At 39.7% G+C, this 288,358-nt stretch overlaps 1 protein-coding gene and 1 long non-coding RNA gene across 6 annotated transcripts; one reads left to right on the top strand and one right to left on the bottom strand.

Moving 5' to 3' along the window:
* The first annotated feature begins 47,272 nt into the window (after nt 1-47,272).
* On the top strand, nt 47,273-208,234 carry LRFN2 (leucine rich repeat and fibronectin type III domain containing 2). Of its 5 annotated transcripts, XM_074863498.1 has the most exons (5): nt 48,069-48,341; nt 48,990-49,069; nt 86,040-86,114; nt 167,036-168,428; nt 205,474-208,234. In XM_074863498.1, the coding sequence occupies exons 4-5, from the start codon at nt 167,056-167,058 to the stop codon at nt 206,390-206,392; spliced, it is 2,292 nt and encodes a 763-aa protein (XP_074719599.1). In that variant the 5' UTR covers nt 48,069-48,341; nt 48,990-49,069; nt 86,040-86,114; nt 167,036-167,055; the 3' UTR covers nt 206,393-208,234. The 5 variants fall into 5 exon arrangements, with proteins under 5 accessions (XP_074719601.1, XP_074719599.1, XP_074719598.1 ...); XM_074863500.1 differs by lacking the exons at nt 48,990-49,069; nt 86,040-86,114 and adding an exon at nt 47,273-47,297 and having other exon boundaries at nt 48,259-48,341; XM_074863497.1 differs by lacking the exon at nt 86,040-86,114.
* Nucleotides 208,235-271,724: 63,490 nt separating this feature from the next.
* On the bottom strand, nt 271,725-284,958 carry LOC141941853 (uncharacterized). Its single transcript, XR_012628445.1, has 2 exons — nt 284,830-284,958; nt 271,725-271,952 (listed from the first exon to the last, which is right to left on the bottom strand). It is a non-coding gene; the product is annotated as an uncharacterized LOC141941853 (long non-coding RNA).
* Between the last annotated feature and the right edge of the window lie 3,400 nt (nt 284,959-288,358).

Here is a 288,358-nt window from a genome sequence, read left to right as displayed (position 1 = left end):
AAGTATATGGGGATGAGGGCTGCATTGGCAGCTGGAGGGCAAAAGTAGTTGTGTGTACACAGTAGTATAGCAGGTACTAGTGCTTCCAGCAACTAATCTTTTGTGCATGTTTTGCATATTGAGAGAGTCCATTGTTATGCAAAATACAGCCCCCGATTATTCCCTTGCAAGGTAGCTCCTTTTCAAATGAACAAAGAGATTTGAAAGGATTCTGCTTATATTATCTTGGGGAGGAAGAAGGGGGAACGAACTTTAAACTTTGACTTCTGACAAACACTGTAGTGTGGTTTTGGTGGTAAGGGATGCTGGTGATGTGATAGGGTAAAAGTACTCCATCGTTTCTGTACAGAACTGGTAGGGTACAGGCAAAACCTGCTGATGCTTCTTTAGTGTGCCTGTGTAGAAGATGGTGTGCCAAATGAATGTGATATTTTCATGCAATATCCAACAGCGTATTTTTAACCTTTCTTCTGTAGACACTTACCAGTTAGTCACAGATGGACTACCTGATGCTTGACATTTGGTTCTGAGTAAACACCTCTGACTGTCTAAATATTTGTTCCTAGGACTTGAAAATTGCTCTGTGTACATGTTTAGTGCCTGTACTATGTGGTTTTGTAACTGAAATGGGACCAAAGATGACTGAAATGAACTCAGCTAAAAATATCTGTGGTTAGTTGCAATATCTCTTAAAGAAAACACAAAACCTATGAGCATCTACTTCTCTGTACTCTCTGTATCAAGTTTTCTTCCTCTGTCTAGTGTCAGTCTAAAAAACTTTTTTCTACTAAATATTATAAAATGGATCAGAAATATTATGCAAAGTGTTTGTTTTATTCTATAGGAGCTTTCCACAGGACTTGTTCAGAACTGATTCTCAGTAATTTGGAATAGCCTCCCTTAACTGGACTGCTGGGGATCTTGTATCTTCATTATCTATGCACCTTTGCCTTTCCAATATGATGATAAATGAGGGGTCAGGTAAAGATGCAGGTTGCTCTTCACTGTTACAGTTGACTTGTTTTATAATGTTATTTTCTTTAGATGTTAATTTTTTATTCTTCTAAGATAATGGTGTAATTTCACATTTCTGTATCGGCAGTTAGACCTTGATGACTTTAAATAGCTCTGATCAAAACCAGACCTTTTCACTCAGTGGGAAGCAGCTTTGTGACTAAGTGAAGAACTTGTGAAGAACTTTTGTAGAACTTCTTTAAAAGGGAAATTCAGACTTCTCCACTCTCCTGCTCTCACATACCTAAAATTTAGATAACTTTTAGTTTTGTGGTTGTTTTGGTTATTGAGTGAAAACTCAACATATTAAAAATACTCCTTAATGCATTTTGATGGGAGGAAAAAAAAATAGATGAGGTAGTTAGAAAATATCTTTTCCCTTAAATATGTGTTTAGCTGATTTCCTGAGGGATTGAAGCCTTATATCCTTCCAGAATTCATGTTAACACATACATATAAAAAATATTTATGGATGTTATGGATCTATATATCCTAATATCATAACTCTATATAGATATGTGGAACTTTATATCTGAATGGAACTCTGTGGGGAGTTGCTCGTACATGGAACTCTACTTTTTCCCAGAAACTTACCAAGTGCAAGGCCCTCATGATATCTTGAGGTAGCGAACTTCACCTTCTGAATACATAGTATGGCAAACACATTACTTTAGGTCAGAGTGTTTCACTTTTTGGTATGATTCAGTGCCCTTTTCCTCCTGTACTGTAGCTGGGTGTCATCCAGTTTTCCTGCTGTGGTGACTTGACACAAGTTATCCGATATCTTATGTTTCTCTTCAGATTAATATAGACTTTGTCAATATAATTCTGTTTTTGAACTTTAGATTCCCTGTCTATATACCCTCCTGTGGACAAAAAAAAGCTGTTCAGGTCTGGTTTGTTTCCCAATGATCTAGATAAAGCCTTACTGTAACCTTTCTTTTTTCACCTCTCCTGCAGCAGTTTATTCAAGTCCCTCATTTTCTCAGCCAGAACAAAATCATCCATCTCACTGGATTCTCTTCCACCTGCTCCTATGGCTCTTGAACTGATGTCCCATTGACTTTAATGCATGTTTTCTGGGTAAAGTGTAACAGTCTATTTGGTCCTGGGGCCCCATAACAACCCTGTCTCTAGACAGCAGAGTTATCTGCTAGGAGAAATCAAAGACCACATCACATGTTTTCATCCCATTCAGCCTGGCCTTTCAGTTTTATTCACTGCGCATCTTTATTCCACACATCAGATGTCCATCAGACCATTCACAAAGCAGTTCTCTTCAGTGGTGTGGTGCTTCACTAAAGAGTTACTTTGCCATGGGACAGACTTCAGAGCCACATCTACTGCGGGTAGGAAAAAAAAGCTGTTTAGGTTATGCTAGCCAGTACATGCCTTGACAAGAACATCTTTTCTGCAGGCTTAGGCACTGAATTAGACACCAATAAGAGAGGAAAGCACAGTTTACTGGCTGAAGGCATATATTCCTTTTCAGTAAGAATGATGATTTTGGTCTGTGGAGAGCTCCAAATCTCTCCTAGGGTGTTCACTTTAGGAAATGATGGCTTGTGTTAAGCTTAATAATATAGAGCATGGTGTGTGTTCACTAAAAAATAAGTGTGACTGTTACCTGCTAAGCAGAGTTTAAATAGCTTTCCTGCAGAGCAGTCAAGGAAGACAGCAAAACAGAGCTGAGCAACAGCACAGGGCTTATCCTTTGCAAACCAATAGCTTTTTATCTTGATGACCCTTTTAAAATTCTGCTACTCTCAAACAGCAACTCAGTTCCCAAAAGCACTTTGCAGACAATGTTTGGTAAGCAGATTAAGTGAAGCTACCGGAAGCCCTGTGAGGAGCAGGAAGGTTTGAGAGCCTTGCGGGGTTTCATACCACTAAAGATAGTGCCTGGCAGCTGAGTGCCCACCAGACAGTGCTAAACCCAGGTAGGGAGACAGTGAGACTGTCAGGTGGTCTGTGCCACTTGTCTGTCAGTGGATCAGGCAGTGTGTGAGAAGAGATGTGACAGCACACTGTCACAGGTAGGAGGGCAAGGAGAGATGTGTGCAGTTGGCTGCAATTAGCAAGCCTTCTCAGAATTGCCAGCACCCAGAGAGAGGTGGCACACCTCCATCCTTCTGTTAGTCCTCATGGGAATGTGGTTATGCTTAGGAAAGCTGGGTGATGGGGGAAACTAAAGGGTTTGATGTTACTGGCAAATGCACAGGATGAGTAACTCTTTAAGGAAGAGGGGCTGAGGAGTGCTGGAGGCAGACCAAGACCTGTGACCTCCTGTCAAAACAGCTAGAATTAGAAAACTCTAATTCTGCTGAGAAGGAATTAATAAAAAAATGGGGCTAAAGTCCTTGGGAAAGCAGATTTTACAGGAGAAGTAATGGGATTGTGTATGTGGGTGAATGGGCTTGGCGGCGGGGGGGGGGGGGGGGGGAGGAGAAGGCAAACTAAACCATGAAACTTCAAAAAAGTTTGGTTGGTTGGTTGGTTGGTTTTTTTAAATCAACAGGGTGGAAAGGGGGCACTGGCCAGGAAACAGCTCCGTGGAAAGGAGGGATCTGGGTTCTACTGTAGATTGAGCCAAACACAACTGGGCTTTGTCATGCTGTTGTGGTAAAGCAAGTGAAAGGAATAAACAGTATGTTGCCTAAAAGACATGAGGAATAAAGTGATCAGTGCTAGCAGTGTTACACCAGGAAGTACGGTATGTTTTAGAGATGCATAAGCAGGGAGTATACTGTGTGATAAATATCCATGACAAAAGTTAAAAGCACATATCTCCATCTTTGTTTCTTTATGCAGTTACTTTCAATTCAGCTGGAGGAAACTGCAGTTTCTATTTTCAGTATCATCTCAGAATGCATGGATATATATATTGACGTTCTGCATTTTTTTGTACTTGATGTATAGGGAGATCAAGATTAAAAAATAATGTGTATGTGCACAGGTAAGAAAAGGGAATGGGCTGAAAATAGTGAGAACAGTAGAATAAAATTGTGAGAATAGTAGAATAGGGTGGCCTTGTTATAGATTATAAAGTGATTTACTTGCCACTGGGAAAAACAAAAATGGAGAATAATTTAAAATGATATGAAAGTAATCCTTTTTCTCTTCATGGGTATTTGTGGCTTTCTGGTAGAAGTATTCAGAATATGGTAGGGAAACTGCACAGAAACATTTATTAAAAAGTTTTCAATAATAGTTCCTGTAAAAATCTTAACTATTCAATAATTTCATGCTAAATTGTTCTTTCCAAAAAAAGGTTTCCTAGAAAAAAGTTACTTCCTGCCAAAAGTAACAATTAAAAATATAAAGGATTTAAGATGAGGAATCATTTTATTAGAAATAAATCTAAGTCTTAAAGGGGTAGAAATACCAAGGGAATTTTGACTGTCTCCATTACCCAAATGGCTCTTGCTTCTGTGCTGGGCAGTGGAGCACAGTGGCCCTGTGCTGACAAGCTCTGGAGAGAAACATGGGCTGAATGAGCCATGCGTGAACCTGGTCTGGCTGGAGGCGAGTCCTGTCTGCCAGGAGGGACTTCAGCACTCTGCCACTGCCCCAGCTGCACAGCACTTGCCAGGCAGGTAACTAGATGGCTTTGGTCTTCAACAGTGTATATCACTTGCTGCTTGGCTGAATTCAGCTAAAATTAATGTTAAAAAAATTAAACTGGGAGGGTATGGAGAGGTTGGAGTGTCTGGAAAGACCAGGACAAGCAGGGATTGGTTAGGGCCGTCAGTCACACTCAAGGCAACAGAATAATTTTCCATAGAGTTTGTGTAGCAGTGAAAAAAGCAATGTGAAGTAGTTTGACAAGCAAGATCAGGATGTGCCTCAGGAGGAGAACAATAACAGTGAAGGTAAGAAACAGCACAGACCCAGGTGTAACAGCTGAAGTGTGATAGTGAATACCTGATCCATTCTTCCAAAAGACTCTGGGTGCAAATGGGCATAGGTAGATGGGCTGGTTAAAAGGTGTTCTACCTAAAGAATGGCTTTTGTCTCTGAAAGGCTATTTATTTTTATTAAACCAGAAGCTCTAGCTAGAAAAAAAAAATCAAAACCAAAGCCTCACTACAAACCTTCCTTTTATAGCATCAGAAATGCTACAGAAATGCTACTGTTAAGTGCCCATTTCTGTCTGTCAGCAGACAAACCCTGGAAAACACTGCTACATGAGCAGTGCGTTGACCGTCGGCGGATACATCTGTTGTATATTTACACTTCTTTCAGCAATAACTGCTTGAATGATCCTAGTTCATGCTGTCAGACAAAGGCCACAGTAGCTTCAGAGAACCGTCTCTTCAAGAGGAAATAAATGTACATTCCAGTAGCTTCAAAACCAGCTCTGTTCCCAGCTACATTGTCATTAATAACCTGAATTACTTCAGTCACCGAAATGCAAAAAATGTGAGCTCAAGATAATGCAAATGAACATGATCTGTTCCCCACCCATAGATGTACTATGTATCTAAAACAAGGTTCTGTTTCTGCTGTGATGGTGCAGTGGCTGCTTCAATATGCTTTTGGTCAGGAAGCAAGCTGCTAGGAACTGTAGTAAACAGGTATCCCAAGGAGCCATATAATACTCTCCTGGAATAAAATAAACCTATACTAGGTGTTCAAGACCACAGCAAACAAGTTCTCAGCTTCTAGAGGTAAGAAGTAGCCGTGATCTACAATGCAAGGTTTTGTTTGTTTACTTTAATGCCAGTTGAGGAAAGTACCTGTCATGGATACAATTTCAGACATGAGAAATTTAAAAGGATAAAAGCTACATTTTCAAGAGAATCTATCCAGAGAGGTTTTTCCTGTAAAAGAGGGAAGTTCCTACATAGAGTGTTCCAGGTAAGTTCTTACCCAGTACCCAACAAGGGCACTTGACTCTCATTGATTACTTATTAAAGGATTTGTTTGTCTGAATTGTTTTATTTCAAGCTATGCCATCAGACTGACCTGATTATCCAGCAATCTATCTCCTGCTCAAGCATGACTCAGAGTGTGCCAGTAGGTGCATTACCTGATTTTTGAGAGGATCAGACCAGGTTTTCAGGGGGTTTACATTAAAATTCTCCAATTGTTTTAGGTCCTAAAGCAGGAATTTGGCAGGTCCTTTTGAGATGCCATTATGGACATTTTTATTTTAAAAGTCCTAAGCATTGGATTGAATGAGCCCTTCTGGAAACTCTTGTGCCTAATCAAAGATACTAGGTATCTTGGTGATGAGTCCTGAGCCCACAGGGAAAATGGGACCTTCTTGCCAATGCTTTCTGAAAAGCTACTACAGTTTTAGTTCCTTGGGGACTGGATGCCTGGAGTGGCATATATGTGACTGAAAACTATGTATTAAGTAAACAGAAACATCTCACAGAACTGGGCTTTATTAAGTTACTGTTATTTCCCCTAGCTTCCAGGAACATTGCAGAAAGCCTTTATGTGCTGGGTTAGATGCTGCATAATGAGTCATGACAGCTGGCATTCTGAAATCCTTCATGTAGCACCATGGTAATAAATTGTACAGGGTGCCTGTGGATCAGCTTAAGAGTTGGCAGACTGTGGTCCTGCCAGGCTGGAAATAACAGTCAAACTGCCTTTTCTTCTAGTAACTTGATAATTCCCATTCTGGAGAGGACTAGAGCACGTGGAGGAACTAAGTGAAACAGAATAAAGAAAACTCTTCTTGAGTTTGGGTGCATGGCTACGTCTGCCTGGCAGTTCTGCGCCTGCTAATCCCCTCATGATTCTCACTGGGAGCCTGTATAGCAACTGGGGAAACGTGGACCTGGATGCTTACTCTTCCTTCCCCAGTGCTAATAACTTGCCTTCATAAGCATGTTTGAAATGAGTTTAGTAGCTACTCTCAACACAGGAAAAAACCCTAATGTTGAGACATTGGGGATTGTCTGTTTTGTCCACTCCCTACAAACTATCCCATTCCTTCCTCTCTCCAAGGCAACCTGGACCCAGAGACCACAGGATATCCTCAGCTGTTCTTGAAATCTAGAGGCTGTATTGTTTAGGAGTCTTGAATTTGGAGCTAGTCAAGAAATCCCATATTCTAGGCCTGGTTGTTGAAGCAAAATATTTTCCTCTTCTGACTTCAGTGCCTCCAAATCATTTTTTAAAAATAAGTAATGTCTATGTTGGAGATGATTCAAAGTATCATTATACTTCTTAAGCTTCATTTTGTTTACATATACCTCATCAACTGCTTATATTTGTCTTTTGCCTTAGTACATGTATCACCATTTGCAAGTTATGTGTGACGGCTGCAATAACAAGTGACAGGGATTGAGCTGATCAGTTGCAGTTATGACCTGCTCATTCCTAGTCTGATTCTTTTATCTTCTCTATCTGTACTACTTTAGTGGGATCCTATGGATGATATATAACTGGTCCCTCAATAGCCATCTATCATCCAGACCTTCTGCCACTCCAACTTCTGTATTGTAGCTTAAAAGTAATAGCTGTATCCTCTTTCAGATAAGTAAGTAAAAATAACTTCTCTAGATGAAATTACAGGGGGAACTTGAGATGGTGAGCATAAAACTAAAGTGACTCAGTATGACACGTAAGTACAAAGCATCATTGTGCTTACTGATAAACTTCAGTAGTGTAGTCATGAATAGTTTTTCTTCTAAGATGGCACAGGTACACATATGGATAATTTTGAATACTTCTCATTATCAATAAACTATTTTTTCTTGTTTCATCTTTTTCTTTTAGTATCTGCTTCACTACAAAAAATGACTTGCAATTTATGTTTGCTTGAGTGTCACAAAACTTTGGGATTGAATTGAGAGAGACTTGCATCAAGGACAGAGAAAGTTACTTCTACTACAGTGATGTTTCTCTTGAAATGGAAAGGATCCACTGTGCTAGGCTAGGCTAGGCTTTGCTTGAAAACAGTTGCAACCTCACAACAATTGCTAAAGGCAGAAGTCGGCATTTCATAATGGATTTCTGTCTCTTCTGTTCAGGAAATGTATTGCTTCTGCCTCTGAGTGGTTAATAGCAGCATTAGATCCAGATGTCATTAAGGTTTTGTTAATTAACCTTAGTCCTAAGTTGTAGCTAACAGTAACCCATCAGCATCTGCTGTTTTGCCACAGCTCTTCAGATCTGAGCAGCAGTCCCCTTTGAATCCGCTGTAAATTGTCAACACAGTGCTGTGACCCACAGCAACCTTTGCAATCTTGATCCTTGGTCTCCAACTGATCTGCTGATGCAACCTGCAAAATCCTCTCTATTCCTGCTGTCTGCCCCAGGTGTCACACCTGTGAGATGGGGCTGAGTATATGACAAAATTATCTTACTGCATGTCCACATGGTGGGCTGCTAAAGGCATATTGCACTAGACAGTTTCCATGCCTTTTGCATACTGCATACACGTGCCACAGTGGGCAAATGTCTTTGGAGGGGGACTGTAGAAGGGCATCAATATTGGGATGACAGCTATTGATTACTTTTACTAGTTCCTTATACTTTACTCTTGTCTACCCTTTACAGCACACCTGTCTCTACAGCCCTCTCTTACTTAGCTTGATTCGTAAGTTGCAGCTAAACACACAGATGCAGATCAGCGGTAATTATAACTGTTACCATCTCTCAAGGGTCAATAGCAGCTAAACAGCAATGCTTGATGCAGCAGGAGAAAGATTATTTTAAAAAGTAATTGACTGATGAAATCCAAGTCCCCTCTGCACTGAGTGAATTGATAATGTTACAATGCATGGGAATTTTTACCCATTTTGATGGGGTCAAATTTTGCTCCAATGAAGACTGAAGTGGTTTAGGAAACACCATTGAAGAGATTTTTGAATGCCCTTTAAAACTTCAGAAGAGTAAGCAAATGAGATGTTAACACAACTGGATGAACAGAATCATAATGGAGGAAAATACTTTGATAGGCTGCTTTGTTCCTTTCCTTATTTCCTGGGAATGGTTATTTCAAATCTTGGAACACAGGTTATTACACCAAGGAATCACTCAGTGATTTTTATCATATGGCCTATACTTGTATTGATAGTAGACTATTGACTGATACAGTCAATTGCACCTATAATATGCACTTAAAGTTAATTATTCACCTCATAAATCTTGGAAGGAAATGTCCTTGTCAAGCAGGTAATTAAAACCTCCTAATTGTAAATATTGTAAAGATACTGCAGTGCTCAGCATCTAGGCTGTATTATGTTAGTAGAAAATCCTGCTAGCTAAAATCACTTTGTGAGATAGTGAATGGTGAACTTTTTTGTTATTACTTCTGTGCAGTTTCTGGTATAAATAGCTTGATTGTGGAAAGGCAAGCATAGAGGGGGTGAGAAAAATGTAATGCAGTGGAAAAGGGGATGAACATACAATGGCAATGTAAAGGAGTTGTTGTTTAGCATGTAAAGATAATACTGATTATTAAGATGTGTTAGTGAAGTCATAAAAATAATTCTTGTCATACAAGACACCAGAAAATAGCACAGCTCTTCTTGTTGGTGTTAGGTTTCGGTGGGGTTTTTTTCCCACATGGCTCCATCATTACCGAGAGGCTTGTGAGAGAACAGTGTTTTGTTTTATTTTTTAAAGGACAAGCTAATGCTACAGTAAAGAACTAATCATCGTTTCAGGTTCTGTTACCTGCTTTACAAACTAGAGCTTAGAAATTGTGCCTGTGTTGTTCTGCAGGCTGTTTGTGTGCTTCAGTAGAAAATGGCAAATACTCCCTTGTGTTAAATGGGATTTTACAGCTCTGTCAAAGCAGTGCTTAGGAGTCTAGTGTTTGTAGTTTGAGAATGTGAGGATTAGATCACTAACACAACTAAAATGGTCAATGAATACAGAGGCATAGAGATGGGAAAGCTGGTCAGCACACAGGAAAAGTATTGAGGGACAAATCTTATGAGGGTTCTTAGACTGAATATAGAGACTTATTTCCTGACTCCAATGCAACAAAGCTACCTTGTCTCCTGAATTAATGACACAGACAATTCAAGGAAAGGTACTTCCTTATTGTTATTAAGAAAGTTGGAAAGAACTGTGGCTGAATCATATAATACAACCAAGTATACAATACAATAAATAGAATATATGTTGGAAAAGCATTGATGTTCATAAACCTGGTGAGATTTCTGAGTTTTGATGTTAGTCTTTTGCACAAAGACATTTTCTTTCGTTGAATTTCAGCCCTATGAAAAAGGTCTTAGCTGATTTATCTCTTTTCATGGGCTGAAATTCAATGTGATATTTTAAAAGTGCACAGGGAAATAGACTACCAAATCTCATTCACTTTCAATGGGAAACAGTTGCCTAATCATCATTTATAACTTTAAAGTATATCTTTGAGTGTGGAAAACATTTGGTGGTGCCTGTGCTGTGACTTCTCTGAAGCAAATCAAGTGCTGTGAGAATTTGTGAAGGCAAAAAGAGAACTTCATAAGTTCTTTTAATTGTTGGGTACTGGTGGTATTGCTCTCTACCCAGAAAGAGTTTCAGTGATCAACAGTACAATCAAATTGCTTTCTTTCCATATGTAAATGTACTGGAACCTGCATGAACTTCAGTTAAAGACAGTCTTCTTCAGCAGCTCTGGTTGCTGACAGGCACAGCCAATTCACATTACTGAATAAATTACAGTCTCCCACCTCATCAGGTAGTAATAGACATTAGTGTCCTCACACTGCTGGTCACCATCCTTCACAATTATTGACAGGAAAGAGGAATCAATGTGGCTATCTTGAGGTCTTCCTTTTGCTCATGTACCTCCGGGAGCTTCATGTAGTCATGCTTGCCCTTGCTGTAACAGCACCTAAACTCATGCTCATTGTTGTTCTCACTCTCCAGTTGCTGCAGTAAGTAGCTTTATTTTCTACAGAAAGAGATTTGCAAGGCACAAAAGGTTAACTAGGGAGATGCTAAGCCTGTCTCATGTGGCAAAAATGTAACTTACTACCCTAATCAATCTGCCATGGCTGATTGGACCTGCAGTAAGGTTGAGGTCTGATAAAAACAAGCTGATAACTCTAACCCCCTGTTAAATTTCCATTTTCATTTTGGGTCTTTTCAGATTTTTGAATGTCTCTTCCTGTCAGCATGAGCAAGCAAGTACTGTTGACTTTGAGCATCAGATAGAAACCTCTGGTTTGTTACATTTTTCTAAAAAGAAAGTCCAGGTAGGGTCAAAGACAGAGCTCGGAAAATCACAAGTGCTTGGAGTTCCTGCTATTAGGGAGTCAAGAGAAATATGTCTGCTGCTGGATAGACATGAACCCTGTCAAAGACAAGGTTGTGATTCTCTTATTCAGGATAAAGACTGCTTTATTCCATGAGTAATTTAACGAAAGTGAAGGTCAGATATGGTCAATGTGAGACTATCACAAAAATTAAGAAAGAAAAGAGGCATAGATATGTTTATTTAAGATTCTTTTCTGTTCTGGGCTTGCTTTTTAGTAATGGCATATTCAAGAATGTGAACTATTAGTGGCCGTATATAGTTTATCATTCAAATTTGTGCTATTATCTGAGGACTGGATATGTAACAAAATAATTTTTTAACAAGTGCTGTGGATCTGATTCTAAATTGATGGTTTTTGCCTTATGTGCAGGTCATAACTGCTCTTCTAGCAGCACATATATGAATGAACTTGACGTACTGGAAAATAATTGACATATATTTTGTATATGGAGGCCACATCTTAGTCGTATATTTGAGTTCTCAGAAGGAGTCAAAGATGTGGGTGATCTGGTCTGCCATGACTTATGTGGGATGAATAATGGTCAGGTTTTACAGGTGAGAGAAGTTTCCAACACCTTCCATGAGGAATCTGTCCTGGGACCAGCACTGTTCAACAAATTCATAAGCTGTGTTCACAAAGAAGTGAACAGTGATATGATAACATTTGCTGATGATACAGAGTTTTTCAGATTTTTTTAAAATAAAAAATTAAGGATGGATTAGAAGAGCTACAGAAGAACAGACTGATATTGAATAAGTGGGTGAGAAATCAGGCTAAGTTCAGTGCTGATATTTGCAAACAAAAGTGTGAGCAAGGAGTCAGGATGGAAGCAACTCTATACAGCTATACAAAATTAGGAAAGAAATGTAGGAGCTTTTGCAAAAAGTTTGATACAAAATATCTTAGTACTCAACATCAGTTGAAAAGGCACCTAGAAAGATGGGAATAATTGGGAAGGGAAGAAAGAACAAACCAGAATACATCATTATTCCATGATACATTCTATTATTCCATTATTCTATAGCTCTCTTCCCACTTTTTGAATACTGCATAGCATTATTCAGGTTGGAAAAGGATGCAAAAAAAAGGAATGGGATATAGGCCTACATAATCATAAATGACAGGGAAAATATGAGAAATAACAAGTAAAAGTTCCATACTCACAGCTGAAGTGGCAGGGGAAACTTGACAAAATGACCAGGTAGAAGATTTAAAACAAGAGTTTGCCATACTACTCTGTGAGGACTGACCTGGAAGGTCATAAAATTTTAAGAAATGGAAGCATGCATCTCTCGGCACAGCAGTTGTACTTAAGACTGTTCTGCATTTCTTTGCTACAAAATTTGGGTGCTAATTAGGGCTGACTCTTCCTTTGGACTAGACACTCTATAATAACAAGATTTTCATATGAGCTTTTAGGACGATAACACAGGACAAAGAAATAGTGGAAAATTGCTACAAGACTGATGGTGATATGCCCTGGGAATTGATATGCAGCCACTTGGCATGTCCCAGAACTAAATCTCATAAATCTCATGACACTTATTTCACTGTCCACCCTTTATTTTTTTTCTTTCTAGTTATAACATGCTTACAGAACAATACCTTGAGGAAGGTAACTCAGAGCAATCCCTCTGTGTGGTGTTCTTTGTCTCCAGTTATTTTTATTTCCAACATGGTAAGTACTTCTTTACTGTCAGGGAACTGACCTCATCTGGAGATTCTTCAGTTTTTAGACAAAGAGACCAGACTCTTTATCTGAGGTGCAATAGACTTTTATTCCCCATCAGGCCTGAATTGATCCAAATCTTATGCCTAATAGAGGCAGAGAAAAGCTGCAGCTCATTTCCTTATTTATGTAGTTTTCTGCTTCAACACCTCTTTAGGAGCTGTTAGATGGAAAGGCAGTCTGGTCTCTTTCTTCCTTGTCTCTGTGTCTGAGGCCAAAGGGAAAATCTACTCAGGCAGAACAGACATCAACAGAACAATGGCTGAGTTTTTAAGAGTACATTTCAACGTAATTTTGTTATTTCATTAGTACTTTTCATCAAAATGAGCTTAAAACTTTCTTTAGTTTGAAAGAAGTACAGATTTATACCTACTGAGATTCTGCTCCTGTGTGTCTTCTCTCTCCCCAAATATTCCCCCCTTTGTATGCTTAACTTGTCAGCAGGTAAGAATAGACAGCATGTAAGACATGCATGTTGCAGCTAAATGTATGGTAGCTCCTACAGATAATTAAAAGTCCCTACTACTATAATTTGGTACCTTTCAGCTACACTGGACTTACCTGAAGAAAGGTTTCAATCAGCAGGACAAAACAGATGAATGTGTGGTAGCTCACATAAAATCTTGTTTGGCACCTGTGTCATAAGTACATGTATATACCCCATAATAGTGAAGATCCGTGGTTTTGTTTTTCCTTTGTTCCCTCTACTATATCTTGCTTCTTTTCTGCAAGTGCACAGAAGGCCCAAAGCAAAAAAAACCCACCCTGAGCAGCCTGAGCACAAAATACACTATAAGATCACAGTATAAACAGAAAAATCTTTTAGATCATAAAGCATTAGTAGAATATCACATGTCAAAAGACGATTCAGCTCAACTCTTCTGCCATGTGGACCTCAATGCTAATAAACTCTTTCACCTTTTATGTGGCTACTATTGTTACCTCTGTAACATCTAGTCTGTGGCAATACTGGAGTGAATAGTGTCCACATTTTCCCAGGTGAGCATGAACAAGTTTTCTTTGAGAGTCCTTGTACCATGAAGGCAATTGAATTCTCCTTGTCAATGAGGTCCTGCAGCCTGTGAGCTGGGTTTTGCCAGGGAGCTGTGAGAAGTGGAACCAGTGACAGACTTCAGTGCCTAAAAGCTGAACTCTGCAATGAACTCTGAAAAAGCTGAACTCTACCATCACACAACACATGTGAGACAAACAGATGATCAGGTCCAGTCAGCATGGGTTTATGAAAGGCAGGTCCTGCTTGACAAACCTGATCTCCTTCTACAACAGGGCAACCTGCTTATTGGATGAGGGAAAGACTGTGGATGTTGTTTACCTTGTTGTTTACCTAGTGAAGCCTTTGACACCGTTTCCCACAGCATTCTCCTGGCAAAACTGGCTGTTCGTGGCTTGGATGGGCACACACTTCACTGGGTGAAAAACTGGCTGGATGGCCAGGCCCAAAGAGTTGTGGTGAATGGAGTTAAATCCGGTTGGCAGCCGGTCATGAGTGGTGTCCCCCAGGGCTCGGTTTTGGGGCCACTCCTGTTTAACATCTTTATTGATGACCTAGACAAGGGGATTGAGTGCACCCTCAGTAAGTTTGCAGTTGACACCAAGTTGGGTGGGAGTGTTGATCTGCTCGAGGGTAGGGAGGCTCTGCAGAGAGACCTGGACAGGCTGGAGCGATGGGCTAAGGCCAACTGTAGGAGTTTCAATAAGGCCAAATGCCGGGTGCTGCACTTCAGACACAACAACCCCCAGCAGCGCTACAGGCTTGGGGAGGAGTGGCTGGAGAGCTGCCAGTCAGAGAGGGACCTGGGGGTGTTGATTGACAGCCAGCTGAACATGAGCCAGCAGTGTGCCCAGGTGGCCAAGAAGGCCAATGGTATCCTGGCTTGCATCAGAAATAGCATGGCCAGCAGGGACAGGGAAGTGATCTTACCCCTGTACTTGGCACTGGTGAGGCCGCACCTCGATTACTGTGTTCAGTTTTGGGCCCCTCACTACAAAAAGGACATTGAATTACTCGAGCGTGTCCAAAGAAGGGCAGTGAAGCTGGTGAAGGGTCTGGAGGACAGGTCTTACAAGGAGCAGCTGAGGGAACTGGGGTTTTTTAGTCTGGAGAAGAGGAGGCTGAGGGGAGACCTCATCGCCCTCTACAACTACCTGAAAGGAGGTTGCAGAGAGCTGGGGATGAGCCTCTTTAACGAAGTAACAAGTGATAGGACAAGAAAGAATGGCCTCAAGTTGCACCAGGGAAGCTTTAGACTGGATATTAGGAAGTATTTCTTTACAGAACAGGTTGTTAGGTGTTGGAAAGTGCTGCCCAGGGCAGTGGTGGAGTCCCCATCCCTGGAGGTGTTTAAGAGTCGGGTTGACATAGCTCTTAGGGATATGGTGTAGGTTAATGGTTGGACTAGGTGATCTTCAAGGTCTTTTCCAACTTAGATGATTCTGTGATTCTGTGAGTAATAATATGTGTCCTGCAGGAGTCCCAGCTGCTGTGGAAGTCGAGGGGTTGAGTGAGATCTGGAAAGGCCATTGCATGGAAGAAGGTCCTGGGTGGGGGCTAGACACCTCTGCTGAGGAGAGAGGTCCTCCTGCTCTCCCCTGCTGCTCTGGAGGTAAGGCACTTCTGTCCATTTGAATATCCCTAGTGTGAAAAGCCTGGAAAAGTTATTTCAGAGCATTAAATTGTCCCTGTCCTCCTTAAGAACAGGAACACCAGATAAGGGACTGATGTCTACCTTTTTTTATGAATTATTGCTTACTGGTAAGGATTTTTGCCTAGGAAGCAGGAGAGTCTGGCTCAAGTTTTTGTTTGGTTTGAGATTGTTCTAACACACACTTCCTACCTCCCCTGTCTCTGCTAACTACTACCCTTATCTTTGAGACTTGCTCTACTTCTCCTTGTTCATTATGCTTCATTAACTATGACAGTGCATGAAGTCTAGTAACTGAGGACTAGTGAGCAGTAGGGGAAATTCAAATTCTAGTTGAGTGCCTACTCCCAGAACTGCTTAGCTATTTTATGCTGACTTTTTGTGAGATAAAAATCTAGAAACTGTTCTGCACACAGGGCTCAGAACAGAGAGTAATTGCAGCTGAATCATTTTCACATATACTACTTTAAGAAAAGGAAAACGATCATCTACCAAAGTTGCCATCATTAACCTTTTCTGCTTTTGGGGATCGAGAGGGGAAGAAAGAACAGTTGAATCACAGTGAAGAACAGTTTCTGAAGTGGTACTTCCACAGCCAAGTAAAATTACTTTTAGGTATTGTTACAGGTTGAATTAAACCCCTCTGAAACTTATTATATGTTCCAGTAAATCACTAAACCTCTTCATGAAACTGAAAATCAGAAGCAGTAGTGCTGTAAATAGCAAACAAAAGCAGATGTACCTTGTGGTATATAATCTTAAATAACCATATTCAAAATACTGCAGAATTACATTACTGAGTTTCACATTTGCACGTGGTGACAGGATGAAAAAACAATTGGTTACTCTGTATCATCTGTTCTGTGCTATTTGTCTGGAAACCGCAGGCTTCTGTCCCATGGTAGATGAAGTTCGATTTGGAGGTGTTCATTGTCCCCATGGACTTGTACTAGTGGTTACATCAAGGGATTTTTCAGTTACATTTGCAGCAAGAGTGCTAATCATTGATTGCTCAAAGGTTGCTAAATTATGTTAATCTTTTCAGAACCTGATTTTCTCTCCACAAACAAATTCCTTCAGAGGTCTTATCCAAAGCCTGAGCAGAAAGAGGGATTTTGTGTTACATACCTGCAATTTTAAGTATCCAAAGTAGATAGTAGACACATCAGTATGAAAATTGCTCACCCTTGGTGGAAAAAAATTAAAATCTTCAACCTGAATTTCTTGTGACCATTGATTAATATCTGTTAAACAACCATGGGCTTGCATGACTTCATGGCTATATTTCTATACAATGTTTTTCTGTTGTTCTATGTGGTACATAGACTACATTTTTTTTCTGTTCAACCTTTGCAGGTAGGAGTTCAAAAGCAACAGTTTTACTCCTGATTTGTATTGCAGGCCTTGGGTATTACTGAAATCTCCCTCTGCCTTCATTCTTAATCTTGTATTTGTATGTCCTTGTTTTTCGTCTTAGTGTAGCTATTTAGATTGCACCCTCTTGAAACAGCAATGCTGTCATATAATTTTCATTGCCTGGAATGTGGTCAGCATAACTAGATCATTTAATTATTCATGGAATTAAATATTGTTGTACTCAGTTTTATATAAAATATATTTTAAATATTGCTATATATTTTGTTACACAGAAATTAAAAGATACGTAGGATAGGAGCCATATTTTGCAAGTTCTGGTTCCAACCAAAATACAGCTAATGGCTTAGTGATTGGATTTCCCTTCTGAACACATGTATTTATCCTCAGAAATCAGGTATCATGAGTAAAGCTGCACATGCATTTAACCTTAATTGTAACAGGTAAGCTTTCTCCATGTTGACATGTGTAGGAACCTGAACCTGTCACTCCTTTGAAACAAAAATTTTCTATTCTTTAAACTGTTCTTTTAACAAAAGCTCCAGCCCATTGTTACTCATTAATATATATTGCACATGAAAAAATCAAGTCATATCCCTGGTGACAGTATTTGCTTTCTAAGTCATTTGGCATGCCTTGCCAAATGTTATTTTTGGTAGAATTTTTTAACTACTTTGTTGTCAATGGTCTGAATTAGAGATGTGCTCATCCAGAACCATATATTGCAGTGCTTTACATGTCGTTACATAGGAAGCAGTCAACAAATCACTTGGGTTTTACATTAAATAGAGAAATGTCTTATCTCTTTAGTTCTGTTTGGCTTGGTATTGACCTGTATAGTAATTTGCTACCTTAGGAAAGCATCTGTGGTGTTAAATGCAGTGCTGTCAGCTGGGGACTAAATGCAAGAAGAGCTCTTCTGTCATCACCTCTGCTGTATGCACCCTCCATCAGCCCTAAGGTCAGTACCTGGCAATTTAGGAGCTCAGTATGAGCATAGCAGCAGCGCTTAGATGGGAACCACTCTGGGTGAGTTCAGGTTTTACCCAAAGTGCAGCTCTGGGCTCCGTTCTTAAGCTCATCCTCTGGAGAGGAAACAAGTCCTGCTCTTCACATTTCTCTTAACACTGAACTTGAAGGAGCGTTCTAAAGCACGGAGGATCTCCTGTGGGAGCCTATATAAACAGACTCCTGTTTTCCACATCATATTACATTTTAATTCTGTGCCTGAAACTTTTTGTCCTCTTGTTATGACAGACTACAGTTTTTGTGGGTTACTGGTGTTACAGAGGAGATTTTCATACACATGATCATTACAAAAATGAGCTATATGTTCAGTACTCTAAATCTTGTGTTTATTTTCATACTGGATTGAAACCATGCCTACAGTTTTCATATTCAGTTCTCACTGTAAATAACAGTTATACCTTATACACTGTAGTTATGTGAAGAAAATGCAGATTCTTGATATCTAGGGTTAAACACAGAGGACAGGACACCAGGGTGGAGCTTGGCATTTTGAGATTATCGGGTAAAATTATCTTACTTGATTAAGTGTTTCTTCAGATCGGGAGCAGTGGGGACAGTTGTTTTGTATATTTTTTTTCTAATGTTTTCTATAGGTTTCACTGTTGGAAATCCATTGCAACAAATTGCTCCTAAGGGACTGAGCTATTCTGTTATTTTTAGTCATGTTTGGCCAGGTTGATGGTGTCAGGCTAACTACCGGCGCTGTTTAAGAACTTTGGTGGCAACATGGACAAGTTTGTCAAGTTTGCCGACAACACCAAGCTGTGTGATACGATCGACACACTGGAGGGAAGGGATGTGTCATTCAGAGGGACCTGGGCAGGCTTGAGAGGTGAGCCCATGCAAACCTCATGAAGTTCAACAAGGCCAAGTGCAAGGTCCTGCACATGGGTTGGGGCAATCCCAAGCACAAACACTGGCTGGGCGATGGATTGAGAGCAGCCCTGTGGAGAAGGACTTTGGAGTAGTAGTGGATGGAAAACTGACTATGAGCCAGCAGCGTGTGCTCACAGCCCAGAAAGCCTTGTCCTGGGCTGCATCAAGAGAAGTGCAGCCAGCAGGTCGAGGGAGGTGATTCTCCCTCTCCCCTCTTGTGAGACCCCACCTGGAGTACTGTGTCCAGTTCTGGGACCCCCAACATAAGAAGAACATGGACCTGCTGGAGCAGGTCCAGAGAAGGGCCACGAAGATGATCAGGGGGCTGGAGCACCTCCCTTATGAGGACAGGCTGAGAGAGTTGGGGTTGTTCAGCCTGGAGAAGAAAAGCCTCTGGAGAGACATTATAGTGGCCTTACAGTACTTAAAGGGGGCTACAGGAAAGATGGGGAGGGACTCTTTATCAGGGAGTGTAGTGATAGGACAAGGGGTAATGGTTTTAAACTGAATGAGGGTAGATTTTGATTAGATATAAGGAAGAAATTCTTCACTGTGAGGGTGGTGAGACACTGGAACAGGTTGCCCAGAGAAGCTGTGGCTGGAAGTGTTCAAGGCCAGGTTGGATGGGGCTTTGAGCAACCTGGTCTAGTAGAAGATGTCTCTGCCCATGGCAGGGGGGTTGGAACTAGATGATCTTTAAGGTCCCTTCCAATCCCAACCACTCTATGATTAATTACAGTTAGTTCATGGCTGTAGGCTTCTTGTCTTTAAACAAATAAACAAACAGAGACTAATTGAATAGTAAATGCTTTTTAATAAAATCTTAAATTATTAAATCATGATAAGCAGGGGAAGGATTTCTCAGTGAAAACAATGCTTCCAGGATGCATGCTCACACTTCCAAGTCTGTATTTTTTTTTCCACCTAAAGCCAGCATAGTCATTATTACGTAATCATTAGGTATAATTGTTTCCACTTACAGAAGAGATTTTAAATAATAGGTTTAATTATTTGAGAGAATTTGGTTTATCTTTTTAGAAAGTCCATAAACTGCAGGTATATTGGTATAACCTAAAGAGAGTTTTCAAAGAAAGAATTTACTGTATGAACGTAAGTATGCAATTCATAAAGAAAATTGTGCTTACCCTATGGCTAAACATTACAAATTATATCATCATAGTAATGTGAGTAGTTTGAGATCTATGGTTATAGGAAAAGTTGTTACTGGAGAGACAGAGAAAGTAATAAACATAATAACATAGCATCATTGCAGAGATGGTCTTCTTGGTTTCTTAAATTAAACATTTTGGAGCCCAAGGACTTAAATGTCTCTGGTTCCTTTGCTTTCTGTAATAATGTTGATGTTTTAATCTCTGGTTTTTAATTAATGAGTGCTCTGAACACCAGGGTGTTTCCATGTCTTTTGTATAGCCATAATGGGCACATGCAAAGATCTACTGCAGAGGAGACTTGTAGTGTCATGTTAGTGGTTATTTCAGTTTAATTAGCATTTGGCTGTGTCTTTGAAACTACTGGTTCCCCTGGACAAAGCCCTGTTAATAGTCCATAAGGTACTACATAAACTCATGATAAAATGTTACTTGAAGTCTGTATTTTTGAAGTAAGGACCTCAATCCAATGATTTCTGGATGTGCTGGAGTACCTTGATGAATGAGCCTGTGCCTCTGCTCCTGTCCATGGGGAAACAGAGCCACAACAAAACTCCCGTTGTGTCTCATTCTTAGTAAAAGCTGTTTCTGGGAAAATATTAAATTGACCTCTGCAACACTTATGATACTGACAATCAGTGAAGCATTTCTGTAAATAAATATTCAAATCTAAGTGTCTGCATAGGGAAGAAGCTTTTAAAGGTCTTGACTTGGGTACAGTTCCCCTCCCACTGAAATCAGTTATAAAATCTTACTTTCAGTGAAAGCAAACTCTTACCATTACTTAGTGGTTTTGAAAATTTCACCTCACATTCTCCCTGGAATTTCCATGTGTCTTGTTTTGTGTCTCAGAAGGTAAAATCATGCAACTGAGATCTCCTCCTAAGGAGCGAGCGAATTGACCCTTGTCTGTGCATACAAGACAAACCAGAGCTCCTTTCTCAGTCAAAGCTGTCATTGTGACTATAGTAAGAATTTTGGCCTGAGGACTATGGATTTGTCCCTTTGATGATATGGTTGTGAGCTTTATTTCCAGTTTTTTGCCCAGTTTGCAACATAAACTTTCTCAGTTTTAAAAACAAGATGAGGATATTAAAGTTGTCATTTGGGTTTTTAGGAAGAGGAACTGTAAGGTTGGCTAATGCAGGTTTTTCAAAAGACATGTCCTAAGGACAGGTTTTACTGTGAATTAAATCTGTTAACCAGGAAACAGTAAAGTAGATGGCAGCATTACAGGGTGATGGAAGTTTACTTCAGTTTCTAATCCCCTTCACCCTGCTGAGTGCCACTACTGTCATTTCACTGACTTCATCAAAATTTCCAGGCTCATATCAATGTCATGATACGAGGAAAGGTAGATTCCTATGATATTGGATACTACCCATGAAAAGTTTTGCTTGACTGGAGTTTGCCTGACTGTCATCTTTGAGGCTGGGGCTGTGGAGTCTGACAGATGGATCCAGGCCACAGATCTGCAGCAGATGTTCAAATATATGGACCACTGTGTAGATCAGATGTCCTGGCAAACACAGAAATGCTGGAAATGTAGAACTGATTTGAGAGACCTGAGTCATCTTGCTTTACATCTGGAGCAAAAATTAAAAGAATGAAATAATATAAGAGCTGTCATGATGGCAACAGGTTTTTTTCCTGACCCCAGGGTACCAAGTGGACTACTACTGCTGGATTTCTTTTTGAAGAAGCAGGTGGGTATTGAGGATTATAACCAACCTCCACTGGGATGTTGCGGTACATTATTATTCACCAGTAACCCATGCACGAGCAGGTTCTCGGAAAGTCTTGCTTAATCTCTTCTTTTTTTTTAAAGTGAACATTTCCATGGATCCCAACTTTGTTCTTACGGTCACTATGTGTTGCATTAATATTAGATTACTGTAGCATACTTGAAGAGATGTCCTTCAGGTGTGTTGCAAAGACTTTGTTTGCCTAGGTATTTGAAAGGCTGGGGGAATGGGAAGGAGAGTGAGAGGTCACAGTAACAGCTATACTTGTAGTACAATTTTCAAAATAATATTTATTTCAAAGCAATTTTCATGCTTTTAGAACAGCCATCCTAGTGTGCCCCACAACACAAGTGCCTAAATACCTCTGAAAACAACATTGACTCAGATTAAGAAAAAGACTTAGGCATCCAAAATCAGCAGTGTGACCCAGAAAGCTCCTGTGTAATGTCTAGTTGTCTGTAGGACTAAGGATTCTAAGATGCCAAGTGCTCTGTTCTTTCACATGCTCGGATCTGAATCCATTTTGACAGAGCTGAATCTCTCAACCATTTGAGATCTTGAAACAAGATGCTCCTCTGACCATGTCCATGAAGGGCCGGGTCTGTCATACCTAAAGCACCTTCACCACACTGAACATTGTACAAATCACAGTAGTCACAACTGCTTTCACCCACTGAGCAAGAATATGAAGGTCTGAGCTGATGAAGAATATAGTATTTAGGGCAAAACCAGGAATGTGGACAGAGACTATGGAGATAGAAAAGCTGAGGGAGAAGGGTCCTGAACTGTGGTCCACATCTCCATATTGTACTGAACAATGCCTAAAAATCCAAAAATAGTTCAGGGAACAAAGCTGTTACCCAGACAACTCTCTTCCAAATGAATACCATCCTCACTGAGCGCAACACTCATGCTCTCTGTTGCTTTCTTCTAATTGCATTCTTTGATAAGCAATAGCGCAGCTGCAACAGGAGGGATGGAGAAAATGTCATAGGGTTCATTAGCAAGCAAATGCATTTTGCAAGCAGATTCTGATTCAAGCTTCTTGATCAATACTGGGCTGTATATTTATGATTTTCTGGCTCTTTTAGCTCAGGAATATCTGTGCTGCTCACTGGTCTGTTGCCTCTGACTGGTGCCCCACCTCAAAGGTTAGTGAATGTTCTGACAGAGCAGAACCGTCTTTACCTCTGGCACCTTCAGAGTTTAGGTCTCTACCCAACAGGCACCTTCACAGAGTTATCACTGTGAATTTACTGCTGGGGGAACCATTTCCTGCGTGCTTGGTCTGCGTGAATGTGACATCTTAGAAAGACAGGTAGATGCCTACCCTGATCAGGTCCCAGTTTGCAGAATGAGGGGCTGCATATGCAAAATGTAAGAAATGGAAACACTGAAGGGACAGGAAAGGGGACATGTCAGGCAATGGAAATGAGAGACTGTGGTAGATAAATGTTTGTGTTAAACTGATCTGGATGCTTCATTGCTTATGGATGGCATTAGAGATTTTTTCGGGGAGAATGATGAGCTCACAGGAGCTTTGGTAGATAAATAATTAAAGAGAGTAAGTAAAAACAAAGACTGAGTGATGATTTGGCAGAGGTCAAGGAAATGGAATTTACTTCATTTTCAGTTTACCAGTTCAATCTCAGGCTGGATAGTGATGGCTCTGTAGTCACTTCTGTAAGTGAAATGGGCAGGTCTTTCACAGATGGTTCCTAACTCTTCCTCCTTCCCAAGCACATTGGTGTCTCTGCCCTCCCTCCCTGTGCAAGCTGCTGAAATCTAATTTCCTGGTTAAAGCAAGTGCTCAAGGAGTGCTGGGACCTTGCCTTTTCCCAAACAGTGCTGTCGTTCAGACACCTTTCACAATCAATTGAATTGGAAAACTTCAAGAAGTCAGCCATGAGCTGAAAGTTAAATGAATTTTTGCTTTAGGCCCGAAGGACCAAATCTGAAAGTCTTTTGGACATATCTCCTTGTTCTCTACACATGAGGTAAGGTTTAATCCCTGCAGATAAAGTCAAACCCTATGTATTCACTCTTCAGACAAAGACAGTAAAAAGTTCATTGTCACTTTAAAGGGGGTTGAATCTAGTTTGACAGCAGAAGTAATGTAGCAGACTCATTTTCATCTCATTCAGAAAGCAGATGAGATGTGAATCAACTTGTCTGACAGATGAACACCCTAGAGATAATTTCAGTTTGTCACGGTATGTGTGTCTTCTTTACAGTTACCTCTGAGCTAAAAGAGTGCAAAAGACTGGCCCATAAATGCCAGCCATTGTGCTTTCTCTAATTCCCTAAATATAAAACACTGTTTCCTAATTTTAAACATGAAAAACATAATTAGAAATTGAATTCTTCACTAGGAAATCCAACACTTTTTCTGATGTTGCTTTACAGTCAGACAGGAAAACCAGGAAAAAGAAATCACAAAATGGAAGGGAGATGGGGACTGTGGTTTTTTGTTTGGTTGTTTTTTTCTTCTTTCCTCAGACTCTGAATGAGATGAGCTTGAAGGAGAGATCCCATGTGCCTGCTCCCTCCATGTTTCAAAAGGGGATGGTTCAGTGCACTGAGCAACTCTGTACCAATGCTCTCCTTAAAAAACAGGCAGGGGGATGACTTAGGGTGCCAGAGGCACCAGATGTGTGAAATAGTGAAATGCAGGAGAGATGTGGCTCCTTATGTGGACATGTGCCCCTGTCTTCCTGCTGCAGCTCTTGAAGCACCTGACACCTCCCATAGTTTAAAACTGTATACAGGTTTAGCAGTAAAAATGTTAGAGGGGAACCACCTGATTTCCTGGGCAATCAAAACAATTTTGCTGCAGCAATCACAACATTTCAACTTTTTCAGAAACTTACTGGGCTCCATCTTAAAGTTCAATAGATTCTTACTCTTAAAGACTGTCCCAGATCACCACATCTCCACTGGTTACAAAACTTACAAATTTCTGTTGAAATAAACCTATGGCTTTCTTATATTCATTTGTTCTTGAACTAGCATTGTCTTTTAACTTTTTTAGTGTCCTTCTGCGTGTCTTCCATCAGCCCTTTTTTTCTTCTTGGAGCTCTAATAGGCTTACAAAACTAAACTGCTTGTTTTCTCCCATTTAGTCCTTACAACTGCTTGGTGTTTAACTCGATTATAAAGTACAGGAGGCAAAATAAATACTGGGCAGTTTTTATGTGGAAGTCAAGATAGGGAAAATGATGGGTCATGTCCTTACCCAACAACATCCTGAACATTTTATCATCCCATTTATTCTTTCCATACAACTTAAGATCCTCCCCACACATTCAGTAATTTTCATACCTGATATTACCCTCCAAACAAAGTAGAGCTGGACCAAATTTCTTTTGCCTTCAACAACTTCTTTTCCTCCTGTCACTGAGGAATCCTACACCTTTTGCCTAGAAACTGGCTTTATCCAACCCCTGTCTCTCCCAGTGTGGTTTTGGTTTTCTGCTGTCTGTCCACCACAGACCCAACATCAATCCCTTCACTGCTGCTCTGTTTGTTGAAACTACTGTGGTTGCTTTATAAAAGTAGTGCCCTTATTTTTGTCTTTTTGAGGATGCCCCCACAGACCACTTTTCAAATTTTAAATTTCTCATTCTGGAGAGGCATACACATGGGAGCTGTTGGTTGGTGCTGATGCCTGTATATAAACCTCTCCAATTTATTTTGTTCTACTCCTGTAGGAATTAGTACCAGTCTTTCCCTGGTGGCATAGTTCTAGTTGCTGCAAGTCTAGGGAGGGAGCAGGGTGCCAATGGGGAGCAAACCATGGCTTCAACTCTTGATGTGGTTTAGCCCTGATATACCTGAAGCAACTATTAGGTTACTCCAAACGGTGCCTTTGAGGCAAAGCCTTCAGTGAACTGCCCACCAGCGGAGAACTGGGATTTGCCCTGCCTCTTTCACCTTACAGATATCTGCCTGATCTGTTCACCTTGTTCTGGGAGATAAAGCAGTGGTGGTTCACACCACCATATTCACAGCTACAACAGTACAGTTCCTCCTTAAAGTATGGTATTCTTGAGAATTCAACCTTAAATGCCAATGATTTTAAATTGGATGTTTGTCTAAATATAATTTCATAGGTATCTACTATTTGTAAAAGGATGCATCTTTCCTATATTCCCCTGACGTTTTTGTGTCAGCTTAGGTCTCTTTATTCTTGCCTGCCCTGAATAACTTGATAGATGTCACACACAGCAAAGCCTACTGTGGCTTTTCTTCTCCAACTGATCCTGCATATGTTCAGTTTGCCAAGCTGGCCTGCATATCTGCAGGACCAGACCTTACACAAAGGAGAGTTACCCTTCTTTCCATACATAATGGTGAGCTAAGAAAGATGATTTCAACACTGTCTCCAACTCTGAGGTCTTCTTTTTTTTTTGTTTTTTTGTTTGTTTGTTTGTTTGTTTGTTTTGGGTTTTTGGTTTTTTGTTTTGTTTTGTTTTGTTGTTTTGTTTTTGTTTGTTTGTTTGTTTGTTTTTTCCCAAGACATTCATTAGATAACATATACACACAGACAGGATTCCAGGACTCCACTGGGAACTAGGTTAACTGGTAGTTCCATTCTTCCACTCTTTATTTCAGTGCACCCTATTTTCTAATGTGAAGTAGAATCATTTAATGGGAAGGGCTTAATGTCCCTACCAGATTAGCCCATAGCTGAGTTGTTAGGACATTGTATCTCCCTGTTGCTCTGGAGAAATTTCTAATACATGCAACATAGTCCAACAAAGGTATTCAATATAGAGAAGTACTGCTTCCTTCTCTTGAGAAGATTCTTTAAAATAATGTAGTGCTTTAAAAAAGTGTTGGGACCCATACCCTGCTTCTGAAAGAAATTACCTGAGAACCTAGCTTACTAAATAAGCTTCAAAGTTGCAGTTTCTCCTTGGATTAAAAACCTTCTCCTGCTTAGCAATTAGGCAACTAACTCCCATGTTTTGCCAGGGCCTCACTGTGGTGGGTGTACCTGCCCAATGAAAGCAGAGCTTCTTGGCTGCTGAAGTCTGGCAACTCCTGGCTGCCTTTGTTCTCAGGGCTTTGCAGTAATTGGGGCCTTTGGCCAATGGGAGCCGCTATTGACTACAGGTCAGATTCGGCCTGGATATAAATGGAGTCCCCTGGGGGAACCATTTTGAGCTTGTTCCCTGGAGCAGCACTCTGAGGACTCTACACTTGGGTGGGGATGCTACCCAAGGAAACTCCTGGAGGTACCTTGGCTCAGGACGCTGCCCTGAGCAGGTCCTCGAGGTTGAGAGCCCTCACTTGTTAGGTGATTGATAGAGCGTTTTGGGTTGTCGTTAAACCCTAGGGAGTGGGGCTTTGTTCTGTGTTTTGGGTTGTAGTTAAACCCTAGGAAGTTGTTCTGTTCTCCTCTCACAGATGTTCGAACCTGTAATTTATGGAGAGCTAGTTAATTGTGTTAATAATTTTTAATTTTTGGTGGTTGGTTGTTTATTTGAGAGCCTGTGTAACACTCACTCACAAAGTTTACATTGGTGTGTTGACTCTTGTAAATCCCTTTCTGTGAAGCCTAATTTAGGATTTCTGACTATAATTTGGCAGGTGAATGGAAAGAACAAAAGACATGTAGGAATTAGTCATTATAAGGACTCCTGATTGCTCCTGTGAATGTACCCTCTGCTGTATAGTTTAAAGAAGAGGTTTAGTAGGCATAGAGGAATAGACTTGTCTCATCATATGTATAATTTATTCCTGCTTTATCACTTCCTTTTGCAATATGTGCAGTGAATTTGGGCTCTTAGTCTGGATGTTGGGTGAAACCCAAAATGGTAGCAGGGCCAAGGTAACAGAGGGAGAAGAGAGAAAACAAGACTAAGAAATATTTATACTTCCTCCTGCTAATTATTTTGTGCATGAAGTCTCACCAGCTGACACTGTGACTCCTCTAAAATTGCACTGATTAATAATCTTCTCACCTTTCATCCTTTGTGAGTCTTCTATTGTCATTTACCAGCCTTCTGATCATCTGATCTGTGCTGCTCAATCCATCATGAAGGAGGTGAGTGCCTTACTGGAGAGAAGCAGCTCCTGCTCTTTCCCTGTGTGCTCTCTCTAGTGACTCTACCAACTGTCCTTCCCACTTTCCTGAATGTCACTTACAAGCAGTCCTGGCATAGTGCAGCTAGGGACCTGTTCTGTTGCAGAAGATATTACCATGGCCATATTTGATGGGAGCAAATAACACATAGAGAGGTCTGTGGAGCAGAACTGTTGGGAGGACTGCACTTCTCATCTCTGGAGAAATTCTAACATCAATATTTGTTTTTCCTTGACTGGGGCAAAAAGTCAAATTTTCAAGTAAATATTTTTTTTATTTCTGTGAAGAATGATATGGAAAGCCTTATTGAGTTAATCTATAAATGTAATTGAGACATTCAGTTTTCATCCTGTTCCTACATGACATAGATAATCCAGTGGCTAAGGGTATATCTTGTCTGTAAGCTGCCAGGTGATTTATGGTCTGAGGCAAAGCTATGCATACCTTTCTACATCCAGCCTGAAGGACCAGATCCTGTTTCTCTGTTGTGTCAGAGATCAGCACAAGTCTGGAGACTGTCTAGACCTACTGTAGCAATATCTGTAGCAATATAGTATAACCATTCTATCCCCCCAGTTCTCTGCAAATATTACTTATTCCTTAAATAGAATAGCTGGGGAAAAACCAGTTCAAAACTCCATCTCATTAGGAAAATATTTCAGTATTTTTCAGTACTTTAGTATGAAATGTTGTTTGGAAAACGCTGCAAGTTTGATGAAATGCCATTGAACAGCTGATGTCACACTGTCTAACCATCAGGTGTCTTCCCCGTGAGCAGACAGAAGCTTTTTTGTTCTCCTCCCACAGCATTTGAAATGTCCTACAGTATTTGAGCATCTTCTCCTCCCATCTGTTCCCTGTACTTCTCAGCACATCTATCTTCCCACTGGCTGGCTCTCCAGATCTCCATGACATCTCATGTCACTCTTTGGAGAAGTCTTTTTCTCCCTCCTGCCTTCCTCCCTGCAACCATCCCTCCCCTCCCATGGGTGATTTCCTAGATCCCTGGGCATATTCATTGTTCTTGGCTGTCAGCCTCCAGCAATATCCTGGATGGAATAGGAATGGATGGTAGACACTCTTGAAAGAAACCAGGAAAGGAACGAGTGAGTGAAGAATGGGAATTTCAGCAGAATATTAAACCTACTGGCATTCAAAGATATCCCCAGGCTCAGTCTCTCTTGCAGCTTGTCCATCCTTATTCAGCTATGATACAGTCACTTTCAAATAAAGTTAAACTATGAAGAAATAAATAAATTCCGAACAGTCTTAATGTCAAAGAAGTTTACATTAAAACCAGTACTGATATAAACATGTAATTTCTGTGGCTTTAATTATAATTTCTTGGTGTAGTCTCATATCTGACAGACCAGAAAAATACAAAATTTTTTGATGCTCCAGATACTATTTTTAGAAAGCTTCTTTATGAAGAAATACTGGTTAAGTGGAATAGATGCACGGATAGCAAAGAACCAGAACAAATAAACATTATTTTTTCTATTGCCTTAATTCTAGCTCAAGCTGATAGAGGATACCTAGTGCTTTCTCAACTAAATCCAAGTGTATCCTTGCTGTACATTTTGTTTATTGAAGCAAACCTGTGCAATGTTGAACACTTTTACTCAGTGCACAGGTGTCTCTGTTAGTAATGGTAAAATGTAAAAAGTATTCTAGTGAAAGAGAAACTTTATAGAGATCATTCTGGATGACAGTAACAGTTTTTATTATTTCATTTAGTCTTCCAAGTAGTTCTGTTGTGAATTATATTCTAGAAAGAACTTCCAGAGAACTGAACCTCTCCAATATCAAAGGAATTGAAAATAATTATTCATTTTACTTAGAAATGTTTTGCCTAGAAACATACAAAAAAGTTATTTAGCAAACTTTATAGCTATTCTCTGTTCAATTAATGTTTAAAAGCTGTTGTCAAATGTGATTGTTAGAAGTGAGAATGCAGACAAGGCAAGCCTATTACTTGTGACAATTCCATATTTATTTAATGGGTGCCTTAGCCAAGCAATGAGTTACGCCACAGAATGGAAGTCAAGGCTGTACAGCTTTGTAACGAAGATTAATATGTAAAAGTTACAGGCTGAAAGTGTTTGAGTTTTGAACAGTAGCTGCATATTTAATGGTATACCCTGAATGCAAAAACCTTCTTTTCCTTTATAAATCCCATCATAGTCAGTTCATTTTGAAATCCAAAATGTTCTGCCAGTGGATTGATTTTTCTTTCCAGTTTCATCACTTGACATATCGTTTTCCTTCTTAGTGAACTTTTATGTATTTTCCCATGCCAAGCTTCTTGAGTCCCTTTCATATACTTCTCGGGTGTTGAAGTTTTTGCCACCTCACAGCATTTTCAGCATTGTTTTCTCTGGGTTCACCTTACTTTCATCTGATCTTCCCCCAAAATAGCCCTGTAGTACATCTCACACACTCTGGTTAATTACACCAAACCTTTTCCTTACCCAGCACCATTTCCTTAGTGAGGAAGATTATTTCAAAACTTTTAAAAAGTTCACCTTTCTCACTACAGGTCACCTTAAAGGTTTTGACTATTCATTATGAGATTTTGTGTTTGGATAAGTTATTTAGAATGGCTGGAACTAAATGACAACAGATTTTTTTTTTTTAATCAAATTGCATATTAATTATCTTGACCATTCTCTGTAAAAGAATCCTTTCAAAGATTTCTTGTTATTTAGTGAACTTATTGGACTGGCCATTGATCTGAAGAGTGGAGAAACCTTTCTTCCAGTGCTTTGTGGTTTTTGCATCATCAGTGTAAGAAAAACACCTGCCCTCCCCCCAAACTAATGACTGAGAAAAACTGAAATATCTACACATCTCATTGAATGAATAATGCTCCCACATGAAGATCCACGTAGGAAAGGACTTGTAAAGATGGTAGAAATGCACTAAAATACAGTAGTTAATCAGATGTTAATGACCTAGATTTCCATTATCTTAAGACAATGAAACTCCAGTGAGTTCAGGGGAGGTGTATTTTTTCATGTCACCATCTCACCTACCACCTGCCAGCTGGGCAGCTGCAAGACCCGTGTAGAGACCTTCTTGTTTTCAGGCACCTGCTCATTTTTTCCTCCTCTTTGGAGTTTATGAAATAATTCTGTCTCACTTTTATTTTCATGTTTATGGTTTAAAGTCTTGTTATTTTATGTTTTAATATTTTGCTTGATTTAATGTTCCTCTAAATTGACTGCTGCACAGGCAGTATAAAAGCCAACTTTGTTATGAGTAGAAAAAGGGAAGGTCACACACTAACATAAAGGGGGCAGAATGACATCAGATATTGACTGTAACTGCAAGAAATTAATGGCTGTTTGTTGACAGACATAAATTGCAACTAAAGCCACTGCATAGAAAGCTAAAGAGAAAACAGCTTTTACACAGAAATCTTCTCAGTTGTAGGCTAAACAATCAAATTTGCCTAACAGTGCAGGTTACTTGCCAAAAATAAGAATGACATTTATGTATCAGGCTCTGCAGCACAAAATGAAGTGTACAATGTAAACTTCCTTTGCACATGGCAGCGAGAAGGGGCTGGAAATAAGGCCCTTACCAGCCTCAGTAAAGAGCTCCCCTACCCACAGATAGATCCTCTGACACATGTATGTGTGAAGACAAGTAATCAAAATAGGGTGTTGCTCTTTTCCTGTCTGCATCAATCATTTTGCTTAATTGTCTTGTTGTTCAAGCTTCATCACTTGGGTAATTTACTGCTTACTACAGTTTGTTGCTGAACTGAGTAATGTTGTGCTGCTGAAGTGCCCCGTGGATGTGGTAGCACCAGACCCTCCACAGTCTTGCTCTGTGTCTGTGGGACCCAATTCCCCCTTAGACTGTCATTCCATGAAACATCATCAGGTCTCCTTGTGGCTGAAGAGGTTTAGTAAATCCTGGACTTGTCGGGAAAAGAACATTGCCACAACCAAGAACAGCAAATAGCCTACAGTATTGTGCCAATTCACAAAGATTTATGTTGTCATATATCAATTGATGTCTTAAGCCATAACTATAATTTTATTTGATGAAGGAAATGGCTTCATCTATTTGTTTGTCCTTGACAGACTTTGAAGTGTAGGGTCCATTGCTGATGAGTTGGTTTCTTCTGTAATATGTACGTTGCAGACTGCTTTAAAGGGCAGTCGTTGATCTAAGTGCCCTGCGGAAAGGAGGGATGGGGGATGGCAGAGCTCAACTTCCATGATGACCTTCTGAATATTAAAGCCCATTAACACTGTGTTCAACTTCTAAGGTCATGATTCTTCTTAAAGACTTGCACATGAAGTCTGCTCTTGATGCTGAAATCTAAATAGGCCAACAGTTTTCATGTATGCTTCATAAATAACAAGAAAGCAAGAAGAGGGACACCCTGTGATTCAGTATCACACTGGTGTCTGCAGTGACTTCTGTGAAGTGGTACCAGTTCTGCTCCTCCAAAGACAATCCTACTCCCCCTGCAGATGGGACACGGGGACTTTGCTTCATCTGTCTCTCTCAATGCTTTTGAGGTGAGAGTGGCTGATCAGATGACAAAAGTGAAGGACAGTATTTGGGCAAACATTGTGACTTTTGAGGAGAAATACTTATTTTCAGAGTATCAGTCCTCATGGCATATACTTTTTCTCAGAACTTTCACCTAACACTTATTCTAGTTAAATGTTTAAAGAAAACATGGATCTGTTGGTTAAAAATGCATTACAAATTAATGATTGCTTAATTTCTGCAGCACTTCCTTGCTAGGGTTATCAAATCATATTTTATACACTATTCGCTTTAATCTCTCAGCAGTTCCATGGCTCATGTACAAGAAATTTGAGCACACCTGACTTGCCATCACACAAACTGAAGCAGAGTTTTGGTGATGCAGGTCAAATATCTCATTCTGGCTAGGGTCCTGCATCTTGAACAGATGGTTTTAATTTGCTTATCCATTCATCTTTGCAATACATAGATTTATTTTTCCTGCTGAGAAGCTTTCTGTAATACACTGCCATATTCTAGAAATCAGAAAAAAAAAGCTTGCTCCCTGAGTAGTATGCACACCAGATCCTTGTATATGGTGGTGCTATGCGTGGGGATTGCTTGACTTGTTTGCCTGGTGAGGAACAACTTCCAGTAACGTCTTTCCTGTTACGGGGCATTTATAAAGCTTGCACTTAGTGAGGTAGCGCTGCAGAACTTCCTCTCTTCAAGGACAAAAATAATGGCTCTTCCTCACAGCTATTGTTTTTTGTGGCATTTGTAGTTTCTTTGTACTTCTAAGGCCCCTGTCTGCCTGTTGAATTTAATTGACCAATTGGCTAAGTTATCTGGGGCAAAACAGGGAGATGGAAAAGGTAGGATGGAAAGATGAGAGTATTATCTGTAAAGCTCCCTTTCCCTAAGATATTTCTTTCCCTTTATCCTTAAGATATTTTTGCTTATCCTTAAGATTTTATTTTTCTTCTTGTAATTCAGATTGCATTTTTCTTTCCTCTTTTGATTTTCTGCTCTACCAATATAGGACTTTTATAATCTGCAGAAATATCAGCAGAGGCACGTGAGGTCACCGTGTTGTATTGCCAGTTTTCTCTGTAAGGGATTGGGTTATTGTTTTTTGTTTTCCCCTCCTTTTTGAAACATCAAACTCCATACTGCAAGGGATATAACGTAGGGCAGAGCACCTCTGGCACTGCTTGTCGCTTTGTAGTAGAAAGTCAGTTTCTGGAGGCAGGGGTTTGGCTGCTTTTAGAGGCAAGCTTGAACTTGATCTTAATTCTTCTCAGGAGTTTTTCAGTGGCAGTCACAGACCTAAACAGCTATTTAAAGCTACCCAGATGCCTTGAGCCAAATGCTCGCACCACCTAATTTTACAAAGCTTTTGATCTCTCATCCTGGGCAGCCTTGACACTGTTAAAATTAAATAAAACCGAAATGGTCAGGCAATTGGTCTGATACTTTAGGTGGGCTATCATGCACTACATTGCTTGCATGGTGGTACCAGTGCATTTTGGAGAAGGATGCAGTCTCCCCTCTTCCTCTCCAATGGAAAGCCGAGTCCTGAATCGTCTCTCTCACAAAGTGAAGTTTAATCCACCATGAATCATCCCAGCTCCAGGTTAAACAAGGCTAGGAGAAGGAACAGGAAGGTGTGGATGTCACGTTTATGCTCATCACTGATCTTTGCCCAGGTGCAGCTTGGGCCCACTCATGGAAGCATACTCTCAAGGGTGTGCTGGTGCCTTTAACCCCAGGCACAGACATCCTTTAGCAGAGGACTCACAGCTCTCTCCTGGCTGGTGCTACAAGGTCCTGACCTGCTAATGCCAGCACACATGGTGCGTCAAAGTTTACTGAGCCCCACTGGCACCTCTCCCTTTGGGAACTCTGAAGAGAGGTGTCCAATTAAATTTGCAGTGGTAGAAGAAGGGGTTATTATTATTTCCCATGTGGTGTGGGCAGTCTAGACCCATCTGTAGCACAGCCTGGGCTCTGTGCCCCACTGTTTTTTCTGGGCACTGCCCACTGGAGGGACCCCTCTTTTACATCCATGAAGGCAAAGCAAACAGAGTGAGAGAAGCCACAGCCAGCATCCTAGAACACACCCTGGCACAAGTTACAAAGTATGCCTGTGCCCTTTCTGTGGGATGCAGGCAACATTCAGCTAATTAAGGCTTAAGCTGTGGTTTGTTACAGCACATATGTTCTTCGAGGGAGGGAAAAAAGGTGGACTGAAGTCTTGCTGTGAATTTTTTTTCCTTTCTCTGACCTGAAGTTAGTTTGACTGCAACAGCAATTTTTTTAGCACTCAGTTACTTCTACATATAGAACAGGCGCTTCATCTACTGCACAACGTTTGGCAATAGAGAAAGAGAGGACATATTTTTCTATCAATGTAATAGAGGTATATTTGGAATGACAATAAAAATTGAATATAAGGTCTAACAAAATGTATTCCCTAGATCCTACTAAACTCTACAGACTCAGAAAATGTCATGAAAACAGGCTTTGAGTATGGCATTCTTTGCTTCTCAAACAATAAGAGGAGGAGTAACATGATTTGGTGTTTTTTTTTCCTGAGGGAAAATACTTTTCAAATAAATTCTAGATGCTCCACATATAGAACATGTAAAAATAATTGTAATTCACTTTATAAAATTGGACAGAGCTGTTTAAGAGACAATTGCATGTTGGTAAATTCCCTGAGATGTTCCTTTCAAGTGTGATGTACATCCCTTTGCAAAGAGCTAGTATAGGGTCACTGATTTGCTCAGCCATCAAGAATAGGAATAAGTAAGACAGAGTCAGTGTGCTGATTCTCTGCACAAAGGTGAATTGGATCTTCAGGGAATGGATGGCTATTGTTTTTATAACCCTGACCTGAGATACAGCTGCAGCTCTGTACAGATATAGGTGGGCAGACCTGTGAACAAAATCCAGATTTATTAACCTCCTTATAATCATCTCCACAGGCAGAGGATGTACATTTGACCTGGCCTTTCCTATCATTCCCCACCCAAGTATGTGTGCAGTTTATTTCACAAAATGAACAGGAGCAAGAAGTCATCACATGGTGAACACCTGCAAAGTTGTTTCATGGAACCTTCACTACTATGGTGGCTTTACTGTGGTCTGTAGCTCACTTCTTGATAAAGGCAAGAAACCATATGGTAGAAACCATGAAACCTTTGCTACCACTTTTTACATCTTTTTTTAGGGCTGTTTAGGACATTTATGTAGGTGCTCTCAGATTGGTTCTTGTTCCCTAGACTAGCCTCTGCATGGGGCTTGAATAGTTGTATTGTATCAGTTCTGCTGTGTCTGGTGCTTTACCACAGTTTAAGTGTTCAAACTTTAGCCATTTTGAACTTACTTTTTCTTATTTGACTGTACCTAGAAGCTGGAGGCGGAGAAAGCCTGCCCACTCATTGTATTCAATGTAGGGTTTTTCTATGGGGTATTTATCAGGGCATCATCAAGGGAAGGTCTAAATGATTGCAGTGATAGAGTTGAAATAGTTTTCCTTCAGGAGACTGCATAGAGGGCATGGCACATAGACTGCACACATATTTTGCGTGGATTTACCCTGTCTGGTTTTACACATCTACTGCATTGAGGTAGACATCTACTGCATCTGCACTAGACAACTGAAATGATAAGCAACAGCAGCTTTCAAAGGGGGAACGTGAGCTGAACAATGTCGCCTTTCCTGCCTTTGATAAAGACCTCATGTCATGTTCTCTAGGAAACTTTGACTTGCAGCAGCCTCCTGAAGCTGACGACTTAACTCTGCAATCTGGACATCCAACCTTCAGATGAATATATATCTTCCCTTTGGGACCGTCTTCTCTAATATAAACAGTAAATTCAGGCTCAATCTTATATGCCTCCAAATTGCCTGCTTTTATTTAAGATACCTTTGACAATGGTTTTATGAAATAGTGCCAATAATGCAGAAGTTGTGATGTGAATAAAGCTGGTCAAGAATAACACGGGGGAGGACTCGCTAAAGGTTTTTAAAGGTTGCATGTGTGTTATACCTTTTTTCTATACAAGTGAAGCCTTCTCAAATCTGCTGTCACAGATCTTCACTGAAACCTCAGCCAGACTCTAGAGAGCATAAAAAAGAGGCAAGATTTACATGCATTCATAGACTTGCACTGGTGATGCTACTCCTGATCAAGAACTGAGTCTGTAACTGGAGTTAATAGCAGAAGGGATGAGCTTGAATCTTAATCATTATGTGGTTATTGGTCTTTTTGAAGTTTTTCCACCCTATTTGCTTGACAATTCCTAATAAAATGCCATTTCTACAGGTTGTCTTTGACCTCAATTTCAGTTTAATTACTTCCCACCAAAAAACTTCCCTCGTACATGCTCTGAACCTGGTTAATAAACACATGCACTTCTGGTTTTCTTAAATAATTTGCCCAATTAGGTTTCTCTGCTACCATCAGGAATAGCAGTTTGTGTGTCTGCAAAGGGAAGTACTCAACAGGAAACATGGCATAGCTGACATGTATTTGAAATGAATTTCAGTACACTTGGGAACTTGACTTTGTTTTCAGTGCTACTTTGAGGTTTGATTTAGCCTTTTAGATGTAGCACTGAACTAGAATTGGCAATTGCACAGTTCAATGAAATTTAATTTCGTCAATTTAATTTTCACACTTTTGCTTTTATACACCTTGAGACTTAATCCATCTTGAGAAAACAGTAGTATGGTTGGAAACATATACCAAACTGATAACTTTTATATGAAAATCAGTAGAAGCAATATTTCTAAAGGAGGTCTATTTTTAATATGAAACTCTCTCTAGGAGAAAAATAAGGCTATTTTGAATTATCAGTGAAATTTCAAGTTCAGACAGCCTAAGTACACTGGAGAAGAGTCCAAGCTTCTGAAGCATTTTTACCCCAGATCGGTTTCTCCTCTCTGGGTGGATGTAAAGAAAACTACTCTCTGAGGGAGTCTGCATGTTAAGTTCATTCCTGCTTGCCTCAGAGCTTGGTCTTACTTGCATAGTTTGAAAAACCTAATCTGCCAAAACTACTGATTCACATCAGAGTTGAAAAGAGGTGAATGAGTTAAGGTTTAGGCTTGAATTTTACATTAGGACTATCTCTCTTTCAAGATGGAAACCAGAAGGAAAAAGATACCAACTCATGTTAAAGAAGTACACTGGGGATAGGTAGAGAGTGCAACTGTTTCTTTTTCTGGAAAGCTTCCTATGTCTCTAGCTGGGTTAGCTTTGTAGTTAACTGTCTCAGCCTTTGTACTGCACCTGTAGCGATACTCTGCATGAGGGTAGATAAATGAGATTCATAGCAAATGGGTTGGTTCCCTCAACTAGTTGGTTCCCAGCACTAGGAGTGCTGTCCTGCATAAAAAGAATGTACTTAGCAGTGCATGTGCCTATTTGGATAAATTATTAAAATACACACCTCAAAGAGAAGGAAATTTATCAAAGAACAAAGCATATGGCCAGCTTTGTGTGTTCAGTAAGGTCTGATCCAAAATCCTCTGAGGAAGCTACAGTACCTTTCTGTGTGATTTGAAGGGCTCTGGCCCATGAAATGTCAATGGCTTGACAACTCAGATCAAATTTCCATGGACTTTTGCATGCCTGATGATGCAGATGGGTGCTTAGTGGAATCTTTGGCCTGGCCTTAGAAGGTTTGGCATCTAGCTGTTACTGGCAGCAGTAGCAGTCAGATACCTAGTCCATCATCTTTGCATGGGTGTCCCCTTTATCCAGGAAGAAGGGTGTTCAGTTTTCTGTCAAACAATTTCACTCTTGGTCTGTCTCCAAATGCAATGTGGATACATAAGCATAAATGCCTGCACCAGCAACTGAATTTCCAATTATGAGTAACTGGAGAGTCCAAGAATTCAGTGGAAGTCTTAATCATGTAAAACTGAGAGTGAGTTTCATGTTCTGTGACCATATTTTGTGCCAAGTCATGCTGTAGCTCTGTTCTCTGGTTGATGCCTTTTTGGATGCTCTCTGTGGCTGAGCCATGGTCCTTGTGTAAATAAGTAGACCTTGTTCCCAGACAGAGAGGTTACTTGAGAGTGACACAGCTGCTTTTCGGTGTCTGCCTGTGTGTCATACTGTTGTGCAGCCAGGGATGGGAACTGGTCCTGGAGCCACCACTAAGCCCCCACACAAATGCCGGAGCAGGGATGTGAGGACTGCACCCTGGATCCCAGTACTGCACGCTGCCTCTCTGCTCTTTACCATCTGCCTCTATTTTCACTCTTCTGTCCTCGCTCTAAGCAACAGCGTGTTTGATCAAAAGGAATGTGCTGTCAAAATTGAAACATATATATATATGCTACTCTCTTCTGCTGCATGTATAAGAGAAAAGCACTTACACATATCACGTGAAAACAGAAATAATTTGGTATTTGATTGCACATCGGGCTTCTCAAAATGCATTCTCAGCAGACATTCAGGAAACATTATAGTTTTATTATCAAGGAAAGGCTTTCACTTTTATTATTTTTTTAGGGGAAATTGTTCTGGATTCTATAAAATACAATCTTCTAACTAAAGAGACTGTTTGTTTTGAAACCTTTGGCACGAAAGAAATTAACATTTCTGTTTCACAGCTTTTATATTGGCAGAGATTATCTCTAGTTAGCTGCTGTGAAGCAGGGAGTTCTTGTTATGTTTATTTGTTTAGAAGCACCCACCTCAGGTTCAAGACACTCATGCTAATGCACTAGTACAAGATGGTGGGAAAGCATTCAAAAATATTTGCACACTTCGCTGACACCCCACAAAATGGTTTGTCTTGCCTGGTCATGCTAAAGCCATCAGCCCATATTTAAGTTGCTGCCCAGAACAAAAAGGAAGAATATGACCATAAATGCTTTCTGTCCCTTTTGACTCCCTCACCAATTCCCTTTTTGAGTTCCCACATCTTCTTTTCTTATCTTTATTTTCTTCTCTGCTCTAGACTCTCCTTTCTTCATGCAAATTCACTGTTCTTATACACATATAAGTCTCAAAACCTTTTGTGATGTTCCTGTTCATGCTCCACTTTCCTCTTTCACCTGTATACCTTTGGTCCCTGTTTTCTTTCCACATTTGGTTAGTTTGGCTCTACTGCTCCCCCTTTTATTTTTATTTTTAATGTTCATTCTTTCATGAGAGAAGAATTCCCCCTCTTTTCCCAGGAACACTGGGAGACCCCACGGTACCTCTGTTTCCCCCTTTTCCTCTACTGCAAACCAGGAATTAAACCCATATGGTGGGTTGCAGAGCAGTTCTGCTGCATGAAAGCAGTAGGCACATCAGGGCATTTGTACCCTCACCTTCCTGCAGCACCATCTCCTCCTACACTGCTGTAGCACAGGAGCAGATGTGAGATCTAGAGACAGGGGTGCTTTGGGGTGCATTCAGCCCTTGTCTTCCTCACTTTGTAAAGCAAGATGGTGTCAGCTTGATGGCATCTGCTTGCAGCAGGTGTAAGTGCTTCTGTAGCCAGCTCTTAGGTAGGAAAAGCAACTTCCATTGAAGTTAAAACAGTACAAAGTGTAATAATAGAGATATAGTCTAAAGATATGCTCTGTGTGAAGTGCTTTTAAGTACAGGCCTGATCCAACATCTGTTAATTTAATGAGCAGTCCAGGGATGGGTGGAGTATGCCCCCCATGGGGTCTTGGGTCGTCAGCTAACCCACAGCTCTGCAGGCTCTCTGCTACCGGGGAGATCTCTCAGACTAAAACAATGATCATAGGGCCCAGTTCTCTTCATCAGCACACATTAATTCATTTGCCCGACATCCCAGTTTATAGTTTATAAACCCTGTAGACATGGAAGGCTCTGTTTTGGACATACTTGGTCACCTGTGGAGTATTGTGGACTCTGAAGGACCACCAAGTCTCTGAGGCAGCTCTCCGGCTATCACGGACTCTGTGTGCATCTCTGTATCTGTATGTGCACGTTGTATAATTTCACCTTTTCTTACACTTATCAAGGTTTTTTCACTTGATTAAATTTCATCCTATAATGCCCAGCTATACTTGTAATCCCAGTATCTTCTACCTTTTAATATTTTCAGCTGCCTAATTCTCATGAAAACACTTATTCTCTTCACAGTTTTTCATACAGCTGTATAGTAATTGTCACTATGTTCTAAATATCCCATTTTATGCCCAATTACAGAGACAATGATTTCCAGGTACAAGAGAAACATGGAAGTATTTCAGGCTTCTGCTCTGGTGGCCTCATGTTCAATCCTATGTACAGAAAAAGGGGCAGCTGTCAAAAACAAAACAAAAATTGCTCATTCTAGTTTGTACATTTATGTGCCTGGTTTCTTAGAGATTTCTGTAGCTCTTTCAGAATAATTTCCTTTTAACTTCTGGAGAGTGTTTATTTCTTCTGTAGTGCCTGTAACCACAAAGGCATTTTCCATCTCTCCTATAATACAACTGTGATAAAGACACAGCAGTTGATCAGTAATCAAGTCCTTCTGAAAACTGTATTTTTCCTTTATTCTCATCTGAAACTGAGCTTACATTGAACAATGTTAGATAAAGGTAAAGTCTGTGGAGGTAGATCACATAATAGCAGGACAGGTATCATCTGAGGAAGACCCAATGAGCTGAAAAGAGTAGCAGCACAAGAAACTGATTTAATTTGACATAGCTATGAATATTTAACATTTTATAAGAAAATACAGAAATACAATTAGCCTTACTCACTCTGATGATCTAAGGAGTATAGACTGACTTCCATGTGTTATCTCTGTGAACATGAGAGATTGAAGAGGCTGGGGAAGAGAAGCAGCATCTCACGCAAAGTTTGTCCAACCTCTATAGAGCAAACTTACTGTAAACACTGAATTCCCAAAGTATTTACATTGGGTGCTACAATATCAAGCTGGATCATATATGCTTTGCAATAGATGCTCAAGTTTTTAACACGTGAGAAAAGTTTTCCTCCATGTATGCTTATTGCTTACATGCTCTGTCTTCTCTAGTGTCTCTGACAGAATAGCAGCAGAGCTAAGACATGCTGAGATGTCGTGGAGACCCCAGGTCCCACTGAAGAACCATGAGTCTCAATTCCTTTTGGAAGCTGAGAGCAGAGGTGACAGTAAAAACCATCTCAAAATATTCTGTATTGGAGTTGTTCTTAAAACACTCTTACCTTCATACCATGCTTGAGATAAGCCAAAACTTCCAAAATTACTGTGTCCCCCATTGCTCCCCACAGCCAAGTAGTTCTTGATGTTCCCCTTTCTGATCACAGCTTATATTTAGGTACCTTAACTTTGGTCTTGCGTTCACTGATGTTTTTAAGACAGCTGACACTTTCTCTTTGATTTCTCTTAACATTAAGAAGTAAGTAAGAAGATATGGAGTAAGTAAATAAGTAAGACAATAAGAAGTAAGTAAGTGAGAAGATAGAGATTAATTTTCTCCTTCTTTCTTTTCCTGGGATGGAACCAAATAGGAACAGAGGCTGAGAGATGAATCCAAATCACTTGTTATCCTGCTACTCTGTGCTGCACCTCAAAATTTCCTCCTCCTTCTTTCTTTGGGCGTGCCCACTTGGGTTATGAGTGGGAGCCGGAACCTCACTCTTGCACACCCTGCAGAGGCTTCCAAGGTCTCAGATAAGAGCCAGAAAGGAACTGTTTATGTCTCCTTCCTGCATGCACCCACTTTAGTTGCATGAGGCTCAGGAAGAGGTAGCAGGAAGGAGCCATCTTCACCCGCAGTTAGAGCTCAGCATAGCAGGCAGAGGTCATACACTGACTTCTAGGGGGTGGCATTGTCTCTGAGGCTTTCACACCCCTTTCTGTTTCCTATTCCTTTCCACATCAAACTTTCCCGTATACCTCAGGTTCCAAGTCAGATCCCAAGTTCAGGAAGGTTACTTTGTGGGTTTTCTACATGGATTATTGCTGATTTTCTTCCTTTCCACCTAAAATAGTCTGTGGAAGTCATATAAAATTTGTTTTAGGAAGACAAAAACAATTTTTTTATATCATGCTTAAGCTTCACTAAGAAAAATATCACCTTGTATTATTTCTTTTGCTCTGTGCAAACCCTGTGATACAATCTTAACTCCTTTCAGAGGTCTGGAATTCTTTCTATTAGGTGCCTGCCCCCATCCTTGGCAAGCCTAATAGCTTGTGGATAATTGTGACCACAGAAGCTTTCTAAGTGCTTTATGACTGGGCAGAATAGTCCTTTTTTCCCACAATTTACAATGCAGATTGAGATTATTGATGGTTTCATTCATTTGCCACCTTCACACTATAATGTGGCAACTGTTAGAAAATTCTGACTTTCTTTATGATCATGGTGGTAGCTTTGATGCAAAACAAGGGTCTGGACAAAAGATTCTGGCCTCCTGTGTACTTTTTTCATTTAGATATAAAATTGTAACCATTCCTTTCCATGGCTGAGACATACAAATTTGAAATCATCAGGATGGTTCATAAACAGCTTAAGTAGCCAACCTTGTCCTAGATATGAGCTCTTGTCCATTGTATGCTACAGTACCTGTCTTCTCACCTGATTAGTGTAAGACTAATTTCACAATATTAACCTTACAGGTTAAAAACACTCAAACAATCTTCTCTCCCTCCAAACAGTTTTTTTTAAGTGACAATTAGAAAGCAAACCAAGATCTGTATCATGTAACAGTGCATCCAAACAAATGTTTCAGCTGGTGCAAATATGGTGTTTGTAGGCAAGTTGCTACAGCAAGCCCCAGCCAGGGCAGTGGAAAGCCTGACCTCCCTTACATTGCTCCTATTGCTTGTGGAATTGCAATAGACGATCACAGACTAAACAGCATCCTCTCCAAACAGGGACCCACTGTTGCATGATGTGTCCACATATCCTCTTTCAATAGTGAAAAATGTTAGTATCCCTTATTCTATGTGGCAAGGGTCAAAATATAAAATGAAGACTTTTACCCACACTCTTCTTGTGCTATGTCTTTATTGCACTGATGGCATGCAGAGCATCTGCTGCCCACCTGGATTTCGGTGGCTGGGAGTGTTCTGCGCACAGAAAGAACCAAAGCCAGAGGTTGCAAACCCACCAGGATGAGGTTCTGCTTTCTGATGGACAGGCGGCAGAGTACTGCTGCCTCCAGGTGTACTGTGAAAGCTAATGCTGTACTTTCCATCACATTACAGGAATTGGGAAAGCATTGCCAAGGCAGTCTCTTTATTCTGATGAACGCTGTGCTGAAACAGATGGCCATTAAACAAGAAGTTTGTTTGTTTGTTTATTGAGTAAATAGATTGCACCGGTCTCAGATAGCACTCTTTAGCCCCCAGTGGAACAAATCCACTTATCTGTGAGAAACTTCTGCTATTCCTCATTTTGAGTTTTCTGATCAGGAGATACCCAGTTATAATTAATAATTATCACTTTGGGCTCTTGAAAACATACCAGAATCTTCTGAGTAACAAAATGAGGTGCGGACTTTTCTTCACAATGACAGCAATTAAAGATTGAACAGACTTATAATGAGAGTGGGAAATGAATGCTCCAGCACTTGAAATCTTTAAATGAAGAGGCTGTCTTTATAAAAGATATTTTCTGTATCAGCCAATAGTATGAAGATAGATGAAGGAACCACAGAGAGCAATTCTCTTACTGAAGTTATGCAGAAGGTCAAATGAGAAGGCCATAATGATCCCTTCTGCTCTCAACCTATCAATCAAAGGGCATTAAATTTCACCCACTGAGCTGGACATGTGATTATGCAGCATAAAAGTATAAGGATTTCCCTACTTGTAAAGGGAGAACCTGGAAAGAATAATAACCGTGGGATAAAAATATTATGCTGACCTTCCTTCAGAGCATCTACAAAGTTACAGTGGATCCTCTTAAGGTTAGTATAAGTATCCTGGTTATTCCAGCTGAGATGAATGCTTAGAATTGAGTAGATTATGAATGCGTAATTGATTCTATGAGCTGAAGCAACTGTTTCCTGGTGTTTGGAGACCTTTCTGTGTTCAGCTGCAAGATAGACAATCAAAGATTGTTGTGGAGTTGTTGAAGTATTTTAAAGAAGTTAATCTTCATATTTCCTATGCAATATTGGTCTATGCTTTTTATAACAGTGCATTGTAAAAGGGAGCTTCTGTGCTGCCTTTGTCTCACCAATAGCCTCAAGAATACTTTTTCTTCCACTGTGCCATGAGACACCTGTTCTGTTGGATCTCTGAGTCTAGAAATTTGAGAGTAGGATTTCCCTATGATAAGGTGCAGGAAATGGAAAGAAAGCATATTCAGTTTGTCTGTTGACTGCTTTTAAAAGCAGAGGGATATGTGGGTGGAGGATCTGAGAAAGATATTTTGTACTGGCATATACATGTGTAAACAACCATTCAATGATTTGTAAAGAGCTGAGCTGAACAGCACCCAGGAAATTTTTCCCCAAATCGCCAATGTTTGAAAGCTGGTGGGTTCAGCTCCTGATAACTGTTTTCATCAGTAGGTCCACAGACCAAATGTTTTTTAAACTGTCCTTCAATCAGTGTAATTGATTGGCAGCCATTGATTAAACAGTCATGTGGACCTGTGCTGACTACTTCAGTTTGGAAGAGTGTGGGCAGGAAATGGGAGTTGCCAGTGTCTACATGTACATGTTAAATTGTATTGTCCATTGGACGGCAAAAGGCTTCATGTTGTCTGCTAGACTTGGAAAGGATAATATGTTTGTGGCAGGTAAAGTTGTCCTGGAGGCTGCAAAAGCATCTCAATTTCTTTTTGTCTTGCTCTGCTATCCTACTTCTGCCTTTTTTTGGGTTTGGGTATTGTCCTTGGCACTGTATGTCAAAAGAGAGCACCCCCATTACAAAATTTTGTGTCTTTTGAGTGGTTGCCACTGCATAAGGGAATGTGTATGAATGTGGTTGTAAGGCTTTATGAGATCTCTTCATATAGAAATTATACAGTCTGTTGGGGCATGGGAATTGCTGTATCACTGAAAGATTCAGCTGCTCAGCAATGCAGCAGTTTTAAAGGTTCAGTGAGCATGGAGTTAGTCATGTAGTCATGGTCTCTCATGTATTTTCTAGATCTAAATCAGGAACAGGACATTGAACCTTGACAGTTCTTTCCAGGGGAAAGTGTTGTGGACCTGTGAGATGTTCACTACTTAGGCAGAGCAAGATTTCTCCTGTGGCTCTTCATGTGGTGATGGGATTTCCCTGGAGCTGGAAATGAGAGCAGATGTAGCTAAAGCAACCATGTTGGTTGACTCTGTACTAAGGCAGAATTGGAGAGAGGGGAGGCTTGAGCACAAGACAAGAACAGAAGTGATAGCTCTCTTCTAGAATGACCAAGAAGGAAAGAGGTTGATTCATTGAGAAGCTCTTTATTTGGGAGACAAGCAATATACAGCAAGGCTGGTTACTAGAGAGAAGTTCTATGAGGCAAACACCAGAGAACTCTGATTTAAATTTAAAGGGCATCATGGAAAGCTAGAAAGCACACTAACCTAGCACAGCGGGAACCCACCACAACACAGCCTCATGAAAATCCTTTAAGGGTGACTTTTTGACAGGGTTGCATCATCTTTGATTTTAACTTGGGAATTGTCACTGTCACAACTGTAGCTGGTGAAGGATTTTTGAAAGGTTTTTGAAACACTAGTCCTAGAGTCTGTTATTAATTCCTGATGTCATTAAGAGATATCTTCTCTTTCTGCAATGCACTGACATCTATTTTACAAGGCACTGACATGATTAGAGCTTCAATTTGATTTTCTAGCCAACATGCTTGGTCCAGGATTCCCAGGAGCTATGTTCAAAGTTAGCTTCCTAAATTCATGTTTTAGTCATCTAGTAAATGAAGCAATTTTTAAAGATTCTCAATGCCTAGTTTGGCAGTTACCAGCTTCTCAACTCTTTCTTTGACCAGGCCGCTTACTTCAGTGGCCAGTAAAGTTAGCAACTGTTCTAACTCTTGGCCTTCTCCCAAGAAGAGCCCCTCAGCACTATTCCACATAAAGCTGAGGAAAGCTGGATACGCTGCAAAATAGGCAATTGCTCTGTCCACAGTCCTTCCTCCTATGCTTTACCACAGTGTAACTCCCTTATGCGCAACATTTGCAGTCTCCACCTTGGGGGTACAGAGTCACCTGGGAACACAGCAGGCATAGATCAAGGAGTGAGACCAGTAACAGTGACGGATATGAAGTCTGCAGCAGAAACTTTTTCATGAGCCCCTCCAAAAAAGTATATGTTGCACTATGCAGTCATTCTCAAAAATATCTTCAAAGTTTTCAATTCAGTCTAGTTTGACTTTCCAGAGGCCAAATTTGATACCTACATATTAGCTGAGTGACCTAATTCTTCTACCTGCACTGGATGGCTTCTTGAAATATAGTTGTTGTTTTCATCAGGAGTAAGGAGTAAATGAGGAGAGTAACTAGGCTAGATTAGGCTATATAAAAATTCTTACTCTCCAGACTGAAATACTACAGCTCTTTCTGAACTTATACCCTTTTTTCACACTGGTATGTTTACAAAGCATCAGACAATTTTACTCTTTAGATCTAGGGTGCCTAAAAAGAGGTGTACTTTGCACCAACTACAAAGGAGACCTCAGAATCAGACCTTACATGTTTAATCTGGATGTGCAGAAGAAGAGTGTTCCCCTGATCATGCTTCAGTGCATTAACTAATCTCTAAAGAAGAGGGATTAAGGAGAAGCTTTGCCCATGAACAGGTTAGCCCTAGCTGTCTAGCCCTAGCTGCACAAATTAATTCAGATTCCTCAGAGGTGTGTCATACTGATCACTGTCCAGAGGCAGGATACTGGACTAGATGGACCATAGGTGTGAGCCAGGGCCACAATTTCCAGGTAAATTCCCACTGCAAAATTATACTCCCTTCTTTGTTTTTGATTCCTTCCATGTGCATTATAAATTTTTCTGTCTGTTGTTGTATTGATACTGGTGTGTGGTAGTTTGAATGAGTTGGGGTTATGCCTACTCTCATTTAGTCAGTGCTCATCTTTCCCTGGGTCTGTCTAGGAGCCTCTTCAACCAAGAGAGGCAGAAGAAAATGTGAGTCTCTGTATCTGAAGGGCTGGAGAGAGGAACCCGCCAGTAAATAGGAAAGGCTGATTGATCCTCTTGAGTTCTTTTATCTTAATTCATTTTTTATTTAGACTTTCTAATACTGTTCAGTAGAAAGGGAGAACTACTTCTCACCATCAGCGTTAGAAATAATCATATTTAACACAGAAAGCCTTTGTACATGTTCTTCTCTTTGTCATTTAAGTTACTAAAATATAGCAAGGGAAAATTTTCTAGTATTAAATAACATGAATGGAACTGACAGTGCTATTGTATTTATCTACCTCTCCCTATATAGATACGGATATATATGACTTCCACTACAACATTTCAGACATCAGCACCACCTGAGAGCTCTTTGCAGCTGCAGCTTGTGCATTTTGCAGTAAAATTTCTCTCCCCTTTTCCCTCAGATTCCCCCGCCCCCAGAGAATGACACGCTTTCCACTGACAAATGTTGAGTGTAGCTCCTGAGGATTTAGCATGTCAGGCTGTGTCTACACAGCTTAGGTTTCTATTATTATGCAATGGCTTAGAAGGCAGTGCTTTGCCACATAATTACAGAGCCAATCTGTATTAGGACCAGGAGTTTGGATGCTTCTTTCTGTACCAACTATTTACCTCCCACCCACTCAAGCCTCCTCCTTGGCACTCTTACTTGTTTAATAGCTTCTTTTCGTACTCTTCTTTCATCTGGTTTCTGATTTTCTTCCCTTTCCTATGCTACATGTTTCTTTATTTCAGAAGTGAGGGGTCTGAATGAGTCGTGCCTGCACGGATTCCTATGCAGCACAAAGCACTTGCTGTATGTTGCATCGTCAGAAGAGGTAAGAAGAAATTCCTGAAGCTGCCTGCTAGTTCTCTCGGGTTTTTCTCTCTCTCTCTTTTTTTTTCTTCTTTTTTTTTTTTTTTTTTTTTTCTTTTTGGTGTCTGCACATCGCTTGTCTTACAAGCCGTGCAGGCTCTGCCATCTAGAGCACTTTGTGAGATCACTTCAGTTTGCTGTTTTTCCTTTTTCCATCTCTGCGTGAGTGTGTGTGTGTGTATATCTCCCTGTCTCTCTTCTCCCCCCACGATACAACTCGACCCCCCTCCCCAACACACACGCACATACACAGAATCTGGGCTTGCTAGTATGAACTTGAAGATTTGCAGTACCAAAATGCATGTGCTACCTTGGGATGCACTAGGATCTGAATGCTTGAAAAGCCTGCAGGCTGCTTAGTCCTTCAAGACTGGGTTTTTTAAACCAAACAAGAAAAGAACAAGTTATTCACTTTTTTCCTTTCTTTTTTTTTTTTTTTTTTTTTCCTTTCTCTTTTTTGTGCTTTGGATATTACTGAAAAAGGAATCTCAGGGATTCCCACACTTGGACTTTACTGAATCAGGCTGCATCTGACAAACAATCTAGTCTGCATTTTGGTTTGCTAGAGATCAACCAGGATTTTTCTGATTATATCTTCTTTTGAAAAAAGGATGCATGGCATAGAAGGAAGGTCTAAGTGGTTATCTGAGACTATTTTACCGAACTTGGGATAAATGTTACTTCTCAAAGGTAAGTGCAAGGGTTTTTTCATATGTATATATAAATTATATAGCTATGATATAAACTATATATGGATATGTACACAAAACATTTATACACAGTCACCTCTGATGGCAAAAAATGTGTTGTTGTGCATTTTAAAAGCATCAGAGAAATGTATAACTTTATCTTCCTTTTCTTGCTAACCTAGATAAGATTATTTGTGTAGAGAAATGAATCTCAGTTTGGTTTCTGCTTCTCTCATCACAAAAAGGCAGTTCAAAAAGAATATTTATATTTTTAAATGTCAATAGGATATTTTTTTTATGGCAGTTTTGAAACAGTGATGGAAAGAGGTTTGAAAGAAAGGATAATAGTTTGGTTTCTAATACAGGAAAAATTGAGAGATTGAGTAAAGCTGTGAAAGTGATTTCATCTTTCTGGAGGAATTAGTAAATCCTACAAAGCCAAGGAAGAACTTTGCTGAACAGATCAACTCTGCTGTATATAAAACCACACAATGAAAGAGTGGGGACCTTGGCAAATGACATGTGAAGAAACAGAAGGCGTAGGAACAGCTAGAGAAGGAAAGGGAGTGAGGGCTGTGGAGGGGCAGTGGCCATCCACTTCAGTGTCTCCTGTCACAGAGGTTGGTGTTCTTGGTAAGGTGATGGCATTAACGATGGACATCCAGAATTGGCAAGGTGGGCATGCGGGGGATGGGGTACACAAGCAGGTATATGCTATGTCACGTCTGTCTGACGTCATCAGACATATACGATCTCTGCAAGACTAAGTATACTGAGAATTTGGGTGGGGGGGAAGCATCTAAATGGTAGCACAGGACAAGATGTAGCAAAATGGATACTGAGTCTCTTCCTGACTTGCATGGACACGTGTACACTTTTGCATCACAAAACATGTGCATGACTGAATAAAACAAGAAAGCAACTAAAGGGGAGAGCAGAATTCAGTGATTAAGTCAATGGTCCCAGTAGGATGGATTAGTAAACTGGAAATGTAAAGTATTCAGTTGTGGTAATGTATGCAAGGAAAGGTTCTTAAACTGGGTAACTCCTTCCTACCTAAAGGAGACAAATAGCATTGATTTAAAGAATGAATAATTTTTTACCAGGGCTGATCTAGTCTTTTTGGGGCACTGCATGGAGATATTAAGAGTAGACTTTATTTTACCTACCCCATCTTTGGGATTAATAGGACAGAATAAGTCTCCTGATGAGAAGAGACAGGCTTTGAAAGGCAAACAGTAAACATCACTTAAGTTTATAAAGTCATAGTTAATTATATTGACACCTTTTAACTTTATTATACAATGCTCACCGGGGATAAGTCCAGCAGACACCACAGAATTGTCACTGGTATTTTCTATTCCGCAGGAAAGAGGAAATATTGCCATGCAGGGTATCAATTTTCTATTGGACCTTGCTGTGTACAGAGGATGTACTAAGGCAAATTTGAGCTTGTGGCAAGAAGGAAGAGAGAGAGATAATTACTTTTACTCTTGCCGTGTTTCAGGCTGGTTACAGTTTCAGTGTTTACAATTTGCCCTGGGTTGGTGGTTAGTTTGCATTGCCTACAGATCACCACTTGAGCACAACAGAGTCCTTTTTCTGTGCTCTCATAGCTAGCTTGTTGCAGCAGCAGGAAACAGAGCTTCAGACCTTCCCTGAAACTGCTCCTAATTCTCAGGGAGAGAGGGGATGCAATAAAAAATAAACAACAATGCAAAGAGACAGGAAGAAAAAGTTCATTATGCTCAACCAAGCCTTTTTAACCTATTAATCCCAGCAAAGATCTGTATCACCTCTAAGATCGGAGACAGTGTCTGTCCTGCTCTCCCCAGCACAGCTCTGTTTTCTTTAGGGTGACTCTGGGCCCTGTGTCACCTGGTATCTGGCTGTGTTAGGTGCTGGCATGCAGGTAAGCAGGCAGACCTGGATGCACCATGCAGGGTGAGAAATGTGATAATTTCTAAGAGCCACCATTTCTGCTGTCCTCTCTGCCCCATGTCGCTCTTCACAGCATTAGCATTTCTTGTTTAAATTTACATTTGGAACATAACTGATAATTTTTCCCAATGGGAAGTACAAATGGCACATGTAGCCTTGCTCCACAGCCCCTGCTCTACCTGCTCCTCAGGTGGACCTGAGCTGACAGCTCCCAGTCAATCCCCATCAAAGAGCTCCTGCTCCCTCTTTGCAAAGGACTCTGGCCACTGACTGAACCTTGCAATGTAATGTTGTTAGACCCAGCTAATACCCTTTTTTAATTATTTTTTTGTCCTTGTGAGAGAAAAAACAAGATAGGAAGCTGATTCAAAATTATCAAGGTTTAATGGGTAGTAGGCAGGAATATACTTCAGGTGACTTAGAGTGAATCTAACCCCCTGATGAGAGGTTGCAAACTGACAACCCTTGAGGATGCATTTGCTATCCACCCACACAGAGGGGAGGGAGAGGGTGGTGACAGTGCTTGTTCACCCCCAAACCCCTTTTTGCATTGTTAATGCATTTCAGCCTTGACCTACAAAGATCACCTGTAGGAGAAAAAGGTTAGTTTGTTCCAAGTGTGTAACTTAGTCTTCTTTCTGGCCTGAGTGCTCAGCCTTATTTTCTTTGGGTTTGTTGTAGTCTGTTGTCATGTGTTTGTTTTTGTGGAGAGAGTAACTGTTCTCTAGGTGCTGGACTGAAAAGCAGTAACACTACTTATGAAAGACAGAAGGAAGACATCTGTGGCTCCTTGAAGCCAGTCATGACGACTGTGGAGTCCATTGCCCAACACCAAATGGGCCATTGCTCTATCCCTTATGTCTCCTCTTTGCCTTAACTCTGTAGGCTGCGATTATTGTGACTAAGGATATCACCAAGGTGCTGGGATTTACTCTATCAGTGTCCAGAGGCTGCGTGTGCTTGCAGGGCACTGAACAGCTTCCAGTCATCAACTGAAACTTGTAACAAAAGACAAGGTTTCATCCAAGTATGCTGGAATAATAACAAAACGCACAAATCGCCCAAGTGTGATGCAGCACTTCAGTGAAAGGCCAGCTGTCACTCTCCTCCCAGCCCACCTCAACCCAGGATGCACAGGAGGGAGGGAAGCTCGTAAGCAGTAATTCTGGTTCTAGAAACTCAAATTACCTTCTGCGTGGGTGGGTGCCAAACCTTGGCATAAAATTAATGGATGTAAACATGTCATTAAAAGGCCCACAGTGATGCCACATGGAAAACTGGGAAAAGGACATGTCATTTAGAAGTATTTCTGCTTCCCTAGGACCAGCATTTGTCTCCATACTTCAGAATATTTGCATGACAGTGCTTTCAAATTTTCTTTCTTCCTGTCATTTGCTCTGTCCTGCCCATGATTGGGGTCTCTGATGACATCCTCACCTTCACGGGAAAACATTTGTGACAAAATCCAGATGCCAACTTTGGCATAAGAAATGAGCAGCAGCAGCAAAACTCAGAAAACATCTTTTCAGTAAAAAAATTGCTGATTTGAAAACATGGGAGAAAAGGAAGAGATGTACTGTCAGGGTATGGTCCTATGCAGAATCCCTACTGACCTACATAGAAGACAGAGCTGAGTGGAATTTTTTCAGTGATAAATGTTCTTGTTTTTCTCAGAAAAATATAGATTTATCAGAATGAAACATGATTGGGAATGGTCATTTTTATGAATTTCCTGACTGAAAAAAATGTAGAGAGAAAATTGACAGAACACCCCATCTTACCTTTTTCTGGAAGATAAATTTTATTTTTTCTTTCCAGTTCATGCATTTTGTATGAAAACTGAAAATAATTCATATGAAACTTGATCGTAAAAGGAGCCATGCTCAAATCCCATTTTGCTAAATGACAAGCAAATCTGTCAGTTGAACTGGAACTAAACACTTCTAGCTCATTAGAAGGCTTGCATACTTTCTGTCTCAGTTCGGGCCGAGGAAATTGTAACCACTTTCGTTTCAATTCATGGGACCAGAATACTTTTGTCTGCCAAGTCCTACCTGGAAGTCAGTTTACTTTGCCAAGTGGGATTATTCTAGGAGCATCTTGCCAACAAGTGTTGTGAGATATCAAGGCCTCTGAGTGTCTGCTCTTGAAATCATTCTTCCAGCTATGGAAAACTTATGTGCTGAGAGGATATGCCAGCTAAATAAGAATAGACATGAGAGGATGGCTGCAGCCATAGTATGAGCGGTACAATGGAGCATTTAGGAGGCTTCTGCTAATCACTCCTCAGGAAGGAACTGGTCTCTAATCCTCTGGCAGATCTGCTATCACTGTGGTGTTATGGAAAGAGGTGAGATAAGGAGAGGGCCCTGGAATAGCAGTAAATCCAGGGTCCTGGATCCTGGTTGGTCAGAAGGTGACAGGTAGGGCTGGTGCATCCCAGTTCATAACAACATAGGTTCTGAGCAGAAAATCCAGCAGAAAGCTGGATTAAGGATAAAATCAACAGAAAGTACATGATGGCTGAAAGCACCTTGTCTATTTTAATAGAGCTAATGTTACACTGAAAATCCTTGGAAAACATGTGTATGGCACTGGTGCAGAAAATTATCAGTGTGACTCTTTCCCTGAAGCCAGAGGAGGTAGGTCAGGGCTGAGCATAAATCTTGATGTGCAGGACTGAGATAAATTGCTTCATCTGTCCAGTTAAGACTATAGCGTTTGAGTTGACTTAGTTGGGTGAAGGACAGACTTTGGAAGACCTCAATATGATCAAGCCACATAGATTGTGGGGATCAGACAGGTGTGATATTGGTAGAAATATGCACACTGGTGAGGAAGTGAGGAATTTTTCCTCTCCTGCCTGTAGAGTTGCAATTTGTGTTGGCAGGCTGAAAAGCAAGGGAGCTCAAAATGGCACCAGGTGCAGAGAGTCCTTAACCATTCTCTCATCATGTCTAAGCTCCTCAGAAAAGCTTCAGTATACATGCCAGTCAGGATGAGTAATCTTTCTTTTGTTACAGCCTGAAGATAAAAATTAAGAACAGGAAAGGAACACATGCTGCATCCTCTGTTGCAGTGGCAGGATGGGTGGGTTGTGATATCAGTGAAAGGGCAGGACCTGTATGTGTACTAGAAAGGTAAAACTGACCGTACCAGAATTTATATCAGAACCCTCTGTTAACAGCCTTAAACTGATGTATCTGCCCTTTCAGTACAGAATGAAAACAATGAGCAGTCAAATGGCGAAAGGAAAAGTCAGGAGGAAAAAAAATGCCTGTCATGGCTCACTCAGCAGTTCCTGTCTGGTTTGAAAGCAGCCAACAACAAAGGTCTGTCTCCTCAGAGATGAAAATCAAAACCTTCCCAATCATTTCAGTAATCATTTGATCTCATTCCCTTTGTAAATATTCCCGTGACTAAATAAATACATATGATACTCAGAAAGCTCTGCGTAGGTTGTATGTGAAACAAGTCTACTAAACTAAAAAAGGCCAAACTGCATTGACAGAACATAACTTATCTGGACTAAGAGCATTTTCTTGGTTCCCTAAACTGATGGCTAGTTGGCATTTTGTATGAGTTCTCCCCTCTGTAGGTGAATATTATCACTGCTGCTGGCATATGTTTACTGTATACTGGTTTTTAAATAAGGGTACAACATTGATTACTTGCTCTCCAAGTTATTGACTGCACTTTCTCCCTGTAGTCAGGTCACATAACTTAGCTCCTCTGGAAATGTTCAGTAAAAAAAAGTATTAGGTCCCAGAAACTCTCATGGAGGAGAAGATCAAGGGGATTTTTTGTAGGCTGCCTATAATCAAAATATCTTGTAGTTATCCCTGAAAAATCTCAATTTGCTTGACAAATACCACTGTGACGTATGTATTTTCTGATCCATTTTCACATGACTAAGTAGCACACCAAGCCATGTGCTTCCGTTAGCACCCATTTTGCAAGGACAGTGTGACCTTTCCTTATCACCACAGCTACATCTTCTGTTCACAGCTCCCCAGATGAATTTTGACAGTGATATCATCTTGAGTTCAGGGGAAGGTTATTGAGAAGCTTCACAATTACATGTTGTGGACAGGAGTCCACAGAAGGTGAGCTTTCCCCTGTCCATGGTTTCCCGGCACCCTGCCCTGACTGGACCTGATGGTCCTCCAACAGGTGGAAGAGGAAGTTTCAGGTGCCTCAATAAAAGACATTTTCTTTCAGATCCAGGGGTGGGTGACAGCAGTTTCATCTGAACTGGAGAGAACTGACCTTACTGGCAGAGGGTCAGAGCAGAGGAGCTGAAGAGCAGCCTGATGGATATTTATGGGAGTGAATGCACTGAAGGCAAAGAGGGGCACGTTTGGAGAAAGATTGGAAAAATTTTGGTAGGACAAAGGAGAAAAGAGAAGAATCAGCAGTGGTACAGCTAAGATGTCTCTGTCTCTTTAGATATTTGTATGACCCTTCTTGCCTCTGAGCCAGAGTGCCAGGCTAAGCTAAAGAAAGGCTTATGATATGGGTCTTTAGTCACGCTGTATATAGCTGATCCTTCTTGAGCCACTGTGGGGTGCTTTATTTGTGACATCTAACCTGTTTTAGGCTTTTGATAAACATGGAAAAATTTATTCAAGTCCTCTATGCATTTTTTTTCTTCATCCTTCTTTCACCTCCCTGAATCAGTGAGTGAAATGAGGATGCTATTTATTTATTTTTCCTTAGCACTGAACACAAAGATTTTTTTATCATCAGTGAGTTGATGAGTCACTCGTTAATAATTATAACTCCTCCCCTCAATTCTTAGTCGAACCTAGCAACAAGCTTTCAAATTAATGTGAAACACACTCTAAAATGTGACAGGTCCATCTTCATAAGGTATCTTTTCCAGAGAGATGAGCTGAGATCTGTCTCTTCTGTGCTGGACAACAGATGACTGCATTTCATGCTCATCTTAATGTTTTGTCTGACAAATTTTTCACCTGCTTAGTTCTGTAAACAGCATAACAAACATCTGTAATGACCCTGTGGGTTTGTGGCTACTTCCCTATATTTGAGAATGTGTCAAGAAAAGGAAGATACCTATCCTCTTGCAAGAAGGTTGAGATAGGACATGGTGAACTTCTGTGCATTGGTGACTTCTACCTGATCAGTGTCCTACCGCAGAATGGAAAAATCGAAGTTAGGCCACATCCTATCTCAACTACAGGATTTACCTTTATAGGATTTACAGCCAAGGAACAGCTGCTTCAGTTCTTTCCAGCATGGCTCATTGAACTCATCCTCACATTTGACACATCCTGCTACTCCCATGTTGCTGTAGTTAGTGTTAAATCACAGATGTAGTGACCTAACTAAAACTGAGACCTAGTTGGGGTAGACTTCACACACACAGGCCATCAGATATACGGGCCCTTACACGACCACCTCACCAGAAACTGCAGAAAGATCTGAGAATGAGGTCTTCGTTAGGCTGTGTTATCTCTTTCGATTACAGAGGGTTTTTTTAGTTGTTTTATGTCAGTCTAATCACATTCATTTTAAGGAAAAGGACATATGAGCTTACCAGTAGGCATTTGGAAATTGATGATCAGGAGGAAGATGGTTCCTTGTAATTCTGTTAGATGCTAAGCTTAGGGTGACATTAAGAGATATTGGTCACTTAGATTCCCATTAATTTTTCTAAGATTTCTTTGACTAGTGTTATATTCAAATGTCCATGCTTTGAAGTGTCTTAGCCGTTCAGAGGAGCACAGCACCTGTGATTAGGATGACCAACACACATGATTAGGATGACCAATGATCTGAACACAAGATGAACAGTGATTAAGGAGATCATGAATATTAGTAGCTGGCAAATCACACATGGCTAGAATGAGACATTTGTTTGCCAAATATATATGAAACAATTGGGATGAAATAAAAAATAAAGTATTAAATCATAACAAATATTTTTTGAAATCAATACTTCTAACCACCATTAAAAATTAATAAAAATAAAATGTGGACTGTATAGCAATAAGTGCATTTTAATATTGATATCCAGTAAAACCTGGCATCTCACAAGGGAAAGGAATGGCAGTACCAGTCCCTGTGACATATATATGTATAAATATATGTTCATTTATTATAGGACAAAACCAGAAAAAAACTCAAGGAGGAAGCATAATCTTGTAATTAAGCCTTTGGTCTTAAAGTCAAAGTAGGTCTGCAAGAAACAGTCTATGCAGGAATTAGTAAAATTTGCCAAAACACACACTTGATTGCAAAGAAAAAGGGAGGACCACTTTCATGATTACAATTTGCTTAATTTTGGAAATGTTTCCCCCTTTTGTATATTATACGTTAGGTCACTTCTGAAATGGAAATGGAAAATGAAATGCTTTGATAATTCACAGTTTTGTTTCCACTTCAGAATCAATAAATATTTTTGGAAAGGTTAAATGAGTCCAACTTAAAGTATCTTCCTCTTGTTTGAATAAAACATAAGTCAGCTCAAAAACATTTTTAATTCCTTTCTATCCCTTTAATTAATTTTTTCAAATAATTAAACATATATGTTTGTAATACACATGCTGTGTGTGCATATGGTTAGATTCATTCTTGGCCATAGGCATAAACTTTGCTTTTTACTCCTGCTGTTGTAATAGGAGATAATGCTAACCTATGTCAGAGGCCTGTCTTGAGTCTAGGTGTACTGATGTTTATGAAGTGTTTACAGACTAGTGAAGATGAAGGATACACTCAGGGGAGTAACTTTCTGTTGGCAAAAGGAGAGACACAACTTAGTGAGAGTTGGTGAAGAACTTTCAATCAACTTTTCCATTAGAGAATATGTTTTGTCTAAAATAGTTTACTGGGTATGTCGGGGCAGGCAGAGAGATGTTGTTTGACAACATCTTCCTTTGGTGGGTGGTTTTCTTTTTTTAATATGTTCAGCTGGAATGTTTGTGGGGTTTGTTTTAAAACAAAATTGAACTTTTTATCATGTGAAAAGCTTTAATGTGGCATTTTGTCCTATTTTTACAGAAAATAAGATTTTGTATTTTCTAGAAAAGACACTCTCCAAATTATAATTAGTCTAATCTAAATAAATCAAGCTTGTTTCTCAATTTCTAATAAAATCCAGCTTTCTTAATGTTTTTCAGATTGCTCATAGCTATACAGATATGGTACCACTTCTTGTAGAGTTTTTCTTTCCTCCTTTCTCATTTTTTTTGTTTTCTTGCCCTAGTAGGTCTGTTCTTTGTAGATGGTTATGCATAAAGGGAACATATAGTTCAATGACTTCTCCAAATAAAATAGGCTGTAAAAATGCTGAATTTACTTTAAGGTTCACAGGAGGGGTAATATGAAGGTAAAATGACATAAAACATATAGTATTGGAGTGGGAGGCTTGGACCGTGGCAAAGCAGGCCATCACAGTTCCTAATCTCTGGAGAGAATTAACCTCCAAATTTTAGCTGTACAGAGGCAACGGGGGGTGGGGTGGGGGGGGTGGAGTGGTGGTGGTGGGGGGGGGGGGGGGCGGGGGGAGAGGATAGACACATGACTGTCATCAAGGAATTAAAAAGGACTTCACGGCCAGTCCTTCTTGGGAGACCTGAAAATGAAAAGAAGCAGCTGAAAAAAGTGAAAGAAAGTTTCCCATGGTAGAGTAGTTCCATGCAGCAGCTCAGTACTGTTCGTACTGGAAATGCTGTTGGCTGATACATGGTTTGTATTATCTTAAGCTTAAAAATGAAACTCCCAACTACTTCACTTGTAAATGTGTTAGAGATTATCCTTAACAGATGATTCATCTCTCCCAGTCATGGGAAAGGGGAATGAGGAGTTCCTGATAGTTTATGTCTTCCTAGAGTGCAGAGCTTTTGGGGACTGTGTATTAGCATGCTGACACTACAGTAACAACTGCATATATGTTTAGTATATCTTCCACTCAGGACTCTGAGCAAATATGAATAAATTGATCCTTGGAGCTTTCCATGTAAATTGGGTTACTGTTACTATTCTATAAGCAAGAAAAATGGGGCATGGATTTTGACTTAAACTAGTCTGTGATCACATACAGTGTCTACGGTAGAGCTGTTGATAAGGTCACCCATTAAACTGGGGGACATTGTAATGAGGCTTAGGCAATGGTGAGGTACTGCTAAACCAGTGGAATGGAAACCAGGTCAAACCCCAGAGTTGTGCAGCAGCAACAACAGTCAGCTATGCCTACACAAGTAAGCCCACTGGAGAGCTTCATTTAGGCTTTTCATTTCAGCAAGACTTTTATGAAAACAGTACTGAAATAGCAAGTGTTAGCTAAAGTAGAAGCCACTGAACCCTTTTGTACAATTGTTTACATGCTTTAACAGAGTTGAAGAAAATAGTCATCACATGCATTATCTTCCTGTTTATTTTTGCTGTGTTTATCTAATAGTCATTTGGGAGGGATATGGATATACTGGCATCTGGAATTATCAAAAAAATGCAGAAATAGCTATACTTAGCTTCCTATCTTGCTTGCGATGCTAGAAATCTTCCAAGTATATGTCCAGGCAAACCCAATCTTCTTCACATATTTCCTACTTGTCATACTGAATTACTGATGACATTCATACTAGGAAAAATTCCACTAATATCATTACTCCAGTGATGGACTAAAACCTTTTATTCATATAACACATACAACATTTATGCACTTATTATGCTACACCTAAGATTCATTTGGCCTCTTAATTTTTGGGGGTCCTTATTTCAACAGAAGTTCTAGAGTATGTAATTTATCTGAGCTCATGGCTAACCTACTCCCTTAGCTTTTAGATGAAGAGCCCAAAGACTTCTTATCTCTCCATCCTCATTGTTCAGGTAAACATAAGCTCAGTCTCTGGTAGCGAAAATGGTCAATGTAACAAAATCAGAAAGCTCAGCTGACCCAAAATCACTGGCTTAGTTATTCATTGAGAAAAATGCAAACTGCCTGTAAATTTTTCACATGGGAAAACCAAGCAGAATTCATTGTCTACAAGATTTGTAATTACTCTTGTAAACCCAGCAAAAACATTCTTAAGTCCCCTGATCACAGTTTTTCCTTATTGCTTTTACAGGACTGCCTTTAAGTCTGCACTGACAAACAAACAAACAATTTCATCAAACCCAAGCAGGTTCTGCAGCTGTCAACCAGCTGTTTCACATTTGGTGTCATTTGGCTGAACTGCAACTAATGCTTCATTCTGTAGACTACAACCCAGTCTCAGCTGTCCAAACCTCAGTGACCCAAAACAGGGTGATGGTCCTCCATGCCTGCTAGTTGCACTGATAATTCCCATAATTACTCAGAAACGCTTTATCTCCCATGACATTCAGTTAAATGAAGACTCAATGCTTGTGAAAAACTTACTTTTAACGGCCCACTCTAACTCCCCTCATCATGCAGTCAGCAGCAGCATGTTGTTTTTCTTGGTGTGAAAGCTTCTAATATGACTACAGAAGACATGAAAAGCGACAATAAATCTTCAAAGACAATCACTGTGATTAGCACACGTAATCCATAAGAGAAATAAGAACAATAGTAGTTATTAAATATAGATGTTTTACTCATTGTGTCATCAATAAACCTGTGATTTGTGAATTCCTGAGATTTTTCAGATGATTATTCATTCATGATTTTATTTACTTTTCTGTATTATTAAATAGAATGGCAGAAGAGAGTTTGGCTCATGCCATAAACATCTTATTTGCCAAGATGTCTGCCTGTATGTACTTCCTAGCTCAAGAAATAAAAGTGTAGGGGTCTAGTCCCTGTAAAGCTACTGGGCATCCCTGAAAAGTGCTGTGTGAACTTTTCTGGTTGGTACAAAGCCTTACTGCTTTGTAGGTACAGCAGGTGATTACCCAGTGAAAGTAAATTGGTCATTGCCTTTAATGGTAAGCATGGACTAGAGGGGTTCAACCAGTACAACTTCTTTGTCTGCAACAGCTCATTTAGGTCCAGTTTAAGCTGTTAAGTGACTTCAGTGCTCTTGTCAATGTTGTTACATAGTTCTGGTCCTGGAAGAGGAACTGGAAAAATGCAGAGAAGGGCAGCCTGGATGGATGTGTGGAGCAGTTTTTGCACAAAGAATAATTGAATAGCCTTTTTACTCCTCAGCTTGGAAGGGATTTACTCTGGCTTGATATGATAAAGATATCTAAGACTATGAAAGATACTTTTGTTCCTTGTCTCTTCTAATACAAATCTTGGAGGACAACAGATTAAACTGACAAGGGACAGGTCCAGAACAAACAAAATAAAGCATTTCTTCACTTAGGATTGTGAAAAGCTGTGAAACCCTTTGCTGAAGGATGCAAGGATTGCTAAAAGTTTGCATTGATTTATAGACCAGTTGGAGAACTAAACAAAAGAAAGACATAGAGTTTTTTATGTGCAGAGACAGTATATTTAGCTAACAATGTTAGCTAGACCATAAACAGCTAGGAGACCAAGAGAGAGAGAGTATTCTAGAAAATTATCACTTTAGGCTTGCATTGCTTTTAAGTTTTTTGATTGGTTTCTGTTATTGACTACTAGCAGAGACAAGATACTGGGCTGAATATACCATAGGCATGACACAATTCAGATTTGTTCAGACTGATTTGACCCGGGATACTCCGATTCCTATAGTCCTCCTGGCACAGCCTGGCTGAGCCCACAGCTGTATTTCAGCAGGGTGCAAAGAGGTGTTAATTACTCAGTGCTTACAAGTATGGGCAGATACAATGATCTTGTACCAGGATATTGAGACAGAGCTTCACTGCTGAATTTACTGTTATTAGCACCCCTGATTCAGAAAGGATGCTGATATAATCTTGGTCTCTGGTTTGAGTAATTCAGATAGCTTTTACAGTGTTTCACTCCTTGTTAGGTGAAAATTGTTTTATTTGCACCTTGGGCTTCTTGACAGTTGTAGTGGTTGGCTGTGTTGGTGGGAGTACCAGGAGGTTTGCTGCTGAACTCTGCAGCTGGAGCAGGCAGGCCTTCACTTCTTGGGAAGAAAAGGTCAAGTTGTATTGCTGGTCTCTTTAAGCTGAAAAGAGGAAAAAGGGGATTCTGCTTTCTCTCTTGAGGAACTGCTGATCTGATGATTGTGGTTCCTGATGGTGCAGGTCTGAGCTCCTGCATATAGGCTGTAATCCCTGTAACAATTTAGAAGGTATGGCAGATAGGGGACACTCTTTCAAGTAGATACCTGTTGATGAACAGATATGGTCTCTGTCACTTGTGCTGCTTTAATTTGGGATTTTTGGTGTGCATCCGGTTTCTGACTGACCTGAGTTTTTTATGGGCTGAATAATTCACTAGCACCTGCCTTGCATCTACAGAGAAATTTTTGCTGTTGCTGGTGAAGGATCCTTCTAGGGAGAGACTTTTCAGCAGAAAATAATAAAGAGAAGGCTCTAAACCAAGAGAAAAAATGATAGAGGAGACTAAAGGACTGGCAAAGAGACAACTGTTTTCAAGACCTGGAGCTCACTTCTTTCTTGAGGCTGACATGTCTTATTTTGTTAAATTTCTTTAGTTATGAACTATAAGCAGAATTCTCAAGACTCAGCACATAACAACATCAGAAGGCTGGCATATGTGTATAAAACAAACATACTAAATGTAGTGGAAGTAATATACTAAAATATGTCTTTATTTCTGGTAATCTCATGGAGCAATTGTCTTTAGGCTGAGTTTTTAGCACCTTTATTCAGGTATGGTTGACTTACTCTGAAAACCTAAGTAAATCCTGAGTTATCTGATGAAATAGCTGGGTCCCAGGAGGGGATTCTTTAGCTAAAGTTCTCCAGCCCTTTTCTGTGAGTTTTGAATACTGGTGAAATAAATGAATTTAAGTTGGGAGACTGTCTGCTTGCGTAGACATTGACCATTATGTTTTGACCTGGAATATAAGGCATAGCATTGCCTTTCTTCCTGGGATCACCTCATTCATTTCTACCCTATTGATCTTTAGATTTGTGTCATGTGTTAGGATAAAGCTAAACCTGCCCCCAAGAGAAAATTGCACTGATTCTTTTTCTCATACAACCACTTACAGAAGTGCTAATGTGTCCCAGGAAATATGAAGGCTCAGTTTTGGTTTTAGAACTTGGTCTACAAAGTTATCAGATATTATTTTTTTCCTCTTGTTTTTTGCCTGCTCAATTTTTCAAGACCTAGCTTTAGGCTGAATGTAAAGAAAAGATTTCCTGACAGCAAGATACATTAGGCTGTGGAATAGTCTGCTAAGGGACCTGATAGAAACTTTGTCACTTGGGATTTTAAAAGTAGCTTTGGGGGGGAAAAAAAAACCCACAAAAAACCCAACAACAAAAAAAACCCAAAACCAACCAAAAACCAAACGTTTAAAATCTAACACGTTTTTTCCTCATGTGGTACTAGAGAGAGGATGGACTAACTGGCTTGATAAGGCTATCTCTTTATGTCTAGTTTCTATAGATATTTGCAGGGAAACACGAGCACTGCTAATTAACTGCTCATCTGCTTCATGTGCTTATGGCTTACCAGCTATAGTCAAATCCCATCTGTCACTTGAGGACAATTAAGTGGGCTGAGAAGCATCATTTTATGACTGCACCTGGCCAAGAGGAGGTATTCCAGATGGACAGCATGGAAAGCAGGAGACACCTAGAAGAGGAAGGGGGGAGGCTCTCTCTTCAATAGGCAATTGCAAGTTGTTGTAAATGCATTCATAAAAAACAAAAAAAATATGCTGGGGTGGTACTGATAGAAGCATATGAAACTCATACATGTGCTTCCAGTGCCAATACAAGAGCTGTGAAATTTTATTCAGACTGATAAGGTTTTTGTCTCCAATTATATATGACTTTTGTCACTGTCACTGGAGACAGACAAAGAGACTTGGAAACTGCAAAAGCTGACCAACAGCAAATAAATGGCATGGAAGATGTTGGAGACAAGGAAGAGATAGTATAAATCCATATTACTGAGTGAGGTCCAAAACTAGGAATTAAGTAGTGGTGCTGCAGCATAGGTATATGAATACTGCGTCTTGGGTCTGATTGGGATGAAGTCCTGGGGGCTACCCAACTGCATAATAAAATAATCCAGCCCCCTTTTCTATGCACTGACATAGCTCTCACTTCGTGCATTCTCATTCAGGCTGCTCTTGCTGTCTGCTGCTTGTGGCTTACAATGCAAAGGCCCTTTCACTTAAATCAGAAAATATGTGATGAACAATTAAATTTGTCCCTAAATACAATGTTTTCTCAAAACTCTTCAAGCGGTGTCAGTGGCTCTTTAGAGGCCATTTTCAAAGCTTACAGCAGTATCCTCTGGTAATGAGGTAACGATATTGCCTCAATTATGTGCTGCAAGGGAAGATGAAGACTTAAACTGCCATTCAGCTTTAGAATTACTGCTGTAATTTTAAAAGTATCTGCCCTCCCTTTCTCTTTAAGCAAAATCATCCCACCCCATTTGTCAAGATAATGCCATCCCAGCCCAAGAAGAGCCTCTCCTTGCAATAATAGCTTCCTTCAGAGGGATGATATTAACAGCCTCGTTTTGTAACACCTGAATTCAAATAGTTTAATTCAACTCTGTTCTCCTTTTTTGGCTGTTACTTGCCATATCTGTCCATTATGCATTACCAGGAGACTGAAAAAAGAGCCATCAGCCTTTTTGTTTGTAAATTTTCTATGTATATATATATGTGTGTGTGTATATATATATGTTTTTTATCTACAAATAGGTGTATTTAGAAGAGAGACTTTCTTCTTAGTAGGCCAAAACACTTTTCTTGGATGCAGATATTACAAATCCCAGCATGGTGACAAATTGCTGTGGGCTCTAGGGTGCCTCCCTTCTGGGCTGCAGCCCCTGGCTGGTGCTCAGGAGGGAACATCAGTATGACTGTGGCGTATGTACCCTGCTTCTCCTTTATTTGTGGGAGGACAGACAAATCTCTAGTTTCTCAGCTCCTCCTGGCACAGTCTCACATGGGGAAAGGTTTCAAATAAATCCAGGTCTTTTATAGAGCAGGGGGACTGTGAGATTGTTGTGAAGAAATAGGAGGAAATAGCAAGTCTTGCTAACCATTAAGCATTCAAACATCACTCTGAACATCAAGTGAGATAAGCTTATGTGGCATAATCCACCTTTCGTAGAGCTGTTTATTTTTAGGCTCCCTTCTCCGGTTTCTGAACTATTGTAGATTACCTTTATAAAAAACAAAAAAAGTCTTCCCTAAAAACATGACTCCAGGAGCTGGGAAAATAAAACCAAAACTCCCTCTTGCAGCAAACCTGTGCCCTCTTGCAGCAAACACAGAAGTTATCAATCCTGAGTCCTTACTGTCTGTGTTCCCTGTGCAGCTGTATTAAGGGCCATTTGATATTATTTTCTCTTTGTGCATGTCAAACTAAAACAAGACAGTTTCTTAAAAGAATGCTATGCAGGATTTTGTGGTGTTTTGTTGTTGTTTTTTTGTGTTTTTTTTTTTTTTTACATTTTGTTAAAAACAGATTATGTAATATAATAGCAGCAGGGGTTTCTTTTGTTGTTTTGTTTTTTTTTTTTTTTCTCCATAATGTTTCAAATATATTTTTTTATTACTGCTTAAGTATTCTAAGAGCCAGAAACATGGACATCAGGGTACCTGTTGGTTCAGGAAAACCAGGAAATTAAACGGATTCTTGTAGAGAAACTGATTTGTCTAACCCTGCTGATCAAGACAAGAAAAATGAAATAAAATCCAGCAACATAACAAGTAGAAAAAGAATTTAAAATACATTCATTCTTGCCTATGCAAAAGGACTAGTGTAAGGAACATAGGAGAAAATTTTAGACAGAGGTTTGTTTAGTTTGGGCTCTTCTCAATTTAAAAGACCTACTTGAACAGATTTTCTTAACCACAAAAGTCAGATATAAAATAAATACATAGAAATTTAGGCATGCTTCTTCTAACCTGTACATCTCTTTTTAGAATTAATATTAATATCACCTCTTGGATTTGGTAGAAGTTCAAAACCCGTAAAAGATCCTGAAAGTTGTTATTAAAATACTAAGTTGTTTTAACTCTCACTACTTGCCTTATAAGTGGCTGATGCCTCATGAAGAATTTGGTTGCTGTAGAGAGGCCAGGTTTCTGAATTAAAACATTTATTTTTTTCTTCTTCTCTCCTTCCCCCCAAATTTAAATCAAGTTCTAAGGTTTTTCATAGCCCTGAATGAGGGATGATGAGTCATATATATTTTAACATTTTATTTTTTTTTTAATCCTGTTCTCCCTCTAATACAGAGATTCTATCAAGACAAAAATCTCGCTTTGATGCCTGTATCTGGCACAAGCATAGCCAACAGCCTGAAATAAAGCAGTGAATAACAGGGAAGAATATTCAGGCATATTTGGACAAACTAGATACCCAGTTTCAAATGACTGGATTACAATTTTCTTCCCCCTTCCTTTTCTTACTAACATGACAGCAAGCACATTTCCTTCATAAAACATATTTTGAACCTGTCCAAGATAATAATTTAAGGTCAGATTTTTCAAATGTGCTCAGCAAACTGAATGCAGGTGGGGTGCTAAGTGCCTCAGTTTTTTGTGTGTGTTGTTTTGGTTTTTTTTTTTTTTAATGATCCTACAATAGGACTTCTGGGTACAGAATAACTTTGAAAATTCAGCTTCAATGTAAATGCCTCAGGTCTGCAATAGCTAGTTCTTATTAACCTTTTCTTATTTTGGAAAAAGCACCTTGGTTGTGGGATTTTCAGGCATTCTCCCAATTGGCCAAATTCTGTTCTTATTGAAATCAATGAAAATAATTTTAACTTAAGTCGATACTATCTGATGTGGACGTTTAGTCTTGCTTGCCATCTTTACCATTTGTCCATAAGTATATGTTTAGGAATAAACTTAATCTCATATCACAGAGAAACAAAACTGTACCTCAGCACAGGTCCAAGTTCTTTGCTCCTGTATTGTAGGTGGACTAGGCACATGTGGTACCAAGTGACTTGCATCTTAGCCTGCCACCAGGTGTTGTGGCTTTTCCTTAACCCTTTAGCAGACATTTGGAGTTTAGATGTCTGTATAGAGGTGTTCTACATGTGATCTTTTAGGATTAGTGAGAAGAAATACACTTTAATGGTGCAGTTCTGTTCAACTATAGTAGATAAAGCAGTTACTAAGGTAGATATCTACAGTAAGCCTGATGAATCACATCCTAGAACTGCCTAGGTCTTTTGATACATCCACAAAGGTCTCCAGATGACTAGCTAATATGTGAATGTTTATATTACATGCCTCAAAGCTAAGATCAAATCCACTGACAGACATGGTTGTCACTGTGGATGGAAAACACAGTGGTCATTCAGTATGCAAAAGCTCTTTATCTCTATCTTACCTTTGCATCTTTACCTTACTTTTGATGCGCTGGTTTTGCTTGGGAAAAGCAATTCAATGTTAATTGCTTCTGAAATCTTTACCCACAGATCAGATGCTGTGTAGTTGTATGCTCCTCTATGGCCATTTCCCTTTAAAATTGCCTACTTTTTTCATTGTGAGAAAATTTGTCCTGAGACTGCTTTAGTACCAAAGACATAGAAATGGAGCAGTGACTAAGAATTGATTCACTCCCTAAGACATCATGTATTTCATATTGTATCCATCTGTGGTATGATGTTACCCTTCTTTATTTGATTATGTTCCTTGAACTCTCTAGATGCTAATTTAGAAAATCCTTTGCTTAGGTTTTTTGTAAGCTTTTGTGTTGTTGGTATCACTATGATTTGTAGAGACCATGAGCAGAAGGAGATATTTGGTCTGTTTGCTTGGGTTTTTTCTCTATTTATGAAAACATTTTTATTTGTAACAGATGAACCTAGGATAAAAGAGACCAGATCCTAGCACATCAGTGCTTTCCAGTTCTGTTACTGTAAGTGGAATGCATTTTTCCTTGACTTATCACAAGCCAATATAAATCTGTGGTTTTTTCCCCACCTCTTCTACCTATTTTCTCAGAGCATATGCTGAGGATGCCACCCATAGCAGAGGATCAGTGTAAAGCATCTGTTGAAAATTACCCAACTGAGATTGATTGATGGATTTTTTTCATTTTATGCATTAAACTCTCTTGGTTTGGATTTCAACTTAGACCTCAAAAGAATTTCAGTAATGATACATGCTAGGACTTACCTACTATAGAGCTCCTGAAATTCAACAAATCTAACCTTGGTATTTAATTGATATTTAGTCACTTGTTGACCTTACACCTTCCTAAGAAAACTCCAGGAAACTAATAGGTTAACACATAAAGAACCCTTCTGAAATGTCGTTTGTGGATTAGGCTTCCAGGGGTGGCTGGTGCTGAAGCTTTCAGCCTTCCAGTGCTCAAAGGTGGCTTGTTTTGGAACTCCTTGTGCTTCTGGGGTTTACAGCAATCCCAAGATTGTTTAAATACGATTTATAGCCAAGCAGTAAACCAAACTAGCAGTAAAAATTCTCAAATTATGGTACTAGGCAATCTTCTAAGCATAAGTAATCGCTTTCACTTATGACTCCTGATTTATTGTTTCTGAAAGAAGCCCTGTACTTTGGTGGTATTTTAGTCAACTTATTTGTTGGGGCAATAACTGTGATGTACCTAGTTTTCTTTCTCAGTATCTCTCAGTATTTACTGCTATTAGAAGAGAATCTCATTCAGTTCAACAAAGTTAGTAAGATAAGAGCAGGAAATCCACCTGCAACCATACCATTTGGAAGAAGAGATAAAGGTTCTTTGTAAGCCAAGTGAAACAGATGAAGTTTTCCTCACCCCAGTTGGAGCACCGAATACTTGACCAGCAACAGTTCAAAATATGTTTCTGTTTCTATTGGAAATATAAAAAAGTAATTTCTCACTGCTTCTGTGAAATACTTGTAGATGGACCAGAAAGGGAGATGCTGATGTGGGTAGCAAGAGGTTCTTCTCTAGCCATACAAGGCAATCTCAGAAAATAAAAGGTATCAGAAGTCTTGGTTTTTGTGGTTTTTTGGTTTTGTTTCTATGTGTAATGAAAAGTTAGGAATGTGAATCTTTTCTTTCTTAGCCTTTTGTCTCTGTGTCTGATTTCTGTTCCCAAAAGGGACAAGGTGACCAGAGTCTCATGTTTTCAATGCTGTGTTATGATACTGCAAAGCCTGATGAATAGGCAACTGCAGTTTGTTTTGAGAGTCTTGTCATAGAAAGGCACTAAGACTTTGAAACTCAGCTGACACCCATACATTGAATAGCAGATCTGTGTAAGCATCTGTAGTATTATTGCAAACTATAGTGTAAAGAACCGAGTCACTTCTTTCCCGAGATTATGGGTACTTTTTATATTTCTGGCTTTCTGTTAAACAAGAAACCTGCAGTTAGAAGTTAGTTCACAGTGAAAAGAAAACCTTGTTCCTTGTGGGACTGTTGAATCTGGGGAAAGTATGCAGATTCAGACAGTGTTGAAGGCAAATACACAATCTCAGTTACGTGCTGCAGAGCCAGGGAAGCAGAGGCTCTCCCAAAGCATGAGGTCAGCAAAATAAGAGCTCTCATACTGCAGGAAGTCTCTGTCTCCACCACCACAGGAGAGAAGTGAAGCAAAGTAGGCACACAGCCAGGCTTTCTTCCTTACTCTAATCCTCAACAAGAACATGAATACAGATGGCCATCACCACCACTGGCTCACAGGGAAGGAGAGGCCTGGGGAGATGTGTTCACTGATGTAATATGCTGCTGCTGTTTGCTTCCGGCCTGTCTTGCAATAGGTGCCTTGCTCTTTTTTGGTGTTCAGTTTGTTGGTAGCCAGACCTTTCTTGCTGCATTGCATTTCAGTGGGTGCTTTTGTTTTCTGTAACACATGTCCTCTTTTACATTGTCTTATGTTGTCCTGCCTATTCCAAGGTAAATGAACAGTAAATCCATTATAAGTGACTAGATAACAAATAGAAGGCAGTCAGAAGAGACATTGCCTGTTCTACTGTGACTGAGATGGGATTTGAATTCTGTATGATGTACCATGAAAGATTTCATACAGTGTTTGGAGTTTCATTGTTTGTAACCAAAAATGACTGTGACAAAGACAGTTAAATTCTGTATCTGGTTTTGTCAACTGGATTCATGTTCTGTGATGAGGACCAGGAAAATAAGTCAGTCTTATTACAATAATGCTGTATGTCATCCTTTTACAATACTTACCTATAGGTAAAGACCTTCATTTGAATTAGGGAATGGTGGCAAAATGACAAGGAAGAGATTTGCACTGAAGTGCACTTATGTTTGGGGGTGTAATTTTTTGAGAAATGGGGTGCAGTGGAAGTGGTTTAGGTTAGAATTATGTCTATATCAAAAATCTTTAATCAGTATTTTTTTTTCTAAAACTACTTAATGTGAAGAGAGACACATAATTCACAGCCATGACCATTTAAAATAATAAACCCTCTCTAGGTTAGAACAGTCCTTCTCAGTGCATTGCACTTTCCCATTAGCAGCAGTATTGAAAAGGTGTTACCATACATACAGAAACCCTTGCTTAACATGCACGTAGCACTGTTCCGGGAGGTTTAACACTGAAGACCTAGAATATAAATTGTTCCACCAGTTTCTGCTTTGAGGAAGGTAATTAATTCTCTCTTAATTTGCTAACGATACATTGGGTTTTTTAGCTTGGTAAATCATGCAACAGATTGGTTTTGTTTCACAAAGGAACAAGAAAAGGAGTACGGGCTCAGAGGACAGATAAAATGTCCTGACTCTCTTCTTAAACCTCATTTGAGTAAACTTAAACCTTCAATTATGGCTCAACAATGGTTGAATAGGTATTTCCTTTCCTGGAGTCCCAGCAGGTGTCCTACTTGCTGACAGCAATTCCTGAATCTCGGTAAAGCAGATAATTTGAGCTAAAACATACATTGTCCCCTCATCTCTCATTCACGGTGTGAGAATGTGATAAGTGTTTTCTGAGGTTTTTCTGATATATGGGTTTCCCTGAGGCTGTCAACATTGATTACAACAGCAGGTCCAGGGGAAAGGACATTTCTGCTAGATAAACCTCTACAGTGTGATTTCACTTCAGGTCAAAGATTGCCTTCTGTCAGAAAGAAGAAACCATATTAACTTTCAAGGAGGCCCTCAGAGTTAAGGGCCAGGGCAAATGGCAGCAGTCCTATTAGAGAGCTAGAAATTGTTTTATCCTGCAGAGCAAGTTTGCAGTTTCAGACCTCTTCCTGTTGCGTCCATGAGGAAAGGCAAGATAACCAGACTTGGGTGTTCAGCTGGGATGTGACAGCTCACATTCAAACCCCTGTTCCTCTCAGTGCAGCCCAGGAACATGGACTCCTGTTTCCCACCTTCTGGCTAGATGCTGTAATCTCCTGGCTGCTCTGAATTTTGTTCTCCATTGCTTCTGCTGTATGTGCACCATTTAAAATGGGCAGATGTCCAGGCACGTGAGAGCAAGTGAGGGAACACGACTAGCAGTGGGGGCATCTGAGATGCAAGAGGTGCTTTTCTAGTACCACATCTGAGTCTGGAAGAGCAGAGATCAGGTCTCCTGCCTTGGGTAAATGACAGTCTGAACTAGCAGGTTACCAAAGGGCTCCATTTTTCTTCCCTCTCTGTGGTTTTGAGGCAAATAAGTATAGAGATCTGCTGCTCTGTTTTACGACTAGCCTCTCCCAAAAGAAACAAACAGCCTTTCTAGCTAGTCCCTCATCAGGGCCAGCTATTGAGAGGAAATCTAGCTTATCTGGATAGCATAGGCAACTGAAAGCTGTCCCATGTGAGATGTTAGAGAAAGTTTCAGTACCTTCTGTTTGAAGTGGTACCTGCCAGTTTAAAATAATGACATGTTTGCCAAGAGATTTAAATGAACCCAGAAATTATGAAAAAAATTTTCATAACAGGTTTAATGAAACATTGAGGGCCACCTCCTCCACCTTCTCTTTCTTTTTTTTCTTTTTGTTGGAATCCTTCTACCCCAAAAACTCTTTCAGCTTGAAAAATCTCATTCCAGACCAGAAATACTTCGGGGAAAAAAATAACTTAACAGAAGGGAAATTAAAATATCAAACCCAGGAGCCTATTATCTACTCAGCTGTAGCTATGCAATCACACTGTAGATGTTTGATTGTCATTTCCATGTCCCTATAGCAAGAGACAATCTTTTCTTCTTTCCATAAATAAAAATGAAACTAATGCTATCAGAATTTTCAGATTTGACAAATCTGGAGCATAAAGTTCTCTTGCAGAATAGCTCTGTAGATAAGATCTGAAATGATATGTCCTTACATAAGAGAAATGCTTATCTGGGAGTCATAACCATATCAATGTGGCTTTCTGCTGCGGTGCAGTACTACTTGGAACAAGCAAGAATTTCTGTGGCAGAAACTTCTGTTCGCCATGAACAGTAAAGATTCATTTTGAAACCTTCTTCTTGGTACTGTTTCTTTCATATTGAAAACATTTTCCAGGCTTCTCTGGGTTTGTTTAGCAAACCAATAGACATTATGAAATCCTTGGCTCACCTCTCCTGCCAGATGAGCAGAGGGAAATGGATGGGGGAAATGGGTTGGAATATTTTTTTTTTTTTCTAAGTGCTACAAAGCACACAGCTTACCGTAATTAGCTGGAAGATGTATGTTTGTTTGTGGAAATGAAAGTGTCATATTGGGGGTAATTAATTTGGCTGCCTAGAGCCTGTCTAGGGGGAAGGGGGGAAAGAAGAAGCAGCAAAAAAGAAAAAAAAAACAAACCACCAAATAACACTTAAAAGAAAAATTATCTTGCTCTGCTCTTGTCTTGGAAAACCATTTTGCTATTAACTAAAGAAAATGCTGCACAAACTTACAGCTACTAGGGCTTTTATTGTTATTTGACAGATGTATGTACTTGTTTTTAATGGTCCTGTTTTGCCTTGATTATCTGCATCGTGTCATTTCTGGCTGAGCACAACGAAGCTAGCGAATATGTTGGTAGATTTCAATGTGGACTACCTGTTGGTAGGAATATTTTTACAAACAATAATGTTAGAGCTGGAGTTAGCATATTTTTTATGGCTTGACTGAAACATAGCATTGCTGTCTGGGCCCTGTGAACTTATTAGTTTCTACGGTCAGCATCCTAGCCAGACAGGAGCTCCTTCCTCCTAGTGTCCTCCTAGGGACAAGCAGTGTGGTTGAGTGCCAGCCTCCTGTCATTAATGGGTCCCTCCTGCTTGTCACTGCCACCTGCTTGACTAGAAGCTAGGGTTTTTTTCCAAAGAACTGAGAACATCCCCGGGTTTCTGGACACAGTTCCTTTGCTTAGAAATGTAGCACCTGTTTATGCCTGTGTTCTGTGCTGTGGGTTTTGCTGTTGTGTTAGCCAGCAAAATTCTCAGGGATGGTTTTAGGCACAGACAAAGAGGGTACTTGCCAGCAAAGCAGACAACTTGGGGGGCAACAAAGCAGCTTGTGATTCTCTGTGATGTTTTGGCTGTGTTTAGGAAAACTGAGCCTGAGAGAGGGCTTATGGAAAAGAGGCAGTAGTTGCTGCTGCAGAAACACAGCCACCATCCTTCTCCCTGGCAAACTGCAAATTTGACCGTCTAGATCTCTCCTCTATTTCTGTCCCTTATCTTTATCTTGTTTCTTTCCATAGTTGGAGTTATGTATCTCTGTTAGAGGCTTAACTTCTCATACTTGGGGAAGTGAAATTCTCCCTGCGTTCCTCAAAAGCCTTGAGGTGGCCTCATCTGTCACTGTACATCTGGATTCCTCTACCCTACTTACATAGCTATGCAGTTTCTGAGAGCTATGGGTGCACTGAAGCAAATAATTTGCTTTCCCACATTCACTCACAGAAGACTGAGTGCTTTTTCTTTTTTTCCCCCTCATGCAGTACCGAGCCCCTGTGAAAGCATCCATATTTCTGTGTTCCTGTAACACCCAGGAACTGATGATGCCTTTACCCTGCTGTACCTCACCTTTCTTCTCTCTGTGCCTTCTCTGAATGGCCAGCACAGAAAAAAGCTCTACAGCATATGGGGAAGACATGGGCTTTGCACATACTTCATGAATATTGCCAGCTGCATGCACAGTGGAGCTTTTCCATCTGAAGAGAATGAGGGACAACTTAACACTGTGTTAAATGTGAGTGCAGAAATACACACGGGTGACTCCGTAATAGAATTCCCTCTCTGCAGAAGCACAGCGTACCTGAGCAGTATGGAGGGAATGATGACAGCAGACAGGACCCAAAGCACTGCACAGATGGATTTTGTAGCAGTGCAGGAACCCCTCCAGACTGGAGCAGAGCAGCTGTTTCACAGTGTCCAAGCAGCACTGGACTGATCATAGAAAGGGCCAGTCTCACGGAAAACTGGGGAAAAGTTTGGCCACCTTTCAGTACTTAATGCTGTGGCGCTCAGCAGAGAGCTGTAATTGACACACGTGATCATGTTGTCTGCTGCCAAAGAAAGTGATGTGGATCCTCAGCAGCCCCTTTCATCACGTTGGTGTGCAGGCGATGCATGGTTGCAGCTGCTGAGCTAACCAGCTCTCCGGCCAGCCTGGTTACCTGCCACACATGTGCCAGCTGAGCCCTGGGTGCTGGGGATGGATTTCAGTGGTGGGGCTGGTTTTCTTTCTCCCTGTGCGGGGTATGTTAATATTTCATCCTGCCATACCTCTGACTGGTAGCTGTGTCATGGTGTTTTTGTGGGGAATCTCTTCAAAACCCCTCCATGTAGATGTCTCTGGGCAAACGTTTTTTCACGTTCAAATGCCATTAATGTATCTGAAATGAGCTGTACAGTGCATGATCGTTATTTGTTAAAGGAGTGGGCTGTGTTAAATCCCAAACAAGCAGGTGTCTACATTGTGCAGTCTTGCACCACACCTGGTAGTCTGGCATTTCTCCAGACAGCTCAGCATGAGGATCAGAGATCAAATGGCTCTCCTTAGGCAGTCTCTGAAGCTAACCCCGTGGCATCCAACATTAATTGTGTCTTTTTAGGATATTCTTCTGATAAGAATTCTAGTACCCAACCTTTATTTATTTGTTTTATCATCTTCTTTTGTAAAGCTCTTGTGATTGGTGTTGGTGGAATATTATTTCTTTTTCCATTGCTAGCAAGAAAAACTGAGTAAGTTACAGAGAATCAAGTCCCAAGAGCATGACAGCATGCGGCACTTCCGCAGTTACTGCTGTTGTGTGTGTACATACTTAAATGTACATGCAGCTACTTTATCCAATGTAGTGATGATCATGAATATTACTGGAGTTAGTTTTCCTATGGGGGTGTTAGTGGACTGGAGCAGTAAATTTGCTAGCTCAAATTTCATTCCTGAGTTCAAGTCAGTAGCCCACAAACAATACCACAGCTTTAGTTACAAGGGTCCTATTTAACACTGTACAGTTTTTCTTTGCATTAAACATGAAAACTCATGAATACTTCCATCCTGTTAAGTACTGTACCAGGCATCAGTAGGTAGAACCCTCCTGACTTTGAGAACACATGAAAATAAAAAGGGGCAGAGAGCAAGATCCCATACCTCTGTTTTGTATTATCTCAACACCAATCATGCTTCTAATTGTTTATCAATTAAACAGCAAGCTAATGATATCCATTTCTGGCTTCCACTACAGCAATGCCAGGCTCTTTTCAGTGGTGCCTAGGACAGGACAAGAGGTAACGGGTACAAACTGAAAGAGAAAAGGCTCCTTGTGGACATCTGGAAACACTTTTTCACTGTGAGGGTAACCAAGCACAGGAACAGGTTGTCCAGAGAGGCTGTGGAGTCTCCATCCTTGGAGATGTTCAAAAGCCACCAGGACATGGTCCTGGGCAACTGGGTCTAGGTGGCCCTGCTTGAGTAGAGGGGGCAGACAAGATGATCTCCAGAGGTCCCTTCCAACCTCAACTGTTCTGTGATTCTGTGATCTCAGCTCTTGTCTCTTCACCTTTACATGTCAAATGGTTTCTTCCAGGGCAGAGAAATGATGGGAGGGAAGGAAGGAATGACAAAGAATGGTAAGGGAAGCATTTAGGAATGTTGGCATGGGATAAGGAGGCATGATGGAGCCCCTGAAATGTTAGGGAACAAGAGGTTGTCACAAAAGAAAGCTGGAAATGCAGAGCAGCAGAATGCCAAGAACTGGCCACAGATGCAGGAAGTCCAGTCCAGAGAAGCCACTAAACATACAGTGATCTGTGCATGAACGTTATTTGCTTGCATAGGGAACTAGAACTGGAAGGAACTTATTGGATGTTGAGTTCTGTTTCTTTTTATGACACACAGCTGTTGTATGGAGCAGTGCTGTTAACACTTATCATCAAGTACCTAAGCTCCCTGGCAATTCTTGCCATTGGAGTGACTCTTTTTCTGGGTCCAGGAATGGGTCATTTGGCAGTGCGGTGCCTTGCTGCTCCTGGGAGCCTATACTTTCATGACCCTTTCAGAGTATCAGCCTCCTACAGTGTCAGTCCAGACATGCAATGAACGCAAACCGAAGAAAGGACATCTATTTCTTTATACCCTACAAATTATCAAAAGAAGTTGTAAGAGAACAGGAAGCATTATGTGTTCATTACCTTGACATAACCAGGAAAGCTGCCTTTTTTACTTTGTTTTTCATTTCCACACACCGCCCCCCTTGCTAATGTCATTAAGTCTTTGCTTTGTGGGACCTGGGGGGAATCACTGATGCCCTTGTTATGGGAGAGATCTCTCCATACCACAGAACAGATTGAGGCTGTGCCTTTTTCATATTTTTTTTTTAAATTAGGGAGTTCTGTTTGTCAGTCATCCTGCGCAGTGATAAGTGGCAGGTGCCATTCCTGTGAAGTCTGAGGACAAAAATTTTTTTAGCGGGCTTTGATATTAATGATAGCTAGCTGCATTAATACTCAATTCTCCATTTCTTTTTTTTTTAAATCTCGATTGAACAAAAATATTAAACAACAATTTTACTGTGGCCACTTGGAGTTTAATCAGAACACTTATTGTGTTATTGATCTGTCCTTGCTAGCAGTAACTTTTTAGTTTCCAGGCTATAGTTCCTGAGACTATGTTCTTTCAAAGGGGCGAGTGTGTCTGTTGTAGTGAACAGAATTAGTTTTCTCTTTAGTATAGGTCTTTTTTTTTTAATCTGTTTTTAATTAATAGATTTTTGGTGCAAATTAGCTCTTACCACTCAAGGTAAGAGAAGTTCCTTGAGAGTCTGCTGAGGTGTGCATGGGGCAACTGGTGTTAGGGGCTGGCATAATCCGACCACCGCTGTGGGAAGGGGCTGTTGGAGGGATGTTCTTGCATGTGTCTGTGGGCTCACCTTCATGACCAACATGTGGTTCTGAGGCACTGAAATTCTCCAAAGAGCGCACTGGAGTGGGATCTGCAGTGCTCCTGTGGGATGATGGTGGTGGTAGTCTAAGGTTCAGAAGCTGGGACAGCCTCAAGGGCTTATATATGGAGGCTTTTGGGGAAACTATCATCAAAAGATCTCTGTTGATTTGTCTTGTCATATGAAGGCAACACCTCTGACAGGCACAGCAGTTGACTTATGCCAATAGGAAGAGAGAAAAGCAGCTTTCACCAAGTTCCACTCAGCATTTCAGATCATCTTCAAAAAGTGCCTCCAGAGTTGCCTTCTGGGAGGGAATGTTTTAGAGCTTCCAACATCATAAACTATTGTTGCTATCAGTGGAGGAGGTTAGCAGGCTTAATGTATGGGTTAAAGAGGTTTTCTCTGATTTGGTTTCTCCTATCAAGGGGCTTTACAGAATATGAATGTCTGGTGGAAAAAGTGCTAAGATGAATTGGTGAGTGGATTGGGTGTGCAAAGAGGTGTGACAGTAATCTTTGTCCTCTTCCACTGTCATCTTTCTAGTGCCTCTTTTGGTCTGTTGATGATAGTCATGTCTAAATACGGGCCTAATGTATCCCAATCCTGAGTCGCAATCCCAACTGCTGTCTTCTGCCCATCCTCCTAGCATTTGTAATGCGCATCTCACCTACACTGCAGTAACTCTTTGAACTTCCCTGTTCTGGTAGCCACTTTTTGTGCTTTCCATCAGGTCACAAATTCTTGAAATTAAATCTTCTTCCGTAACTGATTCTCCATGTCTCCTTTTCACCATGTTTCTAATTTTAAACTTTGTCAGTACCCCTTAGTCTAAATCTGAAGTATTCCATGAGATCTGCCTTCTGTTTCCTGGCAAAGTGTCCTCTGAAGTAGCCTCAGAGCATCCACTGAAGTTTCTAAAGTAAAAGAAGCTTGTCAGGGTTGTGGAATATCCAGAGAAGCTTGATGTGTTTCCCAGAGATGCTCAAATGTTCTACACAGTACTTCCCAAACGTTGTATTGTGTTTTTCCTGTGACATTCACATAATCTTGTTTCCATAATTGAAAGTTACAGAAATTGGAGCTTTATCATTTAATAACTTCCTACTTGCTGTTTGCTCAGATGACTATGATTTGGTTAAAAAGGTTATGTAAATATCTTTATAAACAAAAAGTAATCAGCCTGTGGAAGGAGGAAGGTCAGAGCAAGAATACACTCAAAACAAGTGAGAAAAATAATATATCTGAGACTTGAATTTAGAAAATACTGATCATTCCTAATTTTATGTGAAAAAAAGTGTATGTGCTGACTTCTTCACAGCTATGAAATTCTTACTTTCTTGTAAAGTGTTAACCCAGGGTGTTTTGACTGACATCAAGTGAGAGATGCTTAATGTCTGACTAATCTCTTATTACGGTACTTTATTATCACTTGTTGGAAAGATGATCTCTTACGTCTTTTATGTCTGTGATCTAAGATCTAGTCCTCCACTACAGATTATGGTTTTGACTTTTTTGAAGTGGCAAAATGTCAGCAGCAGAAAGAGAATAAAAGCAAATCTCAGGCTACTTCGGGGAGGGGGAGGGCACCTGTTTGCATTTCAGTTTGAACATTCAGCTCTGAACCACTACATATTTCATGAGGATATGAAGTTGTACATTACTAGCAGAAGTCTCTTAGCGTGAATGTTAGAGTACTTGATAAAGATGTGGTGGTTTGATCAATCTCTAAAAGGGATCAACTTTTTTTTTCTTTTTTAACTTTCAGGAAGAGGAAACATAAGGCATAATTTCACCTGTTTGGGGGTAATTAGAGCTGCTATCAGTGGAAATAGGTGGTGTTGGTGGCTGGGAGATTTCGGTACCTGGAAAGAAAGTCTTGGAGGTTTCAGTCCTACATAACCTCCTGATTTTTTTTTTTTTTTTTAATAGAGGAATATTATAGTAGGTCAACTAAACCTGCATAAAGAAACATATACTCTCGGCCTCTGTTGACAGTAAAGGACTACAGTTGTTTAGGAGAGGAGCCAAACACACTTCTCCAAATTGCAATGCAACAGATGCATGAACATCCTAACAAAACAGTTAGGAATGATGGTATTTCTCTCCCCTCTTCAGGTGATTAATTGAATGCTGGTCAGTGAGCCACAAAGTCTGTATTTGCAGAGGGCTGTTCTCTTGTAGCTGTTCTTCAAAAGATCCATAAATCCACGCACTTTTCTTTCTGACATTCTGATCTAGCTACCTGCCTTTATATATCTGACTAGCTTTACCCAGCATCTGCTCAGAGAAGTCTCTAAATCAACATGTAAGGCAGACTTTAAAAAGGGAGAACATGATTTCTGTCCTCATCTCCTCCCTCCGAGGGCACTTGGTACAAATTTTATTGGAAATTGCTCCTGGCAGTATGTGCCACTTATTTTCTTTTAATTCTGTTTTCATCTCACCTCATAATAATTTCAGGAATGTTTTTAGTTTCCAAAGCCAAGAAAGCAGTTTCTTCTAGACGGCAATTGCATTTGCTGTTAAATAAAAAGAAATGCGTTATTCTGGCTAAGCTCTATAAAGATGGTTGTACAATCTGTACTGTACGGTTGGAAACTGCTGCAAGAAGACGTGTACCATATGGTGCATGTGGCGTCCCCTTACCTCGAGTGTTTCCTTAGTCAGTCTGACATGTTTGGTAATAAGCTCATTTTTGAATAAGGAAAAATATGGGTGATTTTTTTGGGGGGGGGAGGGGATGTGTATCTGTACATGCAAGAAGACTGGGCAAAGAAATGTTATTTTCCTTGCCTCAGCTTTAAGTAGGAACATCTTTAGGAGAAAAAGAGTGTGTGTTGAGCAGAGGGATAAGTTTAACATGGTGCCATGACAGGAAAATAGAATTTAAGTAGGAATGGGTTTAGCTCCTCCTTTCCTCTGACAAAAGCATAGCCCATAAATATGTTTGAAATAGGCACAATAGGGAGGTGAAATGCAGTGATCTACTGGCTTTTACCGGGTGAAAAGAGAATGGGAGATTTAGTATCTTTGGGAAACACTTCTGCATGTTGTATTCTTCTTCTTGGAAGCCACCTCAGAGTAAAACACTAGGAGTGTGATACAGAGAAGTAAAAATTAAAATTTTCCATACCTGTATGCTCCTGAAAACCAGGAGCAGAGAGGGAAATCCATTTACACCATCACTGCTCTTAGGCAAAGTGGTTTTAGCATGTCACCATACTTGCCTGATCTGTTCTAAATGCAAATAGCCAGTTCAGGGAAATTTCTGACCTGTATGGCCAAGCTGACACAACTGTTCTAGACTCCCTACTACCAGATGTACTGGTGATGGTGTGTATCCTGATAAAGGATTGCTCTCTGAAATAAGCAAGTAGTAGACCACTTGAGCCTACAAAAGCTTGCGATGGCTTTTTTCTCTATCTCTTACTGAAATGTTTTATTCTACATTTTTTAAAGACAAAGTCCATCACAAATTACATGCTGCTGACACTTAGGAGTGTGGAAAAAATCAGCATGAATCTCGTGCACTACATTCATAATAATGACGTCAGCCATCACTCTGAACTGAAAGGTAAACCGACATAATGCTTTGCAAACAGCTTGATATTGCTCTAGATTTTCTTCTCATAATGAAAATAACATTATATTCTGTACCTTCAACAATATAGTAGCTCCATAGGCAGCTGTGATCCCTCTGGGCTATACTATCTTTCCCCATTTTCCTATTGGGCAAGCATTTATTCCAGTCCTTCCTTTTGAAATTTGATTCCTGAAGGCAAGCAAAAAAAAAAACAAGGAACAGAGTCTTATGCACAAACCTTTGTCACCCTCTTCCCCCTATTTATCATTGTAGTTGTCAGGTATATAGACTGAGGCATATGACTGCCAAGAATACTGCTCTACTCTTTGTTCTTCGCAAAATGATACTTGTTTGCTATTGCCAAGTCCATTGTAAAAGTTAATCTAAGAAGTCTGAAGCTCTTAGTAATGTCTGTTTTGGCTTTGGTTCTGGAAACAGATATAGGATTTATGTGCTGGTATCTGGTTTACTAAAATGTGCTGTTGGTAGAGACTCAGTTTGGAGAATCTCCAAAAGTGTGCAGATTTAATTTGGAGAAGCATCTGTTGATTTGGGTTTTCAAGGCCTGTGGCTGACAGCAACCTCAATCAGAGCACAATCAGGTGTATTAAGAATGAGTACCCATGATATGTTGTCTCAAGCAGAAGTCTAGAACCTGGTTGGAAGGTTCCTGAGCTTACATTTTCATTGTAGTCTATTCTGATGTCCTAACATAGGATGAATCATAAGACCAAAAGGAATACGCCGATCCTACATAAAGGGAACAATCTTTGTCAAGAGCCAAAACATGATCTTCTCCTACAGGCTATAAGTGCTACAGATCCTGTGTAGAATTTTCCATCAATGACCATGACACTAACCTGGGAACATGGGTGTATTGTGGAATACAGGCATACTGGGGGATGAAACTGCAAATGCATATAGGGTGAGCTGCATGAAAAGCAAGAGGAAACAGCAGTACCCACTTGTTCATGTAGTGAACAAAACTAGCCTGGAGTCCCTTTGTAGTTACAATGAATATTGTCAGTGCTGCCCTCCCGAGAGCTGGCAACTGAAGGGACTCAGTAGAATGGCTTCTGCCGCAAGACTTGCGATGAGGTGCCTTGGAAAGTGAATAGAGCAAGGGACTTCCCTGCTGATGATTCTTGCTGCAAGGTAATTCAAAGCACCAGGCTCCTTCCTTGAATGAAGATGGTCCTATTACTCCCTGAAGTTTAGGGATACCCTTTATATCAAATCTTGGATTCTCACTTTCACTACTTAGGGACAAAGTGTGCACTGAAAATGGAAAAAAAGACTTCATCCTTCTTGTGGTCCACTCCTATTGTTTTAGCTAAGGACGTCTCCATGAGGATTCATGCCAAAATAAATATGTATTGTATTAAAGGGCAAAGAACATAATTGCTAATTTTACAAGTTTGAAGATAGGCATTGAGAACAGAGCATTTGATTATTAGACAAACAAAAGCTGAGTTTTCTAAGATTAAATGGACATTTAAAAATGAAAAATGGATTTATATTGCAATGGCTGTTAAGAAATAGACAATTATCTGTGAGGTATCACTAATCTTATTAAAATGCAGGCAAACATGAATTCTTTAAATTGTCATTATCTGAAGTGTCCAAAAGTTCATGGGGGTTTCTCACTGTGTGTGTTTTGTGGTGAGCTGGGGAAGGAAAACATGTCTGAGCCAATGAAATATCTTTGCATATAATAATCAGGAAAAATAGTAATTGCATATATCTATATCTATGCACACTCATGTTAGAAGTCAATAAACACTTGCCCATTTCTCTGCACAGAACCAGGCTTTAATTCTTTGCTATTCTCATTATTTATCAATCTGCAAAGCAGAATTTAAAATGCTGTCATGTTGATTTGGTTACACCCCTTTTGCATTAATTTGCACTGGTGGTGGAAAATCAGAACCTGAAACTTCTGAGTATGTCAGTTCAGAAAATTGTCAGACAGGAATGTGTCCTTCTGCTCCCATGTGGGTGTGGACTTGAATTACAAATCCCAAATTGGATTTACACGGTGGATCGCTATCTTACTTCCTGGGATGCACAAACCCAGTTCAAGGTCAAGGATCATTTCACTTTCTGAGGTGTGAATAAAAGTAATTTCACCAATAGTAAAACAGCTAGTCAGGGGCCTCCAGAGAGAGAGATGATTCAACCCATGTTTCCTCAAGAATACTCAATCATGCTTTGCAGGACAGCCAAAAGACAATAATAAACCTTTGGGGGTTGTGTCACGGCCTCCTTGTCCAAATATTTCAGAATGTATTATTTTCCTGGTATATAAAATATATTGCAACTCCTGGGGAAAGGCTTTTCAAACAGAATATTAAATATTGGAACTATGAGACCGATCCTAAAGATTTTTCACAATATGTGGCTTCCTATAAGAAGCTTCAATGTACATAAGACATATATCTCATCTGAAAGCCAAATACCCTATTGGTGCTTTTCCTTGTAAAATTCAAGATATGGACAATATTCAGTTTTCACAGGGATTTTACTTTTGGGTTTCAAACCATGGTAGCTTTGAAGGGTTTTTCTTATGAAAAGTACCCTGCTCTGAGGATGGATAAAGGTGCACAAGTTCTTTTTCTGCTTGGGGCAAAGAAAAGTGTCTGCTTTTGTACCTTTTTCCAAAATCAATTTGACCACAAGGTTTATCAAGGTATATGCTTACCCACATATAGAAGAAAGCCTTAAAGACACTTTACTACCTTGTAACTGGTCTTACACGTGTAAGCCTAAATCTTCCTTGGGGTTCTGAGCTGTGGTGAGTGGAAATCTTCCCTGTTATGTAGACATGGGTTTAGCTGAAAAATCATTGGACTTACTAAGAAATATATTTGAGATGCTGTGTTTCTCTGGGCAGCCACTTGACCTGAGCATACCCACTACTTCTCATATTGTGTTGTGTCAGAAAAGGATGAGCTTGAGAACAGTTATAGTTGCTGCTTCCAAAACTGTGATTATCAGCTTATTATTGTCACCTTGTTGCTGTTTCATCCTTTTAACACACACTGCTTTGTATGTACATATTGTATTTCTTATAAATGTTTAGTCCATCTGAAAGCCAGATCTAAAAGTAGATTATGGTGGGGTTCAGCCCACTTGCATCTTTTAATTTTTAGGGTTACCTGTTTGCTGACATTCTTCCATCCAAAGACTGAACTCTTTATGGACTGTATTACACTGTTACAAATATATGTTGAACTATTTACTCTTCTCTCAGCCCCAGAAGACAATAGACTATGCTAGAATCTCATTTGTCATTTTAAAAAAAAATTACTTTTAAGCTTTATAGTTGTGAGTGGAAGCTTAAGGATTTGATCCCTTTCCCCACAGCTCGAAAATCAGAAAGCAAATAATAAAGCATCTTGGCATGACATTAGTTTTGAATTTTCTGTCTGTTATCTCAATTTATAATTTCTTTTGTGGTTTTGAGTTGACTTTCAGACCCCTGAATTACAAAGGTCTTATTTTAGATTTCCTGAAATAACATTCCATAATAGCTTGCGGAGGTTTCTGATTGAGTAAAAATTCAGCGGTCCCTGCATTAAAACCGCAGCCCCAGCATAGTATCACCTGTTTGAGCAGAGATTAACTTAATTTCCCTAAAACTAAATGTGATGAGAGTTCTATGTCTGAGTGAGGTCATCAGGGTCTGAGTGGGGCAGGGAATATGGACTCACAGTATAATTCTCTTCTGGCCTCTAAGGATCAACGTTAATTTATCCTGCAAGCACTTAAGTCCTGTTAGAAGCCAGGAAACATTTATGTATCGGTGATGATCAGGAGCAGAACAAGCATAAGGATCCAAGCTGTGATAACCTAAAATCAGGTGAAACTGAACACTATTTTTGGCTTCTCCATCATTCCCAGGAACTCCTACTTTTTCTTGCTTAATCCATCTTCGACCAAAAACTTCCACCACGGGTGGCTCACTCAGTGACTGGAGGGGGGAATGGAGAAGCACATTCATTCCCACCATCACCATCCAGGGCCTTGCCCCATGTGCCAACTTCATACAAATAATAATAACAGCCACAAGACACGTTTTTTTGGCAGTGTAGAGTCATAACACCATATGGTTGTCAGTGTTTACAAATGAGGTGTTAATAAGTTGTCAGTTACTAACAGAAATGAAGGGGAATGGACTGGAGGAGGAGGGAGGAGTGACCTTGAGTTAATGGAAGCTATTGTGACACAGTATGCAATGAATAATATCATAGTTAATAACTAGCTTGTTCTCATCCATATCCTTTTTCATGTGCACCTTCTTTTATTACATCAGTGATCAAGTAGTCAGTGCATATGTCTGGAGGCAAGGAATTAAAAGGTATAAATAACATGCACTTTAATTGAAATCCAACCATGAATGCCTGGCCTTTGTGATTAAACCTTTTATCATATGGATTGTCCCACACAGGTACATTCATACTACTGAGAAATCTACCTAGCTTTAAAAAAAAAAAAAAAAAAAAAAAAAGGCACATCTTTCTTTCAAATGTCCAAATTGAATCATCTGAGAATTTGTTTGACAGTAACAGGGCAATTTAACAAACACTTTCTTGCATGTATGCAAAATCCTACTCTAGTTTCTTCTGCTCAGAAGCTGGTGGCAAGCACTTTGAATACACCAACACTGCAAAGAGAGAGTGAGCATGAGAGTTAGCATTAAGTATACTGAGGGTCAGCTGCCTTAGAGTTTTCCATCCCTATTACAGCTCATTAATATGGTTCCTAGGATTTCTAAAAAAGAAAGAAAAAAAAGTAGTTAAAAAAAAGTCTATTGGATTAGGCTAGACCAGATCAGTTTGTGTCCTGCCTGCCTAGGGTTGCCTATGTACACAGACTTGATGCTGGATTTCTCTAGGCTCTCAGCCTCCAGCAAACTTCAGTGTACAGGCCTGATGAACGGGCTGCTGAGCTAGCAGTGTGCCTCCTGGGGGATTTAGCTGTGAGAGTAGATCAACATTTGCCTGACAATAGGGGCACTGCTGGTGTCATCCTTTACACAATGTATAGCAGAGTGGGACCTTGATTACTGTGAGAGAAACAGGAATGATAGCGGTGATTTTATTTATTTTAGATCACTTGATGGGTAGACTGCCTGCAATGATGATGAATGAATGTTTTCTGGGGAGCAGGGGAAGACTGGCTGCTGGTAAGCCTCAAATTTAGGCGTCTGATTTGTTTATAACTCCATGTGGAAAGGGTTTCCCAAGCGTTGCCCAAGGTTTACATCTCTGTGATGTGATAACCAGACTGAAAAAACTGTTCTTGACAAAGTAGCCAAGTATTTTTCCAATTCAGGTGGCTCACATCTGCAATATGATGGACTTCTCTTCAAAAGTGAGTGGTGGTATGAACTAGATGTTTGGTATTCCCTAAAGAAAATTATATGGAGGAAAATATATGTCCAAGCTACACAAAAAGTTGATTGCTGCAGAGAATGCAGGAAAATAACCCTAAACCAAGCTCACAGTCCTGTGTTAGCAGTGAATAACCCTGATAATGTATTTTAAATTACTTGGTGAAAGATATTTGGCTTCTCTCAAGGAGATTTATCAGCTAAGACAAGCCTTTGTGGAATGTTTTTGAACCTAAACTACATAACGGAGGCCAGTAAATACAACCTACCAAAAGGAGAGAAGGGCTCTGGGAGCCATTAGAAATATAAATTATTTGGTTTTACTGCAGCATTCAGCTGGAAGGCTCTTCCTTGATTTAAACAGATGCTTTGTTTTCCCCCTTGCTGTCCACTGTGTTTGCACTTGTCCTGCCAAATGTCCAAAGGCAGTTAAGCCAGGTAAATCAACCAATTGGTTTTGCTGCTCTTAACCAACCTGATCGTATTTCTAGTGCTGCAGTAAATATGCCAAATGAATACGGCACTGTGTAGAATTCTGGATTGGAAATCTCGCTGAGAAATCTTACTTGAAGACAACAAATGTTGGTAAAAGGAGAAGCTTGAAATTGGTAACACTAGTTCTTCATCTCAGAAGTTAACAAACACCACAAAAGCTGTTTTCTCCTTCATGCAGTACCTGAGATTTTGAACCTAAACTGTGAGGGATTTCTTAAGTTTTACAATTTTTTTACCATATTTAAATTGCTATAAAGGAATATCTGTTCCGTGAAGAATGTCCTTGGCATTTGAAAGTAGATAATTCAATAGGCTAAATTATAGAAAGAAATAGATTAGGTTTTTACACTGTGTTCTTTTTGCAGAAAAGATTCCCCAAAGCCCTTTTTAAATCAGCAGGTTCCATCCCAGGGGAGTACAGGATGAGGGCTCACCTCATTGCAGCTTACACCAGAATTTTCTCTAATGTATCTCTAGCAGCTTCCCTGAGACTTCTTTTGCTTTGAAGCAAGGTAGGAGGAAGTAGAATCCTGCAGGGACTGCACAGGCAAAATCAACTGCTCTGATGTACTCTACAGTGGTTCATACAGAGCTGGGGATGTATAAAGCTGTTTTATTGGCAAGGGGGATGTTGGCCAAGACACCATGGTTATACAGGGACCATTAGGTTCCACAAGAGCAGGCACTGTGCATTTTGAATTACTGTTGCCTCTAAAGCATGATGCTGCCAACGATGCTGTACCTCCACACAGCGGTTGTCATTTAGCACTCAGAATTGCCAGCTATTCTGAAGTTCCACTGCAAATCGGTGTCTTCTCTGTATTTCATGACATCAGATCCTAACGGTTCAATGTTATCCTGATACAAATGAAAGGCTTTGTCTTAGAAAAAGCTTAGTAAACATGAGAACATATACATTGTGAGGAACGATCCTACATTGCTGGGCCCTGGACTGTTCAGGAGACTACATATATCTGTTCTGCTTCAGGCTCCTTTCAATAACTCATCTTGACCGGGACTTTATATCTTTGTGCCCATCAATACATTCAGGGTTAAAGGTAAAGCAAGGAAAAGCTATGGTAGATGTTATACCGAAAAAGAAATATTTCCATCTTGTTAGACATGTGGACAGCTTATCAGATTTATTGAAGAAGGTAAAAAAACCCAAAAAACAAACCAACCAAACCCTCAAAACCCAATCCTGGGTAGTTTTATCAAACAGACATCCTACAGGCCAGAGGCTGTAGAATGTCTTCAGTCTGAGTGAAGATTTACTAGAAGGTTTGTGATCTGTTTACATCAGGGTAAGACTAAATTGAGACAATGTACAAAGATGGGTTATGATCCAAAGCAGTCATTGTGTACTGCAGTCTTCTTGAGTCTCGGTAATCTACAGGATTTCAGTCTGTTCAGGCCCATCTTCTGTACAAGTCCAAGCTGTCTTGTGATATGTCCTTCTGCCCCGATGGAAGAATAGTATTCATGGGTCCTCAAAACATCCTGGAAACTCCTCATTCTCAAATGTAGTATCGAGCTGTGATGTATTAGATATCATAAAAAGATTCACATGAGTCCTCTGGCACATGGGGATTTGTATCTTGGTAAAGGAGTGTTGTTAACAGAAAACAACATCTCTGCTTTGAAGATGATCCAACTTGTTGTCTCGCCTTGTGTAGAGGCGACCAGCATCTTGTGGTTCTGTACAACTCCATTGTCATGATATCTGCAAAATTAATTTTATGTGTGTGTATAAATGAGTGCCAAACTATCTCAATTTTAGAGTGATAGTCATGTTAAGAAACAAAAGAACAAACAATGGAATTTTAAGCACATTTCAACAGCAGGCATTAATTATTATCATTCACTTCCTTTAAAACTGCATCCAAATTCTAGGTGAATTTTGTAATGTTAGATTTAGCTTCAGTATTGTCAGTAAACATCTGGTGAAATCTTACCTGAACTTATTGTCTAAGGGTGAGACCTATGGGGAAAATGGAGGAGAAAGAGTGAGTGGACTACCTGTATAAATTACTGGGGTTTTTTTCAGCAAAATAAATTACTCCCCCTTGTCCCCACCAGTTGCTGTTGAAAATATGGCTACCTTACATATGTGGATTAGGTCTTGTCAACACTAGGAAGTTTTGCTTTTCAACTGTGCTGATATCATTAAAATGGCAAACAAGTGTAGTGTGAATACAGTTATTACTGATGTAAAAGTACTTATGTCAGTAAATCTTATTCTAGTTCAGCAGGAAAAATAAGTTACACCCCCATAAATCACCTTATATTATTCAGACAATGTCTGCACTAGGGCTTTTATTGCAGCACGTCACTGGCAGTCAGGCTCACAAGCTCCCTTTCTACCCTGACAGTGAATCAGGATGAGCTGGTAGGAACAGTATTACACTTGCCTGTGTGTCAGTTTTCCCTGAGCAAGCAAAAGGTAATTATGAGATCTTATGAGGAAAAAAGTTGGAGTTTTCTCTTCTTGGGAAATATAAAATCCTTTTGACCTCAAAAAGTAAACATGCAAAATTTCAGCCAAAAAACTTCGTATGAAACCCAAACATTTAAATTCAGAATTCTTTCTCTGTGTATCTTGGGAGATGCTTACGTTGTTCATGTTGCCAACCTGTTCTGTGCTCCTAACACCCTCAGTGAGACTCACCTTCCAACTACCAGTCCTTCATCTTGCAGACATGTTATAGCTCATCATGGATGTCCTTGTCAAAGAGCAGAGGAGCCAGGTGGTGAATGAAGCTCATAAGGGAGGACTTTCACTGCCTAAAAAGCGATGGAGGTACTTACATGTGAAAAATGGGAGAGGAAAGATATTTGCCAGTCATAACTTTTACAAAGCCACTGGGTTCTTCTTCTCAATAAAAATTTTCACAAGAAAAGGACACTTTGGGGAAAGAAAAAAAAATCTTTCCTTGGTTGAAGACCCTATTTCCCTTTCTTCTTCAAAAGAACCAGATTATAGGAGAAAAGGCACTGATGAACTTAATTTCCTTCTTTTGTCAAGAAGGATGGAATTAAAAAATTAAAATAACTATTTAGGAGTTTAGTAGTGTGTCATGGACAGTGACTGAGACCATTCCCCTCTTACAGCTGAATATCCATGCAGTTTCTTTACAGTGCTTTTCACCACAATAGCTAAGACAAACACGTAGGGACCAAGCTTCAGGAAGTCATTACAAGAGGCTGCTGAAGTATTTATTTTAAAAGCAAAGCACGTTAAACATTACTTGAAATTAACATGCAGCTACAAAGTATATATCCAGATGACGTTTTGACCTATCAGACTTCTACTTCCCTTGATTCTGAGGTTTTATAATGGTTCAATGACAAAACCAGTTGTGCTGCAAGGTGCTGACAGAAGAGATAGCAGAGAGGCTGTATTTCTCTGGCCACAAGTAGAAGTTCAGATTTCATGCTGCACCTCATGCTGCACCGGAGTGTTTTTAGACTCTTTTACAATGTTATTGTTAGTGTTTGGGAATCAGTGTGCAGCGCCTCCACTCTTCTGCCTTGAAATATGTTTACAGTAGTATTATGAATGTTAAAAGGTAATGTTCAAAGCATCTAAAACATGTTGTGCACTAGATTCGTTGCTGTTAGAGTTCCCAAAGTCAGATTACTGCCTAGCAATTCCTCTGGAACATAGAGATGCATCTAAACTGGGGACTAGGACTGAAACACTGGCTGACTTGAAGAGTATTTAACTCCAGACTCAGGCAATTTATTGATGTGTTTATTTGATGTGATTTAAAAAAAAAAAAAAAAAAAAATCTCTTCTTCTAGTTGTGTGTGGATTCTGATGCAGTGTTCAGAGAAAACAAAGTACCTGCAACTTTCACAGCCTGGGTAGAACAAGAAAGATTTAAAAACATTAAGAAGTCTTTTCTGCTTTTGTAGGATCCTTTTTTGCATTTTGTATTCCCAAGATTTTGGGACAAAAATCTGAGGTTTTCATGCTTGCATGAACAGAGCACCCACGCCTTTTGAAGTGAAGACATTCCCAGTCACAATCTCATCAAATTACAGATGGGCTGAACGCTGATTATCCAAACCTTGTTTTTTTATTTACGTGATGGAGTGTCACCATGGTATTACCAGGCTCAATAGTTTGGAAAGCCAGGATCTGATTGCCTTCATTTTCATACAGCTCTGCCTTGGCAATCAAGCATTCATGAATGGTTTGACTGCAATCAGTCTTCTGGGAGGCTGTACCCCCGGTTACTCCAGGTAGCAGGGCTGGCCTCTGAGTCTGAGTGGTAGGGAGGGGAATCCTACACGATGTCGTTTGCTATGCAGCCTGTGACTCTGATCTCATTTGCTCCTTTCTAGCCCTGATTCCCTCTCCTGAGTGCTTTACCCTTGTCCGCTTTCCATAGCATAGTCATATGTATGCCTGTCCGGTGACAGTTCATGATGTTCCCCCTGTCCCACTCAACTTTACTTCTGGTCCTTAACTCCAAATCCCTGCACACTGTTGTGCTTCTGAGATCATACGCTGGCCTTGCTCCAATGCTGCAAATTTCTTTCCCTCACTTTTACAAGGGTTACTAAGTTTCTTGCTTTTTGATCCTGTTTCCATCTTAATCGTCAAACTGTAATTTCTTTGGTTTTTCCTGCTTCCTGACCCAGGCCAAACCCTGGCCACTAACCATGCTTTATGCCAAACATGGTGGTTTGCTATGGCTTTTGGCTTCTCTATGTTCCTGGTTTGTACTTGGCTCAACTTTAGTACATGGGTCGGCCTTGTTTTTACCCTAAGTGGTCCTGACTGAAGCTTATAATTTTCCACATCCTCTTGAAGACAAAGTCTACTGTACCAAAGTAAAAGTGTTCACCTCCATTACCTTTGACCAGAAAAGCCTTTAGGCCACAAGGAGCTAGCTTGCCATTTTCTCACCACTGACGCCTACAGTCAGACTAAAGAATTTGCTGTTCCCTCTTCATTTCAACTGCTGACCATTCTGTTGCCCATTCTTGTACTTCATTTTTATGTTCTTATATGACACAATGGATGATCCTGCAGGCAGGCAATTTATGATAAAGGATCTCACAGTGCATTTCAAATTGTTACTGTCCCCAAGATGCATTTTCCAGACAGCTGGTTCAGCATGCAGAGGCTCATAACTCAGCATCTTCCCTCAATGTCTTATGCACATTAGGATTGTCAAGGGGATTTCGTCAGGACCATTTGCAGAAGGAGTGGGCTAATAGAGAAATGTTTGACTCAGTTTGCAAAGAATTTCCCAGGCAATGCCAGTTAATAATAATGGTGATGATGATTGTTATTGTCTGTTTCACTGGGATGTATGTCATTCAGATGTAGATTTTGGTCTGTTGTGACAGTTTTGTTTGTGATCCTATTTTCCCAGGGGGGTGAATGGATTGCTGTTTATACAATGCAGCTGTGTTTTGGGTAGACTGGTACATAAGCTCTGGACATGATTCTGTTTTATTTCCCTGTGACAACACTAATATGTGGCTTTTACAATTGGTATGCATGGTGGATTTTTTGCAAATTCATCAGAAAATTAAGGAACACAGAAATTTTAAGCAATTACAACTAGTACTAATTATGAAGCTACTGTAATTATAAAATGACACAAAAAGGAAATAAAAACTCAGTAAAAAATCAGGCATAAATAAAGATATGTGTCCAGATTTATACTTCAGAATTGGGTCTTATCCTTCAAAACAGATCACCAAGTTAAATAATACAGAACAACTGACAGGGAATTCTTTGGAATACTACCATGAAGATAAAAACAAGAAAGAGAGATGAAGAAACTGAATAAGATGAATCAGGTATATTTTTAAAACCATGTAATATATTAGATCAGATCAAAAAGTACTCCCATCAAAGCTAGTATCATGCCTCTAGCAATCAGCTAAGACCTCCAGATGGAAATGAGAATGAAATCTACCCTGAATGTATTTAGGCAGTGGTAGCTCTCTGTTATCAGAGAACAGGGGCTGAAAGGTAGTGTTCTTCCCTGTGTTCATTGAGGTGGGTTGATGGGATTGGATGTAACAGTTGATACTATCCCTGGAAAAACTATGGCTCTAAATTTTCAAAACTCTCTGTAATGATAGAAGGATCTATGGAGGGGATGCTGGTACTTACATCAGCTCCTCGAAGGGAAAATAATTTAAAAGCATTATCTAATGCTAATATATGCCTTAAGGAAGGATGAGAGAGAAACCTATGGATATGCAGGAAGGCAAACCAGTTCGAGGGTGTTGTCAGAGATAACACCTTCTGAAAAGAAAAAGTAGACACCAGTACTTGCTGCTCTTTGATTTAGGAGGGTATGGGAATGAGAGATCACTGTATACAGAACCAGCCTCACGGTGCTTGCAGCGCGTCTATAGTTGGAGCTTTTTTGAAAAAAAAACGAAGAAAAACCCCAACCCATAACACAGCCCCCCCAACAAACCCTTTTACTCCCCCCCAAAAAACCCAAAACACCATACTATATGCCACTTCCTGGAGCATCCAAGTGTTGACCAAATTTAGATTGGCCTGTGGATCAACAATCTTGGACCTGATCAGGAGTCTGGATGCCTTTGTTTTAGGAGCCTTATTTTGAGAGATCAGCTTTTAATTTCTCATCATGCAGGTTTAGATAGCAGTCACGAATACACCCTAAGCTACCAGTCGCTATTAAAATCCCTTGGCCTTCTGTTATTATATTCACTCCAACCTCTGCATATGCTGGAATGGATGCATCAGTTTTCCACACACTTGTGAGCAAATACAGCAACTGCTTCTGTTCTCACTGTGCACAACAGATGGGAGCCAAAAATTAAAACGTCCACACAATGCCCACAGATAGTTGTTTATTTTGTTTGTTTCTTTGTATCTCTGAAGGTACATTGGAAAAGCTGAAGAAAAAGGGGAGGAGGGGAAAGAATCAAAGTTTCGAAACAAGTCAAAGAAACAGGAAAGTAAACATGGGAGATGGTTTATGACTGTAACCCTGATGTTATGCCAGTGAGAGAAGTGGAATACCCACAGGAGGTAGAATGCTACATTGTTGCAGAGCCTTAACTCTTATGAGAATAATGGGGTCTCACCTTAAGGTAGCTATTAGTGTGCCATCAAAACCTAGAAGTGTCACGTTTTCATTTCTGTTTAATTTTTTCTCTGGTTCCATTCTTTTTCAAGGGTCCTTCACATCCCAGCATTATACAGTATTACATAGGGCTCTGCATGTGCTTTCACATGCTTGTGTCTTCAGGTATACATACATAGACCCTGTGATGCATGAAGGATCCCTGGGCTGAAATATGTAAATTCAGACCTATAGAGTCATGAAGTCAATGGAGACTCTTCATCTAAGTAGAGAATATCTTTTTCTTATAGGAACTCAATTTATAAAGCAGATCAGACTAGATTGCCATAATCTTATAAATCTATGTGCTGACCTTGTGGATCAGGGCCCTCTTTAAGCTACAGATAGGATAGTAAGGATTTGCCAGCGTGGGCTTGGAATGATTGCATTACTCATAGGTAAATAAACAGAGTTATGGGAGTCTCTAAGATCAAAAAGAATAGCAAAAGGGACTCAGCAACAGATGTCATTCAGTCTCTAAGCAGCCATTCAGCCAAAAAAGCCATAGCTGCATTCATGTTCAAGAGTGGGGAGAGGGTCCCGTCAGGTCAGCCAATGCAGCAATGACACCGTTCCATATGTACTGCATATGAAAGTACACCACTGATAAGGTTTGGATGGGATCACACACTACATGTTTTTTTCCCTGTTACAAGTTGTGATATTTTAAAAAATGCCTTATTATTGCTAGTTTTACTGCTGTACCTACACACAAGACATTTTCATCCAGCCAGTTCCCACACCTGGGCAGCATCTGCAGTGTCACCTACCCTGGCATTTGGCTGTGGGGGAGGCAGAGGCCTGCAGGAGGCATGGGGCTCTAGGCATACCTTTTCTGTTACATGTCCCCTTCCTTTCCCTGGTTTGCAATATCCTACCAGGCCTAATCTGCAGTTGCAGATGTAAGAGCTTTATCCTCTGCTGCACTGTGCTCAGTGGTTCATCTTGGACTAATCCAGTGTCAGCATAAAACCAGCTTTCTCACTTTGCAGAGAGGCTTTCAGCAGCTTCTTACTGGATCCAGACAGCAGGGACTGTGTGGGTGCCAGAAGAAGCAGGGCTGTGTGTGGACCCTTGGCTCTTGGGAAAGCAAGCAAATCAATGATAAAGTTTTGCATGTCCTCTACTGTCTTCCATCTGTGCACTGATTCTGGCATATGAATCAGTTCAGCCACACCACGTTGTGAGGTGAGGAAGGAAGACTTTCCTGGTTTTTTGCTCAGGAGGCAAATGAGACTGTGATCCCGTAAAGGCACAAGTATATATATATTTTAAAAATTGAAGGAATTTTTTATATATAAATAAAAATATAATAACTTTATTTTGGGGTAGTCCAGGTGAGAGAGAAAAGATATATATTTTTGAGTTATAAGTATCCTGGGCTCTCACTGACTTCAACAAGAGCTAAAAAACTTCAGTATTTTTGAGAACTTAAACACTCCAGTATCAGTCAAGGTCAGGATCTAAACCTAGCCAAAAATATGGGGAAAAGTGATGCCTGTGATTTGTTGTAGTTTGTGTGGTCCTCATTTCAGAGAAGGAAACCAGGAATCCTGACTCCATGTCCTAAAAAGCCACTTTAGCTATTTTCCACTTCTATATATGGCCAAACCACAGAAGAGGAATTATTCAAATCATAAGAGCGTTGTGGTGTGTCTGTGGGTGCTCTCCTTCTGGGTCACAAGCTGTTTCATGTGGTTAATAGCTTGGCAGATGACTAATTGATTAGAATGAGCAACTAGTGAATCTCAGAGCATTTTGAGTTTTCAATTTAGGTAAGTATCAGAAAGGTCAGATGCTTCTAAGAATCTCCTTCTGTCCCTTAACTGGAGAAATCAAACTGACAGGTGTGTCACCTGGAGAACCATACCGCAGACTGTATCAGAAGTGCCAGGAGGTGACAGATTTCTGTGGAAATAAGGGACTCTGATTATTTGAAGCTGTGACACATTTTCCTGATTTATTGGGAGAGCTGGTAAAGGTTTGAGGAGAAATACCTAACCCTTATACCTTAACTTATTTGAAAACTTAATATTCCTAGACTTTGCCAAAAATTTTATAAATTCCTCAAATCACTGCAGAAACTGCAATAACTGCTATTTTCATAGTTGCACAGAACTGATAGCCTACATCTTCATAATTTGGGTCCAATAACATGAAGATAAGCTTGATGGAAAACCATGAAACTGAATGATTTTATCTTATCCAGCCCCACCTTGTAATCTAGGGCCAGTCAAGAGACGATGCAGCTCTTTATGTTACATTTTGGAAGTTTTGCTCAGACTATGCCCACATACCTCAAATGGCAAGTCTTACACCAAGAAGGTGCTCAACTGCCTGGTCCATACCAAGAGACTCCTGCTCCTCCATATCCTTCTACCTAGCCATGACTGCAGTTTACATCTGTTTTTGTTTTGTCTCATTAAGTAATTCTTCTGGATGTTATTGTGTAATTAACAATTCAGACTAATAACCTTTGAATGAGATACTAATTGTACCATAGCTGTTGTATCATTGCAGCTGACCCTTGTTAAACTTTCCTATATAGCTATTCATTTTTGGGTCATGAAAACTTCTTAACAATAAATGACTTGAAGAAAGTCCTGTCAGATCCCAAAGCTTTAGTAACAGGAATCTTGCTTACCATGTAAATAACATTGTTACTGATATTGGCTTCTGAAAGGCTTATGAAAGGTTTTTAACCATGTCAAAGCGTCTGACCCTGTAATGCGATGGTATCATGTTCTCTGTTTGCCTCAGACTCTGAAGTGTTTCTGGCTTGACCTTCCTAAAAGGTCAAAAAAAAAATCAGACCCTGAAATGAATCTATAACTTGAATGTTTCAGTAAAAGAGTATTTTTTTAATCTTTTCCCGTTGTCTTTCTTAGTTTTTAACAATGGTGGTAAATGGGGATGTCAAAAGACTACTCCAATGCTCCATAAGTGTGAATTGCCCAACTCCTTAAGTCCAAGGAGGGAATGCAGTTCGTATAAAATTATGATAACAAAGTTTATTTCACCTGTCAAAGGTGTCCTGACACTGATAGAACGACTGCACCAACTAGTTAGGGAAAGCAGATGGAGTATTAGTACAGGAGAAAATAAGTAGAAATTATGCCAAATATTTTGTTTATTTATTTATTTTCAATAATTGTTTCCAGTGTGTCTCTCACACTTGATTATTGGGCTTTTGGTTAAATCCAGAAACACCAGGAAATTGACAAACTTGAGCATTTTGAGGGGGGTTCATCAGGAAAGCCAGCAGGTGTCAAGAGGTCCATCTGAGCAGCATCTGTCTCCTCATCTCAGGCATTTCTCTGCCATGCCCTGTAATGCTCTGGTAGTCAGGAAGCACCGAGGAAAGTTTCACACGCCTGGGAACTGATCAGAGAGGAAACAGGAGTGGACTCTTCTCTAACAGTAAGGTGACCCTTCCTCTCTGAAGGCACTTTCCAAGGGGATCTGGGGGTGAGATGATTTCTCTTCGCTCTCTGCCCTGTCTGTGTGAATAAAGGCTCCTCATGTTCTTCTTCACTTCTTTGAAATATAGTTATTGTCTAATAACAATCTCTTCTAGCTGAACACCTATTTTGCCAGTAGGCAAATGAGACCCTTATGCAAATTTACTGGAAATATGTATTCATTTTCAGAAGTGCTTATATGTGTTTAATTGGCAGTACTGTAATGAAGTTAATAATGCTACGGAATTCTGATGAACTGTGAGCTTGGTTGTAAAAAGAGAGAGGTAGGGGAAATGGGAATGAGAATATCTAACAGGACAGACATATTTTTTCTCTTTTTTTTTTTTCTTTTGTGAATTTGGGCTGCCTTCTCTCAAAAGGCAAGAAGGAAGGAGAAGGAAGGAGAAGTAGTAGGAAGGTTTACACTTGTTCACTTTGTTTACTATTTAGATCAAATGACTGAATTTCATTTCTCCAGATATTCATGTTGTTAGGTTGGTTTTCAAGCATTTGCTAATGATGGCTGAAAATCGCATGGTTGGATACAATGTGGTACTGAGAACTTGTAAATAATCCGAAGTGGAGAGTATTCTCTTACTTTGGGCTGTATAGCGTGACTTCAGTAAGAATGGTGATAGGGGCCTGACACTATGTGCAGGGCTTTGTGCTAGGCTGCGGGGAAGGTGGGCCAAGACCTACATTCTCTTTGTACAGATTTTGGTCTGCTGGCTCTAACATTCAAGATTCAAGTGGTTATCAGAAGGCTGCAGCCAAAAAAAAAAAAAAAAAAAAAAAAAAAGTGCAAAAAGAAGAAACTTAAAAGGCTGTGAATCATGTTGCAGGAGCTGCTAATGATCACCCTTCAGCTGCTAGCACAATGCCTGTAAATGCCTATTTAGAAAAAGAGCAACATGAATTCTAATGCCAGTGATCAGCACTCTTGTGGTTAGTAGTTACATGTGTGGTGTCATTTTCTGAGGTTAAATCATATCTCTTCTTTTCCAACCAAGTGTTCAGAATTATTTTATCTTTTTTCATAGCTCATTAAAGAAATCGGAATATTGGAAAAGCCACTGTGGTTGATGTATTGCTACCCTCTGATCCTAGGAAGTATAGTTGATGTGTTTTTTTCCTGGGAGGAATGTTCTCATGCACAGAAACCTACAGAACTAAGAGCAGAAACACAGGGTAGGGTTTACTCAGCCTCCCTTCTGCATGGGTACATGGTCATAATAATTTTTTATGGCCCTATCTGTCAGTCCAGTAATTGTCTTCTCCAGTTCTGTACCCAGTGCAGTGTCAAGTGAGTCAAGTCAAAACGGTTGCCATCATGCTTCTCTGTGAGATACTGCTCTGTCGTCCCTTATTCCTCAATCTTATGATGCTTTTCCTTCTGTTAATTATAGATTTAACTACATTTGAATTCACACCAACTCCATAACATCATCCCTTTTTTCTCACAAAATTACTCTTGCTGATGTGTTTTAAACTTTTAATCTACCTGTAGGCATATTTTATGCTCTCTCTCTTATTTTCCCCTATTTCCTTTGTACAGTGGAATTCTGCAGAGAGTCCAGACACAAGGTCTAGGCAGTCCATAAATCCCACTTAATCTCTGAAATCAAATATAATGTGAATTGTTCATGTTTTTGCTCCTGTGACTTGGTGCTGAGTGGAGAGCCTCATCCAGTCTCTAGACAATGAAATTTAAATGTAGCTTTTGTGGGGACCTTTCCTCAGAAATCAGTTACACCTTCTAATGCTTTTTCATACAGCTGTATATTTTTAACCAGATCCATTCACCATTTTTATGAAAATCAATTTTTTAAAAAAAAAAAACAAACAACAAAACCTCACAAACCAGTCAAGACTTTTAAAATTTAGATTAACTTGTTTCATACTCATTCAGAATAGGAAATGCCAATCTTTGTTGTTTTTCAAAGAGTAGATAAAGTATTTTTTCTCCTGGGCTCAGACCTTTATATGCCAAATTCCAACCTGGAGCACAGTTTCTCAAACCACGTATTTTTGAGTTGAGTTGATCTGTTTCAGTATGTCAGCAAGAATTAGACTTTTGGGCTCATGTTCAACTTCAGCACTACTCTTTGAAAGGCTTGATGTTTCCCCTGAAACTGGGGTGGAAGACTCAAAATTGCCTGAGACACCTACATTTTTCTAATGACACAACAGTGAGGGAGGAAACCTCTGTCCCTATACACAGACCCAATAACGAGTCACTAAGAGATGAAGGGAGCTCTTAGGGGGACAGTTTAAACTTTCTGTTGTGCGATTTTTGAATGTTCTGATAGCGGGGCTAAAGATGCCAGGTTTGAGATGTTTATCAATTCATTGTTTGTGATTTACATTTTAAAAAATAAAAGGCAAATAAAGAGTTATTCCAGGGGCAGCAGAAAGGAAAGTATTGCTGGAGAGAGTTTACAGCCAGAAATAATTCAGGAGAGGTTATGCTTCATGTTACCTGAAACTAAAGCCATATGCAGTCGTTAGCTTTTCCCGTTCACCAGCTCTGCTCCTCAGTGGAGTCCCTGTCTCTCTGATAGCAGTTAAACTCTCCAGACAACGTGCTCCTAAACCCAGGCATACCCCAGCCTGTTTCCTTCTCCTTTTCTGTGATTGTTCCTCTGGGACACTCCAGTTTCACAGTGGGCATCCCAGTAAGGTGGATCACAGGTATGTAGTCAGAGGGCAGACTTCCTTAACCAAGTGTGTTGTTTGGAGAATGCATATGTCCAGCAACACCATTAGCTCACCTATTATGTTCAATTGGCAGATGTCCCATCATTATGACATGCTCTTTTGCCTCAGTTTATCCCTAGTCACACTATAACTTCATTCTGCAATAAGCTCCTTAACTAGAAAAGGAACTAGAAGATGGACATACTTCCAGGTCAAAAGCCATGGCCCCAGAGTCAAAAAGATCAAAACCAATCCAAACCAACATTCATTTCAACTGAGGGGAAGAATTCTGGGTCTGCCAGTTCTCACTCAGCAGTCAGGTAGCAAGATCTACAGTGTCCCACCAAATCACCTGCCTTAAGAGGTGGAATAGCAGTCAGGCAGGCAATGGGGGAGACTTTCCTTGCCAATAATGCTCCTGCAGATTTCAGATACATTAAGTGGTGTTTTTTCAGCAAAAAATAATTCTGTGGACACTTCCGTGCAGCTGCTGTTCTGACAATGGTGATTGACAGAAACAGGCTGGGAAACGTGCTCAGGGCTCAAAAGAAAGGCTGAGGAAGGCAAAGAAAACAGCAAGATGGGGTGGGGAGAGGAACTATGTAGAGCAGGAATCTGAGGAGGCTTTTCTCTATTTCTAATATTTTGCATCATGAAGAAAAGCCCCTTTCCAAAGCCCGCTTGATTGCTCTTATTCTTTAGCGGAGAACATAACAAACACATAGGCAACAACGACTGGATGGGACTGTGTCCACCATGCTTTTCACTATGCCAAGCATCATGTTTTTCTTATTAACTCAATTTCTTCTTCTGCCCTTCCCTACTTGTTCATGTTATGTTCTTTTGATTGAGTAAACCCTTTCTATTCTGAGCTCTGAAAGACTGTGATACCTTGCTGTCAAACAGACAGGTATGGATTTCAAAAGCATATCCCATATAATTTTTGTCTCACTAGTGATGTTGTCACATGTAAAGAGCTAACTCTGAAAGTGATTGTGCATAGATAAGTATGTATATTGTGTTTATACCTAAGGGGCTTCTTTGTGGTGCTAAGAAATCAGTGAAAGTATCTATGTGACTGTTAAGAGATGTGGTACCAAACTAAGAGGGAAGTCAATGAGGATGTTATTTTCACCCTGACCACTACTTTGATATTATAAGTTTCCTTATCAGAAAATGCAAAGGTCCCAGCAGTATTTTGTTAAGTCAGATGTTTTTGATTTTCTGAAGCCTGCTGAAGCCAATGGCAGTTTTTCCATTGGCTTGTAAAAGTTGTGAAGCAGGTTGTCTGTATTTCATGGATGGAATCCAGGATGGGTTCATACACTTGCTCTCAAATTTATGTTATATTCTCGTAAAGTATAAATATTATTATATTCTCAAAAATTGCATTCCCCAGCTTTGAGGTGGTGTCTTTCATATTCTTCAACCTTTGACTTCACAAAAGTTCTGGATGTATGCTAAGACTATGGCACAATTGCTATCTGCTGTTTGCAGAACACAGCACTGCACAATAAGGTCTCCTTGGTTTCAATGAATTATTTTCACAGCCTTATTTGGGAAGTCAGGGGTCTATCTAGATTGGTTAGCAGATGTGACAGTATGTGCCATTTGCTCACTTTGCATTACAGTAGGCTGAGATAAGCTAAATTCAAACTTCTTTTCCTAGGGTTTGGCTGCGCCTCAGTCAGGAGCCCAGAGTATGAAATCAAAGGGGACCTTTATTGGCTCTTAGTCTAAATAGCTTATACAGAGCACAGCATCCTGCTCTGCTGTATAGGATTGTCACAGAGCAGTACAGCTCTGGAATTTTAATGCTAGAACACAGAACTGTGCAGAAGAGAGAGGTGCAAAGCTAGATTATTAGAGGTCATTCATAACCTGTTATTAAGATATGGAAGATTTCCTCCAAATAATATTATCATCAGCCATTTTATTAATATACACATTCTGAGACATATTTGCTGTAAGTTTAGTCTTTATTCAAATTAATTTAGGTAACATTTAGCCCTATGAAGTGGGTGGTATAAGGACTGCAGAATTTTGTGTTTTAACATGGCAGAGACAATGCCTCTTGTTGTGTCCTTATTCACAGCCTAAACTTCACCATTGTCATGTTCATCATAAAATCCTGACAGTCTTTTAAGATGCTGGCACCCCAGATGTGTTACTTGAAAAAATATCAAGGAACAACTTTCAGCTTCTGTTTTATCTAAGGTCTCTTCAGGTATTTGTAATTCTTTATTTGAGCAAATGGTCACCTAATTTCCTCTTCTGATCACTTGAAACAGGGGGATAATGAGAGGTAAACCTTAACAAATGCTTAGATTCTGTTAACGTTGAGGAAACTTTCATTAGTATTGAAGAAACTGTGTACAATTAACAAGTTGCTGCAAATAACAGAACTGACTTTCAACATTTGTGAATAAGTCGAGGATCTGGGTTTTTTGTTTGTTTGTTGCTTTCTGGTTTATTCTATCCCTAATGGAAATTATGCTATATGCATGGTTAGCCTATCGGCAAGATTATTACATAGCAACATAATGGTTAGATTTTTTGATCCAGAAAAAATATTTTACTTGGTGTATTCAACAACATAAATGTTTTGGAGATGTGGAGATGCATTTGGTTTATCTATATACATCTCTAAATGACAGGGAGCCCAAGGAACATAATTTCAGTCAATGTGTTGAATTTTAGAAAAATAAAATCCTTACAATCAGAAGAAAGCAAATCAACCCACCAAAACATACAGTACTGCTTTTGTGGTTTATATGGCTATGCTTGCACTGAGGAAACTTTCTGTCTTCCCTAGTCCTGCTTCACAGTTGTCCAAGGCAAGGAATCTCTCCAAACGAACTGGAACTCCCTTCCTGCACATTTACTCACATTTCCTTCCAAAGGATGATGTGCACACCTAGGGGCCAGGTGCCTTGTAAATACACTTAACATCTGTTTAGATCAAACTTAAATTTAACAGTAATCTGTGTCAAGACTAGCTCTTTCTAGTAACTGTTTGTCATAACAGTTACTAGAGATTTTGTGTAACTGAATGATGGCAGAATGGTTCACTTACCTTCAGCCTTTTGGCTTTGTTGCTGAAGACCTGGCACTGCATCTATAGTACAATTTACAGCAGAATATAGGTTTTCATTCATTTATCCCCAGAAGGCTGAGACAGTTTACAAGGTTTATGTATTTGATGAGATCAAAGTGCTTGAGAATGAAAGAAGCTGTTCAGATTTATTAGTATTATTATTAACTCAAATAACAGTTTATGGTCAGCAGTGTTTTCCTCAATGAATGGCAGGGTGCATTCACAAATGCTTCTACAAATATCTGTGGTACAGGTGATTGACAGCTCTTTGAAGGTTTTAAATGAGAGTCTGTTACACAAGATCACTATGCATCTTGACTGAAGTTTGCCACCTCTTTTTTTTTTTTTTTTTCCCCAAGTTCCCACTTACATTGTAAAATATTTTCTTACCTGATGGTCTGTCTCATCTTTTTTCATCAGGAGTCAGAGCAATAATGGAAAGCTGACTTAGTTTTTAACTTGAATGATAACCCATCTTAGGACCTCAGTTAACATGCTGCAAATCTCAAATTGCTTCACTGACTGCTGGGAGATTGGTCTAGACTAACATCTTAATATAAATTATTGCTAACCTGTTTCTGAAATTCACAGAGAATTAAAGCCTACAAAACCAACTAGCGTTCCACGTCAGTATGATTTAATTATGATGAAAATTTCAAGCATGTTAACCAGCATTTTAACATCAAAGCTTTGGACTCTAATTTAGGCAAGTACTGCTATAATTATTGCTATGTACCCTAATATTTCTGAAAACTAGCAAAACTTTAAAAGTCTCGTATGCATATAGATAACTAAGGAGGCAATATGGTTGAGAGGTCTAAAAACCACCCAGAATTAGGACATGTATATTCAATATGCAGCAAAATTATCTTCTTTGTATGTATTATATACATGGTTTGTTTTTTAAAAAAAAAAATCAGGAAGTGACATAATTTCAGCAATAATGTACTCAGTTAAATTTGCAAAGAAAATAGGTGCACTCCTGTTGTGTTACTTGAATCCAGTATCATAATCCTTAAGAAGTCAGGCAGTTTTCTTTAAAAAAAAAAAAAAAAGAAAAAAGAAAAACAGTGCAGTTACAAAAGAAAATTGCCGTTATATTTGTGAATTAGAAAAGCTTTGGGCTTCACATAGTCCAAAGAACTGAAATGAGAAGGAATCAGTTTAGAGATGATTTCCTGTTTTCAGTTTTTGCTTCTGCTATTGTTTCAACACAAAACATATTTTTTTGTTCTTTCTTGGATGCAAACCAATAATATTAGGTGTTAAGAAATCTTTTTATTTATTGCTGCTTGATTTATCAAATCTCCCCAGACACTTTCATTAGTGGATTTATTATTAACTTTTCTCAGTTAAAATCTAATAAATAAGCTGAAAATCTTGAACACAAAATTAACCTTCACTTATGGTACGTTGTTTTCAGTTTACTATGAGTTGCCTCCTGAAATCAACTCATTATACCAGTGCTCAGCAGTCTTCTACAGAACTGACTGACTTTGTCAGGTTTTGTTGTAGTTACTCATTCTCGTCTTCCTCTAGCCTCAGAGAAGCACTTTTTCCTTTCTATTCCTTCCTTTTCTCAGCAGTTTGAGAGATTCCCATTCGTTTTTACCGGGCAGAAAAGGTTAAAGCATCTCTGTAATGAAAATGTGTGTGAGGAGAGCAGAGCAATTTGCAGTGTCACAACATTATGACACTGGCTTCACAACACAACACACAAACACTGTGCTCCCAAGAAAGGAGCTTGCCACACAGTCATTCCTGGCAGGCTGTCAGGACTGCTCCCAACTTCTCTCATCTGCTGCTGAAGAAAAACCTTCAATCCTCATTATTCAGCACTATTAGAATACAGGGCAACAAAAGGCAACAGGGAATGGATGAGATCGTCTTGAGGCTTTTGAGGAAAATTAGTTGTGTCACTGAGGGGTTTCTACTTTTAGTTAAGAGCACAAAAGTAGTGCTCTTTCTGGCACTTAACATTCATGATGCACATTTTGCCTTTTGGATAGTAGCTATGGAGGATTGATGATAGGGTCAAATCCACTTTCATCATCTCACGATCCAAATTTGGCTTAGTGAACTGGGCATGATAGATGCGTAACAGATGGCTGCAGGGAGGACAACCCTATATGCTGCTGAGCAGCAGGCATCAAGCCTCAGGGTTTATGAGGACTGCCATGTTGTGACTCATGGGTTAACCATGGAGTTTCATTCAGCCACACATCACTTGTTCTACTTGTACAAGCTAAGGGAGATGCTAGCTTCAAAACTTACTATTTTCAGGTAGAGAATGGATGTGAGCTGCTTTCTTGTCCTCAAGATCTGCCTTTGCTTTTCATAACAACCATGGCTGATTATACAGCCTGTCATCTTGCTAGGACAGCCCCATTCTCCTGCTAACATCAGTAGAGTGTGTGAGGAAACTTTACCAGAGTAGCACTGCAAAACAGGCAGGAGCGACAGAGGAGTTGTCTGTGAATTATCTGATGATCATCAAGGAAAACTTCATCCTAACCAAAGTCAGACACAACCTGAATGACTATGGAGCCAAAAGTGTTTGAAAATGATGCTTGGCATTTCTTATCCAAAGGACTCAGTGGGGTTTGCGGTGAACATAAAAAAGGGATTCATCCCTCAAAGAGTTGGCATGAAAAAGCTAAATGCAGATATGCAAGCTTGATGGAGATCAGGTCTAAGCCTGACCAGTTAGACCTTGCCCTGAGGGTTGTGGAGCATGGGTGTAGTATTTTACTGGAGGATGGTTATAATTTTGTAGCGGTAGAAGCTATTCGACATGGGAAAACTCTTGTTGGTACTGATGATTTTACTTAAGCACTGAAAGCAAGAGCTGCCCACATTAGCTCCTTACCCTGTGGCTGCAGCGCTATTCATGCTCTGTCAAAGGTGGCACTACCAGTGGCTGTCCGTCACAGCTGCTCTCACACTTCCACCCTGCATGTCCCCATGCTTCTAACTTGCTACCGTGGGGAACAGGGAAGGAGTGAAGACGGAGAAAATGGAGGTGGTGTAAATCTTGCTGTGCTATATATCAGCTCCATTACACTGAACTCTACGGGGCTGACTGGGGCAACTGGTCTATGTACAGCACAGAGGAGTCCTTTCCACAAACAGCAGCGTCAGCAAAGAAATGTTTGGGAGTAATGGTGTGAGGGGGAAACCTTAGCATTCACCTTGAGTTCTTGTCACTGAAAATCTACTGCTTTATAAAGTGTGGCTAGATTGGTATTGCTTATTTAGGTGCATGTGAAGTAGAAAGAAACAACAAGGGACTTGGTTGTTTTGATCAGTGGGAAAAAAACAGAAAAAAAAAATCCTTTCTAGTATAAACATTTTGAATCCCTGCAGCCATCATGTAAAAGAAATGTATAGAAACCTGGTTCTCATTAATTCCAGTTGTTTCCTAGTTGTTGATTAGCAAACTATCCTAGAGCTATTGAAACTCTTGCCATTAAATGACTCCATAGAAACCAAGGAGTGTCCTACCTTGTCTAGCTAACAGAAGAACCAGCTTGAATATCTAGGGTCCATCATCCTCTCCAAAAGTGTGTCCATCAATTTCTCTGTCATTATAGAGAAGATGGTATTAATGGTTGAGCTTAGCTGGCCAGTTGTGGGTGTCATATACAATGTGTTGTTCAGAGCCAGCTCTCGATAGCATTTACTCTTCAGTGTACATTATGAATACCTACAGACCTCGATAACCTCTTGATCTGTACAGCTGCTTGCTCTCTCCAAAACAGGTAAGGGCTAAGTGCTCTGGTCAAGCCCTCTGTCAGAAATAGAGACTCATTAGAAGGAAAAAGGAAAACACACCTCCAAACAGTTTGCAGTACTGTGTGTTTGTGCAGGAAATGAAAGAGCCTGTCTGCTGTTTTGGAAACTGAGGGGATAGTTCCTTTCACAGTGATTAAACCTCAGTAAGGATATTTTAAAAATAATCAATTGTTCTAGTCTGAGTGAAATAAAGTGTCTTGTTGACTCTACTGTAAAAGCACATTTGAGATTCACCACCTTATTTTAGATATTTGGGGTGATTTGATTTAACAGGGCATCTTTAACATCTTGCTATGAGAAGAAAGTTGTATGTGGTTGAGTTACACCATGTGCCAGGATGCTGAGGCTCAGCAGAGATAAGATAACCTCACAAATAAACAACAGATGGCTGATGGCCTAATGCTTTGCTTTTGGTGAACATGACAGGGATTTATTCTTTCAACCTGGAGAAGGAGCCTTGGAAAGGCTGAAACTGCAGAAATGCATGACATGAGGGCAGACACAGTTTGTTATGGGGATTCGGTTTGAGCAGATGGTATTAGAATACAGATCTATTATTAGGCATCTGCTTCCCATCTCAGTTATATGATGCGTAAGACTTAGAATAAATTCCCCAAGGAACGCCAGGATCACTTACTAATTTGTACATGCATATCTCTATGTGTCTTTCTTTGAATTCAAATGATGGGCTACATCCTGAGCTAGGTTACAGAGATGTACATTTGTAAAGTGACACCAATGTAACTGGAGGCAGCATCTGATCTGTGTTCTCACTGCATGGAGAACTCCTTAGTTATAAAGCATGAGTTAAGGATTAATACCCAAAACAGACAGAAATCTCTGCGTTGTCTGAATAAATGTGCATGGATTCACCCACTGAGAAAGAAACAATGTGTAAATGTTCTGTAAGACCTGCAATTAGCTAGAAACAACATGGATCAGGATTTCTTTCTGCCTTATCTCCATTTTCCCTAGTGTTGTCCTAGTGTTCCCATTGGTCAAGGCAATCCCATGCACAAATACAGGCTGGGTGAAGAGTGGATTGAGAAGAGCCCTGTGAAGAAGGACTTGGGGGTATTAGTGAATGGAAAACTGACTATGAGACATCAGTGTACACTCACAGCCCAGAAGGCCAACGTATCCTGGGCTGCATCAAGAGAAGTGTGGCCAGCAGGTCGAGGGAGGTGAAATGGTATACTCCACTCTCATGAGACCCCACCTGGAGTACTGTGTCCAGCACTGGGACCCCCAACATGAGAAGGACATGGACCTACTTGAGTGGGTCCAGAAGAGGGCCATGAAGATGACTGGGGGGCTGGAGCACCTCCCCTGTGAAGACAGGCTGAGAGAGTTGGGGTTTTTCAGTCTGGAGAAGACGGGTCCAGTCCTTAAAGGGGGCCTGTAGGAAAGATTGGGAGGGACACTGTATCAGGGACTGTAGTGATAGGATGAGGGGTAATGATTTTAAACTGAAAGAGGGTAGATTTATACTAGATATAAGGAACAAATTCTTTACTGTGAGGGTGCTGACACACTGGAACAGGTTGCCCAGAGAGGTTGTGGATGCCTCCTCCCTGGAAGTGTTCAAGACCAGGTTGGGTCAAGGATCTGAATGTGTTTTACCAGCATCCCCCGACTCCCTTCCCTCACTGCTCCACTTCCACCAAACTACGAGCAGGGGGAGGACTGTGAGGTCTGTATCTCCCTTAATTAACACTCCCACTCTGAAGCCTCAGAGCATGAGAGAGAAGCATCTGTAAAGTTGCACAGCTCTCCCACTAGTAGCCGTGTCCAAGCCCTCCCAAAGGCAAAAGGACTGCAGTTCATCTGCTTGACCTCTCTAAGGGACAGGTTCTGTAGACACTGAGGGAAACTGGTCCACTTAATTAGAGAAAACACTCCCAACCCAGCATCTCAGTTCCTTCTCTTCTAATATTTAGTAGCATGTATGTTTTAGTGCAGGAAAGATGCTGCCCTAGATGTATCTCAAGGGTAGCTGAGGCTGTACTGGTATCTACTGGGTTGCAGTGGGAGGGAGAGAAGCATACTGAACTTCAGCACCAGCAAAGTGACTGTGATAAATATGTAAAACAAAATTCTTATCACATCAAAGAAAATAATGTATCTGTTAAGTTGTACTTCTCTGAAGCAATTTCAGGCTAGAATAAGTTGCTCTATTAAATAAATATACAGATTTAACAAGCAGTTCTCTGTCCTTACACAGAGAATCTAAGAAAGGAAACGTAGCCACTGAGGTAATTCTTTCCCTTTGAATTCCCACCATCTTCTGTAAAACAAAAAACTGTTTTAATTTTCTGTTCTTGTCAAGTTATTTTCCATATCATTTATGGTCCAAGCTGCTGTGTTTAGGAATGGGTGTATGTTATCAAGGTTAGTAGGGCTTAAGTGTGAGCAAACTTTCACATCCGATCCCAGCTAGAGTGGGAGAAAAGGTGCTGAAATTCCAAAATTTACCCAAAAGTTGTGTTCTTACCACCATGGTGAGCTGATCCTGTATCCTAGGGCTGCTAATGTAAGTGAGAGGACCATGCTTTGTGGCTGAAGCTAATGTCCAATTCATTAGTAATTCAGTTCTTCAAAGTGTATCAGGATGAGGCTACTATACTATTGAAACCATCTACATATGGGACTTGTGTCTTTTATGCTGACTTTGCTGATCAATCTGAGTTTGCAGTAACTGTTGGTCCAGGATTTCCAGGTGCCCATCAGCTTTGTCAGATCTACAGCTACATAAAAGCCCATGTCCTCCTTATTTCAGTCAGCCAAGTATCTCAGCTACTCCAGACAGTACTCATGGGGTGGAAAGGAAAATTGGATACCTTTTTCCTGTTGTTTCTGTAACTATAAATCAGTCTGGCTCAATTAAACCCAGCTCATACAATTACATGAGAACAGCCATATCTCTTGAGCTGTAGTGTGGTTACAACTTTATTTAATTGCATTGTACTTCATTTTTGCTGACTACTGAGCCAATCTCTTGAAAGGTTAGAAGACAGATGAGGCATGATAGTAACATAGTAAGTTCTCAGAGGAAAGCTTTCTCTCTAAGGACAGAGTGGAAAGGGATGTGTGGAGATCTGAGATTCCAATAAGCCTTTGCAGGTGGGGAGAGAAGTTAATAGCTAGGGGACTAGTCAAACTATTTCAGTCCTGAAAAAATCAGTGTCAAAGGCCATTGCACTGATCCAAAAAATGCTGTGGATTATTAAGTCTTGCATTTTCATTTTCAGTACTAAAAATCATTCTAAGTAGAGAGAAAAAATAAATACAAAATGAGAATGGAGAAAAAAGCTGCTTTCATGAAAAGAGATGTAATGAGCAGAGAAAATTGCTTCTTTTCATTACAGCCTTAAGCTTGACCTCATGCTCTGTCTCACAAGCTGTATTTTTCATTATTATCCTCAGAAATATCTTATATTCCACATGCTTTTTCTTCCTATTGAAGAAATTCAGACAATGACAGGAATGATGGTGATGAGGAACCCTGTTTTATAGAAGCTAACCTGTAGCTGTTGTTCATCCACTCAAGGCTTCTAAAGAACCTGAAAGTTTCTCTCCCAGCATTTGTAGTCAATTAACACTATTCACCCTCAGCTGATGATATTTTGGGTTGAGTAAACTGTATCTATCATTGTTAAAGTGGAGCTGTCAGATACATGAACCCCAGATTTCTCTAATATAAGAAAAAGAAAGGGGATAAGCTTTGTGGATAGATAAAGCAAGTAGGAGTCTACCTTAGATAGTTTGCAGATGGCATAAAAAGAGAATATCAATCTTTTATTAATCACCAACAATTATTTTTTCTCTTTAAACTTAAAACTTGGCAAGAGCATTATATTTATTTCTCAGTATTTTACTGAGGAGGTAGAAGCTGATGGGAAAGAGTGGCAAAAGTATTTATACCTCCTTTGGAAAGTAAAATGGAATCAATCCTGAATACAGCAGCAGACTTCTCTGGAAACAGGCACTTTGAAGAATGAAACATATTGATGTACCTAAAATGTTAAATTGATGACATAATGCCATATCCAGCTAAGGAGATCTAGAATGCATAAATGTCCAGAAATATGCAATTAAATGAGTCAGAACAAGAAACACATTTGATTTTTAAAGATGTCTTTATTCCATTGTTTTCCTTTAATAACAGGGCATCAAACCACACTACCCATTAGTCTTCACCACCATGCACCATTTTGGGAGCTTGAATCAGAGTTGTTTATCAGTCATAGCCTGGAGACTTATTTATAAGCCACTGTTTTCCAGGTTATGGGTTTTTTGTTTTTTTCCTGTGTATATATGGCCTGCATTCCTGAGCATACTGCTGTGCATTTGGCCGTGTTAAAAGAGATTCTATCCAAAACTAAAATAAGATTTTATATGGCATTATATTACTGGTTTATCTCATCATCATTCATAGGCTTTCTTGAATCTTTTTTCTTTGTTCTTTTCTTCTCAGTCTCTCCTCACAAGAGACAGTTTCCAAGTTCTTGATGACTCAGCCTGGTTTTATGTGAAATTTTCCTTAGTCCTAGCTTTTTCTTTTATTTTGGAGATATGTGTTCAAAATATTCCTATATTCCAGATAAAGTAGCTATAATCATTTGAATAAAAACCAAGTTTGTAATTGGGTGGAAATTGTATTGAAAGTATTCACTGTCTTTTAAAATGTTTCTTTTTTTTTTTTTTTTCTTTTTGTCAGAAAAAGCAGATTCAAAAGACAATCATTTTTGGACAATGAAATGATTGTTTTTCCATCCAGATTTTTTTCTGAAAAAATATCCATTATTGATAACCAAAAATAAAGGAAGAAAAAAATATTTTTAGATTTAATTTTTCTTCCCAAAAGCTGAAGGCTGAAGTAATTTAATGTGCAACCAACGTAGTTCCCCAGCAATTCTGCTAGTTTGTTTGGGAATCTGAAGCAAAGTGTCAGAGGCTAAACTTCTTTTTTTGTGCTGATCTGTCTCAGCTGTGCATTGCTTGAGTATGAACTCTCAGATCTCTTCTAAGATGGGCAGATCACTTATCTGAAGTTGAATAATTTAAGAATTTAAGGCGTTTCTAAGAAACATGGTTTAGAAAAGCTGACATTTTTCAAACTTGGTTGACACTCTGCATCTTTAACAGAAGTTGACATGACAGAGCTCCTGCTCTTCCTAGTCTCTTTGTGTGGTCTTGCAAAAGTAAACTCACTTTTCCTACTTCTGCACCTGTCAGGATCAAATATTCATCATTGGACAAGATACCATATCCATTATTTTAGGGGATAAACAAAAAAAAGTGGCAATAAATCCCATAGGAGATTAAAACATCCAAAGAGCCTGGCAAGGTTAATTCTCTGCCTGTGCACCACTGCCTCCCAATGAAAGCTTTGCAACTGAAGAGGAAAGACCTCTAGCAAGTGTTTTGCTTATTGACATGATCTTTTATTGTTTATTCATGCTCACTATAGCAGGGAAGACCTATTTTCCTCCAAAGATCCTATTTATATTGCTTTCTAATTTTCCATTTCAATGGCTTTATGACTTGTCCTTCAGCTTTGCAGAGTTTTCTCTGCCAGAGGAGTTTTCCTCCTCTCACAAGCTGAGGCACAACTTGAAAAAGAGTACAATGTAGATCTTTTTTCCAATTAAACCAGGTAAAAAACCCCCATGAGGTATAAACGCACCTTCTGTATTTCCTGCAGATGTCCTGCTGCCCAGCCAAGAGATTTAAGCCTCAATTTAAAAAGCCTTAATGAAACAGGAAGGAGTAGGAATGCAAAGCCATCTCTAGAGCACAATGCATTCAATGCTTTTTGCAGCTGTTTTGCAGGTACAAGAGAGGTATGTCTGTGCCTAATTGGACTTGGCAAGAATGAAAGACCCCAGGGACTCGGACTCAGTGACACCACGGTTGAGTAATCCAGCTCCATATCAAATGCTGACATAGCTTGTTGCACTTTTTCAGCCAAGTTGTTCCTGTAATTTCCCATGAAAACAAAGTGATACACAAAAGAAATACACAAAAGAAAAATAGATTATTTCCTTCCTTTCAGGAACCACTGTGAGTTAGAAACACCCAAAGGAAACCTTGGGTGATTTCTGGAGTACACAATATGTAGGTAGGTCCAGAAGGATTAAAATTCTGGTTGTTCAGGGAATTCACTACTGACTTTATTTTTTTTTTAGGATATACTATAAGGTAGGGCATTGTTCCATACAGGGAAAAAAAGTTCTTTTCTTGAAAGCATTTTGTAAAGGTGATTAAGCTGTCTCAGAGAATACAGATATCCCCACTGCTAGATTTCTCTGTGGAAAGTTAAGGCCAGATCTCCCTGACGCAAATTGTGCTTGTCTGCAGCATGAGGCACCATGGACAAAAGTCACAGCCACTACCTTCCTCATCACACCAGCCACCTCTTTGGTGTCTCATGTGCTGCAAAGATTTCTCAAGCTAGTTTTCAGTACTCTGGGTGCTCAAACTTTCAGGCTATATAAAGAGCTAGAGACTGCAAAACATGTTAAATTTCTACTCTCTGCTGTCTTTGTTGCACACATCACACTGAGCACTGACTGAGAAGGACTGGTTACTAGCTGCTCTGGTAGATCTCTATTTACTCCACATGAAGCTTCAGTAAGGACCACACTTATTTACTCTCTGAATGCATTGTTAGGGGATGGGAAGTGGTCCATAATCAATGTCTTTATCATACAATCATAGAATAATATAGTTTGGAAGGGAACTTGGGAGGTGTCTAGACCAATCTCCTGCTCAAAATGGGGTCAGCTGTGAGGTCAGACCAGCTTGACCAGAGTTTTATCCAGTCAGGTCTTGAAAAATTCCAGGGATGTAGACGTCTCCAATGCTTGAATGTCCTCATTGTGAAAAAGTTTCCCCTTGTATATGGCCTGAAACTCTCCTGATTCAATTTATGACAATCTTTTTTTATTGTACCATCCAGTAAAGATCCTGGTGCTGTCTTCTCAATTACTTTCTAGTAGGTGCTGGAAGGTTAGGTCCCCCCTAAGCTTTTTCTTCTCTATCCTGAAGCCATGTGTAAGCAATTTTCCTTCTTTAGTCACTGGTGCAACAGTCAACTAATACCAAGGTTTTGGTTATTGTTGTTGTGTCTGTTTGTTTAGTAATTAGATATGTATTATAAGTAAAATAAATTCCTCTCTCATCTGTCATATGATGATAAGCACTAGTAGAGTGACCCACAAATCTATAGGCACTCATCAGTCTAGCCCCATTACCCTGTGCAGTCAGATGGAATTCTCTGTGATTCAGGCTTATCTTTTTAGTATGCAAACTTTGCCTACTGAAGCATTGGAAGCAATGCTGCTCTGCCTCAGCAACGCACTGCAGGGCCCGTTGTTTCTTTGAAAATGTGGTGGGAGCTGACACAGAATTACCCATTCACTCATGGGACACAGCATCTGCAAAGGGACGAAGGCAATTTTCCTAGCAGGACTATATTTTTGAAGATTTTTTAAATATTTTTTTTTCAGGAATAGGGTCATGGCATGCTAGTTAAGAAGTCTGTGTATGAATTAGGAGATGTGGTTTCAATTCCCTATTCCACTATGGATTTCTGTTTAGACTGCATGGGTCTAAATAACAGAACAATTATCTAAACTTTCTTTATAGCCAAAGAAGGAAAGCAGGCACTTCCAGGGAATGATCAACTCCCTCCTAAATCAGACTCTTGAGCCCTATAAGCACTTCTTTTTGTCTAATGACTCTTCAGGAAGAGCCTAGTTTCCTAGCCTAGGTGCAGACACCTACATTTCAGACCTCTAAAGTTAGGTGAGATGAATCCTACTCTCAGTTTTTCTAAACCTCAGTTCTTGACTTTAAAATTGTCAGCTGAGTCTCTGGAGGGATTAACTGGAAGGATAAGAGCCTTAAGATTTTTGAGGCATCCAGGTGCCATGTAATAGAGGGAGCTAGGGACTGTGGTTTAGTAACATATATGTATGCAGTAAGGCATAGATAATGTAGCTGTGTTGGGTGAAAACAGTACAGAGAATATGATGGCAGATCTGTAGCTGAGGTCCTCTCAGAAATGGGCACAACACACCTTCCACCTTCTCCCTGCAGACCTGGGCATGGAGAAGGTGGTACTACTTCTCCATGCAGGTGAATCTGCCTTTCATCGTCAGCACCGTGCTAAAGAGGAGGAACCAAATTAATGAAACTCAGAAATTCATCTCAGCTTCCTCAGTTGCAAATCATGCTTTAAATTTTTATGTGGAATGGTGTGATGGGTATAATGTACGATTCCATTTCAGGTAATTACATTCTGCCTGCTTAAAATTCTCCCTGTAGCTTCCACTGGGAAAATGATTCTTTATTTCTCCCTCCTGCACCCCACTGGGTAGGTACTATTGCTGTCAGAGAGTGGCTGCTGTGTGCCACCCCCATGCCCTCCACGTACATACATACACAAATTGCAGTGATGTTAGATTGAGCCCTGCATATGCAGATTTTTGTCCTGCCTGTGGCTGAAATTGGTTGCAATTGTCTGGGTGTAGCTGAGAGCAATATTTGACCTGCAGTTTTCAAACCACAGGGGATGAAAGAGGCTGTGAAAATTCAGTGTTATAGTCAGTCTTTGTATCTAGAGCACAACTTTTTATCAAGGATCCAGAATCATATAATTCTTCCTCATCCCCCAGTGAAACAGATGAATATCTTTTGATAGATTGTGAGACCAGGTAATCTGAAGCAGGGAGAGTTGAAGCAACTTGCCATCTACCCGGCAATGTGAATGGAGTCTGATGAGTGCTTGCAATCTAGTCTGAGCTGCTCAGGAAGGTAACAGCCTCCCATGTGGATTACACGGTTCTACAAAAGGTGATGTAATGGGTCTGTTTTACTGGGCAAACAGCCTATGAGCACTCATGTGGTCACTGACTGTTGAAAAAGGTGGTAATCAGAAATAGACAGGGGATAGCTTGCCTCAAAACTCCAACACAAACTGACAGCACTTTTTAAACCAGTCACTGAGTCAACGGGAAGACATGGCTGAAAGGCAAGTGGATACCAGCTTTTCCCTCTTCTGCCAAACCCATGCACAGAGCAAGCCTTATTCTGTGGCCCTCAAGGTTAGTTCCACAGTTCATTTGGGCTTAAAACTCCCTAGGCACACGTGGGTTTTTCTTGGCTTTGGGGGTTTTTTTGAGCTGTTGTGTCTATATTCCCAGGCAGCTGCAGCACTGTGGTGTGTGCTAGTAGTCCTGGAGCCTGCTTTCCAGAGGCATGAAATAAGGCAAGAAGACCCAGGTGTTCACTCTGCAGACCTTACTGCTTCATTCATCTCCTACATTCCTACAATTGACCAGTTTTCCCTTTTTTCCCTCTTTTTTATTTCTTTTTTTTTTTTTTTTTTTTCAATTCCCTTGCAAATGTTTCCTTCTCAAGATATATTTACATTTTATTCATGACTCTGTCAGGATTAATTTCAGAGCTTCACGCTGCCTGTGACTCCTCATGTATAATGAATGAAGCAGCAGCTGCTGCAGCTGACAGCCTGGGCACTCCAAGGGCATATACACACCAGCATCATTGGCAACTTCTTACCAGAAAGGATTTTAATATCCCTGCTGTCTGAACTGCACTTCTGGCCAGGGCATGCTTTAGGAAAGAATTGTGGCAGCTCTAAGCAGAAGGTACTTTTCAAATTACTTTCTTGCTCTTTAACTACATGAATTATAATAGCCAAGATTTTGGGTTCATCAGTGTCTAAAGACTGTAAGATGCTGAGTGTCTGGACTTGATTACCTTGGTGAAATCCTGTGGAATTACTTAGCCATCTCATTACTGCAAGAAACTAATCCTGGATCTGGAGTAGCACACAGACACAGCCTCCATTTTTCCTTTTTCATCACACAGAATAACTTATTTATAACATAACTCTCCAGAGGCCAAGGATGTTTTTGCACTCAATTTGCTCTCAGGGAGTCAGAACAATCCCTGGCTCTGTCACTGAGTTCTCGAGTAGCCATCGACATGTCGCTTCCTCTTGGTGTCACATGTTCTTCACATTCAAAATGGGGGGCTAATATATTCTTTTTTCCTCACAGTATTTTGTCTGTATAGGTTAGAACCTTCTTTAGAGGAGTGTATTGGATGTTTGGATGGACCCTAACACCCTGACATCTTGATCTTCCTGGAGATTTTTAGGTCAAGCCATTACAAGAGCAATTACAGTAATAAAACAATGGTTTTGGGATGCCTAATTGAATTGCTACCTCAGTCATGTACAGCTCCTGTTTGCAGTCAAGCAAAAAAAGAACTGTAGAAGTTATCCCAAAAGACAGTGTTTTGTCTTTTTTTTTTTAAATGATGGAAAAATCAATTTTGAAGTAATTTGGAAAAAGGTATTTCAGATTAACCTTTAAAGCTATCAAAATATCAACATTTCTAGATGATCAAGTTTGCTTAAATAGAAAAGGTCATCATTTTGTGTTTCAATATTTCTAATTATTATGGACTTCTTTAATTTTCACTCCATAAATACTTTTAACATTTTGGCTTCTTTGCCATTTTTGGGTTGTAAAACAACTTTCGGCATATGAGATTGTCATCTCAGACTCGAACTCTATTTTCAAACCATGTCAGTCAAAACCTCAGATGACAAAACCTTTTTCCTTCTTCACATCTTCTTGTGAATGCAGCACACAAGGTAGGGATATAGAATCCCCTCTAGTGCCTTTGTTAACTATTATGTTTCTTCTGGCTCATAAAAGTCATGCTTCCTAGGGAAAAAAAATCAATGTTGTGTCTTAGAAGGTGGTGTTATTAAAAATTCTTCCAAAATACTGTGTAAATATTACAGTCTTAGAGAATAATTAAATGCCCAATTCCAGAGAACTTGGACAGATTAGCTAGGTGAAAAACTATTCATCCAGGGAGTAAGGTTTTGTGCTCTGACTCTTGCTGAATAATTTTAACACTGTCAATTTGACAAATGACAGAGTTTGTTAATTTTTCACAGGTGGGGAAAGTGAGGCCTGTGATGTGCAGATGGTTTGTTATAGACTCAGTCACTGGAAAAATTGGGATCATCACACAGAGGGATTCTTAGCCTGCAGCACTGCATACAGTCCAACACGCTCAGTTGGCATCAGCAACCTGAAATAAATAGTGAGGTGCCACCCAGAATAGAGCACATATCTTAATGATGGATATTGCAGAGGAAATGGCTCTGGCCCTTCACTCTGCCCACTCCTGTAGGCAGAGTGAAGGACTGCTATTCCTTACAGTGTTTGAACAAGGGATTTTTTCCAGCTCATTTGTCCAGTACTTTGTTAAAGCCGTTACATCAAATTACTGTGATTTCCACTAATTCCCCCTTCCCACAGTTCTTCTGTACTTGCATCTGCTTTTTTTTTTTGTTCTGTTAGCTAAAGACAATGCAAGGTAAATTGTCCCTTTCACAAACCAGACATCTCTCCGGTCAAGAGGTTCAGATTCATTCAGATAAGCTGTCACTTAAGTAATTCTTCTTTACTCTGTCTGTTGTACCCTTGCAAATTTTGTAACCAAAACAGATCTAAGAGAATTTATTAAACAGGAGAATCCAGGTGCTGGCAACTCAGGAGATGCTACTTTCCTCTTTGTAAGTGCTATTTTTTTGATCCAGAACAGTTGTGATCAGGACAGTCACCAGATCTGATCCCCCATGCACAAAGTCGTTCATTGTTGTTATCAACTGCATGGTAACTCCTCTTTTGTGAGACTTAACATCCTGGCCATGGTCCAGGCTGTACTGTTAATACTTTCAACATACAAATTCTAAAATATACCCTGCATTTCCATCTGGGTACTCTATTCTTTATCAGCTGCCATAATGGTATGTGTTGTTGCTATGAAGGGTTAAACATTGAGGGACGGCTCTGCATCCATGTGGATATCGCTATTTTCTGTACTGCATTTTCTGCTATAGAAATCTCTAGATTCATAATTCCCAAACTAGTGAAAGCCAAGCCTTTATTTCCTCTTAGGGAAATAAAGCCAGTAACACATATCCTGAGTCCCACAAGATGCTGAAAAAAGAGACTTATTTGTGCATAATCTGCTTCTAGGAACTTAACGCCTCCCAGCTCAAGATACCTTTGACTTTATTGTATCTGCTATCTGTCAATAACCTACCTTTATAGAAGGCCATAAGACCTCCATTGGAGGTTATAAAAATATTCTCAGAAGCTGAGAAAGCATGGCTGTAACTGTGCTGAGTGACTCTGAGAAGAGGACAATTTTTGTATTGAATGTCTCCCTTATCCTACTTTAATTTATTCAGATGTATTTATATCATAATACCATAGGCTGTTTGATCCCAGCAACAAGGAAATTAAATTGTTCATCTTTCTGTCATGGAAAAATAATCTAAAATCTTGGGGATTGTCATTATAATCATTAAACAAAGCCATTTGTAAAGAGAACAGTGAATGTCTGTTTCTGGATTCTCCTCCCAGCACGTACCTGAGCTGGGAGAGATGCGAGGCTTAACTTCTTATGGCTTGCTTCAACCAGGCCCACCTGAAAGACTTTCAGGAATAAGTCAAACTCAGGACAAGTGACAGAGTCCAAAAGTAGATGATATTGAGTGGATTTTAAAAGGAGTGACCGTGTGGTGTGGTAGGTATGCTGATCTCTGACATCTACCCCTGAGGTTGTCTATGCCATTAAGCATTGCTCTGAGCAAGGAGAAGGCAGGCAGGCAAATCTGCTGGTCTCAGCTCTGACTCTACTTCCCTTTACTCAGTTTACTGTAGTGTTTAATGAAGGACAGCTTATTCTTTTCTTCCTTCGAAACTAACTGCAGAAACTTGCTCACCAGTGACAAGACAGTCATTGTCTCAAAACTGAGTTAGAGGGACTGAGAAAGCCTCACTTGTTGCTGGCAGGGAACCAGCCAGACTAACCTCATATAGTCTCATAGGTTAAAAAGTTGTATATTGTGCTCAAGTTAGCAGTGGGGACACATTCAGTGTTTTTTTCAGTCTAAAACCTTGGTTACAAACCACTAGAAGTGCCCCCTGAGATACGGATTAATGGCATTTTCACCAAAGAATTCACAGAAAAATGCTTCATTATTCAATTAAATAGCCTGGTTTCATGCAGAGAGGAGTCAGAACCAGGAATGAAGAAAACCAAAAATCTTCTGGTCCAAAGCCTGGCTAGGTGAAGAACCAGGCAATAGGAATACTTCTGTACACTTTATCTGGACTGTGTGTATTGTTCCATACTGTACCAAAAAGCAAAGGTGAGATTTGCTTTTGGTATGAATTTCAGCATTTATCCTGTAATCTGTAAATGTGAAAAACATTGTAGCAAGAACTGTTAAGGCCCCCAGACAGTTCCAAGTTAGAAACTAGTTTTCAGGGGCACTTTGGGAATTGTTTGTTTCCCCGTCTGAGTGAGTTTGTTCTTCTGCCTCCTTCACATTAAGGAAAGAGGTAATGACTTGTTCACTGAGGAAAGAAAGTGTATCTTGTAGTGGTACTTCTAAGTCTGTAGAAGAACAATTCCGTGGGGAAGTAATCTAATTCCAGCTGGGAACTGGATGTGTGTATATGGTTATATACATATATATATTTAAAAAGTGACCTTTATTTTCAGTTTGCTGGCAATCACTAATCCAAAACATTATAGCTTAAGCAAATTTGGTACAGCAATGCTGAGTTTATTATAGTTCAGGATTTTAAAAAGTGCCAGAAAAAGTTCCTGGACACCTGAATCTAATTGCTCATACTATTACACTGCTAGAAGTGTCCCTGGAGAGGATTCGGCTCATGCACTCTCCCAGACACTCAGGAGTTATCAGGGGCCACAAGCTTCTCTCAGTAGGCAGCCTGGATGAAACTACCATGTTGGAAAGATGAGGGAATTCAGCAGTACAGATGTACACCAGTTTGTAGCTGTTCTCCTTGGTGCTAAAGAGAGTAGTGGCATAATTAATTTATGAGCATGAGAGGCAAAATCACAGCATCCCTATATCTACACACAGAGCTGCTTTTTTTTTCTTTTTTTCTCTTTCTTTCTGCAGGGTAGATAAGGTTATTGCTGCATACAGGCTTCATTTGCTCTTGCATACAAGAATCTAAATTCAGAATAACAAGACAGATATAAGTGCAAGTAATCTTGATGGGCCAGTGTCAAAAGAGATCAGAGACATAGGAAAAAATTTGTTTCACTTTTCTTAAAGTAGGATCTAAAACCATAATTATTAAGGATCTTCTTACATATGAAACATATAAACATGGGACCAGTTCCCTCAAATTACCCAGCCTCTGCATAGTGTTTTTTTATCCAGACCTTTAGATTCAGTAACAGTCCTTACTGAGTAAAAGGAGACTGCAGGTAGTATTTCTGCAGTCAGTATTTAGAGTGCACTTGATTGCATTAATACTTGTATATGATGTGTTACATAAGCAGAAAATGATTAAGACACATTTGTTGAACTGTAACAACTGTTGTTCTTACCAATAATAACAGCCACCATTATGCATGTGAAATGCAATCAGATGCTGTGCTTCAGGATATCAGCTGATTGCTTCTGTTACTGAAGGTATGCAGAGGAGGGTCAGAAAGTAATTTCTTGTCCTTATGTATTGCCATAATTTAAGGGTTGAAGGAAGGTAGACATGATGAACTGCTGGTCTTATAGAGAACGGCACATATTACTAAGATCGAGGTTAGATTTGCCTTGGTGCTTTTTCTGGGTGACTAGCACCTAATAAGGACTCCCTTTTCTCTTTGTTTTTGCTGTGCCATGAAGGATCTTTCAGAAAACTGGACTTGACTCCAAAAGGCAGCCAGATCTTGTGTGTAGTATCCTGCAAAAGTCACTGGATGAGTAAGAAACGGTAACTCTGGTTTTGGGGCAGAGTAATGGAAGAAGTGGTAGTGAGATGATTGTCAATATGGTCTTCAGTAAGCAGTTTCTGTTTCCTGAGCTGTCAGAAAAGTAATTGTGTCTCTGATTAACCATTTCTTCCCAGAGCACCTACTGGGAATATCCTAGCTGTGTACTCTCTCTTCCTATAAGGATAACCCTTACAATATCATGCAGGTCCACATGCCCACCCTGCTACCCACCTGCTTCTCCAGGACTTGTCCAAGCCAGCTGCTAAGGCAGGTCAGTCAGCATTTTAATTTCTCTGTGGACTATAGAGATAGGCACGGGCCTACTCTCACATACACCAGCACCAAGAGAGCTTCTGCAGTGTAACTCCAGCTTTTCACCAGAAAAAGAGGGAGCAGATTCAGGCCACGCAACTGCCTGTGAGTGATTAAAGGCAAATGGGATTTGGCAAATATCGAGTTGGCAGAAGGTATTAGAGAGAAGCTCTGTATCAGTAGGTTCCCCATGGTGCTTTGAAGGGTCATTGTGTGTACTGGCGGGATTCTCATGTTTTCTTGCTTCCTCCTTCCCAGAGGCATTTTGAGGAAGAAGATCATTCTCTGCCACATAATCGCTTCTTTCCTTCTTCTCCATAGCTCACCCTTTCTTCACATGCTTGTTTATAATCCTGACCCATGATGTGGGGTTTTGTTTTTCTGTTTCTCCTCTGTCCCCCTTTCTCTCCTTACATAAATTTTTGTTGCAGAAGCAGAGCTTTAAGAGATTTTTGATCAGTGAAATACTCAGGGCTTCATGAATTGCTTCTAAGCCTAAACAAACTCTGCATTTAATAGGAACCTAACAAGGAACTGAGTGAATGCTGATGGAGTGCTGGAGGAAGAGATCCTGCTTTAGGTTCATCCTCACAGGCATCTTAAGCATGGACAGGAGAAGTCTTTAATTTGCTACTGTGACAGAGATATCTTCCTTTACTGAAAAAAAGGGGTAGATGCTCAGGAAACTATGGAGTCTGGGGTGATTCAGCCTTTTTTATGGTCATTTTCTTCATACTGTAACTGATCTAAGAAATTTCTCTTGCTGTCTAGGCAAGGACATTTATCATATTGGGGCAGTATGGTGCATTTGGAGACTATCAGATCAGACAGGTAAACAGAGATTTGAACTCCAGAGATTTGAATATACTGAAGGTATAAACTCAACCAGAGAAAAATATTAACATAGGACTTGGGTGAAATTTGGGTCATTTGTTTCTGGGCTTTGTTGAATTATTGATGGTTGTGGCTGTTTTGTAACATTAGCAGAGATAAGGTTTGCTGTGGAGAGTGAGATAAGGGTCAAAGAGAGGAATTATGTGTAGGGGGGAAAAAACTCCAACAAAAACAACTAACAACATTCAGGTTGGAGGATATATATTCATCAGGCTAGAGTGGAAGGGAAGAACAAGACAACATAAAATGAAGTTTGATTTCAAAAGTCTGAGATAGCTTCAAGAAGGCAACAGATTTTTGCTGCAATAGGGGTATAGTTCTTCCAGACAGAAAGACAGGCCACCATAGAGCCATGTGTTGATTATTTCAGTATCTGCAGGTCTACCACACAGGTGTGGTATGGTCCCCATAACAGAAAGATTTCCATGGCTGTGATGGAGTTCCCCAGATTCCTTCTCAACCCACTGATGGCTGGCTTTGCTGGCTGAGGCTGTCCTGGGTCTTGATCTTGGAGGTGGAGTTGTGCATACCTACCCTGGCTGCTAAATGCAGGAGTATTGCAGTGCCTCTATGCTGGAAGTGGATAAATTATCCATGGGTGTGGGTGTGAATATGCACTTACATCTGCTAACAAAATCCCAGGATTTGTCAGTCAATGTTTGAAGAGTTTATCTTGTTCATATGTTAAACTGTCTGGTGAATTATCTGAGTCCAGTTTTGCATGCTTCGGCTGCTGACGGCAAACATATTGAGCAAATTCCTAATGAACTGATTACTCATCTTAACATTCAGACTGCCACATTTAACATCCTTCAACCCTCATAAAATATATTGAATTACTAAAGGGATTATGGCTGCCAGGTTTGCTGTGTCATTCCTAAAAATTAACCTGGGGATTTAATCAAAGATATCATGAGAAACAAGAATAGTGAAGGAGGTGCTGAGATGATAAGAAGTATTTAACTCAAAGAAAATTTTTTTCTACTGAGAGTTCATTTTCAAGAAGGCTTGATGAGAGCAAGTGTAAAGGACACAGATGTAATATTTCCTCTAAATATATGTGCAAAGTTATATACTGTGTTTGACCATTTTTAATAAACATTTTCACATTCTCAGGTGGGCTTTTTCAAATTTTCAAACACCTTCTTTCAGAGTTAGAAATGAGGGGAAAACTGCTGGGCTCTTTGAAATCAACAGTAAAATTTTCATGGGCTCTGGGTATTTCAAACCTTAGTGATGACTTTTACACCTATAGAAAAAAGACTGATCCATTTCAATGTATTGAAATCTTCAGCATCTCCTGCACGAAACCAAAATTTACCTATGATTATAGAGGCAACACCTTCTTCCATGAGTGTCTAGGTTTTCAAAAGAGTTGAGGACACACAGTTGTCCCTTTTTGATCATGAGATTTTTCCGTTCTTGAGACAGGGAATTCCTGCTGTTAAGTGGTTCCAGGATTTGACAGGACTCAGCCTTGTACAGCAAATCAGCACAAACTCTGTTTGCTGGAAGCAAGGCCCAAAATGATTAATCTGGGTTGTATATATAGATATCTGCATAGGTGGGGCACATTTCTACTTCATGGAGTGCCAAGGACCACAAGATGGCTCACAAGGACCAAAGAATAGCCACTGGGAGATGCAGAAGATCAGAAAAGAAAAATCCGAGAAGGCCACTTAGAAGAATTTGTTTGCTGATTTATAAAACTAGCTGTATCTCATCAAATTTACAGATGTTTCTTGGTGTCTGGGGAGAGGGAAAAGTCCTTTCATTTGGGAGGAAAACACAGTTATCAGTGGAGACACATTAATCCAAACCATCTGAAAGAAGGAATAGTCATATGAAAATGCCCTTATTTGTCAACTGTTAAGGAGAATGCACTGCAGCAACTGCATATAATGCTCTCTGGATAAGAAGCCTTGATAACAAGCCTGAATGACTGCTAACACCTAATTCAGAGACAGCCATGGAAAGATTTCTGTAGACCCAAGCAAACTTCAGTGAACACAGCTGTTTCTATATTATGACCCCTTGGTACCACAAGGCCATACTAGGGAAAGTATGCTTCCTGGCAAGTGACTTTCACTCTGTGGTTGAGGAAAGCCGGATGTTTCTCTTGTCTGTGTTTTTTCATTTATGGCTATTAAGGAGTATCTCCACATGCTGGACATTAGTTCTGTGATCAGAGCTGAAAAGCTGTTCCAAGTATGTTTCCTGATCTCTCAAATGTTATGGCTATATCTTCACCAGCTATTCATATAGCACAGTGAAGGTGGATTTATCCACACTTTTGTCTCCCTTCTTGAGGTCTATTTTCTTCCATCTTGCATGCTACATCACTAGATTTTACAAAAGAGAGGAGTAGGAGATGAATAGTATAGAAAAGGACCGAACTGGACCCTCCAGATACCCCTAGGTGGCGTGACTATTTGCACCAAATCCTACCCACATTGCCATCCTCCATTATTCTCCTTTTACCCTTTAAGACCTGATCTATGGCAATGATAATTAAGATTGTTACAGGTTATCTCTTAACTTTTGGGACACTCTGCTTTTAGTTTGTCATTTTACATACATTTTTTGTCTCAGGGCACAGTTCCATTATTTTCAGTTGTTGACGGAAGATGTCAGCACTTCTAGAAACTGAATCACCGAATGTCATGTTGAATGATCAAAAAATGTTAAAACCACTGTGAGCACTCATGCAAATCATTGTTAGGAAACTTGCTGAACTTCACCTGAGAACTCATTGGCACAGGCATAGCTTGGACACAGGTGTCCAGAACAGTATTTAACTCTTCAGAACCAGGCAACAACCCACAGTCCTTCTGAAGCTTATGCTCTGTCACAGAAGGTTACTGGGAAAGATAAGTGATTCATGATGCAGTTGTTCAACTTAAGTAGTAGCTCTTCTGTAAGGAGATTGCATCATGGCAAATCCAACAGATAAAGTTGTTCTCCCATTAACAAAGGGCATAATGTAGTGACTGTTTTTTTACATATAGTAGCTTCTTCATTGCCTTTTCCATCACACCTCCTTTTCTAATGTCCCTGTCTCCGTGTTACACTATGTCTTTGTGAGCAAAGGGCAGGATGCTTTTTGGATATTAAAACTCTAGAAAGCTAGAAAACTCTAGAAAACTCTGTGTTACAGAGGCTCACAAATAAACAACCAACCACCAAAAATAAAAATTTATTACTAACTTAATTAACTAGCTCTCCATAAATTACAGGTCTGTATGTCTGTGAGAGGAGAACAGAACAACTTTCTAGGGTTTAACTACAACCCAAAATGCATAACAAAGAACTCTATAGGGTTTAACGACAACCCAAAACGCTCTATCACTCACCTGATAAGTGAGGGCTCTCAACCTTGAGGACCTGCTCAGGGCAGCGTCCCGACCCAAGGCACCTCGAGGAGTTTCCTTGGGCAGTGTTCTGACCCAAGGGGAGAGTCCTCGACCACAGCTGCTGCTCCAAGAGAACCCCAAATGGCTCCCGCAGGGGACTCCATTTTTACCCAGGCCAAATCTGACCTGTAGTCAATAGTGGCTCCCATTGGCCAAAGGCCCCAACTACCGTGAAGCCCTGAGAAGAAAGGCAGCCAGGAGCTGCCACACCTCAGCAGCCAAGAAGCTCTGCTTTCATTGGGCGGATGCACCTGCCACAACACGTTCTTTTCAATTGCTAATGTATAAATTGTAGAAAACAAATGGAAATGAATCGAAGTAGAAATCTGTCTCTGCACAAGAAGTCATGTTGCTTGGTAACAAGGACTCTGTGACTGTCAGACATTGATCTTGATCCCCCTGCTTTGGGCAACATTCGAGTCAGAAGATAACTATTATCACGGGACTACATGAAGTTTATCATTCAGTTGCATAAACTGGCTAAATGACTAGTTACAGATGTTACTTGCTCCTACATCCACCTCTTTCGATCCATTTCCTCTGAAAAACTCCTTTCTGCAGAGTATAATATTTTCTTATTTCTACTGTGTTACACACACCATTAATCTTCCTTCTCTTCCTAGTTCTTGCTGTCACTTCCTTTCATAGCTGGAAGGGATTTAGCACTGCCAAACAAGAAACCTCCCGTCCTGTAATCTGGTGACAGCACAGCATAATCTGTTCCTAGCAGGGCAGCTTCAGGGGCTGTGCTTCCTCATGAACATCAACCAAGGATGAAGATTAAGAATAATAAATTCCCTCCTAACTCATCAGATAGGAAGGTGCAGAAGAAACAAAAATAATTACACAGATAGAAGTAGCTACTTTCTGTAGTGGAAGTAGTTCCTTGCATGTTGAGTTGCCGAGTAGATTTTTAGCTTTGCTTCATGGATTCAGAGATTTATTTGAAGTGCCCAAGGGACGTGAAGAATAGATCTAAAAGTTGTGAGAGCCTGGGGTAGCTGACAGAAGGTGGGAACTTTCAACCAACCTTTTACTTTCTCCAAATACTCCCAACAGAGAGAAGGTTCATGAATATGTCTTAAGTAAAAAGCAATAATCAGCTGGGATATGGGAATAGTAATATTATGTTGTATGGCATGAAAGAATGGCTAAAAATAGGTACAGTAGAGGCCAAGGTAAAGTACTCTAAGGCTGGGCAGGAAAGAGAACTGTTGAAGGAAGCAGAAAATGAGATACATCTTATTCAATACAACTCAGAAAAGTATGCAGGGGCCAACACAGTCACAGCAAACCCTATCAGAGGGAAGCTGTCAATGTGATCTGAAGCAGAAAGTGTCATTTCAGTGTATTTATAGTGAGAGGGAATTTCTTTACTCTTGGCATACATTATTTCACTGTCCAATGCCCTGTATATGTGTGTGTTGATCCAACTTCTAAAACGTGTATCAGCTTCCAGGGGTTTACATGCATCAGTAATTACAGATAGTAGCCACTACTGCCTAATTTAGGTAGGCCTGAGTAGGTGCGATGTACTCCAGAAGGTTCCCAGGGTTTCAGTAGAGAAGGCACAGGAGAAAAATCAACATTTTGGCAGCTGTTATGTTGATTTATGTTTTCTTGAAGAAACAACACAATTTAAGCTTTCTGGCTGCTTGCTTATCGCCGACAAAATGCAAACTCACAACAACAATAATCCTGCGATTAATTTTAGATAACATATCTGTAATTATTTTTTAAGTGTTTTTCATCTCTTCCTCTACTTTTCTGGGTTTCTATGTATGCATCATCTCTCTCCCATCTGAGAACATAGCTGATGACAGCTCAGTGATACCTTACCGGTGTACTAGGAAGTGTCACTGTTGTCAAGGCAGAATGTATTTTTCCATGTGCTTGGTCAAAAACATTCTGTACTGTATACATTTCCTATGCTTAATACACCTGCCTCTTGTCAAAAGCTAGCAAAAGGTAGAAATATGCTTGCTTCCCACAAAAGAGGATGTTTTGCTTGGATGAATGCTAATCAAATGATTACATTCAAGCCAAGTTTCTCTTCAGTGCTTCAGTAGAGTGTTATGGCCCAGCTACAGGGGATTACTAATAACAGGTTTTGGATGAAAATCAGGTAGTTCAAGACCTCTTTTGACTAATGATCATTAGGCATTATATTGCTAATTATAACCAATGGGATTGTACACTTAGAAATCCTTTTCATACTAAAGCATGCCACACAGCATTATTTCAGTACTTCAGTGCAGACAGCCAGACTGAGGCCTTCAAAAACCTCCATGTACTCCAGAAAAACAAGTTTTACTTTTATTCTAGATGAGAGCTTAGTTAGGCAGTGGTACATAAATTAACACATCAAATGCCTCTGGATGGTCTTGTCGCTCTGCACGAAGAAATGTCCTACAGAGATGGTCAGACTAACTCCAACCACAGGCTGGGAACAGTCCCACTGGGCTAGCACAGTGTTTTATTTGGCCAAATACTCGTAAATACAGGGGCATTAGCCTATGCAAAACGCTATGTTACCTTTGTTCTTGAGCCTGAGCTTGACTGTTTCTGAATGGCATTGCAGTGTCACAGTTGTGACATAAACATAGATGAAGGGCTTAAAAGACCCTGTAGGGCCAACAGACACCCTTTTTTGAAAGTCACTTATTGAAACTAAGCTGCCCACCTTCACCTTAAGAGAATTTAAAGATCAAAAAAAAAATCTTATTAAAATGGCAAATGGATCCTGTAAGCTTCTACTGGGGCAGAGAGATCATACATATTTTTAAGAATTCTCTACAGACATGCTTGCACTTTGGAGCTTGTCAACAGGACACAGAACACTATTTCTGTAGATTACTACTTCAAATTTTGTTTCACTGAAAGTCAGTAATACCAAGTCAGTCTGTGTTCGAAGAATTGATGGGATCACACATTTCTAATGAATTGCTGTCCATACTGACATTGATACTAGAAAGAAGCTATGTTGGCAGAGTTAGAGAAGACAAAAAGTCAAATGGGCAGAGATACTGAATTATTCTTAATCTACTGTAGAAATCAAAGAGTTATTTGCTTTAAAAACACTGTCTACATCAGCCAATCCAAATAATAACATTGCCAAGCAAGGCATATGGTGACAAGGCCTGTGGTATTTTACTGAATCTCTGAGGGACAGAGCCCCTCCTTTCACAGGACTCTCTGTGGACCTCTCTCAACATTAGCAGCAGCCAGAATGGACCAAACTTACTTTCAGTGTCTATTCTTTGCATTTAACCTTGGGTGACAGAAGCCTAGAAAATGAGAATTTTCACAGAGACGGTGAATGGGAAATTATTAATGTTTCTTCCCATACAACTATTATGAGACATTAACTGCACCTTGTTTATTTCATGTTCAGAATAAACTAATGGAGGTCCTTTTTCAACTTTCAGGTAAACTGTGACACTCCTTGCCATTGGGCTATTAAATACAAACCACATCTTTTGTCTCAGAAGGTCCCTCATCTGCAAATTTTTGGGGCTTCTGAGAATATTCTAGAGAAATATTGATAAGTGCTTGCTCAGCTCTTCCCTAAACATTTTGTTTTGGCCACTGCCAGGGACAGAAAATGGGTGAGATGGCTCTTTCCTCTGGATCTTTCATCTGAGCCAGGATGCAAGGTCTAACTCTCATATGTACATTACCCCCAGAGGTGTTCAGTTTGCCATTTGACATAACACTGTTCAGAGAAAATCTTTGGCTGCACAGAACATTCAGTTATTAAAATCATCTCCTATCATTATTGCTTTCTTATATAGGTGATGTAAACTATGCTGCTTGTGTTATGAGAAAGCTTTTTATCCATGTTCTTATCTCTAGGGTAAAACAGGAGTTAGAGCATTAGACTAGGAGGTTGGAAAGCTAGGTATTAGTTTCAGATATGTTACTGGTTTCTAATACAGCCCCAGGCAAAATATTTCTCTGTGCTTTTTCATCTGTAAAATGATGATGATGACAGAGCTCTGTGAAACCATTTGGCCATATTAAAATGGAAAGTGCCGTTTGATAGCTTAGAGCTTATTATTATCACCATGCATAATGCAGGCCCTGCAAAATCAGAGCATCATGAAATGCCTGCTGTCCTCATTTATATAACTTACTCCATGAACTCCAGAGCATTTCCATCTGAAGATGCATATCAGATGGAAACAAGTTATGGAAAAAAGTTATGGAAAATGAACCTTCTGTATCTGTTTGGGGTTCTGGATCAAACTATCAGCTGGTACAGAACCCCCAGGAAATTATAGCAAGGCCTGTTGATCTTGGTCCTGTGGGATACTAGCATAATTCAGCCAGTGTCACCCAGGGGTCTGTAAACCAGTTTACATGACCAGCCAAAAGGGAAAGCTGATCTTCACCTCAGTAACTCCCTGACAGCCTGACTTCCTCTGCCCATACAGGCAGCATTACTGCTGCAAGTCCTCAAAGCTTTCCTGCCTCTCACTGCAGCGACTGAGTTGTCTCTATTGTATTTTCTGTAAATTCCAGGCATCTCTGCTCCTTTCTTTTCACAGCATCATTTCTATTTGTAGTGTGATGTTGTTATTGGGCCAATGAGGCTATTTAGTGAACAGATAATCTTGTTCCTTCATAAGGAAAAATTACTCAGCATTACAGTTTATCCACAGAGCAAACAGATTGTCAAATAAAATACCATATTATGCCCTAAATAATTAAATAACCACAGAGATATTTGTCATTCTACTATTCAGCAGACTGGTGTCAGCTGAGAAAGCAGATATCTTATTCCAAATGATGTTGGCTTCTCTTTTGAAGTGCAGTTACAGGAGGAAAGCAATTGTCAAAACAGCTGTGTGGGGTTCCATATTTTTTCTCTCTGTGACTTCCTGAGCAAATTTGTTCTGTTTCTAAGTCACACAATGATTTTTCTAACTACCAGCATTGCAACCTCAGACTTAGAAAATTGCACCAGGATTCCTCTCTTTCTTGTGTGCCACTACCAGAGGAGGTACCACAATCACCATTCAGCTGACAAGTTTGTTGATGAGCAGACCAGATTCAGATTTTGTTCCCTTCTCATAACAATAGTGGCTCAGCTAGCTGAACAAAAAAAAATTTTTTTTTTTTTTTTTTTTTTTTGTTGTTCATATGTGGGCCAGCAGCAGTGGAAAACAGGAATGGTAGAAGGAATATAGTACTTCTTCCCCAGTGATGCACAGTATTGCTTTAATGAATAAGAAGCAAGTTTTCAACTGGTATGGCAGAGATATTTATTTGGCACATTGTACAGTAAATAGACAAACTGGAAAGTAGTTCATGTTTTGAATTTAATGTAAGAAGATGATGTTCCAAATATGTAATAATATATATATCAATGATGCTTACAAAGTATCTGTTCTCCTAATATAGATTTCAAAAAATCCCAAATCTATATGTGTGTGTGCTTATGTTCTTCCCTACTCCTGGCAGATTTTCCTTCTCATCTTTCAAATCTTTCATTTACAGTAACAGGCTTCAATTGAATCCCAGGCTGTTTAGATTTGTTGCCTTGCAAGTCATCAGAGCCAGAAACACCTGCTGTGTCCCATTGGAAGGAGGGATTGTGAGGCTGTGATATACCCAGCGTGTGTTTTTTTATTCACGTCAAGTTGTGAACTATATGACCTTAAAACTGCACAGCCCCTGATTTGTAGACGCTCCAGCTTAAGTAATATTTAGAGGTATACAAAATGCATAAGTACTGACTTTGTATCACTTCCAGAACTGTGGACATAACTAAATCAACTGGCTTCACAGGCATAGAGATACAAAAAATTGTAGCAATAAAGATTTTATTACTCTAAAGTATTTCTAAAATAACCTTTTCCCCTCTCTCTTAAATGGGGAGTAAATGGAATACATGATAGTGTGGCAAGAGTGTTTTATAGGCATGCTTGAGTAAGGCAGCCATTTCAAACTCGTGCCAATAAAAGGCCAGCTAGTGGTGCCATTACTCATTTGTACAGTCCTAATGACTTCGATATGATGATATGCTTGAGCAATTTGAGCAGGACTCAGTAAAAAATATTCATTTCAGGACTGTTTACTGGAAATTAGAAATTTTTATCTATGCTATAAATAATATTTTGGACTATGAAAAATGAATTGACATTTTAACATCTAATTCACATTGTTAAAATAATCGCAACCTTTCATGCTATTTGTTTACTTTTGCCCTTCTGTCTGCTGGGTCTGAAAGTGGTCTGCTCTGCTTCACTTTGGATTTCCAATCAATCTCATTTCCTGTTTTCAGTTCAATGATGGGTGCTTCAAAGTCGGAGCAGTTACTTTCATCAGCTTCTTCATGACTTTCTTTGCTCTTCATCCTGAAATTGAACCAGTTCCCAATAAACCCCAACCATGGGACATCTGTTTCAAACAAGCTTTTCACTTTGGGCCATATCTGTTGGAGCCTATTCTAAAAAGCCTGCTGTTGGCCCCTGGTTCATCTCTCTGATGCCATCACCGGCAGCGTGAGGACTAGGGGGGAGCACATTGTGCATCGCCAGCTCTTGGTCTGCTGAGACCTGATTTGGTCCCCACAGGGGCTAAACTGTCCCTGAGATCCCAGAAACAGAAAGCCATGGGATCACCCCAGCCACGTGTGTTCTCATCATCAGCTTGCCTCAGAACGTCTCCTGCTTAGTGCCGAGTTGTGGAGGCTCAGCAAGGTGATTTCAGGCAGCTGAGGAACAGGCTCATTGGGCTGCTTCTCTGTGCTTCACTCATCCAGTGAGAAGCTGGTTTGTGACCAGGGCTCAGAACAGCTAGAGCAGTGCAACGCTGATAGTAATAACAGTTGGTGCCTGGCAATTCCTGTATCCAAGCCCTTCTGACAACTGTAAGGCTGACATTCCTCAATCAGCATGCACCCATGTTTAAATGAAGAATCACGTTATTGGCTTTCCTGTCTCATTCTTCTTAACCCATCAAACTCCCGCCGTGCCACCATTTCCTGTTATCAGACACTTGTCAGTCATAAGCAATCAGTCAGATACTTCACAATTAACAGGGAGAAGAGATACAATTTCTTTGTGTTGGTAACAGATGTTTAAAGCCAGAAGCAGGATAAGCCAGAAGTGTTCCACCCTCAGAGTGCTGCAAGTCAGTCTCCTGTAGCATGGTTTGTTTTCTTGGCTATGCCTTGTAATTTTTAGTAATAACATAAGAAGAGGATGTCCTTGATATATTTTCTTTGATGGAGTGAGATTTAGCTACTATTGTCATTGGCTGCCTTTGCATAAACCTTGGATTATTCTGTGTACTCAGTTTGCTTACAAGGATTTGGTACTGAGATGCTTCAAAACAAACTTGTTAGAAAAATGAGAAAATAATGTCAGAAGGGTTTTCCTTCACAAGGAAAAAATCACTAGTGTAAGAAAGAAAATAGTTAGGCCCAGAAGCATCTGCACAGGCAACTAACCCTCTCCAAAGTAATTGTTGGACAGAGTATTTGTCATATTTTATCAGACTGACACTGGGGTTTTTCTTTTGAGCAATTTTGGATCTGCACATGTGGGTAACTGAGATTAGAATAAGCGTCTGGTCTGTGTAATCAAATCTGTACTACTTATCAGCAGTACTGAGAGCTCCCAATTGCAGCCGAAGGTCTGTTGCCTGTGTTGTGGTTCTCATGCAGAAAGACATTCAATGCTGCAGTTTTCAGTCTAGTTACCCAAGGCAAAACAGGGCTAGGAAGTGAGAGAATGCTCCAGAGCAACCAGTGGGCACTGAATAACAAGCACTGGGCAGATGAATAACAAAGAAGAGGCCCAATCTAATGAGAATGATGATGACCTCATGTTAGAGCATGCCATATTTTTGCCTTAGTAGCATCCACCACTGTGTCATATTTTCCACAATGAAACTGTAAACCATGGACAACTTGGGACTATACGTCAGTTTACGCATATGAAGTATGCACCTTGAGAACTCTGGAGAACTGCTGTGGAAGAGCAGACTATTAGCTTCTCCTCTTATGTCTTTCTAGGGTAAAATGCAGCCCATTTCCACATGTCTGGAACTGCTGCATCCTAATTTGAGAAAACTGAAAGTTTACTGAGTCTCAGCCAAGTGCTATCCATGCCTGTTTTGGATAGTCTCCATTGCCCTGATCATCTGTTTCTTTATTTTTTTTTTTTTTTAAATTATAGCAATGTGTAAAGAGTGAATGGCATCAAAATATTCACAGTTTGTTGCAGAAACTGTGCATACTGGATGGCAGTAAATAACATCTTGTGGTTTGAGTGATAAATTGAACATAATTGTTTTTCTCAGGGTTGAGATGAATTATTTCTGCTCCCCCAATGTGAAATACTTTGCCTTGATATTTAACTTTTGTAAACTTTTTTTTTTTTTTAAATAATCTAGAATACTTAAAGAGAAAAGAGACGAAAAGCTTGGCATGTGTGTGTTGACATGTCTCTTGTTGCTCATTTAAATGCCTTCAATCAACAGTGCAAAACACTCTCTCAGAGCCTGGGTAAGAGAGCATCATTGTTTGAGAGGAAACCTGAAGTGAAAAGAGTTGCCCTGCAAGGGAACACATCCTGTAGATTATCTCAAAACATACACCAAGCTCTAGACATATTAAGAAAAGCTACAGACAGATAAAATAAGGATGGGGAAACTCTTTGTGCTCTTTTCCCTTTGACCAGTGTTGCAAAACTTTTAGCATCTTCACATCCTGAACCTGGGTCTGATATAAATTCCTTTGGAAGAACAATGCTAGGGATGGTTGCTGAGTGGTGTGGGTGGTGTGTTACTTAGTCTCCTCTGGAATCAAAGCTGAACTTTTAGGGGGAGTGTGGGGGAGGGTGGGGGCAGTGGGCTCCAGTGAATTATTCTCTGAGAAATTAAGCTTAACATGTCAGCTATTAATTGTTGGGAAAGGTCTGTGCACACTGTCAGACAGCTATCTCATACTAGTATTGGGGATAAAAAAGGGGCAGAGAACATGGTAGAGGAGTTGTTTGCATCTCTGTCATCTACTTATAGAAACCATGCCTAGGGATGCTTGAAAGCAGTGGTATTCACTTCTCATTACTTTGCTGAAACAACCAGCATATAGCATGCTGCTCTTCTGCACATACTCTGGCAGCTAAGTAAAACCAGCCTGAGCCTTGTTTGCTGAAGCACCCTCACGGGTGCTACTGATATGAAAATCCACCCTCAGTTTTGATTAGCAGCCTGGAGAGCCAAGCATTGCTGTGGGAATGCCATATCCAAAGCACAAGACAGGAGGAAGAGGCTGGAGGAAGAGGAAACTTGGGGAATATGAACAGATTTAGAAAGGGCTCCCACCTGAAGTCCCAATTGTTATGGAATGGGATCTTGCTAATTCGACTCATTGAGCTCTAAAGCTCACAGTAGTAAAAAATCATGCTGCCGAAGACTGTTGAGTATTTCTCACTAAAAATAGACATTTTCACATAAGGTAATAAAGCATAATAATTGTATTGTTTTCTTAAATGCTTCTGGTTTGGTGGTTTAGCATGAGACCTGGCTATGAGTATTTTGGAAAAGCATAGGTTTTCATCTTTTCTGGGAGGAAGATGCAATAAATAAGATACAACACAATGCGAGAAACTTGAGAGAAATATCATCTATGGCTAATTTAAGCATCTGCTCATGAACACTATTGCAGAGAAGATGGACTATATGGACATCAAGTGTGAACCAGCATAGCTGTTCTTATGTTCCTAGTGGCCATAGTAGAAAGAATCTCCCCCTTGGAGCACCTATTAGTTGTAACACTCAAATTAATTTTGAAAAACTATTTTTGCCATTTGGTACAAAATATGGCTATTACCACCCTATTTCTCCATTATCTTTTGTTATCTCTGCACACTGCAACAGTGTGTATCTCAAACCAGTGTACCAGACTATGCTCTTGGGCACTGCTGTGAGTAAGAGGTACTTTGAAATCCCATGAAAATACTGGTCACAGGAGATGTTGAGTCTATTTTTAAAGAGCTTAGCTGTGAAAATGGAATGCAAAAGATTCAAATACTTAGTGGTAAATGATGACAGGAAATTATTTGTTTGTGTAAAGCCAGGAAATTTCCATTGAGGAAAAGCTACTATGTCTTTGGCATTTTTCTTCTGTCTCTCTTGGCGCACTATCAGGGGTTGGCATTTTTCTTCACAGGTTTCAATTATTTTGGCAAACACCAATCAGCTGAAAATTATGTTGTCACTTAAAGGTGGGTATGACAGACAGTCATAGCTTTTTTATTTTTAGGGAAAACTGATGCAGGGAGAATTAAATTTTTTCCCTAAGGTCAGGGGAAAAGGCAAGAAAGAATGGAAGGATCCCAACTAGAATTTAATTCTGAAACAGCTTCTAATGTTTTGAAATGAGTTTTATGAATACCCAAGCCCAAATGGTACAGGAGGTCAGGAGGTCTGTAGAGTGGGATCTTCTTCCAGAAGGCCAGTCTGGGTTTCTCCTTTTCTTTCCTCACAACTGACCAGTGATTCCTGGAACCTCAGAAATCTGCCTGCCAACCTTTTCCCAGAATTTCCATCATGAATTTTAGTTGTGATAAACCAGCATGTTCTGTTGATCAGACATTTTGTCAAAACACCTCCCAAAGGCTTTGGGCCAGTTTGTACCGTGCTGTTAGTCATGAGGCTCAGTCCCCATGCGCAGAATGCAAGAGCTCCCTTGAAGAGTTTGAGAAAGCATCTTCTCCACCTCCTATTAGAAACATGTTAACAAGGATTGGCAATATCCATATAGATCAAGCTCAAGGTCAGTAACAGCAAGTGGGTGGTTCCTGTGGGCTGTCTTGAAGAACAGTAAAGAAGCTTTTTCCCAGATGGCATGCCGAGCAAACTGCCTCTCACATTTTTATGGCTGGTGATATTGGCATTTTATGTCATATTGTAGTTTATGGCTCTGGACAAGAAACAGACAGCAGCATGAATGGGCAGCCAAGTGATGCTGGTGTGCCTCGGGGGAGGACTAACAGTGCTGCAGGTCAGATTTTCACCATTTATGATATGACATTAAAGAAAGATAATTGAGCTATGAAACCAGAAATCATCAGGTCTTTCGCTTCTTGAAGAGAATTTTAGCACTGCTGAGAAGTGGCAGATTGGCAGCCCTTGAGTCTGGAGTCCTTTTTTTTATCAAAGGGCAGGTACTGTATGAGCAACAACACGTTCTTGCTCTCCCTGAAAACTTTCAGGGAAATGAGACTGCTTACTTACAGTCTTTTTCAGTTCCTTTATTTGCTACTGACACTGCCTTCAGGGTTGTCAATTTTACTGGTGATTTTTGTGTGTGCATAGGTTGAATTCAGGCCTGCTCCAAAGCCCACTAGCATGGATAGGCAACTTTTTAGTGGTCTAAAAGAAATTTGTCTGGAGCTCTGTGAATGACAATCATTCAACTTATGGCCTGTAAGCTACTAAACACCCATTTGACAGCATCATCGCCCAGCTGTGATAGCTGTCCTCTGAAGGACCCATAGCACAAGCATCCTGATGGCCTGCTATCAGGTTCACCAGAATAATTCCCTCTTTCAATTGTAAATGATCACATCATATGCCTCCTAATCTCCCTCAAATGATTGCAACTCATCACATGTCTGCACACCACTAAGCACCATGAACAGGCTCTACTAAACCAGTAATGCTAACAAATAAAAAGCTCATTCCTGAAAGTCTTGACCTTTCTGGAATTGCAGGTAATAGCTGCCAGCTTCCAGGTGCCCTGAACATGTTCTTTGTCTTCAATTACTTCCCTGTATATATCTGAGCCATCAAGCCCAGAAATGTCCTCTTTTTCAAGTGAAATAACAGAGTAATAAAAGCTGTAGGTATGTATGACTTTACTAGACACTGATTTTTTAATTTTTTTTTTTTTTTTACTGAGTGATTCACATAGAAAGGTGAGAGATGTAATCAAAATAACTTGCATTCTGCCTTTCCAAACTAAAAAATTTTTACTATTTATTTTGATGCTTTTCTTAACCTGAGTCTTTGGCATTTGTTACTTCATTGGCTGCTTTTGACTTGGAAGAGATACTTAGCCAAATGAAGGCAGTGTCTCAGAGAAAAACCACTCAGTCCAGCCAGCTTTATTGTGCCTAGATATCAACATGTTAAATGTCTGCTGTGAGCTGCTTGTTGCAGTTTCCTCCATACTGCAAGACATGCACCACAAAGTCTCATCCATTCTGTCTTTTTTACTCTAACATGAGCTGAATTATCTATTGGGGATGTCTGTTTTCTCTTTGCCTGTAAAAATAGCTAAACAATCAGCTCTAAAGCAGAGGCTTTACTTGTAGGCAATTAAAATTGACATTCTGGAGCCCTCAACACAGGAAAGACATGGACCTGATGGACCGGGTCCAGAGGAGGGTCACAAAAATGAATACAGGCTGAGAGAGTTGGTATTTTTCAGCCTGGAGAACAGAAGACCCTGGGGAGACCTTATTGCAGCATTTCATTACTTAAAAGGGGCCTATGAGAAAGACGGGCACAAACTTTTTAGCAGGGCCTGTTGCTATAGGACAAGGGGTAATGGTTTTAAACTAAAAGAGGGTAATGTTTAGACTAGATATAAGCAAGACATTTTTTACAATGAAGGTGATGAAACACTGGAACAGGTTGCCCTGAGAGGTGATAGATGCCCCATCTCTGGAAACATTCAAGGTCAGGTTGGACAGGGCTCTGAGCGACCTGATCTAGTTGATGTCTCTGCTCACTGCAGGGGGTTTGGACTAGATGACCTTTAAAAGTCCCTTCCAACCCAAACCATTCTATGACTCTGTGACATCATTCCTAGCCACAGTGCGCAATATAATCATTAGTATTTGTAATAATGACATATAGAAGCGATATTCACCTTCTTTGGCCAAAGTTAATGTAGGTTATACAAAAGATTTGCTTTGTCTGAGCTATTCCTGCTTAAGTGACAGAGGGATACTTCTGCTTCACAGGTGCTGAATCTCACATCTTAGTTGGGGAACAGAAAAAAACTATTTAGAAAACCTAAACTGGATGAGTTGATTGATAGGGATCACTTAACTTACTGCAATACATTCCTTTCTCAGTTGTTTCTTTTTGCTTGCCATGGAAAAAGTCTTGTTCTTGTCTTTGGTCAGTTTGGTGGATTTTTTTACTTTAAAAAAACTTTTAATTTTGTATAAAGTGCACACTTTAAAGTTTGTGTTAAAATTTATTGTATTAAAATAAAGGGTTGTTCTGGTGCATCAGAACCATGCAGCTAATGTTCCCTTGTTTTAGATTGGTCCTTCCTGATTGAGTTAGGGAGCTTAGATCTTCTATACCCTGTTGAGAGTGAACATTTAGGTATTCAGAGAAATCAAAGTTTAAAGGCTTCCCAGGCATTTAAAGAATGGACATTTCCTAAAATATAAAAGTCCTGAAACCATTGGTCAGAATTATGAACTAAAAAGCAAAGAAAGGCTGAGCATAAAATGAAAGAACAAAAATGAAGAATCAAAGTTTATTCACTTCTGAAAAAGCCTTTTAGTGTTAAAAGTTAAAATTCATCTGTTTCTCCCATCAGCTTAGTCTTAATAATAAAAAGAACTTTTAAAAAAGTCATAGCAGAGAACTTACTACACTGATTTATATGGAGTGAAGAAAGGTTTTAATCCTTAATCCACTTGGCTGTGCATGAGTATGAACATAACACATGCTTTGAGGGATCCCTCATGTTCAAAATATAATCCAGCAGCTGGGCAGTGGAACCACAGAAGTAGAAGCAGTAAGTCATCTCCTCCATCCCTTGTTAGAGCAGGACCATTTCTAACTAGTCAGTGAAAACCTATTTTTCCCTGTTATGTATGACAGACCTTTTTCCTTTTCCTGTGAAGATTTCTATAATTCATAATTTCATTTTAGGATTCTAATGAAATTTCTTATTCATTTTATTCACTTCTTCGTTGGACCTCTTACTACAAGTTCTTTTACCCTTAGTCTTCAAGTCCATGTAGACAGCTGTCATATTCCTTTTCACATTGATGGATTTACAAAAGACATTACGTCTTTTTTTTTTGTTTTACCTAGTAGGATCACTTTTAAGGTGTCTATGGGTTAACTCTAGAGAACACAAATTGAAACAGATTACCCAGAGAGGTGGTAGATGCTCTATCCCTGGAAATGTTCAAGGGCAGGTTGGACAGGGCTCTGAGCAACCTGGTCGAGTTGAAGATGTCCCTACTTCTTGCAGAGAGGTTGGACAAGATAACCTTTAAAGGTCCCTTCCAACTCAAACTATTCTATGATTCTGTGATTCTAAGTCTTATATTGGCTTAGAGACAATACTATGATATATGGGTGTGTGAGGAGGGTAGCATGAGTTTTCTTCACTTCCTAATATCTATAGCACATTTCTTCAGCTTCTAAATAACATTACATTTTGATGCTGCACAATGAAAAATATGTAGAGGGAATCCAGGGTAGGAGTTCACAGCCCAAATTCAGCACACAGACCTCTGTTTAAATACAGAGGCCCCAAATACTGATGGATACAGTGGGTTACAGCAGTAACGCAGCTTTGTCTGTGGCGGCAGGAGGGGAGGGTGAAGGAGGGAAGCCAGCATTATAGTACCAGTAACGTTGCACATTAGGTGTAGTATGATTGCAGGAAGGCAGACAGTACTTCGGTCTGAAGTACTGCAACTTTAAGCAGTGACATATTGACTGAGACAAATAGAAAAAGCTGTAACACAAGAGGCTTTTTTGAACCAGAATTTTGACTGGTTGTTTTGGTTTTCTACCAGGCAACTGGCTCATTATATGCCAAATTCTTTGGGGAAATTTTACCATGTAAACAATGGAGCACTTGCTCTTTTCCCTCATGTTTAGAAAAAACAGTTGGGCTTAGCTTAGTTTCAGAGAAAAATAATATCAATTTACAGCCTGATGAATAGCCCTCTTTTTCGACCTGATTACCACAGGTGCAGCTCCACTATGATGGTAGGAAACAAAATGAAGAAGTGTGAACATTAAATGTTTTCTTCTTTGCTTTTTCTTTAAGTGCTTTAAAGCAGGATCTAATGGCAAGTTCTAATATAAAGGTCTTATAGAAAGAGCACTGGCCATCAGCCACTGAAATAAATCCACCGGTTCAGCCATCACTTGAAGAAGGTATTGATAGCAGTACAGTGAATTTAAAATAACAAATGATGGTTCTATTCACCTGACATACTTAATTTTTAGGACTGTCCCTATGGAAGTCCTAGAGACCTTAAACTCACTGAGGAGCAACACATTGAGCTCCTATCTACTTGGTCTTAGTATTTGAGCTCCAGATGGCAATGCTTGTACAGGAGACAATCTATTATCAGACAGAGTGACAGATCTGAATGCAAAGTAAAGGATGGGGGCGTTGTCTGTTTTCTGAGGGATTTTTGGCTAACATAAAGCACTGATTCTGGTTCCCTCTAAAATTCTGCATGGGTTTTAAAAAGTTTTGGCTTAAGGTTATGGTGGTAATCAACCTTGCACATGTCATTATTTCAGTGCGCTGCATATAACTGTCTCTACAATGCTGTTGGGAGAGGAGCACAGTCATCTTGTGAAATGTAGTGTCAGGAGGGAAAAAAATGAAAATGAAATCTCTTTCACTCTTTGTTGAGTGTTGTCATTACAGCTGTCCTGGCCTCTTTTGTTGTGTGAGTAGCTATGAATGGATATAGTTAATCCTTTGTATGTCTAGATTTCAACCAAAGGAGTCTCTTCTCCAGCCTCAAAACTGCGCAGTGTGACTAGAAGTGCAGAATACCCAAAATGACCAGGAAATGTATTCCGTCAACAATTCACGAAGTTTTTATGAAGTACTGTTCAGATTGTCAAGCTTTCACTAGCAAAATATTCACCACAGAAAACTTGATGTGCTTCATGCCAGTAATGTCCCTGGAACTAAATCCCTTCATAGGCATATTACTTCTTGCAGATCAGTGGAATAGGTAATCTGAGACCTCCAGAGCTAATTGAATGAATCTAGCCCAAAGATTAAAACCTCGCTGCTGGAGCAAATTCTGTGCCTCATCCGATACTGACTTAAATGATAATGTGCTAACATTTATTTTAATGAATAAAGATTGTACTTCAGGGCAGCTGGCTGACATTTGCTCATCCTCTTGGGGAGAGTAGAGTCATTTATGAAGGATTTGGCCTTTTTCTACTTGTTTTATCTCCCAGTAGGGGATAGAGGATCCCTTTGCATCTGAAGTGGACAGTACTGTTGACTAACACTATAGTGGAGCCACAGTTCTTTTCCCTAGTAACTTCAGAAGACTTAAATGTAAAGGTCAGAGCTTTCCTTTTATGTTGAATTTCTGTTGCTTTTCAGTGGACTTTTGAAGGATTCACTGGCCAGTTCCTGTCTGTTAATACTTAAGTCAAATATATACACCTCCCCCTTCTTTTCTCAATGTCAGGCAGTTATATTCAGAGAGCTACACAAGGAAGTTCTACAAAGCCCATTTTTGTATTAGAAGACTGTCCTTCAGCTACTGTCTCTGTTCACTAACTCCCTGAAGCAGAAAACCACTCCTATAAAGTTATGGGCAATAGTATAAACGCATCAAATTAAAATTAATTTCAAATTCTGCAATTAAAACTGGCATATGGAACTGCAACTTTTTAAGATGGAAAGTGAGACAGATAGAAGGTCAGTATTAGAATAAAGTAAGAACTGTACATTTTGGGGAAATGCCTGTTTCCCTTTTACTTCCCTTTACTAGGGCAAAGAGTAAGGTCTGGATTCATCCCATCTAGCTTCTGGCAGCTGAGAGCATAGCAGTCACTTGAGCCTACATCTGTTGTCAAAGGATGGAGATAAACACCTCCAGATGATAATTCAGTTTTGAGATATGATGCAAAGCCCATCTCATTCCACTGACCTCTGAGAGTGACCTTAGACTTACTGTATCCTCAACCTGACCTCCTCAAAAATGTCTCAAGAGTTAGATGGAGTTATATAGATTAAAGACAACTGCAGTTTTACTTGGTGATAAGAATAAAACAAATTGTTGTTTCTAGATATATAATTGCTTTGAGTAAGTGAGCTGGGGGAAAGAAGAGAGAGTGTTTTAATTCTGAACATGGATTCCAGTCTTCCATCTGCACTTGAAAAATAGGATGAGTGGGCAGAAAAAGAGAAATAGAAATCAAACTTTTAAACAAAAACACACAAGAAGTTGGATTTGGAATAAAATGTAATGGAAAACCATTGTGAACTTTTGCTGAACTACTGAAAACTTATAAGCAAACCATTACTTCTATTAAAAGTATCATGGTTCTTCCCCTCAGACAGCTATTTGCTATTTAAAGCTGCAGGAACAGAGCTGACCAATCTAAAAAAGTTGAGAACTCATAAAGTAAAGAACTAATAATAATAAAGGCCTGGTCTTCAGTAATCTGAAACAAAATCACAAATATTAATTTTTGAGAAGTCACAATACATCAGTCAGTCAGAATGAATACTGGTAGCATATGAGGACAAAAGGAAATGTAGCTGCAAGTTCATCACAGGAGGAATGAAGAGATGGTTTGCAAAAGTGGGAAACTGAGGAGGTGATGTGTTTTAGACAGGTATCTGATGTGCTAGAAATTAGAGCTATGGAGAGATGACAGCTACTGTGAGAAACTGCCATGGGACTGGTGTCTGCCTTTCTGTCAGACTCAGCGATAACATGGAGCAATGCTGGTCCTAGCATACCGATAAGTGGTGACAATGTCCAGTTTGTCTGGGGAGAGGACACAGTGTTTTCCTGTCCCCTTGCCCCTACCATGGACCACTGTCCATGTGAGACTGCTGCCAGACCCTGAAATAAGCCAGCAAAGCTCTTGCAGTGACTGCAGGCTCAAGAGGACTCAGTTACAGCTCACACCTCCGTATTTACCATGTCCTCCTTTCTTTTAAAAGCTATAATGTCGTATCTGAGATGATGTACTTTCATGCTAGGTGGCTTATGGACATTGAAAGCCCATATCAAATAGAATTGATCAAAGTAACTGTAGAAACCAAACCTGGCAGTGGCTTGTCTCTTGGCTGCATTTTGTCATCAAGTGCTCACAGAGAGTTACAGACTTAGCTGGCCCCACCTAAGAGAGAGTCTTTGTGAGGTATTCTGGTGTGCAGCGATAGAGACGGTGGCAAATAGCATTAATGGTGAGTGATAGTCATGCCCTATTTTCTCCACATCACCCAGCTGTGAGTTAGTTGCCTTCATTAGGTGAAAGTTTCCTTGGACTTTGCATGAGGCTGAATTTTGGACTGAATTATGTGGTGCATAGTCAGAGGACAGGGATCTATACCTGTTGAGTCAAATGGACTGGAAATTTCAGGTTATGCACATACACAGAAAAGAACAGAAAGAAAAGGAATGAGCATCTGTGAAATCTGGCACATACAGGATTCATACAACTAGACAATCTATGGAACAACTGCAAGTGGAAGGGTATACTTCAGTAAATAAGCTACCTTATTAAAAATGCAAATGACACTAAAACTATAGAATGAGTGCCAGCATTCCAGCTTACTCGGGAAGATGACAGGAAAGTTGACAGGTTTTTTTTCTGCAGTTTAAATTCTCCTTTTTTCAATATCCAAAATATAAAGCTATGGGCCGAGGAAAGTGTTTATTAAACCTAAAAAAGAGCAATTCAAACATTTGTATGAACTATAGTATAGTGATAAATAAGGAAGAATTGAAATAAAAGCAGTACCAGTGGTGGTAGTATTATTTTCAGAAAGGCTGAAAAAGGGCATTGCTTCTATGATCTTAAATACAGAGCTTGTTACGATAGATAAACACTTGAAAAGTCAGAGCATGAAAATGTAGGTGGTAGGGCTGAGAGGATTAAATCAGTATTTGATCTTGGACCTATGAGATATACAATAGAAGGTCTAAATAACTGATGTGATTCTTCTCTGTGTGTACATAACTGTAGGTGCAGTTCCCTGTTCAAATAGCTTACAAATGTTTTGAGATATTCCATGATTACTGCCACTAAATAATGTGAGATGTGATTGTTATTAATCATTATTTTATTACTGTTGTAATAAAGCTCTAGAAATAGACACATCAGATATAAATCAGCACTCCTCTGTTGACTTTTAATTTGGTCATGATGATGTGCAACACCAAGCAGTAGTTCAGTATTTGGACATCGATATAAGGGCAGCTTCCTACACATAGAGAAAATGTGTATATCTTTTACCTGAGATATATTAGTATATCACTGCAATGAAACAGGTATTTACCTGTAAAATACCAAATATTAAGTTAATATAAATTCAAAAATTAGCAGGTAGTAAAAATGAATTCAGAGTAATCCTGGTCTTTTATTATAAGATTTCATTATATCAGCTTTTCCTGCCTGATGAGCTGGTGCTCTGTAAAGCTAATGGAGGTACGAGCTTCATCTTTGTTACAAGAAAAAGCAGGTTTGATTTTCCATGTGAATTATGTGGCTTGTGTTGTGGTTTTGAGATCGTTGATCAGACCTGGTCAGAGAATTACTCCTACTCATAGGGGAAGCCTCACAGGGAGAGGGATGCGCCAGGAGCAGCACTGCCAAGTTGGCAGGTGGGAGCCCCCATACGCACCGGGGCTAAGCCAGGGCCTCCAAAAGGCTCCGGGGCACCTCCTGCAGCAGTGTGGCTGTTTGTTGAGCCCAAGACACCTTCTGCAAGGGTAGGGCTCACAGCTTCCATTTTGTAGCGAATGCAGCTCATCTGTTTGTTTTTTGCTCTACTGAAATTCTCCATACAGTTTCCATAACACAGGGCACTACTCCAGCTCTAAAGATATGGGGCATTTTGGGGGCTGGGTGTTGAGCCCCCACAGGAACAGCCACATGTCAGTAAGGGGGCTGAAAGTTATTATTCCTGAACACACAGTATCTGCACTGCCTGGGGATCCAGTTCTTCTGGATGAAAAGAGCTATAAATGTAAGGTATTATTAGCACATGGCTTTGTAGTGAGCCACCCTCAGGCCACATTAAGGTTTTTGATGTTTCTCGGTTGCAGCCTCTAAAGGGATCTTACCATGATTTCATAAAAGGAAAGAAGAAAAATAAAGAACTTTCGACCTCTTTTTAAATATTAAATAAAAATGAAAATGCTTGTATTTTTGATTTTGATTTCTGTTTGGAGCTGATGTTTTGTTAAGACACCGGCTGAGCATCTTGATTATTCTCTTTTAGAAGTGACCTTGATCTTTTAAAAATGTAAATTAAAATAAAAGATCTGGTGACCTTTTTATTGAGGTCTCAAAAGAGCTGAGAGAAGCCATTCCTGTCTCCAAGTGTTGTAGGAATACCTCCTGCTAGGAAACACAGTATCAGACTGCGTTAAAAATGCCCCGAGGGCCATATTGATGAGGGGAAACTCACTCTCCATGGCCTTTTTAACATTCAGCAATGGCGTAACTTGTTTGTTTCCTCCGTGTTGGAAATGTCAACAAATGTCACCCAAGTTCTTTGCTTTCCTTTCTTATCTTTTGACATATTATTTGATATGTGTGTGAGAGTGTAGAGTATATTAATAAAGGAGCTTTATTCTCCAGTGAATTAACAAGAGTGAGTGTAAGGCTGTACTGAAGGAAGGTTTCTTCTATTAGTTTTGCCATTAGGAAAAAAATAGCGCTCTACAAAAGTCTTACTAAAGAGACAGATCAAAAGAAGGCCTGTTAGTTCATAGTGGTCTATCCTTCTTCTAACATGGGGTGTCTGTTCATTACTCTAGGATTTTCTTTGCTTTGTCCAGACCATTTAAATATGCTTTTTAGCAATGTGACTCCCATTGCTTTCCTGGGAGACTATTTCAGAGTCAAGACTTCTGGGATCAAAATTTCAGAAGTCCTTAACTGTCTTTCATATCAAAATAAAAATTTCATAAATCAATTAGTTCCCCAAAAGTGAGATTCCCAAAGGTTCTCAATGTTACTCAGAGCCTGTAGGTGCCTTAGATGCTTTCAGAAATACATCTGCAGTTCCTAAACCACTAAGATTCTTTAAAACTGTAGCCTTTGCCTTTAATGAGGCTGCTGATATTCAGATTAAATTATCCTTTGAAAACATTAATTTATTATACATTATAGCACTAGGTACATAATATAATTAGAAAAGGTAGAATATTATATTTAACATTTATAAGGCACTTTTTGTACTAGTATAATTATTTCATTAGGGCAGAGCTGAGAGGCCCCCAAAGCAATTGAGTTTATAATTTGCACATACTATGTGAATGCATAGAAAGAAACAATTTCAGCTCAAACTTTCAAATGTGTTGACAGGACAGAAAAACAATGAGGGGTGAAAGTCTTTGCTTTCATTTTTAGGACAGAGAACTCATACAGAAGAATATTAAGAGACTTTCCAAAGGACAAATACCAGTTGTCTGTGACAAAGCAGTGAATTTAAGTCCCTGTGCATGACAAGATCATCTTTTCTTTTCATCTTCAGCTGTTTTATGCACACTAAATTCTGATGATTTATATACCTCTGCAATGTGTTAAACAATTCTTTTTCATCTTTAACAGTCAGATGTTTCAACTATTTGTAGACAGTTAGTCATTGCTATATATATTTCATTTTTGTTTTGTTTTTTATTCCGATCTGTCCTTCTAAAACAAAAAATAAATAATTCTGTTAAAACAACCCTGGATCCATCTGTGAAATTATTCCCTGTAAAACATTTAAAGATTATGTACCAATGATGTGCTGTCTCCTTAGTGAAATGTGCTCTGACTGCAGTTTTCAGTAGTCAGGGTGGGACGTGATGGTAAGGTGAAGCTCCAGGCATGCAGCTCTGCTACTTGCAGCAATCCTCAGTCTCCCACCCCTCTTCTAATTTCCAACCATGGAAATTTTCATGAAAACCTCACAAGAGCAAGTCTATGAAAGGCCAAATACATACCTCATCACTTCACAATTCCTAATATCAGGTATCAAGAATCTCCTGAAATAAATAAATTCTTGAAGTAGCATAATTTAAAACAATTACTATTATGAGAGGGTGAAAAACCTCACAGGAAAAATAACAAGTCTTGTATAATTCTTCTATTAATTTTTGACTACTTTAAACCACCCTCTTAAAGCTCCATAGTTAACTTTCACCTTCCTTTTGCACTACAGGAAGGAAAAACTGTTTAAAACATTATATATGATTGGGGGACTCAGACAGGCAGTCTCATCTGACCTTAATTCTAATAACCAAACTTTGTTAAACTGGTGGAACCAGTACACGTTGTTTTTTTACTGATTATTTTAAATGTAGAATGATATACATGGAGTTAAATGCTGAAGAATTTAACTGATTCCAATTACAGCACACCTGCAATGGAGATATAACTAGAGTCAAGGACTCCCCAGTTCTCTGCATTTTTTTTCCTCCATGTTTGATCAGTCAAATCTCATTCAGCTCATTTCTGTACAAAGACAGTGGAAAGCAGCTTGGTAAAATCAGCCCTGTCATTAAAGAATATTCTCCCCATGACAGAAATCTCTTGCAGAAATGACAACTTCTTACAAGGAACCAGTACAAACATAGTGGTCTAGAAATGCTGGACAACAGTGACTTAGGTACCTGAAATGAGATGGAACCTTTTGCATTTTGTCCCAGCTCTTTGTGCTTTGATTAATTGTTTGCTTGCATTTTGATAAGCAGCTGCACTGTGAGTCTACCAGAACCATAAGATGCTTGTATTATTTAAGTATATTGCATCATATGGGAAGCAGTTTCCAGATGCTTCCTGACTCATATTGGTGAAGAAGTAACTCACACTTTTAATGGATTTTAAGGATGGTAAATCCCTAGAAACCGAAGGCTCCTAAGCAATAGACACTTTATTAAGAGAAGTTAGGTTTCTTTCATGCTTCAACAGAACAGCTGTGGTTGTCAGGTTACGAACAGTTTGACAGAGGAGTTATTTTGGCTGTAAGATGGCTTTGACACAGAGATGCAAGCTTTCTGTATTTGAGATGAAACATGCTATAAATACTTCGGGCTTGTATGTCACTGCAGCGATGATGTACCCAGTTCCAGAGGTAGCAACAAAACTTGTTTTGTTCTCAGGGCTTCATGTACTGTAGAGCAGTAAAGCAATTCACAGGTATTCCTACAAGCTCCACCACTGATTTAGGGTGTGCCTTCTCGTTTGCAGGCTTCCCCTGCGGCTCTCCTCTATCATTTTTTCATTGCTGTGTCTGACTGTGTTCTTCAACATGAGCTGTGGTCAAATGGAAGATATGATACTTGAGGGAAATATTTTCATGTATCTGGTTAGGTTGTCTGTCTTCTGAACATGTTTATGTCATCCATGTATTCTGTGGCTCTTTACGTTGTGCCAGACATGCATCTATACATCTGGAGATGGAGCTTTTCTTTAAATGTTGGAATTCCTTAGATTTTATTCATAGGCATGTTATATTCAGCATTTTTTCTGGAAAGACATTAATATGCACTATTCCAGATGATCTTTACTCTTCACCTTTTGACAGAGAAAATTTGCATATTCAGGCAAGGCATATTGCTGCAATGAACCACATATGCTGAACCATCAAGCCAGGAAAGATGGGAAGTTGGGACAAACCAGAGAGACTGAACTGCCTATTCTTCAAGCATCTCTATGCCATAACAAAGCCTCTTTTATCACCATTCTCATTTTCCCTCCTTAGAGCAATGGGCACAAGTCTCCTTTGCTCCTCCCTCCAAACCCCCTGGATGCAGTCTCACTCCTAAAATAAGCTTAGGAAGAAGTGAGATGATGACTTCATTTGCTGCCACAATTTAACTAAACTAAAAAAAAAAAAAAAAAAGAAAAATTAAAATTATGCAATTTAAGTTGGTTTCCAAAGTGGGCAATAAGCTTGAAAGAGGGAGTCTAGGACCCTTGCTTCCCTGACCATCATTTGGTTGTAATCATTCTCAGTCATTTTAAAAAAGGATTGATTTCTAGCAATGGCTTTACCATAATTTATCAACCACTGCAATTTGATGCCCCTTTGTGTCTGGAATATTGATCCATGAAAGTTGACTCTTTTCAGCTCTGCCTGGTACCTGAGCCAGGACTACAAAGTGTGATAGGGAAAACTGTTAGCTTGTGTTCTGGAGAAAGGTATCTGCTATAATAAGAGCCAGTTTGACAGAATCATCTTCACTAGAAATTAATTTCTTTATGAATAGAGTTCATTACTGTAGAATTCACTGGTCTAGTTACTCATCTTCATTATGTTCAAAGCTGTGTGTGAGAGAGGTAGTGCTGCAGACAGCAAAAGGGCAGAAGCTGTTCTGAACTCGATCCCAAGGGTCTTTTCCAACCTGAATGATTCTGTGATTCTGAATGAATGATTCTGGTTTTGCACTGAGATCAGGAATGCCCTTTAGATAAGTAGCATAAAAATACGGAACCAGCTTGCACCACAGAGTTTGGAAGGCACCTCTGGAGATCATTTAGTCCACCTGCCTGCTCAAAGTGAGGTCAACTTGGACAGGTTGACCAGGACTGTGTCCAGTCAGATTTTGAACATATGGATGGAGGATGGAGACTCCTCAACTTCTCTGGGATACCCATTCTGGTATTCAACTGCCCTCATTATAAAAAAGTTTTTTCTTATGTTTAAGTGAAATTTACTGTGTTTCAATTTGTGCCTATTTCCTCTTGTTCTGTCACTGGATACCACTAGGAAGACTCTGGCTCCATCTTCTTTACTCCCACTTGTCAAATATTTGTACACATTGACAAGATCCCCCTTGAGCTTTCTCCAGGCTGAACAGTCCCAGCTATCCCAGCCTTTTCTCATAGTAGAGGTGCTTCAGTCCCTTAATCATTTTCGTAGCCCTTCTCTAAACTTGCTCCAGTATGTCCATATGTCTTTTGCCCCGGGGAGCCCAGAATTGGACCCAGCACTCCAGAAGTGTCTCACCAGAGCTGACTAAAGGGGAAGAAATGCCTCCCTCAACCTGCTGGGAGCATTCTGCCTAATGCAGCCCAGGAGGCTGTTGGTGTTCTTTACTACAAAGGCACATTTCAGACTCATGTTCAACTTGGTGTCCACCAGGACTCCCAGGTCCTTTTCTACAAAGCCACTTTCCAGATGCTAGGCTCTCCATCAGCACAGCTGGGAGTTCAGGCTGTTGTACCTGCAGAGGCTTGGAAAAGATCCAGCTGATCTCTATCTCATAATTTCTGATGCTGTGTGGTCTGACCTCCTGCAGCTCCATTACTTGGTGGTGCAGACCCTTCACTAGCATACACCTGTGAACAAACAGCTCATTTAACCCCAGTGCCACCATGAGGTCCCAGGCATCTCCGCAGTCCCAGATGTGCAGAACGGCATCCTCCCTTGGGAGCTGGGCCTGAGGTGAGTTCTCTGACGTACTAGGGAGAGTTGCTCCCATGGGTTCTGGGGACTGTACCCTGCCATGTGTCACCATCGTTGCAGAATCCTCAGCAGAATTTCTTGTTCTGTGCACTAACTGCCATGTCTACTGCCTGCTTCTGTTCACTGTGCTGGTGGTGCACACCAGCAAAAATGTGGCTTGCAGTTGAATTAAACATGTGAACACTGACACGCATTTAACATTACCTATTGTGCTGTATTTTTTCTAGGTCCCAATATGTCATCACCAAAGTGTTATTAATCCCTTATATTGAACATTAGTTTTTGAGTCTCAGTACTGTATACTGGGCAACATAATATGCCTCTTCATTTGTTGGAGAAAATAAAGCATAGAAGGGAATAGCAGCCAAACAGAGGTTACAGACTAAATTATCAGCAAAGGAGATCAAGCATCCTAACCCTTATCTCAGTTTCTGCATTATGTTTCACTTTTATTTGCTCCAGTTTAGTAACTGTTTGTTGTTACCAAGGAAACAAGAGACTCTTTGGAATCTAACACGCCCACAGTGCATCCTTACTATTGATGAATAGGAAAGGGAGCATGAGTATACTTCAGTGCACATCAGAGATGCAAGGAAAAGCAAGCTATTGAAAAGAGAGACAGTAAACAAGATTATCTGAATGAAATGAAGAAACACCTTCAGAGGAGGTTTCACTGTTGTGATCATTTAGGGCTCTCCAGCCAACTCAGAGATTTATATTGATTCTTTGGTCAAATAAGTGTCAAACACTCACTGTTGTCCTGGCAATGGCACCCTGCTGAGGGCCTGCCACAGATGCTGTATTCACCATCCTTACTATTATTGTTAACAGGTACCACTGAGTCCCTCCGTACTGGGAGAACTAAGATGTCCTTGTGACATAGCTCCCAGTTAACATGATGGTGTACATTGGACTGTTCTCTTTTTGCAATTTGGTGGTGCCTTTTTCAAGGGGTATGTGACTCAGGGGTCCATGTCTTGAAATCCTTACTCACATTTTACTTGGGCAAACCTCCCACAGGTTTTGACAATGGAGTCTTCAGAATTTAGTCCAGAAAAAGGAGAGGACTGATCAGTCTTCAGAATTCAAACAGAAAGAACATCCTCCATGAGCCAACAGGTGTGAGGCAGCATGAGTGGGAAAATATCAAGCAGGATGGATGTTTCCTTCCCCCTTCCCATTCTGAGTAGTCATTACAAGAATGCATGTGTTTGCAGACCTTGCTGTGAGCGAACTCAGAAGTAGGAGAACAAGTTGGGTGTGTATTGGACAAAGTTTCTTCAGGAAATGAGATTGAGGTGGGGTGTTTGAAAATATTTCTGAGACTGAAAGGTGTTACGCTGTGAGTTGCTTGGTTGAGGTAAGAGATGTGCTTCTTGGGTCATTTAAACATACATGGGAAAATCAGTGGGACCTGTGAGACAGTAGGACAGATAATCCGAGTTATTTTTTATTTATTTAAGAATTATGATTATCTTATTGTTTTAATCTCTTCTTTTATATGAACATCCATCTCCTGGGAAGAATTTCTGTGATTTCTTACACTGTGTGGTTGTAAGTATACAGATAGCATAAGGGAGATGGGAGTACATTTCTCCTATATTTAAAATGAAAAATCAACCCAAGCAAAAATTCTTCCATCAACATGAAAGGCAACAGCTTGTGATGCACATGGTGAGGACTGTCAATATCTCTGGATTTCAGCACCTCTCACAGTATAGTCCAGGAAGCCAGCACCTCTTCTCTCGGTAGCAGATATGCCGTTCCAGTTACAGCCTTCTGCTTTGAGGAATGGATGCTGTGGTCCTGAAGGAGCTCTGGTTTCATCCGGAGGCTCAGTTTCCTTGACACTTTTCAGCTGTGGTCAAGCATAACAGTTGTGCTGATCTTATTCAGGCTGTTAGCTTTTGGGGCAGCAGGCAAGGATAATGGGTTCGTGCTAGTCTACTTAGATTTGACATCATCCTTGGGTAAAACTGGACAAAATGGATTGAAGCATCTGCAGATCCTGTCAAGCACAGAGCTGTATTTAACTAGCTCAATCTAATTCAGAGAGACCTTTGTTGCAACTCATGCTCACTGAACACACACAACTCAGTGGCCCAATGCCGTTCTGTGCAGTTGTCACTGAGCTCTGCGTCCTGCTGGATCTCCATTAACTGCAGACCCTATGGAAACAATGAATAGCAGCACATGGATATTTTTTTCCCTTTTCTTGGCTGGAACATTTCAGTTTTCCCTCCCTGGGATAAAAAGTTGTATTTCAGTTTTCCATAACTTTTTGTGTTGCAGATAGGAACCTTGTTCTGCTCTACTGAAGAATGCAGCCATTTGTTTGCTTATATAGAGGAGTTTTTGGTGTATATCAGATTGGTATTTTATAAACAGACCTAGCTTCTGCCCACTCTGGGTGCCAACAAAACAGCATGTTTTGCTTTGTAAATGTTCTACAGGACTCTTGTTCTTGAAACAACACATTTCCCTTTCCACCTCGAAGCTTGAAATATCTTTCTGATTATTTCCCGAATGTTGGATGACAGAAGGAGAATTTAAGAAGGGAAAGTCTGATAGTGCTGGATGTTGTTTTCATAATAGCCCAACAGAAATTAAATATACAGACCTTTGGGATGTGTTGCAATTTACTGAAAAATGCAATCTATTCTTTGAGGATTCTTATGAACAGTGAAGCAAGTGCATCTGTTGTAGTATAAGAACATCTCTAATTGTTTTCCCTTGGTTTTGTGTTAATGCATCTAGACCTAAGGGCAGGGAAGAGTGTATTGCATCCACTGCAAATAAATCAGTGCAATTAACTGCTGATATATACAAACTGACCTTGAGAACTAATACATGGCTGTTTCTAATATCAGGAATCTAGTTTAGAACAGACAGTACAGGGATCTGGCCCTGGATCAATGAAGGAAATGTCTTGAACAAATTGGGACCACAGAGGTCAGTCTTCTGAAAAACATAATTAAATTGGGCCTGAACTGGAAGACTCACACATCAAAGAACTGCAATGATCAAATGATTAGGGGATGAAGGAAGAAGGGGGGCAGAAGAAAGGGAGAAAGGAACAGCAAAGAGTGTATGAGACAGCAGCTTTGGAGATGGTGTTTGAGAAACAGAGAGCATTTAGAAACATAAAAAAGGAAATTTAGTCAAAGGCAGGTTAAGTAAAAAAGCTGAAATGTTTGAAACAAATACCAGGATGTGTTGCACATACTAGAAAGCAAAGAGCATGTAAGGAAATGAGGAACAATAAAGCATGCAGAAAGACAATATTAGGAATTCAATGAGAAAATCCTTGGGTAATGGAGCCTGTTGTTTGCAATATAAATTTAAATGCAGCATATAGCATCTGGCCACTCTTATCTGATAAGACTGTCATTCTGTGAGTAGTTGGTAAGCAGAAACTGCGAAGTGAAGCAGAATATGTATTTGAAATATTTGGGGCTTATATGTTTTGTTTTATCTCATGTTTTCCCTTCATTTTAATTTTAAGAGACTTGTTCTTTTTTGCTGACCTAGTGCAAGTGAAAGGTACTATATGGAGAGCCCTGGGGATTGAAGGCTTTTGTTTCCTCATAAATAAACATAGCAAGTGTAGCAGAAAAGGAGCTATCCTCATCTTGCCTTCCACTCACCTTCCTCTAGCCTTACCTGGAAGACTTGTGTCTTTCCTAGGGCAAAGTCTCTGCAGACCAGTCTCAGTTTGACAGGAAAATAGCAGTACCTTGTATGGTTTCACATTGAAAACCTTCAACCTCATCAGCATGACTGAAATGTCATTATACACTTGTACAATTGTTGTTTACAAAATAATAGACTAGGGGTGCTTTTTGTTTACCTTCCATTCGCTTTCATGGTGCTGTTTCCCTCTCATTTGCACAAGTCAAGTCTCCACAGCCAGGAGAGTTAAAATGTACTCCACTATATATGAACTTACTACTGGTGAAAGCTGAGACTCTGAGCTATGGTTAAGTAAGTCATTGAAGCAGAAGAATGTGAGATGTCAGGTAAGCAGGCAAAGCTTCTTTCAGGGTCTTCTGTGCTGCAGGTACTTGGGGCAGCAGAAGGGGCACTAGGGACTAGAGTCACTTCAGCCATGCACAGACATTCACCACATCTGATTTCTGTTGACTGCCAGCCTTGGGATGATAATGAACCAGTGAGGAGGCTAGGGAAAAGGCTGTAAAAGCTGTCTTTTATCTGTGATCTCCCTTCCTGTGCCATGACAACAGACTTCCCCATAAACTGTCTTTACACACAGGCACGGTCTCCAGGTACCCTGCAAACAACTGATTAGGAGAAGTCAATAGGGATATTTATCTTTATCTTACAGAGGAGAAAGAAAAGTTAAGTGAAACTCATCCAAAGCTAGGTATCAAGACAGTGGTAAAGTCATCCAGGAGTTAGTGTTAAGGCCAGATTTCTTCCCCAGAGACACAGGCACCACAGTTTCTCCTTTCAATGTAATTGTGCAAACGCTATCCATGACACTAGATTTGTATTAACAAATTGTACAGTGACATGTCTTACATGTGGAAACATCACTGTGCAAAGAGAAGATACGAGACTTGAGAGAGCTGGGTTTTCCAGAAGGGACTTGGTGAATAATCCTGGGCAAGATATTTGAGGCAGATTGTGCTTCTTCTTACTCACCTGTAAAAAATGAGGTAATAGTAGTCTCTTCTGTGAAGTACATTAAGAGCCTAATATGAAAGAACAGGTATTACTACCAAAAGTCCATGCCTCCTTTCTCTTTCTCATCCAGTGACACAGCAGTTTGGAAATATGTAACTGTGTAACCAGATGCGACATAGTCTACAACTTTGAGAACCTGCTGTTCACACAGTAGAATGGGAGTGTTAAGTGCTCCAGAAACTAAATTATCCTCCTGCATGGGAATTGGAAAGTGAGAATGACTATAAAGAGAAATTTAACTGACAAATCTAGTTCCATCCAAACTAAGTGAAAAATGAGAAAATACAATAAAACTTTACCAGGCTGATGAAAGATCCCAGAGGCTGTGGAGGCCATGTGTTTTGTCATGCAACAGCATAGCAGGGGTGTCATGTTTCAATCTCAGACCTCTGCTAATTTCTTACCAAACCATGAGCAAACACAATGACAAACCATTGGGGTTGTATTCCCTGTAACAGGGGATCTCTGCTACTGAATGTTCATGCCAGCACGCTTAAGAATCCTAATCTGGGGCATTCAGCAAAAGTGATTCTTTCTTTTAGTGTGGACTTCAATTTGCCTTGCCCATGTTTCAAATCTCTGCATGTGACTTTCTGTGCCAAATTAAATTTATGAGAAACATCAGAAAAAGATTTTTTTGTATGTATGTCTTGTTTTTCCTACCAGTGTCTGTTTGCCTGTAGGTCTACATAAAAGCAAAACTGCAGTCTATATTGCAAATAAAGAATACTTCCTAAGGAATATTGGACAGAGTTTATCTCTAGGGCTAAATGAAGGGTGAATTAAAAAAAAAAAAAAAAAAAAAAAAAAAGCTAAGAAGCCCAGATAGAGAAGAGAATCCCAGTTTTAATTATACCCCTTTTCCTTTGATGTGGAAGGAAATAAGAATATATAAAGGCTTTTGTAAGAATTAAAATAAGCTAGGGATAAAGAGCTACCTGAGAAGCTGCTGTTATGGCTCAGAGCTGAGGGGAATTTGGATTCACATGATGAGAACAGGCCTTCAGTTCTATTTGCAGAAAGCCATAGGGTCTGTTGATGGACATTTATGTTTCACACCATAGACAATATCCCTGAGACATCTGCTCCTTAATACCTTTGGTGCTTCCTTATGTGCTCAAAATGAGTAAGAGACAGAATAACTGATAATTTCTCTATTGTGTTGTTAAAGCAAAATGCAGGATTGCTGTAAAGAACCAGATAAATAAGTGAACTGGTTGTCTAAAAATAGCAAAGGTGCTCATTTTAGCTGACTCATCACTTTGTAGATGAAATCTGATGGACACTGGCACACAGCATTAAAATGAGGCAAAGATAAATATTGGGGGGCATTAAATGAACAAACAAAAATGAATGGACCTGCAAATGGTCTGGGAGAAAAAAACAAACCAGACCAAGCCATTTCTAACTAGTGCTGATGAAAATGCTGTTCTGTATTTCCTGTGTCCCTCTCATTGGGAACTCACTATCCTCCACAGATGTGACTGCACTGGAAAGCTCTAGCAAATAGGTCAAATAGACCTGTTGTTGATGCAACACACACCCATGCCTGGGGAAATGGATTATTTCTTCCCCTTGCCAGGAGCTACCAGGCAATTCCTCAGCTGCTTCAGGGCTTCTCTTACCTGAAGCTTCTCATCAATTGGCTCAGGCAATTCAGGGACAGTCTTGCACCTGAGAAAAGTGACACTGAATGCAGCTGAAGTAAATACAGATGCATATGCAATATCAAGTGGTGTTACCAAAGTCTGTCTGTTTATCAAATGCCTGAACTTGTATTTTCTAAATGGCGTCTTTCTCTTCAGTTTGTTTTTGTATGCTTATAGGTAACTGTCTGCATTTTAAAATTTTTTACATACTCAAAAACCATGCAGGTAGCTAAGCAGTTTTTTGTCCCAACAAATCAGGCAGTTAAAGCCTGTGCTTTCCAGTCAGTGAAGGTAGAATAATGCAAGTACATCTATTTTCACAGTCAACAAAATCCGTCTATGATTATTAAGGTTGTAATGTGCCACTCACAAGTTCTGGCTAGAGACAGATACTTTTTTCTATTTGGCCAGAAGTTTTACCCACTGATTTGTATTAGTCCATGTTGACAAAAGCCGTTTGTGAGATTTTTCAGGTTGTGTAGTTATTTGCCTAAAGCAGCATGATTTTTAATGAATGAGTAAATCAAATGCCTATTGGATTCACACCACAGGACTGAATTAATTTAGTTACTACAATCAGCATCCAGGAATTAAAAATTGAACCATAAGATTCAGGACAGATACAAATGAAACTGACCTTGGCATTGAAGGTAAACATCATTCTAGAGTTAAAATTTCCTTCTTCTGCAGCACAAGAAACTTAGGGTAATTGTTAAGTGGAATTTTAAGCCCATGTTTCTTTTGCTCTGTTCTCTGTGTGTGCATTGGAGGCTTTTCAGTCCAAGCTTCAAGCAGCATGATGCCAGATCAGACGAGGTCTAGAGATTAGCTATAATGAAGTAGTGGCGCCTGTACCCTTTGGGTGGAAACTCTCCTATTTTGTTAACTAGATCACTAAATAATGCTCAGATTTGCATGGTGTGTTTGCAGAAACAGCAGACCTCACTATAACAACAGTGTAGCTATTTTCACAGGATGTTGTTACTATCTAGTGCCAGTTCTTAAACATGTCAGGAACATGGACCTTCAAGGCCCATTAAAGTGAACTAGAGTGGGGCATCCAGATTCCCTGAGGAGTTTTCCAGGTCTGAATTCTCATCAGCATTTACATCCCTAAGCTATCTGGAATGCACGTTTTCTGTGGAAACTAGTAGAAAGTCTGGCTTCCAAAAGATGTGTGTCCCTGAATGACCTACTCCTGAATTATATTAGGACTGCAAAGTGAGTTTACTGCTTATTAGACACTGGAGAACCTGTACAGCTCAGAGCACCTTAACAGAAGAGTGGACTGCCTCTTGTCTAAAAAGGCTGAACTCTGGTTAAAGCCTTTTCAGAAGACAGGATATTAATAATGCCTCTCCTCCATGTGGATTCTCTGATGTCCAACAAGAGGTGGACTCATGATGCATTATTTCCTTTGCAGAAGTCTAATAAAGTTAATTAAATCTTTCTCCTCTGCTTTCAAGAAACTTACCCTATATTCTTGAAGTGTGTGAGTAGTAAATATTTTTGAGGTTTCTGCACTTCAAATTTTATCTGAAGTGATGAAATTGTCCCAAATGTATTGTGGAGAAGTGCCAGACAGGCAGATGCTCAGAAGTACACAGAATGTGTTCACTAAGTTTTATTTAGTCACAAAATGAGTCTCAAAAACTTGACCAATTTTGCACATTTCTTAAAACTGTATGGCTTGTAATGATGTCTTTGTTTCAGTGAAGTGTTAATAAAAGTGAGGTGGGATCTAACAGACTTACAACTGGTTTCTTCTTGACTTAAGATCTCTTACTGAATTTCCTAGGAACTAGGATGTAAGCACATCCTAGAGCTCTAGTGTCACTAAGGCTATTAGACACACATACTGTCCAACAGTCAGGGGTCCATATCTTTGGCAGTAAAGCTACAAATATTTTATGTTTCTCCTGGATCAAAACCACTGTGAAAAATTAAAATCCTCATATACACATATATGTGAGCACATACACTTTTCCATTAGTGCTCAGAATGCCCTTTCCAGGTGATGTCTATATACTGAAAGTGACTCTAGGAAGGGAATTTGTACCATGTATTTCAAAAGCTCACCTAAGAAGCACTTGCTAGTAGTTTAATTATGTCAAACAGAAATAAGGTGCTGACATCTTTGACTGACTGAAATTTGTCTGATAAGATTCGGTATTACTATTGTCTTTCAAGTATTACAGATGTTAAACCTTTATAGAAGTGTCCAAGGTTCTTTTTCTGGCCTAAGTAACCTGAAATGTGAAGAGGTAACTAATTACAGGGGTTAACTGGGCTGGAACATTAGCATATTAATTATTCTTTTAGGGTGTATGGAGAGTACTGCTTTTAATGGGAGAAATGAAATGCCTTAGTAAACTAGGAGACATGAAAAGATGAAAACATTTATCTGCATTAAAGCTGTGAGGCTCCTGTGCCAGACACCATCAGTGTTATAGCCCTGTACTTCAGTAGAAAAGCTGCTGTGAGGTCAGAGCTTCCCTTACTAAAATCCCATAGTGAATAGAGGTTTGAGGTGTGTAAAGTAAGGTATGTTCTGCCATGCTCATAGTCTGGTGATGCAAGGATACTCAGGTTGTAAGTGAATTACATCTGACCTATCTCTGCACCTGACTATCTATGTTGATAATTTGGGATTTTGATAAATGCATTGCTTCAGTCTTGGGAATGGTAAGGCAATTGGGTAAAGTTAGTACTTAAAAAAAGAAATTACATGACTAGTGTCCGGGAAAGATCAGGAAAGCATTATGAGAAATAAAGAAAAGCTTCCAAAAAATGCACAGAAATAGACAAAAGTTTTGCCAATGAAAGACTGAAAGAGACCAATATCTTCCTGTGTGAGACATCCCTGCCTAAGAAATATTGGGTTATTTCCTTGGAGATCTCTTGGATGGATTAAATCAGCCTTCACAGAGTAAGCCCTCTTGAAAATTGCCTTTTATGGATTATCATTACCTCTGTTCTGGATCCAGTTACAACTAGTTGTTTAAAGACTGCAACCATAACAGAGATGTTCTTACATTTAACACCATTATATGAGTCAGTTGCATTTGGCGGCATACACCTCTTTAGCCAAACTCTTCTTAAACAATACCAAACTAGCATAGCATCCAGGGCTGGGGAGCACAGAGCAAGTAGGATGGATCCCCAGCTGCTTGGAAAGGTGAAAACAAGAGAACAATGCTCAAATGAAGCAAACCGCATAAATGAAGCTCATGATGGTACAGGGGTAGTAAAATATTTTTGGTTGCAACCTTGTTATGGCTGCATTATTTAAGAAAAAGGTGTACAAAGGGCAACAAATTTATTACACTTCACCCAGAGTTCCTTTTTTTCTGTTACAGTGAAAGAAATATCAGTCAAATTAATATGGGTGGAGCTTAGTAAAGACTGCCACAAATACCTGGAGAAATATGTGCTTGTAAATGTTTCCCACCTACGATTTATAAAATGTAAGGTGTCTGGAGCAAGCAAGCACTTCACATGTTAGAGCTAACAATTCTTTTCAATAAAACTAGTTCCTAAAAAAGCCTAGTCAAAATCTAAGTTGCACTGTACATATGCACACCTGATGACAAGCAGCTTTATCCCGAAGCCTAGCCAAACATAAAAGACAAAAGCTAAACAAAAGTAGTGTTAGTTATCCTGAGTTTGAACCTGTAAGAACATAGGTACATAACTGACTTTAAAGACCTGAACAGTCTCACAGATGCTCACAAAACTGGTAGTGACTTAACACCCAACCCATGTTCCGATGTATGTAGTACTGAGGACAGATTCAGATGCAGAGACACTTACTTTCCTTATGGCCTTTGTCATTGCTTGGTGAGTTAGGTATAAACTGCCTGCGTGGATCATGAGACCTACCTTCCCCACACAGTTTTTGACTATGCAAATGATTAAGGAGTAATTTTTGTCCTGACATAGTCCCATCCTGTTTTACACATTTGTCCTGGTTTTGTCTGGGATAGAATTAATTTTCTTCCCAGTAGCTGGTACAGTGCTGTGTTTTTGGATTTAGTGTGAGAACAATGGTGATAACACTCTGATGTTTTAGTTGTTGCTAAGTAGCGCTTATCCTAAATCAAGGATTTTTCAGTTTCCCATGCTCTGCCAGCAAGCAGGTGCAAAAGAAGCTGGGAGGGAGCATGGCCAGGACAGCTGACCTGAACTAGCCAAAGGGATATTGTATACCGTAGAACATCATGCTCAGTATATAAACTGGGGGTAGTTGGCTGGGAGGGGTGGATTCTGCTCAGGCATCAGTCAGAGGGTGGTGAGCAATTGCATTGTGCATCACTTGTCTTTTCTAGGGTTTTATTTATCTTTATTATATTGTATTTCATTACTATTATTATTTTTATTTTATTATTATATTTTAATTTAATTTAAATATTAAACTGTTACTATCTCAACCCACGAGTTTTACTGTTTTTTCAATTCTCCTCCTTGCCCTACTTGAAGGGGAGGAGTGAGCGAGTGGCTGCGTGGTGCTTAGTTGCTGGCTGGGGTTAAACTGTGACAATATTGCAGATTAAACAGCTTCAGAGAATACGCATGAAACTACACCCATCACTGCACTCCTCCAAGCTTTGCAGCTGGAGTTAGATTTCCCAGTCACAGAGATTCACTGAAAACCGGGATAAGAGAACGTTAAGAAAAAGGGCAGCAGTAAAGAAAATAAAATTTCTCCACAACACCTACAAAGCTGAAGAAAGGTATATTAACTCACTCATACAGTCCCTGGAAGTTGGTTCCCAGGGCACTTGGAGACAGTAGAATCAGAGCTGCTATCCATCCACCTCTCCTTTTATTTTGTCTTTTTTTTTTTTTTTTTTTCCCCCAGTCTGTGTGCTGCAGCTATAGCTTATTTGTCTGGCAGTTACCTTGTACTTGGTGCTATGGTACGCAAAGGTTATTGGAATTTATATGCAAAGCTCAATGAATATAGAATTTAAAAGTGCCCCAGAGACATTCTTGAAATGAGATGCCAAATCTCAGAAGTTGTATCTTTATGAGGAAAATCTGAATACAAAACACCAAGGTTTATGACTCTTGCACATATTAATTCATACCAATCCATGTTATAAGAGGATTAAAGGGGCTATTTTTCATCTTGGGCTGAGACAGGAACTCCGCCAGATTTACTGACTTGCTGTGAGAAATCTACTTTATCTGGCTGATAGATAACTTTAAAGTGTATATCAGGATGGTGAGCTCATCACAAGTCTACCATTAGCAGCCTATAAACTGCTTGGTGTTGCAGGTCACAAGAGATTTTGAGAACAAGGTGAGCAAACTGGTCAACAAAAACAGACCCTAAACTTCACACTTTATTTTCTGTCATATGAAAGTTACCAGAATTGAAATCAAAACAATTTTTATTATACATCCATCCCCTTGGCAACTAGCAATTATTATGACTTTGTGGGAGAGTCTAGATTTTAGAAGATACTATTATAATTGTGCAGACTCAAGAATTCTTACCTCATCTGTGGCCCAGGTGTTTTGTCTGTCTGGAGAGAAAAAGGGAAACCAGCTACCCTATGGAAAACCCAGATGTTCTCCTTAAGGAGCGCTGTCCACCTCTGTTCTCTCCAATGTCCTATAGGTAGCCCATTGGGTTTGTACCCTATTTGTTGTGTGAGGAACTGGTCACCTCAGGATTACATCATAGAGAAACCCAGAGCTCAGAAGCTTGAAATACCAATGCTGGCAAAGGATCACAAAGACTTGAAATTTCCTCTGTAGACAGACAATATTTACATTAATACTTTCAAATGCGTTCAATAACTGGAATGACAGCAGCCATGATATTTCCATCCTAGTACGGTTGTTCCTGATTTGTCCTCCTGCTGGTAAAACCACACATTGCACTCTCTGTGTCTTTCATGCAAACATGCAAGCACACACAGGCAGATGATGCGCTTTCAAGCCATCCACAGATGGTTTCCCCATCAGGGTTTACTTTGCCATTTAGACCTCCTGCTTCACAGCCTCCTCTCGGTGTTGCAGTCCCTATTTTCTGTAATTAACTTCTGTTCCTCCCCCTATTTTTTTTACAAATTCTTTTCACTCTGATGCTTAGAGTCAACCGTCTCCCCAAAGCACTGTGATATTTAACAGCATCCGGAAAAAATGTGGTTAGAGAATTGGGACACTTAAAGGAGACACTGCTCTCGTAAGTGTGCATTCACATTTTTGAATAGATATTCAGAGGGTGGGAATGTAGATGAGGGAGAAGCTATGAAAGGGCTTATTACTAATTAACTGTATCTATTTCTCCCCCTTTTAAACTGCTTTTTGTTTATCATTTCAGCTGGTAGGGTAATACACTAAATTAAAGCTGCAGAACACAATTATAATTAAGATTCAAAAAGCCAATTGCCTGTTAGTAAACTACCAATTGATAATAATGTAAGGGATATTTATAGCTCTTTGCTAAGTATGCCACAGATTTGCATCAATAACATACTTGCTAATCTCCATTTTATTCAATAGCTTTTTATTTACTATTGAAGGTAAGATTACTCTTCTCAAGCCATCCTTTCTAAAAGTATCTCGCTTTCATCTTGTTTGCAGAGTTCAGCAAACACAGATGCTTCAGTCCTTTCCTCTCCTATGAAATAGTAATAACAGTATATAATTACTAGCATCACACCATACAGAAAACCTTGCCATAAAGAGCATACTATACATAGTTCAGCACTCATAGCATCTTGCATTTCTACAGCTCCTTCTTTCTGAGTCATCTCACATATTCTGTAGAGGAGAAAACAAACCGCCTTACCCAGGAGAGGAATCAGCTACCTTTGGGCAGAGCCCCAAACATAGGGCCCTAGTTTTTGTTCCTTTCACAGGGAGGTGAAGCAAGACATGTTTACAGAATTAAAAAAAATACATTACTGAAGTGATAGATTTTGTTTTATGTTTAGTGTGTGTTATTGGGGGATTAATAATGAACATTTATAATTTTTTAAATTGCTATAAAACATCAGTGTAACTGTCATTTCAGCTGTGTGATGAAGTGTAAATAATTGCAATGTGACTTTTTGTGAAATGTGATTCTTGCATCATATGTTTGCTAAAATTTGAGTGGCCTCATAGTACTAATTATTGGATTCATTATGAGACACTGTGTATTATCCCATCATGTGTACAGCAGTAAGAGAACTACCTAGGCACAGGTGCCTGTCTGCCATCCACTGTTTAGGCACTGGAGCATGAGGGTGTCTCATCTCCTATTGTGCCATAACTGCTTGTGAAACACAAGTGCCAAAAAACTGCTAAATATATGAGCACCTGTGTGATTGAGAAGGGATATGGCGTACACCAAGGACCGAAGACAGTGATGCAAGATTATATGGTGGGGTGATGTATGTTAAATAGAGGCAAAATTGGAAAAAAAATGAAAATTATAGCCTGAATTGTGCTTGTAGCTACTGCCAGGAGTGAGGGGCTTGGAGACTATAGCACACTATCTTGGAAAAAAAGCCTGGGAGATCCCTTACAAAAATGTAGCTCTTTGTCAACCTGACCCTTTCCTCAGAGGGAAAATGAGGGTTAGAAATGAATGATCTGCCCATTCCTCAGCCCTCCTTGATAGCAGGGTCTGGGTAAGGGAAAGGCAGAAAGAAAACAAATTTACCTATGTCCTGCACATGTGGGAAGAATGTCAGCAAACCTGTGTAAGAACATATTCCCAATCCTGAAGCAGGGTTGTAACTTCTCCCAGACACAATTGGCTCTGTGAGTCAGCCTGTAAATACATTTTGTTTATTCTTCAAAGACACATACCTTATGGCTTAAGCTGGAAAATCATGTGAGAGCTGAAAAAAAGGGAGGTAATAGTGCAAAGAGAAATGGGCAGAATGCAAGGGAGGGCCATGCAAGCAGGTGAGAACTTCTCTGTCACTACAGCAGAAAGGGATGCAGCATGAGAGCATGAGTTTGTCAGAAAGCTTGCCAGGAGTCTAAGGTGGCACAGGTTTCCTCTGCATCTCCTCTCTTTGGAGCTAGATGATGTCATCCTTCCCATAGGTTGGCTGAGCACAGGGTGAATCCAGGTGATGATTATGCAAGTGATTTCTGCTTCCTACGCTGCCTATCATGAATTTTATTATGGGTGGGCAAGTGAACTGACTCACCCCAGGTCTGGCCAGATAATTACATGGTCATTACTAACCACATTACTGAAGGGTAAATATGCAGTTATTTTTATCCATAAAATCAGCTCTTTCAACCCTAAGACTAATTCCACATTATTATGCAGCAGTATGTAATTACTATAAGACAACTTCTACCCTCAAAGAAGCAGCCACTGTTCCAAATGAAATCTTTCAGGGTATTAAGTAAGCCATGCCATCTGACAGCAGGATTTGTCCTCTACCAGCTACCCAATAAAAATTATAAAATTGTAACTAGAAAATAGGTAGTCACAAGACCCTATTACCAGGCATAAGCACTAACAATTCCTATCTCATTCAGGTTTGGAACCAAAACAACTTTTTTTTTTTTTTTTTTTTTTTTTTTAAAAAAAAGAAATGCATTATGTGGAGAAACATGTTGCTATAACACTTAACTTTCCCATCCCAGATTGCTTTAGGTTTTAGTGCTGATTGCTTTAGGTGTGACTCCTGAGAGAAAGCACTGCAAAGTCTCTGTGAAGTTAGATGTTAGGTAAAACATAAGAGGAAAGGTAGTTATAACTGATGATGATCCTTGTAACTCTTTTCATTTCTTGCAGGTACTGTTGCGTGATTTACCATGGAAAAATTGCTCTGCAGCATCCTGGTGTTTGGAATGGCTGTCATGGTCAATGCTTGTCCCAAATATTGTGTCTGTCAGAACCTGTCTGAGTCACTGGGGACTTTGTGTCCCTCCAAGGGTCTGCTATTTGTACCATTAGACATAGATCGAAGGACTGTTGAACTCCGACTTGGGGGTAACTTTATTATTAATATCAGCCGACAGGATTTTGCCAATATGTCTGGACTTGTTGATCTCACTTTGTCCAGGAATACCATCAGTTACATACAGCCCTACTCTTTCACTGACTTGGAGAGCCTTCGGTCTTTACATCTGGACAGCAACAGACTGCCTGACATTGGAGAAGATATTTTGAGAGGCTTAATTAACCTTCAGCATTTGATTTTAAACAACAACCAGCTAAGCAGCATCTCTGATGAAGCCTTTGAGGATTTTTTGCTGACTTTGGAGGACTTAGACCTTTCCTACAATAACCTCCGAAGCATTCCCTGGGAATCTATAAGGAAGATGATAAACCTGCACCAGCTCAGTTTAGATCATAACCTCATAGATTATATTACAGAGGGGACATTTGCAGATCTTCAGAAATTGGCCAGATTGGATCTAACATCCAACAGACTTCAGAAGCTCCCCCCTGACCCTATATTTGCCAGATCTCAAGTAATTCCATTAGCTGTTACCCCATTTTCTCCACCTTTGTCTCTCAGCTTTGGGGGCAACCCACTGCATTGCAATTGTGAGCTACTGTGGTTAAGGCGACTTGACAGAGATGATGATATGGAAACTTGTGCTTCTCCTCCAGGTCTAAAGGGAAGGTACTTCTGGTATGTACGGGAGGAAGAATTTGTTTGTGAGCCTCCTCTTATTACACAACATACTCACAAGTTGCTGGTTTTAGAAGGGCAAACCGCCACACTGAAATGCAAAGCTATTGGGGATCCCACGCCTATCATTCATTGGGTGGCCCCTGATGACCGTCTCATTGGGAACTCTTCGAGGACAGCTGTCTATGACAATGGCACCTTAGATATCCTCATTACCACCTCCAAGGATTACGGGACTTTCACATGCATAGCAGCCAACGCTGCTGGAGAGTCCACTGCAACAATTGAGCTCTCAATTGTTCAGCTCCCTCATCTCAGCAATGGCACAGGCCGAGCAGCCCCACCGAAATCCAGGCTCTCGGACATCACCAGCTCCAGCAAGTCTAACCGTGGGGAAACAAAAGGCCCACCAGAAAGGGCTGTCTTGGTGTCAGATGTGACCACTACCTCAGCTTTGGTCAAGTGGACGGTGAGCAAGTCGGCCCCTCGGGTAAAAATGTATCAGCTGCAGTATAATTGCTCGGATGATGAAGTCCTGATCTACAGGTAAATGAAATTGCTGTTTGGTCCTGTGATGATGGCAGGAGGTAGAAAGCAGGATATGAAGTCTTACTTAGAGGTCACTGATTTGACTTTGAACTGAGGTAGCACTGCCACCAGTAGCATTAGCAGTGCCTGATAAATTTGCATTGCACCTGTCAATTTATCTGTTAGTCTGTTCATCACTCTTCTGTCTAAGTCACACCTTGCAAATCTCTGTAGTATTCATTCCCTAACAACAGGTGTTTTCAGTAAAATTTCCAATTTAGGAAAAAAATAGTACTGTAGTTGGTAGACTCCTTACTAGGCGTAACAAAGAAAGAATAACTTGACAGGCTAAAAGTCAGAAGTTTCCCTTTCCACCTCCTGTAGGTGGGATTGAAACAGACTACTAAGAGAGGAAGCGATGTGGGAGGAAGTTTGTGCTGTCTACCCATAACACAGGCTCTAATTATTCTGCGATTCAAGATTCAGAGTTAGCAAGAGATTTTTCACCTACATGAAAGAGCTTGTTTCTTACTTCACTAACATCTGTTTTACACAACTGTAATGGCTGACAACTTTGGAGCATTTAATGTTTTATACCATATTAAATGCAAGAGGAGATAGAGATAATTTCAAGATCAAGCCCTGAATGTTCATTATGCTCCTTCAGTTCTACAACTCCTCCAACTTTTAATGATGTAAAGCAAGAATCTCTCCTGCAGTGAAGAAGCAATAAATTTTAGGGATTAAAAATGGGTAGGAACAGTACAGAAAAAGTGTTATTGCTTTTTCCTTCTGTCTTGGAAGAATGATTGACAGAGTATGTTCATGCTAGTGATGAATTCCTAGAAACCACCCTTTCCTGGCTTTTTATTGCAAAGGCAGCAATATCAGATGCATTGAGCTGAAGTCTCTCTTTGGCTATATGTGAGCTATCAGCAGAAGTCAGAACCTCGTGGCAAAGTAGAACCAAACACGTAAAGTCCTATAGTTTTATAAGCATCCTGAAGCCAGCAGAGACAAATTGGATCTAGTAGAGGAATAATGGGATTTGGGTTTTGACTCTAATTTGAGAACAAAATCTGGCCAGAACATAGTCAAAGTCATTGATTTCCTCAGTAGGCTTGAGGTTATTATCTGCTGGCCTGCAGACTAATCGGTCCTTCTCCTACTGCCTGTAGTGAGAGCTGAGGCACTAGTCAAGTCACGGTACTCAGCCTGCAGTTCCCAGAACAGACCTTGCTATTTTCTTCTTTACCATAGCATAGTTTTCTTTACCCTGAGAAAGTCAAAACAAGAGGTAGTCAATGTTCACATGATGTTTTTCACTCACCCTTCTCTTAAAATGAAATCTAATTTTAAAGGTGTTTTTAGAACTGAATGTTTAGTTGACATGGACAAAGTTTTGTGCCAGCAATACTTTTATCTCAATCAGTTGTAGAGCAGAAATAATGAAATTATTTATTTAGCTACCCCAAACTTACTCATTCTTTGCCAAAAGTAAGAATATTGACCAGCAAGTCCAAAGAACATTTTTTTAAAAGGACATTTATTCAAATACTGAAATAATCTGTGGAAATTCAGTTCTGTTCACTTCCATTCCTCAATTATAACAATATGTTGAAATAATCAAATTAATTAGCAGGTGGAAATTATTTGCCTTGCTCTGGCTAATGGACAGAGGAACTGGTGTGTTAGCTTTGGGACTTGCAACTATGTGGAGTTAAGTACAATTAAAGGATAAGATAAAACTAAGTAATGATAGAGTATTAGGAATAGAATAAAAGAAAATATGTTAGTGTCAGTTTTTCCTGAGGCAAAGCTTTTGGCAAAAACTCAGCAGTAATTAAGATCTTGAGCACAGTGAAAGTCTGAAAAAACACTCTGAAGGATATGTATAGACATATGACACTGTGTAGTGAATTTGGCCCAGTGAACAGGAATATCCCTGCAACCAGAAAGAGAAGTCTGCAGAGGTTATCAGATGTTGGAATTGGTTGGATGTGTCAATTTGCTGAGGAGGAGGATGGCTAGGGTAAATAAAACAAACAATGCAGAAATGAAGACATGCAATCTAATAGCTGGGGGGGGGTGAGAATCAGGTGCCATGGGCAGAAATGAAAGATGTCATCTTGCCAGCCTGGTCTGGAGAAACAAGTGGCTGCCAAGGTGTCAGTCAGCCCTAAATTCTTATCCTGTCCCCACTGCTGCCTCTCAGTAAGGTTTTGGCCCTTTGTTGCTTTACCTGGTTGTGGTTCAGTTTTCTAGAAGCACAGTAAGGACAGTGCTATTTCCATAAATCTCCCATCAGGGTTTTTTGAGGATTCGTTGATGATGCAGTTCTTTTCATTCACAGCTCTTAAAAGCACTTCACCAAAGAAAACAAATTTTATTTCTCTATATTTTGCACCAGGGAAAAGTGAAACATAGAAAGATGAAATGAATTGTCCAGCATCTGAGAGTTAATCAGTGGCACTCATACTATCAAAACCAGCTCTTATGACTTTCAGTCAGGGAACCGCTCAGTCCCATAGAGTTAATTAACTAAAGCTGTTTTGCTTTAATTGGTCAGATGCATATCACTGCAATGAATGTGGAGAAAAACCTAAGGGAAAAGGATTTCTACAGTGTTCTGGTCTATAAAATGCTGTGTATGTGCTAAATGGGATGCGGTACTGCTTAGCTGCTAAAATGATGGGCATTTAATATATGTTAAGATACACCAGTATGCCAGAACTGAGAGGCACACTGACTGTGCTCAGCTTGAAGGAATCCTGTCTCACTAGTGAGGAATGTATGTACAAAAGACAAAGTTTGCTACATTCTCTACTAGGAATTTTTCATTGAAGTCGTACTCATAATGAAAGAGTGAAAGCAGAAGTTCTTCCGTCCCCATTGATATTTACATCTCTTCTGATCATTGTCCAGGACACCAGTCCCATTCCCACTTCCATCCCAGCTGTGGTCTTCCACTTGCAGGAACTGCAGGTGGTGCAAAGGGGACTATGATGGGGTGCAATGGCCCCATGAAAATTCAAAGGTGTGGGAGATAGTGGCAAGTGTTCTCTGATGGGCCTCCTGATTTCACTGAGCTGAAATGGTGTCAGAACCTGAAGTTTGGCTCTGGATACACCAGTGCCATCATAATGAGAACTGTTTGTCTGCCTCCCCCATGTGACCTTCCCTTGTATTTGTTGTCTCAGGGCCATTGCTGAAGCTATCAGCAGGTTTTTATCTCTTTCGGTGGGTTCAGGATGCATGTTTCTGATACTGATCTAATGAACAAGGTCCTGGATCAGCACTCTGCTCCACACAGCTTCCCAAAGTGAGAAGGAGAAGCTGGAGGGAAGGGAGTGATAGCTTGTGCAAACACCTCAAAGAGGCAGCTTGTTCAATATCAACTTGCAAAGACAATGACTGCCCCTAGCATTGGCACCAAATCAATAACCTGAGGCTGCTCAGAGGTGACATGTTATATTATCTTTTATACATCATTGGCAAAATGGAATTATTATCTCTTTAATGGAGCATTCACTTAACTCTTAGTGGTATCTCAGAGCTTCCTTTTTTGCCTTGACCTGTGTTCATATTGACAAAGATCCTACAACAGGGGCCTGTGCTGGAGATACATGTCACACCATTGCTTTACTGATCTATATGTGCTCCTAATGAGCTCTTTCTTTCTCTCTGACTTGTCCTTGCACTGTTTTTAGTAATAATACTTTCAAGATAATGACATTGTTTCACCTGGAACAGAACCAGAATTCCTCTTTTTTCTAAGAAGAGTGAGAGGAAAGCTTGTTTTGCTTTTTCATTTTTTTTTATTTGCTTTTCTTGTTTTTTTCCTTGCTTTGTATTTTTTCCCTTTTCTGATTTACGTTGGTTATTTATTCTAACTTTTCTTTCCTGTTCACTCTCCTTAACTGTCCTATTCATCTTTGTGCCCTTCAAACCTATGCTACCCTGGATGGAGAAAATGGAAACTGTTGGTAATGTTATGAAGCCACATTATGGCCAACAGGTGCCACAGAGAGAACAGATTGTTATCTACATCTTCTGTTCATATACACAGGTTATAAGAGCAGGCCCTTTTAAAATGGAAATTAAAATTTTTCTGAAAACTGCAAGTCATTTTTTTAAACTACTGTCACATAAAAAGGTCCCTTGGCTGGCGCATGTACCCATGGTTCATGCTGCTTCAATACAGCAAACCGGATATACATGAGCACTAATGGGATGCACCCACGAGTACTGAAGGATCTGGTTTAGTGTCAGTGCGAGGCCATTAACTTTGAACAATCATGGCACTTGGGAAAGATACCTGAGAACTGGAGGAAAGCAAATATCACTCCTATCTTCAAAACAGGCAAGAAGAAAGACACAGGGAACTACAGGCCAGTCAGCCTCACCTTAATCCCTGGGAAGGTGATAGAGTAACTAATCCTGGGAATCATTTCCAGGAAGATGTGATGGACAAGAAGGTGATTGGGAGTCATCAGCATGGATTCACAAAGTCATGCTTGACAAACCTGATAACCTTTTATGATGAAATAACTAGGTTGGTAGAAAAGGTGAGAGCAATAAATGACTTCACTAAGGCTTTTGACACCGTCTTATAAGATCCTTGTAGAGAAGCTGATGAAGTGTTCACTGGATGAGCAGTGAGGTAGATTTAAAACTAGCCAAATGGCTGAGCCAGGAAGGTTGTCATGATCAGTGGTGTGAAGTCTAGTTGGAGACCAGTAACTAACAGTATACCCCAAGAGTCAATACTGGTCCACAATCTATTTAACATCGATCCCTTTTAATTTCATTAATGACCTGTATGATGGTGCTGATGACACAAAATTGTAAGGAGTGGCTGATAGACCAGTGTCATGCTGTCATTCAGAGGGCCCTCAACAGGCTGCAGAAATGCGCTGAGAAACCACATGGTATTCAACAAAAGGAAATCCCAAGTCCTGCCTCTGAGGAGGAATAACCCCATGCACCAGAGATGCTGGGGCCACCTGGCTAGAAAGCAGCTTTGCAGAAAAGGACCTGGGGGTCCTGGTGGACACAAGATTGAACATGAGCCAGCAATGCACCCTTGCCATAGAGAAGGCTAATTGTATCCTGGGCTGCATTAGGACCAGTGTTACCAGAAGGTCAAGGAAGGTGATGCTTCCCCTCTACTCAGCACTGGTGAGGCTGCACCTGAAGTACTGTGTCCAGTTATGGCTCCTCAGTACAAAAGAGACATGGGCATGCTGGAGGGAGTCCAGAAAAGGGCCACTAAGATGATTAAGGAACTGGAGCACCTCACATATGAGGAAAGGCTAAGAGACCTATGACTATTCAGTCTGGAGAAGAGAAATCTCAGGGGGAACTTATCAATGTGTACAAATATCTGAAGGAAGGGTGTAAGAAGACAGAGTCAGGCTTTTTTCAGTGGTGTCCAGTGCCAGGACAAGAGGTACCATCTGAAGGTACCTAGGAGGTTCCATCAGGAAATACTTTTTTACTGTGATGGTGACTGAGCACTAGCACAGGTGGCCCAGAGAGGTGGTGGAATCTCCATTCTTGGAGATACTCCAAAGCCATCTAGACATAGTCCTGGGAAACCAGGTCTAGGTGGCCCTGCTTGAGCAAGGGCGTTGGACAACATGACCTCCAGACGTTCCTTATAACCTCAACCATTCTGTGATTCTGTAATCCTGAGTGCCACTCAGGTGGGCACTTCCTCTGACACTGAGCTAATCACTGCAGAAAAGATATTTCTAACTGTTCCTCTAGAATAGTACAATACAATTTACGAAGGCTAGAGTCAAGTGAATTTGGGTATGCTTAGACAGTTTTTAATGCAGCAACTTTCCTATTCTTTCATCCTTTTCTGTAGTATAAAGGACCCTTAAACACACACCAATGACAGTAAATGTGTATTGTACCCATGACTTTTAGCCAAGACCAGAAGTTTGTTACAAAATGCAAAACTGAAAATCACTTCTTATTTGAAGGAAAAACAAGCAGGAAGAGTAACCAATGTCCAACAGAGAAAGAAATGGAAGAAGAACATGCAAAGCAATGTCTGTCCTTAGATTCAGGGTTAAAGGAGCAAACACTAGGAGACCTGCTCTATCATAGAAATTCTACCTGCTCCTGGGAAAGTTCAGAGTACATTTTTCTCAGTCTAGACTCTCCTTTCAAAAGTGTTTTAGACATTTGAGAGCATCAGACTTAGGATCAGTGGAATTTAGGCACTGGCATACTTAATTCATTTTTAATAAGGTATTGAACTGAAATATAAAAAATTATCTTTGGGCCTCAGCTTCCCGTTTGTAACTTGGGGTGACAGCACTGCCTTGCCTCATAGGGATAAAGACGTTAGAAAATATTATGGAACCAGGAGCCCACATAAATGGAAAGACTGGAGAGGCTTTGAAGTCATTGTGTGGTCTGCAGCAACAGGGATAATGATTAAGGTGGAGCATTATATAACTGCAACACTTGAATTCAAGTAAGGACAGAGATTGTATCTTTTTTATGAGTAGAGCACCCTACATGATGTGGGACCAAATCTCAGATTTGGCCATTAGGCATTGGTGTAATATACAAATTCACCACTGTTTCAAAAGATGAATAAATCTGCAAGTGTTTTGTAGAACTTCCTAGGTCATACTGAGCCTGCTGGCTGTGTTTTGAATTAAACCAATGATACAGCCACTTAAAAATGTGCATGTGAAGTGCAACACTGCCATTAGATTTATGAGAGATTTAGGTCTGTTTTATTTTGTGGTATTTCATACTAAGAGTGATAAAAACAACTGTACAAATTAAGAATTACTGTAGCACTATAGTCTCCCTAGCTTATAAATTCAGCACTGGAAAAAAAAAGTATTTTATATATTTCTGAAAGCTTATTTTTTCCATATATATTTTATGTAGCAGGCAGTCTAAGCATTAAAATATGAATAAATTACTTCACATCTCCAGTCTATTTAAACAATAGTGCTGTGGATTTGATTACTTAAACAATATAATAATGGTTTACATTTACACAGACTTTTATTACAGACTGGCTGAACAGAGATCACTCCACCAACCACTGCTATCCTGTCACCTCTGTTAAATATTAGCTGCAGTTTTGCAGTCAGGTGATAGTGCAATTCCATTTTATGAGCAAAAAATAACTTCAACATTTGCACTTATGGATACTTTAACCTAGGTAGGAAGTAATTAAATGAGCCTGAATTTCCCACAGCATAGTGGGATAAATATACCCATATACTCTTCCAGTCAACTGCATTTCAATAAGAAAAGGCTTTATGACCAAGGTGCTGCAAACTTCAGAAATATCTAAGTTGTGTAAGGATGTTCTCTCAAACAGCAGTGCCACACTGAATACCAGGTACTGAATACCATCAGTAAGGATGCCACTATCTAGATTGCTAATGCTTCTTGCAACGCAAGCCTTTTGTGTGGAGATCCACCAGATAAAGTCTGAAAACAGAGGAAGCCATGCCCTTTTGCTGTTCTCAAGAGCCTGATGCTGTAGTAAAACATGATTGTATTATTTTCTCTCTGAGGAAAGTTAGAAATACATAGTTCTGGTCATTTTAGAAAAGGCAGAGGATTAATGTATTCTGAAAGGTCTGAACATCTGTCCTTACTCATGACTTGGACAGTGGGTTCATACAAATGAAGACTTGCATGTAAATGCCTGGCACTCTTCTAGCGCTTTTTCAGTTCCACCCTTGTCTTCAACCTCGTTAGGTACTGACCTTCCTCCATGGCTCACAGCTGGTGCAAAAAACCTTCTTCAGCCTCAACATGTCAGCTGAACTATCCCAGTTGCATTGTATCCAGGATACAAACCTTGATTTGGTCAAAGCATTTATATATTTAAACACTGAATAAAATAACCATTGGGAGGAAGGACATCACATGAAGACATTAATCATCATGTATTAATCATTTGTATTTGACAGGTTGAGACAGCAACTGTATAAAAATAAAAACGTGAAGTCACAGTCCCAAAGAGAAGAAAAATTTATATAAGCAGAGCAGGGGAAAGTTTGACATGGACATTTCATACTTCAGGTTATTTGAGAGTGGTTTGTAGCAGTAGTGTGCATTGACTTCTAGAGGACCCTCAGCAAGTGCAGGCTTGCTGAAAGACATCAGACATAATGAAGAAGCTGCTTCACAGAAGCATGTATTTTGGGACTGTGGGGTTTTATTTGCATCTGTAGAAAAAATTTTATCTAACCTTTTCTTTTTGTCTCCCTTGCTGGGAGAAGGGTTTTTTAAGGGTTGTTTTTTGTTTCTTTGTTTGTTTGTGCTTGTTTTTTTCTTCCCCTGCCCCCCTTGAAATATGAGAAATTTTTGAAGAATAAGAAACAAAATGTTGTGAAAATGAGAAAAATTATTGCCAGATAATGAAGTAAAAAATGGAATTATAAAATACAAAATAAATATAATAAAAATATGAAAATATGAAAGAATTAGGGAAAAGTAGATGTACATCTTAATGCTGTCACTGAAGTCATCCTAGACTGTTGTGACAAACAATCATCCACCTGATGCTTCTATAGAAACTCATGAGAAATCCATTGGTCGGAGGCAGTCTAGTTCATGATGAGCAGAGGCAGACCATGCAAATGCTGCCCAGACCAATATTTTCCTGCTTGATAACTGCCACAGAAAGGCAAAATACTAAATGGCCACTTATCCCTACAGGAGATATGTCACTTTATGTGAATATGTGAGACCTATTTGAGGGCGTGTCACAGGGTGTTTGCAATACTGCTGCCCATGCTGCAGTGTCCCAGCAGAGCAGAGAAGGGCACACAGAGCAGGGCAGGACATCTCCTTTCCCTGACTTGGAGGCATTCCCATTTCTTTCGAAGTTTATCAACTGTCAAATACCATTTAGTGAGGTATGTGGAGAGGTGGTATGCTACAGCTCTACCCCCAAGCTCAGCCTCAGAACCTGAATACAAAGGTGAAGAGCCTGATTCTCATCTCAGCCCCTGTTGTGCTGCTGGGAAGTAACCTCACCACAGCCAGGTGTGTTGCACAGGGTGGAAAAGAAATCAGAATCGGTTTTCAGCATAAGACAGCACTACTCCCATTTTATCTCTGCTGCTAATTATTTATTTAGCTCATCAAAGGCTCAGCATTTTTATTTGAGGGGAATTCGGGATGAGCAAATGCTTTCACGTAACATCTGCCACATCCACTCTCTCAGCTGGTCTGAACCCAAATGCTGTCACCACCCATCATTGCAATAACATACTACACATCTGATGCCAAAATGAACTATTGAAATAAGATTTTGATTAAGCTTCAGGTGAGTCAACAATTTAATGTCTAAATGGAAAGTTTTAACATATTCAGATTAATACCATTCCTGAATACGAAGAAGCCAGCACACTGTTGCACAGTTACCACTATATTTCTTATTTCAAATCTAGGACAGATTTATAGCAGTTCATGTGCTGATCTGTGCAGAAAAACTGTTGCCACTTGCTGACTTCTTAACCGTTACAACCTCCCATGTCATTTGTAGTCATGAAAAGTAATAATAGTTAGCACTGATAGTTACCAATGTTAACTGATCAAATGCTTGACTGAAGGCTTGACTCAAAGCCCTCAGAAATGAGCAGCCACCATTAACTCTGATGGGCTTTGGTTCAGCCTGGAAATAGTGCATTTTAGGGATTACCATTTTTTTCTAGAGAGGCAGATGGAGAAAGGATGTTAAATAGTTTGCTCAAGGTAATTCAGTAAGCCAGTGGAAGAAACAACATGCCTACAGAATCACAGCTGGGAGTAGTTCTGATTTAGCTTTCAATGTGTTCCTAATAAAGTCTTTCCTCACATTTCAAATCTGATAATTTCCCCTCACAATGTTATGATTTGGGGAGAAAATATAGCATTCTTGGTGTTGTTACTGTTCTTGAATACAGGCTACAAATCTGTTTGACTTGGAAAAGGCATCTTCAATAGCATCAAACTCGGATCAGGGCTTCACTGTAAGTATGCACCTACACAACAGACGTGTTTCATCTCCTTAAAGGAATAGTGAAACCAATGAGGCTTGATTTCCTCCATAGTTTGTATATGTAATGTTCATTTAAACACCCAAGGTGCTCCACTTGATGTCTGAGTTTTCGTTTCTTCAGGTGGTGTCTGCAACAGGTTCCCAATACTTCTCGTCTCTCCAGCACTGACCCACCGAGTTCCAGGTGGTGTCAGAGATCCACTCTAATCCTTTCCTCTTTTTGGGTCACAACTACTGACATCTAGGTCCTTTTAGGAGACATGGAAAAAGTATTAGTGACCACAGAGCATGACAACTACTTCTAGCCTTTCTGTATCTGAGAACCTCCTCCCTCCCCTCACTTACATTTTATTTTAACTGGGACACCAGCAATCCAGGCAATCTCTAGACTACTAAGAAATGTCCTTCAAGAGTGGTGACCCTATAGCAAAAGTAGTGGTGAAAACTACCGGCTTGAAGGAGGGGATGATTTATTTTTATCCACAGGTGTTTTGTGAGAGAGTTATAAATAAAAAGGAAAAGCTTAAAAGCATATTGTATTACTAAAACATACTGAGTTCCTAAAATTTGCCTTGCCAGTTTGAGATCATTCTGCTTAACTTAGCTCCCACTTGCTCACTCACAGGCTACAGGCTGTGGGTATGTGAAACAGGGTGTCTTGACAGCTTTTGCCTCCCCAGTCATCTGACACCCTACCCCATACAGCTCCCCTCTGAAGTCACAGAAAGGCTTTTTACCCATTTCAAGGATGTCTTTGTTTTAGATTTTTGGTAGGAAGGACTTGGAGGAGGACACCTGTTCCTCGTGTAGCAGGTTCTTGATACTCCATCTCTCCAGCACTGACCAGCTGAGTTCATTCTAACTGCGGGCATTGTTTTGGCATTTGTGCAAGAAATTATGTTTAAGTTTTTATATAGGACTATTTTATCTATTAAATACATGAGACAGGACAAGGAGGATGGCAGGGGGAGAATAAGTCAAAGTTACAAACACAGCCAAAACCCAGTGCCTTATTTCACTGCCACAACTGCAGACTCACCTATCTAATTGCTTGTTCTGAATTTCCTATTATACCCTCTTTCTTTCATACCAAGCTTTCTACTTGTACACACAGGTTATTTCAGAAAAATTGTACTTTTTTGTACAATGATTGCACTGATTAACCCTAACATATGATAGCAATGATGCAGCTTGTTTCCGTAAAGAAAAGACTTAAGAGTCATCATTTGAAAAATATAGAACTGAAAAAGGAACAGTATTGGAAAAATAAAAAAGAATATACTGGACTAAATAAATTATATTATAAAGTTTTCATTAGCTTTGGCTTTTATAAGCCTGGTTATTCTTTGATTTGCCTATAATAGGCAGATTTTCTGAGTAAAATATATGCATTCAGAGTGAGCAAAAACAACTCTTCAGGTGATCCAGTACAAGGTGGATGCAATATATGTTTCTCATTTAAACTTATTTCGAATCTTTAATTGAGATGTTGATGGTGAGTAGTCTTTGTGTTAATGCTCTGGCCAGGGAAGGATGAAAGAGGAGGATTTCAGACACGCTGAGGAACTTAAAACTTGAAATCAGATTCATACTCTATGTAATTTTTCGAGTGTTGTAGGTTTCCAATGAAGGCTCTACTACAAGGAAGTCATTTATCCTTTCAGTGTTCTTGAAAAGGCACAGGAGAAATGTAGCTCAAATTTTCAATGGTAAAGAAAGAAAATGTGAGGTAATGGATGTCTTTGAAAACATGATATGGGTTATTTCATCGTCATAGTACCCTTTTCCCCCAAACATGTCTTGTTTTACAGTCTAATATGAGGGCAGTACAGACATGTACCCTGTAATTCGTAATGATCTGTAATAGGGCCAAGCACAAAGGTAATCCAGTCCTAGGTGAGGATAACAGGCTAGTACTGCAATCTAAAGAAACCTTGAAACTATAATGCCATTGAGAAATTTCTGTGTTTAAAATTAAATGTTCTGATTTTCATAGCAGAGTAAAAGCAGCCCAACCAGCAGGCTGATCTGCACTATTGCCACAGCCCTGCTGATGTCTCAGAGTCACAGTGCGATCATATTAGGTCCCAGAGTGTTTGACAAGAATTCCACAAAGTAACACTGCCCCCAAAGGAAACAGGAATTGGCTTCAGCCTTTGGCAGTGGGCACTGCAGAGTGGAAGCAAAATCACCCATCTGCCACAGCAACAGAGAGGGATACACTGGTGCTGGGCAAGAGAGAGACACCTAGCCTGGCATCCTTGGATGGGAAAGAGCTCATCCCCTAGAGGCTACAGCCATGCTTTAGGGTGCCTGAAAAATCCCTAAATCCCTGTAGACAATAAGATAAGGCTATTCCATAACTTTCTTCTGTTCAGCTACTCCTGGTTTACAGATTAGTTTATTTGCAGAGATGAACAGTTTGAGACAGCCAGCACTAGGTGTGAATTTGTGCTGAATTTTCCCATCTGTCCTCTCTTCCCTTCCCCTTGTATTGCATTGAATTTGCCTAGGTTTAAATTTTGTAATATATTTATTACCTCATAATTTACTTCAACAAGAAAACAAATAAAGAGCTGTTTGCTCAACCCAAACCATTTTTTTTTAATTACTTATTTTTTTATTTGATCGGCTTGGATTGTGGAATTGGTTCTCATGTAGATACCCCAAACCATGCTCTGAATTTTTCTCAGAGTGGGGACTGCACAGGCAGTAGCTGCCCGATAGACATATGGGCAGCTGACAGCATCAAGGCACCCCACCAGCAGCTCTGTCGTCTGGCAGATTGCCTCAGAGAGTCAGGCTTGATGAATCAGTCCTTCTGCCGGTGCTGGGAGGGTGGGGGACGCCTGCGCCTCTTCTCCAGAAAGTTGCTGCAGAATGAGAAAGATACATAGCAGTGAATCCTGAGCCTCCCTGCCTGTTGCACTGCAGAGTTGGGATGGCAGCGTCCAAGTGAACTTGAATCTTGTTAATTTGAGTATGTAGAGTCAGAATTTCAGCTTGATTACTCTGGGGCAAGTATGGGTCACTAGCCTGGTGCCTGCTCTTCTCTCTGCTGCATGCAGAGGTTCATCGCATGGGGAGGAATTTGACAGCACTGCCAAGGCTGGGAAATGGGAGACAGGAGAGAAAATGAAGGTAATCAGCTTGAAACCATCTTGTCTCTCTGTTCCTCTTCCCTTTCATCCCTAAAAGGGAGTCAGATGTTCACGTAAGATAAACAGGCAATAGAACCAAGAGGACTACTGCTTCTCTCCTCCACCCCTTGATCCTTGCAGCCTCCTCTGGTTGCTGTTTCAGTCAGTGACATGACAGTGCCTTGCTTTCAGAGCAGGCAGAAGAAGGAACAGCCACCACGGAAGGAGTCACCTTCAGAACTTGGCTCCTCCCATCCAGGGCCTCATAGCACCTGGGGTGGTTGCTGGCACAGGGTGCTGGCTGAGCAGAGGGCGGTGACAGCCCCATCTTCTCTGGGTAGTGTCACACAAACTTCCTGCACCCTCAGTGGCACTAGCGATGCTGCAGTCTCCTGATAGAACAACAGTGCAGAAATACCTCTGATAGATACTTGGCTCTTGGATGATTTGCTTAGGGAGATGAAACACGTTGAGGACACAAGGCTATAGATATGGCTAGTAGTTTAAGTTCTGTTTTCTTTCTCTGGGAGCACTAATGCCTTTTCTGAGGTGAAGGACTGTTTGCAAGGCTAAGGATGAAATAAACACTGGGAGCAGGATTCACGCCCGTGAAGTGTTAACAAAAGCCTGAGGGACTGAAACAGTCCCATTTCAGGGCTCAGTACTGCACCTTTGTACAACACCAGGTTGGAGTGCGATGAAGAGGTGGTGAGACCTTGTGCTATACAAACTCTGCCTAATGGAAGCATATGAGGTTTTAGCTGTTTGAGTTTTTTTCCCCACTAAAACATAATATTGTTGTTTGTTTCACCTTTTCTCTTTGTTTTCCCCATACGGGCTCTCTCATGGTAGATAATTATATTGGCTGTGGTTTAATTAGTTTAATTATGGCAGAGCTGGAGTATTTTTCAGAGTAAATGCTTTTATTTACTTGTTCTTAAGCAGCTTCCATTTGGGTTTTCTCCTAGAATTTTCTTTGTATTTCATTGTGTGGTAGCACAGGTGTTTATAACTGGTTTCACTGGGGTTTATTGAATATGCTGGTTATCCAAGTAGAGTGAAAGGAATAGCACTTTGGAGGGCAGAGGTAGCATACTCCTGGGAGTAGCACACTGCCATAAAACTTTGTACAAAATTTAATTGGTATTTTGCTTTTAGAGTAGAAAACGATAATGATATAGCTTTACTCCAGAAGAAGTGATTTTAACCTTCATATTAACACCTTTAAAGGACACACTTTGTCTAGCAAGTATAAGGCTTTCTGAATTTGTCCTTTGCATCTCCAAACAAAAAAAAATTCCTTTTTCTTTAGCAGGCTTAGTTTGTCAGTATAGAAATCTTGCTCCTGTTGCTAGCTGTACTGTAGGCAAAGATTTAGGTGCTCACTGAGATGCTGAACTAGAAGTTACAGGAGAATGGAATCAAAGCTGTCTGGTCATTCTTGAAAAACCCAAAGAAGACAAGGACTAGCACAGAGAAGCAGGCAAGGAGAACCGCTCCTTGGCCTGATTAACCCACATAGTAGTAAGGTTGATGTTGCTGCAACGTGGAATTGTAACATGTGATTAGGCCAGTGGTGCCTCACTCCGGCAAAGTCCTACAGTTTTCTGTCCAAATCCTTTTGGTGGCGATGGCCAATCACACTCCTCCATTCCTTGCTATTTCATAGATGTTCATTTAGAGTTGCTAGATGTATTGAAGGCAGTGTTGAGCAAAGTCTTAGTAAGACTCTTTGCTATCTCACTGCTTTCATTGTGTGCGTGTGGGGGGGTGTGCTGTAGACAATTTTATTCTTTTTTTTTCTTGGCACCCCTTGGTTGTAGCTAGTCACAGTAACAAGGCCAGGGCTTTGATGAAACATTTGGGAACCTGAAATTACTATGAACTTACTCAGGATCACGCTCTAGCTCAAAGTAGCCAAGCTGTGTGACCTTACAGCTGCATGGTGCTGAGAAGCTTCCAGCTTTGCTAGTCATGGGGACCACCTGACAGTTTTCTGGTCCCCATAACTCCCCAGTTAAGATTGGATTAACATGCTTGCCGAGCTTCATGTCCATCAGTTAGTGAAACTGTATATGTCTGCACTAGATTAAAACCTGTTTTTTACCCCTCTTTACATGATTTCAGTCCAGAAACTTTCCAAGTTTTTAGGGTAGCAAAGGGAGTCCAGGAAAAGCCATACAAACAGAGGACATGATCTGCAAGTGTTTTCCTGGCTTCTGCCATTTTCCTCTCTTCTGCATAACTGTGGTTAAGCTCGTTGATTTTTACTAGTTTCCAAATATTGGCAAAATTTTGAAACTAGTGCCTCAGTTTACCCAAAGCAAACCATAATCTGCTGTATAATGGGACAGAACCACAAAGTAATTGATTGTTCCTTACATTGAACAAGGAGCAGATTAAAAAACTAATTAAACAAAAAAAAAAAGATCCACACTAGTTGGTTTCATAGTCATTGCAGCAGCATGCAACATCTGTTTAGCACACCCTTCAACCACCTGCCTCTGCAATGGCTATGAAGAAGCATACCATATATCAACTCAGTTTTATTTCCTAGCCCTGTTTAAAATGGAACAAACCCTGGAATATCTTTCCCATGGGAATTTCCAATATTGCAACATCTGTTTCTGTCAAGAATCAGGCTGAAAATTCTCCATAACCGTTGCTTTGTTTGTTTATGCAAAGAAAACTTTTAAAGTGTTTCATTTGGAAATGCGGAAATGTTGCTATCAGTCTCTTTGTGGATGTTACAGCTTTGGGAGTGACAGCCTCATTCCCACCATACATCATGCCCCTTGGCGAGTTATTCTCCTCTTGGAAGGAAAGCTCCCTAAATTCATTGCATTCACTTTGCTCTCTCTCCCCTCACCACAGAGGTCTTCCCTCCCTACATATTGTCCCTGCTTTCTGCCCCTGCAGTGGCGAAGGGACCGTCAGGGTGTACAAGGAGAAGAGGCTGCTGTCTGTGGGGGAGTGGGAAAGCAGCGGAGGATGTGGTGGAGGAGCAGAGCAAGGGCTGGAAGTAGAGCAGACCTCCCAGATGACAGGGAGAGGAAGAACATTGTAGCTCCCCACAGCTATAGCTTTCCTTTTCATTCTCCTGTCAAGAGAACTAAAAAATGGATCTAACAGAAACCCCTATTTTAACACTAAAAATGTGTTTCGTTTGAGGTATCAGATCAGCTTTGCCATCAGAATATCAAGGTTTTGCTGGATGCATCTAGTGTTAGTGCATGTAAGAGCTTTGAACACATGGTCTGAGATACATCCAACTAATGCAAAATACTTGTGCACTTTACACAGGCTCCCTCGGGGAGGGGATGATTTGGCGTGAGTAATGAATCCCTCTGCCAGACAGAAACTGAATGTCTCTGCCTTATGCAGCCACAGCTGCAGGAGCTGAAAACCTCCGGCTGAAGTTCGTGTCCTGGGAGCCATCACATTTTTCAGTTGTTCTCCAACACTAGCAATAGAAACCACACTTGTCCCATCCCAGCTGCACCCTCCCTGCTAAGGTTTGCACTTGGGTGAAACAATAAGCCCCTCTTATATTTTCATCTGTTTTGCTCAATTATGAGCACATGATGCTCTGTCTTTTTCCTTTGCAGTGACAGCACAACTTACCAGGTGACACACATTGCTGTTTATCTGCAGTGCTGTCTCTTACGTGTTGTTTTAATGACAGTTCAAAAAGGCAGAGAATTGCACAACATTTAGCTAAAGGCAGAGGAATTAAGATGGAAGATACAATATGAAAAGGGTGACATATGTGAACACGTAAAAAGGTACATGAAGGAAGAGGGATCAATTTGGAGGAAAAAAAATCTTTATTCTTCCTCCCCCTTTCCATTTCCAAATATGAATTATGAATTACATGTAACTTTGCTTAATGCAATCCTTATTTCTTTTAATTTTGTTCTACAAATCAAGAACTGAGTAGAGCTAAGTGACAACAGACCGCTTGTCGGGACTAAATCCTCTTTTTCCACTTGAGATTTCTTCAGCTTTATTTTCTATTCAGAATTATCAAACTGGAGGTTTTGTGACACTTTTTGCTAACTAGTGTCATTATGAGAGCTATGACTTTCAACTTCTCTATGCAGACATTTTTTTGTTTAAATGTTTCTGCTAGATAAATAATTTGGGACTGTGTTTTATGCTTTGACTGCTCTCTTCTCACTACTATTTTGAGATACCTTTTATGCTAACCATTATCTTACTGAGCACAGGTAGATGAATATATACTTAGGACACAGTTTCATCAGTCAACATAGGATGTTCCTGATACATGTATTTATCATATACATAATGGCAACTACACTTGAGATAATCACAGGTGGAAGCAACCTGCTGTGAGGACTCAAAGATGAGAAATACAATGCTTCCAAGGATGGGTTAACACACATGGTTCTCTAAAAATTCAGTATTTTCCTTACTCTAGCATAGGGGTAACATGAGGTGCTTTCTTTTGCTGTAGAGCAGGCCAGGAATGGAAGCAGAACAGACTTTTCTGTGGGTTCCAGTCCTGTTTTGCATCCTCAGAAGCTATGGAAATTTCACTGCTGTTCAGTCAGATTTGGATAAGCACCAAAACTTTACAGAGACTGACTATTCAAAGAAATATTCAAGCTTTTCTTAATTAGGCCACTGCTAATTCTAAATAGCTATAGGTAGAAGAACTCAGAAAATTGTAGATCTTTTTCCACCAAAATGAAAAGTGAAATTATACAACATGTAAGAAAAATATGTAGGAAATAATATTCTATTCCATTAAAATTTTAAAAGCTTTCACTGAGAAACAAGCACTAAAAAAGAGCTTCCTAAATTCTGCTTTTGAAAATAGATAGCTGAAAAGGCTACATTTTTTTTCTTGAATGTGTGAACACTCTTATGAAAAATAAAAGATACAAATACAACTACTTAATTTTAATATTTTTATGTTTTTAAATTAAACCACAGCTTCTGAGAACTACAGGAGACTTTTCTGTTATGAGTCCAGAAAAGCTCTGTTTAAACTTCAAAGCAGAACTTTACGGTGTGTAGCTGTTGGTTCCTACAGTTAGCATTTTGGCAATCTTTCATGCCTTCTGTTTTTTTTTACGAAGAAGTTGAATGTAGTGGACAACCTACACAAACAGACTGCCTGGCTGCCCAGGAAAGGTTTCTGTACCACCTAGGTCCAGCATCTAGTTTAGACAGTGATTGCAGAGGCAGCTCAAGGAGAGTTGCTCTTCGTCCCCTCGCCAGCTCCAGCACGCAGTCAGAGCGGAGTGACAGCCACCCTCCCTTTCCCTGGGGCTCATGTCTCAGATGGACCCATGAGCTGGGCTCACCACAGCCCCAGACAGCAGAGCTGGCCCCTCATGTTACCAGGATGGGGACAAGACTCTGTCTCTCTGTAGTAGGTTTTGAGCTCTGGCCAACCAGGAAGGTGGAGCTTTTAGTGGTTGAGCCATTTGTAGATGATGCACTAGTCTAAATATAGTCCAGATCTCTCTGATACATGAATTTGTGTTACAGAGCTATCAGAAATAAAAATTTTGATGGCTAAAATCGGCAAATAGATCTCCAAATGACGTGACTGATATACTACTCCCACAGGCGGTCCTTTTGAAGGCTGGTGCGTGATGTTATTATACAGCTGCTTTTGGGATAAGTCATGTACTTCAGAATGTGCTTCCCAGCACAACTGCAAATGAAATGACTGCTGCAGATGCAGATGCTGTGGACAGTAAGTGATGTCTGCCTGTCTGACATTTTCTTCCTGCAAATTGAACAACAGAGAACAGAGTATAGAAAATGACAATAACCAGCCTTAAATTACTTCTCTGATTTCTCCTAAATCTGATCTCGTTTCCCCCCTTTTGTGCTACGTGCACATATTAATCTGAAAACTATAACCTGACTTGTGAAGAAACTCCTAGAGAGCTGGCAATTTTTTGTTGGCTTGGAAAGATTTATGGATTTATCTGTTCCAGGGATGTTCCATCATTCTCAGGTGCTGAAGCTTTGAGTGAGTTATGGCCCCGAGGAGAGTGAAATGCAACTATTAATCACTGGCAGCAATGGGATATCCTCCATGGGCATCATGTGCCATTGTCAGTAGATCACAGAACTCCTGTTGACCTTGAATGGAGACAAGTAAAGGATAAAGGCCATCTTTATTTCATCTACACAATGAAAGTTTGAAAATGGCTTGTCATGAAAGCATTAAAGATCTGCTGCACAAAACCCTTGGGCTGAATGATACTGGCTTCCCCCACAGACTTTCTGATGATCAAAGTGGTAGTAGAGGCACCTTAGAACTGAGTAATACTGTAGAAACTGTAGCTAACATGCTAAGCTGAAAAGACACTGGTTTTACATTCTTCTGTGTTCATGTGGTCCTGTGACCTTCAGAAAAAGCTTCTAAATGTTTGGGGTTTTTTTTCTATGTCTCTCTTAATAGTGATAATAACACACAGAAGTACCTCACAGTCACAGGCACGTTTCAAGTGGAAGTGGCTAGATACAAAACAAATGACCTATCTCTAGACACTCCAGAGCTGCCTTTAAATACATGGGACTACATTCTTTTTCCTTTTACACATGAAATGACATAGTCTTCCTTTTTCCATGGTGTCTTTGCATCCCCTTCATTTTCAACCAGTTGTTCTAGGTATTTTCCCTTAAATAAACTCTGCATACTTCTCTTCATATTTATCATGGCTTGGGCAGATTGCCTGTGGCCATTTGGACCTTTTCAAGCCTATTCCTCAATCATTTTCTGAGGAGCCATTGACTATTTAGCCAGTCATCTTGACCAATAACAGATCATCCATCTCCCATGACATTACTATTTATATTCCAAATATCCACAACTGCTGCCCTCCTCCCCCAAGTATAGAAGCTCATACCATCCCCTGACTCTTCCAAAAGCAAAATTCACAACTTTAGTAATTCACAACAGCTTTAAATAGGCTGACTGTCTCCATCCTGCCTCAAAGTCCATTGTTTGCTTATTGGTTTCTCTTTATATGGAGACTTGTAAAACACTTTATATTTCGCAGACTGAAGTGAAGACCTATACATTCAAATGCAAAATGAGCTGTGACATTTTAACCTTGTGGTATGAACCAGTGGGAGCAGATGGGGTCACCAACTTCTCATCCCTTGAGAAATCTTTAAGACTGTACGCCCAGTAAACCACTGTGCTGGGGCTCGGTGAAAGAATCCCTGGATAAATGCCTCAGCCTATGCTGGACTCTGCTGTCCAGAAGGTCAGACTAGATGATCATGACCATCCATACTGCTCTTAACATTTGGGAACCAGCTCCCTACAAAGGCAAGAATGAAAAAGCAGTCAAACTGTCAAAGTCTTCTGGTAATGTCAGCAGGTTCAATAAAACTGAATGTCTCTGTGTACACTAATGCTACAGTTTTATGCATTAAGGTTTCAATTGCCTTAACTTTTGTGAGTGTGAATACTCATTACTGTAACTGACAGTCATGTCACAGCAGTCGTATGCTGAATGGATCTTCTTAGGCTATATCAAAAATAGGTATTGTGTGTCCTCATCTTCCTTGAGAACTAAGAAGAGCCTTTTTTAACTGGCATGGTAGAAGACTTTCAAGATTTCAGGCAGTGCTTGTCTCCAAGTACCAACCCTCTCTTACAGTTCTGAAAGTAAGGCTGATGGAAACAAATGGTACAGATCATTTCAGAGACTCCTGGTCTAGAGCTCTAATAAGAAAAATCCTATCAAACCTTAAGCAATGTCCACAGGCACAAAAATCACATGGCAGGATCAAAGTCTTTCTCTATCATTTTTTATTCCCTGGGTAAACTATTAAGCTACGATCCGTTAGGTTTCTCCTATCCGGTTCCTCTGGAATCTTTTCAGTGGATTTTATCTCAGCAAGATCCAGCTTGCAAGAAACATTTGTACTTGTGAGTAAACTGAGAAGAGGGTATTATGATACTTTGCACTGGGCTGCGACTGAGAGGGACAAATATGAAAATGTATACTTCTTTCTTCCTTGACTGGAGGGATGTTTTTTGCTAGCCAGTCCCTTGGTCAGTTTTGTCCAAGGATATTTTGAGCACTGCAGACACATCTGTCTGCCTTTCAGCCTGCTTTCTGTGCTGTTAGAGGTTTGGTCTAGATCTGTCCTTTTGGGTATACTGTTGTCTGGGATGGTTAGTGGTCACGGGAGTCATTCATCAGTGTCTTCCTCTTTGTTGCTTCTGCTGGTGTTATTGATATGCCTGTGTCAAGGTCTCAAGTACCGCAATGCCAGCAGGGCTGCAGTTGAGAGATTGTAGTATCAGGTTTCTCTTAAGAAATAATCACAGACTCAGTGCAGTGCTGTCGGTTTGGTCAGGTTTAGTGAACACAAGCCCAGCCTTAAAACACTTTTTCTGATACTCACTGAAGGAAGTGATAAGGCATTGTGTGCTGGTGGCTGGGTGAACAGTCTCAGTACCAAAAGACTCCCTAGGACCACTGCACTCATACCCATGACTCTGCTCTGATTTGAACCAAGATGAAATGAGCTGATTCATTTGCATTTTTTGTGTACCATCTTTGATGGCCGTACTGCCCCATATACTTCCAATTCACCTTTATCTGAGTCAGCCTGTATCCATGGTAAAATCTTCTTCCTCCCATCCTTAAAAGTGTGCACTCCTGACACCAGCCATCATCAAACTTGCAATTTCTTCTTAGGTAAAGGGTTTGTGTGTCAGTCAGGTTTCCTAGCTAGGTCTGCTTTTGTAAATTTTTGTGGGGGCAACTGCAGTAGCCATTGCTCTACCAAGCCTTACATCTATTTTAGCCAATGCACAGAAACATTGGAGGAGCCAGCTCCACCTGTGTAGGATAGTCTTATAACCAAAAATAGAGCCAGGTGTTCCTTCAACTCAGGATAGCTGTCTCTTGAGTTTTACAAAGGATTTCCATTAGACACTATTCTAGTTAAGATACTTTTGTATATTGGTTAAAGCATTCTGAAGTCCTCAAAGTATTTACCTAAAACTAATGATTTCTCATGAAATCATGACCCTTTGTCTTCATCACATGGGTCTCTCTGAAGATGTTTATAGGTTCTTGAGGGTGGAAAATCTTGTAATCTCAGAAGGTTACTTTGGAATAAAATATTATGCTGACATCTTTTCTCTCAAACTGAGAGCAGCATAGAAATCTGTAACTTTGAAAATATGTCTTTTCATGTGATTACAAGTTGCTCTCTTCAGAGAAAAAGAATTTTGGTGTAATGTCACACAAAAATTGTGAACACAAAGAGAATAACTTTTGTATGTTTGTTTTTGCATCTTATACAACTAGTCCCTGGCAGTAGAGTGAATCCAAGTTTGCTGAGCAATACGTAAAAGGCCAGTTGTGATGGGAGTGGGCTTTCCTCTCTCAAGGATTCATGAACATATTGGAAAGCAGAAGACAGAAAAATGCTGAACACAAGCAGTTTGAGAAAGAAAAGGGGATGCTATCACCTAAATCCTCCATTGGGAGCTGTGATAAGTGATCCATACAGATACACTCCTACAATATAACCCTTTTTTAGGCTGTACCATATGTTCAGGAGCAGCAATCACATTTGTCTTCGTGCTGGAGGGAGGGTGGAGTGATTCATTCCATAGCAAGGTAAAAAAAAATTAAAATCCACATAACAGTGGATTCAGAAATATGTCTGTGAAAGTCCAGGGATACTTCAGAGAATAAAGAGACCAATACCTTCAGACAGACCCAGAGTGCACATGAGAAAAAAAGACCTAGGTGAAACCTGTGACAGGCCACCATGTATTTACACTATGGAGCAAAAATTCGCACAAAACATTTATTACAAAACCATTTCTGTCTAGTCACCTTTTCTATGGCACTGCAAAAAGTTGCCAGCATGGTCATTAAAAACCAACTAATTTTCTGAAACATAGTTATGAAGTTTAGTCATGACAGAATAAATTCTTTTCTACTGCTGAGGTGTTAAAACCAATTAAGCATTCTTCAATATTTCATTTAAATTTAATCATTGTGAGTCACAGTTATAGCTTCATTAGGTGCATAGCCACATGAATTTGGGACCACACTAATCTTTGACTTGTGGCTTATAGTCAGGATAATGTTGAAGAGAGAAACACATGCATTGTGGGGAATCATTTGGCTCTGTCTGTGGTTTCTGTTGGCTGAGATAAGTTAATTTTAATCTGCCTACAAGGATAGTAACTTCTCCAAGTTATGTAAAAGGCAGCAGCTCATAGAAGTTTTCTGCAGCACCACAGCTATCTCTACTTCATCCCTGAGTGCAAGTTTCCAACAACCAACTAATGATTTGTGGCACCATCACAGTAGGCTCAATATTTCCCAAGTCAGATCTAGGAAAAAAGATTCTCACAACATGGGGGGATAGTACAAAACACACCTGCAAAGACAGTGTGCACGTGGCCAGGAAAGGACTACACCCTAAATGTCTCTTTTAAAAGCACTTCTGAATCTTAAAGTGGTTAAAAAGCCCTTGAGGTGCTTGGACACAGGATTTTTCTTACCTTTGCTATCTGCTGGAAAAGGCTTAAGGAATGAAACAGAGGTGTGTTCTGCTTGAGATGTCTCCAGGGAGTGTGGAAGCAAAGTCAGCTCCCAAGCAGACTTCAAGGACAAAAGACAGCTCTTGTTAGACCATTCCCATTTTGCTTCTTTTGCTACATCTTTTGGGGGAAATGTGGGGATTCCTCTTATAGGCGCCTGGGTACAAGTCACATTCTCCCCTCTTGTTTAGACAGAGTTGTTGTTCAGCAGGTTTGCAGCTTCATTTCTTCTGCTGGTAAGTCTCCCTCCTCTGTCATTTTGGTGAGGCAGAGAAATAATGAAGGAAATTAAACTTAAAACAAAAAAATAAATCCCTTGTCTCCAAAGCTGGCTGACTTACCCAGAAAGAAAGTAGGAAAGGTCACCTCATCAGTCAAGGTGCTCAAGTCCAGCCCTCATTCTCTTCTCAAGCAAAAAGACAGACACTGTGCCTTGCTGAAGTCCTGCCACAGATTGATGGTGGTGCCTACCCAAATTTCACACATCACGTGGACAGCACTGTCTTGGCACAACCTGGAAAGGGGACTCAATCATAATTTAGAGAAGGGAATTCAGAGCCCAGAAGCTGTGTATCAGGTGGTGCAGAGGCAAGTTGAGGACTCCTCCCAACCCAGCCCACTGCAGAGAAGCCAATATCAGCAGTTCTTCTAGTGGAGCACAACTTTGCAGGACTTCATAAGGGAGTAAAGTTCTTGTCTGCTTTATTTGCCTGCTCATACACTCTTGAGCTGCACTCCAATACTTATGGATGATCATTTATTGAGAAAAGAAGGGAAAATGCTTTTCTGAAGCCAACAGATTTTGTTCTTTCTTGACTGCAGATGTAAGAAACTCTCCCACCCCGTATAGTGGTTAAGAAGGGACATGCTTAAGTTTCCTCTGAAGGATTACATGGGCTATCAGAAATGTTGAGTCAAATGTCCGTATTAATAATACTCATGATGAATATATGTATGGGAAAACAGAGTTATAGAACTAACGTACTCTAAATGCAGTGCTGGCTGTGGTCTGCAAGTAGCCTGGAATCTTATATTTCTATGTAATGATTTTTCTAGAGTATTTATTTTACCCTCCTTTCTAGGAATGATAAAATCTGTCTTTTTACTCCATAGTCTTTGCAGAGGGGTCACACTGAGGTTTTGATGCTGCTTGATGTTATGAATCTATGTTCAGCTCATCTTTTTTGCTCCTAAATATCAATGAACATTTGGCAAATTTCTACTACTGCTCATTTTGACAGGATGAGGACAGCATTCCCTTGTCTGATAGTAAAGGTGACAAATGTTTCTGTACTCTCCAAGCAGGCAAAAATTGTGGGTTTAGTGTCATTGTGTATTTGATTTGCATTTTATTCCATGGTCTCCTTTTTTAGCTCTCAGGGTCATTTTTGCATGTTCTACTTACTTATGCTATCTGGAGTTATAGCAAGAAAGTTCAGAGAAGATTTCATAGAGTGAAGAAGGGAGAGTTTTGCAGGCTTTACACTTGAAACTCTGCAGAGCAAAGGAATCTGCCAGTCTCTTCTTTTATTATTCACTGCTTTGAAAGTTTTTCAAGCAAAGATAAATAAAAAAACATTCTTTCATTTAACTTTCAACAGTACAGAACACTCTTACACATGTGATTCCACAGTATTTATAGAATTTTTCAATGAAATTATTCACAAGTTGTTTTCTCTTATCTGTAATGACCTCATATGTGTGCCTATAACATGTAGAAGCTTTTGTTCTAGTAGTGGATAATGAAATATCCAAAACCTACAGGTATGACGGCTAATAATTAATCATGGTAAAGAAGTAATAAACCTAACAGATCTGGATGTAGCTATATCAACAGACTGATGTCATACCTAGCATTTTTTGTAGTTGGTTTTCATGTGAAAGCTTATTAACTTGCTGATCAGCTGCTCTTTGTCTGACTCTGTTGGATCCTAAAACCATATTCAGCAAAACTGTGTAACTTAAGCTGTAAGTGGGTAAATCTCAGGAGCCAGGTAAAACTTTAATCAATTGGAGAAGTTGAAACATGAGAAGAAATTCTAGTCTCTTCTTAATGTTACACCATCAAAGCTAAACAGATCAGTTGTGGTTCTCTGAAATAAAAGGGAGACACCAAATTTTAGCAGTCTTGTATTTGTAAACTCATTTAATAGGTAACCTTGCTTAAATGTAGGATTTAATTCTTTTCCAAGTACTTCCAAACCTCTGTACTTTCTGTGAGTGAGAAGAAACACGAGGAGGGCCAAATATGTATTTGCAAAGTATACAGCTAGTACCCGAAAAAAGAAAATCCAATAAACACTGCTCATGCTTTCCTCTTTGCAATGGGTTCACTACTAGGATGCACAGCCTGGGATTCTGGACTGCTTACATTCAGTTTTAGGGTGATGCCATTAGCCTATCAGATGACTCACATCAGCTTCCTTCAGTTTTCTGGGTCTCATCTGTAACATGTAAGGAACTAGTAGACTACTTTTTAGTACACTTTATTCATGTACTAGACATCTGTGGCACTTGCCTAAGATCCTTTAGCAGAGAAACATATTTCTAGGCAATAATATCATGCTTCTATTGGAATCTATCATTGACTTCTCCTTTTCTTCCTCCTGGGGTCATTATAAATTAAAACGTGTTTTCTTAATGGATGGATTTTACTTTGCTTTGCAGTAATGTATTTGTCACACTTTACACAGCATGGTTTCAGTCCAGGCTTACCTTTGAAAGAAGCAGGTTTTCTCTGGTTGCCGACAAATGCTTTTATCTAATTTTGGTATCACAAACTGAAAGGATGTAACTGTGTTCTGGCCTTTTGTAGAGCATTCCAAAATTCAACGTCTCCACCTCTTTCTAGTCTATCTAGTCCTTCTAGCCTTCCTTTTCCTTTGCTTTATATGCAATACCCAGAAAGTGGCAAAATGTCAAACCTCTGCTTTAGAAAATGCCTCTATTACATATCTATACTGCTTTTCTTTCCCCTGCTTCCCCCGCCCCCCCTCCCCCCCGAGACAATGTGTTTGACCATTAATGATTTTTGTACCCGGTGTTCTCATTCTTCAATTGAAAAAAATATTTTTTTCCCCAATGTTACTGCAAAAGTCACCCTGAATCATCCTGGTTCTCTTTACCTAGTGCATTGTTGTGCATGTTTCACAGAAATCTTTGTTGCAAGAAATTTTTTCTCTCTCTAACTCAGAAACTAGAAGCTTGGTGGTTGATACTGAAAGTTTATTATTCAAACTTTCCCTTATTGTTTTAAATAAGTTTTCTTAATTTACAAGAAGCAAGCAATTCTACTGTATCCATTTTAGATAATAAAATGTATTTCCAATGTTTGCTGAGAGGCTAGAGGGTTTGGTCCTCAATCTTATAGTTTTCCTGCTTGCTTTTCAACCTGCGTATGATGGTAAAAATCTCTCAAATAAACACCTTTTCATGTTTCTAAATCATAGCTATGTTCTTCTCTGAGTATAGGTACACTCCAGCTGTATCTTTGGTGAGTTGATATTTCTTTAGCTTATTTTTGGAGAATTGGCAAATGCAGTTCTCCCTCTCCACTGAGAATTAAAGTTATATTTTCGACATCATGATGAGAGAGATGCTTGAGATTCTGGTAAACAACCATTCCCGATCTCTTGAAACTATCCACAAGTTCAATCACTGAGGTGGGGAAACACTTACATGATATGTGATTAAACTTTTTAATAACACATAAATTGTGTCTTAAACATGTTGAAACACTTTTTTATACAGACTGATGTATCAGTGTATACACAGTTTCTATGGGTAGTGAGATGTCCAATTCACTCAGTAAGACTCTTTCTTTTGGTTGGAATAGTTAGAATAGTCCTGTCAGGTGTTAGCTGGCACCACACTTCTCCCACCAGTGCACAAAGATTTTGTGAGAGAAGAGCCTGAAACATCATGCTGGAGTTTGCTTTGACCAGTCAATTACAAAACACAGGTGAGCATAACTTCAGGCAGTGCCTGGAGTTTTTGTCATTCCAGCACAACATTTTGGAGATAAAATTAGCCTGTGTGATAGGACACAGAGTTTCTACAGGACATATGAGTTGCAACCTAGCATGAGTGCTCTGCATAGTGAGCATGAATGGAATTTCTAGTAAGTCACTGAAGATCCTCCTCTTCACCTCAGCTCACATGAGCTCTTACAGAGAAAGGGGATGGGCAGCTGTTAACCACTATAGCATCCCAGTCAGCTCTCTTTGATCCTATCATTATAATTTGCACAGATTTCGCTGCCTGGAAATAAGTGGAAAGCCCCACTTGTAACTCTCAAAAAAGGACAGTGAATAGCTGAATGTCACAGCTGTGTTCTGCCAGGAAAACAGCAGAATCCCTTTTGCAAATTAATTTCCTCTGAGCTCCTAAATGTGCTCATTACTTCTAATGTTGTTTCTCTTCTGGGAACCTCTGTTGGTAGGGTAGGATGACCTTTTCTAGTGTAACTGTCCAATTCTGCATAAAAGAGTTCAAAATTACTTGAGTCAGAGAGAAAAAGCATAGCACTTCAGCCAAGTGTATAGGCCATTTGTCTATAAAAGCCTGGGAAAAGTGTCCCAGGTCCCACACTCTGCTTGATGACTTGAACACACCTTTCATGGATAACTTTTATCTCCTCCCATCTTTAGAAATGGGGTAGTTGTAACATGTTGTTGTGACTATCAGTAGAATAACTTACTGACTAGATATTTTTTGATTAATCTCAAATATATAGTCTGGCTTTTTGAAATGTTGTGAATTATGATAGCTTTCTAACTCTACATTAACATGATACAGAGTAAATTTATTAGTGTGGCTATGCATTGTTTCCATAAGTACTTCAGCTTCACATTTATTAACAGAAATATTGCGTGGGCTTTCAATTACTCTGCTAATGAGCTTAAATCTGTTTTAGTTGGATTTGAATTAGTGTGAGGATTTTTTTTCTAAGGCAGTTAGTATCTCAGATATACTGAGGTGAAAGGTGTTCTGTGTGTAGCTGAATAGATTGGGTGTGACTGGATTTATCTTTTGTGCTGTCAAATGTTCCTAGAGTATGTCTGCACTCCCTTTAAAGATAAAATTTAATGAGCAGGGCACTAAATGCCTGCTACTGTCACGTTCACATGAAAGAAATAGATCAGGGAGCTTGAAAGTCTAATTCTGTGTTGTTATACCATCATTAACCAAAATGAGGTTGTCCTAGTGCAGTAGCTTGCACCCGCACAGCTGAACTGAGCACCTTCATCGATTCAGGGAATGATGGGATGGTTCTTCATTCATCCAGAAGTGCCTCACCATTTCTGCCTGCCTGTGGCTCCGTATCGTTTGCAAGAATCTGGTTGGGAATAATAGAGGAGCATTTCCTCTTAGAGCAATGGCTAATGGAGGGGAGCAGAATACCTTGTACCGTGGTTCTCCTTTCTCAGTCTTGTGCAGTAATGTCCCCCAGAAGCCTATGCTTTGTTCTGTCACCTGCTGAATGACTTCACTGAATTCCCAGGGGACACCATTCAGCAGCCTATCAGATATCACTAGAAATTTGTATTCTCTGAGCTAGTAGTTTAATGTTTGGGCCTTTTTTCCTTTCCCCTGTAGTACAGGGCATATATTTATTATCAGTATCTCCCTGGCTCACCATCTTGTGACACACATATCAATTGCTTTTGGCTCTGTCTTATCTTCCCCACTTCCCCACTTTTCCAAATGAGCAGAAAAGAGCATAAGCAAATTAGGAAATAATAATGAAATGATATGTACTATGTGTTTCATTTGACAAGACAGACTCTCTGAAGGGCAGCTTGGATGCATGAGTGATGAGGAGACAAGATTCAGAAAAGCAGGAAGGGATTTGTGTTTAATAATAAATGTTCCATCTGAAGGCAAAATTATGATTGTATGTCATAAAACCCCCAAAAACTAATAAAATAAAAAATGCAAGAAATTATTCATGCTGGGTTGAGTTAGCGTTTACTGAACAAGTCTGGCTACCTCCTGGTATTATCTGACATTTCCTTATGTTGACATGACTGACAGAGGAATTATGCCCTCTTGCTAATACTAACAACTATCTTTTTTCCCAGGAGATCAGAAATACAGCTGTCATTTTTTCAAGTTGCGGGTCACAGTAGGTCTCTGTCTTTTTCATATTCTTAGATTAAAAAGTCTTGAATCAGGCACCAAAAGATTGTGAGATGTCACACAGCAATATTCTTGGTACTTTGTATTTGTTTTTTGATTCCTGAGGCTTTAGAATCATCTGAAGATATATATTTAAGGGTTCTTTTGGAAATATGAAGGGTCAAAAATTAATCGCCATTGTTAGCTTACTTAATTTTTAATAACATTTTAGATTCTACTTTCATTCCATGACTGCAGGAACTGGGGCTTTCCAGGATAAAAACACAGGATAAAACTACACGATAAAACTTTCAAGGAAATTACAAAAGTTGGCAGCAGAGAAGAATGCCAAGTGTGAAGCCCAAATTTGTCAATTACTTGCACTTGCTCCCAGGCAATACATCATGTGTGACATTTTCACTTCAATTTAGATCCTTATAGTCTTTCTCTGATCTTTTTTTGCCCTTTTCTCCAGCCGCCTTAATATCTGTCCACCATCTGAACTCTTTCCACTGCCTTGATTCACTTCACTATCTTTCTATTTAACTTGTTTTTGCTGAAAGATCTTCACCTGTGTTTGATTGTACTCAACCACACACTGAGTTGTTTTTGTGATCCTGGTCCCCATTCAGTGGTCACTTGGACCTCTTCCATCATTTTGATGGTAGCCACGTGCCTGACAGTACCCTGACAATGGCTGCTTTGAAGCTGTTTGTCTTTCTGTCATTTTCTGCTGCTCTGACACTGTCAGAGCCACCCATGTTCATTCCCTCTTTTCTTCTTGCATTGTCTCTCACTTCAACCTTCTCTTCCTTCTTCTTTCCTTACCTGTCCTCAATGAAGAAGCAGCTCATTACTATCTCTGTCTGGTAAGAAGCAGGATCTGTGTACCATTGAGCTACATCCACCAGGCTTTAAAGGATACTTTACATGGTCCTTCTTCAGGCAATGAACTCCATCCTCCAATTACCCACTCTTTTTACATGTTCTTTAGCCAGTCTTTCTCCAGTACGTCACCACCGATACTTTCCCTCTCCCCTTTCTCTACCGTCCCACTGGGACTGAAGGTGGACACTCCATCTGAAAAGTAGGACTCTATCAGACCCTTCTACAATACTTTAAAGGAAGATTAGCTGGAATCATCATTTTTTCAGAATTACCTGTGAAACTGGAACAAAGGAAATAAATCCAAAGATTTTAAGATATGGGAGAAACTTATTGATGAAATAAATGAACATTTTTGGCTTGAGATTGTCACTGAAAAATGAAAATTGGTCAGATTCCAGTGTTAAACTCATCTGGATCGATTTCTAGTTCTGAGAGCAATCAGGATAGTATTTTGCTCTTATGTGAATTCAACTTTATGTAAGACAAAGTTTAAAAATAGGAATCTACAGTGAGATTGATATTTTCAGACTAAGACATTACAGGAAAGTTAGTGGGCTAACTAACTGGAACATGATTTTACAGAATACTAGCTACTTCCCCTGGCACCTCTCTTCCTCTTCCTTTTCCCCTCTTCATTACAAACTTAGTGCATAGTGACAATGTTTAGCTCTACTGCTTAGCAGTTGCTTCATAATCAGTGTACAGGCTTACAGCTGTGCTGGTAAATTAATGAGGGCGCAGAAACCTTCCCATGCCCCAGAACCCCATCATCTATACTGCTTGTGTCTTGGTACAGTTCTTTGCATGCTTTTTCCAGTAGGGTTCAGGAATTAATATTCCAAGGGCCATTTTTGATATACAGCTTTCTGAAGTCACTCTGGAAGAAAAGAGAATTTACCAGCAGAGATGTGGACCATTTCTTGTGAGGTGTCTGCCTTGGGACATGGCATGTAGACATAGAATCTTGCAGGAAGAGTTTGGGTTGAGCAGCTTAGGCACAGAAAATTCACACCCAAACAATTAGGGTTTTGCTTTTTTTTTTTTTTTCTCAGATACAAGCATTTAATAAACTAGCATGACTTTCCATTTTAAACTCCTAGCATTCACTTCAAAAGGAGAAATCGTGTTGCAATATAAATAATATATAGCCCTAGATAATACAAAAAAAGGACCATGAGAAAAGCAACATAGTCTAGCAGGTCAGTAAAAAACTGATTTTTAGAAGTTGCAAGTGCCTTCCTAAAGGAATTGCCTTGACAGCTCCCTGCAAGTTCTGTGATTAAAGCAGTTTCAGGCTAAAACTAGATGGTATCATACCCCTCTTTCGATGGAGAAAAGGAAAAGAATTGCCTAGCCAATTAGCCTAATCTGTTTTTTCTCTAATTTGTCTGTTTTGCATAACCACAGTATTAACCAGCAGTTCACTCCTGCTAATCCCCAGTGCTACAAAGAAGAAAAGAACCCATTTGTATATTACAGTGTAATCATAATATCTACTAATTTCCTTCCATACACTACAGGCCTCTTTTGAAAGGAGATTGCTGGCATTATCCCCATTTTATAAATGAGAAGACTTACAGTACAGCAAAATGATTTCTCAGGAACTGAGAGTTACTGATAAAGTAGAGCCTGATATCAGTGTAACTGATAGAGAATAAAACTCAGGTCTCCTAAATTCTCAGCACAGTTCACTCCCTGCAAGCTTCAGTGCTCTCTTGCATCTGGGATTATGAGAAGTCTGCAGTAAACCTTTTTCTCCTGCATTTCTAAGTAATTTATTTTCTAATTTTCTTAATGTCACCACACACAGAAGTGAGTAATTACAAAATTGCTTGCTTTCTGTATGTTGTGTCTACAAGGACATAACAAGGACTTTTTAGTGGTGGTAGTAGAAAATAAGGTTGACTTCAAAGAAGGGTGCTAGCACCATCCTTCCTTTTTTTAAAAAGGGTCTCATGGTCTCATTTTGGTGCTTTCACAAAATAAGACATAAATCTCCATGGATTAAAAGGAGTGTATTGTTTGCAAAAGCCCTGCAAACTTTCATCTTGTCTTCATAGCTCTTCATCACACACAAACTCTCATAGGAACATCTGTCTATTGCTGTTCTATTTCAGATTCTTATTCCATGCCCCAATCCTGGCCATAGGTCTCCTCCTCTTCTAATATATGATGCTATTGTGCCAAGGGTGAGAGAAGAGGGCTTTTTTGTAAATTAAGAAGGTCAGTTGTAAGACCCTTATGCTAATTTCATTCCTTAGAGGCAAGATTTTCGGAGAAGTCAGAACCATATTCTTATATGAATAGTTTTCATTGGGATATTTTGACCTTCAGATAGGATTCAGAAACTAGCTTAAGAATCAGGTAACAAAATCCTGGCACCAATGTGGTGGAGATTTGTCTGCTCCTCCTACCCCAAGGAAAATTAGCCAGACGATAAAGGCAGAAATTACTGTGTCTTATGTGTCTGGACAGTGAAATTTCTGTAAGGAGATTTTCAAATTTCTTGTTGTCCTAGCTAGGACTACATTTACACTTACACTGTTAACATATTTAAGTATTCACTTGCTTTCCCAGTTCTCATTGTTCCCTGGCTCCTTAAATTAAACACATTAAAATCTATCATAACCTATCATTAGTTTTTTAAAAAAGCAAGTGTTTTGCTAGTTGATCTCCTCTTGCAGTTAGTCAAGTGTTACTCTTTTTCCCTAAAGAAAGGTTAATATCAAATTTAGATCTCTATTTCTATTCTGTGATAAGAAGTATCTCTGCAAGATCACACTGCCCTGAAGAGCAGGCAGACAATATCAGGCTCCTTGCCTCAAGATACTGCAGCAATTATGTTTGCTACCTGAGGGCTAACAAGTGAGCACGAGGATCTTCTGAGTTTCAAAAGACAACAACTTTCAAAAGCTGTTTTTGATCTCCAGTGAACCAGGCTATAGGTTCTTGATACCTGAAACCAACTTTCTGTGTTTAGATGACAAGTTGACTGAACAAAGCCTTGCAGGATCTCTGCCTAGACAGTTTTCATGACCCCTTTCAGTTTTGTGGCAGCTCCTAGCTATTGAGTCCCCATGGCAGGGCATGGTGGTCCATGATTAATGGTGCTAGATGTACAGAGCAGCCATGAAGAGACTCCCCCTTTTAGGCAGCAAAGAAAAGATTGAAGTGGCATCTTGCAGCTACCCGTGTTGGGGACAATCAAAGAGTCATCAATATCCCAGAATGAAAATGTGTCTGCATCGATTTTACATGTGGGGGACGTTAAGAGATGTCATCCATCATAGCTGACTGGCAGTATGTTTGGGGAGGGTGGGCTAAAGCCATTGGAGGAATGCCAAAATACTCTTACAATCTGGCAACTTCATGAAAACAAGATTGTCTTCCCTGCAAGCTAGAAAACTGAGTCTGAGATTAATTACTTAACTCCTAGTACTCTTGAATTTGGTGCTTATTCCTATGCTCAGCTGTTCTTTAACAATAACATTAATTTGAATATTTTACAAGAACATTTGAAGTTTATTTACGGAAACATCCAAAATTCTTCATTTTAGATGTATATGGAGAGTTGATTGCTTTTTCCGTAATTGGGATTGCAACTGTGATCTTTTATAAAGCTATTATTAGTCCCAATATTATCACAGCTGTAGCTTCCAGGACTGATTGAGTTTAGAAATGACTCAGTTTCTTTTAAAGGCTAAGATGAGCTTTTATGTCAAATTTCAATACAGTCAACCTGGCCAAGCTTTAGGACTGGTTATGGCCTCATTGCTGTACATTTAAAAATGGACTGGCTTTACATTTCATGCCACTATCACTACCTGCCAGTCCTTGAAATATTCCAGGCAGTTACATTTCCTTGGAAGCTTGTGTGTAATCGTATTTGAAGAAAACATGTTGTAAATTATTGAAGTTATCAGTGTTCACTCTATATAAATTGGCATAGTGTGTTAGGCTGAAAGACTGTATTTCTATATGCGTAAGGTATGTGCAAAGCTATATACTATGTAAACCCAGTTGTTTGCTGTTCACTTGGATAGAATATAGAGGTCTCTCTGTGTTTCATCAGTGCAAAGCAAAAGGAACCATTCTAACAGATGGTGCTATAGCTCTGTTTTTCGAGAGTTATGACTCAAGTCCAAGACCCAGTTTATAGGGCTGACTATTCTTTCTGCTAACAGTGCTACTTGTTTGTAATGAGGTTTCACAGTGAAATAATTTCTGAATCGCTTACGTACTGCAGAATTTTTTAAGCGTGTGGCTGGGAGTGATGGTGGAAAGTTGACTATAGCACTAGGTGGTACAGGAGGAGAAATGAAGCAATTGTTGAAACTGTTCAAGAGTTTGAAGATCATACATTTGAAAATCAATAGTATGCTGTTATTCCATATAACATCCTTGATGTGTGTGTATGAAATTCGTTGAACAATTCAACAGAGTGCAGTCACTGCCCCAGCTGCTGTGACCAGTGGTGTGTTGTTCTCAGAGCCACCTGGAGAGGACAACAATTAGAAATAACTTGAGACCAACCATTTCAACTATTAGAAACCATTTTAGTAACTCTATCTGGAGTTTTCCAGGAGGAACTTTCCAGGAGGGCTCCTTTATGACCTCCTGGCTCATTCTGAATAGCTCATCTATGTCTGTGCAGAACATCTCCATTAGGATGATAAATGTGCCACGCATCTCAAATATAACATTGAGTAAACCTGCCAGATTATTTTTATATTCCAGGTGTCTCTCACCGATATTTCTTTTCCTTACAGAATTTTTTGTGTGTTTGTTTGCTTTTTAAAAAGGAGCCACATCCTTGCCTGTGGCCAGACTGAAGGGTTGTATAAGTGGTGTGAATGCATAAATACAAAGACGATCAGAAGCTCATCTCTGCAGTGCCTTGATGTTTCCACCTCTCTGTGCAGGCCTGTTCCCTCCCACTGCACAGAAGGGCCTCTGCAGACCTGCAATTTTATGCTGGCTGTGATGATGATTTGAGGCTGAGAAAGCCTGGTGCTCCCACAAGGAGTGTGCCTTTTTCCCCTTGCCAGGCCTCACCACCCCAATTACAGTCGCACCAGTTTGCTGTGTGGTATGAGTGCCCATAGGGCTCCCTTGTTGCTGGTGCTAAAGATCTGCAGCTCTGAGTCAGAATGGGGTCTTTTTATTTTCAGCTTTTTTCTCTCACTCAAGCCTGTTATGTGGAAGTAAAGAGAAACATGCATGGGGTATCTCTTTGGTTTTATTCTTGGCTGCCCACCAGGCACCAAATCTGGGATTCTCCACTGGGATATTCCACTAATGTGCTGCAATTTTCACCAGTTTGAAGTGGGGGTAGACCATGTTCATTCCCATTTACTAATTCTGAATGCTAGTTATGATCTAATATTGCATGAGTTCAAATGACTGCTTAAGTTTGTGGCAACAAAGAATAATATCCATAAATGACCAAACTTGGAGCACATCTTGTGCCTAGCTATTTGGTTTTTGAAAATGAATTTCTATTTGAGTATAATCTTTTATTTTATAGAAACCTTCTTGTTTCCATGCCTGCATCTTCCTACCTCTCCTCACACTTCCACAGCCCATACTGCCAATGCCAGTATTTCGTTTTCACTCACACAGAGGAAGGTAGTTGCAGGGAGAAATTTTTGGCAAAGAAGATGATAGCTGCATTTCTAGGAGATGTTTTCCACAGTGGGGAGTAGGAGGATGGGGAAAGTAGGTTGGAGAGTAGAGAAAAAGAGAGAAATGGTTGCCTGCCTTGCATTCTCAGGGAATGAGAAAACTAAATGTATCCCCTTGTCTTCACAAGGTAAGTAACCTGCTGATGTTAGACAGTAAATGTTCAGGCACCCGTGAAGCAATGTGACAACTACCATGTTCTGACTCAGCAAGTGCAAGGGTCATTGGCCCACTCAGAAAGAACTGCTCTTTGTAGGAATATATTTTTATTCTGAGTTATTTGTTCAGGTTTGAATATATTTAAGATTAGGACAGATGCAGGTGAGACAAAAAAAAAACCAGAGTAGTTTGGTCTGCTTTTTCGTATTCTCTTTATTGCACATTTGAGAGATGGCCCTCAAAATTTGTGTGTTACTGAATGCTGGGATGCTGGATGCATAGGAGCTGGGAAGCTTGAATGCTTGTTTGAATTTTATGGCTCAGACTCCTCTCTGCCAGTGTCCAGAACTGTAAACACCACACTGTTCTTTTATCTGTTCTCTTCTTTTTTGTCTTAGTGTCAAGAGTAATCAATTTTTCTTTCTCTTTTTTTTTTTTTTTTTTCTTTTAAAGGATGATTCCAGCTACAAACAAAGCCTTTGTTGTAAACAACCTTGTTTCTGGAACAGGCTATGACCTCTGTGTCCTGGCAATGTGGGATGACACGGCCACAACCCTTACTGCCACCAATATTGTGGGATGCGCCCAGTTCTTCACCAAAGAAGACTACCCCCAGTGCCAGTCGATGCACAGTCAGTTCCTGGGTGGGACCATGATTCTGATCATAGGAGGCATCATTGTGGCAACTCTGTTGGTATTCATTGTAATACTCATGGTCCGCTATAAGGTCTGCAACAATTCCCAGGGGAAGATGTCTAATGTCAGCAATGTCTACTCACAGACAAATGGAGCACAACCAGTTCAGAATGGAGTCTTGCCCCAAGTCAACCCCAAAGTGGTGGTGAGAAATGAACTTATGGAGTTTAACTGTCAGTCTGCACGGAGCAGCATCTCCTCTTCTTCCAGCTCTGCAAATAGCCGTGACTGTGATGACTATAGCCTCCAAAGTGAACAGGGCACATTGTCCAGTAAGTGGAGGCCTCCTTCCAGGTCAAAACACAATATTGACCGGCTAATGGGAGCTTTTGCATCCCTGGAACTGAAATGTCAGAAAAAGGAGGAGATGACAGACTCCAGAACTTCCACGGTGGCCCGCCACTCGGACAAAGAGCCACTGCTGGGCCAGCCAGAGTCCAAATTTCGCAGCCTCCTCATGTTGCCTCTGGAGGGCAAAACTAAACGTAGCCATTCTTTTGACATGGGGGACTTCGCCACATCTCAGTGTTGCACCTACCCAAAAAAGATAACAAACATTTGGACAAAGAGGAGCCTCTCGGTGAACGGCATGCTTTTGCAGTATGATGACAATGACCTAACAGGGGCGAAAGGGACTTTTGGGAGCTCAGAGTGGGTAATGGAAAGTACAGTGTAAATATCACTGTCTCCCCCCTCCTCTTCCCCCCTCATGTGTTATAAAGCGTGGTTTGCTGCAGGGCCGTGCATTTGAAAAGAGAGGGGAGGAAACTTTTTCAGTTGTACTGGCCAAAAAGATAGGTAAAAAAATAAGTAACAGGGATACTGAAAGAGAAAGAGGGTCATGAAATGTGAATAGGCACATATGACACCATTCTTGTCTGGCCCCAACTAAACCATGCGTGAATATTTCAAGGAATTTGCTAGTTGTATTTAACATTGCTTTCCAAAAGTTGCTCAGACTCTTGGTGAACCATCACACAAGATTAATCAAGGAGGATGAAAAGGGGTTTAACAGCACCAATTTAATTTTATAGGGTTTCTTTTTTTTTTTTTTTTTTTTTTTTAAAGGGCACCTCTTTCTTTTAACCACAGTAATACATTTCTTGGGATATAAAATAGGTGTTAAGATATATCTGGTTGTCACTGCAAGTGACTTTCTCAAAAGTGCAGGCAGGGAATCCACAGGGACAGATCAGAGCAAATTGTTCAGCATAATCTCATAGTGTTAACTGTGACATCTGGGAATATAGTACTTGTTGTTGAGTGGGCTTTTGGTTGGGAATTAATGATTTCTGTTCCATTTTGCCTTGTTACTGCTTTTGAGTTGTGTTTTCCCCACAACAGAAAGTGTTTCCATGCATTTTTTGTTTTTGTTTTCAGTCTCATCAAATCCCCCAGATGAAAAGGAAGATATGTACAAAGGTCAAATTTCTGATGTACTGTATAACCCACCTTCATTACCACCCCTTATGTCCTGGGAAAAATTAAATCTAGGGGCTAATAAATTTTAAAAAATCATCCTCTTTCTTCCATCTTCTTCACAGTCTCTGCTTGTCAATGCTCAAGGCAGATTGCAGCAGCTATTGATATCTGTAAGGGTGTTGCTATCAAAGATGGGAAAAATAGTAATCAAGATTTCCTATTAAAAGATAAAGAAAGGGAAAACAAAAATAGCTCCCATGAACTCTCCACATTATAAATACCAGTGGCTTCTGGCAAAGGTCACACTGTCACTCCTCTCAACTGACAAAGAAAACACAAACTTTCACCCTATTGTGACAAAAGCTTATTGTCTGTACAGTCACCATGACACAGCTTGACTGTACCATTAGCATCGCAGGAAATGTAAGGTTTTGTGTATTTCAGGGGATTTGGTATGTTCCCATTTATGGAAACAGTAAAATTTAGGTGTCTCAGAGCAGGGGGTCTCCTATGTGTCCTCTGCATTACAGATAGCGTTTCCCCAGTCCTCGGTGTACTCCTGCCCCCCTGTCTCTCACCCTCAGTAAGGTACTTGCTAACTAAAACCAGGAGCTCTTCGGGGCTTGTGAACTGATTCTCAAATTCATTTTTGGGGAGCATTGCTGTGGTTGTGGAGATGCAGATGGCCCACCCAGCTGAATTCATTGTCCTTAATAACTTTACTGTGATTTCCAGCATTCTGGTGGCTCCTGCATCTGTCCTTTCATTTGTTTATTTATTTGTTGGCTCCCAAAGATCAGCTGCTGGGATTCAGATTTTCATTCTGAAATTGCACATTGTTACTATGATTTTGTAAAAGACATGTGGAGAAAGGGTACAAGGCACAGAGAAAATAACACATGAAAAAACTCTATGTATATTTTTTTTAAAGGTGCAGAGATATATTGTGACATGGCTGTGTACTTGATCTTGTATTCGTCACGTTTCCTACTTGGAGTTTTAGAAAATGACATCCCTGTGATCAGAATATTTTTTCCTTTTATTTTCTTTTTTTTTGCTACAAAATGTACAGTAAAAACATTCTTGGGGAAAAGTACCTGCTTTTCATTTGTTTGCTGTTCTGTGGTCTGCTTTGAAACCTAAGTAAGGAGCAGTAATTATTTTTTAAATGATCTTGAAAATGTAGATATTTGCTTTCTTTTTCCGTCAAACTGTCTTTGACTTCAGGATTTTAGGTATAAATTAGGAATCAAGAAATACATACCTTTTTGGAATGCATGAGAAAAGATTTTGTAAGAAGGCATTTCACCTCTTTTTCTGTGGTTACATTTATACAGCGCTGTATCACTGATGTATTTTAAACCCTGATCCAAAATCTGAAGAAATAAGAGGAAGCCTTTTTAGGCTTAAGAACTGACTTTGTAGGGTTTTGCTCAGATTATTACTCACTACCGACATCAATATATTCAAAAGAGATCCAGTCAAACTTTGTTTGCAATATCTTTCAAAGTCTCTGGTTTTCTCATGCTTTCCAAGAGTAATGACACCTCTAGTGCCAGAATCTATATCATCCAACTGTCCAGATGGCACCTTCACATTAACCATTAATGACATTTACATTTATGATGTACTGAAGACTCTTAAAGACATTCATGTAATTATTTTCTTTTCCTTGTTACACTGTGGTGTGGTTTGAATTTTTTATTATGTTGCTGCTTCACTTTGAACATGACATCTGGGTTGTTTTTAATTTAGCTGTTGAGTTCATCATCAATATTAGTAGCATATGCAGCCGTGAATTTTCAAAAGCAATATCCTATACTATTTTCTTTATTAAAAAGAAAAATATTGCTTTCACTGTCTCATACAAGATTAGAGGAAATAAGCCAACAGATGCTGTTTTAAAGTAATGGACAGTTGCCAAAGAACCCAGGTAATAAAGTCCACAGTCTAACAGCTGCATTTATTACTGTTAATCATGATTTTAATTCATTTAGAGTTAATGAATGAGGCTCAATCCACATCAGCAAATTTGCAAATACTGCACAAAATGAAATGAGCGCTCAGCAATTACCTCTGGTGCTCGCAGCATTTGGGAGGAAGAGGACTCAGGGACTCATAGGTGAGGTAGGGAGCCCCACTGCGAATCAGCAAGTGGCCAGCCCTGAGAGAGGGACGGAGCCAGCCCTTTGTGATGGTAACAATGCCTGGGCGCCTGCTGGGTTGTGACCACCCTTCAGGTGCCACCAGACACTGCCTTGTTTACACAGCTGGCCATACAGATCTCTGAAATTATCCTGTGGCTTCCTCTTTATCACTTTGAGAGCTGCTGAAGTGTTTGAGAGCTGCTCTGCATTTTGGGTTACATCCTGAATCCATGCCCTAATTGTTAATGCACAAGTGTGACCCCAGGGTGCCTTTGTTTTGCCTCCACTTTCATGTGTACACCTCACTCAACATCTCTGGATTTGATTATTTTTCTGTAGTTCTCCTGCATTGCTCTACTTCTGAACACAACTGCACGTCAGTAGCTGGTGAAGTGATATACAGATATCCACTTACCCGGGCATAATAAATATTTTCACACGCCATTGAGGAGTTGAGCTAGCTGGCCTAGTCCCCTGGTCTCACAACCCTACACTGAGAAATTTATACAGGCCTCAAGTAACAGTGCTGTCTCACAAATTCACGTGTGGTAGTGTGATGTGCAGCTGCACCAACTGTATTTTAGATGCAAATGTCAGGTAAAGCAGATAGTAAGGATGACAACAGAGATCAACAAGAGCCTTTTGAAAGGGAAGCCTGGGAAATTAAAGGTGCTACAGAATTTAAAGTGAAGCTTGTGGGAATAATTAAAGACAACTGCCTATGCGTATGTAAACCCTGTAAATTAATTTTTTTACATGTTTTATAATAATGGAATAAGCTTTTTTTCTAAAAAAATATGCCATTTACTTGAAAGAACAGGATATGATTCCACTGTGAAATTCTGCACACAGTTAGTCCTTCTAAAAAAACGAACCCAAATCCCCAAAATATCATCCTGGAGACTATTAAACAAGATGATGACATGAAAATTTGTGAAATTAGTCATGATGTGGATTTCCTTTGATGTCTGCCAGGAACCAAATGGTTGTATGAAATGAAAATAAAAGTTTATGTGTGCATGTATATGTCTGCATATGTACATATGCATAGCAAAGCAGATCATACTATTTGCTTACAATTTATATTCTCCTTACAGATTTCATGACTTGGGATATATATCTGATTTCAAATGTCTTTTCTGAGTTTGCCACCTCTAGAGAACAGCAACCAATTTGCTTTCCCCTTATCCTTAGAGGAAGATAACCTTTTATATGTTTCCAAACTACACCCAGTACTTGGTTACAATTTGGATTCATTCACTCGTAAAGCAATACATAACAACAAAGCAATGAACAGTACCTCTGCCCTGCATGATGCAAGACTGGAAAGGTGGTAGCTTTTCCTTTGCTAAACCTGGTTATATCCCACACCATGGGATTGATCTGCTCTGGAAACAGAAGAAAATAATATTCCAAAAGACTGCTTGTTTCATTCTCACTCTTCACCCAGCAAAGCGTTGCAAAGACAGATGACCAAAAAGCCCTTGGAGGTCTCTGAGCAAGTGCAATAAATGCAGCAACTATTTAAGCATTTTCTAATCTGGAGGCTAATGAATAATTCCACCTGATAGCCAGGAAAACATTCTAGTCTTTGAATAGCTTGAACGTCACATCTGTTTACAATGCTTTGTACCCATTAACCTGTGGGTAACCCACAACACACCATATGGTGCACGCAGCACCCCCTTCTACCCCTTGCAACCTATTTCTCTGGAACGTTTTCTCAGTGACTCTCTCCCCTCTGTGTTTGCAATTCAATACTTGAGCAATTGTGGAATAATATTCTGGATGTGGAATTAACAAGTGACTTTATTAATATCTTACATGTTTCACCTTTAAATTCCCCTAAACACGAGGGGATTCCTCCAAAAACATGCAGTTAGGTTTGGTTTTAGACTGTAAACCAGATGAAAACTAAATCAAATAGTACCTTGAAACTCGTGCTTTCAATATAGGAATTCTATGTTCTGCAGTACATTTTCCTTGTCCTAATTAATTGCTCCTTAATCCCCAAAGGTACAGGATTCCCTAGCATCAGCTGTCAAAAGACCCTACTGTATGAAACAGTGCCAGATGTTTATTCCTGTTATTACTCTCCCAACAGATGGCAAATGTCAGAGATATAAATATATATCCAGATATAGATACATCAGCAAGTGCATTTGTATTCATGCATACATGTTCAGGTGAACACATGTAAACATGTGCATCTTTAACTGTATGGTTTGTGATCTACAGATTTTCTAGTTTGGTAATAAAGGAACATTTATATTTTTTATGGAATACTAATGGGAGAAAGAGTGAGAGAACAGAACCCTCTTTCTAGGAAGCAGATTAGTTCATAATCTGCATCTCATCACAGTTCAAATGAACTTAACTGGAAGTGAATGTATTCATTTGTTTTGTATGACCACAGTGAAGGTTCAACTCCTACGTTAGGGCATATATTCAACTCCCATCACATGCTGGATATAAGTCTCTTGTCAATGAGGACTCATGCTTTGCAGGGAAGCAAGCAGCCATAGGGAGCTACTGTTCTGTATTCACTGCCCCTGTTTGTGCTCTTAAATGTGCTGACAATGTTGTGCTTCAGTTTGTTAGTTGGTTAGGTTTTTGGGAGAGGGTGGCATCACATGTTATACTTAGTTATATGAGGGGCCTGGATGCAAGGGTAGAGAAATTGGTAGGAAACAAAAACATTGAAAATCAATGGCCTGTGCTAGGAGAAAGCAAAACTTGACTTTAAAATCCATAAATCTTTGTCTGGAAATAGGAGAAGAGAATGCTCCATTAATTACTGTGGTGGTTTGACCTTGGCTAAATGCCAGGTACCCATCAAGTCGCTCTATCACTTACCCCCCCTTCCCCTTTTTTTCTCAACAGGGCAAAGAGGAGAAAGAAAATAAGATAGGAAAAAAAAAAAAAAAACCACCCTTGTGGGTAAAACAACAGCAGTTTTAATATAAGCAAAGCGAAACAAAGGTCCGCAGGCGGAAGCAAAAAAAAGAAAACAGATTTATTCTCTACTTCCCATTAACAGGCGATGTCGGGCCTTCTCAGGAAGCAGGGCTCCAATACACGTAGTGGTTGCCTCGGAGGACCAAGGGTGACCCCACCCCCTTCCTCCTTTCTCCCAGCTTTATACTGAGCAGACGTCATATGGTCTGGAATATCCCTTTGGTCAGTTCGGGTCAGCTGTCCTGGTTGTGTCCCCTCCTAAGATCTTGCCCACCCCATCCCACTGGGGGGGGGAAATGTCAGAAAGAGCCTTGGTGCTGTGTAAGCACTACTCAGCAGTAGCCACAACACCAGTGTGCTATCAACACCCTGCCAGCTCCCAACATAAAACACAGCACCATGAGGGCTGCTACAGGGGAAAACCAATTCTGGCTCAGCCAGACCCGCTACAATTACCTGTACGGTTACAGAGGTGACCATCGACTTGTGGTTAAACTTGCTCAGCCATGTTTGCCCATAATATTTCTCATGCAATGAGAAATTGAATAAATGTCTTTCATGGCACTTTTAAAGTTTCTTCTGTAGGACTAGTTTATTTTAAAAGTATTAATACCCCTATCCACTTCCCTACAATGAACAATACAGGAATATTTTGATACTGGGCAGTTAATTACCACCTGCACCATTTATGAGTCAAATCACAAGACAGGTGTCTGCACAGGAAAAAAAGAGCATGTTGTTTCAGGGAAGTTGGTCCTCTTTGTCAACGTTATTGGTACACCAGTATGAAATGTAGGATCCGAGAAGGCATAGGCAGAGATGCATGTGGTGGAATGTCTACTTTTTACCTTGTGGTAATGAGGCTTAAACAGAAATCCAGAGGATGGATGTGTTACTCTTCCCTTCCTTTGAACATGACTGAGAGATGTGAAACTTTACATAATTAGGCTCATAAATCTGATGTACCATAGACAGAAAAATGGCACTCATTAGACTGATGTGCTCCAAGTGTTACAGCAGAGACTTGTGTGCTGGTCACTGGTGGAACTGGTGTCACGCACAAAGGCTGAGCCTGGTGAAGCGGGATCCCCAGAAGAGGATCGCTGCACAGGTCATAGCACAGACAGGAGGCATGGTGACATAGGCGCATGCTAGACCTGGCTAGTCCAATAAATTGTTCTTTTTCTAGTATCCTGTGATAGTGTTGAACACTAGTTACTTCAGAGAAAGTACCTTCAAGGAAAACTTCAGAGAGGTCTGCCCCAAAGCCTGGTGGGATGGGAGTCCTTAACCTCTTCTCCACAAGGAAGCAAAGAATTTCCTCCAAAATTCACACCCTTACAATTAAAGCACAACTTAGAGCTAAAGCTGGGACAAGAATGAGCTCTGAATGACTCCTCCAGTTTTGGAGCTTCTGCCTCCGAGCCTGTCAAGCCTGTCAAGCTCAAGAAAAAATTTAAAAAAAAAAAGAGTCCTTGTCATCTGAGACTGCATTGCCCAAGGAACTTGGAAATGGACAGGTAAGTATTTACAGAGATGTTGACAATATTCCTCATTTACAAGAAGGTGAGAATGCACCTGCTGTGTGTCTCACTGTTGATAAATACAGACCGAAGTGCACAACAACATTAAAACCATTAGCGACTTTATCAAATATGAAACTCTATGCCATAATGCAAAAACACCCCGCCATCACATCAAAAAATGCCTTTCTCACATCTCTGGATATGCATATAATATAAAATTTGTGTAAAAAAAGACACCATCTTCCAAGAGATCATTGCACAGTACCAGGTTGTGTAGTAATATTTGGAGATGAGACAGGAAACACTTGGTATAGCGCCAATTCAGTCCTAAGAAACTGATTTCCCTAGATCTAAGGTCAGTAGAAGATGTTATCTTATCTGTCTTTCTGTTTAACACAAGCCATAAGATGATGGGTTTCTACTGAAGAAACCCCAGTGGGATTGTGGACCTTTAAAGTTAGGTTTTGAGACCAGTACAAAACTCAGTAGGTGCATGAAAATGCAAACAGTCCTGGGGCCATTAGTACAAATGCTTTTAACAAGCTGCCAGATAGCCTCAGCTTGCTATACAGTTGGGCTGTTAAACAAACACATCCAAAATGACTACACAGACTCAGATGATTGAAATGTAACTGCCCATAATATGCTGAGTATTGGCTAATGTTTAGCATTGGTTAGAAGTCATAAATACAGATGAGAGCAACACAGTTTTGGCTGCAACTTCTGGGCTACAGTTTTCTGCACACTGCTGGGTGCCCAAATCACCGCACTGCTACTGGCCTTGGCCACCCAGAATCTGGGTTGGACTTCCTCCACAAAGATCACCAAGCACGATCTTGAATGCGTTTGAAGAACTGGTAGGTTACAGATCCCTCCAGGACCTCAGCCCAGAAGGAGGATACTGTTTCTGCCATCTAGATTAGCCTGTGACAGCTTGAGTTTATTTGAGAGGGAAGGACTGTACATCTCCAGTCCGGCCTTCTGGGACCCATCACCTTCCCCACCACCCCTAAGTTTCATTCCATCTCTGTTTCCTTTCTTCACTGATTTATCATTTGATTTCAGGCAAGAGGCATTTTTTTTAAAAATCTACCTCAGCGCAGCTGGTGTTATGAAGTAACAACACCACAGGAGAATGGGCAGGCTCAATACAGATGATGCACTTTCTGGCCATACTCTGTTCTCATTTTACCCTGCTGCAACTTTGCTGTTGACTACAGTGACTGATGATCACAATTACAGTTGTTTGAATTATTCAGTGTAACAAGATGATCAGATGAACTGAGTTCCTTCATCACTCACAGAGGACCTGAATTTCCTGAGAGGTGTCTGTCATCTTTCAGTGTTCTGCCAATAGGTGGCATGAACATAGTTCAATAGTGGAGACCTTGCTACCTTTTCCCTCCCGATTAGTAGTTCGAGGATGGCCATTTTAGGATGATTTTTTTCAGAACAACCACAAACAAACAAATTAGTTGACCATAAATACACTGACTAAACAGACCCATTGGTTTGTCATTGTTCCGGCAGGAGACAAAATACAGCTCTTAGGAACATCAAGCTGGTGACCCAGTTTTCAAACAGCTGAAAGGTATTACTATGTCAGGTGTGTTAGATTTACTGTTAATGCCACTATGTTTAAATTGTATCTGGCATTAGTATGGATGACACCTGGTGAAGAGCTTCAGAATTAATCTCTAGGACAGGTGACCTGGATCTTGTTTTAGTGAGGAGAGAATCTCATACCCTTCAGATGCCTCATCCTTTCCTGGATATTTTTGAGAATCTGCTCTACCTGTTTAATGAGCTAATTACTGTATATATTTATTTCATATATCTATATAACTTCATCTTAATGTAAAGAATGCAGTGTGACATATTACCATTATCTATACTACTTGTGGTGAGTATAGGTGGGCCATACTACTGTTCATGATGAAATCCTGTACATTAGATCAAATATCCTCCAAAATCCACCAGGGTAGATCTCCAGTCTTTCAAGAATGGATTTATTTTGGATTTATACCCCAAGCACAAACTGGAGTGGGAAAATTAGAGCTAAATATGAAATAAGTCTTGACAGAAATATTCACATATCCTTTCTGCACAAAAGCTTCAACCCCAAATGCGCTGTACAGATGTGGATCTGCATTCTTCTGGTCTTAACCTGCCTCATAAACCCCAGTATACCTAGCCAGTGTTAGAGACCTGTATAAATTATAGCAGTTCTACAGGTCTAAATTTTTGTCTCCTTTTCTGTCATCCTTAGCACACGCACACCCAGCAGAATTTAGAAGCCCTTCCCAAAACAGCTGGGGGATAGTCTTTTTTTGCACTGGTAAGAGTCTCCCTTGGCTGTTTTGTTCCCTGTTATTTTTTACCTGGTACAAAGCAGCTGATGAGGGAATAAGGCTCTCTTTACCACCTCTGTTCGTGAAAACCCAGCCAGACTCAAAATGTGTTTGGTTCCAGTGTGGTTTGTCTATCCCATGTTATCTTCAACTCATAAATATTTATGTCAGTTATTTTTCATTCATATGACTGCATGGGGAATGGTCCTTCTACTGATGCCTGTTATTAGCATACAGTACTCCCGCATGAGTACAAGGATTCTCCATTCATTATTTGCTGTTCATCATGTCTTCTTCATTACTTGGCCATAGAAGAAGTTATTCCTGTCTGGCAAGGGACTAGAAATAATAACATTTGATCTACCACAAATAGCTATATAGGGAATGTAATGGCTGAAATTAGCAATATAATCATAAATCCTAGAATAAAATGTCTTTCTCCAAAATTGTGTGCAAATGAGACTAAGATTTGCTAATATTAGTGTAGGTCAGAAGCAATTCGTGAATGAAAACACAACAAGAACAAAACAAATCAAATTCATTAGATGATTTATTTGGAAAATGTAAGTCTAAGAGCTTTAATGGTGAGTTAAAATTAAAATGATGATGTTTCCTGAACTACACAGCATCTACTCCATTTGCAGTCAGAGCAAGATTATCAGCTGTGAGGCTAACAGAGAGTTGTAGCATGCAGTTTGCAACCCAACACTGTATAATTTCTAAAAGGGTTGTGAAATTCCTGCAGGAGGAATGCAGTTACTAGAATTGGGATTAAATAATAATAATTAATCAAATTTGAATTCTAATTGGAAAGGCAATTCCTTTATGTCCCTTATGGAAGGGAAAAGGAAGGTATTGTGTCTAAATTAGTTTTGAAATAAATAAATTTTAAAAAAAGGCCGAGAGTGGATTTGCAATCCAGGCCTAATGCTCAATTTGCTCCTAGTCTCCAGATTATAGGAGATTATCACAGATCAAACCCCTTTAACGGAAAAAGAACCTTTTAAATCCACCTCAGCACTGCCCTTATTAGGAACGAAGGAGAGAGGCTCCTTCCACTGGGAGGAAAGAAGCCCTTAATTCATGGCTTGTCAGAAGAAAGGCGCTTGCTTCAGCACCGAACCAGGTTAGTTATGGCCCTAATTTACCCAGCAGCATGTCGTCCTGGTGGAAGGGACGACGCCTTTAAGTAATAATGAACAAGCGTGCGTTGACAGAATAATAATCACGGATTGAAAAGGTTACAGCAGAGAAGGTGGTAAAGCTAAGTGCCTGCTTTAATTCCACTGGGTGCCATAATATCAGGAGTCAGGAGCTGCACTTACAATATAAAATAACATTAGTGTGGCAATTAGGACTTAATGGTTTGTGGAGAGAAGTCTGCAAGACTTTATAAAAACATCCAAATTAGTCTGTATTCAAGTTTTACTCCACTCTCATTTTTTTCTGGCTGTATTGCCATCTCCCTCAGAGGCAGAGTTCTCTTAAAACATAGCAAAGAAATGATAGAGGCATTGGGACAACTTCTCAGTTTGTATACATGGGTATAATCTCAAGGACACTTCTGCCAATTTATCCCAACTGAAGAATCTGGCCTAGGGTGCCTATGAATAAAATTGCTGACCTAGAAAAAACTCATTTGCTTGAGTGAGCAGACAAAACCCTATCACTGGGTATATATTGACCTGGTCTCCTATTCACGACATTTTGACCTCTCTTAAACTGCATGAGACATCTAGTTCCAGTGTTTAAAAACCGCTACAGACAGCTTACAACACTTAGAAAAGAAGGACTCAAATGGGAGTCTTTTGAGTGAATTCAAACCATGCAAATTTTGTTAGAACCTTCCCCTGCCCCAGAAGTAGGACATTACCCAGATTTGTAGGAGATAATCTGTGTTTTTGACAGTTCTCCTGGCTACTCGGGTGTCCCTGCCACCACAATAGCAGGGTGCCAATGGTCTGCCAGTGCTGGGTTTGGCAGGAGAATCGTGTGTGCAGACTAGGAGGCAGGAAAAAAGGGGGCTTGTTTTTTTGAGTCAACTTCATGGCACAAGACTTTTAACTTCTGTGAAATATGTTTCTTCAATAGCCTTCATATATGATAGGCATTCAACACATCAAACAGTGACCTGCAGAGTGTATAAATCTCAAGCACCAAAGTGAAAGGAAAACAGCACTGTTCCCATCTGACCATTGCATAGTCCTGATGTTGTCTAAAGACTGAATTTACACATAGTCCTTACATTACTGGTAGCAACAGAAAGACTCCAGCTGATTTGTTTGGGCATTTTCTCAAATTTACAGTAAGAACTGACAGAAATGGAGTATGACATCACCTCTTCATTGATCTCTGTTCCCTTTTCTTTCACACACATACAAATTTTCTGTTTCAATTTATTATGCTTCTTACCTCTGGTAGATACATTTATAAAACTATATATTCTCTGTCTGAGACTGAAAGCTCAGAGACCAGACAGGTCTGTATTGATCAGCGTACTAACAGTGCAACTGTTCTACTAGTTCCAAGGGAGATTTCAAACCACTCCTTTCCTTTTAGGATACCCTTTATGTAGGATTGGTGTGAAAAAAAAAAAAAAGATACATATGTACATGTTTTTGTTTGCTTTCTTTCACTATGCCTATGAAAATATGCAGGCAATTTGGAAATGTCTGGAATAAAACCAACCTTGATATATAAAACTATGCATGCATTCATATGTACGTATATACATACATACACACATATATATAACAATTCTGTCAGTCTCCACTGCCAGTCTCTTGAAGTAATTCCATGGCATTTTCATTTTTCTACACCAAAGAAAAGTAAAATGGACAAGGACACAGAAGGGGACAGTGTCAGAGGCGAGAGATTGAATGTAGACACATTGCACTAACAGCGGTCACTCTCCAGTGCTGACTGCACAGTTCCTGCCTTCCTAAATATCAGGGACTGTATTCACCACTGCTTCATTCCCACCAAATGCATTGCTCTTCTTAGAAGAGTCAAGAACTTTAGACATTACCCCTAACAGCCCTTTAGGTATCTTTTCCTTCTTCATTTCAGTAGTGACTGAGTACCTAAAAAGCCTCAGAGATGAGGATTCTAGTTTTGCTGCAAGACCAGCATGAGTGAGGAAAATGAGAATACAGTAAGGTGGGACAGAAAAGGCAAACTTATCGACCTGTGGCTGCAGCAGTGGCACTTTGCATAGATGTTCTCACCTTCACATCTCATACATCCCTGTTAACATGTCATCACACACCTGCAATCAGCAGCACTTCTTGTAGGCTCCTCACTGCAGCTCCCTCCACCACATATCCAAGATGCTGAAGGGAAGGAATGGGGAATTCTGCTACGTTCAGCTAAAATGGAGTGACTTGGGAACCAGGGGTGCCTTTTAGATACAACTGCTCCCTAACAGCTCTCCTGCTATGCATCCATGAAGCACCTACCAGGTTAATTCTTTTCATCTTTAGAGAGTGTTTTATACAGGTATGAGTAATGGTCTGATTGTGTGCCAGGCTTGGTTTACATGGATTTCCGATGACTTTCTTCCCTTCCACACTGTGGGGTGGAAGAGTGAAATTAAACTCAATGGCAATAAATGCATTGCATCAGTGTTGGGTCTCTAAGTTCATCCTCACCTGGTGCATTGGAATTTGAATATTTAATTACTGACTTTATCCCTTTCTCAGATACACATTGCAACACGGTATTCTGCTCTTCATTTTGTCTGCTGTGTGGGAAATGTAATCTCTTACACTGATATATACTTACACATATATGTGGTCAATGTGTTCTTTTAAGTGCCTCTGAAGTGAGAGGGGTTTATTTATTAAATACCAAAAAACTGTACTCCCAACTTTGATCTCTGAATCAAGGGAAACAAAGTAGATTTGTCCAACACAATCATTTGCAAATTACCTCACAGGGGAGCAGTAGGGATTGACTCCTAAGGTAGAGAAAGGTGGATTTGCTGAGTCTCCGGGAATTTGAGTATGTTTTCTTGTTAACCCCTTAGACATCAACTCCCTGTGCCGTTGCTGGGACAGCAGTTGATACAGTGATATTTGGGTAACCCATAGGGAGGGGAACCTAGTAGAGGTGACAGAAGATGCAGTTAGTTTCGCTGCTTCAGTCCATAACGTCATGAGAGTGGTTAGCTGAGGAAAGAGAACAGTCTGACAGCCCATGCCCAGCCCTGCAGCATGCTAGTGACAGTGTATCTAATACAACAGTAGCCATTCATGCAGAAATATCAAGATTGCTTTGTCCAGCACATCACAAAACACTGACTACCTGGAATACCATCCCCTGTCCTTTGGGTTAATGACCACGTTATTGTGTCATATTTGTGCTCCCATAGTACTGCATCCAGTGCATTTAGACATATTTGAAAAGCTGGACTTGGTGCATGAATCAAGAGGTCCACTGTCCTAACTTCTCTGATTAGAGAGGGACTCTCTAATCAAAACTTACACATGGTTTTTCAACTTTGAATTATGATCACATTCTTGTTAGGACAGAGAGGGCCTTTATAAAGGTATTTAGGCCACCTATTTGTGAAGACAAATAAAGAGTAAGATTTACAAAAGCATCTAGATTATTGAGTCTGATTGCTTTTCAAATCTCTAAACTCAGGAGGTGATCCACAAAGTATTTATTTAACACTTTAGACATCTCATTGTTCATGTGTATCTGTCTTCTAGTCTCATTTTCCATTTTCTCAATGCTGTAGGAATAGGAGGCTTCAAGAAACTGTCTTGCCTCCCCAGTGTTTGGCCACTGTTATCACTCCTGTTCTGTTGGAGCAAGGGATTTTTTTTCCCTCCAAGACAGAGATCATAAACACACTTAAATTTTTTGGAATAGCTGACCTTACTCTGAACAATGGCCAAAATCACAAACTAGCCTGATTCCAGGTTCAAATCTGATCTCTTTGAACACGATCATCCCATAATCTTCTAGCATTGACAGACCACATACAAAACCAAGTTTAGAATCATATGTAAAAAAAAAAAAAGCAACCAGTTCTTCATGGAAATGAGAGACTACCACCAACAAGCAGTGACCTTGAAATTCTTCATATATTTTAATTTTACGAGCTGTTCAGATACTGGATTGATGGGGACAGAATAAGTACTTGGGAGGTATCCATTAAATTATTAGGGCTGATTTCTAGCTGGAAATGTTTCAGTAAAAGGATTATACATTTCATTTAGGTAAATAATGATAAGATCTGCAGTTACTCTTGCTGGCATAAAAATTCTAAGGGCTGTCACTCTACACGCTTCAGGGCAAAAAAACAGATCCAGTGTCAGTAATTTTTATTATGACACTGATACATTTGGTGTCTTTCATAAAGGTCCTATACTTACATTATTCTGACAGATTGTCAGCTTCCATTAAAAAAAAGGTTTTACCCCTCCTGACTGAGGCAAAAAAACTCTTGACTAAATTTGAAAATTAGGAGGTAATTCAAATGTCAGAGTTATCGTTTTAACACTGTAATATCTTGTGATTGGGTTGGAGTGGATCTTGCTTGTGATTTTTGAAAACTCGAGGCCATCCATCACGTGTACCAGACTGGGTCAGAAGGAAACCACATCCTTTCTCCCTTCAGAACAAAGCCGAGTTTAAGTGCAGCCTGTTCACTTTGTCTTTTACAATATTTGGCAGAGTTGACAGCCAGCTATAGGACACTGAAACCACAGATGTCAAGAGACCCACTAAGGCAGTCGGTCCTTCTCAGGGCCTGCTAGGGAAACCCATCACTGGGTATTGCCAAGGGTGCGTTTAATCCAATTCTGGAAGAGGAAACCAGCATGCTAACCCATCACTTCTCACTGTTGATTTGATGTCACCTCTCAGCTCAGCATCACATGTGGCACCTGCAGCTCCTTGCCTCACTGAGGGCTTTAGCCTCTGTGCACCCTAAGCTGCTAACTGGATAGCATCCCTCCTCCACATCCTCCAGGTCATGGGATTTTAAGGAACAGAAGAAGGTTTAAGGTTAGCTAACCTCTTCCAGAAGATTATAAATAATAAGATGAGGCAGGCACGTGAAAAGACATTCTGGACTCCTGCAAGCGAGGAACAGAGCTGGGGAGCCTCCTGTCCCTCCAGTTTCATGGGTGACTGAGGACCACCCTGCTGATGGTGAGCAGGCGCTGGCATGGGGAAGGATGGGCTCGGACTTCAAGGGGCCCCTGTGTATGGACCTCCGAGCCATCTGCTCTGAATTAGACTGATTTAAAGACACAGCACAGGCAAATCCCTTCTTGCTGTTTGTGTGACATAGGTTTATCCCATGTGAAATATGGCTTAGATGAAAGGACTGCCTTCCTCATGTGCTAGGGAAAGGCAATTAACAAGAAGAGTTTCTAAAGCCAGGTAAAAGAAACACCCCCCACCAAAATGAGAGACGATACTTTGGCAGGCAGTCTTTGTTTGGTAGCCCCAGCACAAAGAAAATAAATCAGGACAGGTACCAAAAGCTCTGTGTATGATTCTCTACAGGCAATGAAAGACACAGGCAGGCAAAGCAGTCAGTACGAATAGCACTGAATTCATAATCACTTTATGGAGGAAGGGTATATAAGGGAAATGGGCAAATCTGAGGCAATATATCCTTAAGCACCATTCCCATCACATCTTTAAAGAAGACAAATATCCATTTCCTTCTTGAATTTCCTAGGTGGTTGCCTTGGCATGGGAGCAACAGAAAAAAAAGCTGGAGACAAAGTCTGTTGCTAAGAGGGTTTCAGGATCCTGTACTTTTTGTCCAGTTCATCACTATTTTGATTTATTTTTGCATACATATTGCTCTCTGGGAGGCTGTCCTGAACCCCACATGTGTCCACACATTACCCACCATGACTATCCAGCACTCAGGTTTGTGAGGCAACAGGTGTGCTTACTTATGCTTTCTACACCTATATAATGTCCCTTTGGTGGAGGTAATCTTTGCATGTTCCTTTTCTAAACAGCTGCTGGTTCTGCCTTAAAGGTCCCCACTTTTCCTTGTGAATGAAGCACACTGGAAAACATAAGGGAACAATCAAACAATGCTTATCTAACAAACATATTGGTCCCCATGTTTAGTTTAGGGAAACTAAAAAAATAGAGTTCCAAGTGAAGTCAAGCCCTGTATTTGCCTTCTCAAATAATATACAGAAGACAACATGCTTTTCCATGTTACTTGCACCCACAGTTAATTTTTTTTTAAAATGAAAGCTCTCCTTGCCTTTCTAATGTTTGGGAGCAAAGGAGTGGGAACAGTGAACCTGGTGCCATGCAAGAATGGAGCAAGGTTGGAATAGGTGAAAATAAAAGGGAAGAATAGAAACACTACAGAGAAAGTCAGAGACTAAAGATCCAGAAAATGTCATAAAAAGAAGGAAAAATGCCTTTTCTTTCCAGATTCTGGGAAAAAATAGACCTTTATCAGAGAAGATACATCACTGTTTTATCAGGAAGGTTAAATGATTTGCACAGTTTCAAGGAAATTTTGAGACACATGATACCAAGCCCTTTTACAGTAGTGAAAATTACAAGCAATTAAAGACAATGGAATTATCCTGGATTTATACACATTGTATTGACTAGAACTGAAAGGATTTTTTTGACGTTTCTGTCAGAAATTACTGATTAATAAAATAAAAAAAATAATTTATGTCAGTAGGCCATTCCTCCTGAGATTTTTTACACAATTCTTCAGGAAATTGCAGAACTGTCAAAACAGACCATTTCAGTTCCTTTTTCAGAAATAAAAGGCACAGTTTTCTATTTTAAAAGGGTTTTTCCTGTTATGAAATGAAACAAAATATAATTAAACAATGAAAAATAAATTAAATAATGGTTTTTATTTGTATCCCAGTTGGCAAGGAATGGGTTTTGGGTTTTTTCCTGTATTAAATTTTCATGGAACAAAAAGTCCACTTCCTATGAAGTATTAATAATGACATCTATATGGCTAATCAATCTTATTTGTTTCAATCCCATCACCTTTGACATAAAAAATGCCATACTTCCAAAAGCTCTGATTTTATATGTCCCTTAAGACTGTATCAGCCTCCTGACAGTATTTGGCAGACAGTGTCCTGTGCTACGTGGTTTGCTTATGCTGCAAAACTTAATAAAAACTATGTAGTTAGCATATGTCTTGGCTGGTCCACACATTGTTTCAACAGCTCTGTATATAACATAATTAAACTAGTAAAAAGTTGTGCAGGCAAATCCTTTAAGTATGATATTCAGATTTTATGATCCTTGTGACAGGCATTGTCTTCTGTTTTACTTCTGTATGGGTTCTGCTAGTGGTACTACAAAGGTTTTCCTGCAATACAATTAAGTTAACTGTATTTACAAAATTTGGAGAACATGCTGTTATCACATTCCAGCCAAGTATTAGAATAATCCTAGAAATGATGATCAAAATATTCCTGGATTATGTTCACACTTGACATCTCTACTTGTAAATCAAACAACAAAGGTTTTGAGAAATTTTCCTGTATTTTATGGAAAGAAGTGAACTATTTAACTGCTGTGATATTTTAATTGCTTACATGGCACCAAGATCATATGCAAGCGGTGCAACTAAGGTCAAATGAGACTGCTTACAGAGCGCAGCAGACATCAGACCAGATGAAAGCAGTGTCAATCTAGCCTTGCTATATCGTCACTGACAATTTTAACAGCGGTTTCACACTAGCTCTGTCATTATGAGCTAAATATAACCCCCTTCTTTGGTATCAAAATAAACTCTATCCAACAGGTCTTACAAGCCTGGCTAAAGTCACCATGTATTGGGTTTGTGTGACAAGGTTTTGGTAGCCAGGGGACTACAGAGGTGGATTCTGTGAGAAGCTGCTGGAAGTCTCTCCTATGTCAACAGAGCCAATACCAACTGGCTCCAAGATGGACCCCCTGCTGCCCAAAGCCGAGCCCATTGGGGATGGTGGTAGCACCTCTGGGATAACATAATTAAGAAGGGGAAAAAAACCCTGCACAACAGCAATTGCAGCCAGAGAGATGAGTGAGAAAATGTGAGAGAAATAACTCTGCAGACACTAAGGTCAGTGAAGAAGGAGGTGGAGGAGGTGCTCCAGGCACCAGAGCAGAGATTCCCCTGCAGCACGTGGTGCAGCCCATGGTGGGGCAGGCTGTGCCCCTGCAGCCCATGGAGGTTAACGGGGAGCAGATCTCCACCTGCAGCCCATGGAGGACCCCACGCTGGAGAAGGTGGATGCCTGAAGGAAATTGTGACCCTGTGGGAAGCCCATACTGGAGCAGGCTCCTGGAAGGACCTATGGCCCTGTGGAGAGAGGAGCCCATGCTGGAGCAGGTTTGTTGGCAGGACTTGTGACGCTGTGGGGAACCCATGCTGGAGTAGTCTCTTCCTGAAGGACTGCACCCTGTGTGAGGGACCACACTGGAATGGGGAAGAACTGCAGCCTGTGGGAAGGACTCATGTTGGAGAGGTTTGTGGAGGACTGTTTCCTGTGGGAGGGACCTCACACTGGAGCAGGGGAAAAGTGTGAGGAGTCCTCCTCCTGAGGAGGAAGGAGCAGCAGACACAACGGGTGATGAACTGACCACAACCCCCCTGTGCTGCTGGTGGGGAGGAGGTAGAGAAATCAGGAGTAAAGTTAAGTCCAGGAAGAGGGAGGGGTGAAGGGAAGGTGTTTTTAAGATTTGATTTTATTTCTCCTTATCCTACTCTGATTTGATTGGTAGTAAATTAAATTAATTTTCCCCAAGTCAAGTCTTTTTTGCCTGTGACAGTAATTGCTGAGTGATCTCCCTGTCCTTATCTCGACCCATGAGCCTTTCGATATATTTTCTCTCCCCTGTCCAGCTGCAGAGGGAAGTGATAGACCAGCTTTGGTGGGCACCTGTGTACAGCCAGAATCAACCCACCACACACCAGTAAACAGCTCACCGAATTTTATTTACAGTGGAAAAAAAAGCCTCACATGCAAGTCTTTCTGGCTGATATATAGGAGGAAAATAAAAGGAAGATCAGTTTGCCTTTTCCATTGAGCTCTGTTTACAGCCAATATTGGAAGTTTCTGTGGTCTGCTGCTAATTTTATCAACTGGCACTTCATATTCAGTCATCTGTTACTTAAGACAGATCATTGTCCTCAACAACTCTGTATAAAATTAAGACACGCCTTTCTGGAGGTCTTACTTAATTACTAATCTCATGACATCTCTGTAATCTTTTTGATTCATCTCCTCCTGTGTGTTTCTCTGATCTGGCTGTTCCTGCCAATGCCGACTGCTATGTGGCAAAACAATACTATTGTGACTACCAATTACCCTGGCAGGGAGTTCAGCCGAAGGCTGTCGTGGACCTAATGAGGTGTACCCAATCAGGAGAAAAATGCAGCTCCATTTCCATCCCCTGGGTGGTAACTACTTTGTAAAAGTGATCAATTCTTGGTTAGGTTAAGAAGTGGAAATAAACAAATGGGCATAATTACCCTGTGTGATCTCCTGCACAGCTGGGGTGGGGAGCGAATTGGTCAGCCAGGAGAAGCACAGGGAGATCCATGGACTGAGTCCTTTAACATGCTTTGCTGCTGGGATAGCAGCATCTGTCTTTGCTGGTTAATACTTGCATTTGTACCAAACAATAAGGGGCATTAGGCTTTATTCTGCAGTTATGAAAAGCCATCAAAAACTCCCACTGACTTCAGGGAGAGCAGAAGCAAGTGCTTTGCCAGGACATAGTGGTGCTACATGCTCTTTAGATAAGGCTAGAGCAAGAGCACTGTTAGGAAAAGCAGATGATAAAGAGGAGCAGAGCACTTAGGCTGGGATTCACCTTACCTGCTTTTAGCCATCTAAAACTAAGCTCCCTCTGCAGCCTTTGTGCAGAGAGAGGGATGCACTTCAAGAGGCTGATCAATCCTTTCCACTAAACCAGCAGTATATAGGGGTGTCTTTCACAGAACTAGGATGATGTAGTCTCCCATAAATAGGTCACATAAACTCTCTGGGTGGCCACCAGCAGCAAAGATAGTGAAATCCTTTTGAGCATGATGCAAAATCTGACTCTAGTCAACAACCACCATACTCTTTCCATTGCCTTTAACTGGTTATATATTAATCCATATTAGCCAAGGAATATATTAACACTGCCAGAGGACCTGGACGGACTACTTTATGCAAAAGATATTTAAACCTGAAGGTACTGTGGAAATGTATGGGGGCAAGCAAGCAATGATGAGAGGAGAGTAAGAAACAGCTTGTTTTGTTAGCTCCTCATTTCAGCTTTGGTCTTTCCTGGCAATCTACATATTGGCACTTGATGCTGTGACTGTGCAGGTTTGCCCAATCCTCCTCTGAAGCTGAAATTCATTCTGTGTAGGGAGAAATCAACAGGAATGCACTCAAAGTAAGCAGGCCTTGCAACAAAACACATTTACCAACAGACAGCCTTTACTGAATAGTACAGTTTGAAAAAGTGTTGCATGAAGGACATTGAGACAGGCTTAATGCACAAAGCTTTATTAGTGGAGTTGGGACGTGAAGACATATACACCAACTTCAAAGTTACTGAGGGTATTAAAAACAATGGGAAAAGGAAGAGGGGGGGGGGGGGGGGGGAGGGGAAAGAAGAAAGAAAGGAAAGGAAAGCCTCTCTCTGAGACCAGCTGGGAGTCACTGCCAGACAAGCATCCCCCTCTGCAGTCTCTCTGGTACAGCAGGTTATGATAGTGATGGTAGCCATCACCTTCCTTGTCCTCCACCACTTTGTACCTTCCATCAGGACCTGCTCCAAATCCTATGGGCTGTTCTCATTCATGAGGCTTTTCATGCCGATTGTAGCACATTAGTTGGACAGAGGCATTGCACACAGATTGGCACTAAGCTTTTGTGCATATGTTTCATTGGATAATCCTGTTCAGGTATCTAGATGACCACTGTCTACTTTGCTATGCTCTAAGTTTTGGGTTTGCCTAATATAAAGTAAAAGCCATATGAGCTGTAGGACAGGGGTAGGAAGGGCGATTCTCCATGCTGATGGCAATTGCATCCCATAAGAACCATCTGTACTATTGGTATGTGGGCTTGTGGGTACAAGGCCATGTAGGAAACCATGTGAGACTAACAGAATGAAACAACAAGGGAAAAAATACTTCTCCAACAGCTCAGGAAAGCCCTGCCATGAGAGGCCAGGTGAACAGCTACAGTGAGCTTTGAGCAAAAGCAGGTTGCAGAGCAGCAAATGGAAAGTGCTTAGCTTCACAGTGATTGCAGTACCTAAGGCACTGTGCAAGAACAGAATGTCTTTTGGCTGGAGATTTCTATATTCTAGAATTATTTTTTCTTCAAGTTGGAGCAAAAAATCCCTGCCATACCAAACACACTGTGTTCTGCAATTCTGAAAAATGCTGCAATCTGGCTTCCAAAGTTTCCAAACAACAAATGTTTATATTTTCAATGAAATTAAATTGACAAAAGTGTCATATTTTCTTTCCCTCAAAATTAAATTTTAAGTGTATTTTTACAACACTGTCTATTTGTTTAAAGTAAAATGAAACCTGGAAAAAATATTTGTCATTTTCATTGCCACATTAAAAATCAAATCATTGAGCTGAAATCAGCTTTAATGAAACAACATTTTCTGTAGAGAGGGTTATTATAATGTGAAAATATTGAAACATCTCTTTGAAGCTTATTCTGCATAAACTTTTGTCTTTCCCACTTGCACATTTTTCACTTCATGCTTCCCTTTAACCACCTGTATTAGACCTTCATATACGAACTTGCACCTTGACATATACACATCCTGGTTTTTACTATGTTATTCTTTTTCTTCTAATACTGTCCTCTTTCCTTCATTCCTTACCTTCTTGCTAAATTCCCTTCCCCTTCTTTGTTGCACGCTCACCCTCTCCCCTTTTCCAACATGTCCAAGGCAAAACACTTGGAATACATAATTCAGAAAAGGCTATCTACATGTATCATGGAGATAGGGATCTATCAGGACTTTCTAATTTCCATGAGAAATCTGAGCAGGTTGTCTACTCCCCCTGAGGAATATGCTGCTCAGTGCAATCCTTTGGCTTACAGGAATAAACTTCCTTCTCACCCAGTAGAGAGCTAAGGTCACCGGACCTACTGTATTCCTTCAGAAGCTAAGTGGCAAAGGCGTGTTATTCTTCCCCTGAACATTTCAGATTTTCTCCCTAGAATATCCCTAGACAGAGGAGAGAGAGGTGGCCATTGGTTAGTAGGTCAGGAAATCATAACTGAATCAAATTACTTTGATCTTGAATGAATAATTAAGTTCTTGGACACTTCACAGAATGAGCATTTCCACTTTGTCCAGTGAGGGAGCCCAAATTCAATGGTTCCCTGGACCCAATGAGTCCCCTGATGTTTGAGTAGCTTGCATGACATGTACTGACAGTTAAACCTTGTTCACAGAGTTGAAAACCAACCCGTGACTGAGACCCAAGTTCACACATTTCCAGAACAACTTTTCTTCCATATTACTTCACAAATATAATGGCTCTTCATGTTTTCCTAAATTCTTTTGCTGGGCTCTGGGTGTGAGGAAGAGGCCTTAATTGTGTTTCTACTCCTACAAAAAACACTCAGTTACTATCAGTCACAATTCAGGTTAACTGTCCATAATGCATTGTGAAGGCCCAATGCAAATAAAACCTGCCTCTCAGTTTATGCAAGAAAGAATGCTTGCTTTTTAGCATTATAAAACATTATACACATATACAATTTTATATATATGTATACAATATATAAATATATACATGTATTGTATATACATATATATGTATATCGTGTATAAGTATTCACAATTATACATTAAAAAAACAGAGACCTGGAGATTTCCAATTAACAGACACTGTGTCCTTCTGTGCTCAATGTTTAAAATAATTTTGTTGGGATTATAAACTATGCACACAGTAATAACATTGCTGATACTGACCTTGCAAAGCACAGCTCTGTGCTTTATAAATCAATCATCACTGCCTGGAGCAAGAGGGAAAATAAACCTGCAGAGAAACCACCAAGAGAGCAGGTGAATGAGAGGTGCCTGCAAGTATATGAGGACAGTGGTACCAAATTAAGTAGAATTTGTCTCTACACCAACATTATGGCAACAGAGAAGCCTGATTCATCTGTAAGGTTTCTGTCTCCTGCTGATCGTACATAGGTGTATTACTTCCTAGAAAATGCAGTGTAAACCAGTGCCTCTTAGTGGGTGCTTTGCATGTTGCAGGGTCAGGTACCAGGATTTGGGTCATGCCTGTGCGGAGGGCTCAGTATCAGTTTGTATGATGAGTCTGGGCCCCATGGTGTCATCTTGCTCAGTCGCTTTCCTCCCTCACAGGTCTACTATATGAACAGATTCTTCACCCCAGATATGTTGGCTCACCTACTCCTGTAAGGCAAAACCATGAGGATCAGCAAAGGCCAGCCATAGAAATAGTCACTTTGACTAGAAGAGGTTAGAAGTTAGCACCCAGTAGCTAATCAGACAGCTGCAAGAGTTGAAGAGAAGAAGGAAAGGTTTTAATGTGGAGAAATGATCTCTCCAGGTGATCTGGTCCAGTCAAAAAGGCATGTGTGATCTTGCCCTCAATTTCACCCCTGAGAGGCAAGAGGATCCCATGGACCTGTTGCTCAGCCACTGTCACAGTGCTACATGTGCATGTAACCCTTCTGCTGGACATGCCTACTTTATCATTCTAAATGGCTAGTATAGGAAATACTTCTGCATTTTTATGCTTGCAAATTTTCCTATTCTATTGGGTGTTCAGACAGGCTCACAAAAGCATCCTTAAATGAATTAGCAAGCAAACTTCTGTGCACACTGGAAGATCAGAAAGAAAATGCAAAAGGGAAATATACACATTAATGCTGTGTTTGCCATAAACAAAGAATTGTCTTTTTCTTTTCACATCCTGAATGACTTTTACAGTGTAAAGCAAAAAGAAAAGAGAGACGAGACAAGAAAACAAATCTCTTATGAAAAGGCACAGCACACGCCTCTCCTCTGTAACATGTTACATCTAAAATGAACATAAAATGTCATCTCCTCCAATAGATAGCAAACTCCTAGAAATGCAAAGGTGCAAATCATAGAAAAGTGGTCACATGTATGACATCATAATCCTTGGCATTTATTTACATCACAACAGTTGAGGATCTACTTGTTGTGGGAGGATATCGGACCTGCACAACTCTATGAGAGTTATAACAAGCAAAGCCGTTTATTTTTCCAATAATACATACTTATGCTCTCGCCAAAGCTCTTACTTCATAATTAGCAAATCAGCAATTAGACAGCTATCAACCTTTTCTCCTATCAGCATAAGACCACTCTAACGCGGGCTGTGCAGACCAATCAACTTCTTGTTCACAAGCTGTTCACGCGGCAGTAACTTCTCACAGTTCAGTACTTTTCCACAGTTCAGTGTTGCAGTTGTCCGTTGTTTCTCCCTGCCACCTTGGCACAACTCAGTAATTTCTTATCTTTCTCCCAAGGCCTGTTTCTCATCAAAGCCTAGCTGTTTCTCAGAGGATGTGCAAGGCTGACAGGCCGATGTCTCCCACACTACCCGTATTCATAAAACATGCACAGTCCTGCCCCTCTATGTTCAGGAAATTTAGAGACAAACAAAACTTGAAACGACACACAAGAACAGGACATCTAAACTTGAAGAATTCCTTCACCATAAATAATGATTATGATAATACGAAGCTTTGTAACTTGAAGCGTTCTAACTGACAAATTTCAGCTTTTGAAAGACTAATACATGCTTAATTTTCCCAATATACTTGTGAGATAGTTAAAAATACTGCTTAGAGTTATTTTTCAGGTAAAGGAAACAGGCATGATTGATTCACTGAGAACTGCCAAGAATGAAACCTTCTCAGTCCATATTTTTTTTACAAGGTAATCTTTTGGTTCTTTCTTTCTGTCAGCCTCCTGAACAGTCAATCTTTCTGATGACCAGTTTAAACTATGAATATAAGAAGACAATACTAAAAAACAGAGGAACACATGCTTACTCCTTCATTCTTCATTAAAAAACCAAACCAAACCAAAACATAATTTCAATCAGATTTCATTAAAAAATCAATTATTTTAATGGTCCAGTGTTCACTTCTGCAGAAAAGCGATAAACAAACTATCCTTGGTATCTGACCAAAGGGAATATTTAGATTATCTAAACTGTTACATTAGCAAGGATTCTCTCAGGCAGACAAACAAGTGGTTTATGTTCATTGTGCTTCATACATATTCTCTTCCATGGTCATAGTAAGGATCTAAATTTTTATGTAGTCGTTGTTCCACAAGCATAAATGTTACTGCACAATCACAACATTTGACAGCACTGAGCTTTTCACCTGCATAGCGTCAAACACCTCAGAAGCTGTGCAAGTATTACTTTAATTTCACAGGTGGGAAAACAGAGCGCCCACAGACACATGGCACCACAGACGAGAAGAGAACGCAGCCCCAATAACTTTCCATAGTGACACAAGCCTGGACTTGTCCCAGTTAATTTTCAGATTTGACTAAGAAAGCTAAGTGAAAACTCTTAATGTGGTGAGGGGCTGGGGAGGAGAGGGGGGAGACAGAGAGATGCATCTGGAACACAAGTGAGGCCAGCTCCTCTAAGATCAGATTTATCTCACTCATGATATGCATAAAATGGGATGCTCTGAATATCAGTCAATTTCTTGCTTTCGACCACGCTCTTGTCTAGACTAGCGACTAATATTTTATTACATTGAGAACACATGTGGTCACATCAGTGTATTGTAGTATAGTCGCACTGGATAACTCTCTCCCAGATAGCTAAAATCTACCTCCTTAATTTTAACTAGTCCTGGTCACAGGTTCTGGGCTGAGGACTCAAATAATCTTTCCTTTTGTAGTCCAATTCAATGCACATCTTGATACCTCTTAAAACCAGGCCAGGGTTTGCTGTGAGCAATGCACTATTTCACGTGCATTGACATCACTTCTGTGAGGTTTGCAAGCCACACAACACTTCAATTTGTTTCATTCAAATATTAATATCTGATTTATTTTAACATCCATTTATTGAATTTTACAGTCTGAGAAAGCATTGAAGTGTCAATCACAGGTCCCCACAAACTGTGGAGTGAAGATATGCAACATCCAAGCGACATCTGTAAATTGGAGCATCCAATCACATACTCTGTTACTCTGACAGGGATTCTTCTCATTGGTTTGTTACTAATGAACATCACTAGGGTGCTGAAGGAACTGGCAGTGCAAGGTCACTCTCTATCATCTTTGAAGAGTTGTGGCAGTTGAGAGAGGTGTCTAATTACTGGAAGAAAGCCAAATATTACAGATACTTCCAAAAAGACATGAAGGAAGAAGTAGAGAGTTTTTAAGGACAGAAGGAAACATCAGAATTTATCTACTCTTGTCTGCTAAAATACATATACACAAACACTCAAACCTGTCATAGGTTTCAATTCAGTGGTTCCTACATGTAGCTTTGCTGTTAGAGAAACAAATCTGGCTAACCAGATGGAACCCCAGCCTCACCACCTGATTTAGCACATTAATGCCTTTTGGACTAAGCTGGTAGAAATTTTATATTCTGTGCATTGAAAAGCCATGATAGAAACATTTCCTCTAAACAACAAGTTTACTAGAAGCTTTGTAGACTTCTTTGCTCTTATCTTGGTCCACATCACAGGCCTCTTACTCACAACTAGAGGCTACTGTCCACAGGTATTTCCAAAAAATGGAACCAATGGTTGGTTTTGGTTATATCACTATAAACTTCAAGTGTGTTGATACTCTCAGTACTATTGCAAAGTAAATACCTGAGGGACTGAAAATAAGAGGTCTTTATATGACCAACATATCTTAGTTTTCAAACATAGGACTATGTCTTTTAAAGTTATGAAAGCAAAAATTTTATTTTTCTAGAGAAAATAATAGCACTAGTAAATCATCATGCATTTTACTAACACAAATTTCTTATCGGACATTTACATTGTTTGTTTGTTTTCCATCTGATCACTTTTAATTCAAAGATAATCCTACAGATAGGGCATTTCAGTAAGATACTAACACTTTACATGCAGGAAGAGAATAATTCTTCTGAGTCCTGTGTGGACCAGTATTGTTTGGTTTACATTGTCAGTATAACATGTTTTCATTAAAATCAATAATGAACTCATACTATGACGATTTATTGCCCTGGCCATTAGCTATTGGTGGCTCAAAGCTCAAATATTGCAGTGATAAAAGCAGTATCATTTCACAGACAGACCAAAGTATATGAACTTCAGAAAATTATGTACCACCTGGGAAAGCACTCCAGCCGCCTCAGAGAACCTAATGTGAAGCTCTGAGATCAGATGAAGATCTTGAAGATCATCTGAGAAGAGCCTGTCTTGTCAAAGTCCTTGAACTTTTGACATAGTTCCCATTCAAGACTACAGAAATGCAAAGTGAAAAAAACAATTCCAAACATGTCAAACCCATGAAGAAATAATGAGCTTGATGCTAAAAAGAATCCCTTCTCTTAGGAATGGTACACTCTGCAGGATATAAAAATTTAGTCTGAGTTTTAGAGACATATGCACTTAACATGATGTTTTGACTTCCAAACCCTTGTTTTCTGACTTGTAAATGTTGTCTGTGGAGTCTAAGGAAATTAAAGTCGCTTTATCTTACATACTAAGAAAGGAATGTGTCAACAAATACAAATCAAAGTGGGCTGTAAACCATTACATCATCATTAGCATATATGCAATCATTGTTATATAGCTCTGTCTCTCTTTATACACACAATATATAGACACATTATTTATAGAGACACACTGTATATATAAAACCACAATATATACTCTATAAGTACATAGTGTATATGTATATTCACTATATAACTCAATAATATTTCAACAAACAGGAAACTTGGAATCAAATAGTTAAAAATGTAGAAGTCAGATATTGTAGAGCTAATGGTGAAGCAGATATTTGGCTTTTCCCCAGATATGGCAATGATGCTGTCTATGTGGTAGATGGAGACAATCAGGTGTATCAGGGATTATGAATCTCTCTGTAGCCAACAAATGAGAAGCTCTGAGAAAAAATTTACCTTCTAGTCTTCTCCTGACATTCAGCACCTGATACAAGGTTTTTGGAAAGTAACTCTCCACTTTTAGGCAAGTAGTTACTCTGAAATGGCAAGTATCATGCACATCACCTTCCCTTCCCTGCTTTGCCCCTGTTAAAGATTTGACATTTATTCACTGTTCATGGGACCAGAAAGAAAATGGGTAATTCAAGGACCATTGTTAGAGTTGGTATCTTAGAAATGTTTTTTCTTTACTTTCTTGTGCTGCAATAGTATTTCCCAAAGTTTGGGGTTCAGACAACAGAGATGTCTAACTCTGTTTTGAACGCTCAGTGGCATATGACGTATTTGTATAGGGCTGGCAGACAGGATGTGATACCTATGGGATGCCATGTCTTTCTGAATTGGCAACTGGAAGGCAAAGTAAGCCTGTTTTGCCTCCCATGCCCTTCAGTTATGCAGCTGATTTGGATACAGCTGGGTATCTAAACCAGTAAAAACCATCCCTATTTAGGTAGCTAAATCCCACTCATGGTGATGGGGATTAGGTTTTGGTCTTAAACACCCATCTCAGCTGACAGGGCATTGAATGGGCCCATTGGCTTTGTGACAAGGCTTAACATTCAGAGATTTGATGGGTCAGTTTCCTTGAGTGTACTTTATTTTCCCGGTTCATCAGTGCATTAGTTGCACCAAACAAGGCTCATATATTTATGAGTTTATGGTTCAGTACAAATGGGGGTGTAAATTGCTAAGAGAGACTGGCTTAACAGAAGACATGTCTGAATCTGGGATGGATTTATGCTCAGAAACCTGCATATCCTTCATTTGCCACAGGGTGGAAACAATCTCAGGAACTCATCTCAATAACATAGCTGCAACAGTTCAAATGTAATAGTTAAATACCATATGCCGTACATATGAATGCAGATGCAGCTGATGATAGCTTGGAACAGCTCTGAACAGAGCACATGATACAGTTTTAAGTAGCTGCCTGAATGCCGCTTTATACCCAAGAGAACAGCATGGCTCCTCAGGTGCTGTTCCAATCAAGTATTTAAACAATGTACTAGTTTTATAAAATTCCCTGTAAAGCTTGTTTTTCTTAATAAACTAGATAACTATAAAGAGCCAGTGTACTAGTAAAAGGAAGAAGAGCTCAGATCCACAAATGTATTCAGGTACCTAATGCCTCTAGGCATTTGTCTCCCATTAGATTTTGAATGGGCAAATTAGGACATAAACGGCACTTCTAAGTTCAGGCCAGAGGTTTTCTCTCCTACATCACTAATTTGGGAAGATTTTCCAATGATCAAAGACAGATACATCTCTAAAGACAATCTTTTGATGGTAGAGAGAGAAGACGGCCTAACATACATCCCTTTTTTCCTCTACTGACTTGAATAACTGATTTGAAGACATACTCTGAATGCTCCTGTTCCTCCCAAATTAGGGACTAGCTAAACTCATTTGACTGGAGGCAATGGTGTGTGTTACAGTGTTGAAGTCTGCTGCTGGTGAGCCAAGTAAGTGGTCTCTACAGTCTCTTTTTTCCCACTTGCTTGCAAAATAGAATATTTCTGTTCCCTAGAGATGCCAATCCAGCAACTTTACAATCTCTTAATATTCATATTGGAATAGGAAAATATTTAGGTTTTGACACAAAATTGATCAAAAGGCACCAAATCTTGCCTGTTAAACCTGATGCACTCCTACACCAACTCAGCCTTTTTATCCACAGCTGTCTGTGGGTACTTCCTTCTCTTCCTTTTCCAACACATAGGAGTAAAGGACTTTTAATCTGAGAATCATGTTCAGTTTGTATTTTAAAGCAGCTGACATTTCTAGTACATCAGGGGGACTCAGTGTAAATGGGAACTTTCTCTGAGAAAACAGCAGATTAATAGCAAATGAGCTAATCTGGAGCCTTTACAAGAAAACCTGTAGCTTCAGAAACACCCGTCTGCTTCAGGGACACCTAGAAGTATTTTCCCCCCGGTGCTAACACCAGTCCAAGCCTTGCAGCATTTGTAGTACAGGGAGCCCTTCAAGCCACTGTGCTGCCTCTGGCATTTTGAGGGCCGCACGGACAACACTTGCTCTGAGCAGGGTTAAGCATGGTAAATAACTGACAAGAGAGACGTTTGTTGGCAAACTCTTTTCTGCCACTTTGCCATTCCCCTCCAGATATGTCACATTTCTTACTCAGTGGATTTCTACATGCATCTGCAGTGTAAATGCATTCTGTGTGGTTTCAATTTAAGGCACAGCAGTTAATCAACGTCATTCTGGCATCTGGAAGCTGGGAAAGGCTGCCGGCCCCTTCTGCACACACCCAAGTAGCTGTTTGCTTTCCCCCGTCCCATAAAACAAGGGAGAAAAATAGTGACAAGTCATTAACAAGATCTTCTGTGTTTCATTTTATGAGTGCCAGCTGTTCCCCAGCAATCACTCATATAAAACCAGCACTAAAACCTAACTGATGTGGGATGTGAGCGAGGACCACGCAAGTAGTGAGCAGCTTTTCAATTAAGGCCGGAGCAGACAGTGCCATGGCACCTTGTAGGCCAAGAGCTCCCCAGGACTGGGGGTGCCAGGAGCTGTGGGGGGATGCCTGGGCTGGCAGGGCAGGAGCAGGGCAGCCTGAGGGGCATGGGGGTAGCCCCAGTCCTGGACATATGGCACCACCCTGGAGATGGGGCAAGCCAAGGCCAGGCTGGGACATGGGCTTGTGGGTGGGCCGGGCTTGGGGTAGGCCATGCCCAGGCAGAGCAGAGCTGTGGGGAGCTGGAGCCTGGCCCTGCTGGGTGTCCTCTAGGGCAGGGGCTGCCTGCCCCAGGGGACTGACATGGGGTCCTGGGACGTGGGCAGGGTGGGCCATGCCCTGGAGGACTGGGCAAGGGCAGGCAGGGCTGGCAGTACCCCTAGGGGCCTGGCAGATAGAGAGAACTACTCTGGAAATTGTGGAGGACTTTTACAATGAGGGAGGCCCTGGCTTTAAAAACAAAATTTCTAGCCCCAGCTCAGATAGGTAAACATCTCAGTGCTGCCACAAAACTGTTGCAAGTCTGTGACACCTGGTACTGGCTATGCCAAAGCCTCTGCTTCCTTGGTAATAAAAATTAATGAAACTATCCTGAGTTCAGCCAAGAAGAGCTAGTCAAATAACAGCTACAGTGTTAATAATTATGAGGTCAAAGTTGGCTCCATTCATTTATTTGGGGACTCTTCCCTGAAATCCAATGCTAATACCAAACCAAACCCCTGAAAACCCCTTCTGCTAGTGCTTAGAAGAATGCCTGACCTGGAAGATTGAACATCAGACAAACATTCAACACTTTGCTTGAAGAGCTGCCTAAAATAACCAGTAAGACATATCATGGACAGGGAAGCAAGTTAGATCATAATTTTCTGAGAATGCATCTCCAGATTGGGAAGGATCTTTAGTGTTTGCTACTGATTGTTATGAACCTAGCTAGTTTCAAGCCAGAAACCCAGTTTGGGAGTCTCCATAGTCATTCCCGTTACATGCACAGAGATCGGTTCATGCTTCATTCTGTCAGTAATTTAATTTGGATGAAGGGAAAGCCAAACAAAAAGGAAGAAACAAAAGCCCCCGTGGTGGAGAGCAGAGGATCTTCTGCAACGTAAGCTATCTGAAATGAACACAAAATGGCAGCAGCCTCCAGCAAACTCTTGGAAGTTTAAAGATGCAACACACAGAAAATGAAGCCATAATTGTTCCCAACAGTAGCAACATAAGCCATAGCTAGCAATCACCTGAACCATCTGCTCCCTTAAGTAGCAGCTCTTAACACAGGCATGAGATTGAAAGATCCTCTCACTTCAGGAATATACCCAGTTCACATCGAAAAATGGCAATAAAAATCAAGTATTTTCCTTTACACTTCAACATGGAGGAGATGCAACAGCAGGTTTTTCCACAGAAAATACAAAACCAGAAATTGTATCAGTCATGAAAGTCTCTGCAGCACAAGCCCAGTCCTGTTTCACACAAATGCTGACAAAACTGATAAGCTCATTTTCTCCTTCCAGTCAGAATTTATAACCCGAAGTGGCTGTTATAATGGAAAAGTAAATGATCTCCTAATACTAAAATCAATCTTGTGAGAAATAACCTGAATAATGAGTTACAATTGCAAGAGATGAAATTAACACAAGAACAGTTAAATAAGGATCTAAAGGAACAGATAGCATTTAGTATGGTATTTGGAACCTAAATTAGACTTTAAAATATATACGGAGTCAGAGTAAGAATGGAAGAAAATAAGGAACTGAAGCAGAGGCTTCAGATAAAGATGAGCCTTTTGATGAGAAATAATCAGAAGCAATGTCAGATTGGCATTATTTGAGGAAAAGTCCTTACTTCAAATAGAATTTTTGATGCAACTACATTTTAGAGCTTGGAACTATAGAAGGATTTCCATTTACAGTATAAAATACTCAAAAATGCTTACAGCTCAAATCAATTTGTTGCAGATATGATTAGATATGTCTCTAAGAACATGTAGAAGCACAAGACGTGGAACCAAGCTAACAACATCTCTTTCTTCCTGCACTGTTTAGTGACTCACATTGATGGACGGACTTCACCCTCACAACAGTACAATGAGAGGAAAGTATTATCCCTATTTTAAAGGAAAATAATGGAATAGACAACTTTTTTAAAAATCACCTAGAACATTAATGACTAACTGAAAGCATTTATTGTGGAGGAGGGGGATATAGAATCCTGTGATAAGACCTTAGCTATAAAATCAGATTTGAAAAACAAATTATTCCAGCAATAAGACATCTTACTGTTTACCATTGTTGGATTAGGTACCATGGTCCTTGTTTTCCATCCATGTTTAGTAAAACTTTGAGTTTTCCTAGAAGTTCTACCAAAGGTTGAAGCATATGAGGATGGGATTTATCTCATCTGACTGTCTATGTCTTCAGTGTGACCATTTCACTAATTACCCTAGCTTTATATCCAATAGGGAAAAATAGGCATTCCTAGGTTGTGATTCAACTTGTACTAAATCAGATGTCTAACTCAGGTCAGAGGACTGATGTTACTGAAGTTCCTATTTCTCTCATTGTCCACAAAAACAACCTAATGGGATTAGTTCAGATCTTACCTCAGACATTTACGCTGCAGGTATCCACAAGGTGAGAGGAGTGCCTCAGGCACTGGACAGTGAAAATTAAAGCCTAGGCAAGATGCTCTGGTCTGTGTTTGGATTATGACACCACCACCCTACCCAACCCTCCAGTTCTTCATGCATCTGTTCAGGCCATTTTTAATTACATTCAGTAATAATAAAACTGAATCCAGTGCTGAGGAAATACAAGAGGAGAGAAACCATGATCATTCAGTCTTTGTCTAGAGGGTAGGAAGGAAGTGAGAGAGAGGTTTTGTAACCACTAGATGGTAACACATAGTCCTTGATGACAATTGTCATTCAGGTCCTCCTTCTTGACACTTTAAATTAAGAATGGCAGAAACACTAGCAAGAATATAAGAAAAACCTATTCTGCATTGTCAAGGAAAGAAGGATGACATAATAGATCTTTACTACGTTTTGCCTATTTACCTACTCATCCATTGTCTATCTACTTATCTATCTAGTTCTCTATTATTTGACTATTTACATACTTCCCTATGCAGAGGGTTTTTAAGGAATCTCTCAGGTTATCTGTCACCTTGGTGTCCAAGTACCTCTGCTAACTCCCATGATTCTGTCCTGCAAACCCTATAACAGCTGAACCATGAGGAGACAAGGCCATTACTGAGAGTTTAAACAGTGGGAAAGAGCTAAGAGGAAGTTTCAGCAGATTGTTTCTGTCATGAGGCCAGTTACACCTGCTTTAAAGTTTCCAAATAGTTCTTTGCAACCCTAAAAGTTAAAGAAATTCTTCTTTATATTGTAATGGAAAACATCAAAGAAAAAACATGAGAGAAGCCCACTACTGTCCAATTTGGAGCTGCACTGTTTCCCTTCAGGAAACACTGACTTAGAAGGCACATAACATTGCCTGCAGTATTTAGTGCTGGGTTTTGCTTTGACATCAGCTGGCATTAGATCAGATCCTTCTAGCACAGCCTTGATTATCATGCAGAACCTGAAAGATGTTGGAATAATCAAGGTTTCATATAATCAAGAGCATATTTAAAGTATTTAAATGCATACCTAGGGACACGATTGCGTAACAGCTAACAGGCAGTTACAGATCATTGGCTTTGGAAAATCAAAGAGAGAAACAAATCTTTTATTTCATGTTATTATTATTTCAGCGACATTCTGTAATCCAACCAAAGCCCTATTAAAAAATAATTAAAGAAGTTTTTATCTTCATTGTATTGAGCTCTTTAATTATTTTCATGGCATCTGGAGAGACTCTCCTAGCTGAGGATGATTATTAAAAATAAAAGACATCATAAATAATAAAACAATCCTTAATAGCCATCTTTTCATAAATGGTGAATCTCCAACTACACATGGAGGAAAACCTGGTATGTTGCAACAAGAAAACTGAACCATGAGAAAATTTTGTGACTTTTCCCCAAGCTAGTGGCAGTAACATCACTATAACCTAGACCATCTGCTTCACAGTCTTATTTTTTTCTGATTAGGATACAGTCCTGAAGTGATTCCTGAAGTGAGTTCATTCCCATTATCAATGACAGTGTTAATTCACTTAAGCCTGAAGACTTAAGACACTAGATAAATATAAAGAAATAACCTAGCTCCTGCTTGCTTTTAAATCAGTAGCCAAGAGACTGTGTAGCACTGGATGAAAAGACATGAGTCATTGGACATCAGTAACATTCAAGACATGGTTTAGATTTCACGTGAAAATTAAGGCTTGCTAGGTACCATATGCTCATAGCCAAAATCATATTAAGGTTGGCTACCAATCAGCTAGGGTTCTCAGTATCTGATGACTGTGGTGCTTGAGTTATAAATGCTCCAACAGATGAAAGTGCCTCTTTGGTGTAAGGGAAAATCTTGGGTGAAAGATTTGGGGAAGAAAAAAAGAAATGTCTATAATATAAATTATATTATATATACAGTTTATGAGCATGAAAGGGACAGAAATATACCTGATCTGCAAACTAAATGCTCTGCATTAGAAGAGAAGACATCAATGCATATGAATCAAGGCCAATGTATACAGCTTGGGGATTATGACTTTAAGCTTCCATATTTTTTCACAAACGTCTGTTTTGTTATAATTTTTTCCTTTGGTACAATTTTTAGCACTGGGGAGAATAGCAGGATGCTTGCAGAACAGGATTGAGCTCCATGGGTGCAGAGCCCTGTTTCTGATCTCACTAAATATTTTTTCTGTGACCTTGTGTACTTTTCTATCTCTTCCTTTCTTAAATGTCTAACTAGGTATCCTGGTGATAGATAAGAAATACACATTGTTAAAACAGTCAGTCCCTTCTCTGAAGACTTGATATCTTAGTAAAGCAATGTAGACAAAGGCAAAACAGGTGAAAGAGCCAGACCAAAGTCACCCAGGAGGTAGAAGGGAGGAATTTTGAATCACATAGCAGAATTTTTTTTCAAAATACAACTGTCTCTAAGTGCAATGATAACTTTAATTCTTTTTTGTGTAAGCATTATATTTTCCATTAATTGTCTCTACTTTACTCTCACTTTTTTCAGCTTCTGGTAATCTCTCCTCCAAACTTCAGTCCCAATTACAGGAATTCATAAAGCCATTTGGATTACATGGGCTGTGAAAAGTTTTAATCAAATGATGAATGCAATTTTCATTTCACTCCAGTCTTGTTTATTTCCTGCAAGGAAAGGTTAGGAGCAATTTTGCAGCACATTTCATTGTAAATCCTAATTCATGTATTTTATTTCTATTGCAAGGCTATGAACTGTAGTGTACTTGACAGAATTCACTAGGCTCTCTCAGAGAAAGTCATAAGACCTGAAATGGTGTAGAGTTCTACCAAGTCACTAGTTACACAAAGGCCTGGTATCAAAATTAGTTTTGACAACTGTGGCTTCAACATTTCCATTCCCTATTCAGGGTAAATAGGCTGAACATGTAAAGAGGATGCATTTTTTATTCCTCAGACAAGCAATAAAAATCCTATGGGACAAACTATTTTCAAAATAGTCTGGGGAAGGAGATGATAGAAATCACTTTACAAAAAAATTACTACTCTCTTCTTGTGAAGAAACATTTGAAAGGATGAATCAACATCATACAATTTCTGTTAAACTTGAAACCCTGACATGATCCAGCCACCCGAGCCTACTCTGGATACAAAAAGCTCTTGTTCAGTGTACCCCTGTTTAAAAGGATATGTAAAACTTCAGTCTGACTTCTTCCAGTGCTCTAGTGATTACAAGACAACCAGTTTAGACTGCTCAGAGCAAAGAACAACATTAAGCATGCCTGGTGTTTTGAAAGAAACACCCTGAAAGAATCTAAAAAGGACTAAAAGTAGCATGAAAAGCAGATTCAAGTTTGTGGAAAAACAAAGCCAAAACCAAACAAAAACACCTGTGGGATTTAAGAACAGAATAAAAAAAAAAAATCTAGACAGCTCTTAGATAGAAGGTTGGATGGATACTGTCCTTCCATTCCTGCCCATAGGTGTGGGAAGACTGCACCAAGCATGCCTGGACAGTATATGACATTCCAGAGATTACTGAATTTAAGAATAGGCAAAATGATTCCTTGGGTTCTTGTTTTTTTAGGATGAAAGATGTAAGATATATCCAGGACTATACCCCCATATATAGCTAAGTATTAGCAAAACAATCAAAATTCCTGTTGAAACAAAGGAAAGAGAAAGAACAATAGAAATTTCTGAGGATTCACAGGGAATAAAAGCAGGTGACTTGAATGGGATAATTATAATTTGCTACTATTGCTGAAGAATGAAACAGAGGAAAAAGCACAGGTAAAGGTCAATTGGAAGAAAAATATATGCCCCAAGTATGGCCTCAATGAACAACTGTGTCCATGTACAGCAATTAGAGCAATGGTTTTCCATTCAGTTTATTCACTCTATCTTATCACTCAAGAAAAGGGAAATAAATCAGGCCTGACCTTTAAAAAACACTGGTTCCCAGTGAATCATCCTGCCACTGACATCATTTGATTGTCTCCTCAAGTCTCTTTCTACACATCCAGCAGCTGGCAATAACAGAGCTGTGGGCCCTGAGTTTTTATGAAGCAGTCTTTTTTCCTTGATTCTTAAGACAAATAAAGTATAGCAATTGGAAGCAACTGAAAGAGGAATTTATCATCCTGTCCACTGTGTCTGTAGAAAGATAATCAGTAAAAAGAATGAGATCTGCATGAACCTCTATCTGGAAACTCAACATGGCATCGAAACATTACATTTTAAAGTATTGAAACCTTTTGTTTCTTTCTCTTCACAGTTATTTTTAATGTGTTGTTTTGGCTTCCACAAAGATAAAGTGTCCAACCACCAGAAGAAATTCTCTGTGTATTTATGGTTTGAGCTGACTCACAAAGGTCTGGAAATCTCAGAGAAAGTCAACTTTAGGAATATATCCAGAGAGATCCAAGAAATGAATGGAAACACCCTGCTCCTGTGTGTTTATCCAATCTCAACATTGAACCCTCTGCCGGTTTAGAATTGATATATGAAAAGATTTTGCCATGCAAATATGACAACAATGTAAAAGAGAGATCCATAGTTATTTGTTAATATTACGAGGTTCATAGTTAGACTGTGGATATTATGCTGGCATCAAAAACTAAAACTCTGATAATTTTGTTGCAACATTTTGAGTCATAAACCATTGGAAGAGCAGACAGTGGCAAAATATAAGCTGGATACTGCACTTACCCTCCTTTGCATCTCTGCTCTAAATATTTTTTAGGACAAAGTAGCTGATGCAGAGAAAGAAAAATAAGTGGCCTAAAATTTATTGCCTTCTCTGGAGTCAAAAAAGTAAGGAAAAACATTTGCTTTGGACCTTCCATGTACTTTCTAGTAGATATGATGGGGTTATGCTGTTTGTGTAAGACCTACATATCTGACCTGTGTAGAAAACCATTATCTGTCCTCCAACTGAGTTTGGAGACTCTTCTGATTCTTTATTGACTGTATATGGAACAGAAATGAAAATAGGAACTTAAGACAAGTGAAGATCAAGAAAATGCAACATATAGAAGAATGTCAAATCAATGCCTTTTTCTTCTCATTGACCTTTGTGGCTGAACATACTGAAAATTCATTCATCTAAGTAATCAATTTAGGTCACCTAGGTCACCGACTCCATGATATCAGAAGTAGTAACCTCCTGTAACAAGCAAACAGCAGTAATTTTTGTCCCCTCCAATAATTTCACTTAATTTCACTAATAATTTAACTCATTTTGCCATTCTTATCACTGCTACTTCAATCTTTAGGAACCTTTTTCTCATTTGCAAATCCAATTTATTCAGAGACAGTTCGTATCTATTTATTCTCATACCAATGTTTTCTTTTAGCTTAAAATGGCTCTTCTTCCCTGGTCTTTATTTCTGTCCTGGTTTTGGCTGTGATAGAGTTAATTTTTTTCTAATAGCTGGTACAGTGCTGTGTTTTGGATTTAAGTGTGAGAACAATGGTGATAACACTCTGATGTTTTAGTTGTTGCTAAGTAGCGCTTATCCTAAATCAAGGATTTTTCAGTTTCCCATGCTCTGCCAGCAAGCAGGTGCACAAGAAGCTGGGAGGGAGCATGACCGGGACAGCTGACCCGAAATAGCCAAAGGGATATTCCATACCATAGACATATATAAACTGGGGGGAATGGGCTGGGAGTGTTGGATTGCTGCTCAGGCATTGGTCAAAGGGTGGTGAGCAATTGCCTTGTGCATCACTTGTCTTTTCTAGGGTTTTATTTCTCTTTATTATGTTGCTTTTCATTATAATTATTATTAATATATTTTATTATATTATCATTTATTTTAGTTTAATTAATAAACTCTTTGTATTTCAACCCACAAGTTTTACTTTTCTTTTGATTCTCCTCCCTGTCCCACTTGGAGGGGGGAAGAGTGAGCAAGCAGCTGTGTGGTGCTTAGTTGCTAGCTGGAGGTGATCCACGACAATTCCCTTGGCATATTTATAGAGAATAACAATATTCCCTCTCCATCTTTATATTGCTAGGCTGGGTAAGGCAAGCTTTCTTCTAGTGTCTCTTGAGCAATAAATTCATCATTCTGCTATTCATCTAGTAGCTCCTTTCTGCACCTGTTTCAGGTTGATTTAATCTTTCTTGACTATGGCTTTCTAGAATTATCAGTGTTGTAGAACATTATTACTGGCATGACTGGAAAGTTTTCCACATCCGGCATATATTTAACTGCAGGAAATTAATATCTATTTTATCCTTTTGTCAACACTGTCCTGTAGTTTAAATAGCTCTCTTCCTTCACTGGTGTTTATCCTTCTGTTTTATTCCTAGGTAGCAATCATCTGATTCCTCATCTTGTGTTTTTCTAGGCTGAACAGCCTACGCTCTTTTACTCTTCTTTCACAACTGGATATCTATTTTCTTAATCATTTTACCCATCTTCCTTTTCCTTTGCTCTCATCTGAATTCATCTTTCTTGCAGGTGGTGAGACTCACTCACAGTATTCCAAACAACACCTCCCCACGACTTTTCTATTAACACTCCCATATGTCTCCTGATATATCCAAAGAGAACATTTGACTTTTTAATGATGTGGCTCACAGTCATTTTGGGACTGACAGATATATTAAAATAATTTTCCTTCTTTTTGTGCTCTGGCCAGTGAGATCCCAGGGCACTGCAGAAATTCTTGTCATTTGTTTCTGTATGCATGATGTTAAACAGTAGCACATTTTGCCCCTTTCCTATTACCCTGAACCTTCTGACATCTAATTCTTCATGTGTAATATTCTAAACCTGATTTCTATAACTGCTATCTCTGGTGTTTGTGTCATCAGTTCCTCTTTTTCTGCTCCAGGATCATTCACAGAAACAACATATCAGATTGCTCCTAAAACTAATTTATTAGAAAATCCACCAGTGGTTGTTTTATACCCCAACAAATCTTGTTCTAACAGTACCCTTTTTTTTTTTGTCTGAATTTAGCCACCTTCTTAACGATTTCATGCTTTTTGCTAATCTACATCTTTCTGCACAGAACCAGTAATTCCTCAACAGTTTCATAACTGAAAACACTTATATAATTCTGGCTAGATAAGATCAGATGTGTTTCCTTTGCATCAAAAAAAAATAAAAATCACAGAACAAAATCAGATTATCCTGGCCCTTGTAGTGTCCTATTCCTCAGTCTCTTCAATGATACTTTCTTTCTGAATTCTTAACAAACTTCCAAGGTCTGACCCATGGATTTCTTGCTTCCCAGCGCAGTTCTCTTTCTACATAAGGGAATTGCGTTTTCTTCTTTCCAGTTTTGTGCCATTGACAACTTGAAGTAAAGATTTAAAAACTTTCTTTCGTGAATGAAGATTTCATTTGCAGTTTTTTCAGGTTTCTTGACTGGTGATGATCTACTCCCCCTCACTTGAGGGTATTCAACTCCGAGTTTAGTTTCCTCTCAAGTTCAGTTTCTGATTCTAAACTCTCATTCCCATTAACTATCTTCTCTTTGTCTTCATGCTTATCATTGGTCATATTTAAAATTGTTTATCCAATGCCCTCTTCCCTCTGCCATTTCTTATTCAAATGGGGAGACTCCTGAGCTTTCAGCCATCCTTTTTTCCATTTGGCCAGTTTTCTCCATTTACGCCCTGATGGCAATTTCTGAGAATATATTTTTCTTTAGACTACACAGACTACTGAACTCAACAATATCTTTAAACATGCACCAAATCCTACTTAAAGTATCTTGAGGGAAGGCTGAGTTTTGAAATGTTCCTCTCTGCCTGGATTTCCCTGGATTCTGTCTTTAGAGGAACAGAACATGTCTCTTGTCCCTCAAGTTCAATCCTGAGAGTAGTAACTCAGAAAGCTTATGCTCCATCAAAAATAAACCCAGGAAATATATGTTAATGACAGTTTTCCCAGCTGCAGAAAAAGACTTCTTGTGATATACAAATAATGGAAGTTTTGATTCACTGCCATGGCAAGAAAATAAATAAATAAAAGTAACTGGTTCTGGTTTATTAAAACATTTTATTGTTGTTGTTCTCTTTTACTGCAGTAATTTTTAAATGACATCTGAGAAGTGGGTCATTGTGTGTTTCAGACTGTAAAGCATACAATGTATTAAAATGTCTGTCCTCTAAAGGCTAATCCCATGCCATGGTAAGGTACCTCCAGTGACTTCAGCAGGATTTGAAAGTTCCTCCATGCCTTCTGGGGTCCAAATGACAAACAACCAAGGACCTGTGGGCTGGGAAAGTACTTTTCAATGCAGGGGCTTTCTGAAGAAGGAAGGCTGTAGAAAAGTCAGGTATATGCACATGTGTGAGAGAAAAAGATAAACTTTCTGTAGCTCTAATGTAATGTAATAGTGAGTTTCATTTCTCTACAGGCTTTTTAAAATCTCATTTTAGTTTTCTGTATCTGCTCATGGTAACCTGATCAAACCAGTGGGAGCTCTGCAGAGTTCTGAGCACCACATGGGGCACAAAAGCCTCCAGTTTCATCAACACGTTCCTTTTCACTGACAGCAGAGGAATGGTTTAGGAAATAACTTTAGTTGTCAAGAATTAAAACCTTGTCTTATAAAACCCTTTATTTCCTTGAATCTCTGAGTAGGCTGGACATTTAATTACAAGAAGAAAATAATCACAATGACCTATCAGCCTTTCCAATTTCCTTATCTGTGTTGATGACTTCCAGGGGATGCAATAATTTATTACATTCTCCAGCATTGGCGGCATATTATTCTGTTTTCATCAGCGTTGCATATATACAGTTATTCAAGAATGATTTCTGGAGATAGGGATAAAAAATTTTTTATGCAGTGGCCACTGGACACATGTAAATGAAACTAATTATAAAGTGTATTTTTCCTCATGGACCAAATAACATCCTGTGTGGCTCCACTGGCCTTCTGTGCTCATTTGTTGAAAATCTATTAATGAGAGCATATTTTAATTTGTAAGTCATTATCTCCACACCTCATCTAGCACAGAAAGAAGGGAGGTAGCTAAACTAGCTCTACGTAATCCAAGGCGCTGTAATTCTGAGTAAATTTGCTTACTAGTTTGGCCTTATTTTAGAAAAAGAAAATGTATCTGCAAGGCATTCTGACACTCCACTGTCCATTTCTCTTTTACTACAAATGGCAAGCAGAGGTTCCCATGATGTCACAGTGCAATACCTAGATGCCAGTGTTTCACAAATACTTCTCTACTCAAGCAATTCTTTAATGTTTTGTTCTTTAAGTCCTTCCAAAAACCTTAATTTACAGCTTGTGAGGCAAGCTTTACCTGCTTTATCACAAATGTGTCTTCAGGGAGAGGGAATAAGCCTGGTACAAGATAGCAGCTAAAGAGTTTGTCAGCTGGTGGATTTTTTAAACCCTTGGCCACTATTAGGTAATACTGGCACTTCTGCCACTAACACAGTACATCTGTCTAGCACATGAAACCATGCAACAAAAGACAGATTGTGACTGGGCTTACAAATGTACTTATATAAGTCTAGCTGTGGCAGTCCCCTGTAGAGAGACCATGATATGGATCTCAGTGTCTACATCTGTGATATCTGTCATCAGCTTTCATTTTAATTTTGAGCCTATGACTTGATCTTCTGAGACAACTCATTATTTCTCTAATTACAGACTTGGCGTGCCCAGAGTTTGTGTTTGCTTCCTTTGCAAGAGCCAAGTGAGGCACTTTCAGAAGGTTGATTTTCAAAAGTCAGCCTCAGAACCTTAAGGAAAATGAGTTCCCTTTATTACTTTTCAAGTCGGACATCCAAAATCTCAGGCATCCAAAGCCTAATGTCCCTTTTAAAATATTCAGACATGTAGTTGATGATTATCTGAAATGAACATTCATCTTGCTTGCTTTTTAAAAGAGCATCTATTCTCAGCCATAACAAGAAGTATGTGACAAAATTTTTCTTCTAATCAGTCACTGAATTGGGATTTGAGGTTGGATGAGGGCCATAAAAGCAATTTGAATTAATATAGTCAGGACCATGAGACAATACAGTCAGTAATATTTACAGTCCTCCCCAGCTTCTTTAAGCATCTGGACTCCCATTTAGCAGGGCAATTAAACAGCTTAAAATATGCATCTGTACATTTTGCCATAGTTCAACAAAGGACCTCCCAGAAGCACCACCACAGGAGAAAAAACCATTGGTAGACAAATACAGTCCCCTCCCCACACCTTGTGGCTTCAGATATTTTATCAATTTCTTAGAAAGATATACACATAATCTACACATATATGAGTGTGTGTTTGTCTATATGTGTATACTTAACCCCGTCTAAAATTACTGTAGAGCAAGCAGCACAAGAGCAGGTACCTGATGCTGTCCAAGTGAGAAGCAACATATGTACCTACCACATGGTATAGGAAGTGTTACCAGCCAAGATTTCCTTTGTTAGCTAGTGAATGGTACTGCATCTCAGGAACCAAAATCTACTCTGGGGCCAGGGAACAAATTAACTCAGCCTCCTCCAAAGTACCTCTCTCCCTCTGTTCTCTTTCCTTGCCCACCTTCAATTTTCAATAATCATAACACTACCGGTGCTTTTTACCATTAACATGACCTTTCTTGCTTTTTTCTGCACCTCCTTATTTTTCCAGGGTCTAAAGGAAAGATGTCATTTGGGAAAATCCACTGAACAGGCACCTGCATGAAACAGTGGTTTATAAAAATTAATTAAATGTTAGGATTAGTCTCACTGTCAGATGATGACACTGCCTAATGATACACTCCTGATGTCAGTGACAAATGAGTTGTCAGCAATAAAGTTGTTTGGAGTGGAGAACTTAATGTCAACCAGTTATGATCTTATTTGTCCACACTACTTTTTATTCCAAAGCACTGAAATCCATAAAACTACACACTGAGTTGCTGATATAATTCAAGCTGATGTAGACTGACACTATAAACTATTCAGCATAAGGGAAAGGGAAGAATCTCTTCAAGGGTTTATCTTACTCTCATTGTGTAAGGCTACACCATCCCCTACTCACTCCACTAGAGGAAGGATTGGCCCTACAGTAGGTACTCCAAAGTCACCTGGAAGTTTGGGATCAGCTCTCCTGTTGCTAGCTTGGCCTATGAATGGTCTGCTGTGATTCTCCACAAGAATGACAAGGTGTTCATGAAATTATTTATAGATCTCCCCCAGCTTTATCAAGGGGATACATCTCAGTGCATGGGCTGTGATGAACAGCTTTTGTGAAGGGTGAGTGCAAACAAAGGGAACAGATAAAACACTGGCAGATGAAAAGAACACAGTGGTACAATACTGAAAAGGGAAGTATTGAATGAAGTGTTCCTGCCACCCACATGCTAGCTGAGGAGAAGCACCATGAAAATAAAAAAAAAAAAAAAAGGGGGGGTGGGGTGAAGGAAATATGTGTAACAAATTGCTTTGACACCCTGACACCTTGGCTGAAAGCCAAGATAACTTATAGGCAATAAATCATATTTCAAGGAACTGAATTTCTTGCACTTGTGCTAGCTATGTGTTGTCTGTCATCATGGTAAACATGGGTTAAATCCAGAATTCAGAAATTTCAGTTTGTTTGCATCTTCTGGCCAATCATAAATGCTGTCTTTTAGTTCAACTTCCTAACATTTCCCTTTCATGGAGACAGCTGTTTTGTTGCATATCTAAGAAAGTGCTACCTGGGAAAAATCTGGAGGCAATGGAAGGTGGAAGAGTGGTCCAAAGCCCTCAGAAGTCCACTGAATACTGCTGAGTCAGTGGATAGAAATTCATGCTTCTTGTTCTCAAAGTTACATTCTGTAGTACTCACCTGGAGTGAGCATAGAACACTAAATTTGTGACAAATCAGAGAAATTCTGGTGGTTATTTCCACTCTTATTGAAGTTCTGTTTTATTTCATCCAACACATTGTTTCAGAGATGATTGTCCCGTCCTTCACATTGTTGTTGCCTGCAGCCAGGACCATTTAGTTCTAACAAATATAATATTTCATGAAAGAAACACCTAAAACTTATTACCCATCACTGGCTGCATAAAATTACAGGCTGCCAGTATGTGTTAGATGATTCCATCTGGAGAAGATAAAAGAACCACAAATTAAACTGGTTTTAAAATTTGAGATAAACTTTCTTTTAAAGTTATAAAAAGAAAAAAAAAAAAGACCAAAGATTGGTTGCTCTCTTTCTTTTCATGTATCTTAGAGAAGAGGGCAAAGAGCTATTAGATAATGCAGTCTGTTTCCTAGCTGTTTCAGAGTTATATTTCTCATGGCTTTTTCATTTGAGGTGGGTCTTCCTTGCCCAAAGGGTGGCCCCTCTTCTCTTATTTATTGCAGTATTCTGATCCTCATCTTTTAGCGGGACAAAGAAGCAGAAGAACTGAAAAATAACAACTAACGTGATCTGGCTGGAAGCAAAGAGTATTAATGCTCCTGAGGAGAAAATCCTTTTCACAAACTTGACAGAAAAGTAGGAAAAAACAGGAAGAATACATTTGCTTGGAAAGGAACCTCAGACCTTCTTTCATTCATGTCAGTAGGTCTGAATGTTATGATTAATGAATACTAATACCCCTTAATACCTCATTTAGAGCAATATAGACAATAAAATTGTCTTAAATTATGTTTGCACCTATTTCAAGAGCCTTTTACTGAGGAAATAAATGTAAAGGTGCTGTACAGTCTAGCTCTGAATTTTCCTATTTACGACAGGGAACAAGAATGGCACACTTGGATTAGGACTTTTGAGAATTTGAGTGAAATCATCAAGTATATGAAGTTCACTATGTAGTTCTTCATAATCATAAGACTATCTAGGTGCTGATGCATTAGCAAAGAATTCAGCCTTGTTTCATCTAAATGTGAAACCGTGCTGCTTGTTTTTCAATTTCCTTCAAATGGAGATGGAGGAATTACTTTTTGACTCACACAGTTTTGGAGTTAGAACAACTCTAGGGTGTAAAAATGTAGCTCTAATTCTTGGAAGCAGAGATAATTTTTCCATTATGTAATCCTTTTATTCCCACCCACCCACTCACGCCTTGCCTGCCTCATCTCTTCTCTACTCCATTACCTCCCTTCCTTATGCCACAGATAAGGACACAAAAACATATTAGGATCCTAGAAAATCCTATCCATAGTATCTATGCAAAATATATAGATCACACTAAATAAAAGCGGTTGAAAACCAAACCAAACCAAAAAAACCTCATGAAAGGTACACAATTCCTCCATACTGGATATGTGAAGCTGATATATGTGCAAGGCATGCCCAAGTCATTTTAAGACAGGAGCCCTGGGTCAGCTCTAATGTGGGTAGATTAAGCAGATTAAGCATGATCCTAAGAGGAGAAAGATATTTGCAGTCCCTCTGGCAGGAGAGTAAAATAATTACTAACGAGAAAGCTTTTTAAAAGTATGAACATTTTAACTCCACTGCATACAATAAAGGAACTATGGAGACTGGAGAAACCTTCCCTTCCAAACAGATGCTGTAGAAGAGGATTTTATTTTCCACAATTAAGCAATAATTTCTCCAACTGAAGGGTGATGTGCAGTGACAGGAAGGGGATTATCAATTATCCAGGCAAATGTATGAAAACAGGAGGAGGAGCAATAGGAAGAGCGTGTGGGTATGAGTGAGAGAGATTGTGCACATAGCATATTATGGCTCTGAGAGACACCCCAGTGCAGTGATTATCACCTAGGTGAGAAGTAAAGGGGTTTGAAGTAAACCCCTGGCTCTGTACCTGACCTCCAGTGTGCTCCAAGGGTCATTCATAATGACAACCACTCTACCCAGAGCAGTGTTGGTACTCACTGGGGGAAGCTGGTAGAAGCTTCCTTGAAATTTGGCAAGTGAGAACATAGTCAAACTGGTCTTTTTTTGACCAGGTCTGCCCACAGGCCATTAGTGGATCAGAAAGGAAAAGAAAGCTGCATTTGTTAAGTAACTACTGTTGCAGGGGCTTATGTCACCTCCACCTGGATCACTAGATCCCCACTTACCCCTCAACTGGAGAAGGTTGAATTAACCTCATGGGGAACCATACAGCACTCCTTATTTCCTAGAGAAATGTCTTCAATTTCATGTTAGAATTTGTCATAATTCTTCAAAATTGGAACCATAATACTTTGCCATAACCCTTCATACTGCCAGAGTTGAAGAAAAGGCACAGATGGCAGGCCTGATGATATCTTATTGAACAACACAGCTAGCCCAGGAGAACACACCTAAGTCCAAGAAACCTGCCCTCAAAAGCAGTCATATGTTAGACAAAAGAAATACCTCTTGTGCATTTCTAATGAAGATATGGTACCTAATCTGACGAGGTCATGACAAAGCACGATTTCGTTTTTGTCTCACCATGTGTTTTAGGAATAAGCCCCTTTCAACAATCTGAAACATGAACAAAATAGATTCTATTAATACCATTTTGATTTATATACAAAAGGAAACCTAAAGTGGGAGCAGCCTGTGGGAAACAATGCAGCAAAGAACACAGCTGGCCAAGAGCAGTCTGTTGCTGGTGAGCTGTAGGACACAAGGGGGCATGCCATATAAACTGTGTTCAGTACACCATTTATTTATTTACTAGATCTCTACACATATTATTGCCAATGATCCCAGGAAGTCTTTCTCTTTTCCTCCTGCAGCTGAAGAGGCCATGAGCTTTATACTGTAACCCGGGCAAGTGCGACCTGCATCAAGTGTCTGTAGTACGGCTTACTCCAAGAAATTTATTCTGCTGAGTACAGTACAAATACTGCTTAACTAAAGCACTAAGCATTTAACTGCCTGACTCTTATACTCCCTTCTTGCTTTTTAATAGCTAGCAAGAGCCCATAAACACTGGGGAAGGGGAACAGAATTGCAAACAAATTGAAATTCATAGTCACGTGGGTATAAATTAAAAAAAGAGGTCAAAGTACAGCAGCACAGCAGCCCTCCATTACAATCTACAGATACTGTTTATGCCTCATTAAAAAGACTGTGTACAGATTATAATGGCAAGAGGGTCTAAAACGTAACTATTCTTCTTGTCATTTCAAGGCTATGACCCTGGACTGTTCAAAAGCCACTGTTAAGGTGATAAGGAGAAAAAAAACCCAAGATGCACTAGCATAGAACTAGAGATGAAGATTTCAAATGAAAATAACTTCCTGTATAAATAATTTTCTTGATTCCTTTTTTCCCTTCATAAAAAAGACAAATTTCTGCCACTAGTCCAACACCAGCCCACTCAGTGGCTAAATTACACATAGGCTCTCCTTGTTATGCTAACTGACACAGCCATCTTTCGCTGCTGGGTGCTGCGGGACAGCAGGTGAGACTGGCCTAAAATTAACAGAGTTTCAGGTTCATTTCACACTGAAAAACTTCCATGACGTTACTAGTGTCATGCTAGTCTAAACCTGACATAAATTATATCATAATCAAAGTCCTGTTCATTAACTCAATAAAAATCTCTCTCCTGATTTATTTGGATTTTGTTTCAGGCAACAAGTTTATAATTCAGAAAACTCTTTGAAGACCCATGAATTCAATACTTCCATAGACATAGAAAATAATTATTTAGTACTATATTAATCTGTAAAATTATGATCTTTGATATAAACTCCTTTGTGCTCCAGTCATTAAGAAACACACACAGTAATGTCAATTTTAAAAGGTCAAAAGAAATAGTTAAAACAAAAACAGATTACAGTTATAGGATACCCCTTAAGAGAGATCTAACCATATCAGAGGGAGACAGAGAAAGAAACAGGAATTGTCAGAGGTCTAGAAATAATATCCTATAAGGAAAAATTGAGAGGAAAGATGGTCTAGGTAAGGGGGTAATGAAAGGAAATATGGAAACAGCCTGCAAATATGCAGGAGGATGCTCCAAACACAAAACATATTACCTTTCTTTCTTGTCCATTAGATTAAGACAAAAAGGGGTTTAAAATGCTGTAAGGGAGATTCAGGTAGGACATGAAATAAAGCTTTCTAGTGGTAGAGCTTATGAATCACAAAACTGGGTATGGAACCTCTGTCATGAAACATTTTTAAGAATAAGAAGGACAAACTTGCCTCAGATAATTACAGTTAATGTCACTGGAGCAAGAGCATGGGCAATATGTCCTCTCAAGATTCCTTCTAACTCTCTCTACTGTGATTTGAAATTCAACCTTTTCTATTTTAACAGTAGGACTTTTTTCCTTTATTTTGTCAAATAAGAAATTTTGCCTACTGAAAGATGGATTCTTTGTGTCATAATTAAGCTATAGTTCCTTTGGGTCAAATTTAGAAACAAATTACTGGTTTGGAAAAATTACTGAGTACCATCTCAGTATTCCAACTCTGTTTTATTATGGGAATCAATCTTTTTAAAGATACCATTAAAAAAGAGCAATACACTGGACGGAGCAATAAGCTAGAATAATTGTTCAAATAAGTTGCCATACCCAAAAGACAATGCCAGAAACTTTTCAAAATAGGATTTACCATTCTGAAGGGGTTTCTTTTCAAGTGAAAGCTTGCATCAATCTGTCTTTTCACAGATGAAATTCATACTTGAACTATACATACAGACTTTTCCATCACTTAAATGTCAGTGCATTAGAAAAAAGTTTGGGCTTACCTTCTACGTAAAAGGGAGCTTCACCAGACATACGTAGAGAAGAGGATCTTTACCTATCTATTTTCAATACTCTATTTCTCCTATACTGTAAACAACTATCTGCTCCATGGAAAAAAACTTGGATGTGGGGAAGAGTTTTGAAAACATGCCCATAAACTGTTGCCTAAGGGTTTGTTAAGGTTTTTTTTTGTTTTGGTTTGTTTTTTTTTTTCCCTTTATATCACATTTGCTTATACCGGTCATGACCATATGAAATATCAGTATTCAGATCCCACACGCTCTTGACATTTTTGTCATAAATGCAAGACACAAGTTGTAAAAAACTTGAATTAGTATTTCTTTTTGGAAGACTAATCATCTTTGAACAGGAATTTTCAATTTAAACCCAAAGGAACAGCCAATACCACAACAATATGTTATGTAGTCAATCATACGATAAGTGATTTAAAAAAATTTTCATAACAAATGCACTTCAACCACCTATGAGCCACAAATGCTTCATTCACATTAAATAAGGAAAACCTGCAAATTACAAACATGATAGAAAAAAATGTACATTAGTTCATGAGTGATGTATTAACCCAGACACTGGTAAAAATCATAAAACATAGCTTGGCAAGTACTACTTTTCACCTTCACAGATTGCATGGTGTCAGATTGTGACCCTGGGTTGAAAATTCACCTACAGAACATTGAAGGGATTAAATGGCATTATTATATTTCTACAGACAGAGAAGAAAATGGAGGTGAAGGAATGTGGACAAACTCTTTAAAAAAACAACTGCAAATAACAGGATACCTTAACTGCAATTCAATAAAAGTAATTTTGCAGCTAAGACAAAGTAATGACCACATTTCTGAGATTTGTAATACATAGCAGGAGCTGGGCCCAAGGGCAGTGCGTACTTATTACTGGCAGTGGGTATGCTCTTTCAATACACATAAAATATTATAAAGCTTGATCTGACGCAGTCAGCAGACAGTCTACACGTTATGTTGTTACAATGAGTTTAATTTCAAGAACAGCTCAGAGCCAGAAGTAAATAAATAAACTAAGGAAATAAATAAAATAAGGAACTAAGTAGATCAACTAACTTTTCATAGAAAAATGAGGTGAAAAACCAATGTAGCTGTCAGCAAGACCAGCTGTACTTCTACAATATCATCTTCATCTCTGAAGATCACCCCACCTGGCAGAACTCAGGGGTTGAAAAATGTCAACAACAGGAAATAAGCAAGGGAGGGAGAAATCAAAATGTTTGTGACCACCAGGAGCTGTGGAAAGAGTAACTGAAATATGATGCCTTTCTGTCAAGGACATCTGGTTATGGGCTAGCAACTCCTGCTAATTTTGGAGGGTGAGCTCCTGAGCTTTTTTATATGATAGGGGACAAGGTGCTGTTGAAAACACTGAGCCTCCTGAAATGAGTTCCTATAGCCAACCCTAGTCACCCAGGATCTAAGAACATGCTATTTCTCATAAAGATTAACAGATAGCTGCTCTGATCTGGGTACTGTGCTTCTGTGAGATGGACTCAAAATGCACTTTGGTTCTTTGTAAGCCCTCTTCCAGATGTGAGACAATGACATGGGGTAATGAACCTGTTTTTCAAAGGAGTTCACATTTCTACTCCTTGCTAATCTTGAGTGTCAGTGAGTGGGACCATCAACTGCCTCCTCACAGAAAGTTACCCTCTGAAGGCTTCCACAATGCACTCTTCTGGCCATTTCAAGCTGTATCTTAAATATCCAAAGCAAGAAAAAGTAAACCAAACATTTCACTCCTTGAATATGTGCCTTTAATTTTGGAGAATATTTCTGAACTTAAAGTATCAGACAACCTGAGTCAACTACAATAGGGCATCCAAAAGACATGAAGGAATATCGAGAGTCTCTTTCACTATCCAGACAAAATGTAGCCATCGAAGAAAATCCTACTGTGTTGGTGTCAGCTTTTCTGGGACAACTAAATAGATAGAGAGATTTAATGACTTGGAAGCCTCTGAAGTTAAATTACAGTTGTTAGGCATCCGTAAGTACCTTCTCCAAAAGTTAAGGTTGAAGTTCCCCAGGTCCAAACAGCCTGGTGAGCATGTTACACGTTTTGCCACATTTTGCCATGTGTTCCACAGGAGCTGAGTGCATTTTTGTTGTGTCTGGGTAGGAAGAGAGTTTAAGTTTGATTTCAGTTGCTCACTGGAGAGATTGAGCACTTCTAAACAAAATACAGAATTTACCAAAACTAAGCTTGGTTTGGAATTATCATTTAATCATAAAGGACTGCAAGTAAAATTTAAATCAGAGACAAAAAGTTGAGAAAATACATATGAAAGAGATGAATGAAAAAACATCTTCCAAAACCACCTGGGCTGCTACTAAGTGAAGTGACAGAAAGTGAATGACTGATCCAATGGAGAATTTGCTATTGACCTTAGTGACAACAAATCTTGACTTCCCTGCTGTTCAACTTAACCACTTTTTAGGAAGTACTCTACTGGGAGAAAGATATTCAGAGGTTACAAAGAGACATTGATTTCTCTCAACTCATTCAGTCTGACTTGGGAAAGACAAATGGCAAAGGTGCTGAATGGACAAATGTAAAAGGAGCACGTAGACTAATGCATAGAGCTACAATTGCTCCCCGCACCAGGATACAGTTTTCAGGTTTATTACTCACCAAGATGAAGGATGCAAGTTGAAATTCAGAAATTACCCAGCTATCAGTCATGCAGTTTTAGGACTTGGAAAAGAAAGTCACAGCAGGCAGAAGAAAATTACCTTAGGCCTTTTCAAAGTCTAAGACAGTTTTAATGCAGGTTTCAAAGTGCTCTGAAAATCCCCCCTGACCCAGCAAACATGAATAGGTACGATGTTTATAGACAGTGACTACTGGCTGGAGATAAGACAAGCAATTGTTCCTCACCTTATATCTTGCCCTCCAAAACCTGTGTCTCACAGTACTAGAAAGCTCTGAGCTCCATTATGCTTAAATTGCTCTATATTACTACATCCTACTGCTGCTTGAGGTGGTTTGTTATAGTTACACTCCTGCCAGGCAGGTATAAGGAAATAAATGATACATTTTGATACAAGGCTATTTTGCTGAACTGGATGGATTAAAGAACTGGTAATAAATTTCATTTTTCTCTTCTAGGCCACTGGTGCAAATCCAGTCCAGTTCAATAGTGCCCAGAAGTTATTGCCACCTGGCAACAGAACTGAATCCATGTGAAATTGGTTGTCAGTTCTTAGCCCAGCTCCTAATGACTTGGTCATGAAATTACCACCACTTCTGACACAAATTGGTCCCAATGAAGCTGTATTAACACCGGCGCCCAAGGACAAGTTGGGTAGAACACTCCTTCTGCTTTTTACGTGTCAGGGAGAGTCAGGTCACATTTTTAATTTAAAAAGTTTTCTTCATTAAAAAAAAAAGTAATGTTGTCAAGACTAAAACTTTTTAAAGCGAAATATAAAATTCAGCACAAAAATTTATCTTTTTATGGGAAGTGTCAAGCTGAAATATTTTTTCATTTTATCTTAAAATGTTGTTCTGCTTTGGAATTTTAGTTTTTAAAAAAGGAAAAAAAATGACATGTTACAATGAATGTTTAAGATGACAGCTAGGGTGGGATTCATTTTACCTAACTTTAGACATCCACAGTGTAGGCGTCAACCTCAGAACTAGTCACCCCAGGTTTCCTTTATAGTCAATGGAGAGAAATAGGTACATTTACAGTGTGATTCATCTGACCTATTTTAAATATCCACTTTGAGATGAATAATGATCTTAAAATTACTATCTCTCTCCACTGACTATGGTATGAGACTACAGAGACTATCTCAAATGGAGATCTAGCAGAGACAACTACTACTGGTCAGATGAGTCCTCTCTCAGTTGTCTTATGCTTTATTACATACCCATGCTTTTCAGCTTTTTAACACTGAAAACCTTAATTAAGAGGATATTTTCAGTTGAAATAAAAGGACAGCTGTAAGTTGTTTCAGAATTTTCATTTGAAGAATAAACTTCTTTTCCAAGTCAATTTAAAATTTTAAGTGGAAAACCCTATTACCTATGTATGAAGCTGAAGATATACTAAGGGACATTCTAGTAGGTAAGAAGGATGAAAAATCATAGGTTCTCTGAATCCTGTGTCTAGTATCTCATCAAAATGCTTCTGCTTACAACTACTGAAATCAACAGAAAAACTACAAGGCAGTTGTGTGCGGTGGAGAATTCAGCCATTTCGCTTTCCACTGAAAGCTGCCATGAAGGAAATGGGAGAGAACAAGACAGCTAGGATAGCAGGAGAGATGGGGACAAATGGATCTGGTCATGGGAAGCATGCAGTGAGTGGAAAGAGCATGAAGAAATAGGTGTGAAGCGTGGCTGAAAAGAAGGGGCATTTGTGACAGCAGGAGAATGTCTGAAAGGAAGGCAAATGTAAGAAAGAGCATAGAATGGTTAGCAAAAGAAAAGGAACTGTAGAGACATTAACATTTTGCATAAAGTTAAAAAATCCAAAATGAGGATAAGTATTTTCTCACAGTTCTGATCATTATTTCCTACGTTGCCAGGCACACATCAAAGTAAAGAACTGTGGATCCTACTCTTCCCTCTATATTTAGTTTATCCCCATTCAGCTCCAGAGCTGTTCACAGCCCTCCTTCCTCTCTCACATCTTATACTTGTACAGATCCAGACCTTTTTGTTGTAGACCTTTGGCTGCATTGGATTCTGTCCAGGTTCAGCCACACAGCTGGGAATATAGCTCATTTCATTCAGCAGAGCCAAGTATATCGATAAAAACAAATTTACATTGATTGCCTCTGAGCCTAACGCACAGGCTTTCTCCACCCCTCTGCCTAACAAAGCTGTGAAGAAGATTTTTGACTTGCCAATAATCTCACAAACAAATTAGCTTGATTTTAACTCCATTACTCAGACTAATCTCTCTTGGATTTCCTAGCATTTACACAGGAAATGGTTCATTCATTATAGATGGTGTGTACACTTAGCTTTTGTAATTCAAGGAATGTGTTAGGTGGTTTGTGGTGACATTTTTCTTAATAATGTGGGCAGCACTGGAATGTCTTTCTCCAACTACCATTCTCTTGGTGGATGCACATTATTTAGATTGAGAGCAAGAAACTCTCTCAGGTGGCTTGCAGGTACAAGAGAAAGTGTCTGCTGGAAAGGTTAGGAATAAAATTGAGCTGCGCCTTTGCCTAGAAAGCAATCCCAGATTCATAATGGTGTTTCAAGCAATTATGTTTTAGCAATTTTCAGTGGCCTTCCTCCCTTTACTCCTTTCTTTCAACTAGGATGAAAAGTGAAGCTATAGGAATCTGTGCAGAGGTTTGAAATCAGACCAGGAAAAGGCAGGAGTTTTAGGCATGTCTTTAACACTGATTCACCCTACAGCTGCACACTAATGCATACCCTCTCTGCTTGGGTGGAGCAAGTCTCCTAGGTGATGTCAAATTAACCACACTTGTGATCCTGCACCCAAAACCAAACACTGCTACCATCACATTACTGCTATGCAATTCTACTCTAAAAGGCAGCCACAGCCCAGAGTTCTATCATCTCATTGCTTTAGAAATGAGCTAAACTTCCCTTTCTTACACAGCCAAACATTTCAGTGAGTGGCAGAACAAGTAGGCTCTAGATGTCCCAGACAGCCTCCTAACTCCATGTGTTCCTCACTAAACTCCAAAGAAACTATGTGGATATGCAATATTTTGGCCATAAGCCACTCTGTCATTTTGAGTTTTCACTCTTTCCCTTGTCCTGCAAATACACTTGTCTCCCAAATTCACGGGAGAGTGACATTAGTACTAAGTACAACAGCCAGCTTTTTTGATATTGTAGCTTATATGACTTGGCAATGACTGCCTTTCCTGAAAGCAGAGGATACCAGCAAGATCTCTGGCACTGACTGCCTTTTTGTTCATTTCTGTCATTCCCACAACCAGAGTTTTTCAGTGCTTTGCTGTCCTTTCAAGAATTAATCTTCATGTTGCATAGAAGGAATAATGGACATGTGAAAGTTCATTAATCTAGCAATGAAATAAAAGCAGATCAGAGCCTTGAATTGAAAGTTGTGATGGATAGTGTGACAATAGAAAAGTCCTGGAACATGAATGACCTTTCCTGTTAATCTATACATTATTTGTAAAGTACCATTTCTTCTCTTTGGCTGGAAAAAAGGTTTAAAAAAGTAGCTTGAGAAGAATGGTAGTAGCCCAGAGGACTAAGCAAAGATAGCATAATTATATGAGAAATTTTTGCTAATCACTCCCTTCTGGTCTTAAGTGCCAAAAGACAATATTTTCCAGGTCTACACATTTCCCCAAATAAACCATTAATAAGGTTTTATCATTCCAGTACAGAATCCTATAACTTACAAAACCACTTAGATGTCTGTGCTGTGAAAGATGGCTCATACTTACATGATTTGCTATGCAGATCTGTTGAGCAGGAAAGAAATATATTGCAAAGGCTCTTTGTTCAGTTTAAAAGCTAAGAGTAAAAGAATACAGGAGCAGCAAGAAGACCGTGATTGGGGTATCTTACACACAAGCAATTTTACTCTCTCAACATCTCAGAAGGTATGATGTTCTGTGCATCCAAATTCTTGTGCTAGGCCGTCAGAACTGCATAGCTACTCGATTGTAGTAGTACACACTGTCCTTAACCCAGCTTCAGATGGTGTCCTACTACCACCATGAGGCCTTAATTTGTTCTTTTCAGCAGCCCACCCAGAGCGCTCTGCCCACTTTAGCCACTTTCATCTCTGTAGCAAGTTTATTCTCATAAAGAGCTTTGCAGGGTCAAGGCAGTGTCCCCCTGTCTGTGAAATCTGGGCTCTTCATGTCTGAGCTGTAATTTCAAGCGGCTGCAGGGAAACCCAATAAACACCGAGCACAGATCTGCAGTAATGAAATGTGTCTGGGGTAGTGTTTGCCAGCATATGACCACCAGTAAAGATTTACAATACAACATTCAGCACAGACACACCTAAATAAAATACTCTGTTCTAGGATCAATAACCAGTGAACAGATTTTTCTGTGTTTTTGCAAAAGAAAAAGGGTAGAGGAGAAGGAAAACTTCTAGTTACTGCAGGAACAGATAAAAGGGAAAATTATTTTCAAAATTGCATTACATCCTTTTTTCAAAGCCTCAGTAGACAATATAGAGATTCAGCCTAGATTAGGTTTAAGGGGGTGACAGCACTATTGTCAATTAATGCTACAGAAGATAAGTACTGAGAGCAGTGCTTCTGGCCTGAGTTTTCCCTAGTACCTTTGTCTTGATCTACCACTGTTGACTCTTAAAAATTCAGATAAACTAAGAAATCAGGATAAAAACAAACAAACAAAAATAAAAGAGCCAGCAACAGGTAGGAATCCAGGTTGAGCCAAAACCTGCTCAAATTCAGGTAAAGATTTGTTTAGGCCTTTATCCCAGCAGGGTACCCTTACCTTGAGTTTGTCTGTTGTTATACAAAGGAATCTCTTTAAAGAGACATCTTAGGTGGGAGTCATCTGAGTAAATGCAGGTGTTTCCCACACAGACCTGTTTGTCTAAATTGGACCAGATTAACCATGTACTCAGAGTAACTAGCTCACAAGTGGACATCTATCTTTCAGATGTCAAAATATAGAGAAATCCAGCACTCTTTCAGAGTCCAGTGAGGGTAGATTTACAATAGCTTGTAATAACATACTTGTATAAAATTACTTTGCTGTCCTTAGTAACAATAGTCACAAATATAAGTCAGCCCATATTATGACACAGATTTAACCAGAAGCCCCCAAAGCATTCCTATGCTGCCTATTGACACACACTGAATCCCATATTGCTATATCATTGCAGATATCGTTACCTATATTTGCTAGACTACGACAGCACAGATATGATAGCGAGTTTATACTAACATCTTTTTGCTGGTCGGATATATCTCCCATGTTGTTTTCAGGGTAAAACAAGCACCTTTTTCTTCAACAAGTTTAGGGGGCATCTAGCACTCTGTTTTAGCTGGTATAGCTGGCAGTGACTCATTTTCAATGAAAACACAAAAAGCAAGATAAACAGGAAATCTTATGATTCCTGTCTCCACAATTAGGCTTTAAAAGCCATTAGAGTGATCCTGTCTCTCTATTAGTCGCCATGGATCCTGGCCACTTCCCAAAACAATGAGCATCACCCTCATCCCTGGGAAACTATCATGGTTCCAAACCTGCAATCTCAGCTGGCGGGAGGAGGCGGGAACAACTGAACAAAAGAAAAACATCCTACAGAATTAATTAGGAATTTGAAACACAATGTGCACCTGAAAATCAAATGAAGGATCTGCTTATACAACATTGGGAAAACTGTTGATCACTCTGAACAGAAACCACTTCCCTCTCCTGGAATCAGAACTGCCTAAATGTATGTCATATTGTCTCTAGTTAGTACCAATCACTTCTCCTCCAGCTGTGGTGATAAAAATATGTGTGGGGGATACTAAATGGCCCCGGTGAGTTATCTGATGGGTCTAGAAATTGGAACAGGATCTTATGTCACTCTTTATACAGCTAAATGTGTTTCTTTCCTATAAACTCTTAGTTTTTTCTCTCTTCTTTCACCCATTTTCTACATACTTTTTTTCTTGAAGACACATAGATTTACTTGAATGCAATTTGTCTCTGCAAAACATTCTATCATGAGAAACATTCTGAAACAAAAGAAAATGGAAATGTTCATTTTGTGTGAATTGTAATTTTATTTCCAAAGGTCATTCATTCATTTACAAATCCACTCTAACTGTCCAGTTAACTTCACTTTCACACTCATACCAAATCAAACTATTACCGAGAGTTAAATAAAATTAATTCATTGTGATTTTTTTTTGTAAATGAAAAAACCCCCAATCCACTTCTTTCAGCTCCTGTTATTTCTGGTGTCTCTCTCCTGCTCAGCATCACCATAAACATGAGCTGAGTGCCTTCTAAGCCTTACTTACTTCATGATTTGCTCACTTACTACCGAAAGGCACATCAGCTGAGGATGGGAGGTATAATTACAGGGAGACTGCTAATATGCCAGCAAGAGAAGCAGCAAACCTCAGTGGAGAGACAATTAGAATTTTGAAGCCCTGAGTTGTGCCACTAACTATGCAGTTTTAAGTACAGCATGTACCAGTTTCCACATCAGTGAATTGAGATGGCTGGTATTTTAATTCCTTCTTAAAATATTTTGTGATCTTATAATCCAAAGTGCTAAACATAGCAAAAAAAAAGTAATCCTACTAATAATTATATTTTTGCACTACCATGAGTTTTACTGTTGTCTTTTTTCTTTAACTGATTAAAAACTAGACATGAGTAGAACTGACTCAGGACATTTCAAACAAATAAGATGATGATACATAAAAGAAATACAGGTATAGACTTCAAATAAAGATAATATCAATAGACCGAGAAGGCTAGATAATGTTGGAAATTAGGTAGTATGTTAAATTATAAGAACCCATAAACCGAATATTTCTGAGCTTGAAAGATGGTCAATACAGAAGTGCCCTGAAGGTCAATGCTGGGACCAGTGTTTTTTAATGTGTTACTAAGCCAGCAAAAGTAGACAGCAAGTTATTGAAAACTGATAGAAGGTTAAGTTATTTCAGCTAATAACAGCCTGCAGAGGATTTTGAAATTCCCTAGCTGTACTTAAAGTCATTGGAGATCTGGGCAGCATGATGGCAGATTAAATTAATCATGGATAAGCAGGAAATATTGTACATTGACACAATACAAAAATCAAAGTCACTAACAGTCTCTAAGCCCAGTAACCAGCTACTCTAGTGCAGAAAGAAATGGAGGAGCCAGCACAAACAGTTCAGAAACTAGATGATGAGCACAGTTAAAATTACTTAGGTTAGAGATAGCATGAGACAGGTGTCTCCTGTAAGCTTGAGTGCAAACAGAGTGTTTGGCATCTTAAACCAGGGAGAGAGAATAGCCAAGAACATTTTATTTTATATGTTTTGTACAGTATAATACACAGTTCACTCAGTCATTTCAACAAAACTGGTTGTTCACCTTTAAGAAATGTAGAACAGGACTGATACTTAGTAAAGTGGGGGGGGATTAGGGGCCAGGCGAGATTCATAGATAATGAAGATTATGTACACTGGAAGGGAGCTGCTTGAAATATTTGTAGAGAGCCTTACAGGAAATATTTAAAATTTTGAAGGATTCAATGTAAAATACTTTCTTAATATGAGCAGTTGGGAAGCCAAAAGAAAGAGAAATGGAGAAAACTATGAACACAAGCAAGCACAGGGCTTGCAGTGCAGGGAAGAACCATGGAGATGCAACTGAAGTGAAGGCAATTAATGTGATTTATTTTAAATAAGGACCAGACAAATTATTAATGAAAGCTACCTTTGTAGTTAGGTAGTAAAGCTAATCGAATCCTACATTTCACAATGCTAACTAAACCAACCAATTTACCATTCAATGAACACCAGTATTCATTCAGCAAAAAGCAATTGTGGTAATTTCTGTGCATTCTGATTTTTTTCCTTCCCTCAAGCATTGTAAATTCTGTTCTCAAGAAGTTTGACCAACTGGCTCTTAAAAATCCTAGCAAAAAACTTCCCTGCTGCCCTGTCTGTGCCTATGAAAGTCTGACAGGTCTCTCAGCTACAAACGTTCTCTGGTATCCAGCCTACATATTTCTTTCCACAGTAGCTGCCTGCCATCCTCCATTCAACTCTTCAGTTACCTCCTTCTAGAGGGTTTCGTTCTCCTTCTTTGACTCAGCTGGAGTGTTATTTTATTCCACAGGTTGCTCAATGAAATTAATGGCACTCACCACAGAAAGTTATTCTTTAACATAAATAGGAGAGGCAAGAGTGAATATGAAATAATTATCATGACTTTTTGCCCTAAGAGGACAAAAAAATTGCCCTGGTACAAAAATACACTAAAATCTGTCCACATCAGAAATACATAGGAGAATTTCCATCACTATTCCTTTGTCCTTAGGATAGCTATGATTAAGTCATTCCTGTACTTGTGTGGGATATCTGTAAAATAAAGTCAGTATTGGGCTCCAGGATTCCTGCTCAGGAGAGCATATACAGCTAACACAGAAACATAGCATAGTTTAAGCTTCAGTATTTTTTCTGAATGGAGCTAGCCTACTGAATCACAGCCTTATATTAAGCATTTAACCTATTGGTTGCCACTCTGTTATAAAACAAGTGCAGATATCTGCTGGTAGAAAAAGCTCCTTGAATCATCTAACGAAAAGCTACAATGACATTCTCTGTTATTCTTCACAATAAGAGTTTCTCTTGTTTCGTTTTGCTTTATTTAATTCCTCAAATCAGAAAGAGAAGGAAAAAGAAGATAATTTACTTTTTTTTTCCTCAGGTTGACTGAGCTTCAGAGAATGTCAGGTCTGGTCTCTCTTGCTTTCCTTAGGATTGCCCAGATGGCTCCTTTGAAATGGATGTGTCTAATTTTAGAGCAAGAAAAGGAAAAAAAACTAGAGAGTCTAAAGCAAGGTGACTTTTTCCTGCAAGCTTTGATGTGTTAAGATTCTATGGCAACATTTTTCTCTCTTTCCCTTTGTTTGACTCTCTCTCAGTCTCTCGTTTCCCCACAGAGATGCACATTTGTTAACTTAAAATTAATGAAGCACAGAGATGTATCTCATGAACGGAGACTGCTCTGTGTTTGGTTCAGCTGGAATGCTCTTAGCATGTAAAGGGCACATTTGCTTTATTGATTTTCTGTGGCCAACCTGAGAAAAAGATATGTCAAAAGCATGTTATGTCATACTAAACTGGAGTCATGGGGCAACAAGGGGAATGAATTTCAGGTTTCCAAGGGGGCTGCCCATGGAAGTGAAAGAATGAAATACATGGGGGGTTTTCCTGTTATTAGAGCTGCATGCATTTTGTTTGTTTATTTGGGTTTTTTTTTAGATCAGTTGCGTTCTTGTTATACATATGCTAATTTATAAATACAGAAGCTTATGATCTATCCAAATGATCTACCAATTCACACTGATTTCAGTGATTCATGCAGACACAGATAACTTTTACAAATTCTTACTTTGTAGTTTTCCAAACGTTATATTTCATTTTGGAATGAATTAAAAATTTTGTCCAAGCTGGAATTGAGATAGACGGACAAGTAGATACATTGACAGACAGGTAGATAACTATAACTTTACAAGTAGGTTGAAAATTATTCATTTATTCTCATTGAATATGTAAGTATCTCAAGACTAAAACTAATCACTGTAGTTTTGCTGTATAAATCAGCTTTCCTCTGTTTAATACAACACAAAGTGGTATACACAAAGAAAATAATGAAGTATTTTAAAAGTAAAAAGCTGCATTATTAGAGCTAAAGAGCTGAAACTACTGCAGACAAAGGATACAGATTTCAAGTGAGCTTGAGATAAATCTTTAACATCTTTGACCTTCTTAGTTTACTGCAGAATAGCTGGCAATGGTGCTTTGCAATTGCATGCACAGTGCTTTAGATAATTTATTGTTCAGTTTGTACAGTCCTTTGTAATAAAAAATTCAGCCTTCAAAAGCAGGGTCTATTGTTTTGGATAGGTAAAAGCCTAAGAGAAAAATGGGAGATTACACACATGACAGGAAAGTAAACCAGTTTTGCATTTGTCTGTCATGTCTGTCATCCAGAGAATAAGATCTTCACAACAAAATCTTCTAAGGTCTTCTAAATTTTTACAGTGTGAAATGCTTAGGAGGGTTATTAAAGCAATAAATAAAACAATGACTTTACAGCAAAAAATACTCAGATTGTGTCTGTTCCTATAAACCTGGCTCATTTGGGAGCTCAATGAAGTTCAACAGACAAAGAAAGGAGCTCAGGCAGTATGTCATATTACTGCATTGAGTTTGGGCTATTAATTGAAATAAAACCTAGTCCTACCTAAAGTTTCTCTATTCTATCTTCAGTACCCTCATAAATTAATTTTCTGGAGTCCTCTTCATTCAAACAAAGGTGGGTTACAATAGATGATCATTTTTCTCTATGTTACTTTGAAAGATAATGTACAAGAGGTAGAGAATACTGCTGGAACTGATTGAGTCTTATTGGCTCTGGCTTTACTGGTGCAAAGGGGCAGCTGAAGCCTGGGTTTGAGGCCAAATTGACCACCAGTTTGTCGTTGCCTTCAGGAACATCATTATCTTCCATTCCCATGTTCTTTCTTTCCTGGAGATGGAAACAAGGGTCCATATTTTTCTTTAGGTATTGTAGCAAAGTACAGTGAAGTGGGTCTTCTAAGTCTCGATGATGCATATTTTAAAAAGCTTTTGACAAAGGTGTACCTCAGCACCATTTATCTGCAGCGTATTTTCCATATACTGCATTGAATGAATGATTGTTTTAGAGCAAGAAGAGGGAGGCAGCAATGTATACTTTGCTGTTAACAACCGTGACTTTGGACAGGAAGACCAAGTAAAAGGTCCTGCTCCAAGGACTCTGATTTCAGTGAAAGTGACAAATCCTTTGCTTCTACTAGTTTCATCATTAGTAAATACAGTAAATGGTGTCTTTGTCTGATTATCTCTATATAAAACACATACATCTTAGAATAAATATATACATAGAAATATCATCTAGTTGTGTTTCTAGAGAACAAGCTATTTTCAATAAACTGGAGCTGTGATGAGACTTGGGAGTATTAATATGCATAATATTACAGTGAGGCCCACTTACAAGAATGACCTCAATTATGTATTTATAATTCAATGTCCCAAGCTTTTTAATGTACTCTTGAGAATAATTGCAGCTGGAGTACAAACGATGTTAAATAGTGTGGGTATAGAATTTTTTTTCCCTTTTTTTGCCTGGTTTTCTCCATCAGAGATTCTTTTTATTTCAGATGTTAATTATGACTGTCCCAGACCTCCCCAGTGTACACCAACTGTGAACTGAATTTCCCTGTCCCAGCTCTTACATTTAAAAGGCACAGAAAATAACGTGAAGAAAGCTTCCTGTTGGGGAATGTGGTGGAAAAATGTCAACAGATAGTGATTGTCGCAGCAGGAGATATTAAAGAACACAAAAGCTAGAACAAAAGAGTCCAAGAATTGAACTGAGATACAACAGCGTTATGAGGAATAGACCCAGATCCATATCCATTACTTACACAGAAAAACCAAGGCTATGGATTCAGACAGGCTCCTTGCAAGTACCAAAACATGAGACAGATTCCCAAGGCTCTCAGAAGTCCTCAGTTTTTATTTTTATGCTGAGGAACAGATTTTCTAAGGAACAGGGTAGCATAGTTAGTATAGCCTTTGGTACCTGGACGGAAATGTAGCTGGACAAATGACTGGTCTCACCACTGCTCTCTTCCACCTCCACAGCCTAACAACCCTGAGGTAATTACTCTACCTGCACACTCACCAGGGACATCTTGAAGCCTGCAGACCCAACAGGACCTCAGAGCTGCTGACAAGCCAGCTGCCAAAGACATCTGTAGAGCCCGCTTAGAAAGTCTGGTCCTTCTGGTCTTACCAATATGCTGTTACCATGCTACAGCAAGGTATTTCTCTGTCAGAGAATTTTCTTCTTATACTAAATGCTATTCTTGCACTATTTTTCTATTGATAATGTATGTGTTTGAACATGGGAGAGAATAATCAAGGAAACAACTTTGGAAGAACAGATTTTATTGACACAACTCAGACTTCTGACAGTATGCATTATTTCATGGCAGTTCTTCATCTCTCTGCCTTTCTATGAGAACAGATAAACTTGTATATCTCTTCCAATTAGGGACAGTGTTCTGCTCCTGTTTATGCCAGTAAAATCCTCCAAAAGACTGTGGAACAGCACTGGCAAAAGACTTTGGACTTAGGTGATTTACTTTTATGAAGAACAACCTGATGAAAGAGAGAATACAGAAAATACAGTCCATGAGGATTAAGAATAACAGCACTGCAGTGTTACACATCAGTGACTCTTGTCTTCTAGGTTATGGAGTGATGGCAGTCTGTGAGACATGGACATTGCAAAGTGGTCCACGAGATTACTGCAGAGGAAAAATTAAAAAACAAAGACACTCTTATCCACAGTGATGCAAGCAAGCAAACAAATAAAATGGAGGAAGTAAAAGGAATAAAAGAACAAAGCTAACCCTAGTTTGTATTTATTTGTAAATTAAAAACATTGTGGCAACACTACAAAAGATGGTATATGGATTTTCCTCAGAAAGGGTAAGTGCCCATGGAATATTTTATTAAGGATAAATGACATTTTGATTAAAGAAAGCGATAAATATTATTATGCAACACATTGAGAAGAATCAGCAGCAGCTATGTTGGGATGAAATCCATGATTATTACAATTCAGGACAAAGATGTATAGCAATGACTGATACAGAAGAAGTGTAAGGAGACGTGGAAGATATGTTAACAGAGCCAGGCTCCAACCTATTTTTGACAGGAAATTCTGTTTTAGAAACCAAGGATGAGATTTGCTGCCAAAATTATTCACACTGCTTTATTGAAAGACATGGAATTACACTGATTTACCTGCAGAGGTCTTGCCTTTTACTGTAGAAGTAACTACTGTGCTTTGGTTTGCAAGAATATGAAAATCTTCCATTCAAAAAATGCAGTTTTACCCTCTCCTCCATTGTAGCATATCAGTCAGACAGTTTTCCATAAAACATCTTCATAGGGAAATACTAATTCCTGTTTGCCAGAAAAGGTCTAGTCTGAAGAATTTAAAATTTTAGAACAGGTAGTGAAACCAACCTTGTCAATTTATGTGAGATTTTGTAAAGTACATAACTGAATATTCCTTTTTGTTCCAACATTTAAATTAATTCATTCTGAGAAGGAGGGAAAAAACCCAAGAGTTTGTCTTGATTTTTATTTCACAGACACATGTTGCATTTATCATAATTCAAGACAGCAAAAAAATGTAAAACATCTTGAAAATTGCCTTGGAACAGAGAAAATAGCTCTAACCAGATGCTTCTAGGCTCAAAATTTATCCACTGTCTCCCACATCGCAAGCACACTGTCTCCCACTCTTTACATTGCCACGAGGTTATTAACCATAGGGGAAATCATTGTATCAGGCCCTCCCTTTTCTGTCACTCCATTAATTGCTCCAAGACAGCAGCTTAAGAGTTAAGAAAGAAACTTTATCAGGGACTTTGTCAAAGAAAATTTCTGAGAACTGTTAACTTGCAGCATGCTATTTAAAGAAAACTTCTGCTCATCAGAGGATAATCTCAGAAATCTGTGGGTTTGCAAAGTGGCAGGTACCCAGCTCTCCCTTGGCTGAAAACAGCAGAGAATTACTTTCATATCTACCTCCCACATACAGGAACTTTTGCCTGGGTTTTTCTGCTCAGTTCCTCATGGCAAGGCATTTCAGGCCACGCATTTGAACTTTGTTGGAAGTTTCTTTATTCATTTAAAATGAGGGATGCTGATCAAAGCGCTAAGGCTTTCAGTAGAACTGAGACATGGGTGTGTGTTGTCAAATATGATGTGGGATTGTTCTGGAGGTTTGTGCTCACTATTTCCAGGCTCAAATGTGAGTGTTTTCCATTAACGCAGACATGCCATCCCTTCAGTCATTCCTGTTGTCCTTCTTTGAACATTTTCTGGCTTTGCTAAATACCATCTCCAGCCAAGAGGATGAGACGTGAACAGTTTTTCAAGATGTGGGAATACAAGGGATTTAAACTTCTAAGTTATTTTATAATCCAGCAAACAAATAGTAAGGTAGATTAATGGTGATGTGGGAGCCAAGATGGATCAGTGTGGCTGTGATCACCAATCTGTGGCTGACACGCCCAAATTTATTAATGTCCTCAAACGGATGTCCTTGTCTGGTTTGGGTGGCTTTTGGAGAGCCAAAAAACTTCAGACTAATTATGTTCATTACTTGCTTTCTTAGGCTTGCCGGTTACCCCTGATTAAGTTTACCTTTGATATTTAGTCTAAATCTCTGCTCTTTGCAAGTACCTGGAAAGGGCATAGTGTTTACTATACAAATATTTAACTAGGCATTTTTTAGGCATTCAAAAGCATAAAACTTGTGTTTACATTTCATTAACCTAATCATCTTGTCTAGTGACATGAGTATACTTTTACTCATTTATCATCTCCTTTGTTTTTACCCAGATGTAAACTGAGGGTACAATTCTGCTGTTATTATTACTGGATCTCTGCACTTCTGGATCACAAAATGTACAGATAGAGGCAGTTCAAGCAGGGGCACATTTCCACAATTTTCATGGGCACTGACAGATCAGCCAGTCTATACAAGAGGACCTTTTCTCTGCATGTGTCACCTGCAGCTGGATCCTATTTCAGATTGCCATCCAGTTTTCCAGCCAGCTGCCTGGGAAGGTGTGCTGTTTCATGTGGGGTGCTTTGAACAGCTCCCCAGGAAGGAGAGACAAAGGGGAACAGAGATGACCCTATTCCTAAGGCCAGCCAGAATCCCAGGAAGCTTCCTCCCAAAAGCAGTTGTGTGTCACACTTCTGTCACCATTTGCACCTCAGCCTTGTCCTTTTTATTTCCACAAAGGGCAATCCTTGAAGTAGAAACAGCAGACACATGGACCTAGTCTTGTTTGAGCTCTACAAAGCTGTACAGAGATTACCTGCATGAGGAATAAGCTTTCTTATTTACTGTGAACCACACTCAGCTGGAAGCAGTACATAGGAAGATGCAAGACTGACCCATGTTTCTCTCTTTTTTCCTTCTTTCTCAGTGTAACCAGCAGTGGCTTCCATGCCAGGAAGTAGAAGTTGCTTGGACTGTTCCCCTCTGCTTTGCTGAGAGCTTAATATTCCTGTTTGCACTTTCTTAGCTGCTTGCACTGTGAGAGGAAGAATTATGAATGATATTAGTGGGAATTCTGATGAGGTGGTACTTTGCAGTCACCCGTATCTTTGAGATGTGTTCAGGATGAGCTCAGCTGAGGATCAGGACAGCATGACTTTGTGTTCTGTCTGTCTCAGGCTTCATCTGCAATGGCTCTGTCTTTGTTGATTGAAAATTATTCCTGATCTGCATGATGTCAGGGTGAGGTTGGCAGCCCACAGGAAAAGCACTTCACACAGTGGTTATGTTTGCCTGCTTTATATTTTCCCCTCAGTAAGCTTGGCTAGAATCTCTGCCTCCTAAAGCAGCAACAGACAGATCCAATCACTGAATTGAGGACAGATGAATAATAACTAATAATAAGCTCTACAACACAGCAAGGGGCCTGAAAGTGGAAAGCTCTACATCAGTGGAGCTGGAATGAAAAATTTCATTAACAAAAAATTGGTTTGGAATGTATGCTTGTCTGTGTGAGCAGCTGGGCTTGCTGAAAGCACAGGGGATGCAGCTACTTTATTAGTTAGACTTTTTCCTCTCCCCCCTTGTTTTAATTAAATGAAGACACTTGATATGAAAACCTTTTAACATCTCTCCCAATCACCTGTAGGTATGGGCAGGAAGCTCATCCTATGCTTAGTCTTGCTGGCAGTCACTCAAGAGCTGTTTTTTGCTACAGTCAGCAGCAACATGTGTCATGGATTCAGGCAGACTTTTGTTTTGATGACTATTCACAGGCACAAGAAACTGCACAGATATCAGAGGGCATTGTAATAAATTTGCTTCTTCCTGCCCCATTTCTGCTCTCAGAGTTTGTGAATTCACTGAAGTAAGTCAGCAAGGTATAAAATGCTCGAAGACAAAGAACTCAAAATATACACCTATATATAAACACTTGCATATATGAATATAGGTACATGTAGATACACGCATCATAAACAAACACATGCATAATATACCAAAAATGTGTGTACATAGGGAGGATTTCTGCTGGTGTCTACCCTCAAATGCCTGTTCAACACACATGTCCTCTGCAAGTCTTTGCAGTGTTGACCCGATAGATTTCTTGCACTTTCAGTTCATGCCAGTACACGTGTCATTTTTGTTTGGTAGTAAATTTGAAGAAGACTTATTAGCTTGGCTGCTTTTTTACTTCTACATAGTAAATTAACTGCTAGGTCTTCATTGCAGTTCTTTTGCTTTTACTGTGTTTAGTTACAGACTTGGATCAGAGTGATTGGCCCAATTGTCTCTAGAACACAGAACTGGCATGTAGTAATTGTGTTCTTTTCAGTTTTTCAGTGTTTGTACGACATCCTAGCTCTGCCAGAAAATCTAATAGGACATAATAGGCCCAACTGAGTTCTGTGTAGCTCCACTGAATTTTAATTGAGCTACCTCAAGGAAAAATTAGGTTTTTAATTATGATTATTACTCTCTCTTATTATTTTCTCTTCATAATATCATGGTGATTTTAAAACATGATCAATAGACACTTGTCTGGAATCCTACTGAGTACAACACAAGCACAAAAGGGATAGGAACTCCATTTGTACAGCTCAGCAGAGCACATAAATCCACACAAAACTCAAGGCATACATTTATATTCTTTTGCCTTCTTTGGGACCTAATGTGTATGTCTGGGTACTTTGCCTACTCAAGTGCCGATAGATAAGCCAGCACTGTTGGCATGGTCAGTTACAATGAAGTATGGAAACATCCTGTTCCCACCACACAACTGCTATAAGAATGATTCTACCATGATATTTGATTCACTCAAAAACTGCACAGGAAAAATTTAGTCATGTTGAATATTTAGTCCATTTTTTTTTTCAAATGTGACATTTCCAGATAAACATTATGTACCTGTTACTCATCCAACGTACAGCAAAACACCTTAAGAAGAAGAAAGAGTAACATGACAATCATATTCTAGGCAAGTAATTGGGAACTCCACATAAAAATTTCAATCAGCATTATTTTATGCTAGGTTTATGAAAGTGTAGAGTCAGACCTCACAAATGTGGGATGTGATAATTCTATTCTGATCCATGTGTCTATTCATATGATACTGGCATTAAACCATACTAAGTTACAAAGCACCATCCATTCATGTTCTGAATTTGTCCAGCCCCATCTGTGTCACTGGCATGATTCGTTACTTCTTCTGGACCAGAGCTTGGCAGAGAGATGTACCTATTTTTCATACAACAGATTCTATTTTCAAACCACAGAGAACACTTCTGTTAACAGCTGGAAGTATTTTTCTGTTATCACAATTTTATATAGGTAATGAAACAGTTGAGGAAATAAGCCACAGAAAGTCAGGTGGTTGTATAACTATCACAGTTCATAGGCAGTCTAACAGAACCATGGGCAAGTGTTTTTGTGAAAGTCCTTCCTCATCCATGTTCCACAGCCCAGTGCTTACACATGAGATAACCCTTAGTAAATTTAATTGCTTGGATGTCCGGCACATAAAGAAAAAATCCTCTTCTTCATTCCGGATGGTAGTGGAGTTACTAGCAGTGAAAAGTTCCAGAAGGTTAGGAAGCTTCTAGCACAACTTTAATATTGTGTTTTTAGGTTAACTGTGCATAATGTGAAATTTGAGACTGTTTTGCCACTGATTCACAAATTAAAAATGGGAGTGTGGGCTAAATACATCAGATGAAGTATTCATAATGCATAATTCAAGTATTCGAAAGGCAATATTCCCATCAGTTTCAAAAGATTGGTCATATGTGTTTTGGTTTGCCTTCATCTTTTTTTTTTTTCTCTTTGCCTTTTCTTTTTACATAACCCTACACTCATCACTAGATATATAACAGCTTTCAGCTCTGAAGAAATAATAGCACCACCGCCCTACATATCAACAACCTTTGGTCAACAGATTGATTTAACATTTCATGGTATCCATACTCTTAATTTATGATTGCAGGGAAACTGAGACAGAATCCCCTTAAAGTCCTCTGATGTAGTTTCTGTATAAAGAATCTGTTTTTTTACTAGCACTTCTCTTCTTCAGTGGGAAAATGATCATCATATTTTATGGGTACTGATACATACAATCCCCATATTCTCAGTGGGGCATTTCATATTCTTTCTCACAATGTTAAGAGAAATGACCACAAAAACCCAGTTGACAGCTCTGTTATGTTTAGACCATTATGAACCAAAGTCTTCCAGTTTTCAAACATGCCAGAAACAAACACGAATATCCTGTTACTACTATGCTTGGGGAAAGCACTGAAAAAATGGAGATCTGAGTCAGCAAGGCTTGTGCACATGGAAAAACATTCCTTTGTTCTTCAAATGTAAGCATGCAGATCACTCCTCATTTCTTATTTAAAATTATTTTTCCAATCATTGCCATAATTCAGAAGATGAGAAGAACTAAATCAGACCCAAATATTCTGCCTAACAGCAGAGTCTGTGGAAGCAGCTCACTGCAGGCAGATTTGGGAGCAATCTTCTGTTATGTTTCAGCTTGCTCTCTAATGGTTACAAATAGGCTTAAAGTTTAATGTCCTTTTCAAAATATGTTAGTGTTCACTGTTACAGCTGTGGCTGTGATTCAAGGTATTACTTGTAGTCATGCTTCACCATATCCTGATACAATATGAAATTTAACTGGAAAATATTTCCACAGTAACAAGGTCATTTTCCTAAAATCAACCACTTTCAAGACTGCCTTTTAATTTTCAAGGACTTATTCCTACAATTAAATAGACATTTTTCAGTGCATCATTTCCCTTGCCCTTCTCCCCACTCTCCGCCCTCCCTCAGCACTCAAAAGAAAAATCAAAGAATAAGTGTTTGATTTAAAAATGGCCATCTGCAACCAACAGAATGAAAACTACTTTGATTTTTGTGAGAACTTATGACTCATGGTCCTGGTGTGCTCAGCTGGAGGGATGGGGAGAAAGGAAAACATTGTTCACTGCCTCTCCCTGATTTTTCAACCAAATATTCTTTATGGATTTGGGAGGTTCCCTGCAGGCAACAAACCTCCAGAAATGTCCACCTCCTGTCCATGTATTTGTCAGGTGGGGATGGTTCCCCAGACAGCTCAAAATTCTTGTTTGTGCTTTTACCGGTGACTAGTCTAGCGAACATTCTTTCAGATTTTCTGTATTATTGCTTTTTAGTGCCTTGTACAAATGGGAAGAGCAAGTGAATTTTGGTCAGACATACAGAGATTACAGTAGTGACTGTAATTGCTCTTTATCATTGCCATGTTTCTACCACTGACATAGGCAGCGTGGTGGGGATAATCATCACATACAAGCTGGGGCTCAGACCACTGGTGTTTGGGGCCCATTAGAGCACCATTCTACAAGATCCCAAAGTTAGGAGCAGAGATTGAAGATCCAGGGCCCCAACAATGCCCAAGATTTTGGTAAAGCCCCAATTAGCAGTGTTCACATGCACATCTCTTCATCCATAATGAGGCTGATGCACACAGCCCAGTGAAAGACAACCTGACCTAGCCACATCTGGGTCTGTGGCTCACTCATACGGGCTGCAGGTGCAGAGTGACCAAGCGTGAGCTTCAGCAGCCAAAAATCACCAGGAGAGAAGAACAGCCAGTGCCCTGAGCTACCTGAATCCACATCTTGGGAACTGTCAGGAGCCCTCATCTGAAACATGGATGCTCATTAGAGCAGGACCCTGCCACATGTGTCCCTGACTGGGCTCCTTGGCAGCTCTGCAATGACAGCAGATAGCTGGGCTGAGTAATTGGCCCCAGGAGAAGGTTAATCCTCTCTGTTCAGACAGCTGGATGCACGGTACCGACGCCATACTCAGAACAAAGAGAAAAAAGAGCAAAGGATTTAAACTGCTCTGACATAGCAGCATCCTTTCATGTTCAGAAGGCAACTTGTTGATTAAGAGAGGTACTGCAGAGTGACAACTTCTCACTTCCTTAATTTTACCTATAATTTATGAATAATGTGTGATTTCAAGACATTAAAGAACAGTACTGCTAATCCAAGGAAGGCACATTTTTTTCCACAGAGTGCTGTCTGAACACTTGTGCTAAATATTAGTAGCTGAACACATATTCAATACACATACAGGATTTTAGAACTTTAACTCTTCTGCCACCAGTAATACATACCAAATAATGCCTGCATATACTAAGGTAACCCAAATTCTTCCTCCAGGGTAAACTCTGTTCACTAAAGAAGACCACTTCTATCTGCTTTCCTCCAGCACACAGGATTGCAAATCTGTATCAGTTTATTACAGATAAAACAGTCACTTTCTTCTGAAACATCACAGATGTGTAACAGAGAGAAAGTACTGATCACAATAGACCATCGGTGCTTAACAGGGAATGAAACAAAAATGGACTTAATTGTAAAAGCTTGTGAGCCAACAGATTTGGCATTTCTACTGAGATGTATCAGTTCTCACTCAACCTTTCATTTTCTGTGACTGTAAAAGGGATTTTTGCTATCAACTTCCATGGCAATGGAAGCAGGCTGCTGATGTGTTTTGACTCAGTTTCCCAGTCAATAAAGTGGAAAGGCCTGTACCTCTTTCATGGGCATATAAACACATTAATGCTGGCCCTGCACACTGAGATCCATGTATTCGATTCCAGAGTGTTATTGAAACTGATTGATGCAGCTCATTACTGGGCTGTAGGCCAGACCAGCTTTTAAGTCCTTTCCATGGCAGCAAATTTTGGCTGTATAATAAACACAGCCATGCTTATAAGAGATCTGTCATAAACACAACACATCTGTGATCACAAAAGCATAAGCTTCTAGAGCAAAGCAGAAGGAGTGGTGAGGTGGAGGGACTGGACCCTTGTCACTGGTGGTGGTAACCCCTGGTCAGTAAGGCACATGTCCTTGCCTCATGTGAGGGCAGACCTCTGCATTTCTTTCCTTGTTATCAGACTGCTGCTGTGTCTATCCCTGAAACACCTAAGCAGAAACATGTCTGCATGACTGTGCATGAAGGTGCACACTTATCCATGGGTGAATTGTAAAGGGGCTTGAGGGGAATCCAAGCAGTCACATCACATTGCAATATGAATTCTTCATATGTGCTTTAGCTAATGATAATTTCTTCTTTTGGGGGGTTATTTTACGTATTCCACTCAGTTAAAAGCAAAAAAAAAGAAACCACAAATCCTTTCAAAATTTAAATAAGCTTGAAATAAACAACGCCAAGATATAACTCATATTCAAAGATATTGGCAGGAGATTCACGTGGAGTAAAAGACTTTGTTCACCCTGTCTCACTTTCCGAAACATTTTTATTACTGCATTACTTTTCCCATGTTCTATATCTTCACTCTGGCATAATGTAGTTTAAAGAATGGAATCTAGTTTATTTCAACCCTAGGGCCCCACCCTGCCATGTTTCATTACATCAGGTTTTATAATCATCATATATAATTTTTACCCTTAATCTTACAGAAACTGTTCTCTCCTGCTATTTACATTTTAATATACATGAAAGCTTCTGTAAGTCTCTTTCAACTTTTTATTGCCTGTGTTTATGTAGGACCTCCAAATATTGCTGCTGTGCCATGGAAGATTCAGTGTCACAGGTATGTAACTATGATAACTATGACCTTGCCTCAGAGTTGACACAATATGAAAGTCTGACCTTCACTTATTCTGCCACGGAGGGGCTCCCTGATGATGGAGCTTTAGCAGTTCTTAGCACAAGAAGTAGCTGATTTTTTCTACTCCTATGTGACCCAGAGCTCGGCTATAAAAAATATGCCATCTGCTGAAAGGTCGTGCTCTGATTTGACATCCCTGAGGACTACTTTTTCCATTCAAGCTATGCCCGCATCGCTAAAGGCATCTGTCTCAGGGAGCTATCCTGAGCAGCCAGGCATAGTAGAGTGACTCATATCCAGACTGCACAGTACTGCCAACTTCTGGAGAAACCTAAACTTATTTTTATCACCTACTATGAGCCCCATATATTCATGAGTCCTCTATAGGCACCCTTGGGATAATTATTATTTGCATCAATACAAATTGCCTGAAACATCATGGTGCACGAAATGTGGCTTTTTATAGCCTGATGTCAAGCATGTGTGACATGGGACATGGCATAAGAGGGAGTGTGGGAAATGGGGGTACAAGGCCTGCTGAGGTGATACAGAAAGACTGTGTGCAGTAGAAAGAGCCATGTCTAATGTAGAGGGGTCCAAACTGCTGTCCAGTGAAGGACCACAAAGGTGATTAAGGGACTGGAGCATCTCTCCTATGAGGAGGGGCTGAAAGAGCTGAGGCTGCTCAGCCTCGAGAAGAGAAGGCTCATGGGGGGATCTTATCAATGTGCATAAATACCTGAAGAGAGGGTGCAATGAGGATAAAGCATCAGTGGTGCCCAGGCAATGGGTACAAATTGAAACTCAGGAGGTTCCCTCTGAACATCAGGAAACACACTTTCACTGTGAGGGTCATCAAGCACTGGCACAGGTTGCTTGGGGAGGTGATAGAGTCTCCATCCTTGGAGATACTAGAAAGCTATCGGGACATAGTCCTGGGCAACCTGATCTAGGTCGCCCTGCTTGAGCAGGGGGATTGGACAAGTGGACCTCCAGAAATCCCTTCCAACTGAACCACTCTGTAATTCTGTGATTCTGTGAAACCTCTACCAAGATTGAATTACCTGAAAACACTAAAAGTTTCCTTTTTACCTTCAAAAGAAATCAGGTTTCTAGACATGTAGTAGAAATAATGATACTTATTAAAGACAAACAAATGTAAATGTTTTTAAGTACATAACTCAGTGCAGAAGGCGGAAATTTTACTCTAAAATTTGGATGTGACAGAGAATATGTAAGTTAGCAAGTTTTCAGGGGAATTCACAAGTCTGGCCAAAGCTCTTATTTTTCATCTGTGCACCCAGCATGACTGGCTAAAATTAGGACTGATTTTTCTTCACCTCTGAAATAATGAGACATATGTCATTAAAGTAAAAATTGAAAGTCTTACCAAAGAAGAGTTATGACTCCACGCTTGCAGTAAAAAATTATTTTAAAATCATGGCATGAACTACTACCTTGATTTTGTAGGGAAAGATGGAACTCATCGAAACAAAGTTGGTAATCAATTTAGTCTTTTGCAAGGAAAAGAAAGAACAGAATGAAGGCATTGCATATAAAAAGGACAACCACTTAGCACTGATTGTGCTGGTAAGACTTTCCTCTGTGATGCTCCATACCTGTCAGCACCTTCTTTAAATGTAAAATATAAGAAGAATAATGTATTTTTTAAATGCTTAAACTACATTTTATTTTATCTTTCTGTGGAGGTGCAAAGTTTGCTGGCAATTACTCTCTACCCACAGCTTGCAGGATTCATGCCAAAACCCTCCTCCTCCACATGGGGAGGTATTTCAGCTGCTTTTACTGAAATCAGCACATTTCCTTTAAAGCTGCTATGGCCTTTAATTGAGATATCTCCTTTTTGTGTTTTGGTTTTGTTAAGCTGACACAAAGGGCATAACTTCAGATCACTGTATGAGAAACTTGCCAGTTTTTCCTGAGATAGTTTTGTAGTCATCACCTTTTCTCAGTACATGCAGCACCTATACATCCATCTATTCACATCGTTCTTTTAGCTATCTAGCCATCCACCCATACCATACACATCTACTATCTATGTTCACCCATTCATTCATGTAAAGAGTCATTCATTGTAAGAAATCAAAGTGCTTTCCAATGCTAAAACTTTTGACAGTATTTCCTCTCTTATATTCACTGCCACAGAAAGCTGTGAATATTGGGGCAGTTTAACTGAGGTCTATGGGCTAGGATTTCATGAGCTAAGTAATACAAACCCTGATACTGTGCAGCGTGAGGATCAGTTTCAGGCAGATTACTTCTCTCTGTTCCTATTAGGCAGCCTCAGTGATGTTAAAAGCTTTCCTAACATCAGTTTTCTAAGTGAGGTGCCACAGGGCTAGTAGAGAGGGAACTGTTGATGGGAAAAAGGAAGGAAACTAAGACACAGGACACACAGATAAGCAGTGTACAAATCTCCACTTAAAGACAGCTAGGTAGGATTCAAGAGCATTTGTTGTTGCAAAGAAGAGTACTGGTGATGGACAGCTGGCTGACATCAAACAGTAAGGTTGTGGAAAAGAAACCTCTTTTAGTGAAGCACTCTTTTAGAGCATGAGGATCATCAGGCCAGTATAGAGCTAAGAAATCCTGATGAAGGACCTAAAAGGAAAACTGCAGTGAACACGCACAGGTGCAGTATCTAAACCTAAATGCAGCTAAGATCTTGATGCTGCTCCAGAAACACACTTCTGTGAGCATAATGAAGAATCATTTCCCTTAAATTGAATCAATCTGTTCTTAGATCAATACTAAACAATATAATTCCCAGAACTACTCTTTATCAACCTCTGTTGTACTGTCCATTTTCTACCTAGCAGGTTCTCCAGCCCTCCACTAACAATTTCCTTCAACACATTTAAAGAAATTATATACATATATTCATAAAAGCCAGTTTTCAATCAAATACATGTGGTGAGAGGGAATATATTTAAAATGCAAAATCAGAAGTGGTTCATATTTTCTACAGAAGTAACATGAGATCAAAATTTAAATCTAGCTTTCAGTCATAAGTCATCCATGTGATGCAATACAGTGTACCATCACAGCTGAATGTCCATACCACTGGAAAAAACTTGAAATACAAAACCAGGTCTGAAATCCAAATCTAGATACAGGTGTGTAGCACCTCTCTTGTCTTCTTACTGACCAAGAAGCAAGAATGAGTCAACTGATAAAAGGATAAACAAGAATTGTGGTCCAACACAGAAATTCTTCTTTCTTCTTTTTGTGTCTTCATGTCTTTAGTGTGTCTATCATTATTTCCTACCGCACTTTTCATAGTAAATCATACTTACGGCTTCTCAGGAGCATCCATCCAGTATTTCCTCCTGAATCCTCTTCTTTACAACTGATGTCTCTCTCTCAGACCCGTACCCTTACAGCATGGATATTCTTCACATCAGCATGATTGCTGGGGCAAAGCACATTTCCTCTGAATTTGCTGTTCAGGAATGAAAGACCACCAAAATATTCAGCTAACTTTTTTGTATTTTTGGAAACAGCAGAAATTCCAGGGAATGAAGATAATTACAGGAGGTTAATTGAGCAATAAGGGAAAATGCATTTGCTGAACAGCTATGTTGACAGTGATAAGAATCTACAAAAGAAATCAACAGTCAGTAAAAGCTGATGCTTGAGCACGCAATCAAATACAGGAGCAAAGGTGTTTACTCCATTGCCTGATATTATTATTCAAATGACCTTATCTCTATTTGTCTCCAAGTTTATGCTTATAAAGAGGAGGAGCAGTATGTCATTTGACATCTACTGAGGCAATCTCAAAAAATGTGTGCTGAAGAGAATAGTCATACATTCCTCCAAGGAAGGATTTTGTTGTAGTTGTTTCAATATTTCTCATCTCTCAGATGAGAAAAATTTTTCAATAGCATAGACTTTCTTGGAAAATTAGGGCCCATTTCCTTCTGTTTATAAAATTATGTGCTCTGTAGTCAGAAAGGACCACTATGATCATCTAGTCTCAAAATTTCTGCACAGAGTCCTTGACATTTTTTTTCCCAGAGAGTGGACTAAAGGGTGTCCAAAACTAAAGTTTTACCTGAAAGATTCTAGGCAATGGCAAATCTATCGCCTCCTCCATGGAATTTCTTGCAATGTTAAATTAACCTTAGTGTTCAAAATGTGTTTTATTTCAAGCTTGAATTTGTCTGACTTCCAGCAAATTGGATTTCATTATATCTCTGTCTGCAAGACTGCAAATCTTCTCATTATCATAGCTTTCCATGTCCAAGAACCTCCACAAAATAATCGGGTAATCCTTCAATCTTTTATTTGATAAACTGAATAGATTAAACTTCTCAAAGCTCACGTAGGCAGAGTTTTTCCAGTTGTAATTATTTTGGCTCTTCTTTAAATGTAAAGGTCATGTAGCTAATAGTGATTTCAAAGACGCTGACAAACACTGGGTATTCTCTTCCTAGCAAGTAGGAAACTTAACACAGGGCACACAGAAAATTGCAAGTCCAGCTCGGGCATCCCCAGGTGCTAGTGACCTCCTCCTATTAGACTGTAAGTGTTGTATCAGAAGCTGTAAGTAGAAGCCATGGCTGGGGAGATACACCCAGCTGACAGATGTTAGTTGTGGTAGGATTTGTAGGATTTGCTTGCCTAAACGTGGGTGTGTAGTCCTGTTCAGATTGCTAGGAGACATCCCATATAGCCCGAGCTGCTCTTCTAAAAGGTTTGGGGTTTTTTGTATGTCCTGTGTCATATCTACCAGTCCCAGGCAGCTGAATCCAGTTCCTTAGGATACTTAAAATAGCACCTGATTTTTTAATTAATTTATTTATTTAAATTAATTGAATCTCACCTTCTGTGTCACATCAGAGTAATTCAGAGAAGTTATGAAATTTAAGAGAATCCTCAGAATTTTGTCATTCTGAAGGCTCTACACTGCTGGTGAATTTTACCAGGAAGATATACCAAAACAACAAATGAAAAGAAGTAGAGTTGTACCTACAAATTATCTTAGTAGTAAAGACTTTGTTTGCCGATAATCTCAATTAACTATTGCATTTTCAGCTCTGCTAGTGAGAGAGTTTTAGTTCACTTAAAGTGTGCCCTGTCCATTCCATTTATTATTTTTTTTCTCTCAGGATCCCATGTGGTACTAAATCAAATTCCCTGGAGAAATCCAACAAATACATTATATCAACAAAGTTGTTTTCATTAACCTGACTTGTAATCTTGCCAAAAAACATTAAAGGTTTGTTTGACAAGGCCTACTTCCACAAAAATAATTTGCCTGATATTATTTATATTTTTATTTTCTAATGCTTCATTAACAAAGTCCCAAATTAATTGTTCCATTAACTTATCCATCGCTGAAACAGCCTAAGTGGTCTACTGTGCACTGGTTTATCTCCTTTTTCTCTTTTAATATATATGAATTATATAAATGGCAGCCCTCCAGCAATTTAGATTTTTTTTATTTTTCAAGAGATATTAGATAATAACATAAGCTGTTTACAAAACTCTGTAGCTTATTTATTGCTCTTGCAGAAATTATCTTAACCTGTTGTTTTTAAAATGTTTATTTTCAACACATGCTGTTTAATACTGGCTTTTCTTGTGGAGAATGAGCCTTATTGTCTATCCCCATTATTGCATAAGCCAGGTAAATCTCCCTGTTTCAATCTAGACCTTCTTAAGCAAGAACAAAAATCAGCACCAAGAAAAGAGTTTATGCATGTACATGATGGATATAATTCTGAAGCTTCTCAGGAGCAGCCAGAGAGCATCCTTGGGGTTTTCTCTGTTGTCTTTCAAGTCATCACTGCTTCTGAAAACACTTTCACAAGAGTAACAGTATCATGAGCAAGCACTGTGCACCAGCATGTGTTGTGTTCTCTTATACCTAAGGCATAGGACTATGAATTTAAAAATCTGGATTCCATTCATATCTCTCTGACTAGCATGGAAAATATCATTGCCTCAGCTCATTTTAACCCCTTGTACTCATGTCCTCTCTCATCTTTTTTCTGTCTGTGCATTCAAACTGTAACAAGGGTTGTCTCGTGTAATCAGTAATACTTACTGAACTCCTGTTAAAATTAGGGCCTTAATGTGGTATCTCCACATATGTAATTGATAATACCAATGACTGACTGATAGGACAGGCTGGTAGTGGTATAACTCAGATGAACTTCCTTAGATCCTTACAGCTTTCATCTCATCAGAGGCCTCTTGAAACACCACAACCAGTTGGTTACAGAGAACATGCATCTCAGCTGCTTATTTGAAATTTTAATTAGAATGTAAAGCAGATGTGATCTTTGCTACCTGCTATATATTGGTTCTGGGCAATGATTTCTGCCTTCCAAGAGCAACCTAAATACTAAGTGTTTTACAAAGCCAAACCACATCTGTAATTTATTATTTTAATTTTTTTATTTTCCCCTCTTTCTTGTGCCACCTCATGTATAGCTTTTTTCTTTCCTTTTTTTCTGTGTAGGTGTAAAACAGAATGTATTATTTTATGTATAAATTATATATATGAGAAATAAACATGATGTATACACATTTATAGTTAACAACTAAAGCTACCACAAATCCTTCTTCCCCAACATCCCAGCTGCACTCTTCCCTTTTCCTTATACTGCCCCTAAGTGCTGGAACATGCGCTTCACCCAGGATATTTTTAAGGAGCCTCTGCACCCAAACACATGGCTCAGCAACAAGCTTTTATAAATAAAGGACTGTGTAGGAAGCAAAACTGTTGTGAAAGTCAAAGACGGCAAATATGAATATGCGTATAAGATGAGTGTGAAGGCCCAATCTGGAGATGACAGGAGAGGCACTGTACAG

The sequence above is a fragment of the Strix uralensis genome, chromosome 3 (assembly GCF_047716275.1).
Source record: "Strix uralensis isolate ZFMK-TIS-50842 chromosome 3, bStrUra1, whole genome shotgun sequence".
Lineage (NCBI taxonomy): Eukaryota > Metazoa > Chordata > Aves > Strigiformes > Strigidae > Strix > Strix uralensis.
The sequence above is the reverse complement of the archived record's forward strand: the minus strand, read 5'-3'. Positions and strand labels throughout refer to the sequence as shown.

Excerpts from the sequence above, each read along its gene's own strand:
- LRFN2 (XM_074863500.1), top strand. The coding sequence starts at position 167,056 with ATGGAAAAATTGCTCTGCAGCATCCTGGTGTTTGGAATGGCTGTCATG. Across the intron at positions 168,429-205,473 it reads GATGAAGTCCTGATCTACAG|GATGATTCCAGCTACAAACA; the intron begins GTAAATGAAATT and ends TTTCTTTTAAAG.